This window comes from Hemitrygon akajei, chromosome 12 (assembly GCF_048418815.1).
Source record: "Hemitrygon akajei chromosome 12, sHemAka1.3, whole genome shotgun sequence".
NCBI lineage: Eukaryota > Metazoa > Chordata > Chondrichthyes > Myliobatiformes > Dasyatidae > Hemitrygon > Hemitrygon akajei.
In genome coordinates this window covers 21,744,389-21,986,732 of record NC_133135.1, presented here as the reverse complement: position 1 = coordinate 21,986,732, position 242,344 = coordinate 21,744,389, and the positions used below count along the sequence as shown (strand labels likewise).

The 242,344-nt window shown below is 43.7% G+C and overlaps 1 protein-coding gene and 1 long non-coding RNA gene across 7 annotated transcripts; one reads left to right on the top strand and one right to left on the bottom strand.

The window, feature by feature from the left end:
• Nucleotides 1-36,351: 36,351 nt before the first annotated feature.
• On the top strand, nucleotides 36,352-237,592 carry bcar3 (BCAR3 adaptor protein, NSP family member). 6 transcript variants are annotated; one of them, XM_073062707.1, is made up of 13 exons: nucleotides 36,352-36,518; nucleotides 127,024-127,138; nucleotides 146,501-146,825; nucleotides 166,506-166,539; nucleotides 214,722-214,850; nucleotides 217,073-217,518; nucleotides 221,261-221,361; nucleotides 223,044-223,738; nucleotides 227,610-227,725; nucleotides 229,829-230,000; nucleotides 230,915-231,026; nucleotides 235,374-235,580; nucleotides 236,836-237,592. In XM_073062707.1, the coding sequence occupies exons 3-13, from the start codon at nucleotides 146,509-146,511 to the stop codon at nucleotides 237,009-237,011; spliced, it is 2,505 nt and encodes an 834-aa protein (XP_072918808.1). In that variant the 5' UTR covers nucleotides 36,352-36,518; nucleotides 127,024-127,138; nucleotides 146,501-146,508; the 3' UTR covers nucleotides 237,012-237,592. The 6 variants fall into 6 exon arrangements, with proteins under 6 accessions (XP_072918808.1, XP_072918805.1, XP_072918810.1 ...); XM_073062704.1 differs by lacking the exon at nucleotides 36,352-36,518 and adding an exon at nucleotides 66,591-66,607; XM_073062705.1 differs by lacking the exons at nucleotides 36,352-36,518; nucleotides 127,024-127,138 and adding an exon at nucleotides 139,805-139,900.
• On the bottom strand, nucleotides 195,256-199,367 carry LOC140736786 (uncharacterized). Its single transcript, XR_012101007.1, has 2 exons — nucleotides 198,773-199,367; nucleotides 195,256-195,738 (listed from the first exon to the last, which is right to left on the bottom strand). It is a non-coding gene; the product is annotated as an uncharacterized lncRNA (long non-coding RNA).
• Nucleotides 237,593-242,344: the final 4,752 nt, after the last annotated feature.

The following is a 242,344-nucleotide window of genomic DNA, read 5'->3' as shown; positions in this document are numbered from 1 at the left end:
CACGGGGCAGATATAAGGAAGGAAAACCTTGCTGTTTCCTTTGCCTTAGGCCACAACAGGGGATAGTAGAAAGGTTGGGATCAGGTCTAACCAGCCTCTATCTGACTTGAACCTGCCACTTCGTGTAGATGGAACAACGTCTCTTGAAAGAATGGGAAGCCTTGACCTCTGGTACTTTATGGCATTTCAATATGAAAGAGCTCGGAATTACTGGATCAGTGCCAAGGATATAAGATATTACGAAGCTTGTGATATTATTCTTTAAAGTTGGTGTCAGTTTTATTGCGACAATTACTCAGCAAGTACATTTATGCTGCTTGTAAATCCTATGTTATCGCTTAGCTCGTTAGTGGGCTGGCTTTTAGTAGCTTATGGCACCCAAGAACTTTACTTAGCAAGATAATAAACTGTTCCATAAAGTAAAGGGTTTACGGGTAACTACAAAGCATACTGAGTTATTGTGTCACTATATTTAGAGGCTTGATCTATATCAGTTATATGGTTGTGATTTTGCGGACTGGACTTTCCTGAGTTCATGGACTAAAAGTTGCTGTGCCTGCTATTTATGCACTGAACACAACGGAAATGGAAGCTGAATGCATTCTCGAAGCAGTACAAGTGCCTCTCAGCACACCCAGGGGAACTGTGCCATGGTTCTAAGTGCACATGCACTCAGTGGCCACTTTATTAGGTACCCCTGCTCATTAATGCAGATATCTGATCAGCCAATCATGCGGCAGCATCTCCATCCATAAAAGCATGCAGACATAGTCAAGAGGTTCACTTGTTGTTCAGACCAAACATCAGAATGGGGAAGAAGTGTGATCTAAGTGGCTTTGACTGTGGGTTGATGGTTGTTGCCAAACAGGGTGGTTTGAGTATCTCAAAACCAAAGGAGTGAAGCCTCACATTCACCATTAAGGACCCCCATTACCCGGACATGCCTTCTTGTCATTGATACCATCAGGGAAGAGGTACAGGAGCCTGAATGAACACACTCAATGTTTTAGGAATAGCTTCTTCCCCTCTGCCCTCAGATTTCCGAATGAACATTGAACCCATGAACACTAATAAACTCTTCTCAGGCTTCCAGCCAGGGGCAAGTATCTATTATAACCGATGTTTCAATGACAAACTCCACCATCTTCATCAGGGATGACGCCTGGGCATGTCTAGTTTGGTGGTATTTATACCCCCATAGTCCGTCCCTCCTGATTGGTTAGTCATCATCCAATCAGGTTTCCACTCTCCAGCCTTGTTTACAATCCAATTCCAGTTCTTACTTAGAGTGAGATCTTCATCTTTGTTAAAATTCTTTTCCTCCAATCTTATTTCAATGGCTTCCTTCACTAGTCATCCAAAAAAGCCATTGGCATGGCACAGTAGTTTTGTGTCATCAAAGTCAATCCTATGGCCATTGCGAACAGTATGTTCTGCTACCACTAATTTCTCCAGGTAACCCAAATGGATACACCTCCTGTGCTCTTTGATGTGGGTTTCCACCATGCATCCCGTCTGGCAATGTACTCTGCTCTGCATTCACAGGGAATCCTGTAAATGCCAGCCGAGCTGAGTCCCAGGTCACTTTTGATGATCACAAGATGTGACTTGAGCTTCCTTACGGTTTGTGGATGGTATTAATCTGGAATTTCTTCAGGATCCTGGTGATCCTTCCAGAAACCATGGGAATATAGGGAAGACAGGTGGTAGTAATGGGTTCCTCCTCATTATTAGGTTTCCTGGTTTTCCTGTCAGCCCTTTTAAGGGCCCAGTTGATTTCATTCACCTTGTAGCCATTCTGTAGGAATGTCATGCATAATTGTCTTATTTCCTCGGGGAAACTCTCTGGATCTGAAATGGACAGACTATGGGGGTATAGATAGCACCGGCCTGGCCATGTCCAGGCATCATCCTTGATGAGGACAGCAGAGTACGTCATCGAAATGTTGGTCATACTTGATACCCGTACCCGGCTGGAAACCCAAGAAGAGTTTACTTGTCATATACGCCAGGAAAGCACTAGATCCTTTTTCACTACTTCACTACTTTTTTTGCACAACTCTTGTTTAATTTAACTATTTTATATATATACTTACTGTAATTCACAGTTTTTATTCTTACATATTGCAAAGTACTGCTGCCACATAACAACAAATGAACAAATTTCATGACGTATGCTGGTGATATTAAACCTGATTCTGATTCAGAAACTCCTGGGATTTTCACACACAACAGTCTCTAGAGTTCACAGAGAATGGTGCGAGAAACAAAACCCATCCAGTGAGCGGGAGTTCCGTGGGTGAAAACGCCTTGCTAATGGGAGGTCAGAGGAGAATGGCCAGACCAATTCAAGCTGATGGAACTCAACTCAAGTAACCAGGTGTTACAACAGTGACGTGCAGAAGAGCATCTGTTCTGCTCCTCGAGGTTACTGCTGTCTGCTCTATGGCCTGCAATGAATCGCTCCTGGACCGGCTGCAGCCATGAACTGGCTTTGTGGCTGTGGACTCACTTCCATGAACTCTAATCCTAAGTGTTATTTGTTTACTTTCTATTGTTTGCACAATTGGTCCTTCTTTTTCACACATTAGGTGTTTCATGGTCTTTTTTTAACGGATTGTTTCTTTGTTTTGTGGCTTCCTGAAAGAAGACAAATCTCAAAGTTGTATAAATGTATACATTGATAATAAATGCACTCTGAACTTTGAACCTTGAACTGGATAGGCTACAGCAACGGAAGACCACAAACTCGGTGGCCATTTTACTAGGTACAGGAGGTACCTAATAAAGTGACTACTAGGTGCATCTCTGCTACAAACAGGAGGCACCGACTGAATCCAATGCATCGCTTTGAGCAGGAGCACTGGTAGTACTGATGCTTTAAGAGTTTCTGGCACAATAGGGAGATGGAACTCCGAATGCACCAGGTCTCCAGCAAATTCTGAAATACTGCATGCAACATAGCTGGAGGCTTGGGACAGTGATGCGTACTTGCCTAACACCATGCACGCCACGTGCCCGGGGAAATCATTCCCCAACGTTGCTGCCAGATTCCTGACTGAAAGAGAATCAGGTTCATTATCACTGACTGACGTATGCCGTGAAAGTTTGCACAGGTGTTGATGACTGAAAGTGCAAAATGCTGTAAATGTCCAAAAACAGCACAAAAATGCTGGAAAAGTTCAGCAGTTAGGAAGCAGCTGTGGGGAGATAAGCAAAGTTAATGTCTTGGCTCAATGACCCTTCAACTTGGTCGGGATACTTGGTAGCGTGAGGGAGCAGAGGGATCTGGGGGTACACGTCCACAGATCCCTGAAAGTTGTCTCGCAGGTAGATAGGGTATTAAGAAAGCTTATGGGGTGTTAGCTTTCATAAGTCGAGGGACAGAGTTTAAGGGATGCGATGTAATGATGCAGCTCTATAAAACTCTAGTTTGGCCACACTTGGAGTACTCTGTCCAGTTCTGGTTGCCTCAGTATAGGAAGGATGTGGAAGCATTGGAAAGGGTACGGAGGAGATTTATCAGGATGCTGCCTGGTTTAGAGAGTATGGATTATGATCAGAGATTAAGGGAGCTAGGGCTTTACTCTTTGGAGAGAAGGAGGATGAGAGGAGACATGATAGAGGTGTACAAGATATTAAGAGGAATAGACAGAGTGGACAGCCAGCGCCTCTTCCCCAGGGCACCACTGCTCAGTACAAGAGGACATGGCTTTAAGGTAAGGGGAGGGAAGTTCAAGGGGGATATTAGAGGAAGGTTTTTCACTCAGAGAGTGGTTGGTGCTTGGAATGCACTGCCTGAGTCAGTGGTGGAGGCAGATACACTAGTGAAGTTTAAGAAACTACTAGACAGGTATATGGAGGAACTTAAGGTGGGGGGTTATATGGGAGGCAGGGTTTGAGGGTCGGCACAACATTGTGGGCCAAAGGGCCTATAATGTGCTGTACTATTCTATGTTCTATGTTCTAACAGAACATTTCACATCTCTAGGTCCATGTGTTTTGAAGTGGCAAATGATTTTCTAGGTAGAGTCCATTCCAGCTTATATTGCAAATAATTCCTTTAAAAAAATATATGCTTGGTAAAATTTAGTGCATTTATTTATTGTTATTCACTATATCAGTGGATTCACGTACAGTATTTACATGAGGTCAATATTGCATCAAGTGTTCTTTCCTGAACATTTACAAGTGTGAGAGATTATAAAATAGACTCTGGCCCCTCAGCATCCCTGACCTGTTTTTAATAAAGTTTCAATGACATGGAAACAGGCCCAGTTTGCCCACGGCAGCCAAGATGCTGACGTGAGCTAGTCCTGTGTTTGTCCTATGTCCCTCCAAACATTACTATCTGTCTGCATGATTTTGTAAAGTTGGAATTGGTTCTGCCTCTACCACTTCCCCTGGCAATTCCTCCTAGGTATCCACTACCCCTTCTGTGGAAAATCTTTCCCGAAACCCCCGGGTCTTTAAATCTTTCTCCTCTCAACTTAAATCTAGCTACTGTATCAGTGTTTTAAAATCCCTTACCCGGGGAAAATGACTGTGAGCCGTCACCTTATCAATGGCCTTCATGATTCTATAAATCTTTATAAGGCCATCCCTCAGCCTCCTTCAATGCAAGACTAATAGACTCAGCAAACCCAGGCTCTTGAGAGCACACGACCGTGAGACACAGGAACAGAGTTAGGCCATTCATGTGTCCTTTATCTAAGGAAGGATATGCTGGCATTGGAGATGGTCCAGAGGAGGTCCACGAGAATTATCCCAGAATGAAAGGGTTAATGTATGAGTAGCATTTGATGGCTCTGGGACTGTGCACGCTGGGGTTTAGAAGAATTCATAGGTAGGGACTGGAGAGGCTGTGAGTTTTTCCTTGGAGTGTAGGAGGCTGAGGGGTGACCTTACAGAGGTATATAAAATCATGAGGACAATAGATGAGGCACGGTCACAGACCTTTTCCTCGACTGGGGAATCTAAATCCAAAGGATATAGATCTAGTGTGAAAGGAATTGGATTTGTAAAAGGTTTATTATTGTCACGTGTACTGAGGTACAATGATAGAGCTGCTGGTAAGGTGGCAGTGTGCACGGACGAAGGAGGAGGAGCTGGACTTGGTGCAGACTGTGTTCCTGCCTGCTACGGAAAGGCATCGAAGGCATTGGAACTGGGGTGCAAAGGTGGCGTGCAGTGTAACAGCGGGTGATTATCTTGGATTTTTCTCTTGCAAGTGGCAGGAACAATTACAACATTTAAAAGACTCTTAGACAGGTACATGGATAGAAATTGTTTAGAGGCATATGGGCCAATCACAGATAAATGGGACCAGCTTGGGGTGGCATGTTAGTCAGCATGGGCCTGTCTCTGTGCTACATAACTCTGACTGGAGGAGACGTCTGAGTCACCCTGTCCATCTACACTGAGAGTACCTCAGTGAGTATGCTTGATGACATTTAATAGAAGCCAGCTGATTGAAAGTACCTTCTAATCATACACCTGCACAGATTGCTCCAACTTCAACAGCAGTAACATATGGTGATCCAGTGGGCTGCATTTGCTGATTGATGAAAAGCTCTACTGTGCTTTCAGCTGATCTCACAGAGTTACTAATATATAACAGATTGTCAGGTCGTTGCAACTTGTGGCGCTGCATTTGAACCTCAAGCGACAAATGAACCAAAATTCCCTTCTCCCGTCCAGCTCGTTCCTCTGGTAAACACAGGAGATTCTGCAGATGCTGGAAATCCAGAGTAACACACACAAGATGCTGGTGGGACTCAGCAGGTCGGACGCTATCTATGGAGAGGAACAAATAGTCGACGTTTCAGGCCGAGACCCTTCATATAGACTCGTGAAGTCCTGGTAGTCTAGGTAGTCATGGAGTCCAGAAGGAGGTGAAATCCTGATGAAGGGTCTCGCCCCAAAGCATTGACTCTTTATTCCCCTCCATAGATACTGTCCGACTTGCTGAATTCCTCCAGCATTCTACGTGTGTCATTCCTCTGGTATGTGCTTCATACTGGAATGTATAATCATTTGGGTTGGGGAGCTGGAGGAGGAAGCTGCTTTTAATTTTCCAGATTCTCTCCATCACCTCTCTGATGCTGATTCCCGGAGCTCCTTTGAACTCGAAGCAGGTGATGAGCACGGGGTGATAAGGAGATTGTAGTATAAGGCATTTAATTTAATTCTGGGCAGGGATCCTCTCCCCCGCCACCTGGCAGGTACAAACCTGGACACATTCCACCGAGAGACCCGTGGGCTAAACCAGGAAAAGCTGCTTTAGCACTGTCAGGTGTTCTTCCAGTGCCGTGCGGAGGCTGAGCTATTGCTCAACACATCCTCACCTCAGAGTGAACATCATTTAAACCGTCCACGCAGACAGGGCAGTGGAGGCGACTTCTGGCACACTGACATTCATTAGTCTGGGTACTGAGTACAGAACTTGGGATGCTAGGTTGCATTTGTACAAGACCCACATGAGCCACATCTACTCTGAGATACAGCATGGTAACAAGCCCTTCTGGCCCATCAAGACCATGCTATCCCATTACACCTATTAGCCCATACGTCCTTGGAATGTGGGCGGAAACTGGGGCAACCGGAGGAAACTCACGCAGTTACGGGGAGAACGTATTGACTCCTTACAGACAGCGGCAGAACTGAACCCGGGTCGCCAGCGTTTTATAGTGTTACGCTGACCTCTATGTTACCATGACGTTTGAAGCTGTTTGTTTAGTTATGTTCACCCTGCTATAGGAAAGATACCATTATGCTGGAAAGAATGCAGGAATCATTTCCATAGATGTTAGATTAGATTAATCACATGTACATTGCAACAATAAGGTCAAGACTCCATCTTAATGTACAAGGGAACTGTTTGGTAATCCTTTAACAGCAGGTCAGAAGCTATCCCTGAACCCAGTGGTATGTGCATTGAGGTTTTTGTATCTGCTGCCTGATGGAAAGAGGGAGAAGAAAGGATGTCCAGGGTGGGTGGGGTCTTTGATTATTCTGGCTGCTTTATTGAGGCAGTAGAAAGTGTAGATCTGTCATTAAAGATCCCCACCATCCGGACCTTCACACAGCCACAATCAGTCAGAAGGTAGAGATGCCAGAAGCCCAACAGCACCAGGTTCAAGAACAGCTTCTTCTCTTCAACCATTCGGTTCTTGAGCCAATAGACGTAACTCTAATCACTAATTCAGTACAGCAGCTCTATGACCACGTTAACCGGTTTCAAAGTTCAAAGTAAATGCTATTATCAAAGTTCATATATGGACCGTATGCAACACTGAGATTCATTTTCTTGTGAGCATGCCCAATAAATCTATAATAGAATCAATGACAGACCACCCAACCAGGGCATTCAACCAGCGATCAGAGGACAACGAACCGCACAAGTACAGAAAGAGAACATTGCACTGCAATGCGCTTTGTTTTCTTTTTGTTCTGGTTGTATTTGTTTGTTTATCAACATGGCGAGGAGTAGGCCCTTCCAGTCCTTTGTGTCACACCACCTGGCAACCCCCGATAAACCTGGTTAAACCTAACCTAATCAGGGGACAATTTACAATGACCAATTAACCTACCTGGTTCATCTTTAGACTGTGGGACGAGAGAACACACAGAGAAAACCCACGCCTTCCGCAGGGAGGATGTCCAAAATCCTTACAGAGCTCGGCAGAATTGAACTCCAAACTCCAGCGCCCTAAGCCGTAATAGCGTTGCACTAACCACTACGCCACCGTCCGGATAAATTTAGTATAATTCTTGTTTCATTAATGGTGTCTTGTGAGCATTGTGTTCCTGATGCACCGTGCCAGCCATGCTGCTGTGGTAAGCTTCCCATTGCACCTGTGTACACACGACAATAAACTCGACTTCGGCCTTGGCATTTGCAGAGTAAACTTTATCCACCTATTGCCTCAGTCCCTAGAGCCCTGCCTCTAGTTTTTATGATAGATTTTCCCAGGTGTGTACTGGGCAGTGCAGAGAAATTCCTCTGGAAAATCATGTGGCAGCAACAATAACTCATCCTGCATCTTTCTGAAGCAGTACATGTGCCACTTGGGTCTTATCTTCCACTGCTCTTGTCTGGGAGGCACCAGTACCCAATCTCTCCCATCTCCTCAACTCACAAGATTACCCAGTGCCTCCTTTCGTCTGTGTCAGACTTTCACCTGATTATCAACACGTGAGGCTCCAGCAGTGCTGCTTTGTAATGCAAGTTGTTAGTGATTAATGGCAACTGGTAGACTGTGTAAACGAGACAAAGAGATCAGCTTTATTTGTCACTTGTACATCGGAACATACAGTAACATGCATCGATTTTGCATCAGATCAAATCAGCAAGGATTATGCTGGGCAGCCTGAAGTGCTCCACGCTTCCTGCACCAGCGTAGCTTGCCCACAACTCACTAAACCTAGCCAGTATGTCTTTGGACTGTGGGAGGAAACCAGAGCACCCAGAGGAAACCCAGGCGGTCTCAGGGAGATGGTACAAACTCCCTACAGTCAGCAGCAGGAATCGAACCCTCATCTTACAGGTGGCACCCTGCAGCGATGCGCTAACTAGCACACCACCCCAATCCAATGCATAGGAAATATACCACTTACCCACACAGCACCACCTCAGGTTGTGGGTCACCTGACTAGGGAACCCTTGTGATTCACTCAATCCAAGGTGCTGTAGTCAAATGAAATAAGCCAGAGTGTTGTGAGAAGGACTTCGGTAGAGATGATATTCAGCTATTGAGCTGCATTCCCTTTTCAAGGACACTGTGTATTTCTTCAAGCCTGTTTATCATTCTGAGCATGCTCCGTGTCTCAGTGACAGTGAACAAAACAGCTATTGGTTACGTTGGGCTTAGCTGTACAGATTATCGTTGATATGAGGGTAAATACCCACAGTTCACACTGGTGATGAGGGTGAAGGAACTGGAAAGGCAATAGTTTTGTGAGTGTAAGTGCCACCAAAATGAACTCTGCGTGTGGAATTTTGACCCAATATGTTTGATTTTTACTAGCTGTTCATGTATCTAAAAGTACAATTTGTCACATCTGCCTATACGTCGAAACACACAGTGAAGTGTGTCATTGGTGTCAAGTCAGCGAGGATAGTGCCGGTGGCAGCCACATAGCATACCCCAACCCATGCGTCTTTGGAATGTGGGCAGAAACCAGAGCGCCCGGAGGAAGCCCACAGAGTCACAGGGAGAATGTACAAACTCCTTACAGACAGCGGTGAGAATCAAACCCCTGTTGCTGGCGCTCTGAAGCGACTCGGCAAACCGCTATGCGATTGTACCTGAGTCAGCCAGCCATTGTTAAGGGGACAATAAGTCTGCACACCCAATCGAGTTAAACCAAATATGTGCAAGCATAAATATGCAGTAAAGCTCGGGATACTCAGTGAGTGACCTGATCTTAATGGAGAGCATTCTGACAGGCTGCATCACTGTCTGGTATGGGGGTTGGGGGACTACTGCACAGGACCAAAAGAAGCTGCAGAGGATCGTAAATCTAGTCGGCTCCATCTTGGGTACTAGCCTACAAAGTACCCAGGACATCTTCAGGGAGCGGTGTCTCAGAAAGGCAGCGTCCATTATTAAGGACCTCCAGCACCCAGGGCATGCCCTTTTCTCACTGTTACCATCAGGTAGGAGATACAGAAGCCTGAAGACACACACTCAGTGATTCAGGAACAGCTTCCTCCCCTCTGCCATCCGATTCCTAAATGAACATTGAAACCATGAACACTACCTCACTTTTTTAATATATATTATTTCTGGTTTTTTTGCAAGATTTTCAAACTATTCAGTATGTATACTGAAATTGATTTACTTATTTATTTAAAACTTTTTTTCTTCTATATTGTGAATTGCATTGAAGTGCTGCTGCTAAGTTGACACATGCCAGTGATAATAATTATGATTGTGAAAAGCCTTTCGCTGCATCTTGGTAGATGTGACAACAATAAACCAGTTCCTGTGATCACATCCTGAGAGCTGCCATGCCCAATCATTTCCATCACTTGACCTGCATTCTCCTCAGTCCCTGATCCTGATCCTCCAGGAGAAGGGTCTTTCAATGTTGAGGGGGCAATGGCCATATTTGGCATTGCAGCCAACAAAGAAATCAATCACTCTTGCTACTCTTTGGTGCTACAAGGAAATTATGAAACAGGATCACTTAACAAATAATAATTAGACAGGAGCAAAATCCCCGCTCGCTGCATATCTCTATCTGCAGCAGGATATGAGAGAATTGCGTTGTGGTAGAAAGGAAAAGAAGCAGTTATTAATACCTCACACAGCTGAGATAACCTGCCTCAAAAGGGGAATGACAGCCGAAAACACAACTCACAGCATGCAGAACAAAACAGTTTAATGGAAAGGATACCAAAATGCTCATGCTTTTTAAATTATTGTAAATATTATCCCTTTCAGAGCATAGAGCAGTTGATATAGAGAGAGCACATGGTTAAAAATAGAGTACTACAGAACGGAAACAGGCTCTTCATCCCAGCTCAGCCATGCCAATCAACATGCCCATCTGAGCTGATGCTACTTGCCTGAACTCGGCCTACATCTGATAATCCAAGGTCGAAGCCTGAAGGTCGGTCGGAAGCAGGCAGTGAAAGCCCATCATTTACACAAGAGATTCTGCAGATGCTGGAAATCCTGAGCAACATACACAAAATGCCAGAGGACCAGCAGGTCCAGTAGCATCCATGGAGAGGAGTATACAGTCGACGCTTTGGGCCGAGACTCTTCATTAGGAAGTCAAAGCCCAATGGCTGAAGCCTGGAAACCGGAGGCCCGGTGGCCTGTCCCGTAATCTGTGGGTGGGCGGGAGGGAGGGACAAAAGGGGTTTGTTTTGCCGTCGTTCTGATGCTCGTTGTGCTCTGTGTTGGTCTGCTGGGCATCATGGGCAATCTACGTTGGTGCCTGTAATGTGTGGCGACACGTGGGCTGCCCCCCAGCTCATCCTTGGGTACGTTGGTGGAAAACATAAACAACACATTTCACTGTATGGGCAAGTAAATCTAAATCTGAGACTGAATATCCCTCCGAACCTTTCCTATCCAGGAAACCTTTAAATGCACATCGCACCACTTCCACTGGCAGCTCGTTCTGGTGAAGAAATTACTCCTCAGGTCCTGTGTAAATCTTTCCCCCTTCCCCTCTCACCTCAAACCTATGCCTTCCAGTCTTTGATTCCCTTTTTCTGGGAAAAAGACCTTGTGCATTCACCCTATGATTTTATACACCTCTACAAGATCACCCCTCAGTTTCCTCTGCCTCAATGAACACAACGTTCATGGACTCAGAACCTTGGACTGTATCTTTTTTGTTCTTTAATGATATCGTATATGTACTTTCTGTCTGAGATGTGCTGTATGTGCTTTGTGCTGTTTGTGACTGTTGGTACTGTGTTTTGCACCTTGGCCCCGGAGTAACGCTGTTTCATTTGGATGTGTTCATGGATATTTATGTATGGTTGAATGACATTAAACTTGAACCTGAACTTGAATGAAGTCCCATATCCCCGGCTTCATCCTGTCACTCAGGCCCTTGAGTCCTGGCAACATTCTCAGAAATCTTCTTGCACTCCTTCCATCTTAACGATGGTAGCAGGGTAACCAATAGAATCAGAGGAGAAAGTAACTACCAAAAGGAACAGTTAACTCAAAACCATCAGTGGGGCAGTGCGCTAATGTTGTGTTAGTGCAACATTATTACCGCATCAGCGACTTGGGTTCAATTCCCGCCGCTGTCTGAAGGGAATTTCTCCCTACTCCCTGTGACCGCATGGGTTTCCTCCGAGTGCCCCTGTTTCCTCCCACGTTCCAAAGGTGTATGGGTTAATTGGTCACAAGGGTGGAATTGGGCTGTGTGGACTCGTTGGCCGGAAGGGCCTGTTACTGTGCTGTATCTCTAAATAAAACAAACACTGTCAGTATCAATGAAAAATGCAAAACTCAAGGCAATATTATTATTGGTATGCCTTTTACCCTTACAAAGGGGGGAGTGGGTGATGTCTGCTAAGGGGAACCAGTTCAGTTCATGTGCAAAGTCCAATTGTTCCACAAAAAATTATCATTCCACAAACCTGGTACATTGGAACTCATCAAAGTATATCGTTATGAAGCTATTGCAAAAATCACCAGTAATTCTGATGATCCTGACTGTTGTGTATTTAATATTTTGGTAATATTTGAGTAATCTTGTATATATATTGGTTGATTAAGCATCCTTATTCATTTAAATAATTTATTAAGGGTTATATGTGAACAGCATACAGTATATCATCGCACTCCCATGTGATATGTGTGCGCCTTGCTTAAAGTGAAGAATAAACTAAGACTCAGATCTCTCGGCTCTCTTGGTTTAATGTTCTGCAGTTACAGAGTATAACACTGACCACATTCTTATTACTCGCCACATTTGTCAAAGCCCTGAGTCACAGACAGAAGGAAACGTTTGCAGCTTGCAAATCAATGTGCACTTGTGTTACAGGAGCACCTGCCAAGCTGGTGAATGAACAAGTGTTCAGCAATCCTCACCGTCAGCGAGAAGCGTAGACAGAGCGCGTGGAGGGGTGGCTGAGTGCTGTGATGCGCTGAGCTGTGTCTCCAGTTCCTCGCAGTCTTGGGCCGAGCAGCTGCCACACCGGTTCATGATGCGAAAAGTTTAAAAGGGACCCGAGGTGAAACGTTTTCACATGGAAGGGTGCCAAGGTAACGTAGCAGTTAGTCTACAGCGCCAGTGATTGGTTTCCATTCCACTGCTGACCGTAAGGAGTTTGCTTGCCCTCCCTATGACCACGTGGGATTCCTCAGGGTTCCTCCCTCATCCCGAAGACATACAGGTAAAAACAATACCAAAATGCAATATAACGTGTAACAGCTGCAGAGAACATGTGGTGCAGGTAAATACTAAGGTGCAAGATCATAATGAGGTGGGACCCCCCCCCCCCCCGCCCCACCACCGCCCAGTCCACGCTCGCTTCTCACTGCTGAGATCAGGAAGAAGGTACGGGAGCCTCAGGACTCTCACCACCAGGTTCAGGAACAGTGATTACCCGCCAACTATCAGGCTGCTGAACCAGAGGAGATAACTTCACTCCATGTCATTTGCCCCACCACTGAAATATTCTCACAACCTATGGCCTCACTTTCAAGGCCTCTTCAACATTTATTGCTTATTTGCTCACGACTATTATTTCTTTTTTCTTTTGTCTTTTGCAGATTGGTTGTTCATCCACTCTGTTGGTGCTGCCTTTCATGGTGGTTCTTGGATTTACCGAGCATGCCAGCAAGAAAACTAATCTCAGGGTAATAAATGGTGACATATAGGCATCCGTTAATCTTGTGAGACCATGGATTTGCACCTTGGAAGGTTTCCAGGGCGCAGGCCTGGGCAGGGTTGTATGGGAGACCGGCAGTTGCCCAAGCTGCAGGCCTTCCCCTCTCCACGCCATCAATGTTGTCCAAGGGAAGGGCACTAGGACCCATACAGCTTGGCACCGGTGTCGTCACAGAGCAATGTGTTGTTAAGTGCCTTGCTCAAGGACACAAACACGCTGCCTCAGCTGAGGCTCGAACCAGTGACACTAGGCCACGTGCCAACACAGGTGACATATATGTACATTGATAATAAATTTACTATGAATTTTGAACTTTGGGTGGTTGAGTCAATCTTAATGTACTGGGGAACCATTCAATAGTGTTTCTGTTCTACATCATGGTGTTGGCCCATTTCTCTCTGAACTGTGTTGTTATACTATTTATATGTATTGTATTTGTATGCATGAGTGTATTATGTTATGCATTTATATTTACTGTGTTTTTATTATTGTGGGTTTTTCTGTGCTGCATCAGATCCGGAGTAACAATTATTTCGTTCACCTTCACAGTTGTATACTGGAAATGACTCTAAACCACCTTGAGGATTGAATAGTGAGGTAGTGGTTAGGGTTGTTCAGGCTGGTTCAAGGACTGAATGGTTGAAAGGAAGCAGCTGTTCTTGAACCTCATGCTGTGGAACTTTAGGCACCTGCTATCCAATGGTAGCTGTGAGAAGATGGCATGGTCCAGATGGTGGGGATCTTCAATAATAGATATTCCCTTCTTAAGACAATGCTTCATATAGGTACCGCTGATGGTGAAGAGTAATGTGCCAGTGATGTATAGGACTGAGTCCACTCCCTCTACAGTTTCTTACAATCCTGTGCATTCAAGCTGCCTTACTGCCGTGTAGAGAAGGAAACAGATTTAACATTTTCAGACGATGATCACTCATCTGCTGATCAGCAGGATGAGTTCCATGCAGGCAGGAGGCACAAGGGCTGGTGACCCCCTAGTACGCGAGTCATCAGGACCAGAGTTTGAGGTCTGGAATTCAGGGTCCCATCACTGGCACATCTGGCTGTCAATATCAAAGATCAAAGCCCAAAGGCCGATCAGAAGTCCAGAAGTCAAGGCCTGATGGAGAGGCCCTGGGTCTGTGAGTGTGAGTACCTGGGGAAGTTGGATACCCCATGTCTGTGAGTCCACAAGACCAATTGAGGCTGGTGGCCCAGAGGTGGTCTGTCCTGGGGTTGACGCCTGCCTGGGTGTGGGTGAATGGGACAGAGAAAAGGGGCTTATTTTGCTGTTATTGTTTTGCGGGCTGCCCCAAGCATATCCTTAGCTTATGGTGGTTGTTAATGCAAATGACACATTTTACTGATTAATAAATTTGGGTGGCAGAGTAGAGCAACATCTTTACCAAAGGAGGTGTAAGGCACTCCTTCCCTCTGCTAGTCTGCAGGTTGCTCTTGGGCAAGGTGTAGCATCTCCTTAGCCACCTGGTCAGGGTCAAGTGAAGCCATGGGAGCAGGTGGTGAATAGTTGTACAAACAGTTGGTGCATGTCACAAGTCCTGGTTAGGCAACCACTGATGCTAGGCAGACAGTCTCTGAAGAGTATTGATAATGGCTGGGGTTACCCGTCCTGTAAAGAAACTGCCCAGAAGAAGGCAATGGCAAACCACTTCTGTAGAAAAATTTGCTAAAACATTCATGGTCATACAACACAGCACATAATGATGATGCTGCTGATGATGTTGTTGATGATGATGCTGATGATGATGATGATGATGCTGATGATAATTAAATGAACCTGAATCCATATCTGAAGCTCACCTGCTGAGTACCTCTAGCATTTTCTGTTTTTATATTAGAATTGTTGAAGCCGATGTCGAATCCACACACATGTTGTCATTCTCACGTTACTCATTCTTGTCCACACTTGTCATTTCATTGCCAAACAGCATAGAATCATAGAGCACTGCAGCACAGAAACCAGCCCTTCAGCCCATCTAGTCGATGCCTAGTCTCAATAATTCACACCTGGCCATAGCCCTCCATACACCTTCCGTCCACGTGCATGACCAAATGGCTCTTTACACCACAGCCTTCTTTGTTCCTCAGACCTGGACCATCCAGGCTTGCTACATGTTTCGTCTTTCTCTGCCTCTGACCTTACTTATTACCTTTCATGGACTCTAGCTGATTTTCTTGCTCATGATAGCTGCTAATTGGTGGAGTTTGTGTCCAAGCTGCATTCACACATCGTGGGGTAGCTCTTGACTCTGTGTGATAATGTATAACAGGTGATAACCATTTCTGTCCCTTGAAAGCAAGAATGTAAACCTGGCTGCCACATACAGTATGACACTGCACAGTCTGAATCCAACTCAGGGATTTCCTGATCTCAACAGGGACCAGTGAAAAAGAAAACTGTAAGGAAGTGTCCTCGTGCTGTGGACATTGTAAGCTTCAGGCTTTCTCAAAGGCTTTGAAAACTGCAGTAAATGTTGAATCCACCAGCAATGTCTCCTGCCCATGAGAGAGTGAATGTACACTAAGCTATTTTCATCATAGGGCTTGTTTTGGTCAAATTCCAGAATTCTGTTATCTTAACACTGCTTCCTGGAACATACTCCAGCATTCCCAGCATCAGAGTTAGGTGCCCAGGGTAAACATCACAACCAGAATCAAGTTTAATATCATTGACATATATTGTGAAATGTGTTGTTTTGTGCAGTACATCAAAAAAATTGAATTACTATAAGAAATATATATTTAAAAATTAAATTAGTGCAAAAATAAGGCCAAAGCATAGTGAGATAGTGCTCATGGGCGGGTTCATTGTCCATTCAGAAATCTGATGGTGGAGGGGAAAGAAGTTATTCCTGAAACATTGAGTGTGTGTCTTCAGGCCCCTGTGCCCCATCTCTGGTGGTAGCAATGAGGAAGAGGGCATGCCCTGGGTGATGGTGATCCTTAATGATGGATGCCACCTTTTAGAGGCATCACCTTTTAAAAATGTCCTCATTGCTGAGGAGGCTAGTGCCCATGATGGAGCTGGATGAGCTTACTGATGCTTTTTCCTTTCCTGTGCAGATGGTGATGTAACCTGTTAGAGTGCACTCATGTGTAGAAATCTGCTAGAGTCTTTGGTGACATAAAACATCTCCTCAAACTCCTAATGAAATATAGTGTGAGTCAGTGGAAGTTCTCCCTGAAGAGAGGGGGTTATACCGGGAGACCACAAGCCATCACCTAGAATGGCTCACCATTAAGCCTTTCTATATTTTCAAACCCTTATACTGTCTTACCCCTCTCTTCCTCCCTCACATCTCCCTGCAACCACAATCCACCCCATCATCCCGTGGCTTAAGCTCTCCAAATACCTCCAATACCTCCCCTGTAACCAACCCTGAAATCTCCTGGTGTGAATGGTTCAACAATTCACCAAATAAACTTCCTTCACTGTTCACTGCACTTTGGACATACACTGTCTGATCCATCTACACCGAGCAGATTCTCTGCTTGAAAGCAGTAATGTGAAATAGGTGCCAGCGTGTGAGGTTACAACTGCAAGAATTTAGAGTATGGGTAGTTGCAGAGTTTATAGACGGGTTAAATTGCTTGTAGGAATCCCGTACTAGGGCTTATGTCAGAATCTTGGGAGCCTGTCAGGAAGTTGCCCAAGTTCTGATGAATAAACTCTTCTTGAGCTTCCAGCTGTGTATGGGTATCAATTATAACCGACGTTTCAATGACAAACTCTGATATCTTCTTCAGGGATGTACCCGGCTGGAAGACCGAGAAGAGTTTATTCATCATATACGCTGAGGAAACCTAGATCCTTTCTGCCTAAGTTCTGTCAGTGCTGGTGACGAGTCACAAATCCAAACCTAAGCGAATGCTTAGGACAGGATTAAGTGTCCACGTACAGAGAGATTTATTGTTAGCTGCTGTTATTTTTGCTCATTTATTATTCTTATCAGGAAGCTGAACAAAATGAGAGCCAAACAAAATGGCTGAGCAAACCATAAACACAGGAGATTCTGCAGATGCTGGAAATCCAGAGTAAAACACATAAAATGCTGGAGCAACTCAGCAGGTCAGGCAGCATCTATGGAGAGGAATAAACAGTTGACATTTTGGTCCAAGACACTTCTTCAAGACTGAAAAGAGGAGGAGAAGAAGAGGTCAGAGTAAGCTCTGGAGTTTTACTGGGTTGAATAAAACCCAGAGCTAAGATCTAATAAGTCTAATTCTCTACCGTTTTATAGATGAATCGTAATCACTGTGTGTTTTACTATGGTGGGGCCCTCAACTGTCTCGACTGTTATTCTTTAGTGCCGGGTATAGATTTACTGTCTCTCAAATCTGATATTGGCATGGAAGGAGGCCATTTGCCCCATCAAGACAATGCTTGACACCTAATAATCCGTTCAGAGTAATCCCCATTCCCTGATTTGTTTCCCTGTGGCTTGCTCTCTCTCACATATCCATCAACTCCCAGTTCTCCTGCACCCACCTACACCAGCTAACCCAACACAAGGGCATCTTTGTGATGTGAGAGCAAACCAGAGTACTTGGAGGACACCCGCCCAGTCCCAGGGAGAACCTGTGAGTAGCAGAACCACAGAACCCAGGATCAGGATGGAATGCAGTTCTCAGGAGCATGGAGGCAGTAGGACTGACAACAGCACAATGGTTTTGCCTTGCCTTGTACTAAATACATAGCTGCATATGTTTTCTGCCCTGTAATTCTAGTAAAATGATCAAATTTGTGTTAAGTATAATCTGAAGAACATGTCAGATCTCAAACCTTGGCTCTCTGGCCAATGATACCCCGGAAAACACAATCTTTCTCACACTTGGTTAGCCAGTAGGTCTGGATATCAGGCTCTAGCAATCCCCGGACACAGAGGTCAGGTGAGCAGGCGCTGAGGACGAGGACAATGGCCTGGGGGCTCCGAGGATGAGGGCTGAATCCTGATGGGGGGATTGGAGGCTGGGAAGAGCTTTGTCTCGCTGTTGCTGTGTCGGTCTTGTGTCTGAATTGGCTGTGTGTGGTCCTGCTGAACATTGGTAGCAAACTAGGTTGGCACTGGAAGCATGGTGACTGCCCCAACACACTCCCAGACTGTCAGTTGTTAATACAAACGACGCATTTCACTGCCTGTTTTGATGTACATGCAACAAATCAATCTGAATCTAATCTAAGATGGCACCTATAACTCCCTGCTTCGTCTAATCTGAACTTGAATTGAATTCACTTTATTTCTTACATCCTTCACATTCATGAGGAGTAAAAATCTTTGTTACATCTGTCTAAATGTGCAATGTGCAATGTGCAATCTTAGTAATTTATAATAAATAGTATGTACAACAGGACAGTCAATATAACATAGAAATACAAATTTATCAGTATGAATTAATCAGTCTGATGTCCTCGTGGAAGAAGCTGTCCCGGAGCCTGTTGGTCCTGGCTTTTATGCTGCGGTACCATTTCCCTGATGGTAGCAACTGGTACAGTTGGTGGTTGGGATGACTCGGGACCCCAATGATCCTTCAGGCCTTTTTTACACACCTGTCTTTGTAGATGTCCTGAATCATGGGAAGTTCACAACTACAGATGCACTGGGCTGTCCGCACCACTCTCTGCAGTGTCCTGCGATTGAGGGAAGTACAGTTCCCATACCAGGCAGTGATGCAGTCAGTCAGGATGCTCTCAATTATGCCCCTCTAGAAAGTTCTTAGGATTTGGGGGCCCATACCAAACTTCTTCAACCGTCTGAGGTGAAAGAGGTGCTGCTGTGCTTTTTTCACCATACAGCCGGTACGTACAGACCGCGTGAGATCCTCGGTGATGTGTATGCCAAGGATCTTAAAGCTGTTCACCCTCTCAACCCCAGATCCATTGACGTCAATAGGGGTGAGACTGTCTCCATTCCTCCTGTAGTCCTCAACCAGCTCCTTTGTTTTTGCAACGTTGAGGGAGAGGTTGTTTTCTTGACACCAGTGTGTCAGGATGATTACCTTTTCTCTGTAGGCTGGCTCGTTATTGTTTGAGATCAGGCCAATCAATGTAGTACCATCAGCAAATTTAATTAACAGATTGGAGTCATGGGTATACAGAGTAAAGGAGGGGTCTTAGTACACAGCCCTGAGGGGCACCTGTGTTGTGGGTCAGAGGGGCAGAGGTGAGGGAGCCCACTCTTACCACCTGCCGGTGATCTGACAGGAAGTCCAGGATCCAACTACACAAGTTGTTTCACAGTTACACTGTTTCAATACAGTGGCATTTAACTCCCTTCTTTTCATTCTTGTCTTGTCGAGACTTGACCAGGAGCACAGTGGTGTTTACGCTGCCTGCTTACCCTCACGCTTGTCTGGGGGTGTCCTTGTCTAAGCTGCTGCAAGAGCACGGTGACTTGTTGCAAGCTGCTCCCTGCAGATCCTTGCGTTACTTCTACCATCATCGTTCTACTCCTTGAATCTAAATTTTCTGTCTCTAAATGTTCTTTTAAGTCTTCTTACAGGTCTGGTGATCTTCCATCCTCCAGGAACTGCATATTTTTAAAGGACCTCTTGTATGATAAGATAGACTCTTGACCTCACAATCTACCTCAATATGATCTTGCACTTTATTATTGACCCACATTGCACTCTTTTGGTACCTTTTAACTTTACTCCGCATTGTTATTGCTTTACTTTTCTCTGCTTCAATGCACTGTGCAATGACTTGTCTGCATGAACAGTATGCAAGACAAGCTTTTCATGGTATCTCAGTAAGGTGACAACTGTAAACCAAATCCAGTACCAGTGGTTGTAGAGTAAATTCCCAGGCTAGCGGTAGCCATGAATGACCCAGTCTGAAAGCCGCAGAGAATGTTGGCCGTTGGGTCACGTCTAGCCCCGTGGAAACCCTATCACTGGGCTTACCGAAACTGGGAAAGGTCCTGTAGAAAGACCAGGCTGATTAACACCTTCATCCATTAACCTGCTTGGCCAACCCCTGCCACCATTACTTTAGCACTTCCTGTTAGAGTCACCTTATGTACATAGCATCACTTTATAAACTGTACTTACAATCAGTCTATGTGTATAAGTTAATCTTGTGTGTTTATATTTATTTTGTTCTTTATGTTTACTGTGTTTTGTTTCTGTTGTATCAGATCTGGAGTAACAATCATTTCATTCTCCTTTACACTCATGCAATGACAAGCGAAAATTAAAATCTTGAATCTTGAATCCTGGAGGCGAAGACACCGAGCTCTGGGACAGGGCGTGCCGGGCAGTAGGACCCAGGGCTGGAGTTGGAACTCAGAGGCCAGCAGGGGAAGGGGGTAGGAGTCATGATGATATTACACAGAAGTTCCACTCACCAAAACGTTTTTTTTTAAATGACAAAGAATTAAAATGTTTATTTAGCAACCTGCCCAGTAAATAAACTCCACCTAAACCACTGTAATAATATGTCTGGAATTATCACAGGACCCTGTGGATAAACAGGATAGGATCAGCAGATCAGTTTGGACAGCAGGGTTCCAGGTAGCTGTGTGCAGGATGCAGAATACAGAAATGGCACGGAGTGTAATGTTATTGGCAAAGCTCTTTGGAAGGCTTTCTGTCACTGTACATAAAGAATTGACTGAGGACTTCAGGAAGGGGAAGTCGAAGGAACACACGCCAGTCCTCATTGATGCATCAAAGGTGGGATGTTTCGAGTTCCTGGGTGTCAACATGTCAGAAGATCTATCCTGGGCCCAACATATTGATGCAGTTACAAGGAAGGCACACAGTGGCTGTAATTCATTAAGAGTTAGGGGAGATTTGGTATGTCACCAGAGATATCAGCGAATTTTGACATATATAGTGTGGAGAGTGTTCTAACTGGTTGCATCACTATTTGGGATGGAGGGACCTCTGCACAGGATCAGAAGAAGCTGCAGAGGGTTGTAAACTGAGCCAGCTCCATCATGGGCACCAGCCTCCATAGCACTGAGGGCATCTTCAAGAGGCAATGCCTCACAAAGGCATCATCCATCATTGAGGACCCCCATCACCCAGAACTGCCCTCTTCTCATTGCTACCATCAGGAAGGAGTTACAGGAGCCTGAAGGCATTTTAGGGATAACGCCTTCCCCTTTCACTATCAGATTTCTGAATGGTCCATAAAATTAATTACAAGTTAGAAACAAATAACGTAAAAGAATCAGCATCACCAGCATATGTTGTAAAATTTGTTAACTTAGCGGCAGAAGGACCATGCAATACATGATAAGTACAGAAAAAAAACTGAATTACAGTAAGTATATATGTATATTAAATAGTTAAATTAAAATAAGTAGTGCAAAAACAGAATTAATTTTAAAAAGTAGTAGTGAGGTAGGCAAGGTAGTGTTCATAAGTTCAATGTCCGTTTAGAAATCAGATGGCAGAGGGGAAGAAGCTGTTCCTGAATCACAGAGTGTGAGCTTTCAGGCTCCTGTACCTCCTTCCCGATGCTAACAATGAAAAGAGGGCATTCCTGGGTGGTGGGGGTCCTTAATGATGGATGCCAACATTCTGAGGCATCGCTCCTTGAAGACTGAGTTTTCAAAGTTCAAAGTACATTATCGAAGTGCGTATACTGTACACAACCTTGAGATTTGTCTTCTTGCAGGGAGCCACAAAACAAAGAAACAAAATAGAATCCATTAAAACAAAACACACAACAAAGACTGTCAAATACCCAATGTGTGATAACAAAACTGCTTATGGAAACAGCAATGAAGAATCCTTCTACATCTGAGTGGCTTGGGACAGAGATGGAGGACCTTCGTTGCTGCCCTAAAGACCAGCAGGCGCAACGGGCAGTAAAAAGAGAATGCAGATAGGGTCTCAGTGTAGCATCTCATCTGACTCAATAACACTTTGCAGAGACAGCCTGGATTATGTGTTGAAGCCTCATACGTGGGACCTAAACCACAATCTGCCCCTAAGGCAAGGTTTTGACCTAAAAGTGACACCCAAGCACACTCATTGTACAAACAAAACGTAAACATGCATGAAAATAGAGCAGAGTACTCCAAACACACCGTACATTGTTCAGACAGAGATTTGTGCCATTCTTTGGAACTTCATGTAACTTCAAGTCCAAACATCACTGCAGCCACTGTTCCTGGCAAACATTAAGCGAATATCTCATGTAAGAGATCTCATTGGTAAGAAAGGATTGGATAAACTGGATCCACAAATCCTTCCTAACACTCTCAGAATTTAAACCTGAGACTCATATTTACAAGAAATAATATTTTCTCTCATCTCAAGACAGCCTAAAGCCCTGTACAGGCAATAAACTGCTTATGAAGTGTATTCACAGTTATAATTTTACTCTAAGAAGCAACCAATTTGGACGGAGCACATAGTTATGTTTATTGAAAGACAAATAACTACACAGACACTCTACTCTACTCAAGTAAGAGGGAGAGAACTGTGGCAAAAATATCCAGCAAGCCAGGTGCACCTTTGGGAAGAGAAACGTTTTGGTGAAGGCTCTCCAACCGGAAGTGTTTATTCTGTGTCTTTTCCCACGGAGGCGGGCTGACCAGCTGAGTATATGTAGCACTCTCTGTTTTTGTTTTAGATTTCCAACAGCTGTTGTTTTTTTTATCTTTTGGCATGGAGGGATCCTTTATGCTCAGCTAACAGAGCCAGATAGACAACACTTCTGAAAGCGCGATGCTGAAGTATGAGCACAGATTATCGCTGGGAAGGGGCTGGGAAACGCACAACCGCTTGGCTCAGGGGAAAGAGTGCGACACTGAGCCAAGGCTGACACTTCCATTGCAAACCTCTTCCCCCACAGATGCTGCTTAACCCACTGAATTTCTTCAGCAGCAGCTCCTTCTAGCTTTTGATTTATGTTCTAGTAGCCCACAACAACCTTATGGGACATTGGATCACACTAGGAGGGCATCATAAGCAAGTGGAGGGACTTAGCAAAAGGGGAAATATTGAGCGAGAAGTCTGAATTGAATCATTCCACAACTGGAGGCCATGCCTTTAGCTGGCAAACCCTAAGCTTTGCAACTCCTTCCACAAGTCCCTCTGCCTCTCCAACACTTTTCGTTCACTAAAACCCAACTTTTAAAGAACAGAGGTGAAGAGGGTAAGTAGCTTTAAATTCCTTGATGTTAACATATCAGAGGATCTGTCTGGGACCAGCACACAAGTGTCATCACAAAGAAGGCATGGCAGTGCCTCTACTTTCTTAGAAGTTTGTGTCGATTCCACATGTCACCAAAAGTGTTGACACACTTGTATAGATGCACAATGGAGAGTGTAACCGTGGAATTGAATCAGGTTTATTATCACTACCTTATGTTGTGAAGTTATAATAAGAATTATGAAAATATATATATACACATATATAAGTCAAATTAAGTAAGCAGTGCAAAAAAGAGAACAGAAATAGTGAGGTAGTGTTCATGGATTCATTGTCTATTCAGTAATCCAATGGTGGAGGGGAAGAAACTGCCCTGAAAGTGTTGAGCATTGGTCTTCTGATTCCTGTACCTCCTCTCTGAAAGTAGCAATGAGAAGAGGGCATGTCCTGGGTACTGGGGGTCCTTAATGAGGCATCACCCATTGCAGATATTCTCAGTGGTGGGGAAGCTAGTGCCCATGATGGAGCTGTTTGACTGTGCAATCCTCTGCTGCTTTTTCTGATCCTGTGCAGTGGCCCCTCTATACCAGGCAGTGATGCAACCAGTTAGAATGCTCTCCGCAAGGCATCTATGAAATTTACGAGTGTCTTTCTTTCTTTCTTTCTTTATTTATCTGCTTGTTCGTTTGTTTCTTTCTTTATTTATTTAGAGATTCCGTATAGAACAGACTCTTCAAACCCAACAAGCTGCACTGTCCAGCAACCCACCTATTTAACATTGGCCTAATCACAGGACAATTTACAATGGCCAGTTAACTCACTAACCACTACATCTTTGGACAGTGGGAGGAAACAGAAGAAAATCCTCACTGTCATGTAGGGACGTACCAAATCTCCTCGAACTCCTAAACAGAATATAGCGACTGGCGTGCTCTCTTCATAATTACATCAGTCTGTTGGGACCTGTAATATACGGAGAGTATCCTAACTGGTTGCATCGTGGCCTGGTATGGAAACACCGATGCCCAGGAATGGAAAAGGCTACAAAAATGTTGGACACAGCCCAGCCTATCACAGGCAAAGCCCTCCCCACCATGAATACCTTTACACGGAGCACTGCCACAAGAAAGCAGCATCCAATATCAAAGACCCCCACCACTAGGCCATGCCCTCTTCTCGGTACTACCATCAGGCAGGAGGTACAAAAGCCTTAATCCCACACCACCAGATTCTAGAAGTTATTACCCTACCATCTGGCTCTGAACCAGCGTGAATTACTTCAATTACCACTATGAACTGATTCTATTACCACTTTCAAGGGCTTTTTACAATCATGTTCTCACTAGTATTTCTTTTATTTGCATAGTTTTCTATTCCACATTAGTTGTTTGTCAGTCTTTGTAGATGTATAACTTCTTGTACATTCTATTGTATTTCTTTATTTTTCCTGTAAATACCAACAAGAAAATCAATTTCAAGATAGTATATGGTAACTAGGGGATCCTCTATACTAGATTGGGTGTTATGCAATGAATCGGAGGTGATTAGGGAGCTTAAGGTAAAAGAACCCTTAGGAAACAGTGACCACAATATGATTGAGTTCAACTTGAAATTTGATAAAGAGAAAGTAAAGTCTGATGTAGCAGTATTTCAGTGGAGTAAAGGAAATTGTAGTGATATGAGAGAAGTTTGCCAAAGTAAATTGGAAGGAGATGCTGGCAGAGATAACAGCAGAGCAGCAGTGGTGTGAGTTTCTAGGAAAAATTAGGAAGGTGCAGGATAGATGTGTTCCAAAAACAAAGAAATACTCAAATGGCAAAATAGAACAACAGTGGCTGACAAGGGAAATCAAAGCTAGTGTAAAAGCAAAAGAGAGGGCACAAACAAAGCAAAACTTAGTGGGAAGACAGAGGATTGGGAGGCTTTTAAAACCCTACAGAGTGCCACTAAAAGAATCATTAGGAGAGGAAAGGTGAAATATGAAAGCAAGCCTGCAAACAATATGAAAGTGGATAGTAAAAGACTTTTCAAGTATGTAAAAAATAGAAGAGAGATGAGAGTAGATATAGGACCACTAAAAAATTGAAGACGGAGAAATAATAACAGGGGCCAAGGAGATGGCAGATGAACTAAATGAGTATTTTGCATGTAAGACTCTGTAAGACACTAGCAGTGTGACATATGTTGAAGGAAGTGAGGGAAGAGAAGTGAGTGCAGTTACTATTGCAAGGGAGAAGGTGCTCAAAAAGCTGAAAGACCCCAGTACGTAAGTCACCTGGACCAGATGAACTGCACCCAAGATTCACAACAATGATTCTGGGAATGGAAGTGTTATCATACAAAGAATGTTTGATGACTCTGGGTCTGTACTTACTGGAGTTTAGAAGGTGGGGGGGGGGGGGGGTATCTCATTGAAACAGTTTGAATGTTTAAAGACCTAGACAGGGTAGATGTGGAAAGGGTGCTTCCTATGGTAGGGAATTCTAGGACAAGAGGGCACAGCCTCAGGACAGAGGGGTGTCCATTTAAAATAGAGATGCGTAGAAATTTCTTTAGCCAAGGGGTGGGGTGAATTTGTGGAATGTGTAGCCACATGCAGCTGTGGAGGCCAGTTGTTGGGTGTATTTAAAGCAGAGATTGATCGGTTCTTGATTGGACACTGCATCAAAAGTTACAGGGAGAAGGCTGGGGAGTGAGGCTGAGGAGGGGGAATACAGATTAGCCATGACAAATGGTCTAATTCTGCTCCTATGTCTTATGGTCTTACATAAACATACTTTGATAATAAATTTACTTTGAACTTTGAACTTTTTGGCCAGGCCACTTGTACCAGTTATCTCCAAATATACGCATGGATAATCATTAGAGAAATTTGGATGAGGCGGAAGGATTGGGGTTGGAGCAAAGGACTGAGCCTGCAGTTGGGGGTTTTCTCTCAGACAGAAGGGGGTAGAGATGGCAGGAAGTGATAGAGAAGGTAGAAGTAGCAAACGGCAGGTACTATTAGGTGATATGACTTGTATGGAGGAAGGTGAAGGACAGGTTTATAGGAAATGGAAAAATAAGCGGCTGATTGAGGATTGAAGTAGCTGACCACCAGGTTGTGAAGGCAGTAGACAGGATTTAAATAAAAGAAGGAAGGAAGAGTTTAAGGTTTTGTTGAATATTGAATTTGGATCTGTTTCTAATATCAATCCAATTAAACTAAGGATTTGAAAAAAAAAACATTAGGAGATACTGTGGGCACAAAACATTTAAGAGATGGAGCACTCTCAGTATTTTGTAACAATAGTAAGCAATGTGAGATAGCTTTGGGATTAAAAGCTGTGGGAGGAAGGAAAGTAACACCAAGGAATTATGTTGAATAATAGTGGCTTTGTGGAGTAACCTCTGGAGTGCCTCTAGATGCATCCATGGACCAAGTTAAAAATAATTTGGTCAGGAGAAAGTTTGTGGACGCTACATGTGTAAAATGGTTTTGTGGTGGAGTTGGAATAGATAACTTATCGATGTTGATTAAACCTGATGGAAAAAGTTGCCAGACAGAGTTAATTGTGGTTACATGAGTTATAATTGGTTCACATCAATGTGCCACCTCCTCTGAGTTGTTTGGTTATGTGATTGCTGTGTGTAAGGGTAGATGTGATGGAGAAGATGATTATAGCAATTGTGGAGGTGTTAGGTGGAAATGGACATATCCTATACAGAGGCTCTGCAGAAAGTACAGAAGACAGTATCAATGGGACCTATTAATATGGAAAATAAATATAATTTAAAGACAGTGTGTAAAGTGCATTAATTATTTAACAAATGATTCCCCGATTGTTGATAAGTTTGTTACTTTCATGGCAGATGTGGTAAATCATACAGCACAAACTAAAAGTAGGACAGAAACAATTAAAATTATATTAAAAGCTGCAGAAAAATAGCCAGAGATAAAAGACTTAACTCTGGAAGTTATTAATGATGCCTTACAAGGAGGAGTGAGTAATGTTCAGTCTTCAAGAGAGGGTTGTTAATGGTTTTTCTAATCATACATTGGAGTAGTAGAAGCCTGTTAGCTGATAGTCAGGTGTTTAAGGAATTTATTGAAGATTTACCAAAAAAAAGATGTTATATCTGTAGAGGAAACCTGGTTGAAATCTTGTTCAAGTTTAAGGTACAACATTATAATGATACAAGATGCAGTTGGAAAATGGGTGATGAAGAAGTAGTGGCAACCTTTGTCAAAAATGATGATGTAGTACGTAGAGTTTTGGAGATTGATATTGTTTATGAATTAATGTGGTTGAAATTTAGGGGAAATTAGTAAAAGTACAGATAATAATTTTTTATAACCCATGTGAAAGGTTAACACTGGATATATTGGAAAGTGTGGGTAGAAATGGGAAAAATAAGGTATATTCTGTAGGGATTTTAATGCTCATAATACTATAAGACCATAAAACATAGGAGCAGTATTAGGCCATTTGGCCCATCGAATCTGCACCATTTCACAATGGCTGATCCAATTTTGCACTCAGCCCCAATGTCCTACCTTCTCCTCATATCCCTTCATGCCCTGACCAAACAAGAATCTATCAATCTCTGCCATAAAAGTACATAAAGACTTGGCTTCCCCAGCTGCCTGTGACAATGAACTCCCTGGCTAAAGAATTCTTCCTTATCTTCATTCTAAAAGGATACCCCTCTATTCTGAGGCTGTGTCCTCTGGTCTTAGCCTTCCCCACCATAGGAAACATCCTCTACCCATTCATTCTACCACTTCTTCTGTCTCTCTCCCTTCTTAAAGAATGGAGTGACATTTGCAATTTTCCAGTCTTCCAGAACCATTCCAGAATTTAGTGATTCTTAAAAGATTATTACTAATGCCTCCACAATCTCTTCAGCCATCTCTTTCAGAACCCTGGTGTGTACACCATCTGGTCCAGGTGACTTACCTACCTTCAGACCTTTTGTTTCCTAAGAAACTTCTCCCTAGTAATGGTAACTTTACACACTTCTTGACCCCTGACACCTGGAACTTCCACAGTGAATACTGATACAAAATACTTATTCAATTCATCCACTGTTTCATTGTCCCTTGTGACTAGCTCTTCAGAATAGTTTTCCAGCAATCTGATATCCATTCTAGCCTCTCTTTTACACTGAAAAAAACTTCTTGGTATCCTCTTTAATATTACTGGCTAGCTTACTTAAGTATTCCATCTTTACCTTCTTAGTGACTTTTTAGTTGCCTTCTGTTGGTTTTGTAAAGTTTCCCAAGAGTCTAACTCCTCACTAATTTTTGCTCTGTTATATGCTCTCCCTTTGGCTTTTATGTTGGGCTTGACTTCTCTTGAAGGAGTGGAATAAAGCTTTAAGGAAAGTTTCATACACATAAAAGTTATGAAGCTATAGTTAGAAAAGTAGTGAGAAGGGCAAAGAAAATGTATTGGAGAATGTGGTGTAATACACTGGCAAAGAGATCCAGACGGGTGGGGGAGAATTTGAGGTATGAAGCAGGAAATGGTTGGGGGGGGGATAGAAAACTTGATGCATTACTGGATTTGTATGGTGTGGAGAAGGTTGCAGTTTCTGACTCTGAAATAGTAGAACTTTGGCAAGCAACCTTCAGATTGCCGAGAAAAAAAAATGTTTTAGTTCCTGCCTGGATGTCAAACTTACATTGTCTGAACTTAAAAGGGCTGGTCAGACATCACCTGGGAAAGATGATATTTGTTATAACATGTTTACATGGTTATCAGATTCAAAACTTATGTTAGTTTTGAAATTCTTTAATGCAATATCAGTTGAAGGGCTACCTCCTGCTTCCTGAAAATTACGGGTTGTTATCCCTATATTGAAAACTGGTGAGGATCAAACAGATCTTTCCAGTTCGAGACCTATTTCATTAACTTCACATGCAAGTACCATAATGCCACAAATGGTTATAGCAAGGGTTTCTTATTTTGCAGAAGTAGTGGAAAATTAGTTGTATACTAATCTGGATTTCATAAAGCAGGAATGACCATGTACTCGGTGTTAAGTTTGAAATTGGGTGAGTGTGTAGTCCACTCCTTTTTAATATTTTGACTAATGAAATTTCCTTAAATGTTTGCTCAGACATTTCCAAATTGTATATGTTGGTGATGGTCCAGTGTGGAAGAGAGGCAGGAATATAAATTATATAGTTAGGAAAATGCAGGCAGCTATTAATGAAGTAGAGGCATGGGGTTGTCAGTGTAGATTTAAATTTTCTGTTGCAAAGAAACATAGAAAACCTACAGACCCTTCAGCCCACAATGCTGTGCCGAACATGTACTTACTAGAGATTACCTAGGGTTACCCATAGCCCTCTATCTTTCTAAGCTCCACGTACCTATCCAGGAGTCTCTTAAAAAACCCTATCATATTCGCTTCCACCACCGTTGCCGGCAGTCCATTCCATGCACTCACCACTCTTTGCATAAAAAACTTACCCCTGACATCTCCTTTGTATCTACTTCCAAGCACCTTAAAACTGTGCCCTCTTGTGTTAGTCATTTCATCCCTGGGAAAAAGCCTCTGACTACCCACATGATCAATGCCTCTCATCATCTTTTGATGAGATGAATTCAGGCAACACCCTTGTAAATCTCCTCTGCACCTTTTCTATAGTTTCCACATCCTTCCCGTAGTGAGGCGAACAGAACTGAGCACAGTACTCCAAGTGGGGTCTGACCAGGGTCCTATATAGCTGTATAGTTATAGGACCCTGCTCAGACCCCACTTCCAGGACAAATCCTCTGATATCTCAATGCCAAGGCATTTAAAGCTACTAACCCGCTTCACTTAGTATCCCTGGATGAAGACTGACTTCTCCCTTCAGTAGTCAATAATCAGCTCTTTGGTTTTGTTGATGTTGAGTGCGGTTGTTCGAAGAAACATAGAAACATAGACTCAAGTTATTTGTTTTTCTTTATATCCATAGATTTTCTCAAGTTACAGTAAACTTCTTAAACAATCACTGGTTAAAGTTTCTCAACTTGTGGATGGACATAAGGCTAACATGGATGGTGCGTGTGAATAAAATTCTAGAGGTGCAAAAAAAAAGCCCTTAATGTGCTCAGGTGCTATGTTGGGTGTGATTGGGGAGCGGGTAGGAGATCACTTAAACAAATGTATATTGCTTTAATCAGATCTTACTTTGATTATGGGTGTGTTGCTTATGGGTCAGCCTCACCAGTGGTCTTAAAGCCCCAAGATAAAGTTCAAGCATTGAGATTATGTTGTGGTGCTATTAAGTCATCCCCAATTTCAGCATTAATCGTAAAAATGGGTGAAATACCATTACATCTATGCAGGTTATAGTTAGCAATAGTTTATTGTGTTAATGTAAGAGGACATAAATTTGGTCATCCAATATTGACCATAAGAGTGTTCAGAGCACTGTATTCGTAAAGTCTTCAGTTTTGCTTGAGTGGGAAATAACTGGGAACAAAATCTTGGGTTGCTTAACGTGGATTATGGTCTCAGTGCACACCTTTCTCTCACTCCTCCATGGTTTTTCCCTTTGCCTGTGGTTGATTTGGGCATTCAGGAGAAGATCAATGAGGAGTGATTGTTTATCAGTGGCACAGGAAGTTCAGCCAATATATGCAAGGCAGATATTATGGATTCTTACACATCTACACAGATGGTTCAAGAGATCCAGTGACAGGTTGTTCAGGTGTTTCTCTTTATATTCCAAAGTTTCAGGTGACTATGAAGAAAAGACTATCAGACAAAGTATCAGTATTGACTTCTGAAATGGTTGCTATCATTTTAGCCTTTCTTTTCTTTCTTTTCAAATCTTTTTTATTGATTTTAAGAACATAACATAAGTAAAATATAAGTACAAAAAAAACATTTGAGAGTACACAATAGATTCATTAATAATCAATTATATATTATCAATGTAAAAAGTCTCCCAAACTTATAATATTAATACGAAGGATTTAAGACGAAAAGCACAAAAAAAACCCCAAAAAGAAGAAGAAAAAAAAACAATATATAAAAAAAAAACTAACATGGGCAATTGTATAATGTTAAGTACATACAGTAGTGCCAATGACTCCGAACCTCCATTTATATAATTCAGGATAGTAGCAATAAGGTTCAGGATCAGACCATTTTACTCGCATGAAAATGTTGAATAAATGGTCTCCAAGTTTCCTCAAATTTAACTGAGGAGTTAAAGACCACACTTCTAATTTTTTCTAAACTCAAACAGGAAATGGTTTGAGAGAGCCACTGAAATACAGTTGGAGGATTAATTTCTTTCCAGTTCAATAAAATAGATCTTCTAGCCAATAGTGTAACAAATGCAATCATTCGCTGAGAAGAAGCAGATAAACACATATTATCTATCATAGGTAGACCAAAAATTGCAGTAAAAGGATGTGGTTGAAGATTAATATTTAAAACTCTTGAAATGATATTAAAAATATCCTTCCAATAGCTTTGTAAACAAGGACAAGACCAAAACATATGAGTCAATGTAGCAATATCAGAATGACATCTATCACAGGTTGGATTAACATAAGAATAAAATCGAGCAAGTTTATTTTTAGACATATGGGCTCTGTGTACAACCTTGAATTGTATTAGAGCATGTTTAGCACAAATAGAGGATGAATTTACCAATAATAAAATTTTTTCCCATTGCTCAGTAGATATAGGGCAATGCAATTCTTCCTGCCATTCCTTCTTAATTTTTTCTGATATATCCGGCTGTATCTTCATAATCATATTGTAAATGATAGCTACTAGACCCTTTTGATAAGGATTAAGAGTTAGAATTCTCTCTGTAATGTCCAATGGACATTCTTTCGAAAAAGACTTTAATTCATTATATAGAAAGTTTCTAATTTGTAAGTATCTAAAAAAATGGGTTTTAGATAAATTGTATTTGTTAGATAACTGTTCAAAGGACATAATGTTATCATCCAAATACAGGTCACGAAAACATTTTATACCTTTTATTTTCCATAGGAAAAAAGCCTGATCTATAGATGATGGCCGAAAGAAGTAATTAGATATTATAGGACTTGACAGTATAAACTTATTCAAGCCAAAAGATTTACGAAATTGAAACCAGATTCGTAATGTATACTTAACTATGGGATTAGTTATCTGTTTATTAATTTTGAGTAACGAAAAAGGAAGTGAAGATCCTAAGATTGAGATCAATGAGAAATCTTGCACAGATTTACATTCCAAATTTACCCATTGTGGGCCAGCTACTGTAGTCAATCATTTTAGCCTTGGAATAGGTTGAAGAAGTACACCGTGATTATGTACTTATGTGCTCTGATTTGTTTTCAGTTTTGACATCTATTGAAACAAGTATTTCAAATGTTAGGCTAGACATTCTCCTTGAGGTTGGACAATATCCATTGAGGCTACAGGGTCTAGGCTGATGTATGAATATCATATGGGTTCCATCCAATGTTGGGGTTCGATGAAATCAGGCAACAGACATTCTTGCCAAGCAATCACTTAAAATTAAGGATATAAATGTAGTGGCATCTTTGCATAAGGGAAAGATGAAAGCCATAATTAAAAAGTCTATTCAATCACTGTGGCAAAAAAGTTGGGACAGGGAAAACAAAGGATGGCATTTATGTAAAATTCAGAGGATGGTGGAACTCAACTGGGAGATGGGTATAACAGGAGGGAAGAAGCTATGCTTACTCGTTTACGTATTGGACCTACTAGGTTGAATAATTCCTTGTTCAGAAATAATATGCATGGTATGGGCATTTGTAGGAAGTGAATTTGTCAAGAAAGGGGGCAGCATATAGTATTTGAACGCAGTTCCTCTGAGCTGTAAAAGAAAGATCAGATTGCTAAATTGAAAGCTTTGGGACAGACACAATTTAGCATGGAAAGTTTGTTGGGATATCACTGCCATCGTAATGTATATAATGTGTATTTGACTATCTGAAAAGCATTAGACTTCTTGATATTATTTGAGCTTTATTTTGAGGGGAGGATTTAGTGGGTATACATCCTGTCTCTATGCTCCACACTCCAATTCAGTAGGTGGTGGGAATGCACCTTATGTTGGTCTGCCAGCTGCCATTAAACTTCACAAGAAAAAGAAGAAGGGTTTTGGGTAGATGCATGGATGGGAGGGGTATGAAGCGCTATGGTCTGCGTGCAGGTTGATGGGACCAGGGAGATTAAAAGTTTGTGCTGTAATATTCTATGACTATAACTACGGCTCTAGAGCAGCAGTTCCCATCCTGGGGTCCATGGACCCCTTGGTTAATGGTAGGGGTCCATGGCATAAAAAATGTTGGGAACCCCTGCTCTAGAGTGTACAGGAGAGAAAGGAGCCCTCTGTGCTAAGTCATTGTGTGAATATTGACCTTTAGTGAACATTGGGAATCAAAACTTGAGGATAAGGCAGGATTAATGCCAACAGCCAAGACCGGGCTGGCTCTGTGTGGCCTACTCCCACTCCATTTACACAACTGCCAGGCCGGGGTCTGCAGCCCTGTGGGTCAATCATCTACAAGCATTGTTCCAGGTATGTTCCAGGTGTAATAGTGGTTCCTGCCTGCACCACACTTTCTCCATCCACTTGATGCCTTTTTTTTAAGAGAAGGGTATACTGGTTTCTTCTCAAGGTATGACCTGAATGTCAATCAGCACATTTGTCAAAGTTAGATAGATAGATAGATAGATACTTTATTCATCCCCATGGGGAAATTCAACATTTTTTCCAATGTCCCATACACTTATTGTAGCAAAACTAATTACATACAATACTTAACTCAGTAAAAATATGATATGCATCTAAAATCACCCTCTCAAAAAGCATTAATAATAGCTTTTAAAAAGTTCTTAAGTAGTTTACTTAAATACATTGAGTCCTAACCCCGGCACTTTAACATATCTTACTCCTGGCGGTTGAATTGTAAAGCTGAATGGCATTGGGGAGTATTGATCTCTCCATCCTGTCTGAGGAGCATTGCATCGATAGCAACCTGTCGCTGAAACTGCTTCTCTGTCTCTGGATGGTGCTATGTAGAGGATGTTCAGGGTTTTCCATAATTGACCGTAGCCTACTCAGCGCCCTTCGCTCTGCTACCGATGTTATACTCTCCAGTACTTTGCCCACGACAGAGCCCGCCTTCCTTACCAGCTTATTAAGACGTGAGGCGTCCCTCTTCTTAATGCTGCCTCCCCAACACGCCACCACAAAGAAGAGGGCGCTCTCCACAACTGACTTATAGAACATCTTCAGCATCTCACTACAAACATTGAATGACGCCAACCTTCTAAGGAAGTACAGTCGACTCTGTGCCTTCCTGCACAAGGCATCTGTGTTGGCAGTCCAGTCTAGCTTCTCGTCTAACTGTATTCAACGTTCAGAATAATATTTGTTACCATATACTACCTGGAGATTCATTTTCTTGCAGGCATTTAAAGAAATACAATAGGATTTACTAGACTATACATAATAAAAGGTTGACAAATAACCATGTGCAGTGGAGGACAAATTGTACAAACAAAAATATATTCAGAACATGAGTTGTAAAGAGCCTTGAAAGTGAGTGTGTAGGTTGCAGAATCATTTCAGAGTTGTGGCGAGTTGCTGGTTCAGGAGCCTGATGGCTGAAGGGCTGTAACTGTTACTGAACCTAGTGGTGTGGGACCTAAAGCTGCTGTACCTCCTGCCCGGTACCGGGTAGTCATGAGAAGAGAACATGACTTGGATGTTGGATGGTGTTTTCTTGCAGCAACGTTCCACACAGATGTGCTCAGTGGAGGGGAGAGCTTTGCCTGTGATGGACTGGGCTACATCCATCGCTTTTTGTAGGCTTTTGTGTTCATCGGCATTGGCGTTTCCATACCAGGCCTTGATGCAACCAATCAGGATAATTTCCTCTGTGCATCTATTGAAGTCTGTCAAAGTTTTAGATGACATGCACAAACTTCTAAGAAAGTGGAGGCACTTCTTTGTGATGGCCTTTACATGCTGGCTCCAGGTCTCAATGCCTCAATGCCAAGGGATTTAAAGCTACTAACCCTCTCCACTTCCTATCCCAGAAAGAAGACCTGACTTCTCCTTTCAGTAATCAATGATCAGTTCTATGGTTTTGCTGTTGTTGAGAGAGGGTGTTGAAAAATAGATTTTCGATCTCCCTCCTATAGCCAATTCACCACTACCTTTGACTGTCAGAACGTCGGCCATGCCCATCCTGCCCCCACCTTCCCGCACACCACCGCTCTCCTCCAATCCTACCAATGAATTCAGAGTCACTTTCCCCTGTCATAGGCCTCTGCACCGGCAACCAGCCGACCTATCTTGGCAGTTCCTAACGTTGTTCATTCCCATTAAATCGCCCCTCAAACCGCTGATTAATCCTGAATAGCCCTCAGGGGTTGGCATGCGTGGTTGCGGGAGCTGCATTAATCCTCAATCCCTCAAATGGGATTAAAGAGTGGACGCTGTCAGGACGTTTTACGAGGTTAGGGCGTCATGCAAGTACAAGTTGTTGTTGACGGACACTTTTTTTTTAAGGAGCGTTCTGGATCTGGCGGGGTGCGCGGCCCCGGGTAGTCGCGCAGCTTCCATTTAAATTGCTGACTGCAGCAGTCATCGCGGCTACGTGATAATTCTGCCCCCTCGTCAGAATGAAAGGAATGTGAAGTGCCGTGGAACAATTTACTCAATTCCAGTGAAAGTTATTACTGGAGGTTTCTGATAGAGGGGAAAAAAACTGCCCGAGTTAGTGGGATGATTGCAGTAACCAGCTGCTGACAGGATGTAGCAGTGAGTGGTAATTAGGCGGATCCTAGGTGTGACCGCGGGCGGCGGGGGATGTGCACAGCTTCGCAGTCCGTGTGTCACTCCGTAACGCGAGGCCGCATCCTGTCAACCCTGGACCGGCCGCTGCCGATTACCGGGGAGAGGTGAACCACTGCTCGCTGAGATCCGGGAAAGTTTACCGCGGGTATCTCCTGAACGGCCCCTTGCGCGCAGGTGTCCTTATTGAGGTAAGGTTCGGCGTTCTTGCTCCAGCGGAATGTGGGAAACCCTTCGCCGAATTTGAACTGAATAATAAATTGGACATTAATAGGCTGGGTTAGCTTGGTGAGCTCCCTGCGTAGCGGGGAGCATTGGAGCTTTGCCCTGGGGAATCTGGCTTCCAGGTATTGATGAGACTCAGATATCTTCCCTGGTTAACAACCCAGGGTCCTGTGTCACATACCCCGATATAGAACAGTGCCGGCCGTTCGGCCCACCATGTTGTACCGCTCTAGATAAACCAACTAACCTTCCCCTCCTACACGGCCCGTAACCCTTCATTTACTCTCACACACAGTCTCTTAAATTGACCCATTATTTCTGCCTCTGGCAGTGCATTCCAACCACCCGCCGCTCTCTGAACCTACTGCTGTCATCTCCCCAAAACTTTCGCCCATTCGTCGGAATCCGATGTCCTCTGGTGTTGGCCATTGCTGCCCCCGGAAAGGCGCTGGACTGTCCACTCCATGCCTCTCATTATCTTAAACACCCCGTCAAGTCGCCTCGCATCCTCGGTCGCTCCTAGGAGAGAAGCTGAAACTCGCTCAACCTTTCAAAGGTATGTTCCCAAGTCTACGCGCTCTCCTGACTAGGAGCTACCGTGACGGTTAGCTGAGGAAGGTGGACCCCTGTTCAAAGTAACTTTACTATCAAAGTACATGTATGTCACCCTGTGACTCTTCTCTTGCGGGCATTCGCAATTAATACGAAACAACACGATCAATGAAGAACTACACACAAAGACAAACGACCAATGTGCAAAGTACAATCAAATAAAAACAAAATAATAATTAAAAAGTAATAAGTAATATTGAGAACATGAGCTGTAGACTCCTTGAAAGCAAGTCCATAGGTTGCAGAATCAGTTAGGACATTAGAGTTGGGGTGAGTGACGTTACCCACTTTGGTTCGGGAACCTGGTGGTTGAAGGGTAATAACTGTTCCTGAATCTGGTGGTGTGGGACCTAAGGCTCCTGAACCTCATTCCTGATGGCAGCAGCTCAAAGAGAGCATGGCCCGGATGGTAGCGGTCCTTGCTGGTGGATGCTGCTTTCCTGTTAAAGCCCGTACAGGCTCTGTAAAGCCTTCTCCAGCATTTGAGAACCTAACGTTTGGGGCGTTGGCAAATGTATGAGAGTGAAGCAATGAGAGAAATTTCATATTAAGTGGATCCTCTCGCATCTTTGAAGCTTCCCAAAGTACTCTGTAGACAGTAAACTTCCCAATGTAGTCAGAGTTATGGGGCTGAAATACACAGCAAGATCCCACAAAGCAATTCGTCACAAGGCAGTATATGGTGACATATATACTGTACTTTGATAAATTGACTTTGATGTAATGATATAAACTAATGGTTGTGCATGCTGGAATCAGGAGCATCCTGAACCAGAACGTCTCCTTTCCATATCCTCCCATAGACGCTCGCTGACCCTCTGAGTTCCTCCAGCATCTTTATTTAGTAAACTAATGGCTGGTCTGTTGGACTGCCGGTTCAGTGATGGTTTGCCAGGGACTCGTGTTTTTCTTTGAAAAGGAGGGTGGGATTTTTTTTTTTTTTTGAGCTGCTACACAGGACCTGGGGTTAATGGTTGGTCTGATGGGTGGCTGTTCTGGCAATGTGGCATCTCCAGGGCTGTTTAGCCGTGCCCAGAGACCATGGCAGCACGTTGGCAGTAGTACATTGCGTGAAACACTAGAGGACAGCTGGCACTGTTCGGTACCTGAAAATGGATAGAAAAGTGGGCCAACCACACTTGGACTTCAGTGGAAAGTATAATCAGCTGTGTTTATAAAACTGGTTTCTGTTGGCTGCAACCTAATGATGGAAGTGAATGTAACCATACAAACGTCAATGTCAAATCAAAGTAAAACTTATTATCAAAGTACATATACTACCTTGAGATTCATTTTCTTGCATTTACAGGAAAATAAAGAAATGGTATAGAATTTATGAAAAACTGTATATAGAAAAGACTCACAAACAACTGATGTGGAAACGAAGACAAACTGTGCAAATAAAAACAAATAATAATTGTTGTAGAGTCCTTGAAAGTGAGTCCATAGGTTGTGGAATCATTTCAGTATTGGGGTGAGTGAAGTTATCCACGCCGGTTCAGGAGCCTGATGGTTGTAGGGTAATACTGGAACCCGGTGGTGTGGGACTTGAGACTCCTGTACTTCTGCCCGATGGCAGCAGCAAAAAGAGAACGTGGCCTGGATGGTGGGGGTCCTTGATGATGGACCATATAAATGTGCTCAATTGTAGGGAGGGCTTTCCCTGTGATGGACTGGCCTGTATCCACCACTTTCTGTAGACCTCTCCAGACCAGGCTGTGATGGAACATGGTAAGGTATGAAGTGGTCAAGAATCGCAATCAGGTTTATTATCAGTGATAAATGCCATAAAGTTTGTTGTTTTGTGGTAGCAGTATTGTGCAAGAAAAAAATTCTCTAAGTTACAATAATAAATAAATTGTGCAAAATATAAATAGCAAAGAAATAGTAATCATAGACCATTTGGACATCTAATGGCAGAGGGGAAGGAGATGTTTAAAAACATTGAGTTTGGGTCTTTGGACTCGTGTACTTCCTTCCTGATGGTAGTTATTGAGAAGAGAGCATGTCTCTGATGATGAGCATCTTTAATGATAGATGCCACTTTCTTCAGGCACGGCCTCTTTACAAGACTGTTAAAGACTAGACAAAGTAACCTCCAATCTTTTTCCAAAGCCACCATACAGATAACTGTGATTTCAAAATTAAAATGGGAATTGATATTATACCACATTTGTGGAATGTAAAAATAATTCTGTGAATGCATTAAAAGACAGGAAACAACTCCTTTGTGTTCTGACTTTCTGATAAGGCCGTGAGTATTTAACTTCTGATAAAGGGTTTTGTTCTGTGTCTCCCTCACATACAGGATATATCATCACTGGAAATACAAACCATCCACTGTGCCTTGTGATGGAATGTAATTCTTAAAGCTGTGAGCATACACTAAGTAGCTACTCTATTAGGAACACCTGTACACCTGCTCGTTAATGCAAATATTTAATCAGCCGATCATGTGGCAGCAACTCACTGCCTAAAAGCAAGCAGACGTGGTCAAGAGGTTTGGTTGTTGTTCTAGATGGAACATCAGAATGACGGAAGGAATGTGATCTAAGCAACTTTGACCATGGAATGATTGTTGGTGCCAGATGGGGTGGTTTGAGTATCACAGAAACTGCTGATCTCCTGGGATTTTCACCCACAGGTTTCTAGAACTTAAAGAGAATGGTGTGAAAAAACAAAACAAAATCCAGTGAGAGGGAGTTCTGAATGCCTTGTTACTGAGAGAGGTCAGAGGGGAATGGCCAGGCTGGTTCAAGATGGCAGGAAGGCGACAGTGACTCAGATTACCATGCTTAACCACAGTGGGGTGAAGATGAGCTCCTCTGAACACACATGTTGAGGTGGATGGGCTACAGAAGCAGCAGAACATGAACGTACACTCAGTGGCCACTTTATTAGGAACAGGAGGTACCTACTAAAGTGGTACTGAGTGTAGGTACAGAATGGAGAGGAATAGGCAGACGGAAGATGGTGCACTTGGCTTAAGATGCCGTTGATTCTGGATATTCACTTCCTTGAGGTCTCACCTCTCTGAGCTAACCCTTAATAGGAACCTTTAGAACACAAAAGAACTCAGTTCCCTTTGAACAACCGTTTTAGTATTTGTACTCCTGTTCCCAGCAGAACCATAACTTTTTTTTCTCCCTTTTAACCATCAATCTAAATTATTCTCAAGTTAATGCTGAAATATTTTTCACCACCAATCCATCTATCTAAAGAGAGCTCACAGACCTAGGATTTCAGCACCAAGACCACAGCTGGGCTTAGTTATGATTCTGGTCTCAAATCTAATCTAAAACAGAGTTAAGATTAAAATGATTACTTGCACACCTATTTAGACCTTTCTGTTAACTGATGAGAATTAGAGCCTTTCCCACTCAGAAAGCATAGACTGTGCCAAAGGCAGTGAACATGATATGAAATTAGCTGTGTTTGGTAAATGAAGACTTCTCTAATTTGTCGCAGGATGTAAGGGGACATCAAATACCTTTCTTAATTCAAGGCATCGGTCGTGGTTCAGTTAATAGAGCTATCACCTCTATTGTCAATACACACCCCACTGTAAAGAGTCAAGTATTTAATTCATGCTGGTACTTCATAGTGTAATCAGGGTCAGTTTTATTCAATGTATACATTTACGTGTATTCAGAGATTGCTGTGGTGTGCAGTCGCTACGTGCAAAAAAAATTACAACATTCAACAATTATACAGAATAAAGAATTATTTAATAAATAAAGTTAGAAAATCAGATATGAACATGGAGAGAATGTTTCCTATAGTGTGGGAGTCTAGGACCAGAGAGCACATCCTCAGAATACAAGGATATCCCTTTGGAACTGAAATGAGGAGGAACTTCTTTAACTAGAGGGTCATGAATCTGTAGAATTCATTGCCACAAACAGCTGTGGAGGCCGAGTTATTTGGTATATTTAAAGTGGAGGTTGCTAGGTTCTTGAGTAGTAAAGACGACAAAGGTTATGGGGAGAAGGCAAGAGAATGAGGTTGAGAAGGATAATAAGTCAGCCATAATGGAATGGTAGAGTAGACCCAATGGGCCGAATGGCCTTGTTCTGCTCCTATGTCTTATAATCTAAAATGTGCATAAATACCAGCATGTATTTACAATGTAAATATCATTATATAAAATGGTTTAATGTGTTTACAGTGCAGTGGCTGAGGTAATAGAGGAGGTGGGGGGCTAACCAGTTTGATTAATCAGACTAACTGCCTGAGGGAAGGAAATTACTGCTGAAGAAGCTGTTTTTCAGTTGAAACATTAGAAGATAGTGCCATTTGTGCTCTCTCGGGTGGGTATCAAGGAGCCCTTGTTTGCTTTCAAAGGCAGGAGAGTTATCCACTGTATCCTAGCAAAGGGTATCCACGCTCCATCTCCCGAGAGCAGGGGGTTCCCAACCTTTCTTGTACAACGGACCTCTACCATTAACCGAGGAGTCTGTAGACCCCAGGTTAGGAACTCCTGCCCTATAGTCTGCAAAAGCTCGCCTTGAAAGTTGGCTGCTGCGTTTCCTATTTTACAACAGGTATATTACAATTGCACTTTGAAAACTACTTTAATGGTGCCCTGCTGAGCAATGCTTGACTGATGTACAGTGGGGATTACCTGTGTAAAGCTGCACTCTTGAGTAATAAGGGACACTTTCTTTATTGGGAATTTAAACTGCATTAGGACTTTCTGGCAAAAAGAGAGAGGCTGGGCAAGTACAGGCTCTCTCTTGCTTAATCACTGTAGGAAGTTCTTTACTGGATTAGTGGGGAATATTTGCTGCCAGTCTTTGGCCTGGAGGAGCATTATATCTAAGCCCAGGGATTGGAGTGTTTCCATGCTGAGCCATCAGAGGGGTGACTGCCATTTTTCAGCTCTGTCTGTACAATAGTTCACACACATTCACATCCACGACCCTAGGATCATGCAAGTACTACAATATGCGATTAAACAATGTCATTCTCGGAACTCCCTCTGCTTCTGCTCAGGGTCACAGATGGGTCAGCTCTTAGGCTGGGATCCAGTTGGAGAGCGCAGTGATAGTTGCTTTGTCGTTGATGTTGCATTGCAGTCAAAGTACAAGAAAATGGAACTGCTAGAAATCAAAAACAAAACAAAAATGCTGGAAATGCTCAGCGGATCAGGTTTCATCTGTGAGAAGAGGAACAGTCTATGTTTTGGATTGGAGACCCTTTGTTAGACTGAAATGGAGACTGAAAAAGCTTGCAAGGGTGGGGGGAGAATGCCACGGGGTAAAACTGGGGCGACCATGGGGATAAACTGTCAAAAAGCTAATCTGGTCTCAGTTGCCATCGGGAAGGAGGGTACAGGAGCCTTGGGTGCCACACCACCAGGTTCAGGAACGGTTATTACCCCTCAGGCTCCTGAGCCAGCCCGGATAACTTCACTCGCCCCAACATTGAACTGATTACAGTTCATGTTCGTAATATAATTTATTACTTATTTATTATTATTTTGTTCATTTTATATTTGCGCAACTTCTTGTCTTCTGTACATCGTTTGTCCATCTTTGTGTTTAGTTTTTCATTGATTCTATTGCATTTCATTGTACTTACTGTGAATGCCTGCACAAAAATGAATCTCAGGATGGTATATGGTGACATTCTGTATTTGTACTTTCATAATCAATTTACTTTGAGCTTTAAGTAAACAGAAGCATTAAAGAGAGTGAGAACATTGATAAAAGGAAATATGGGAATTGTGAAATGCAGAGGAGAAGGGCAATTCCAGTAAATCATCCACCCCCCAGAGAGAAATATAACAAGCTGAGCTAGTATTAATATTGGATGACTGATACTGATTGAAAACTCAAGTTAACTGAAGTAGTAGAATTCAGTAGAGAGTCCAGAAGCTGGCAATGTGCCCAGAAAGAAGATGGGGTGCTCTTCCTGATTCTTGTCTCACCGTAACAGTACAGAGTGGGGTGAACAATTAAAATGGAAGGCAAATGGAAGTTCAGGGTCACCCCTCTACACTGGACCGTAGGTCTTCCCGAATACGAGCACCCATTACGTTTCACTAGTTCAGCATTAGGTCAGAGTCATTCCCTTTGTGAATCCCTGGTCCTCTCTCTTTCCCACCAACCGCCACCCTTGTGGAACTTTCTCATTCAAACGTAGGCAATGCAACAGCACCCTTTCAGCTCAAAATCAGGTTTATTATCACGGAGAGATGTTGTGAAATTTGTTGTTTTGTGGCAGTAGTATAGTGCAAGCCATGAAGAAATTACTATGTTACAATCAATCAATAAATAGTGTTAATGAAGAAAAGCAAGGCATTGGCTTCATGGACTATTCAGACATCTGATGGCAGAGGGGAAGAGGCTAATCCAAAAATGTTGAATGTGCGCTCCGGTACCTCCTCCCTGATGGTTTTAACTAGAAGAGGGCATGTCCAGGATGGTAAGGGTCCTTAATAATGGATGGTGCCTCTCTGAAGCACCACCTACTGAGGATGTCCTCGATGGTGGGGGAGGTTGGGCTCATGATGTTGCTGGCTGAGCTCACAATCCTCTGCAGCCTCTTTCGATCCTGTGCGTTGGTGCCAAACGGTGATGCAAAGCGAATGCGCCCCGCAGGGTATCTGTCGAAATCTGCTAGACTCGGAGGTAGCATGTCAGATCTCCTCAAGCTCCCTTTCCACCATCCAGGGACACAACATGGCCTTGCCATGTGTGGCACTTCCAGTCTCATGTGCTGCATGCGATGTTCACTGTGTGGCCTCCTCTGCACTGGAAAAGCCAAGCGCATTGGGTGAGCGTTTAGAGGAACGTTAGTTTCTAGTTCGGCGGTTAGTCTGAGATTCCACTATAATTCTCCTTCCCACTCAGTCCAATGTTATGGGGAGGTTCAGTCCAAGCTTGAGGAACATAAATCAAAGTACAGGAGTCGAGAGGTTATATTGGCGTTGTAGAAGACGTTGGTGAGGACTGTTCTGGTTGCCTACCTGCAGAAAAGATATCAAAAGCCCGAAGAAATGCAGAGAAAGTTTACAAGGATGTTGCTGGGACTTGACCTGAATTATAGAAAAATACTGAATAGGACTGTATTCTGTGGCATGCAGGAGAATGTGGGGAGATTGTTTAGAGGTACACAAAATTACACAAGGTAGAGGCAGGGTAAATATAGGGGGGGGGTCTAGAGCTGGAGGTCATTGGTTTAGGGTGAAAGGTGAAATGTTCAAGGAGAATCTGAGGGCAAACCACTCGGAGGATGGCGAGAGTGGAAATTTGGATAGGTATATGGATGAGAGGGGTTGACAGGGATACAGGTAGATGGATTAGGTCAGCATGGGCTGAATGGCCTGTTTCTGTGCTGTAGGACTCTATGACAGCATTTCGTTTTCATTCTGGACACAATATTAAACTCTACAACTTCAGGTAACTTGGTTTCTCAGTCTGTAATAGTCACCCAACTTTGATATGAGTTCAGCTTGTTTTTCTTTCCTCTCCGGGAGTGGAGGCTCGGCACGTCCACATACTCTGCATTTTGCAATTCTCACCTTCTTCTATCACCCACCAGCCTCTCCATCTTAACTCATCGCCCACCTAATTCCATTGGCCAATCATCCCACCACCTCACTCCATTCCATCTATCAACTACCAGCACCATATCATTCCTCTTTTCACCTCTTTATACCTGATCTCATCCTTCCTCTTCATCTTTATACACTGTTTCATCCCTCCAGTTCATCTCTTTCTACCCCGTCTCGTCCCTCTCCTTCATCTCTTTCTACCCTGTCTCGTCCCTCTCCTTCATCTCTTTCTACCCTGTCTCGTCCCTCTCCTTCATCTCTTTCTACCCTGTCCTGTCCCTCACCTTCATCTCTTTCTACCTTGTCTCGTCCCTCTCCTTCACCTCTTTCTACCCTGTCTCGTCCCTCTCCTTCACCTCTTTCTACCCTGTCTCGTCCCTCACCTTCATCTCTTTCTACCCTGTCTCGTCCCTCTCCTTCATCTCTTTCTATCCTGTCTGGTCCCTCTCCTTCATCTCTTTCTACCCTGTCTCGTCCCTCTCCTTCACCTCTTTCTACCCTGTCTCGTCCCTCTCCTTCACCTCTTTCTACCCTGTCTCGTCCCTCTCCTTCACCTCTTTCTACCCTGTCTCGTCCCTCTCCTTCACCTCTTTCTACCCTGTCTCGTCCCTCTCCTTCATCTCTTTCTACCCTGTCTCGTCCCTCTCCTTCATCTCTTCCTACCCTGTCTCGTCCCTCTCCTTCATCTCTTCCTACCCTGTCTCGTCCCTCTCCTTCATCTCTTTCTACCCTGTCTCGACCCTCTCCTTCATCTCTTTCTACTCCGTCCTGTCCCTCCCCTTTGCAGGTTTGTACACGACCGCTGAGTTCTTCCAGTGGTTTGCATATTGCTCCAGGTTCAATCCTCACAAGACTCGCCTTGTGTCTCACTCTCTAGCTTCTCCCATTCTCTCATTCACCAGATAATTGTGTTTACAATTCATCCCTGGTGTCACCCTGTCAGAACCATTCCCCCTCTGTGCAATTTAACAAGCTCCTTTTGCCTCCTTCCCAGTTCTGACAGAGGGTCTCCAATCAGAAATGTTGACTCTGCCTCTCTTCAACAGATGTACCCATATTCTTGCTGGGTTTATCCAGCTTTCTTGTTTTGTTTTGGATGACCTAGTGAGGGGGTAGAAATCACTCCATCAGCCAGGGAGAGAGCGAGCCCAATGAGCCTGCTCCGTTAATAGAGAATGGCTGGGCTCTGATCCCCCGACCTGCCTTTTCCCCAGAACACTTCATTCCCTTCCTAAGCAAAAAAATCTGTCTAACAGTTCTTGTATAGATGTAATGAGTTAGCCTCCATGTCCCTGGGCAGAGAATTCCACAGTTTCACTACCCTCTGGGAAAAGCGGTTTCTCCTCATCTTCATCTCCTTTATCTGTTCCCCCCCCTCTGCCGAGAATCCTGAGTCCTCTAGTTCTAGTCTCACTTACTGTCCCCCACTTCTGCAGGCAGCATCTTCCACTCTCTCGCCACCGTCTGAGTGAAGTTCCCCTTGGATTCTCCTTAAATATTTCACCTTTCAGCCTAAACCGATGACCTCTAGTTCCAGTCTCTCCCAATTTGAACTGATAAACCCTGCACACATTTACCCTACCCATACCCTGTGTACCTCTGTGAGATCTCCCCTTATTCCCCTGCACACCAGAGAATAGAATCCTATTCAATCTTTTCCTATAAATCAGGTCAAGTCCCAGCAACTTCCTTGTATAATTTTTTTCTGCACTCCTTCAAGCTTTTGATATCGTTTCTGTAAGTAGGCAACCAGAACAGCACACAGTACTCCGTCCTGTCCGGTCTCCAACTGTTCCCACGTGTTGAGGTCGATGCTTGTCAGCTTTGTGTTGTGCTTGCAGACATCCCTGTAGCGGAGGCGTGGTCTTCCTCATGGGCGGTAACCCTCTCTCAGCTCGTCATGCAGCATGTCCTTGGGAATACGTCCCTGGTCCATCCATTTGACACAGCCCAACCGTCTGAGGTGACTGTGGCTGAGTAACGCGTGGACGCTGGAGACGTCAGCTTGCTGCTGGATCTCGGTGTTGGTGATTCTTTCCTGCCATGAGATGTGCGAGATGCACCTGAGGCAGTGTAGGTGGAATGAGATTGGCCCCTTCTCTTGGCTGATGTATGGCGTCCAGGCCTCACTGGTGTAGAGGAGAGTGCTGAGCACACAAACCTGGTACACACGCAGCTCGGTCTTTGTCAGTTGTCTGTTGTTCCACACTCTCCTGTTCAGTCTGGCCATCTCAGCTGCAGCTTGGGCAATCCTGCCGTTTGCCACTGCTTCGAGAGACAGGGAGCTAGTGAAGGTCGACCCAAGGTAGGTGAAGGAGTTGACTACGTCAAGAGAGTAGCCAGGAAGGGTGATGTTTTTTGGGGGAGGTTCTGCACCCTGGGCCATAACGTTTGTCTTCAGACTGATGGTTAGCCCAAACTCCTTGCAGGCGTGGGCGAAGCAGTTGATGAGTTGTTGGAGTCAGCCTTTGGTGCGTGACGTGAATGCAACAGCATCTCACGGATGAGGGCTGTCCTGACCTTGGTCTTGTAGCACATGCAAGCGATGCTGAACAGCTTGCCATCAATTCTTGTGCGAAGGGAGATGCCTTCAGTGCAGTCTGCGAGAGCCTAGTGAAGGAGCACGGAGAAGAAGATTCCAGAGAGGGTCGGAGTCGGGGCGTAACCTTGTTTCACCCCCCCCGCTGCTCACTGGCAAGGCGTCAGAAGTTGCTTCACTGAAGCAGACAGTGCTGTGCATGTCCTTGTGGAAGGATATATGATGCTCGCAGACTTGGGGGTCAGTTTGAAGAGTCCACTCCTGCTGATGAGGTCGAGCACCTTGGTCAAATCAATGAAGACTGTCCACAGTGGCTTCTGTTGTAGAGTTCTTTGCCGTAGGAAGTTAGAGGGTAGTTCACCACCACTCTGGGATATTTATAAATGGGCAGTGAATTCCAAAATAATTAGATAAATTTGAACTGAAACACTGGTTGCCGATGCCTCCCTGGGGATAAAATCCAACACCCTTATTGACTCATGGGAATCCATGCTCTGATCTGTGAGATTCATTACCACAGGCAGATGTGGAGGCCAAGCCATTGAGTGTACTTAAAGCAGAGGTTGACAGGTTCTTGATTAGTAAGTGCATCAAAGGTTATGGGGAGGAGGCAGAATGGAGTTGAAAGGGATAATAACTCAGCTGTGATGGAATGGTGGAGCAGACTCAATGGATTGAATGGCCTAATTCTGCTCCTGTCTCTTGTGGTCTTATGGCTACTCAAAGCAGAATGGTGCTGAGAACTTTTAAATCCATATGCGTGGTGCTCACAGAAGCCCGGCGTAAACAGTGCAAGGTCAGAATCAGAATCAAGTGTATTATCACCGAGGTGGGTCATGAAAATTGTTGTTTTGTGGCAGCAAGTACAGTGCAATATTAAAATTGTAAATGACATGTATATATCTGCACTATCTCAGTATATATAAATAATATAAATGTTAATTAAATAATATGAATAAAATAAGTCATGCAAAAATCGTGAGATGGACCATTCAGAAACCTAATGGCAGAGGGAACGAGGCAGTTCCTAAAATATTGAGTGTGTGTCTTCAGGCTACTGTACCTCCTTCCTGATGGTAGCAATGAGAAGAGGGCATGTCTTGGGTGGTATTAGTCCTTAATGATGGATGCTGCCTTTCTGAGGCATCACCTTTTGAGGATGTCCTGGGTGGTGGAGAGACTTCTGCTGAGGGTGGAGCTGGCTTCAACCTTTGGCAGCTTCTGCTGATCCTGTGCAGATCTCCATACCAGACAGTGAAGCATCTGCTTAATGATACATCTGTAGAAATGATAAACAAAGCTATCAACCTGCCTGTCCATCAGCCACCGCCTGCCTCGTGTGCTGAGCTCTGTGGTGATTGACTTATTCTTGTCACCGAGGTACGGTAGAAAAACTTTTTTTTTGCATGCCATTCATACAGAACATTTCTTCACACCTGTACGTCGAGGTATTATAGGGAAAAGTGTAGAGTCTACGGAGGGGAGGCTGGTTTTGTGATGAGCTGGGCTTTGTCCACAACACTGCGGTTTCTTGTGGTCATGGGCAGAGGAGTTGCCGTAGCAATCTGTGGTGCATCTGGACAGGATGGTTTCTATGGTGCTTGAATAATAACTGGCTTGCACGTTGGTCTCCTCACTCAGATTCAGATTAGAGCACAATGCAATTCCTTTTCTAGTGTGAACCTCGCCGTAAACATGGAGATAATAGAGTGTAGAACATGATATTACGTCGACCTTTTAACCTATTCCAAGATCAATCCAATGCTGTCCTCCTGCACGGCCCTCCGTTTTTCTTTCATTCATATACCAATCTGAGTCTCTTAAATATACCTCGTGTATCACCAGCACCCATGGCAGCTCTTTCCACGCACCCACCACTGTTCAAAGAAAGCCTGGCTCTGACATCCACCCTATACTTCCCTCCAGTGCCCTATAAACCCTCTTGTATTAGCAATTTCCACCCTGGGAAGAAGGTGCTGGCTGTCCAGTCGATCTATGTCTCTTATCATCTTAAATACAATACAGCAAGTTCGAGAGCAAGGGGATACTGCAACAAACAATGGGATGGTGAATGGTCACTTCTGAAGCTGCAAAACTAAAGTGGCGGCAAGTTACCTTTGATCTTGATCGAGGGGGTCAAGGGGTACAGGAAAGTGTCAATGTAAAGGAAAAACTACCAAGCGTTTGTCATACCGTCACTACTCACACAAGGTGGAAAAAAATGACATGTATTAATCAATGGGTCTTGTGTCTGAATTTTCAAAACTCCCTTTGTCTGTTAGAAGTTCATTGCCTTTCCTTTTGGATGTTGGTCAGAAACTAAACTGACCCCAGGGCAGCAATCCCTTTTGTGAGCTCCGGCTGGTATAGAAAGAGGAGTGTCTGTGTGTCCCATACCCTTCCCTATTAGTTGGCCAGCAGGGGCTTCAGTACCTAACGTGCCTGGGTCCCTTTAATTTAACAAGGGAGCTAATCCTTGCCTAACATCTTGCGTGCTGCCCCTCAGTCTGACCCACTGTGCAAATCTAAGTAGGTAGAGGAATCAGGGTCGGGGGGAGGGTTTACTCCAAACCCAATTCTCAGAAAATAGTTTGCAGCAACGTTATCGGTCCAGTGTAATGCAAATGTATAGAATTTGGAAAGTCTTGCCATATTGGAAATGAGTTCATTGTTAAACCATATTGGGAGACTGACGCTCATAATAGCCAATCAGCAGCTACATCAGTGCATTGTGAAGCACAGGAGGGAACTTCTTTACAAATGCTAAAAGCTTTTGATGATGGTTTCCTTGCATTCTGTAGAGCTGGCAGAGTAAACTGAAGGCTGTTTAATTTCTCTGATTATCCCTAATATTCGTAGGCAACTACAGGTGTTGTCCTTGATGGAGAGACAAGACTTGGAAATGCAATATGCTAAAAAGATGATCAACATTGTACTTCCTTTTCTGTTGATGCCCTGTAACCCAGCATTGTTACGTAGGGGCTGGACGGTGGTAGATTGTAATGATGCTATGTCAAGTATCTGGTGACCCACGCAAAATGCTGGAGGAATTCAGCAGGCTAGGGAGTATCTGTAGAGAGGAATAAAAGTTTTATTTCGGGCCGAGGCTTTTCATCAGGACTCGTTTAGTCCTGATGAAGGGTCTCGATCCGAAACATCGACTGAAAATGGAAAATTCCACAAAAAGTAGTGCAAAGAGCCCGGTCCTTCACAGGTAAATCCCTCCCCACCATTGAGCACATCTACACGGAGCATTGTCGCAAGAAAACAGCATCCATCACTAGGGGCCCCGAACATCCAGACCATGCTCTCTTCTTACTGCCATCAGGAAGAAGGTACAGGAGCCTCAGGTCCCACACCATCAGGTTCGGAAACAGTTATTACTTCTCAACAATCAAGTTCTTGAATCAGAGGGCATAACTTCACTTAACTTCACCTGCTCCATCACTGAACTGTTCTTTCAACCTACGGACTCACTTTCAAGAACTCTTCATCTCATATTTATTGCTTATTTATTGTTATTATTATTTCTTTTTGCATTTGCACAGTGATTATCTGTTCTGTGGTCTTCATCAATTATATTAATGATATTGAGCATGCCTGCAAGGAAGTGAATCTCAGGAATATATATGGCGACATTTATAAATTTATTCGATAATAAATTTACTTTGAGCTTTGCTGAGTTCCTCCAGCATTTTTTGTGTGTTGTTCTGGATTTCCAGCATCTACAGGATTTCTTGTGTTTTAAAATATCTAATGCGATTACTTTTTCTGAATTTGTCTTCTTGGGAGGTGGGATTTCTCTGCTGAAGAAAATAATGTGTCTTTGCGGTTAGGTTGATGGGAGGGGGGTGGAGTTGCCGAGGAGTGATGGTGACGTGAGAGCAGTTACCTCAGCAACCAATTCCATGATGAAGCATAGATTCAGGGTAGAGAAAGCCATTGGAGTCAGCTGAGCCTGACAATTGTGTTCTGAGATGAATTGTTCCATGAACGTTCCTGAACATAGAACAGCACAGTACAAGGCCTTCAGCTCACAATGTTGTGCCAACTTTTTAAGCTGCTCCAAGATCAACCTAACCCTTCACTCCCAAAGAGGCCTTCATTCTTCGTTCAGCCTTAAATAAAGATGTTGTGAAACAACCAATTCAAACTGGACTTGAGAGGTCAAATGCTCTGTTGACAAAATTGTGGAGAGGCAATAGGTGAACCCGGTCATGCAGTTGAATAAGTGGCATTTTCCTACCTGGAGTGAACAGGAAGAGTTATTTTCACATACATGTCACCTTTCCATGACTTTGTCTAAAAATGTATTGTGTCAAAAGCCTGCTTAATGTTCACTGTCAAGGCTTATGGTTGATAAAGAGTAAAACAGAGCCATTTGAAGTACATTTATTATTGAAGTGTGCATACATTATACAACCTTGAGATTTATCTCCTTACAGGCAGCCACAAAACAAGAAATGCAAAAGAACCATTTTTTTAAAAAAAACATCGAACTGCCAATGTGCATAGAATGAAAAACAAATCTAACAAGAGAAGTAATAACAAGGGAAGGATTCACCACTTTTCTGAAAGGATGTGGGGTGTTTGGAGAAGATGCCAAAGAGATTCATCAGGACCCTTCTGGATTAGAGAGTATTAGCTACAAGGTGGGCATGCGGATTGTTTTCTTTGGAGCATCAGAGGCCAAGGGAAGTCTTGATGGAGGTTTATAAAATTAGGAGAGGCATAGATAGGGTAGGTAGTTGGTCTTTTCACCAGTGAAGGAATGTCTAGTACAAGATGATGTGGCTTTAATGTGAGAGAGGTGGAAGTTTAAAAGAGATGTGCATTGTAAGTTGTGCTTACACAGTGTTAGATGGTTGTGTCAGGGGTAGTGATGGAAATAGGCACAATAGTGGTGTTTTATGGGCACCTGAATGTGGAGGGATACGGATCCTGTCCTGTGCAGGGAGATGGGTTTAGTTTAATTTGGTATCACAAAAGACACAGATAACATGGGCCAAAGGGTATTTCCTGTGCTGTACTATTTGATTTCTCAAGATCTAGGCTGTTACTGGTGCTGTATAATTTAATGCAGGAGATCAGGCCTTTATTTCTTTCCCGTTCATCTTCTGGTGAGAGATGATATAGGAATGGACCACGGCCATACCATCAGAAGGTGTCAATTGAGTGTCCAGAAAACCTGGAGGAACAAGAATATTGTTGGAAAAGTGAACTGTGACCCACTAGATATAGGAGCAGAATTAGGCCTTTTGGCCCATCGAGTCTGCTCTGCTGCAGCAGTTATGGAGTACCAGGCGATGTCCGTCGGGACTCTTGTTCAAGACCTAGTCCGAGACATAGAAGATTCTAGAATGAAGATTAAATAAGATCTTAGAGAGGAAGATTAGTTTTATTTTTCACATGTATGTCGAAACAATTAGTGAAATTCACCGTTTGTGTCAAATCAAATCAGCACGGATTGTGTTGGACTGCCCACGAGTGTCACCATGCTTCTGGCACTAACATAGCCCTCCCGCAACTCACTAACCCCATCTGTACGTCTTTGGAATGTGGGGGGAGTCAGAGGAAAGTCACGGGGAGAACAGTCTGTGGAAGCTAAGGCAGAGATTGACAGATTCTCGATTGGGCAGGGCATGAAGGGATACAGTGGGAAGGCAGGAGACTGGGGCTGAGAGGCAAAATGGATCAGCCATGATGAAATGGCAGAACAGACTCGATGGGCCAAATGGCCTGATCCTGCTCATGTATCTGATAGTCTTATGGTCTTACAGGCAGGAATTGAATCCCAGTCGGGAATTGCTGGTGCTGTGGAGTGATTCTATAACCACTAAGTAAATGTCAGGTCAAACAAAGTTTAAATGATGACAATGCCCGCGATCGGATGTACTGCACATTTTCAAAAGAATGAGGTTTGGACCTAACGCTGAGTACTGGTTGTTAGTCATTCCATGTGTTTGTAATACATTTCAGTGATATTTGACTCATTTAAATGCAAAATTCCTGAACTCCCAGGTGTGAAAACTGATAATGATACTTTGAGAATAACTGACACTTGCAGAACAATGTACGTTTTGTTCGGTGTCATCTGACTGTAAAACCCACCAAAGGTATAATGACAAACGGATTTTGATGGGCTGCCGATAAGTGGAAACTTGCGGTGGCAGTTGACTGCTCAAGACTCACTCACACTCGCAGTGAAAGAAAAGGCTTAAACACCCGTACTTTGTACAACAGGTAGGGATATCCATGGTGTAATGTGTTTCCCTGAAGATGCTGCGATGCACACTGATCTAGCAGGACCTTAGAAGGTTGACTCAGGCCACTACAGTAAAATCAGAATTTAATCAGCTGCCGTGGAGGCACGAGAGACTGGGAATGCTCAGATTTGGAGCAACAAACATCCTACGGGGGAACTCAGTGAGTTGAACTAAATCTGGTGCAGGGTTTCAACCCAAAATGTCAAATGTTTCTTTTCCCTTCCGCAAACGTTCAGTTCAGAGTTCAAAGACCATTTATTATCGAAGTTATAAAACCTTGAGATTTGTCTCCCAATAGGCAGCCACGAAACAAAGTGCCCAAAGTAACCTATATATAAAAAAAGACCGTCGAGCGCCAATGTGCAGAGAATTTTAAAAAATCCATGCCCATAAAAAAGACCGTTGAACACCCAGTGTGCAGAGAAAACAAACACATCGTGCAAACAATAACAGCAAGCAAGCAAATGGCATTCTGAAGTGATTTTGGTGAGTCTGAAAGTCAAGGCCCAATGGACAAAGGCTCTAGTTTGGCATGTCCAGAGGCCCAATGTCTATGGATCCGGGCCAGGGACTAGAGGTTGGAATCCTGTAGGCAGCCTGACCTAGGGTTTGCGTGTTGTGTGTGTGTGTGTCTGTGTAAGGGGACTTGTTGGTCTTGCTTCTGCTGTATATTGTCAGCCTGCTACGATACCAGAATGAGTGCCAACGCTTGTGGACCAAACCCAGTACATGCTCAGATTGTGTTGGTTGTTAACACAAATGACAGGTTTAACTTTGTATTTCAATTTACACCAGATGAAGAAATGAATCTGTAGTACAGCTGGGTGTGGGGAATGTCAGACGGCCTGCAGTCAAACACTGCCAATTCTCACGCACTGTCCCGTGCACAAAGGCGATGCCCTGAGTTCCGCCTATTCGATGGCCTGGTGTGACTATCGCGTCATTTCTCAGGGGTTCCCACTTCCGTTGATTGTTGGGAATTGCCCTTCTGGAGCTCGCCAACATGGGACACATCCAGCTCTTGCTTCAATGTCGTTTCTGGAGCAGAACTAAAATTCCACCTGATGTCCAGCTCACTGCTAAAGGTCGCAAAGCGAAGGCCACTCTCCTTGCAAGATGAAGGAGAAATGATACCAAAGCTGCTGATATATCCAATGACAGGGGCAGTGTGTTGTTAGTGTATTCTTCAGAGCGCCTTTGTGTTCCCCACTTCACCCTTTTCCTCATGGTTGTGAGTCGTGGGCCTAGGGTGCCAATTGTGATTAAATATTGTTTGTTCACCAAGCATGTGAACCTATCACAAGAGGCTGGATAAACTTGGGTTGTTTTCACAGGTGTTGCGGAGGCTGAGGGGGGATCTGATAGAGGTTTACAAGATGATGAGAGGCATAGATAGAGTGGACAGAGAGTATCTGTTCCTCAGGGTTGAAATCTCCAATACCAGAGGGCATGTTTTGAAGATGAGAGGGGGTAGGTTCTGAGATTTTTACTCAGCGAGTGGTGGATGCCTGGAATGCACTGCCTAGTGTGGTGGTAGAGGCAAATACATTAGAGGCTTTTAAGAGACATTTAGATAGGCACATGGATGTAAGGAAGATGGAGGGATATGGACATGATGTAGGTATGAGGGATTAGTGTTTTGGTGTTTTTAATTTTTTTTAGCCGGTTCGGCGTAATATTGTGATCTGAACCTGCAAGGTTTCTGGTATAAATGGTGCTACCAAAGGCATGCAGCAGTTTACTGGTAGTTCGAAAGCAAAGAAATTCGATTTAAAAACATTACTGATAACAATTTTTTTAAAAAAGTAAATTATGGTAAGCTATCACTGCAAGCTATGACGAAGGAAGGCAAAGCGACCTTGAGAGATTTGCCCTGCTGGTGTGCTGAACAATTAACGCACTTGGAGATGGAGCCGTGCTGATTGGAATGGACGATTTGGAGAGGAGAAGTTCCAATGCCCTTCCAACGAACCCAAGTGCAAGGGTGGATCGCTGTTAGTGCCAAGCCGATTTGGAGAGCTTGAGAATGGCCTCTTAGGCTTCTAGGCCCAAAGCGAATCGCTGGATGGTGTGTTCTAGGCCCGGAGTGATTCACCACAGCAGAACCCGGGTCCTAATACAAGGTTGTATAACTTATGCATTCTTTGATGGTAAAAGTACTTAGAATCATTGAATCTATGAATTGAATGGCCTGTTCCTGTGCTGTATTGTTCTATGTAAAAGTAATCTGCCAATTTTTAGAGGGGAAAACAAGTTCATGTAATCTGCAGGTGATTAGTCACTTGGTTCCATTCTGTCTAAGCCTGTTGTGGTGATTTAGTCTGAAACTTGGTGGCAATGAAGTGCACACCTCAGCAACCCAGCCTAACGTGCAGATAATAAGCACATTTAAATTGTTTACTCCATGGGATTTCTTCCCCTGCATCCTTGTGTGTTTTGATTTGGAATATAGTTTTTGTTGTCCTTGAGTGTTTCTGTGAAATGCATGAAATGCCACTTTGTGCACAGCAAGAAGACTGTGTTAATATGCTCTTGATATTTTTTCTCCACTTCACCGTTCCCCCCACCCCCACCCCAGAGCTTTAGATGCTGCTTCATAATTCTCATGGTTGGCACAGTTGCTGTGGGCTGGCGGGCCTGTTCCTGTGCTGTACTGTCTGACGCCAGTTCTTGGTATCTTGGCATAAGAGCCAAAGACCCCAAGGTATACTACTAGGCAAGTCTCGAGTTCAGGGTCCCGGCATTGGCAAGTGGGGAGTTCAAGGCCTGGAGTTCAAAGTCCTGTCATCATCTGATCCTGGGCTCCATACTGAAGGTCAGTTGGAAGTCTGTAAGTTGAAGCCGTAGATCTACGAGTCTGAAGCCCACAAGGGAAGGCTGTGGGTTTTCTGCGGCCTGGAGATCTGTCCTGGGGTTGGAGGTCTCTCTGTGTGGGTGGCTGGAAGGGCTTGTTTTGTTTTTGTTGTTCTGTGGCTTGTTGCGTTCTTTGTTGCTGGTATGTGGGGAAGCTCGTGAGCAGCTCCCAGCACATCCTCTGGTTCAGAATCAGTCCAACTATCACCGGCATCTGTCGTGAAATCTGTCGTTCTGTGGCAGCAGTACAATAAAATACATGATAATTTTTTAAAAGTATAGATTACTATAAAAATATATAAAAAGAGAGAGCCAAAAAATAGGTAGTGTATGTGGTTTCATTGTCCACTCAGAAATCTGATGGCGGAAGGGAATGAGCTGTTCCTGAAACTCTGGGAGCAACACACACACAATGCTGGAAGGACTCAGCAGGCCAGGCAGCAACCATGGAAATGAAAAAACAGCCGACATTTTGAACTGAGACCCTTCATCGGGATTGGAAAGCAAAGGGAAATAAGTCAGACTAAGGTGGGGGGAGAGGAGGAAGAAGTACAAGGTGGTAGGTGATAGGTGAAACCGGGAGGGGGAAGGGTGAAGTAAAGAGCTGGGAAGTTAATTGGTGCTTGGTCAGTTGATACAGGGCTGGAGAAGGGGGGAATTTGATAGAAGAGGACAGAAGGCCATGGAAGAAAGAAAAGGGGGAGGAGCAGCAGAGGGAGGTGATGGGGAAGCAATGGGATAAAGGTGAGAGAGAGAAACGGGAATGGGAAATTGTGAAGGAGATGGAGGGGGACAGTTACCAGAAGCTCGAGAAATCGATGCTCATGTCATCAGGTTGGAGGCTACCCAGACATTATTCTGTATAAGTTGTTGACCCTACAGCCTGAGTGTGGCCTCTTCCTGGCTGTAGAAGAGGCTATGGACTGACATGTTGGAATGAGAAAGGAAGTAGAATTGAAATGGGTAGCCACCGGGAAATCCCACTTCTTCGTGGGGGACAGAACGAAAGTGCTCAACGAACTTACGTCGGGTCACACTGATATACAGGAGGCCACACCGGGAGCACCGGACACAGTAGGTGACCCCAACAGACTCACAAGTAAGGTGTCGCCTCACCTGGAAGGACTGTTAGGGGCCCTGAATCAAAATGTACATCACAAATTCCAATAGTAGCAGAATCATACTTGAAAGAAGTAGTAGTAAAAGAATTAGTTTTGTGAACTGTCTGCAGGACATCATCTTGGACACAATACTCAACTGGAGTCTAACCAGAGTTTTATAGAGCTGCAACCATTGTAGTTACCCTGACACCCTTCACCTCCTCTGAACTGCACTGTCAACAATTTAAACCACACTTTATAATGCTGTTTATATTGTAAGTACATGCTGGTGTTTATGTATTTATACTCATTTTGTTCCATATCTGTACTTTAACCTCTATTTTTATATAATTCTTTATAATTGCTGAATTTTTTTTTTGTTGCATCTCACGTCCCGACTAACACACCGCAGCAACTTCCTATTACACGTAATTGTAAATGGCAATTGAGATTTTCCCTTGATGACCTCACAGCTCTTGAACTCCAATCCCCTGGCAAATGAGGGCTGGGGATAAGTGAAGACCTTCACTGTTGGGATTTCCTTCTGTGATGTTCAGGTTCAGAGCTCATGGACGACACAGGAATTGAACATCCATTGTGGTTAGTGACTGGCTCCATTTTAGTGAGGACAGAAAGCAAGATGGCGTTGGCGATCATCAGCGACATTCTGTTGGCTGCAGAACTGCCCTCTGGCTGAACACCGTAGTTGGGTGGCCCTTCATTGATTCTGTTATGGTTACTATTTTATAGATTTGTTGAGTATGCCCGCAAGAAAACGAATCTTCACAGTTATATATAGTGACTTGTATGTACTTTGATTTTAAAATTTCACTTTGAACTTTGAAAGAATCAGACCCCATTTGTGACGCCTGCAGTTAAACAGTTACGTGATGTAAGTAAGTCACTTATTTAAATAACAAGCCCTATGGCGAGGTAATTCAGAATTAAGCTCCTGTAAGAGGCAACTCCTTTCTGATTTTTTTTCCGCTGGTTACCTGTGGTTTGTAATTTACAGTGGTGAGTTAATCTACCCAACACGTCAGTGAGATGTGGGAGGAAGCTGGAATGTCAGGTAGACACTGTGATGACATGGAGTCGGGGACGTGCAAGTCCCATAGGGACAGCACCAGCGTACAGGGTCAAGCCTGACCTGGAGTTGTGAAGCAATGGCGCCCATTGCTGTGTTCAGCACAACAGATTGTTGTCCCTTTCACTTTCTGTGGTGAACTACATATACCTGTCGGGACTGCTCCTGTGGCTCCTCCCACAGACCCCTGTATAAAGGCAATTGAGGCCTGAGCCTGGCCTCATTCTCCAGGATGTAGCGTTGTTCATTCTTCCAGTCAATAAAAGCCGATATCTCGCTTCTTACATCTCAGAGAGAGTTATTGATGGTGCATCAATTTTATTGACTGGAAGTTAAAACATGGAAACCGTTTTACATCCGGAAAAATTGGATTTGGACCCCCAAGACCCTGAAGCAGCTCTTGCCTTTGAACTCTGGCTTGCATGCTTCCAATCATACTTGGAGGAGGTTTGTGCAACTGACCCCGCTGTTAGGCACAGAATTCTCCTCTCGAGAGTCGCCCCAAAAGTTTATTCATTCATCAGGGACCTCTCGACCTACGAAGGGGCGCTTGACGCCCTCAAAAGACAGTACCTGCGGCCGGTAAACGCCGTCTACGCCAGACATCACTTGGCCACCTGCAGACAGCGCCCTGCGGAGTCGTCCGCCGAATTTCTCCGAGCTCTACAGGCACTCGTGCGGACTTGTGACTGCAAAACGCTCACGGCGGAACAGCATGCGGAACTCTTGGTACGAGACACCTTTGTGACCAGAATTAGGTCAGTGTATGTGCGCCAGCGGCTGCTGGAAAATGCTGATCTTACCTTACGCTTGGCGATCGAGACGGCCAACACGCTGGAGGTTGCTCTGCACAACGCTGACACTGTCCAGCAGCGCGATTCCCCGCCAGTTCCGTGGACACCTCCGACTCCGCCGCCATCGGTTCCTGCGAGCGAATTCGCCAATGCCGCTGCCAGTCGCGGTTCCACGCACTCCACTCTATCCGCTCCCTGTTATGTACGTCCACCAATGCCACCCCTCACGAACGCCTATTCTCTTTTCCCAGGAAGTCTGTCACTGGGACCACCCTACCAGTTTGGCTGATGTCCCCGGGGCCAGTGCTGCTACGAAAACATGTGAGGAGTAATAAATACTCCCCGCTGGTCGAGAGGGTTCACCTTTTGCGTGCTAACCCCCAGTATGCCTACGTGGTCTTGCCTGATGGGCGGGAGGACACGGTCTCTGTCCGTGACCTGGCGCCCGCAGGAGCAGCAGACCACTACCCCGTACACTCCACGATAACTATGAACCCTGTACCCAAGGTGACACCGCGCACACCGTGCCCCACACAGACTCCTCACGACGCTCATGTACCAGGCATCTCGTACACGTATATTCCGGGCGCCTCGCACACACGTGAGGGATCCCTGGCACCTCCAGTTAGGCCAGAACCAGCACAACCTCCGTCTCCTGTGCAATCACCACCTCCGGCACCTGTGCAATCGCAGCCGGAGCTACGTAGATCGCAGCGACAGATTCGACCACCTGATAGACTTAACCTGTAAATATACTTGTAAGAAACTTCGCCACCTGAGGACTCTTTTTAAAACAAAGGGGGGGTGAATGTGTTGAACTACATATACCTGTCTGGACTGCTCCTGTGGCTCCTCCCACAGACCCCTGCTGACTGCTCCTGCGGCTCCTCCCACAGACCCATGTATAAAGGCGATTGAGGCCTGAGCCCGGCGTCATTCTCCAGGATGTAGTGTTGTTCATTCTTCCAGTCAATAAAAGCCAATATCTCGCTTCTTACGTCTCAGAGTGAGTTATTGATGGTGCATCACTTTCCATATCAAATATAAATGTTCTTATTCCCTCAGTCTCTGGGACACCTTCAGCTGTAAGGTTGCTTGCTTCTACATTGGTGAGACCTGTCATAAGTTGGGGGACCCCTTTGTGGAGCATCTCGGCTCCATCCACCAAAAGCGGAACTTCCTGATGGCCAAACATTTTAATTCCCATTCCAATGTGTCAGTTCCTGGCCCCTCCCTCATCCTCTATTCCCACTCTGGCCTTTTACCTCTTCTCACCTGCCTATCACCTCCTCCTCTTTCTCCTGTCATCCATTCTCCTCTCCTTTCAGATTCCTTCTTCACCAGCCCTTTAACTTTCCCACCTGCCTGGCTTCACCTCTCACCTTTCCCTCCAGTGCCCCCAACTTTTTATTTTGGCACATTCCCCTTTCCTTTAAAATCCTGAAGAAAGGTTTGGCGTGACATGTCAACGGTTTATTTCTTTCCATAGATCATGCCTGACCTGCTGAGTTCCTCCAGCATTTTGTATGCATTGCTTTTGATTTCCAACATCTGCAGAATTTCTCGTGACTATGAACTGGTGCCCAAGCCAAAACTCAAAATGAATCTGTGATTAGGGGAATGGAAAATAACTGGGATAAAGCTGCGTCATGTTGCTGTACGAGTACTGTTCCTCTCTAAGGTGCGCAGCCGCACGGTTACTGAAATGCTCCCACACACACAGCTTTTGGTGATCTGCAGCTGGAATTTTCTTTTGTGTAAAGTGCTGCACCAGGTAAAGCTTACCTGCTCAGAGTCTTAGTCCATGCAGCTGTTTTTTAATTTAAAAAAAAATTAGAGGGAACGTTATACAAGATGCAACACTAAACGTACTCGTGACAAACTAGGCACAATCCCACCTAATGCCTCCAAAAATATTCAACTTCCTTATAGTGAGAGAATGCTGCTCAAAGTACAGTAATTGCAAATACAAGGGATTGATGGGACCATGTTAATGAAGCTAGTTATCTGTGGAAGGTTAACATTAAATAGTGAATCCCACCTCATTTCCAGGCTCCTGTAGAACTAAACCCAAAACATAGAACAGTACTGCACAGTACAGACCCTTCAGCCCATAGGGTCATACTGACCTTTTATCCTACACCTCGATCAGTATATCCCTTCCCTCCTACACAGCCCAAAACCCCCAAATTTTCTTTCATCCACGTGGCTATATAAGAGCCTCTTAAACGTCCCTAATGCATCTGCCTCCATGGCTGGCCTCACGCTCCATGTACCTACCAGTCTCCGTATAAGGGCGCCACAGGGTGATGTGATTACAGCTTGGGGTGGCGGAGTTCAGAGTTCAATTCTGACACCTGCTGTAAGGACGCTATACCTCCTCCCTGTGTGATGCACCATCAATAACTCACGCCGAGACTTAGGAAGTGAGATATCGGCTTTTATTGACTGAAGAACAACACTACATCCTGGGGAAAATGAGGGAGAGCAGCAGGCCACAGTCGCCTTTATACAGGGGTCTGTGGGAGGAGCCACAGGGGTAGTCAGCAGGGTCTTGGGAGGAGCCACAGGAGCAGTCAGACAGGTATATCTAGTTCACCACACTGTGGAAAGCGTAGCTTTGCTCCGAGTATTCTGGTTTCCTTCCACAGTCCAAAGAAAAGGAGGATGTACCAGATAGCAGGTTGATTGGTCATTGTAAATTGTCCCTTGATTAGGCTGGGGGTGGTTACTAGATGGCATGGCTCAAAAGAGCCAGAAAGGCCTATTCCGTGAGGTAATAGATAAATAAATATCCTCTGACATACTCCCTAAAGCTTCCTCCAATCATCTTAAAATGATCCTCTCTGGTATTGCCCATTACTGCCTGGGAAAAAGTCACTGGCTGTCCACTGTATCTGTCTCTTATTTCACACGCCTCAATCAAATCACCTCCAATCCTGCTTCGTTCCAGAGAAAAGCTCTATCTCTCTACCTTTCTCAAGGTGCTGTTTGCTTTAAGGTGTAGTTGCTGTAATTGAAAATCCGTTGGGAGCCGGCACCAACAAGCAGACATAGCAATCTGTCAACATTATAGTGTGTGGGTAGCAGAGAGGGAGACTGGCCAAGGCACCTGCTCTCTTAGTTACTGCCATAGTACACAAACAACATTACGCGTGTTGGTGTGCTTGCATCTCAGGAATGGGGTGAAGCCCAGGTCTACTTGATTCTGAGCTGAGAGACTTCCCCGTTAAAGCAGGTCTGATGCAGGTGGTTGTCCAGGCAGACCCCAGAGTCACGATAGGACTCCGCTCCTGAACAGCTTGCGATGGGAAATGAACTGTGCTGAGAGCACGAAGGGCGTCGCTGACTCCGTGCGTGTGCCTGCTGAGTGTTCCCAAGCCCGGAATGTTGTGGCCCGGAGGGGTGGGGGGTGAGAAGACAGGCGTAAGAGGCTCTTTCCCACCCAGCTGGAAAACGCGTGCAGCAGCCTACAAATGTAGCCCCGTCCATCTTGCCAGGTCTTGATGTATGGGTTTTCCGTACGGCAGACATTCTGTTATTGTTTTGCCTTGTGCTACCTCTGTACACTGTGTCATGAATGGATCTGTCTGAACGGTATGCAAGACAAGTGACAATAATAAACTACCTGAGAGCGATCGGTATTGTGAGATCGAGTGTAAAGTTACTTTAATGTGCAATCTACCTGATTATTATTTCATCATCTAAAGAGAAATTACCTGGAACCCCAGGAAGCTGTCAACCTCCTCCACCCTGCTCCCATGGCTGTGCTTCCTGTGGCCTGGTGTTGTTGCTGCCCGGTCTTCACCAGTGGGCCTGGTGCTACTGCTACGTGGGGCTACTGAAAAGGGATCGGCAAACAATCAACACACGATGCTGGAGGGACTCAGCAGGCCAGGCAGCATCTATGGAAAAGAGTCAACAGCCGACGTTTCAGGCCAAGATCCTTCATCTCTTGTCCTCAACGTCAGGAACCTTGCACTAAATGTCGGTAAGACGTAAGAGCTGATTGTGGACTTCGAGAAGGGTAAGACGAAGGACACAGACCAATCCTCATTGAGGGATCAGAAGTGGAGAGACTGAGCAGTTTCAAGTTCCTGGGTGACAAGACTTCTGAGGATCTAACCTGGTCCCAACATATCGATGTAGTCATAAAGAAGGCAAGACAGTGGCTATACTTCATTAGGAGTTTGAAGAGATTTGGCATGTCAACAAATACACTCAAAAACTTCTATAGATATACTGTGGAGAGCATTCTGACAGGCTGCATCACTGTCTGGTATGGAGGGGCTACTGCACAGAACCGAAAGAAGCTGTAAATTTAGTCGGCTCCATCTGGGGTACTAACCTACAAAGATAGATAGATAGATAGATACTTTATTCATCCCCATGGGGAAATTCAACTTTTTTCCAATGTCCCATACACTTGTTGTAGCAAAACTAATTACATACAATACTTAACTCAGTAAAAAAAAAATATGATATGCATCTAAATCAATATCTCAAAAAGCATTAATAATAGCTTTAAAAAGTTCTTAAGTCCTGGCGGTAGAATTGTAAAGCCTAATGGCATTGGGGAGTATTGACCTCTTCATCCTGTCTGAGGAGCATTGCATCGATAGTAACCTGTCGCTGAAACTGCTTCTCTGTCTCTGGATGGTGCTATGTAGAGGATGTTCAGAGTTATCCATAATTGACCGTAGCCTACTCAGCGCCCTTCGCTCAGCTACCGATGTTAAACTCTCCAGTACTTTGCCCACGACAGAGCCCGCCTTCCTTACCAGCTTATTAAGATGTGAGGCGTCCCTCTTCTTAATGCTTCCTCCCCAACACGCCACCACAAAGAAGAGGGCGCTCTCCACAACTGACCTATAGAACATCTTCAGCATCTCACTACAGACATTGAATGACATTGAAAGTACCCAGGACATCTTCAGTGAGCGGTGTCTCAGAAGGGAAGCATCCATTATTAAGGACCCCCAGCACCCAGGGCATGCCCTTTTCTCAGTGTTACCATCAGGTAGGAGATACAGAAGCCTGAAGGCACACTCTCTGCGATTCAGTAACAGCTTCTTCCCCTCTGCCATCCGATTCCTAAATCGAAAACAAGAGAAAGTCTAAATTCCTAAATGGACATTGATCCCGTGAACACTACCTCACTTTTTAAATATATGTTATTTCTGTTTTTGCATGATTTTAATCTATTCATTATATGTATACTGTAATTGATTTTTTTTTCTATATTATGTATTGCATTGAACTGCTGCTGGTAAGTTAACAAATTTCATGACACATGCTGGTGATAATAAATCTGCTTCTGAGAGGTCTCAGCCCGAAACGTCGACTGTTAACTCTTTTCCATAGATGCTGCCTGGCCTACTGAGTCCCTGCAACATTTTGTGTGAGTTGCTCAGATTTCCAGCATCTGCAGATGTCCTTGTTGACTTCAGCAGACAATTAAGTTTATTTTTCCTCAGTCGATGTTGTTATTAATGGTAACACAGAAAAACGTGGTTTGTTCTTCTTTTGGAGTCTCAGAGATTGTGAGGATGCCACAGAAACAGCTGGGAGTATCTGAGTGAGGGTATCAATAAAGATTTGGAGCAATTGTTCGCGAAGCGCATTAATACCAAACTTTGGTTCAGTGGTGCCTGAAGTAAACTTTGATATCTGTTCTGGCTGCAGGTTCTTGATCTCAAAGCTGAGAGCTTTTCTAGTTACAAATATTGCTTGGAGAGCATCTGAAAAGTTGATCATCACTTGTTCGAGCTTCAGTATGTGCTCTGTCCGAAAAGCTTTTCTGCAGTTTGTGCTAATGGAAGATAGTGGTGGTGGCATTGAATGACTTCATCTTCTGAGCTACCACTCTCCCCTCACCATCACCTTCACATCTATAGATGTGTTGTGGGGAGCGTATTGACCAGCTGCATCACAGCCTGGTACGGGAACACCAGTGCCTTTGAATGGAAAATCCATTAAAAAAGTAGCGGATTCGCTCCAGTACGTCACGGGTAAAGCACTCCCAACCACTGATCACATCTACATGAAGCGCTGCTGTAGGAAAGCAGCATCCAAGATCAGAGATCCCCACCACCCAGGCCATGCTCTCTTCACACTGCTGTCATCAGGTAGAAGGTACAGGTGCCTCAGGACTCACTCCACCAGGTTCAAGAACAGTTACTGTGCCTCAGCCACCAGGCTCTTGAACAAAAGGGGATAACCATACTCATCTAACAACACACACAAAATGCCGGTGGAACGCAGCAGGCCAGGCAGCATCTATAGGAAGAAGTACAGTTGATGTTTCGGGCCGAGACCCTTCGTCAGGACTAACGGAAAGAAGAGATAATAAGAGGGGGGAAAGTGGGAGGAGGAGGGGAAGATCCGAAATGATAGGAGAAGACAGGAGGGGACGGGATGAAGCTAATAGCTGGAAAGTTGATTAGCAAGAGGGATACTGTGGTGAACTAGATATACCTGTCTGACTGCTCCTGTGGCTCCTCCCACAGACCCTGCTGACTGCTCCTGTGGCTCCTCCCACAGACCCCTGTATAAAGGCGACTGTGGTCGGCTGCTCTCCCTCATTTTCCCAGGATGTAGTGTTGTTTGTTCTTCCAGTCAATAAAAGCCGATATCTCACTTCCTAAGTCTCAGCGTGAGTTATTGATGGTGCATCAGATACACAGCTGGAGAAAGGAAAGGAGCATGGGGCGGGAGGCCTCATATACTATTGAGATGTTCCCACAACCAATGATCTCACTTTAAAGACTCTTTATCTTGTTATTTATTGCTATTTATTTATATTTACATTTGCATAGTTTGTTGTCTTCTATGCTCTACTTGATCTTTCATTGATCCTGTTATAGTTATTATTCTATATATTTGCTGAGTATGTGCACAGGATAAAGAACCTCAGGATTATATGTGGAGATGTATATGTGCACTGGAAATAAAACTTCCTTTGAACTTTGAATGTCCCTGGCTTAGCTGCAAGGCTCCTAGACCCTTTCTACACTTCAGTATCATCGCTCTCTCTTCTCGCCTCTCAGCTAGTCAAACAGGATAAATCATCTGAGGGGGGACAGGTAATTAATTCAAATGGTAACTGTTCAGATAGCTGATGTAATGGGTTCAGCTGATGTAATGATGCAAGGCTCTGCAGTGGCAGTTGTGCTTATGGAGTTGTGACCAACACACATCCTTGGGAGAGAGAGCAGGAGGTATTCAGGAGTGAAGAGCTGAGGTATGTTATAACTTGCAGCTTGTCCTGATATGAAATACAAGACATGTATTTGGTCAAAAAAGCTGAGGTTGTCGTTGAAGGAGGTTAAGAAAATGCAATGTTTACCTTGAATTATAAACTTAAATGGCAAAAATATGTGAAGCTCTTTGGTGCAGATTTAACCCTTTGCTGGTGAAGGCTGTCCTATGGGTTACTGTCTATAATTATGTAATTTATGCAGATTAAGCAAATACAGTGGATTGTGGTTAATTGACCATCGATTAATCGGGGCAGCCACTTATTTGGGACAACTCTTAAAGAACTTAAAACAAATTGAGACAATAGCCGGGATGGATTCTCATCGTTTCTTTGGAACACTGTCACTTAATTGGGGCAGGAGACTGTTACCAAACATTTTCTAGCTAGCGTCAGTCGAGTGGGTGTTAGACACTACACCATGCTGAAAGGGAACAGTTTTTAAACAGCGTCCTTTGCATGTTTGTGCAGTGATTTTTGTCACTGTTGTTTGGTGAGTAATAAACAGTCAGACAAATTGGAATCAGTTTTGCTCACTGCAGTTTCAAGCATTCAGGCTTGGAGATGCCAATATATAAATTGATTTTACTAATTCAACAAGCTAGGAACTACAAAGAATTTGAAAGTATCGACAATCACCTTGAATGTTACAATGGAAATAAATATTTAGAGGATGCAATCGTGGAAAGCACTTTTTCAAGGCAGTCCATTATCTGCACTAGGTGTCTGCACTGATTTTGTTAATTTACAGGCAGTCATGTCAACACGTCAGCATACACTGAATTCCTCCATCGATTACCATTAGGAGCCAATACACAGTTTTATAGTACTGTAGTGGTGTTGGTAGTACAGTCGGCCCTCCTTATCCACGGGGGATTGGTTCCGAGACCCCCCACGGATACCAAAAAATGCAGATGCTCAAGTCCCTTATTTAACCTGTCTCAGTGCAGTGGTCTTTAAGACCCAGCGGAACCCTGGACTTTATTTAACATGTCTCACTGTGGTGGACATTAAGACCCAGCGGCGCAGCTCTGAATCTGCAGTGTTTCTGTTCACGAAAGTGATCACGATTGAAAATAAGGTGGAAGTAATAAAGCGATCGGAAAGAGGTGAATCATTGGAAAAGCGTTAGGCTACAGTCGGTCAACGATCGGAACAATTTTAATGGAGCATGTGAAAGGCCCTGCCCCGATGAAAGCTACAATTATTACTAAGCAACGCAGTGGTTTAATTATTGAAATACGGATGTTTCTTAAGTGTTTTATATGCAAAGAAAGGTAAAATATATACTACATACTAAGAAAAACGTTTGACTAACTGACGCTAAGTAATACTGGATGTACCTGTCCCAACTTCAAATCCGACTTAAAGACGGACTCAGGAATGGAACCCATTCATAACCCGGAGACTGCCTGTACTTTTAAGTCATTTCTAGATTACTTATAACACCTAATACAATGTAAATGCTATGTAAATAGTTGTTATACTGTATTGTTTATGGAATAATGACAAGAAAAAAATTAGTCTGTACATGCTCAAACAACAAGTACTAGAGAGAGAACTTCTGGGTTTTCCCGGGATTCGCGGTTGGTTGAATCCGCGCATGTGGAATCCGCAGATAAGGAGGGCCGACTGTATTCTCATTTATTCTGTGTTTTATTTAAATACTGAACATTGTACCTTTCTTTTAACTATTTCCATGAAACTTTGGCTGACTGGGGCAGCCGATGTGTCCCAATTAACTGAAATCCACTATTATTAATAATAGAATTTACTGTTTTGCAGGTAGTTTTGTTTGAATCCATAGGATTTCACAGCACTTCAAAAGCCTGACCACCCTCCTGTAATTCTGATCCCCAGCTGCCTCGCTTCCTCTGATGTCCATGTCCCTGGGTATTGCCTCGATTTCTATTGTAACAAGATGAGCATGGGATCACGAGAAGTTGCTATCTTAATTTGCTTCAGACGCTCGCAAGGAGTGGGGGTGGAGGAGTTGGGGGCCAAAGGTCACCATGTCCCTGATCTTACTTGTACTGTTACTGTTTGACAATGAAATATCTTGTTCTTGTAGTAACATAGCAATAGAGAGGTTCCACCCATCCAGGAGTGGTGGATCTGTTGTAATTTCACTCAGAAATATTAACTTCCTACTTACATTAACCCTATTGAGTAGAGTTTAAGCCCATCAGTACACAGGAAAACATTGGAAACTGTCTAATTTAGAGCAGACTGCTTTACAACAAGCAGTCAGCTTGAGTTTACATTTATTTGAGCTTTTTTACATCATCATAAAGAGCTTTACAGCCAGTGGGGGGGGGGCGTGGGGGATCTTTTGGAGTGTATTGTGCTGCAATGCAGGAAACTTGGCAAAAAAAGGAAATCCCCCACAAGTGGAAACTGACTTTGTCCAGATAATGTTTTTACTTACCGAGGGGTTAATTCGGTGGTAACGTGGTGAAGATATAGAGGACAGTTCTCCCACTATTTTCTCAGAATGGGATCTTTTTTGTATCCAGTTTAAGGCCTCCTTCAAAAAACAACACCTTCTCTGGCAAAAGATGATTAGTAACCCTTCACCTTTCAAAAGCAAGGCTCTCTTCTCCGTGCACTCATGACTATATGGCTAGGGAGAGCTCAAACAACACCTAAGGATTCACCATTGCCATCACTGGCTGAGGTGTGTGATGGTGAGGTAGATCAGTTGGTGGTTGTGTATTTCAACAACAATTTTGTACTCGGTGTCAGCAAGACTAAGGAATTGATCACAAACGAGAGAAAATCTGCAGATGTTGGAAATGAAAACAATACACGCAAAATGCTGGAGGAACTCAGCGGGCCAGACAGCATCTATGGAAAAGAGTAAACAATCAACGTTTCAGGCCGAGATGCTGTATGGCCCGCTGAGTTCCTCCGGGGGGGGGGGGGGGGGGGGGGGGGGGGGGGGGGGGGAGGGTGTGTGTGTGTGTGTGTGTGTGTGTGTGTGTGTGTGTGTGTGTGTGTGTGTGTGTGTGTGTGTGTGGTGGGACTAAGGAATTGATTGTGGACCAGGAAGGGGAAGTCGGTCCTCACTGAAGGATTAGCAGTGGGGGGAAAAAGGTGAGCAGTTTCAAGTTCCTGGGCATCAACATCGCAAGCGATTTATCCTGGTCCCAACATATTGATGCACGAAGAAGGCATGCCAGTGGCTTTATTTCATTAGGAGTTTGAGGAGATTTGCTGTGTCACCAAAGACTCTAGCAAGTTTCTGCTGATGTAAGGTGGAGAGCATTCTAACTAGTTGCATCATCTCCTGATAAGGAAGCTCTAATGTGCAGAACAGCCCTCCCCACCATTAAGGACGTCTTCCAAAGGCACCATCCGCCACAAAGACCCTCACTATAACCATATGAGACATGCCCACTCTCGTTACTACCAGCAGGGAGGAGGCACAGGAGCTTAAAGACTCACTCCTAACATTTTAGGAAGAGCTCCTTTCTCACCAGCCTCAGATTTCTGAACAGTCCATAAAAATCACTATACTGTTAGAAAAAGTAAATACATTCTGCAAAAGAGGAATAATGAGTGTTGGTGGGTTCATTGACCAGTAGCACACTTTAGGGCAGGTGCAGAGGAGATTCACCAAGATGAGTTTTGTGGAGTCAGAGAGCAGTCCAGCACAAACGCAGGTCCTTCGGCCCAGTGAGTCTGCGCTGACCACAGTTCCCACTCAGCTAATTCCTGCATTCGGGCCATATCCCCCCCCCCCCCATGTACCTGTCCATTTGCACCTACCTGCAGAGACTGGAAAGTCACCTTTGGAGAAAGGATGGTTGAGGAATAATTTAGTAGAAATGTTTGTTACAATCAGCCTTGATTAAGTAAATAAAATTACTAACCAGGGGACATCAGTTTAGGATATCCGGCAAAACGAACAGGGAAATGAGAGGAATTTCCTTTCTAATGTTACAATAGGTTATGGAAGGCAGAGATGGTGCACATTTATGAGAATTTGAGATTTTCAAATTACTCATATCTATGGGAGAGTGAGTTAAGTTGGAGATTGTCTGCCTACACATGAAACTTAAAGAAGACTACAGAAATTCCATCAGATTGGAAATGTTCTTGATGAAATTCTTTTGAAAAGCCTTGATGGTCAATATGGAAGTTTATACATTTCTGCATGAGCCTTAAATAATCCCTATATACAGCGCCAAACCTGTCCATTACTCACTCCATTACTAGGAACACAGGAAGCATCCTTGTTTAGTTTTTGATAAATTTGTAGCGTTAGCTTGTTTGTTTCAAGGTCATAATATGGCAACAGTTTATCAGCCCGTCCAGTCCTCAACAATAATATTGTCTAATGTGTAATTTTGGTACTGATAAATAGTGTACAGTATTTGCTGCCAGGGTCACATTTATTGTTCATCTCTGCTTATGTGGGATAAAAGGAAGGCCTGGTTTAAAGCCAACTGAACTGGTGCCTGAATCAAGAGAAAATCTGCAGATGCTGGAAATCCAAAGCAATGCGACACACAGAGACACACACACAGGAACTCAGCAGGCCAGGCAGCATCTGTGGAAAAGAGTAAACCGTTGATGTTTCAGGCCAAGACCTTTGCAGGACTGGGAAAAAAGATCCTTCCTCCCACCTCATCTTTTTTCTCCAGTCCTGATGAAGGGTCCTAGAGTCCCTCTGTCTCTCTCTTTAGCATGGAACAGGCCCAATGAGCCAAGCTGCCCAGCAACCCACCTAGCCTAATCACAGAATAATTTGCAATGACCAATGAACCTACTCACTGCTACATCTTTGGACTGTGGGTGGAAATCGGACCATCTGAAGAAGCCCACAAGGTCACAGAGAGACCACCACCTATCTCACTATCTCACCACCACCTCCATCAAGTGACTAGTCAGGAATTGAGTGAGTTTCCCATATTCCCACCAGATGAGGAACAAGTCTGGAATAAAGAGGTCATGATTACCGAGAAATTATTGATGGTCATTAATGAAGCAGATAGATCTTCTTCAGAGAGGACCTATTTTCTTTCCTGTTAGCCTGAATATGTGATGCAAGTCCCACAGATGTGCCTGATTCAATTGCCCTCTTGGATGGTCAGACAAAGCACTTAGCTCAAAGGGCAGGTATGAATGGATTTAAAATGTTGGCTTGCTATTAATAAGGTTTAATTGAAGTGATTCAAACTCGCTGGGACACATTGAACTTGCCTGAAAAGGGGTTGCTAAAGTGGCACTCGTATCGCTCAACTCACACCTTTGGTAGTGAAATCCTGCTGCATGCAAACTCCAGGGCCTTGTGTGTAACAAAACTGACCAAGGCTACCTTTCTAAAGTTCTGCCAATTCATAACTCAGAGTAGCTGTGGGAGGGACAAGGTTACAAAGACTGGTGGACTAGAGGGCCGACTGGTGTGATGACAACAGAAGGAGGTTACTTGAAGACGATTAAGGGTCAGGGCTGCTGGGGCAAAGGATAATTTTGGTTTACTTCCCTTCATAGTCTGAAGCATTGAGTATAAAAGTTGGGGTGTTGTGTTGAACCTGTACAATCCAGTGGGTGGATTATTCTGTACAGTTCTGGTCGCCACTCAACAGGAGGGATGTGGCAGCAACATAGCGAGTGCGGAAGTGATTCACCAGGATGTTGCCTGGGATGGGGATTGTACATGTAAGAGGAGATTGGATAGGATAGGCTTATCAGCATATGGGCTTCCATCTACCAAAATTAAAAGACCTGTTCAAGGCTAGAGCGAAGAAAAGAGCTGAAAAAATTACTGCTGACTCCAACCCCCCTCAGCAATTACCTATTCACCAAATTGCCATCAGGGAGATGCTACAAGTCCATCACCACCAGGACAACATGTTATCTCCAAAACTTCTTTCCTGCAGCTATCCAGCTTCTCAACAAACCTCACTCATGTAATATCCTGACAGTCCCTGCACAACATCAGTTAAATGGTCTTTCCTGCTGTCCTGTTGATAATTATTGAATTTGTTTTTTATGTTCACCTTTGCACATGTGACTGTTCTGCTAATTGTTATTTTTTTAACTGGGAGAAAATTCAGGAATCTGAGATGCAGAGGGACTTGGGAGTCCTTGTACAGAACACCCTGAAGGTTAACTTGCAGGTTGAGTCAGTGGTGAGGAAGGCAAATGCCATGCGAGCATTCATTGCAAGAGGTCTAGAATACAAGAGCAAGGATGAAAGGCTTTATAAGGCACTAGTGAGGCCTCACCTTGAGTATTATGAACAGTTTTGTGCCCCTCATCTTAGAAAAGATGTGCTAGCATTGGAGAGGATCCAGAGAAGGTTCACAAGGATGATTCCAGAAATGAAAGGGTTATCATACGAAGAATGTTTGATGGCTTGGGTCTGTACTCGCTGGAATTCAGAAGGATGAGGAGGGATCTCATTGAAACCTTTCAAATGTTGAAAGGCCTAGACAGAGTAGATGTAGAAAAGATGTTGGGAGAGTCTAGGACAAGAGGACACAGCCTCAAGACAGAGGGGCGCCCTTTCAAAACAGATGCGGAGAAATTTCTTTAGCCAAAGGGTGGTGAATTTGTGGAATTTGTTGCCACATGCAGCTGTGGAGGCCAGGTCATTAGATGTATTTAAGGCAGAGATTGAAAGGTTCTTGATTGGACATGACATCAAAGGTTACAAGGAGAAGGCCGGGAACTGGGGTTGAGGAGGAGAGAAAAAAAGTATCAGCCAGAATTGAATGGCAGAGCAGATTCGATGGGCCAGATGGCCTAATTCTGCTCCTATGTTTTATGGTCTTTTGTTGATTACTCGTGGCTGTTTACCCTATCGTCTTGTAAATTGTTTGTTGCTGTTGTATTGTCTGTTGTGGCGTCCTGTGTTTTATGGTTGGCACCGAACCACAACCAATTCTGGTGTGTTCCACGCACTGGCAATGAAGTGATTCAGATTTGGATAGTCTGATTTGGGGGAGTCAGAATGGCTTTGTGCACGAGAAGTCGCGTTTGAATATTTCAGTTTTTTGTTTGAAGAGGTAACCAAAAATGTAGATATGGGTAGGGTAGTTGATGTTGTCTATTTGGATTTGAGCAAGGCCTTCAACTAGGTTCCGCATGGTAGGCTACTGTAGAAGGTTAGGTCCTATTGAATCCAGGAAGTGCTGGCTCAGAGGTGGGCTGCAGAGGGTGATTGGTCAAGGCTGTTTATTGGAATGGAGGTTGGTGACTCATGGTGTGCCCCAGGGATCAATGTTGGGTCTTTTGTTATTTATATAAATGATTTGGATGCAAGTAAACAATGCTAATCAGTAAATTAGTGTCGGATCTGGACCTGGGAGGTGTTGTTGATGGTGGAAAAGGTTATCAAAGATTATAGGAGGATTTTGATCAGTTTGGGAAGTGGGTTGAGGAGTGGCAAATGGATTTCAATTCAGGTACATTGAAGTGATAAATTCTGGAAAGTCAAACTTGCAGAGGACATGTATGATGCATGGGAGGGCAGTAGAGAGTGTAATGTGACAGAGGGACCTAACAGTACATGTGCATAGTTCATTGATTGGAAGTGGTAGTTGGGAAGAGGAAAAGATTGGAAACAGTAGTTGGGAAAGTGGAAATAGAGATAGTGGGTGGGATAGAATGGGTGATTTGAGGGGCAGGTGTCATTCAGCAGGCAGTTAGTTGGATGAGGGCTCTTGGTAGGTAAATTAACCTCATCGGGTGTGATTTGAATTGAATTGGCTTTACTTCTTACATCCTTCATATACATGGAGTAAAAATTTTTATGTAACTTCTCCTTCTAAATGTGCAATGTGTAATTTATAGTACTTTATAATAAATAGTATGTACAACAGGACAGTCATTATAACATAGAAATACAATTGTATCAGCATGAATTAATCATTCTGATGGCCTGGTGGAAGAAGCTGTCGCGGAGCCTGTTGGTCCTGGCTTTTATTCTGTGGTACCGCTTCCCGGATGGTAACAGCTGGAACAGTTTGTGGTTGGGGTGACTTGGGCCCTCCAATGATCCTTTGGGCTCTTTTTACACACCTGCCTTTGTAAATGTCCTGAATAGTAGGAAGTTCACATCTACTGATGCGCTGGGCTGCCCGCACCACTCTCTGCAGAGTCCTGTGATTGAGGGAAGTATAGTGATGCAGCCAGTCAGGATGCTCTCAATCGTGCCCCTGTAGAAAGCTCATAGGATTTGGGGACCCATACTAACCTTTTGAGGTGAGAGAGGCGCTGTTGTGCCTTTTTCACCACACAGCTGGTATGTACAGACCACGTGAGATCCTCAGTGATGTGTATGCTGAGGAATTCAAAGCTGTTCACCCTCTCAACCCCAGATCCATTGATGTCAATAGGGGTTAGCCTGTCTCCATTCCTCCTGTAGTCCACAACCAACTCCTTTGTTTTAGTGACATTGAGGGAAAGGTTGTTTTCTTGACACCACTGTATCAGGGTGATGACTTCTCTGTAGGCTACCTCATTATTATTTGAGATTAGGCCAATCAATGTAGTGTCATCAGCAAATTTAATTAGCAGATTGGAGCTGTGGGTGGTGACATAGTCATGGGTATACTGAGAATAAAAGAGGGGGCACCTGTGTTGAGGGTCAGACAGGCAGAGGTGAGGGAGCCCACTCTTGCCACCTGCCAGTGATCTGACTGGAAGTCCAGGATTCAGCTACACAAGTCAGAGTGAAGAACAAAGTCTTTGAGCTTCCTGACAGCCTGCAAGAATTATGGTGTTGAATGCTGAACTGTAGTCCAAGAACAGCATCCCTTTCTCCAGATGTGTAAGGTCTGTGTGTAGAGCTGTGGCTATTGCATCATCTGACAATCGGTTGAGTTGGTAGGTGAGGGTCCAATGTGGGTGGTAGCAAGCTGCAGATGTCGTCCTTGACCAGCTTCTCAAAGCATTTGCTTATTATTGAGGTGAGTGTGACAGGACGCCAGTCGTTCAGACATGTTACCTTGGTCTTTTTGGGTATAGGGATGTTTTGGTGGATGTTTTGAAGGAGGAGGGCACTCTACACTGGGAGAGGGAGAGATTAAAAATGTCTGTAAATACACCTGCCAGTTGTGCCTCGCACACTCTGAGTACCGGTCCTGGGACGCCGTCCGGTCCCACAGCTTTGTGACTGTCCACTCGTTGGAAACACCTGTGTATTTCAGCCTCAGCGAGGACCAAGCTGCCAGTCGCTTCAGTGCCTCTCTTCAGGGGCTCGTTACTGGCGACATCAGATCGAGCGTAAAAAAAGATTTAGCTCATCTGGGAGAGAGGCAGCGATGTTGGAAACTCCACTGCGTTTAGCTTTGAAGACTGTGCAGACCTTTGATTGAGCAGCTGATGAGCTGTTGAGTCAGAAGCCAGTGGAGCCACGGTTGGAGAGCTGTCAGTCTTCTCTTTTCCACATACCACTAGGCTCAAGGACAGCCTTAACCCCATTGTTGTAAGACAATTGAATGGTTTCCTAGTAAGATGGACTCTTGACCTCCCAATCTACATCTTTATGACCTTGTTAATTGTTTCCTGGCTCAGCATTTTCTCTACAGCTGTTATACTTTATTCTGCATTGTTATTGTTTTACCGTGTTCTACCTCAATGTACTTTGCAATAATTTGATCTGTAAGATAAGATTTTCATTGTACCTCGGTAAATGTGACAATAATATACCAATGTCAAGGCAGCAGGAAATGCACTTGGAAGACTTGCCAAGGAAAGTCAGAAAGCCTCCACCCTCTGTGTGTTGTGTGTAGTAAGATTGGGTTCCTACTGACAACCCCTGGCAGTGGGCAAGGGAAGATTGAGTCCCTGTTAACAGCAAAGCAGTCTCATCTAGGAGATTGCTTGGAGTTTTGATGTTTTGGTGTGTAGACTCCATATACAGGTGTCCCCCTCTTTACAAATGTTTGCTTTACACCACTTCGCTTTTACAAGAGACCTACATTAGCCACCCATTTTCGTATTACAAAGAGGATTTTTGCTTTTACGGAAGTATTTCCCATATAAATTAATGGTTCTTCGCTTTACGCCATTTCAGCTTAAGAAAGCTTTCATAGGAACTCTCTGCCTTTGTAAGGGTGGGGGGAACACCTGTATGAGAATTATGTGATGCAAAGCACACAGTGTATCCTGTTTCTCAACACGTCTCGGGCCTGGTGGCCTCCAATTTCACACACAATGTACCCAATAGGGCATTTCATAACATTGAAATGAGGCCCTGAGAAACATCATGCTCCAGGCCATTAGGTTTTTACAAGAAATTTAGTTGCCAGGTTGGGATTAGCACTTGCCTCATCTGTGGGTGGGACATTATTAAGGAGGGACAACCAACCCGTAAGGCGAGGGAGGACCCACGCTGTTCGAGTCCACATCTTTATTAATTTATTTAGTGACATTACTGGACAATAGGATGGACACAGAAAGAGTAAGTACCAATGCTTTTCTGCAAAAGCATTGATTCATAGTGACAAGTGACTTTGATTGTTACTGATTCACCAGAGGGCTTCTGGAGAATGCAGTTGGCATTATTTAAAATATAATACCGCAAATATTGAATATTTTCACAGCATGAGTCATTAATTTTATTTCTGTTTCTCTGAAATGCAAGTGTTTGCTGGTATTATCTCTAAAACCCATAATCTGCATCTGGTCCCTCTCTGCCTAATAATGCCAGCAATGGAGTCTAGTGGTGGTTATGGGATGAGGAATTTACTGCCTCCCTGGTGAGATGTAAAACAGAATTTGTTCAAACACTCAGTAAAGGCCAGGCATCATCTGTAGAATGCGAAACAGAGTTAAAATTTTGAGGCTGGTGATGACTCTGACTCTATCCAACAGCTGCAGTTTTTGTTTCAGATTTTCAGCATCTGCAGTATATTAGATATTCAATCTATAGTAGTGAGGTATAGAAGGAGTGAAAGCACATAGTCTTTTTCCCATGGAGAACATGTTAAAAATAAGGCATATTATTTATTTATTTGTTTGTTTATTTGTCTGTCAGGCTCTTTATTTATTTCTTACATTCAAGGAATGTACAAGTAATGAGGAAGGGAAATGTGGGAGGATATTGCCCAGACACTAAGATTGTATACATTATTGTTTTGTATACTTCTATATACAGTTAGATACAATGTACAGTCAGATATGCAATCGGATTGATGTGTATTGATCAATCTGATGGCCTGGTGATAGAAACTGTCCCCTGCCTGTTGGTCCTGGCCTTAATGCTGCAGCACCGTTTGCCAGATGGTAGCAGCTGAAACAGTTTGTGGTTGGTTTGGCTGGAGTCCCTGATGATCCTCTGGGCCCTTTTTACGCACCAGCTGCTGTAAATGTCCTGAATAGAGGAAAGTTCACATCCACGGATGTGCTGGGCTGTTGGCACCACTCTCTGTATTGAGGGTAGTACAGTTCCCCTGCCAGGCGATGGCACAGCCAGTTAGGATGCTCTCAATGGTGCCCCTGTAGAAAGTCCTGAGGATTTGAGTCACATGTCGAACTCCTTCAGCTGTCTGAGCTGTTAGAGGCACTGCTGTGCTTTTCAATCACCACATAGCTGGAGACAGGTGAGAGGTTTTACCACAGAGATTGTTTCATCTGGTTGCATCACCAGCTGGTATGGAGGTGCCAATACACAGAACCAGAAAAAGCTGCAAAGGATTGTAAACTTGGCCAGCTCCATCATGGGCACCAGTCTCCCCACTATCGACAACATCTTGAAAAAGGTGATGCTTCAGAAAGGTGGCATCCATCTTTAAGGACCCAGGACAAAGATATCAGAGGCAGCAGCTTCACCTAAAGGTGGTGATGCGCATTTGAAATGCGCTGCCAAAAATAATGGGTGAGGCAGGCACATTAGCAGCGCGTTTAAAAAAAAGCTGTCTAAACAGGCGCATGAATATGAGTGATTTATAGAGCTATTAGGACAAGCTCAACGGACATCACTATCAGCATGGCTCTGTTTCCATGTCTCTCCCTCTGCCTTGGTTAAATAGCTTTGAGACTGTACTTAATGCTTGTACATTACCAAGAGTAAGATAACCTTTACAACCCAGTGGGAAATGATGAATATACTCTGATTCAACAGCAGTCTGTTGAAGGAACTCGGTGGGTTGATTGGTGTCTGTGGGAGGAAGTGTTGTACCCGTCCCTGTTCTTCCGCCAGTCCCTACTCTAACTTTCTCCTCTATCATCTGACAAGTGTATGAGCAGACAGCCATGCTGCCACAGTCTGTTTGTGGCTCCCTCATAGTTGTAAGTAAATTTATTATTAGAGTACGTACATATATTTCACCATATCCTGAGATTCATTTTCTTGCGGGCATTCACTATAGGTGCAATAAAGCACAACGGAATCAATGAAAAGTTGCACAAAAACAAAGACGGACAAACAACCAATGTGCAAAAGAAGACAAACTGTGCAAATCCAAAGAGTAAATAAGAGATAATACCGAAAACAAGAGTTGTGGAGTCCTTGAAACTTGAGTTGATAGGTTGTGGTATCAGTTCAGTGCTGAGGGGAGTGAAGTTACCCACACTGGTCAGAAGCCCGATGGTATGGGACTGAAGGCTCCTGTGCCACCTCCCCGATGGCAGCAACAAGAAGAGAGCGTGGCCAGCATGGTGGGGGTCCTTGATGATGGATGCTGGTTTCTATGGCAGCACTGCTTGTAGATGCAGAATAAGCTGCCTTTCTTCTCTGCACATTGCTGTTTCGTGCTGTGGGAATGGAGATTGGATCAGACCTTTCAGTGAATGAAGTAAGTGTTCCAAATGACTGAGTATTTACAGCCCAGATAAGAGAGAAGAGCCCTCCTTCCTTTCACTTTCATATCGCAGAATGTGGTTTTAGTTTCTTCACCTCGCTCGTACTGTAAGTATCCACTTCCCTTCCCTGGTAACAGAGCCTGGAGCTGGTTTGGGGAGGGCTGGACGCACCTTTGATGAAGCATTTCCCCATTTCCAAGTGGCTGGCCCAGCTGGGGCTCCCCGAGTACCTGAAGCTCTTTGATGAAGAGTATGACGGAGTGGAGGTGAGTGAGAGACTTGGCTGAAAATTAAAATCAATCTCCAAGTAGGACAGTAAGTCTTAATAAGCTGGTAAGGAAGGCGGGCTCTGTCGTGGGCAAAGTACTGGAGAGTTTAACATCGGTAGCTGAGCGAAGGGCGCTGAGTAGGCTACGGTCAATTATGGAAAACTCTGAACATCCTCTACATAGCACCATCCAGAGACAGAGAAGCAGTTTCAGCGACAGGTTACTATCGATGCAATGCTCCTCAGACAGGATGAAGAGGTCAATACTCCCCAATGCCATTAGGCTTTACAATTCTACCGCCAGGACTTAAGAACTTTTTAAAAGCTATTATTAATGCTTTTTGAGATAGTGATTTAGATGCATATCATATTTTCTTACTGAGTTAAGTATTGTATGTAATTAGTTTTGCTACAACAAGTGTATGGGACATTGGAAAAAAGTTGAATTTCCCCATGGGGATGAATAAAGTATCTATCTATCTATCTATCTATCTAATGAGCTGCAAATAAAACCTATTTTTGCTAATGTTAAGTGGTCTGAGAGGTCCATCAGAGTTTGGTCTCCACCTGAATCCAGGACTGTTGGAGGCTGAAGAATATAGACTGTCTTGGGGTTAGAGACCTAGACAGTACTATGGCTGTGTGGGAGGGGTGGGAGGGAGGAATAGGGCTTGTTTTGTTGCTTATTGTGTTCTGTGTTATTCTGCTGAGCGTGCTGGGTGTGCAGTGTTGGCGCCAGAATGTGTAGTGACATTTGTGTGTTACCCCTAGCGTACCTCCCGGTGTGTTGGTTGGAGTCATAGAAAAGTACACCACAGAAACAGGCCTATGCCATAAACCCTCTATGATCTAAGTAGCTGGTTAGAAATGAGGAATGGGTTCAAGATCTGCTGGGTTTTGGGCTCTCTTTCAAGGACTCTTCAACTCATGTTTTTGATATGTGTTGCTTACTTATTCTTATTTCTGTATTTGCACATTGGATGTGTGTCCCATTTTTGTGTGCAGTTTCTCATTAATTCTGTTGTGTTTCTTTATATTTACTGTGAATGCCCACAAGAAAATGAATCTCAGGATAGTATACGGTGACATATGTACTTTGACAATAAATTTACGTTAACCTCTTTGCACGTTGAGCTGTCAATCCAGGGACAGAGACGATAGGATGAGGAAAGAGTTATTGAGTCCCTGGTGCAGAAAGTTCACTGTTCTCCTTGTAATGCTGCTAGGAGTATCTTGCACTGTGCAACTGCCTGGCATTCTGTGACTGGATTCCCTAATGCTGGACACTTCTTCTCAATAGCATGTTTAAAAATCATCTTGATTCTGAGAAAAATTCGGTCCCATTTAAAGAGAAATGACATCCAGTGGGAGAGTGAAGTATACAGGTTGAAACTTGGAGCATTTTGCTTTGAGATTGTACAAAGTGAAAATTGTTTTATAAAACTTTTAGTGGTTCCATGTTTAAATCCTCAGATGCATTAATGTCCTGGAGTTTGTGTATCAACTTTAGGAGATTTGCAACTATGTTCAGATTTATTAACACTCAGTATCTAAGGTCATCTTCTTGGCCTTTCAGTTACTCATCCAAATACAGTTAATTAGGCCTGAAGTTAACCCAGGGCAGCTTCTTATTTGGGACAACTCTTAAAGAACAAAAACTACTCAAGAAAATTGCTGGGATTCTCTTCATTTATTTGGGATACCTTGCCACTTTATTGGGGCAGGAGACTGTTGCCAAACAGGTTCTAAATAGTCTCAGTCACGCAGGCTTGTGTGGCCATTTTGACTTCACACCACACTTAGAGCGAACGGTTTTTAAATAGAGTCAATTGTGTGTGTGTACGTGTTTTAAAAAGTGGTGATTTTTGCCACTGATAGTTGGTGAGCAATAAACAGTAAGACGATTCAGAACTGTTTTGCTCACTGCAGTTCCAATCATTTGGTGAGCCAAAGGGCCTGTATTGTGCTGTAGGTTTTTCATTCAGGCTTGGAGATACCAGAAATGGCCAGGAGTGAAAATGAAATGATTTCACTACTCCCAACAAGTTAGGAACTACGAAAAATTTGAAGGTATCGACAATCATCTTGAATAATACAATGAAAATGAAGATTTGGAGGATGCAGTTGTTGAGAGTATTGTATGAAGGCAGTCCGTTATCTGCACTAGGTGTCTGTGTTGATTCTGTTCATTGCGTACACTGGATGAATTTCTCTGTCGATAACTGTTAGGAATTAATATACTGCGTTATAGTACTGTAGTACTATTGGTAGTGTTCTAGTTTGTTCTGAATTTCTTTTAAATACATAATTTGTTACTCCATTAAAAATATATAAAAAAGACAAACTATTTCCATGAAACTTGCCAATTAGAGCATCTGCTTAATTGGGCCACAATGTACTGGTCCCAGTGCATCCCAATGAACAGGAATCCACTGTACATTTCAAATGTGATGAGGTCCTTGCGCAGGATTAGAAAGGGAGAGATAGAAGTTGACCTATGAGGGACTGACACAATTTCACTATTCTCACAATAATACTTAAGGGTTATATACTGGTAATACCTACCAGTTTGAAAGAAAAGATTATTGCTGAACTTCATACTGAGGATGCAGGAATAGTCTAAGAGTTGCAAGAAATGTTTGCCTACTGGCACGAAGTTTCATCAATGATGCTGAATAATTGGTAAGTAATACAGTATTTGTTAAAATTGTAGTTGCAAGCAACTCAAAAGCTTATCTGTAGTCATGGCCCCTTCAATGCTTTCAGAGTCCATATAACTTTTTGTGATTGCTGGAAATGCTGATTGATACTAATCAATAGTCATGTAGATTATATTTGCTGTTCTATTCAGCCAGCACAGTAGTGTAATGGTTAGCGTAATGATATTAAAGTTCCAGCAATCTGGTTCAATATTGCTGCTGTCTGTAAGAAGTTTGTACTTTCTTCCCGTGACCGCATGGGTTTCCTCCCACATTCTAAAACTACAGGTCAGTAGGTCAATTGGTCACGTAGGTGTAATCGGGTGGCACGTGCTCATAAGCTGGAAGGGCTGTTTCCAGGTTGTATCTATAAATAAGCTTTAAAAGAAGACGGATTGTAATGCTTGGATTCACGTCCCATGACTGAATGTACAGTAGGTGGCTTGTGATCTGTTTATATGTCACAGCTTGGAATTAATAGATCATGGCTCTCAGATCTGGCTGATTGTTCGAAGTGCATATACTATCAAAGTATGCATACATTATACAACCTTGAGGTTTGACACCTGACAGGCAGCCACAAAACGAAAAAATCCTAAAGAACCCATATTTTAAAAAAACTGTCAAACATCCAAATGTGCAGAGAGAAAAATAACATCATGCCCATTTAAAAAAAAGCCATTAAAAAAGACCATCAAACACCCAATGTGTAGAGAAAAAGTTCTTGCAAACTTTATGAAATGGAATGGCATCAAATATGACCTTGCCTCTCCATGACATCAAATGGCATGGATGATGGATCTTTCAGAGTAACTTAAGCTCACAAAGTTGCGGAGTTATCTGAAACTCGACTTGAACCATCCTCTCACTAATCACCTGGTGAAATAGAGTACAGTTTCTGTCCAGCTGCTGAGCTCCTGATGAAGAGACGACTGATGATGCACTTCAATTCTGATCAACCAAATCTGCTTTCTGTAATTGAAGCTGTTGAATGAAAAATACCTGTAACATAACGAGGTGGAATGCAAGTTCGAGCAAAACAAATGTAAACATTCTTGGCCCAACTAGCAATTTGAGCTCTCGCAAGTAGGGGGTTGGAGGGATGTAGGAAGCGAGATAAAGTTTGCAGAACCAACAGATTGAATGGAAACTGGTGATGAAATTTGAAACTGTTCAGGTAAATCAATTGATCTCTTGCTAGAGATGAATCAAGTTAGCATGGGCAACTCTCCATCGCGACGTTGTGTGTGGGTTGAATCCACAGCAGGTTTCAACTCATGAAGAACTAAACCCCAAGTTCAAGTCCAGGGAATTATTTTTAAAAACCTGTAAGTAGTTGCTCGCAACAATTTGTAGACTTTCGTTGAATGTGAATGTTGATAAATGTTGCCTTTTTAAAAAAAAAATAGCAGAGTATAGTGGATGAAGATGCTTAATGTAACTTTGAGTAAATAGAATTCTTTCTATATCTGTGCAATGTTCCTACATGGAAACAATGTAATGTTGTCAAAGACAGACTGGAACATTCAGTTTGCACCATTAGGTTTGAGACTCAACATTGGAGCAGCTTGTACAGTCCTGTGAACCTCCTACAGGAAAAATCCGATAACCCACTATTCGGTAATTGCGCTCTCTTGAAACTTGCCAGTTTTGCTGAAACTTGATTGTCCTGCTGTGTAATATTTCTGAAGTGAATTAAGTGTGAAATATTAATTAGAATCACATTCATTAACCTGAAAAAAACCTGTTAGTGCGACACCCCCAAGGTTCAAAGTAAATTTATTATCAAAGTACATATGTGTCACCACATAAGGCTTTAGATTCATTTCCAGTAGAACAAAGAAGTGCAATAGAATTGATGAGAACTACACACAAAGACCAAGTGTAAAGAAAAACAAACTGTGCAAGTTTAAAATATATAAATAAGTAAGTAAACAATATTGAGAACATGAGTTCCATAAACTGAGTCCATAGGTCACGGAATCCATTCAGATTTGAGGTGAAGTTATTCAAGTTGGTTCACGAATCTGCTGGTTGTAGGGTAATACTGTAACTGTTCCTGAACCTGGTGGTGTGTGACCTGAGGCTCCATTACCTGCGTCCTGATGGCAGCAGCGAGAAGAGAGCAGGTCCTGGGTGACGGGGTACTTGATGAATGTTGCTCTCTTGTGGCAGCATTCCTCATAGATGTGCTCAGTGGTGGGGAGGGATTCTCCTGTGAAGGACTGGGCTGTATCCAGCACTTTTTGTAGGCTTTTCCATTCCTGGCCACTGCTGTTTCATACCAGGCCATGATGCAACCAATTAGTATGATCTCCACTGTGCATCTTTGGAAGTTTGTCAAAGTTTTAGATGATGTACGGAATCTGTGCAAACTTCTGAGACAGTGGAGCTGTTACTGTCATTCTTTGTGATGGCACTATCATACTGGTCCGAGGATAGATGTTCTGATAGATAACACCCAGGAATTTAAAGTTACCTACCCTCCCCACTTCCGATCTTCTAAAGAGGACTGGCTCATGGACCTCCGGGTTCTTCCTCCTGCAGTCGACGATCAGCTCTTTATTTTAGCTGATGCTGAGGGAGAGGTTGTTGGGGCACCATTCAACCAGGGTTTTCAATCTCCCTCCTTCATGCCAGATTAACAGAAACACAGGATGCAGGAAATTTTGAGCAGCATACACAAATGCTAGAGGAACTGAGCAGGTCAAGCAGCACCTATGGAGTGGAATAAACAGTCAATGTTCCAGAAGAAGGGTTCAAAATGTCGGCTGATTATTCCCCTCCATAGATGCTCTTGAGTTCCTCCATCATTTAGTGTGTGATGCCAGATTAACAGTTCTAGCGAGTACAATATAACCCCTCAGAAAGATTCTGTTGTACCTTCACGATGCTCATGAGAACACTGAGGTGGGTGTGAGGAGAAGAAAGCCATTGTCTCAGCAATCAGAATCGGTGTGAGTCTGGGGTCAGATAGGATGCTTTGATTGTAAAGAGTCTGGTTCAGTCTGCGAGGATGGTCAGGAGAGGGATGGCATTGATGTCTAGAGAATGGGCTTAGACAGAGGAAGAAACTGACGCTTTTGATCTGGACTATGTTTAGCTGGGGGAAATTTGAGGCCTAGTCAAGACCGGATGCTAGAAAAACAATATGACAGGATAGAGGCTGTGGAAGGATTAAGGAAGACAGTGACAAGGTCATCAGAGCTCAAGTATCGAGTAACCTGTGTCTGAAGGTGTTGTGGCCAGGAGGCAGAAGCCAGCCAGAATATAGGGATAAGTTACTGCATTGGTCAATGCCTAAAGTACTTGCTGGCACCTGTGCTGAGTTTCTAAGTGCATTACTGTTAAATGGTGAGGTGTTGTGAAGATCTGTCTCTTCATTTTACGGTGATTTGAGTGTGGGGTGAGGAAAAAATGTAACCACTTTTTCCCTTTGCCCTGGAGGGATCGCTGCGCAGCAGATTTGTTGTTGAACTTGCGCATAACCTTCTTTCATCCCTCAACTCTGTAGTCAGTGATCACTACCAGCATTTTGAGATGCTGAAGGTACAAGAAAGTAGTTTGAGAAATATTGATATACGGATGGATGTTCTTATAGACCATTCACTGAAAGGAAACCTACAGCGTAGAAGGTATGTATAGTGCATCATAAAGTCTGAATGGTACAGCAGCGAATGAGGCCATTCAGCCCACTGGGCCTGTGCTGACCACTATGCCTATCTATGCTCATCCCATTTGTCTGTAATAATTTGTCTGTCATAATTCCATACCTCTTAGTCAAACTGCCTTTTAAATGTTGTTCTTGCCTCATCACTTCACCTGGTAGCACATTCCAGACACCAACTACTCTTTTTGTAAAAAAGTTACCCCTTAGATCCTCTTTAAAATGTCCTCCCTCTCACCTTAAGCTAGTTTCAGACATTCTCTAAAATGCTTGAGTTTTAGATGCCCCTACCATGGGAAACCAACACAGGCTTGGAGAGAATGGATAGCCTGTGTATGTTTTCTATGGTGATATGATAGGAGATATTGTATGTGCCTCCTATGATCAGAATCAGAACCAGGTTTATTATCACTGGCATGTGCCTTCTGGCCTCTTTTACTCCTGAAAAACCACCCCAGCTTGTTCAATCTCTCCCAATAACTCAAGCCCTCCTATTCAGGTAACATCATTATGATATTTTATGAACTATCTTAATTTAATTACTTCCTTCACATAGTGTGCAAACACGAGGAAATCTGCAGATGCTGGAAATTCAAACAACACAAACAAAATGCTGGTGGAACACAGCAGGCCAGGCAGCATCTATAAGGAGAAGCACTGTCGACGTTTCGGGCTGAGACTCTTCGTCCTGACGAAGGGTCTCCGCCCGAAACATCGACAGTGTTTCTCCTTATAGATGTTGCTAATGTATTGTGCATAGTTTTGTTCTAGTTGCCTAAAAAAATATATACTTGCCATTAGAGGGGGTGTGTAAAGGTCTGGCTAGCTAGGTGGGACAATGGTATGCATGAATAGCAGGAAATTGGCTTGACTGGCTGATTTCACTTGTCAAACTCATAGAGTATGCAGGGTATCATACAGGCTGAGGTGCCACATCTAAGCTAGTCCCAATCGCCAGCACTTGGCTCGTAACCATCTAAAATCTGTGTACCTCTCCAATTGTCTTTTAAATGTTGTCATTGTACCATTAGTGATATAAAACCAAAAATTAATTGATTTTAAACTACTTCCACCAATGTTCAAATAGATGTTTCTGAAATTCTGAAATATATTTTTCCTCCCATGTGATTTTCTGACAATACAAGAAAATTGGTCAGATTCTCTATCCCAAATGTCTTTCACCTTATTCTGATGCTGTGACTCCTCATTACAACATCCCCATGGCCTCTGCCCCTTTTTCTACTGAATTAGAAATATCATACCCCTGCCTATTAACTGCACTAGAAATACTAACACTTAAAAAAAAATTCTGCTCAGCACAAAAGAAAAATATCATGCATACCACCCACACTTGGAACAAATTCTGGAATTATTAAGCGCGCACGTGCGCGTGCACACACACACACACACACACACACACACACACACACACACACACACACACACACACACACACACACACACACACACACACACACACACACACACACACACACACACACACACACACACACACACACACACAAAAACACACACACACACACACACACACACGAATTGACAGAGGGAAAAATCGGTTATGATATTAAATAGGTGAACTGGCTTGATGGGCTGAATGGCCTCTTCCTGCTCCTGTTTGGAATCAGCAGATTGCTCAAGTGTTGATTGGGACAATCCAGCCCTGTCTGGCCCCTGATTCATCTTTACGTGTTCAGTGTTCAGTTGCCAGGAAGTACCCTGGAGCTGATGAGCTGTGTGTCTAGTTCGGCACTAATTTGCTGCAAGTGAAATGAAGGATTAAGAAAGTTAATAGAGCATAACACTACATACATTCTTCTATTCTGGTTCACCGTTCCACATTCCCTGGTGGGCTCCCATGGTGCAGTGACAACCCAATCTTAAAACGAAACAGCTCATTTAGAGTGGTTTAAAATATGTGAGTAACAAAGTTATCAGTGCACCCTCTACTAACAAACTGTATGAGAAATATCATTTCCTTAATTATTCATTCTTTTGGGAATATTCTACTCTTAATTAGTTCCTGTTCAAGAAATGCTATGCCCTACCCATTATAGACACTACAAAAGTCATATTCCAATGCATCAAGAATACTACTTAAATAGTAATTATGTTTTAGATTCATCCTTTGCTACTTCCCACAGTGGAAATTTAATACCCTAATTACTAATGCTCATGGGACTTCATTCCATCTATTAGGAATATTGCTTTCTAATTACTCACCCCACAGGAATATGATACCTAATTACTAAGTGCCCCTTGAATTTAATGACATGATTAGTTACTGAACTAGAAACATCATACCCCTGCCTATTAACTGCACTGGAAATACTAACACTTTTTAAACTTTCTGCTCATCTCAAAAGAAATATCATGGATACCACCCACACTTGGAACAAATTCTGGAATCATTAAGTACTGTACAGATGCATACACACGCACACTCACACACACACAATAAAATCACAGCTAATCAGTGACTGCACTCACAAATTCACCCTTGGAATTAATGGAACTGAGCATTTCCTCTGAAATTGCAAAGTTCGTGGAATTGATTTAGTACGTACGTGGTTATTGCGCAGCTCAGATCGACAACGCTATCTAATCGGAGTTCATTGATTAAAAGCAACGGCTGTGCAAGCAGCCTGAGAAATGTCAAACTCCCTCTGTTAAATCCTTTTATTTCCAACTATTCAGATAAGTATATCTTAATTTGAAGATGTAATCTAAATTGCATTGTGCATAGTTCAATATGATTCATTGTCACTGAATTTATGTACAGTTAATTACTTGTACCTTTGAAAGGACCTTCGTAACCTGTACAAGAAAGTACAGTTGGCCCTCCGCATGCGCGAATTCAACCAACCGCGGATCGCGAAAACCCGAAGTGCTCTTCCAGCGCTTGTTGTTCGAGCATGTACAGTCATTTTTTTCTTGTCATTATTCCCTAAACAATGCAGTATAACAACCATTTTACATAGCATTTACATTGTATTAGGTATTATAAGTAATCTAGAGATGATTTAAAGTATACGGGAGGATGTGTGTGGGTTATCGTGCATCGGGATCGAAAAAATCGGAAGTTCTCTTACTAAGTAAGTCGGAACAGGTACATCGGTATTATTTAGCGTCAGTTAGTCAAACGTTTGTCTTAGTATATGGTTTACCTTTTTATGCATATGAAACACTTAAGAACGTATGTTTCAGCGCCGGGCTCGGGAACGGAAGTTCTTGGGACTCGGGACAGATCGCTCCCGAGTGCGCTTTCCACCGTGCCGGGTTGACATGAAGGATCAAAAACTCAAAACCCAATAATTAAACCACTGCGTTACTTGGTAATAACTGTAGCTTTCATCAGGGCAGAGCCTTTCTCACTTTATCCTTTAAAATTGTTCCAATCATTGACCAACTGTAGCCTAACGCTTTTCCAATGACCGATGGCTTTTCACCTCTTTCCGATCGCTTTATTATTTCCACTTTATTTTCAATCGTGATCGTGATTATTTTCGTGAACAGAAACACTGCGCATTCAGAGCTCTGGCGCTGGGTCCTAATGTCCACCGCATCGAGCCAGGTCAAATAAGGTCTGGAGTTCTGCTGGGTCCTAAGGTCCACCGCATCGAGCCAGGTCAAATAAGGTCTGGAGTTCTGCTGGGTCCTAAGGTCCACCGCACCGAGCCAGGTCAAATAAGGTCTGGAGTTCTGCTGGGTCCTAAGGTCCACCGCACCGAGCCAGGTCAAATAAGGTCTGGAGTTCTGCTGGGTCCTAAGGTCCACCGCACCGAGCCAGGTCAAATAAGGTCTGGAGTTCTGCTGGGTCCTAAGGTCCACCGCATTGAGACAGGTTGAATAAGGGACTTAAGCATCCGTGAATTTTGGTATCCACGAGCGGTCCTGGAACCAATCCCCTGCGGATAAGAAGGGCCAACTGTACAGGAGCCTTGGGTCCCACACCACCAGGTTCAGGAACAGTTATTACCCTTCAATCATCAGGGTCCTGACCAGGGTGGATAACTTCCCTCACCCTGAGGGAATAGGGTGATTGCACAACCTATGGACTTACTTTCAAGGACTCGACAATAAATGTTCTCAATATTACATTACTATTAGTGTTTTTTCATGTATTTGTGGTTTGTCTTTTGCAGATTGGTTGTTTGTTAGTCTTTGTGTGTAGTTTTTCATCAATTCTGTTGTTCTACTGTGAATGTTTGTAAGAAAATGAACGTTGGTGTTGTATACAGTGACATATATGTACTTTGATAATAAATTTACTTTGAACTTTGAATAATTTTAATTCTTCAAACACCAACCCCTGTCTGCATCCTCTATCCCAACATTTATTCCCATGGGCTGTTGGTTGGTGGTCAATTCCAGTGGCACTGACTCAGAATCATAATCAGGTTTAATATCAGTGGCATATATCATGGCATGTGTTGTTTTACGGAGGCAGTGCGTTTATTTATTTGTTTATTTTGTGATACAGCGTGAGGAGGCCCTTCTAGTCCTTTGAGCCACACTTCCCCAACAACCCCACAACCCCAATCAGCATTAATATATTTAGTGCAAAAAGAGAGAGAGAAAGAACTGCGGTAGAATTCATGGGTTCAATGCCCATTCAGAAATTTAGTGGCAGATGGGAAGAAACTGTCCCTGCATCATTGAGTGCCTTCAGGTCCCTGTACCTCCTTCCAGATGTTAGTAATGTCATAGGTGATGGGAATCCTTGATGATGGATGCCACCTTTTTGAGGCTCTGCTCCTTGAAGATGCCCTGGATACTACGGAGCCTTGTGCCCATGATGGAGCTGACTGAGTTTACAACCTTCTGCAGCTTTTTCTGATCCTGTGAGTGGCCCCTCCATACCAGACTGTGATGCCACCAGTTAGAATGCTCACCATGGTACATCTGTAGAAAGTTGTGAATGTTATAGATGACATACCAAGTCTTATCAAATTCCTAATGAAATATAGCCACTGTTGTGCTTTTGTAATTGCATCAATACGTTGGGCCCAGGATAGATCCTCAGAGACATTGATACCCAGGAACTTGATACTGCTCACCCTTTCCGCTGTTGATCCCTCGATGAGCACTGCTGTGTGTTCCCCTTCCTGAAGTCTACAGTCTTATTGACATTGAGTGCTAGGTTGTTATTGCAGCACAACTTAACCAGCTGATCTACTCACTCCTGTCGTCACCTCGTCACCATCTGAAGTTCTGCCAACAACAGCTGTGTCGTCAGCAAATTTATAGATGGTGTTTGAGCTGTGCCTAGCCACACAGTCGTGGGTGTAGAGCCATTAGAGCAGTGGATTAAGCATGCACCCTTGGTGCACCAGTGTTGATTGCCAGCGAGGAGGAGCTGTTACAGTACAGACTGGTCTCCCGGCGAGGAAGTCGAGAATCCGGTTGCAGAGGGAGGTATAGAGAGCCAGGTTTTAGAGCTTGTTGATGGTGTTGAACACCGAGCTGTAGTCAATAAACAGCAGCCTGACATAGTATTGTCCGGGTGATCCAAGGCCAAGTGGAGAGCCAGTGAGATTGCATGCACAATAGACCTATTGTAGTAATAGACAAATCGCAGTGGGTCCAAGTCCCTGCTTATGCATGGGTTAGTTCTAGCTGTGACCAAAACACTTCTTCACAGTAGATGTGAGTGCCACTGGGTGATAGTCATTGAGGCAGCTCTCCCTGCTCTTCTTGAACACTGGTATGACTGTTGCCCTTCTGAAGTGGGGGGAAACCTTGGACTGCAGCCGTGAGATATTGAAGACGTCCTTGAGCACTCCCACAGATTATTTGGAAACCTACCGGGCACACCAAAAAGTGCTTGATGCCTTTTGAGGGTTCACCCTCTTGAAAGATGTTCTGACAGAGATCACAGGGTCACCAGGCTTCACACAGGTGTAGTATTACTTTCCCATTCAAAGCATGCATTAAATACACTGAGCTCATCTGGGAGTGAAGCATCACAGCCATTCATGATGTTAGGTTTCGTTTTGTAGGAAGTGACGTTCTGCAAGTTCTGCCAGAGCTGAAATGTGTCAATCAGAATTGCTTTTTTCGCTCTTAGAGTAGCTATTCGTAGGTTGTACCTGGCCGACTTGTACAGTTCTGGATCACCAGTCTTGATTCATAGCAAAAGGATTTGAGTACAGGAGCAGGGAGGTTCTACTGCAGTTGTACAAGGCCTTGGTGAGACCGCACCTAGAGTATTGCGTGTAGTTTTGGTCCCCTAATCTGAGGAAAGACATTCTTGCCATAGAGGGAGTACAAAGAAGGTTCACCAGATTGATTTCTGGGATGGCAGGACTTTCATATGAAGAAAGACTCCACTTGTGCTAGCAGTGTGATGTTCCAGAGCAAGTGGGCGCAGAGAGCTAGTATGGCCTTCCATGACCCAAAAGCCCAGGTGCCAACTGTTGCTGTGCTAACAGTCAGTTAATTTAGACTTGGGCCCATGTACATCTTGCTCCATAGTACCCAACAAACTTGCTAAACCTAACAAGTTAGAACTTTATTCCCTGAAGCATAAGAGAATGAGGGGAGATTTGATAGAGGTATGCAAACATGGGTAACGGGGTAGAGATACATCTCTACTAAAGGAGGTGTAGGGCACTCCTTCCGTCCACTAGCCTGCAGGTCACCCATGGGCAAGGTGTAGCACCTGCTTAGCCACTCGTTCAGGGTCATGTGAAGCCATGGTGGTGGATGGTCATATGAGCAGCTGGTGCAGATCACAAGTCCTGGTTATGTGACCACAGATGCCAGACAGACGATCTCTGAAGAGTATTGATTATGGCTCCGGTCGCCTGTCTTGTAAAGACACTGCCCTGAAGAAAACAGTGGCCAACCACTTCTGTAGAAAAATTTGCCAAGAACAATCATAGTTAAAGGCCGTAATCACCCATGTCATAGGATGTGGCACATGAAGATGGTACAGAACTATGAGTACGAAAGACAGGCTGAATACAAGCAGGCTTTTTTCACCCAACTGAGGTTGGGTGAAACTAAAACTAGAGGTCATGGTTTAAAGGTGAAAGGTGAAATGTTCAAGGGGAACATTAGAGGGAACTTCACACAGGGGCTGGTGAGTGTGTGGAACAAACTGCCAGCGGAAGTCGTAGATACAGTTTTAATTTCAACATTTAATAGAAGTTTCCAATACTACATGGATGGGAGGTGTTTGGAGGGATGTGGTGCAGATGCAGGTTGACGGGTCTCAGTGGAATAATAGATGGGCTGAAGGCCTGTATCAGTACTGTTGTGTTCTATGACTCTAAACACTTGGTGAGGGCTTCAGAATCCTTGGGAAGATTTCAAATGTAACGTAAACAGAAAATAAATTAGACATCAAATAGTGCCAGCAGTTTACTTTCTAATCTCTTTACTTCTGATGGCTTGCCGGGAACACTGTTGATGAGGTTATCTGTTATATTTAATTGCTGTCAGAATTTCACCTGATTGATTCCAAAGCATTTATAAATCCACGGCCTGGCTTTGAAATTAAGTTGTAGAGGTCAAACTGCAATTTATCCGAACAGTAAACAGCAAGACGTAACTGCTTGTGGTAATTTTGAAGAGAGCTATAAATGTCGTTTGATAGGGTTTGGACTGGAGCTGATGTGTGAGGTGGAAATGGTGACTCGTGCTGGGGTGGTGGAGGGGGCTGATGCCTCTGTATTTAAACCGTACTGATAGAAGCTGCCCTCTACTTCCTGCTGAGGTTTACCAGGAAGCTGTCTGGATTAGAGAGCATGTCTTATGAGGACAGGTTGAGCAAGCTCAGGCTTTTCTGGAGTGAAGGACGATGATGGGTGAGTTGATAGAGGTGTACAAGATGATAAGGGCATAGATTGAGTAGACAGCCAGAGAGAGACTTCTTCCCAGGGCAGAAATGGCTGATACCGGGAGCAGAATATTAATGTTATCGGGGGGGGGGGGGGAGTATAAGGGGTGATGGCAGAGGTAAGTTCTTTATACAGAGAGTGGTGAGTGCTGTTGTGTACTTAATACTTCTGTAATATTTGAGTAATCTTGTGTATATGGTTGGTTAAGCATTCTTGTTTGTTCAGGCAATTCATTACAGATTATATGTATAAATACATGCGTACGTCACGATGCTAACACATAATACCCACAACTCACTTAAAGTTAAGACACTAAGTTAGACTCACATTTCAGACTCCTGTGTCTTCCTTTGAATTAAATTAATGTTTTTTTGTTACAAAACATAACAGTGCACGGGACGCCCTGGCAGTGGGGCTGATAGGGGCAGATATATTAGGGGTACTAAAGAAACGCTTACATAGACACATGGATGATAGAGAAATGGAGGTCTGTATGGGAGGTAAGGGTTAGATAAAGGTCGGCACAACTTTTTATTTGTCACATATGCATTGAAACATACATTGAAATGTGTCTTTTGCATCAGCGACCAACACAGTCTAACAATGTGCTCAGAAGAAACCCATGCAGTTACAGGGAAAACATACAAACCCCTTATGGGCAGAGGTGGGAATTGAACCCTGATCGGTGATCGCTGGCTCAGACTGCTACACTCCCATGCTGACCATCGCTTACTGTGTGAATGGAGGTTCATTGACTTGTAGCGTACTATTTCAACAAAGGATTGAGTATATTCACACAACATCATTACCAGGTCTTAGGCTGTTCAATGGGATTGAGCATGCCTTGCTTCCAGTTGTGCTTTCTGAAGTGATTGAGGAAACCGGTAATCTCCTCCATAGATGGATGGATAGTCTGTGAGGTGGCGAGCTTCCTCCTGCCATTGATTACAGAGTTTCTTAATGCTCCTGACACCTGGACTTGAGGATCTCAGTACTAACTCCAGTACTCTTTCTCCATGTCAATCAGTCATGAATTCGGGAGGCAGTGGAGGTGTTTGTTACATTTTATTTCCAAGGAAGCTCTTAACCTCGTTCTTGAATCTTTTGTCCTCTCCAACTGATAATCTCTTCTCAAAGCAAAACTCAGCACAATGTGTCTGTTTCAGGGGTCACTGGTGGAAAATATCTCTCAATGATCAAACCCTCATACCTCAATCTGCAGAAACATTTGATCCAATTTTTTTTTGCAATAATTAATGATGGCAAACTAATTACTCCTTGAATTTGACACCAACTTCAGGATTTTCTCACGTATATAGATTTTAATGCTAAATTCCCAAAATTGCTATCCACCCAAGTTGGTGAAATTACTTGAACCAAGATAAAATTGCTATTAATAAACAAGTTGTATTGTAAAATATCCTTAACATGCTTTGCAATTTTAATGGTGTCTGGACACAGTCCAGCTCTATGGCGGAGCATTGTAATTCACTCAAATATTTTACAATAGAAGGGATTTTTAAATGTTACATGTTTTAATTTGACATTTTGACTTTCACTTAATTAAATGTGTGATAAAGTGAGATGGTTCACCTGATATGGGACCATTAAGATCAGAGTACAGCTGAGGGAGCGTGTATGAAGTGCATCAGTCCTTTGGCGAGACTACCAGTGGAGTGCTTCAGGTCCGAGCTGTTCTGTGATCCTGTGATGGAAAGGTCAGGCTCAAGCACTTTGGGAAAAAGCTGACTTCCCAACACTCTCTGTACTGATTCTCTGTAGACTGTCCAGTCAACTTCGAGCTTGTTGGCATTCAACCGTATGCATGCATACCACCAAACTAAACAACATTCCTCCAGTCCTGCTTAAGGGTCTCAGCCTGAAACATCGACTGTACTCTTTTCCATAGATGCTGCCTGGCTTGCTGAGTTCCTCCAGCATTTTATGTGTGGTGCTAACATTGCTCCAGACAAGGTGCACAACACAGTATATATAACTCACACACAACACACAAAGTAATAATACCACAAATAAATTAACAAATAATAAAGTATATTACAGAATATTGACATTTAAATAAGAACAGTGAGTCATCACAAGTGTTCACACACCAGTTTTTATTAACATAGTCACAGGTCTTAGCAAAGGTCGCGGAAATGCTACCAGCCCAAAAAGGGATCAAAGCGTCTAGCTGAATGGCCACTTCAGGGTTGTATCCTGGAGCCACGTTTCTGTCAGGGTGAGCGCACAGCAGCCCTCCTTCTCAGACTCTGTTGTAGGCACATGTAATCCAGTTTATTTTCTAGTGGTTGAACAATTGAAAGCACAATAGACAGGAGAGCCAACCTGCAGGGTTTCAGCTTTACAAACAAGAAAAGCTGAAGATGCTGGAAATCCAAAGCAACACACACAAAATGCTGGAGGAACTCAGCAGGCCAGGCAGTATCTACGGAAAAGAGTAAACAGTCGATGCTTCAGGCTGAAACGCTTCATCAGGACTGGAGAAAAAGGATGAATGAGATGTCAGAGTAAGAAGGTGGGGGGAGGGGAGGAAGGTGGTAGGTGACGGGTGAAACCGGGAGGGGGAGGGGTGAAGCTAGGATGTCAATTGTTGAAAGAGATACAGGGCTGGAGAAGGGGGAATCTGATGGGAGAGGACAGAAGGCCATAGAAGGAGGGAAGGGGGAGGAGCGCCAGAGGGAGATGATGGGCATGTAAGGAGATTAAGTGAAAGAGGGAAATGGGAATGGGGAATAGTGAAGGAGAGGTGGGGGCGAGAACCATCACCGGAAGATCGAGAAAAAGATGTTCATGCTGTCAGGTTGGAGGCTACCCAGAAGGGTGTTGCTCCTCCAACCGGAGTTTGGCCTCATCACTGCAGTCAAGGAGGCCATGGACTGACATGTGGGTTGGGAATGGGAAGTTGAGTTAAAATGGGTGGCCACTGGGAGATCCCACTTTTTCTAGCAGATAGAGCACAGGTGCTCAGCGAAGCAGTCTCCCAATCTACATCCGGTCTCACCATACAGGAGGCCACACCGGGAGCACTGGACACAGTATATGCCCCCAACAGACTTACAGGTGAAGTGTCACCTCACCTGGAAGGACTGTTTGGGGCCCTGGATGGTAGTGAGGGAGGAGGTGTACGGGCAGGTGTAGAACTTGGTCCACTTACAAGGACAAGTGCCAGGAGGGAGATCAGTGGGAAGGGACGAATGGACAAAGGAGTCATGTAGGGAGCGATCCCTGTGGAAAGCAGAAAGTAGGGGTGAGGGAAAGATGTGGGATCCCGCTGGAGAGGCAGGAGTTAGGGAGAATTATGTGTTGAACGTGGACATGGTAGGTGAGGACAAAAGGGACCCTATCCCTGGTGGGGTGGCAGGAGGGTGGGGTAAGGGCAGACGTGCACAAAATGGAAAAGATGCGGGGGATGGCAGCGGAGGAAGAGAAGCCCCCTTCTTTCAAGAAGGAGGACATCTCCTTCATTTTGGAATGAAAAGCCTCATTCTGAGAGCGGATGCGGTGGAGATGGAGGAATTGAGAGAAGGAGATGAAGCTTTAGTCTCGCACAAATACCAACTTGTTTACCACACTTCTTTTCACTTGTGCTCCACCTCCAACAGCTTCTTCCCAGGGTGGCTGAAGCAGGCAATGACACGGTTCACAATAAGCCCAAGCTGTGCAGCTCCTCTGCTATCTAGCAGCCCACCAGTGAGGTAGACGCACAGTACTTGGTGTTCTTAACGTCCAGCATATCTTGTGATCATAAGTAAGATATAAAGGATGAACAATTTCACCATTAGTTGGAGCCAGATTGGCTGCTGCGACTGGACGTGCCACTATCTTAAGATGCTACCTGTCTATACATACATATACTTTACAGTGAAGCAAGTATGATTTATTTTATTTTTATTTTTATTTTTATTTTTCACTTGCTCTCTTTCCCTCTGTTCGTTGGCAGCCGTATAACCCATTCCCCTGCACTCGAAACACACGCTTGTTGCTGGAATCCATACTATTGTGTAAATTGCACATTTGTTGGTGCCTGAGCTGGAGTCGGTGATTGTGAACTTGAACAAAGGTGTGCTACCTTATTCACGGTCCTCCTGCCTGGCCAGGTAACAGCTGTAGTGCACCTAAAGTGAAGAAGTTTTAAAGTCAAATTTATCTGCACAGGGACTTTCATTGTCTCGTGCAGATACAGGGCGTATTTTCTCCTTTCCACTGGCGCAGTGACCACAACATTGCCGCCTGTTCTGCAACCCTTCGCTCTATCCTGCCTCGACCGTGGCTGGAGCAGGGTCTAATAATGCACCCACTCCCCTGTGACTGATGCAAACTAACTTTATCCGAGCCCACTTACAGCACTGAATCCCTGATCAAGTGTCTGCTCAAAGAATGTGATCAGTGCAGGCTGAAAGCCAAATTCACTGATTGGCAGCACAACATTAACAAAATTGCCGGCAGGGCTGAAGCAATCGTCCATCACAATCTTCAACCTGTTTTCAAAAAGTATCCAACTTGTTTCCCCATGTTATGCCAGAGTTAAATTTCAAATGATACGTGGTTTGATGAGTAACTTGACTAGTCATTGAAGGATTATTCAAGGAATAATCATTGTGGACACTACTCACCCTGCAAACTGCCTTTTCCGAGAGCTCCCTTCACACTATCGTAAAAGTTTCTTCCCCCAGACAGTTAATCTGATCAACGATTCTAGTTACCCCCCCACCCCCTCTATCTATTACCTCAGTCACGACAGAGCACTGTAAACACTTCAAACCACTTACAGTGCTGTTTACATTGTTAGTGCATCCTAGTATTTATGAACATTCCATATCTGTACTTTAACCTATTTTTACATTTTTTTTCATTCTTTATAAATGTTGAATGTTGTTGTCCTTTGTTGGATATCACTCCAAAACACCAGAATGAATTCCTAAAACATGTAAATGTATATGCCGAGTAAAGTTGATTCTTGTTGACTCTCTAGTCCGAATCTATTCTAGTACATGCCAGTGTTAATGAGCAATGAAAATAATGAGCAGCCGGCAAAATATATCGTCCCTAGGGCAGCGTGCCTTTCACACTGCATGTGTATGTGGGTGTGTGAAATTGCTTTGCTGTTTATAACAAGCTCATTCTGTTGACATATTGTATTTCTGTAATTACCATTTCTTCTGGAAACTGGCTGGGACTTCTCAGACTAAGTCTGGGCTTCACCCAGAAAAGCCCTAAATGACTAGAGGTTGAAATGTAACAAGTACTGCAACTGCCTTGTACAACATGATCCTCCTACCTGAATTCATTGATACTGTTGGTTTTTAATTGAACCATCTATTCCTCATAAAGTTTTTGAATCATAGATTCATGTGTCTCTGCCATACACCACTGGCGTTTAGGGTAGCAAAGAAGGGCCTCAATCTCTGTCAGTGTTTGGGGCTTCCTTCATTGTGTCAGTAGCTTCCTCTTGGTTTACACAACTGTCAGTCATGCAGGTCTTGGGCAGAGACTCAGGAATACTGTCACACTCAGAAGCAGAAGGATTCTTTATTGCTGTTTCAGTAGCAGTTTTGTTAGACCAGTCAGGGTTGTTTGCCCTGAGCCTGGAGGACAGGTGGACTACCCTTAGTCTGTTCTCTACCCTTTGACCTGTTTGGCATGGGTGACCTTACCAAGAGCCAAAGCACAAGGCCCTGTCTCCAGCCCTCATAGTTCTCCAGATCACTGAGGCACGCAAGTCTCCAAAACCCGACAAGGTTGTGACCCTCATAGAGGATAGATTCATTAACGCACAGGAACAAACCATCTTCCCGTTGAGCTTGCACTGCCCACCAAGCACTCCTTTACACTAATCCTACACCAACTCCATTTTATTCTTCCCTCATTAGTCTCGGGGACAGCCAGAGACTTTTTCCCCAGGGCAGAAATTGCTAATCCGAGGGGGCAAAATTTTAAGGTGATTGGAGGAAAGTAGGAAGGGGATGTCAGAGGTAAGGTTTTTTTTTTACACAAAGCAGTGGGTGCATCAAACCTGCTGCCTGGGGTGGTGGGAGAAGCAGATATTTTTATTTATTTGTTATTTGAGACTGCGTGGAACAGGCCCTTCTGGCCCAATGAGCTGCATTGATCAGCAACCCACCTATTTAACCCTAGTCTAATCACAGGACCATTTACATTAACCAATTAGCCTACTAGCCAGTACATCTTTGGACTGTGGGAGAAAACTGGAGCACTGGGAGTAAACTCACATGGTCATGGGGAGAACGTACAAACTCCTTAGAGATGGCACCAGAATTGAGCTCTGAACACTAATGCTCCAAGGCCCCCTACTCTCGTTGCTACAAAGATAAAGATTAGATCAGCTTCATTTACCACATGTACATCTGAATAGTGAAAGTGAAATGTGTCAAATCAAATCAATCAGAATTCTGCTGGGTGCTGCCACACTTCTGGTGCCAACACAGCATGCCCACAACTCGCAAAACCTAACTGTACACCTTTGAAATGTGGGAGGAAGCCGGAGCACCCGGAGGAAACCCACACAATCATGGGAAGAGCATGCAAACTCCTTACAGACGGGCTGGAATCGAACCCTGATCTCACAGTTGATGCTATAAAGTGATTGAGCTAATTGCTACGTTACCGTGCTGTACAACCTTTTCATTCGAGATTCTGTCATAAGTGAAAGCACCTCAACATTTACCCTCCAAAGAGTTTACTTCTCCAGTAATATCATTCCTCGTTTTTCCAGTACATTATACTCGCGTTGTTGAATGTGCAATGTAAATATTTTTATATGCTGCTGTGAAATGCACGCCCTGCTTTATCTCAACCATTTTCTGCTGTTGCTAAACCCAGCTCCAAAGTCCAAATGAAGACAATACTGGGTCACTAGATTACTTCCAGGACAAACTCCATTGGATTATTTTTAAAGATCTTTGAAATGAAATGTTAACTCTCTCTCTCCGTCCAGATGCTGCATGTCTTGTGTATTTCTGGCATTTTGGTTTGAATTTAAATTGCCAGACTCAGTAGTTGTGGCATGTTGAACGGAATGAGTTATACTACAAATGAGATCTTGCAAAGTGTCCTTTATCTGCAACATCTGCAGCTTGCTACCACCCACACTGGACCCCCTATAATTCACCTACTGACATAACCAGTCGACAAATGACACAATAGCCACAGCTCTACATACTGTCCTTACACATCTGGAGAAGGATGCCTATGTGAGAATGCTGTTCTTGAACTACAGTTCAGCATTCAACACCATAATTCCCTCCAGGCTTGACAAGAAGCTCAGAGACCTCAGCCTTTACCCTACCTTGTGTAGCTGGACCCTCAACTTCCCGTCAGATCACCTGTAGGTGGTAAGAGTGGGCTCCCTCACCTCTGCCCCTCTAACCCTCAACACAAGTGCCCCTCAGGGCTGTGTCCTAAGTCCCCTCTTTTACTCTCTGTATACCCATGACGGTGTTGCCACCCAGAGCTCCAATCTGCTAATTAAATTTACTGACGACACTACATTGATCGGTCTAATCTCAAATGAGGCAGCCTACAGAGATGAAATCATCACCCTGACACAGTGCTGTCAAGAAAACAACCTCTTCCTCAATGTTGCAAAAACAAAGGAGCTGGTTGTGGACTACAGGAGGAATGAAGACAGGCTAGCCCCTATTGACATCAAGGGATCTGGGGCTGAGCAGGTGAACAGCTTCAAGTTCCTTGGTATACACACCTGTATGTACCGGCAGTGTGGTGAAAAAAGCACAACAGCACCTCTTTCACCTCAGATGGTTGAAGAAGTTCACATGTCCCCAAATCCTAAGGACTTTCTACAGGGGCAAAAATGAGAGCATCCTGACTACCTGAAATCATTGCCTGATTGTCCACACAAAATGGACGATCTTGAAATTCAGCTACAGATTGTATGACATTGTGGCCATCTCTGAAACTTGGCTAAACGATGGCTGCCATTGGGAGTTGAATGTCCAAGGATATGCGGTCTATCGGAAAGATCGGTTATTAGGCACAGGGGGTGGTGTGGCCGTGTGTATGTGAAATAATATTAAATCATTAGAAAGGAATGACATAGAATCAGAAGGTGTAGAGTCTCTGGATTGAGTTAAGAAATGGCAACGGTAAAAGGACCCTAATGGCAGTTGTGTACAGGCCTCCAAACAGCAGCCAGGATGTGGATTACAAATTACAGCAGGAGATAGAAAAGGCGTGTCAGAAGGGCAATGGCATGATAATCATTGGGGATTTTAACATGAAAGTGGATTGGGAAAACCAGGCCAGTACTGGACCTCATGAGAGAGAATTTGTAGAAAGTCTAAGGAATGGCTTTTTAGAACAGCTTGTTGTTGAGCCCACTGGGGGATCAGCTGTGTTGGATTGGGTGTTGTGCAATGATCCGGAGGTCAGAAGAGAGCTTAAGGTTAAGGAACCCTTAGGGAACAGTGATCTCAATATGATCTGAGTTTACTTTGAAATTTGAGAAGGAGAAACTAAATTCCAGTGTGTTGATATTTCAGTGGAATAAAGGAAATTATGAGAGGGGAACTGGCCAACGTTGACTGGAAAGACATGCTAGCAGGAAGGACAGCAGAGCAGCAATGGCTGGAGTTTCTACAAAAAGTGAGGGAAGTCCAAGACAGGAATATTCCAAATGATAAGAAATTTTTGAATGGAAGAAGGACACTACGTGGCTGATAAGTGAAGTCAGAGCCGAAGTAAAAGCAAAGGAGAGGGCATACAAGGAAGCCAAAGCTAGTGGGAAGATAGAGGGTTGGGAAGCTTTTAAAAACTTGCAGAAGGAAACTAAGAAGGTCATTAGGTAAGAAAAGATGTATTATGAAAGGAAGCTGGTGACTAATATCAAAGAAGAAACTAAAATCTTTTTTAAGTATATAAAAGGTAAAAGAGAGTTGAGGGTAAATATAGGACCAATAGAAAATGATACAAAAGGAGATATTGTAAAGAGAGGTACAGAGATGGCAGAGGAACTGAATGTGTATTTTGCTTCAGACTTCACAGTGGAAGATATCTGCTGTATACTGGACATTCAAGAGTGTCAGGGAAGTGAAAATTATGACTGAGACGGTGCTCAGGAAGCTTAATGGTCCGAGGGTGGATAAATCTCCTGGACCTGATGGAATGCACCCTCGGGTTCTGAAGGAAGCAGCTGGAGAGATTGTGGAGGCATTAACAATGATCTTTCAAGAATTGACAGGTTCTGGCATTGTAATCAGATGATTGGAAAATTGTAAATGTTATTCCACTATTTAAGAAGGGTGGGAGGCAGCAGAAAGGAAATTATAGACCTGTTAGTTTGACATCGGTGGTTGGGAAGTTGTTGGAATCAATTGTTCGTGATGAGATTACAGAGTGCCTGAAGATCACATGACAAGATAGGCTAAACCAGCATGGTTTCCTGAAAGGAAAATCCCACATGACTAACTTACTGCAATTTTTTGAGGAAATTACAAGCAGGGAACACAAAGAAGATGCAGTAGATGTGGTGTACTTGGATTTTCAGAATACTTTTGACAAAGTGCCACACATGAGGCTGCTTAGCAAGATCAGAGTCCATGGAATTACAGGGAAGTTACTAGCATGGGTGGAGCATTGGCTGATTGGCAGAAAACAGAGAGTGGGAATAAAGGGATCCTATTCTGGCTGGCTGCTGGTTACCAGTGGAGTTCCACAGGGATTGGTGTTGGGACCACTGCTTTTTACGATGTATGTCAATGATTTGGACTATAGGATTAATGGATTTATGGCTAAATCTGCCGTGATACAAAGATAGGTGGAGAAGCAGGTAGTGTTGAGGAAACACAGAGCCTGCAGATAGACTTCGATAGTTTAGGGGAATGGGCAAAGAAGTGGCAAATGAAATACAATGTTGGAAAGTGTATGGTCGTGCACTTTGCTAGAAGAAATAAACGGGCCAATTATTATTTAGATAGGGAGAGAACTCAAAATGCAGAGATGCAAAGGGACTTGGGAGTCCTTGTGCAGGATACCCTAAAAGTTAACCTCCAGGTTGAGTCAGTGGTGAAGAAGGTGAATGCAATGTTAGTATTAATTTCTAGAGGTATAGAATATAAGAGCAGGGATGTGATGTTAAGGCTCTGTAAGGCACTCGTGAGACCACACTTGGAGTATTGTGTGCAGTTTTGGGCTCCGTAGTTTAGAAAGGATACACTGACATTGGAGAGGGCTCAGAGAAGATTCATGAGAATGATTCCAGGAATGAAAGGGTTACCATATGAGGAACATCTGGCAGCTCTTGGGCTGTATTCCCTGGAGTTCAGGAGAATGAGGAAGGGTCTCATAGAACATTCCAAATATTAAAAGGCCTGAACAGATTAGATATGGCAAAGTTATTTCCTTGGTAGGGGAGTCCCGGACAAGAGGGCACAACTTCAGGATTGAAGGACGTCCGTTTAGAACAGAGATGCGGAGAAATTAATTTAGTCAGAGGGTGTTAAGTCTGTGGAATTTGTTGCCACAAGTGGCTGTGGAAGCCAGGTCATTGGGTGCATTTAAAGCAGAGATACATTCTTGATTAGCCAGGGCATCAAAGGGAATGGGGAGAAGGCAGGAGAGTAGGGATGACTGGAAGAATTAGATCAGCCTATGATTGAATGGTGGAGCAGCCTCGATGGGCTGAATGGCCTACTTCTGCTCCTATATCATTTGATCTTATAGTCTTATGGCATGGGAATTGTACTTCCTTGAATCTCAGGACTCTGCAGAGAGTGGTACAGATAGCCCAGCGCATCTGTGGATGTGAATTTCCCACTATTCAGGACATTTACAGTGACAGGTGCATAAAAAGGGCTCCAAAAATCATTGGGGACCCGAGTCACCCCAACCACAAACTGCTCCAGTTGCTACCATCCGGGAAATGGTACCACAGTGTAAAAGGACAGCTTCTTCCATCAGACTGATTAATTCACGCTGACACAATTGTATTTCTAAGCTATATTGATTGTTCTGTTGTATATCTTGTGTGTGTGCATGCCCTCAACTCCTGGAGGAGTCGTCGGGGCACCTTTTGGTGATTGCTCATCGTATCCATCTCCAGGGTTTTTTTTACATGGTCGAACTGCTAGCTCAACACTCAACCCAGGCGCAGATGGAGAGCATGCAAGGGAGCCGGCTGGATTCGAACTCGGGACCTCTCGCCCCGAAGTCCTGCGCTGATGCCACTATGCCACCAGTATCTTACTGTACATACTATTTATTACAACCTACTATGATTTGCACATTCAGAGATGTAACATAAAGACTTTTACTCCTCATGTAAGAAATGAAGTCAATTTAATTCAAGCAACACACACAAAATGCCAGGCAATCCAGGCAAACTGCTTTGTAAATGTGTGAGATTTATTGGTGCCCAAGAAATTCCTTTTCCCGTGACTTGCTAATGTTTTTACCAAGAATAGATTTCCATTGATATATTCATTGTACTAAATGCTCTTATAAATCATAGTTTTCACTATAATATATTCAGTCAGTAAATTTTGATGACTGACCTTCAAGTGCCAGCAAAGGGACTTCAGTACCAAGACACAGCACTGCAGATGAGGGAATCATAAATGTAATTGCTAAAAATTCCCAGCAGGTCAGGCAGCATCTATGGAGAGAGAAACAAGCTGATGACTGTACATCAGATGGATTTGGAGATGAAAGAAGTAAGGGGAGGAGCAAAGAGCAGAAGACAATGCCTGTGGCAGGATGGAAGAGCAGAGGGGTTAAATGAAGAAGAAAATGGGGCAATACAGTCCTAACCTGTAATCTGAACACAAGAAATTCTGCAGATACTGGAAGTTCAAAGCAATACACACACAAAATAATGGAGCAGGACAGACAACATCTATGGAAATGAATTAAACAGTTGGTGTTTCAGGTTGAGGCACCTCTTCAGGACTGAAAAGGAAAGAGGATAGCTAGAAGATGATAGGTGAAGCCATGTGGGTGGGAAAGGTAAAGGGCTGGAGAAGAAAGAATCTGATAGGAGAGGACAGTGTACCATAGGAGAAAGGGAAGGGGAGGGGATCCAGGGGGAGGTGATAAGACAGGTGAGAAGAGGTGAGAGGCCAGAGTGGAGAATAGAAGAAGGGAGGGGGAGAGAAACATTTTTTACTAGAAGGAAAAATTGATGTTCAGGCCATCAGGTTGGAGGCGACCCAGACAATATAAGGTGTAGCTCCTCCACCTTGTGGGTGGTCTCACCTTGGCACAAGAGGCCACCCTCAGGGCAGAGAAGCAACACCTTATATTCCATCTGGGTAGCCACCAACCTGATGGCATGAATCTGTTATCTAAACTGCTATAACCAGAGGGAACATCAGGAAGATCAAACCCCATCCTGCTCCCAGATGACATTTATGCATGTGTATTCATGTATTTTTTATGCATAAAATTAAGTATTTTGGAATGGGGAAAATATTTTTGCATTACAGTATCCCCATTGCAAAATATGAACACTCTGGGCTATCAATGTTCAGCCATCTGATAGGCTACTTGGTTTAGCTGGCACTTTGATAATGCGACTCAGAAAGGTAAGAATCGTTTTGTGAGTTGGGATGAGTTGCTGATGGGATGATTTTAATTAATCTGTCCTGGTCCTCATTGAGTATCCGTCTGCTTAGGTTGGTATTAACCTGTGGTGTGGAAGAACGCAGTGACTGAACAGGGCTTGTGGCATTTTCCTGCTTGCTTGGCAATGAAATAACCTGGTGGGCAGCTAGTACAGCTGCTGCCTCTCAGCCCCAGTGGTCCCGGTTCAATCCTGTTCTCCTGATTTCCCTGCAGTAGAGCTCCTTCCCCTCAGCTCCAGAGGCCCGAGTTCAGTCCCGCCCTCCTGTGTGGGGCTCAACACGATTTTGCTGAAGGAGTGCCTCTGTCTCTCAGCCCCAGTGGTGCAGGTTCAATCCTGTCCTTTGTGGGGTTTTACAAGTTCTCCCTGTGACTGTGTGAGGTTTCCCTGGACACTCTAGTTTCCTGCCATGTCCCAAAGGCGTGTGAATGAGTGGTTTAACACTCTGTTAGTTTGTTGGAGGGTGGTAGGATTGATGGGGGGGGGGGAGGAGAATGGGTTGCAGGAAAACTCGGTGGGGGATAGGAACACTGAAGTTGGCATAAACCTGAGAGGCTGAGTGATCTCCTTGTAAGGGGATTTCCAGGAGAAATTACTAGGGGATGGAAATTCTCAGAGTTGATATAAGAAAGGGTTGAGAGCTTCAAGCCCCCAGGAGTGACCTGTCCTGATCCAACTATGTAGGTGGCATGTCCAAGAGAGCTCACCAAGCCTCTATTTCCTCCATCGATAAAAGAAATTTGGTATGTCCCCTTTGACCATCGCTAGTTGTTATTGATGCATCGTAGAGAGCCTTCTACCTCAATGCATCAGAACTTGATACAGCGGTTACTCTGCTCGAGACTGCAAGAAACTGCAGGGAGCTGAGGACGCAGCACAGCACATCGTGGAAACCAGCCTCTCCTCAGTGGACTCTGTCTATACATCTCAACGCCACAGTAAGGAACATAATCAAAGACCCCATGCATCATAGATATGATGTCTTCTATCTCTTCCCACCAGGCAGAAGATACAAGCGCCTGCAATCATGTATCACCAGGCTCAAGGACAGCTTCAACCCTGCTGTTGTTAGACTATTGAATGGTTCCCTAGTATGATAAGATGGATTTTTGACTTCGCAATCTACCTTGTTATGTCTGTTTGCTCTGTAAATGTAACATTTTATTCTGCATTCTGTTTTTGTTTTCCCTTGTACTACCTCAATACACTGATGTGATGAAATGATCGGTATGGTTGGCATGCAAAATAAAATTTTCCACTGTACCTCAGTACGCATGACAATAAACCAATTTTACCAATGTTTACCAATTCAAATTTGAGATAATCTTGTGATAGATCAGCTATTTGAGGAGATGTTGCAATCTCCTCAATACCAAATAAAAGAAATTTGGTATGTCCCCTTTGACCATCGCTAGTTGTTATTGATGCATCGTAGAGAGCCTTCTACCTCAATGCATCAGAACTTGATACAGCGGTTACTCTGCTCGAGACTGCAAGAAACTGCAGGGAGCTGAGGACGCAGCACAGCACATCGTGGAAACCAGCCTCTCCTCAGTGGACTCTGTCTATACATCTCAACCTCACAATATAATAATAACCTCACACTCAGCAACAGCAAGAGCAAGGAATTGATCGTAGCATTCAAAAAGAGAAAGTCAGGTGAACACACATCAATTTCGTACGTGGAAAGGGTGAGCAGTTTTAAGTTCCTGAGTGTCAGCATCTCAGAGGATCTATCCTGCGTCCAACATGCAATCAAGAAGGTGGCTCTGCTTTGTTACACGTTGGAGAAATTATGTCATCAAAGACTCTTGCAAATTTCTATAGATGTACAACAGAGAGCATTCTGACAAGTTGCATTTCAGCCTGGTATAGAGCCTCCAATGTACAGGATCGCAACAGGCTTCAGGGATTTGTGGATTCATCCAGCTCCATTACAGGCATAACTCCCTTCACCATCAAGGACGTCTTAAAGAGGCAACATCTAACATTATGGACCCTCACCGGCTGACACATGCCTTCTTCACATTTCTACCATCGGAGAGGAGGTACAGGACCTACATTCAACTTGAGAACAGCTCCTTGTCCTCCACCACCAGATTTCTAAACAATCCATGATCCCATAAACACTACCTTGTTAGTTACTTTATTTTGCACTGTTTAGTTTTGAACTCAAGACAGCATCCATCATTAAGGTCCCTCAGCACTATGGATGTGTCTCTGCTCATTACTGTACTACCAACAGGAAACCTAAAGATCCACACTCAAAATTTTAGGACAGATTCCTCCCCCCCCCCCACCACCTTCAGATTTCTGACTAGTCCACGAGCCCTACTGTGCCTTACTATTTTGTTTTCTTAATGCACTATTTATTTTTTTATATATTTCTTATTGTAACATAGGAATTTTTAATATATTTCACTCTACTGCTGCCTCAAAACTATGAATTATATGATGTGTCATTGATAATAAATTTGATTTTGATTCAATGGGCTGAGTGATCTTTTTGCACTTGGCAAGGAGATACAGAAAATACAGACATTAATATGTCTTTGCCTAACTGATTGTGATCGATGTGAGTTATTGTGTTCTTTTCTCTGGAACAAGATTAGGCCATTCATTCCTTCCAGCCTATTGTACCACACTGTTATGTCATGACTGATCCACTAAGCTGCTATAGGGACATGTCCCCTAAAACCTTTACCTGACAGCCTTAATGTACCAGTGGATAAATCTGCGTCAAATGTGTCTCCCGGTGTGAATGTCATAGAGACATTGGCATTTGGTATTTATCTAGTGAAATGGACGAAAGTGCCCTTGAGCACGTAACTACATCAACCTGTTGGAGCAGGCTTGGGTTAAGAGAGGCATGCGGAGACTGCAGTAACCCTCTCTAGCAATCTTCGATGAATTGTACGCATCAGTAGCAATGTTATTGATGGCTTTCTAGTTAGCCCGAGGGAGGAAGTGGGGAACTTACAGCTGGAACATCTCAGTGAGTGTTACCCTGATCTACAGGTCTTTGGTTCCAGTTGTTGCTTTTCTTTTAAACAACTTTTGAGGTGTGTTTGCATTAATTTCAAGAGTGCAGCTCTGCTTTGTGTCGCCAGCAAACAAGATGTAAATATGCGAAAATTCTAAAGCAAATCTTTTGCTTAATATGCTGTCGGTTTGAATCACTGCCCTTTAAATTCCTTAATTTAACCCATTATTTACTAAATTCCTGCTTTGGTTTTCCATTTCTAGCATTCCCATGCCCTTCTCCCCATCTCCAACATCCAACACCCTGGGAGTGTTCTCTCCTGCGATTCTGGTCTCTTATCTAAAAGGGAAAAGAAACATGGATATGAAAGGTTTAGAGCAAGGGTTCCCAACCTTTTTTATGCCATTGACCAATACCATTAAGCAAGGGGTCCGTGGACCCCAGGTTGGAAATCCTTGGTTTAGAGAGGTGTTGTACTAGCTTAGATAGAGCCAAGATGTGTTAGGCCGGAAGACCCGTTTCCATGGTGCTATATACTGGAAGTGGAAGTGCAGTCAGGTGATCAAGCTTGCCAAAGAGAAGACTTGGGCTGGCATGGTAAGCATTCTTGACGGTGGTGTAACAGTGATCAAGTGTGTAGACGCTGGTTCTGCAGGTGACATGTTGGTCAGGGACTTATTCAAACTAGCCTGGTTGATGACCGGGAAGGCATCAGGGTGCACTGTGTCATGGCTGTAGATCACGGTGCTCCATTCCTTCGGTGTCAGCTTGACATTTGCCAAGGGTACCGTGACAACTTGACAGACTGATATTTTGGCCCAATTACAAGAAGGTCCATTAGCTAGAAGACAGCTATTGCATGAGGACTTAATGCACGTGTGCACAGGTTTGCATGCACTCTCACTCACACTTGCATGTTGATTTGTATACAAACTCTTGCCCACGCCTTCCTCTTCCTCTGCTCCTCTCCTGACGAGGAATACAAGTAATTCATTCCTGACTTTGTTTGGGCCATATTTCTGTCACTGAATCCAGCTCGCAATCTAGATAGCTTACTAACTTTGTTGGTGATATCAATACAGATATACACAGAGGTGATGTAAAGGGCATAGACAGGATTCAGAGCTGGGCTGAGGAATAGCAGATGGCATTCAGTCAGAAAAATGTGAAGTGATTCATTTTGGAGGGTCAACCCTAAAGGCAGAGAATTGTTAGCCGTGTGGAGAATGAATCATTGGAATTTTGAGCCCCGAGTCCATAGATCCCTTAACGTTGCCATTCGAGTTGATAGAGTAATTTGTATGCTGTGTTAGTCAGAGAATTGAGTTCAAGAACCACAAGGTAATGTTGCTTCTCGATAAAACCCTGGTTAGACCACACTTGGTGTATTGTGTTCCGTTCTGGTCACCATATTATAGGAAGGATGTGGAAACTTTAGAGAGATTTGCCAGGATGTTGCCTGGATTAGAGAATATGTATTATGAGGATAGGCTGCGAAAGCCAGAGCTTTTCATCTTGGAGCAAAGGAAGATGAGAGGCAACTTGATAGAGGTGTACAAGATTATAAGAGGCGTAGATAGTGGATGGTCAATGTCTTTTCTCCAGGGCGGCAATGGCTATACACCTGCTTAGGATGAGTGGAGAGAAGTTCAGGGGACATATCAGAGAATGGTTAAGTGCCTGAAATGCAGTGCTGGGGGTGGTGGTGAGACATTTAAGAGATTCATAGACACATGGATGAAGTAAAAATGGAAGGCAATGGGCTATGTAAGAGGGAGGGGTTCGATTTTTGTTGGGAGTAGTTTTATACACAGTGGGCCAGCACAACATTGTGGGCCGAAGGGCCTGTGTTGTGCTGTGCTGTTCTATTCTGTGTAATGCTACCTTTTCTATTTTCTTCAGTAATGTAGTCCTTGGATTTCTTAGGACAGTTCTAACTTTGCTGCTGTCCTTTGACTTTTGCTGGTTCATCTTTCCAGCTGGAAAGAGCAGCAGTTTGGGAACACTGGATGGTGGCAGCCTTATCATGAAGGTGATGGACACATCGCACGCAGCAGAGACCAAAGCATGCACTTGTGCAATGAATGTTGTGGGGAGATTGTGTACTTTAAGTGAGATCGCCATTGTTATGAAGTACAGTAACGTAGAGGGTGGTGCGGTAAAGTAGCAGTTTATAGAATTGTGTTCAATTCCCACCGGTGTCTGTAAAGCGATTGCACATTCTCCCTAAGACCAGGTGCTTCAGTTTCCTCCCATATTCCATAGGCTTGGGTTAGGTTCAGTAAGCTAAGTTGGTGCCAGAAGCTTGGTGACACTGGTAGGTTGCTCCCAGCATATCCTCGGACTATGTTGCTCGATGACGCAAGTGACACATTTCACTGTGTGTTTCGATATATTGATATGCAAGCTAATTTTCAATAAGGTTAAACTAGTTGGCTGGATTAGGGAGGTTCATGAACAAGGTGTAGTCAGTCCATCATTACTGCTGAACTGTGGTGTCACTACAAGCTTGCACAGTGCAGGTCTTGCTTTTGGGTTTATCGTGATATAGCGGTAATCCTGCACACAACACAGGTTATTGTATTCACAGGAAGGATGCCACCCCTTGCATATAAAGTTACTCCTTTAAATGCATTCGTGCTGTTTTCTGATTGTCTTTCTCTGTCTAGTCATAAAAACACTGAATGGTCGACTGATTTCCTTTACTGATGGGAACTTGCCTTCTCCGTTCTGTCTGACCTCCACCTCGTTCCAATTCTTTTCTCTGTTTGACCTTTATTTTGTGTCCTGAAGTGGTCTGGCAGGCCACTTAGTTGTTAAAAAAAACTAATCACCCCTCAAAGCTCAGTACCACCAGGGTGGCTAAAGATAAATTAAGATGAGCAATAAATGTGTCAGAATTGACCCTTCAGACACCAGAGGCACAGGATGGTGGGTCCTCACATTCTTTACATGCTCTCAAATGATAGGCTTGTAGTTGATTTCCTTCAGCCAGGGAACAGATTAATTGACATGCGACTTTTGAAACATTATGACAGGGAAACATGAGGGGGAACTACTGCACTCAGAGGCTGGTATGAGTGCAGAACGAGCTGCCAGTAGAAGTAGTGCATATTGGTTCGATTTCAATATTTACAGTGCCTATAAGAAGTAGTCACCCCCCCCCCAGAAGTTTTCATGTTTTTATTGTTTTACAAAATTGAATCACAGTAGATTTAATTTGGCTTTTTTTGACACTGATCAACAGAAAATCTCTTCCATGTCAAAGTGTAAACAAATCTCTACAAAGTGATCTAAATTAATGACAAACATAAAACCCAAAATAATTGATTGCATAAGTATTCACCCCCTTTAATATGACACACCAAATCATCACTGATGCAGACAATTGGTTTTAGAAGTCACATAATTAGTTAAATGGAGCTCACCTGTGTGCAGTCAAGGTGTTTCAATGGATTGTAAAAATCCACCAGTAGCTGGGAGGTATAACAGTATCCTGGCAAAAACCATTAAGACAAAAGAGCACTCCAAGCATCTCTGCGAAAAGGTTATGGAAAAGCACAAGTCAGGAGATGGATACAAGAAAATTTCCAAGTCACTGAATATCCCTTGGAGTGCAGTTAAGTCAATCGTCAAGAAATGGAAAGAATATGGCACAGCTGTAAATCTGCCTCGAGCAGGCTGTCCTCAAAAACTGAGTAACTGTGCAAGAAGGGGACTAGTGAGGGAGGCCACCAAGAGACCTATGACAACTCTGGAGGAGTTACAAGCTTCAGTGGCTGAGAGGGGAGAGACTGCGTATACAACACCTGTTGCCTGGGTGTTTCACCTGTCACAGCTCTATTGGAGAGTGGCAAAGGGAAAGCCACTGTTGAAAAAAAACTCACATGAAATCTCAGCTAGAGTTTGCCAGAAGGCATATGGGAAACTGTGAAGTCAGCTGGAAGAAGTTTCTATGGTCTGGTGAAACCAAAATTTTGCTTTTTGGCCATCAGACTAAACGTATGTTTGGTGTAAGCCAAATACTGCTCATCATCAAAAATAAACCATCCCTGCCATGAAGCATCATGCTTTGGGAATGCTTCAGTGCAGCAGGCTCTGGTAGACTTGAGGAGGTAGAGGGTAAAATGAATGCAGCAAAGTACAGGGAAATCCTGGAGGAAAACCGGATGCAGTCTGCAAGAGAACTGCGGCTTGGGAGAAGACTTGTTTTCCAGCAGGACAATAACCTCAAGCATAAAGCCAAAGTTACATAGGAATGGCTTATAAACAACAAAGTTAATGTCCTGGAGAGGCCAAGTCAGAGCTCAGACCTCAATCCAATTGAGAATTTGTGACTGGTCTTGAAAAGGGCTGTTCACTCATGATCCCCATGCCATCTGACAGAGCTTAAACAGTTTTGTAAACAGAATGGGGAAAAATTGCAGTGTCCAGATGTACAATGCTGATAGAGACCTATCCACACAGACTCAAGGCTGTAATTGCTGCCAAAGGTGCATCTACTAAATACTGACATGAATGGTTGAATACTTATGCAATCAATTATTTTATGTTTATATTTGCAACATGAAAGAGTCTTGTTCTGTTGATCAATGTCAAAAAAGCCAAATTAAATCCATTGTGATTCAATTTTGTAAAACAATAAAACATGAAAACTCCCGAGGGCGGTGAATACTTTTTATAGGCACTGTAAGAGAAGTTTGTATAAGTACATGGATGGAAGGGGCACAGAGGACTATGATCCAGGTGCAGGTCAATAGGATTAGGCAGAATAATAGTCTGGCATGGATGAGATGGGCTGAAGGGCCTGTTTTTGTGCTGTGGTATGAATGAACTAACGGCAGGGGACTGGTAGTCCAAGAACAAGAGGACATGGATTCACTGCAGTTGGCATAAGAAACCGGGGTTTTAGAGGAACACCCTTTTCCACCGTGAGTTTATGAGGTCCACAGTTCACTTCCTGAGGGGTGTGGAAGCAGGTTCAATTGCAAAGTTAATTAGAGAGTTGTATAAATTCTCAAATGGGAAGTGATTTGCAGAGCCACTGCGAATGATCGGCAGAGTGGGAAATGGGACTGGCTGGACCACTTTCCTAATCAGTCAGCTGAGGTGGAGTGAGTGGTCTGAACAGTTGCCTTCTCTACACTGTTCTATGGTAAGTGACCTCAGGTTCCCTGCCTTGGCAGTCTTTAATGTGATACCCTCCCTTGCTTTCCCTGCTGCAGAGGTGAGCTTGGTTGATGTCGTAGAGTCTGAGGGTTGAAGCTATGATCTCTCCAGCCACTTCACCCAAATTATACTTCTCAGCATTGTCTACCCTCTAATTGTTCTTTCTTCCCAGACTTTATGTGCATCCGATATAATACTGTGAAAGCATGGTTACCACATGGAGTGGGTTTTGTGCATTTTCTGACTTTGTGGACAAAACTGACGTATGGATATCTGAAAACAGACCTGTTTGTTACCTGTGGAGTGACCCAGACAGCTTTCAACATTCTGGCAATGCTGATTCGTGACTCCCTTCAAAAATCTCCATATTCCTCCACCTTGCTATTTCCCTCCCTGGTTTTAAACGTCACATAACATCCCTTCTTTCAAGCTTGTTTTCCCCAAGCAAGCCTTCACCTGATCCCCATTTTTGTCCTCCGTACCAATATGGTGGACTACTTTTTGCTGTCATGCACCCCTAAGATTCTCACAGATTGGGAAGAGAAGTACTTTAGGTGATGAGCAGATATCAGGCTCTCTGTTGGTCAGAGTGGACCATAGCTATTGATTCTAGCTGTCTACGATGTGTGCACAAGCCAGAGCAGTACAATATGGAGCAAGATGTTGCCCATGGAGCAGGCATCCCCTCTCCACACGGCTAATAAACCCAAAGGAACAGCAGAGACTGATACAGTTCGGTACCAGCGACGTTGCAGGAGTCACCAGTCAGCCTTGAACTCAATAAGGGGTTGCCTTAGGGGCTCCAGTTCTGAATTTTTCTTGGGTTTTACTGCCAAAGCCTTCCCCATGAATGGGTAAAGCCAAAGGCAGTGGAGATTTGAGATCAGAGTTTTCCCTCTCGGACGAGTTACCAACCACATGAGCTCCATCTGCCTGATAACCTTTCGACATTTACCCGTTGAATATTGAAAGACCCAGATGGAGTGGATATTTCAAATAGTGGGAGAGTCAATGATTAGAGGGCAGGGCCTCTGAATACACAGGTGTCCCTTTAAAACAGAGATGAGGAGGAATTTCTTTAGCCGGAGGTTGGTGAATCTGAGGAATTCATTTTCAACTGTGGAAATCTGGGAAGAAGGCAGGAGAATGGGGTTGAGAGGGATAATAAATCGGCACTCTAGCAATGGGTAACTAGTGCTTTATGATTTTATACCATAACATCCCTACTCTTCTATTCTGTGCAATGTTGTGATTATGCCTTTCACCTTCAGGGATGCTTGAATTTGTACACCTCTTGTTCCTGAATTCTTCCTATAGCTCTACTATTCATTGTCTACAACCTCCCAAGGTTACACCACCATAAAACGTAGGAGCAGAATTAGGCCATTCAGCCCATTGAGTCTGCTCTGCTATTCCATCATGGCTAATTTATTATACTTCTCAACCCTGTTCTCCTGCCTTCTCCCCGTAACATTTGACACCCTATCCACCTCTGCTTTAAATATACCCAGTGACTTGGCCTCCACAGTCATCTGGTGGCAATGAATTCCACAGTTTCACACCCATCTGGGTAAAAAGCAGTTCCTCCTCAGCTCTGTTATAAATGGATGTCCCTCTAGTCTGGGGCTGTGCCCTCTGGTCATAGACCAGACCAGATTTCAAAGACATTCCCCCTCATTCTTCTAAACTTTAGTGAGTACAGACCCAGAGCCATCAAATGATCCTCAAACGTTAACCATGTAATTCCCAGAATCACTTTTGCACTTATCAGGATTAAATTCTATCTGCCATTGCTCTGCCCATTTTACCAAGTAGTGAATAATGTTGTGTAGACTACGACTATCCTCCTCCCTGTCATCAACAGTATTGATTTTAAGTCACTTGCAAAATTACTAATCATCCCTCCACACCCCCCTACAGTTTTATACCCAAACCATTAATATATGTCATTGACAGTAGGGGTCCCAGCATTGTGCACTAATATATTATTGGTCATGGGCTTTCAATCACACAAGCATCATTACCCACTCTTTCTGAATACCACAACAATTTTGGGTCCAATTTGCCCAGGATTCTGTCAGCAGGTCAGGCAGCACCCATAAAGGGATGTGTGCTGGTCCAGAGGAATGGTCTCGACCGGAAATGTTGACTGTCCATATTCCCTTCCTTGGTGCTGCCAGGCCCGTGAACTCCCCCCAGTGTTTGAAAATTGCTCCAGATTCCAGCATCTGCAGTGTACTCTGTCCCCTTCAATAGACAGTTGGTGCAGGAGTAGGCCATTCGGCCCTTCTAGCCAGCACCGCCATTCACTGTGATCATGGCTGATCATACACAATCAGTACCCCGTTCCTGCCCTCTCCCCATATCCCTTGACCCCGTTATCTATAAGAGCTCTATCTAACTCTCTCTTGAATGCATCCAGAGACTTGGCCTCCACTGCCTTCTGGGACAGAGCATTCCACATATCCACCACTCTCTGGGTGAAAAAGTTTTTCCGCATCTCAGTTCTAAATGGCCTACCCCTTATTCTTAAACTGTGGCCTCTAGTTCTGGTCTCACCCATCAGCGGGAATATGCTTCCTGCCTCCAGTGTGTCCAATCCCTTAATAATCTTATATGTTTCAATCAGATCCCCTCTTATCCTTCTAAATTCCAGTGTATACAAGCCCAGTCGCTCCAATCTTTCAACATATGACAGTCCCGCCATTCCGGGAATTAACCTTGTGAACCTACGCTGCACTCCCTCAATAGCAAGAATGTCCTTCCTCAAATTTGGAGACCAAAACTGTACACAATACTCCAGGTGTGGTCTCACCAGGGCCCTGTACAGCTGCAGAAGGACCTCCTTACTCCTATACTCAATTCCTCTTGTTATAAAAGCCAGCATGCCATTAGCTTTCTTCACTGCCTGCTGTACTTGCATGCTTGCTTTCATTGACTGATGTACAAGAACACCTAGATCTCGTTGTACTTCCCCTTTTCCTAACTTGACTCCATTTAGATAGTAATCTGCCTTCCTGTTCTTGCCACCAAAGTGGATAACCTCACATTTATTCACATTAAACTGCATCTGCCTTAAGGGATGAGCCCAGACGGCCATCTGGTTGGGCATGTTAGGATTGAGCCAAGAGTCTATTTCCATGCTAATTACTGTACGACTCTCTAGAGGGGTGTGTTAAACAATCGTGCATTTCAGGAACCCGACAGCGGGCCCTCTGCTCTGCCGCAGTGCTCGGTGATTCTAATAGAGCCGAATAGTTCTCTGACAAATCCCAGAACGACGCTTCGGGAAGCGACAACGGGGTGGGGTGGGGTGGGATTGGGGAGGAAATCCCGGCCGCTGGTTATCTTGTCTGACCACAGGCGCTATCCCTGAAACGTGTCGGTGGTCGCCATGCGTGCACCCCGCCGCCGCTGAGAAATGTCTGGGTGGGAAATTGATGAGTCTGCGAGTTGGTGGGATCTGAATGAGGCTGTTTACACCTAACCTCATTACTTGTCTTGTTGGAATCGGGAGCGGAGCGCGGCCGGGTCAGCTGCCTGCGGAAGGGACTACAGGTGCGCAAACACAAAGGCTCGGAGCAAAAGAAACTTTATTCCCCCGCCGCCGAATCGCATACACGATGGCCGCTTGAATAGTCATAACATTTACAGTGAGATAAGGAATACAAAGGACTACCAGGATAGTTCCACGGCTCTGATCTTGAAACAATCTGCTACGGTGTCAGAAGGTAACAATGCTTAAAAGGATTCAGCTGCTGTTGTTCACTGGCTATTTGCCACTGATGCAAAGGTAAATAAAGTGAGCGAAGTCCCGGAGATAAAACGCGGCAAACTGCCCGTCCAGGTGTGAAACGAAAACGGCCCCGGACTCGGATACCACCGCACCTCACGCTGCGCTGCCTCTGACTTTAAACTTGCTGTGTTTAGCAGGAATGATGCAGCAAAACCGCTAATGAGCCTGAGAACTTCGTCCCGCAATCGTCCGCTGGCGTCAGGAAATCTCGAGTGTGGGTGCGTGGCTCACGCAGTCAGGAGCATTTCAGTTTCGAAAAATTAAGTTTAGAAAACGCTGCTTTATTGGGCAAAAGTACACTTGAAGGGAAGTAAACTAGTAACTGAGTGTGGCTTTTGGTTTGATCAAAATTTTCTGTTCAAAAAGGACACCCACGCCGAATCAACGGTGGTGACGAATCAGCACACAGGAGGGAGATTGAAAATCTGGCTGAGTGATGCCATAACAACACAATCTCTCTCAATGTCAGCAACACTAAGGGGCTGATTATCGACTTCAGGAAGAGGAAACCAGTCCTCATGGGGAGATTAGAGGTGGAGAGGGTCAGCAAGTTTAAATCCCTTTGTGTTATTATTTAAGATGTCCTGGGCCCAGTACTTAAGAAGAAAGATGGCAGCACCTCTAATTCCTTAGGAGTTTGTGAAGATTTGGCAAGACATCGAAAACTTTGACAAACTTGTGTAGATATGTGGTGGAGAGTATATTGACTGATTGCATCACAGCCTGGTATGGAAACAGCAATGCCCTTGAACAGAAAAGTAGTAGTATTGGCTGGTAAAGCCATAGTAGGTAAAGCCCTACCCACCATTAAGCACAACTACACAGTATGGTTGCAGGAAAGCAGCATCCATCATCAGGGACCCCCACCACTCCCTTCTTGCTGCCGCCATCAGGAAGAAGGATTAGGAGCCTCAGGACTCACACCACCAGGTTCGGGAATAGTTGTTACCCCTCAACCATCAGACTCTTCAGCCAAAGGTGATAATTTCACTCGCCCCATCACCAAAATGTTTATGGACTCACTTTCAAGGACACTTCATCTCATGTCTCGATATTTATTGCTCATTTATTTATTATTTGGCCGGCTGGTGGCGTAGAGGCATCAGTGCCGGACTTCGAAGCAAAGGCTCCCAAGTTCGAATCCGGCCGGCTCCCTTGCACGCTTTCCATCCGTGCTGGGTTGAACGTCGAGCTGGCAACTCAGCCTCGTAAAAATAAGAAAGCCTGCTTAAAAAGCACCATCACGACGGTGTCCCGATGACTCCAGTCGGAGTTAAGGGCTTTCTTCTTCATTTATTTATTATTTCTCTTTCTGTATTTGCAATATGTTTATTTTTGCACAGTGGTTGTACTCCTAGATGGTGCAGTCTTTCATTGATTCTATTTGGGTATTATTCTATAGACCTGTTGAGTATGTCCGCATGAAAATGAATCTCAGGGTTGTATATAGTGACATATACGTACTTTGATACTGAATTTACTTTGAACTTTCTGTAAATGGAATTATGATTTAGTTCGAATTATGAACTATGAACTCCTTCCACATGGCTGATGCTGTGGGAAGATGTGCTGTCGATTTTATGCTACAAATTAGGACTAGGTTAAACTTGCTCGTTATTCAGTAAGATTATGGCTGAACTGATTACGAGTCTAACACAACATTCCTGTACCCCCCCCCCCCCCCCACGGCGACCTTTCAATGCCTTGTTTATCGGGAAACTGTCTGCACTTCCTGAGAACAGAGTTGAGAAGGAAAGTGGTGATTGTGTGTAATTCATTGCCTCAGGTGGCTGTGGAGGCCATGTCTTGGGTAGACACTGGAATGGGCCCAGAGGAGGTTCAAGACAATAATTCTGGGAATGAAAGGATTAAAGTGTGAGGAGGTTTTGATGGCTCGGTGCCTGTACTTGCTGGAGTTTGAACAATGAGGGATGAGCTCATTGAAACTTACCAGATATTGAAAGGTCTAAATAAAATAGGTGTGGAGAGGACGTTCCCTATGATGGGGTGGTCTAGGACAAGAGGGCAAAGTCTCAGAACAAATTGGGATAGCCATTTAGAACAGAGATGAGATGAGGAAGAATTTCTTTATCCAGAGAGTGGTGAATCTGTGGAATTCATTGCCACAGGTTGCTGTGGAGGCCAAATCATTGGATATATTTAAAGCAGAGGTTGATAGATTTTTGATTAGTCAGGGCATCAAAGGTTACAGGGAGAAGGAGGGTTGAGGGGGGAATAAATCAGCCATGATAGAATGGCGATGTAGATTCGATGGGCCAAATGGTCAAATTCTGCCTTTATGTCTTATGGTCTGCCTTAAAAACACTGAGAGTCTTATCTTCGCCACCCTCTGAGGAAGGGAATTCCAGACTTTTGAGAGAAGTAAAATCATCTAATTAATACCTCAATTGGGCAACACTTCTGCATGCACCGGTAGCTCCAGATTCACACAGAGAGGAAACACTCACTCCAGTTCCATTCCTGCAAAGACTCTCAGGAATAGTTTGTTTCAAATACGTCACCTCTCATTCTCCTGTCCCCCAGTGTGTTCAAGCCATCCCCATTCTGGCAGGCCTTCTCTGAATGGGTTCTAATGGAGTTGCATTTTCTCCCCTAAGGAGATAACTAGAATACAGCAGACCTGAAAGGGTCTGAACCAGGCTAGAATGGACAGTGCGTTTATCTCCCAAGTTTTATGTCCTGTGGATTGATGGTGCATGGATGTTGCTGGTCAGAACAAGCAGGAGGAGCCTGCCCCCAATCCTGCATGGACACTGAGCCACACTGCCTCTGCCATCTTCCCTCCTGGGTGGCTGCATTACCAGTGTCCAACAGCATCTTGCAATCACAAAAAAAAATGCCCAAGACAATCACTGGCTGTTAGACTCCAACGCCTTCTTGTACCAGGCAGCGACATGGTCCACAACATGCCCAGCTCCTCCACTAACAAGCAACTTGCTGATGGAATTGACCTGCAGTACCTGAAGTTCTTAATGTCCAGCAGTGTCTTGCAATTGTAAAAAGGACAAAAACACCTACACTGCTGTGCTGCCCCGATTGTTCTTAACATTTATTCTAACTGATATTTGTTAATATAACTGGCAAACGTAAAATAATGTAGCAACTATTTTTGACGTCGTTAGCACAACCCTGTGTTGAATTTGACCCAGAGGTGGTATTGCAGGGGCAGAAATGGAAAGAACTGAAGCTGGACCCTGGGCAAGCAGCAGCTGCCTCTTACATACGTTTGCACATAACATAACTTTCCCCAACACTCCGGCTTAGTGTAGGCTGTCTCAGCAATTATGCCCCCTGGGTTATCATTCTGGATGAATGCTGAGGTTCGACCCGTGGGGGTGCGGGGTGCCAAGAAGGAGGGGCCTCTGGGTTTGAGTCACTTCACTCAGAGCGGCTGCTGGGTTGGAGATGCTTCCCACAGAAAGGCTGCTGAGTTCGAGCACTTGCTCTTCCCGAGGCTCTCGGAGATGTTATTGAAATTCTGAGATTTATGGATTGGACTGTAGTTCATGTTGGCCTCTTTCAGCTCTATGTATTTTTTTTCACATTCTCGTCCTTTCTTGTTGCCAACTGGCAGGCTGGGGGTTTGGAGTTTGATGTTCTTATTGTGTGTGGGCAATCTGTTGGTTTTTGTACATTGAATAGTTACATTATTAATAGTACAAAAACAGAAATAATTTTTTTTTAAGTGAGGGGACATTCATGGGTTCAATGTCCATGTAGAAATCAGATGGCAGAGTGGAAGGTGCTGTTCCTGAATCGCTTGAGTGTGTGCCTTAAGGCTTCTGTACCTCCTTCCTGATGGTAACAATGAGAAGAGGGCATGTCCTGGGTGACAGGAGTCCTAAATAATGGACACGGTCTTTCTGAGACACTTCTCCTTGAAGCTGTCTTGGATACTGCAGAGGCTAGAGATGACTAATTTAACAACTTTCTGTAGTTTCTTTCGATCCTGTGCAGTAGCCCCCACCCCCCCATATCAGACAGTGTTGCAGCCTGTCAGAATGCTTTCCACAGTATGTCTATAGAAATTTTCAAGTGTTTTAGGTGATAAACCAAATCTCCTCAAACTCCTAAATGTAGCTGCTGTCTTGCCTTCTTTATAGCTGCATTGATATGTTGGGACTGGGTTAGATCCTCAGATATCTTGACACCCAGGGGAACTTGAAACTGCTCACTCTCTCCACTTCTGATCCCTGTATGAGGACTGGTTTGTGTTCCTTCATCTTACCCTTCCTGAAGTCCACAATCAACTCTTTGGTCTTACTGACGTTGAGTGCAAGGTTGTTGCTGCCGCACCACTCAACTTGCTGGTATATCTCACTCCTGTACACCCTCTCGTTGCCATCTGAGATTCTATCAACAATGGTTGTGTCATCAGCAAATTTATAGATGGTATTTGAGCTATACCTAGCCACACAGTCATGGGTGTAGAGAGAGTAGAGCAGTGGGCTAAGCACACACCCCTGAGATGTGCCAGTGTTGATCATCAGCGAGGAAGAGAAATTATCCGCAATCCTTATATTGTGGGTAAGATGTCGATGATTCAATTGCAGAGGGAGATACAGAGGCCCAGGTTTTGTAGCTTATCAATCAGGACTGTGAGAATGATGGTGTTAAACGCTGAGATATAGTCAACGAACAGCATCCTGACATAGGTGTGTATTGTCCAGATGATCTAAGGCTGTGTGAAGAGCCATTGAGATTGCATCTGCTGTAGATCTAGGCAAATTGCAAAGGGTCCAGGTTCTTGCTGAGGCAGGAGTTGATTCAGGCCATGACCACCCTGTCAAAGCATTTCATCACTGTAGATGTGAGTGCTACTGGGCAATAATCATTAAGGCAGCTCATACTACTCTTCTTAGGCACTGGTATAATTGTTGCTACTTTGAAGCAAGGGGGAACTTACTACCTTAGCAATCAGAGGTTGAAAATGTCTTGAATACACCCACCAGTTGGTTGGCACAAGCTTTCAGAGCCTTACCAGGTACTCCATTGCAGCCTGCCGTCTTGCGAAGGTTCTTGAAAGACAGCCTGACATCGGCTTCCGAGACAGAGATCACAGAGTCACCAGGTATAGCAGGGATCTTCACAGCTGTAGTTATATTCTCCCTTTCAAAGCAGGCACAAAAGGTGTTGAGCTCATCTGGTGGTGAAGTATGGCTGCCATTCGTGCTAACAGGTTTCACTTTGTGGGAATTAACATTCAAGGTGATTGTCAATACCTTAAATTCTTCGTAGCCCTAACTTTGTTTCATTTGCACTCCTGGCTGTTCCTGGCATCGCCAAGCCTGAATGCTTGAAACTGCAGTGAGCAAAACGGTTCTGAATTGTTTTATTGCTTATTTCTCACCAACTGTCAGTGACAAAAATCACTGCTTTTTGCAAGCAAATGCACGCAACGGACACTATTTAAAAATAGTTCGCTCAAAGCATGAATGTAGTGTCTTAAGGGCTGCACGCCACTGACACTAGTTAGAACCTGTTCAGCAAGTCTCTTGCCCCAAATAAGTGGCATAGGTTCCAAATAAAGGAAGGAAATCCCACCAATTTTCATGATTAGTTTTTGTTCTTTAAGAGTTGTCCCAAATCAGTGGCTGATCAACCGATGGTCCAATTCACTGTATTACTCTGGATGCTCATCGCTCTTCCTGTGAAGAGAAAATTGTAATGTTGGACATTGCCTCACACTGGTACATGGTGCCCTGGTTCCAGTGTCTGATTGGCTGCAGAACTAGAGCTGGGCTCCTTCATTAACTCAAGAGATTCTGCAGATGCTGGAAACCAGAGTAACACACAGAAAATGCTGAAGTACTCTGCTGGCCAGGCTGCATCTATCTCCATTGATGAGCTGTCACTGAAATGGGACTTGGAGGATCGTTGTTGCCTGTAACGTCTGAAAAGAAACAGTATAATGAAAAATTAAAGCAAAGAAAGCCATGTATGTATTTTTGTATGTAGATGATTTTTTATAATGTTACTGAGACTTTGATTTCTCCAACTTCCGATAATTATTCCCCGCTCCCTTCATCTTCCATTTTTTCAGTTACCCACTATGGCCCCCTCTTACCTATTCTCTTATCCTCACCTATCAACTCCCCCTGGTGCTCCTCCTTTCTTCTCTCCCATGGTCCAAACTCCTATCAGATTCTGTCTTTTCTATCTATCATCTCTCAGCTTCTTACTTCATTCTCCCTCCCTCAACCAACTGGCTTCACCAATCACTTTCTAGCTTGTCTTGCTTCACCTCCCCACACCTATTGTGGCTCCTTCCGCTTCTTTCCCAGTTCTAAAGAAGAGCCTCATCCCGAGCTGTTGACTGTTTGTTTCCCACCATAGACGCTGCCTGACCTACTGAGTTCCTCCAGCATTTTGTGTGTGTTCTGGGCTCATTCATTGACTGGTGCAATTTCATCACAGATTCTTCTGACTTGGGCCAGCTTGATTTGGCACCATTGTCCATGTTGGTCAAGTTTGCTAAGACTTGGGTTTACTTTAACTGCTTCCAATGCAGCATGAAAAATCTTTTCCTCCTCCTTTGGGATTAAAAAAGATTAGGTTTTTATTTGTCTCGCATTGAAATATCAAAATATACAGTGAAATGCGGCGTTTGTGTCAAACCAAATCAGCGAGGATTGGGCTGTGCATCCCACAAGCGTTACCAAGCTTCTGGTGCCAACATAGGTTGTCCACAACACACAAACCCTAGCTGTGCATCTTTGGACTGGGGAAGGAAACCAGACTCCCGGAGTAAACCCACGCAGTCACTGGGAGAATGTACAAGCAGCGGCGGGAATTGAACCCCAGTCGATCACCGACGCTGTAAAGAGATGCTCTAACTGCCTCACTTAGCACATTGTATTTGTGTATAACAACAATGAGTTTCACCTCGCATATGACAGTGATAATAAACGTGATTCGAATTCTGATACTGCCCACGCATGAGATGTTTTGTAGCCTCCAGCCATCTCCAAGCCTTGCAGCCAATAAAATACTCTGGAAACATAGTCATTGTCAGAAACTATGCAGCTGGCCTGGACTTAGAGTAACATTTTAATGATACTACTTTTGGGATAAGTATTGACAGGGGCAAGGGAGTCAATATTCTTCCAATAAAGTATCCTGCAAATATTAGTGAAACTGTCTGTCTACACTTTGCCAGGTATGGAACACTGACTAATGCCCCATTCAGTCTACCTCTGCTCCTTTGTGTGTACAGTGTGCTGATCATGTGAGATTTCACTGACTTCACTCTAATATATGCAGATCATCCTGTTTTATTTTGTGTGTGCCATACTCTACCAGAGCCTCGGTGACCACTTATTTTTTCAAGTGGTCATTTTGGAGGACAGATTCTGTGAGTGGTCCCCCCACGTCCTTCTCACAGCACAGTGCTTTTTTTTTTACGAGGCCAAGTTGTGAGCTCGACACTCAACCCGGTATGGATGGAAAGCGTGTCCGGGAGCGGCCCGACTGGACTCGAACCTGGGAACCTTAGCTCTGGAGTCCGGCGCTGATGTCACTGTGCCACCAGCTGAGATCATCCTATACAGTAAATGTTAAAATCACATACTGTATATAGACGATCCCTTATTTATGTGTGGTGGGTGTGGTAATTTGCAATTTCCCATAACACAAGGCTGTGTCATCCCAGCATGTCTTATTTACTTCTTAATATATAAGCCTTGACAACAATCTTGGTTCTGTCTTTTAAGTTTTGGGTAGTGATTTGTGGATTTCTGTAAGGACGAATAGCCATAGCACAGGGGTTGCCTGTCTTTGGAACGGTGGCCATGAAGAATATACTGGTTTACCTGATGTTTACAAGAAACCCTGGTCAGAATCTCATGAGTGTAATTTGTTGATCATGGCCCAGTATATTGATAATTCCAAAAATATACAATACCGTGGTCAAACACTAATACACGTAGTATACAAGTCTTCCCCACATTACAGGAAGATATCTGAAGCCCTAGAGCAGCTGGTCAATCCAATCTGCCCACATCCCAAGCTTGCATTCATTTACAAAACAAGAACAAAGTAAAACTTATTATCAGAGTGCATACGTGTCCCCGCATTGAGATTCTTTTTCTTGCAGGTATACTCAGCAAATTTATAGAGTAACTGTAAACAGGATTGATGCAAGAGCGTAGAAGACAACAAACTGTGCAAATGCAAACATAAATAAGTAACAATAAATAACGAGAGCATGAAATAACAAGGCAGAGTCCTTAAAGTGAGATTATTGGTTGTGGGAACTTCTCAATAGATGAGTGTAGTTATCCTCTTTGGTTCAAGAGCCTGATGGTTGAGGGGTAGTAAGTGTTCTTGAACCAATTCGTAGACTTGGGAGGACCTGTACCAGTCACAATTGATTATATGTGGTGTGATAGACACCATATGCTGACTGCAATATTTTACTCACAGTATTCCAATCACACTTTCAAGAGATGAACACAAACTATATAGCAGTCTGATGCAGAGAATCACCTGTTTTTAATATATAAACCAATTTTCTGCTGTCCTTTAACACAACCCATTCTTTGTTTCCTCACCAGGATTTGCTGCATTTGACGGAGGCTGACCTGAGACAGCTGGGAATTCAGAATCAGACACACAGGATTCATATTGTATCCAATATTTTCCTCCTCCAGGAGAGGGAGAGACAGAAAGGTATTTCATCACAAGATCAAACTCGTCCATTGTTCTGTTATGTGTGTGGGGAAAGAGCTACTGTAGCTGTTCACAAGCTAACCTACAGATTTTAGATCTGTTTAAGACCATAAGACATAGGAGCAGAATTAGGCCATTTAGCCCATTGAGCCTGCTCCGCCATTCATTCATGGCTGATTTATTTTCCCTCTGAACCCCATTCTCCTGCCTTCTCCCCATAACCTTTGACATCCTTTCTAATCAAGAACCTATCAACCTCCACTTTAAATATACCCAATGATTTGGTCTTCTCAGCTGTCTGTTGCAATGAATTCCACAGATTTGCTATCCGTTGGCTAAAGAAGTTCCTACTTGCCTCTGTTCTAAAAGAGCATTCTTCCATTCTAAGTCAGTGCCCTCTGGTTTTATAGATTATCTTTGGAGATAGGACAATATTAAGTTATGTTGGGCACTCATCTTATTAATGTTAACCTCCTTCATCATAATACCTGGGCAAAAAAATACATACTAATTGGTCAGTTAGTGCGTAACAACCTTATGCCTGAGTCAGATAATTGTGATTCAAGTCCCACTCCTAAAAGTTAAATGCAATGGTAATCTGACACTGAGCGAGAGGTTCTATGGCCCTTTACCTCCTCAGATCCCATAGACGAATCTGTCAAAGAGCACAGGGATTTTCCCCGGTGTCCCATTTAATACTTCTGAACTAACAAGTATTCAGTGTATTCTGCTTCCGGAGGGAGTGACAGAAATGAATTCCTTCACAAGATAATACAAAAGTAGAATCAGAATCAGGTTTAATATCACCAGCATCCATCATGAAATTTGTTATCTTTATGGCAGCAGTACAATGAAATACATGATAAATAAATATGGAGCAAAAAATGCATTACAGTAAGTATATATGTCTATTAAATAGTCAAAATAAGTAGTGCAAAAAAGAACAGAAAGAAAAGTAGTGAGGTAGTGTTCATGGGTTCATTGTCCATTTAAAAATCGAATGGCAGAGGGGAAGAAGCTGTTCCTGAATCACTGAATGTGTGCCTTCAGGCTTCTGTACCTCCTTCCCGACGGTAACAGTGTGAAGAGAGCATGCCCTGGGTGCTGGAGGTATGGATGTCCTTAATGATAGACTCCACCTTCTGAAGGTCCTACTTGAGGATGTCTTAGATATTATGGAGGGTAGTACCCATGAAGGAGCTGACTAGTTTTACAATTCCTGCAACTTGCTTCGATCCTGTGGAGTAGGTCCACCCCTCCCCCTCCCATACCAGGAGGTAATGCAGCCAGTCAGAATGATCTTCAGTGCACGTGTAGAGATATTAGAGTTGACAAACCAAATCTCTTCAAACTCCGAATGAAGTATAGCCACAGTCTTGCCTTCTGTATAGCTGCATTAATATTTTGTGTACAGGTTAGGACATGGTCCAAATGATCCATGGTCCAAATTTCAGAGAACAACAGCAAATGGTGAACACATAAGATACTGGAGGAGCTCAGCAAGTCAGCAGCATCTATGGTGGTGTTCCTTATTAATGCTATGCACAAAGCATTAGCATTTCTTCACACCTGTAGGGTAACCCTCCCATAATGAAGGCCATCATAATATTTGCCCTTGTAATTTGGTTGCAAATCGTTGGGACATCAACAGTTTATTTCTCTCCATGGATGCTGCCTGACCTGCTGAGTTCCTCCAGCATTTTGTGTGTGCGTGTTCCTCCGGATTTCCAGCATCTGCAGACTCTGTCATGTTCAGTAAGTGCTGAAATCTGAAGATGAGGCAAAGAGAGTAAAATGTAATACAAATTAAAGTTTCAGGTCAAAAACTTTTCATTGGGTCCAAATTAAGCACAAATAAAGGTCTTTGCTTTCAATCTTCATTGATATTGTTAAGACCAATTACTAGGATGCCATTCCAACTTCGAGTGCTCCTGTGTGGAGTTTACACATTCTCTCTGTGACAATGTGTATTTCTCTGGGTGTTCCAGTTTCCACTCAGATCTCAAAGATGCACCAGTTGGTGGGTAAATTGTCTGTGATCAAGTGACTCTAGTGAGTAGATGAGTGTTAAAATCTTGGAGTGTTGATGAAAATAAGCCAAGAGATTACTGCAGGATCACAGTAATGAGTGATTGAAGATCATAATCATCATCATCATCACTGTGTGTCATGTCATATGATACGGGTGGAAGATTATGGTCTATGACCATGATTTTTCTTGGCAAATCTTTCTACACAAGTGGTTTGCCATTGCCTTCTTCTAGGCAGTGTCTTTACAAGACGGGTGAACCCAGCTATTATCAACACTCTTCAAAGATTGTCTGCCCAGCGTCTCTGGTCACGTAACCAGGGCTTGAGACATGCATCAGCTGCTCATACGACCACCCACCACCTGCTCCCATGGCTTCACGTGACCCTGATCGGTGGGGTGGGGTGGGGGGGGGGGGGAAGCTAAGCAGGTATTACTCCATGCCCAGGGGTGACATGCAGACTAGTAGAGGGAAGGAGTTCCTTGTTCCTCCTTTGGTAGAGATGTATCTCTACCCCACCACCCTGTGCAGACTAATTGGGCTACAGGGTCTGAATCTGCACTACATAGCTGTGTGATGTTTGGACTGTGATCAAGGGCATGACTTGATTGGGTCGTGCAGGAAGGCACTCTCACAGTATTTAAAGGATGTTTAGACAAGCACTTTAATCACCCAGGCATAGAAGGCTATGTATGGATCAGATGCTAGTATATATGGAATTGGTATAGATAGATACCTTTTGGTCAGCACAGGCATGATATGTCAAAGGGTCTCCTGTGTTCTGACTGTGATCGCACAGCAGCGAATAGCTTGGAGATGAATCATATTTTGTACAGCGATCCAAGTTACTTGGAATTGGTTTATTATTATCACATGTACAGTGAAAAGCTTGTCTTGCATATCGTTCTTACAGATCAAATCATTACGCAGTGCATCAAGGTAGAAGATAAAGAGATTAAAGATTAGCTTTATTTGTCATTTGTACATCAAAATGTATAGTGAAAGGTATTAGTGTCAACGAGTCCAAGGGGTGTGTATTACAAGGACTTTGTCCTGGGGGCTGCCTACAAGCCTCTAGCGCTAACACGGCATGCCCACACAGCTCATTAACCCTCCCACATAAGTCTTTGGAATGTGGAAGGAAATCAGAGAACCTGCAGGAAACCTAAGTCGTCACAGGGAGAACGTACAAACTCCTTACAGACAGTGGCAGGAATTGAACTCCTGTTGGTGATCACTGGTGCTGTAAAGTATTGTGCTAACCACTGCACTACCGTGTTACCTGGTATAAGGTAAAATAATAATGGAATGTAGAATGCAGTGTAACAGCTACAGAGAGTTCAGTGCAGATAAACAATAAGATAATAGCGAGGTAAATTGTGAGGTCAAGAGTCCATTTGAACACACAAGGGAGTGGCATGATGGCATATCAGTTAGCGAATCACTTTACAGCGCCATCAATCGCCGATTGGGGTTGAATTTCCCCCCACTGTCTGTAAGGAGTTTGTACGTTCTCCTCGTTTCCAGGAGCAGAGGGAGGAGTGAGGGGTCAGGTTAAGGTTTAGGGACAGGGATGTGGGGGAGTTAGAGGTCAAGCCAGAGCCTAGACTTCTACTCCACTCTTTGCGTCCGAAGGCCAACGACATGGATGTGTGTTGAAGGACCTCTGTGGTCAGTTGTTGAAGAGGAGGGGGGGATCAGACCAGTGAGGACAAGGACTGGTCGACCCCCCCCCCCCCCCCAGATCAGCAAGAAGTTGGCAATTTCCAGGATCAGTGTTCCATCCAGGTAGGAGGCCTGTGACCCCAAAGTTGGCAAGCTGGCGAGACCCGAGTTTGAGTCCTAACATTCAGGATCCTGTCATTGGTGAGTATGGAGTTCGAGGCCTGGTGTTCCGTGTCCTCATTCATTGTTACCAGCGGGTCCTGGGGTCGATTCTGAAGATATCAGAAGTCAGTCATATGCAGGTCTGGAGGTGGAGTTCCAATGGCCAAAGCCCTAGGTCTGTAAGTCCACCATTAAAGTCAAAAGTCCATTTTGGTAGCAGTATCCATTCCACCACAGGCCACTATCAGTCAGGCGTTAGATGATCTGAGCAATGGGATCAACGTGCACGAAACAGCGCACCGTAACGCCTTCACCATTGTTTTGGGAGATTTTAACCAGGCCAGTTTGAAAAAATCACTAAGCAAATGCAATCAACAGATCAAAAGATCACTTGCAATACCAGAGGAAACAACACACTTGACCATTGCGCCATCAAGAATGCCTACTGTGCTATTCCACACCCTCACTTCGGGAAGTCTGATCACCTGGCTGTACTTCTACTCCCTGAGTATAGGCAGAGATTGAGGACTTCAGCATCAGTAGTGAGGACCAAGAAGGTATGGACAAGGGAAGCACAGGAGCATCTACAGGACTGCTTTGAATCGGTGGACTGGACTGTATTCAGGGATTCATCTTCGAACCTGGATGAATATGCTGCAGTTGTTACCGACTTTATTAAAACCTGTGTGGATGAGTGGGTGCCCACAAAGACTTACTGTACATTCCCAAACCAAAAGCCATGGATGAACCAGGAGGTACATCGTCTGCTGAAGGCTAGATCTGTGGCATTCAAGTCTGGCAATCCAGGTCTGCATTAGAAAACCAAGTATGATTTGCAGAGGGCTATTTCAAGGGTGAAATTATTGAACGACATTGGAGGCGACATTGGATGCACGGCAACTCTGGCAGGGGTTGCAAGACATTACTTCCGATAAAACGAAACCCAATAGCATGAATGGCAGTAATGCTTCACTACCAGATGAACTCAACGCCTTCTATGCCTGCTTTGAAAGGGAGAATGTAACTACAGCTGGGAAGATCCCTGCTGCACCTGATGATCCTGTGATCTCTGTCTCAGAGGCCAATGTTAGGCTGTCTTTAAAGAGAGTGAATGCGAGGCAGAAGGTCCGGATGGAGTACCTGGTAAGGCTCTAAAAACCTGTGCCAACCAACTAGCAGGAGTATTCAAAGACATTTTCAACCTCTCACTGCTATGGGCAGAAGTTCCCACTTGCTTCAAAAAGGCAACAATTATATCAGTGCCTAAAAAGAATAATGTGAGTTGCTTTAATGACTATCGCCCGGTAGCACTCACATCTACAGTGATGAAATGCTTTGAGAGGTTGGTTATGACTAGACTGAGCTCCTGTCTCAGCAAGGACCTGGACCCATTCCAATTTGCCTCTCGCCACAATAGGTCAACGGCAGACACAATCTCAATGGCTCTCCACATGGCTTTAGACCACCTGGACAACACAAGCACCTATGTCAGGATGCTGTCCATCGATTACAGCTCAGCATTTAACACCATCATTCCCACAATCCTGATTGAGAAGTTGCAGAACCTGGGTCTCTGTACCTCCCTCTGCAAATGGATCCTCAACTTCCTAACCAGAAGACCACAATTGGTGCGGATTGGTGATAACATCTCCTCCTCGCTGACGATCAAGACTGGTGCACCTCAGGGGTGTGTGCTTAGCCCACTGCTCTACTCTCTATATACACATGACTGTGTGGCTAGGCATAGCTCAAATACCATCTATAAATCTGCTGACGATACAACCATTGTTGGTAGAATCTCAGGTGGCGACAAGAGGCCATACAGGAGTGAGATATGCCAACTACTGGAGTGGTGCCGCAGCAACAAACTGGCACTCAACATCAGTAAGATGAAAGAGCAGATTGTGGACTTCAGGAAGGGTAAGATGAAGGAACACATACCAATCCTCATAGAGGGATCAGAAGTGGAAAGAGTGAGCAGCTTCAAGTTCCTGGATCTAACCTGGTTGATGCAGTTATAAAGAAGGCAAGACAACAGCAATACTTCATTAGGAGTTTGAAGAGATTTGGTATGTCAACAAATACACTCGAAAACTTCTATAGATATACCGTGGAGAGCATTCTGACAGGCTGCATCACTGTCTGGTATGGGGGTGGGGGGCTACTGCACAGGACCAAAAGAAGCTGCAGGAGGTTGTAAATTTAGTCGGCTCCATCTTGGCTACTAGCCTACAAAGTACCCAGGACATCTTCAGGGAGCGATGTCTCAGAAAGGCAGCGTCCATTATCAAGGATGTCCAGCACCCAGGGCATGCCCTTTTCTCACTGTTGGCATCAGGTAGGAGGTACAGAAGCCTGAAGGCACACACTCAGTGATTCAGGAACAGCTTCCTCCCCTCTGCCATCCGATTCCTCAGTGGACATTGAACCCTTGGACACTACCTCACTTTTTAAAAAATATATAGTATTTCTGTATTTTATATGATTTTTAATCAATTCAATATATTTATACTGTATAAAGTATACAGAATAAGATTTATTTATTTATTAACATCATTATTATTATTTTACTTCTATTTTAAGTATTGCATTGAACTGCTGCTAGGTTAACAAATTTCACGTCACATGCCGGTGATAATAAACCTGATTCTGATTCTGATTCTGAAAGTCTGTGAATTTACTGGAGACTGGAGCTGGCCTGTCCTGGAGTTGGTGAACTGTCTGGGTATGTGTGTGGGAGGGTAGGAGGGAGGAATGGAACTGTTTTGTTGTTGTTTTGGTTTGTTGCTGTTGTTGTGTTGAACATTCAGGACATATTATGTTGGCGGTGGAATGTTTGGCAACACTTGTAGGCTGTTCCCAGAGCACCCCTAGGTTGTGTTGGTTGTTAACGCAAAAGATAGATTTCACTGTATGTTTTGCTGTACATGTGATCAATAAATGGATCGAAATTGGAATCAAAGATTGATTGTCAAGTGCCTCCCCAATGCTTACAGCTTCAACACATTCTTGTTCTTCCAAACTCTGCATCAGTTTCCTTTCAGGGTGTGAATTAAAAATCCTGGCAAAAATCCTAGGTGTGACCTGGGGTTCACGAGGGAGTGTCTGATAGACTGATAATTGCAGTCTTCCAAGGTTGGGAAATATAAATGACTGATGATAATAACAATACCTATTACAACATAGCAGGTTCACTGTAATTTTTTAGAGCACGTAAACACTGTGGTCTTAATTAGATTAATTAGTCACATGTACACTGAAACATACAGCGAAATGCATGGTTTGTATTAACAACCAGCACAATCTGAGGATGTGCTTGGGGCAGCCCGCAAATGTTGCAACGCTTCTGGCACCAAAGTAACATGCACCACGATGTTCAGCAGAACAACATGTAGCAAGACAGGTGCAACAACAGCAAAACAAACTCCTTCCTAACCCCACCCCACACACACACCCCATCGAGGATCACCGATCCTTATCTTCATCCTTGTGCGTTTGCCTGTATCACAACCCTACACATCTGGTGGTGGGTCTTCTTGACCTTGTTATTGTTGTGTATAAGAATCTCTTCTCACTGCTGTCATCAGGAAGATGATACAGGAGCCTCACAATTCACACCAGCAGGTTCAGGAACGGTTACTACCCCTCAACCGTCAGGATCTTGCACTAAATGTGATAGCTTCACTCGCCCCATCATTGAAAAGTATATGGACTCACTTTCAAGGACTCCTCATCTCGTGTCTTGATATTTATTGCTTATTTATTTATCATTTCTTTCTTTTTGTATTTGCAATTGGTTTTGTTTTGCACACTGGTTGAACACCCAGTTGATGCAGTTTTTTATTGATTCTGTTAAGGTTATTATTCTATAGACTTGTTGAGTATGCCAGAAGAAACTGAATCTCAGAGTTGTGCATAGTGGCACTTTCAGGGATTCTTCATCTCATGTTCTTGATACTTATTTTTTTAAATTATTATTTCTTGTGTATTTGCCCAGTTTGATGTCTTCTGCACTCTGGTTGAGCATCCAAGTTGGCCCATCATTTGTTGATTCTTATGATTATTATTCTGTAGGTTTATTGATTATGCCCACAAGAAAATTAATCTCAGGGCTCTAAATGGTGACATATATGTACTTTGATAATAGATTTACTTTGAACTTTGAGTGCCTTCCTGGACTATTTTGGAGAAGTTTCAGAGTCAATGTTGTCGTAGGCTGTGGTCACATATTAGAGGGATACTGACATAGGTAGTTGCTGGAAAACTCAATGGCTGGTCTGCCTGCAGCTACTTAGTCTTTGAGTGTAAGATGTTCACAGTCAAGTGCTGCCCTTTGGCATGGACCAGAGTGTAGGTGAACGTGCAGAGGGATGCGTTGGAACTTGGTGCAGCCACTGCAGAGTGGGGAAGAGCCGCAAGATTGTGCTGCCACTGGTCAGTGAAATGCACTGGACACAGTGTAACAACCAAACCAGTGCTTCACAGAGGAAGTCTTTCACACTTGGGCTTCCTGAATTAACTACACACTCAAACTCTAATGGTGTGAAGAGCAAAGAAGTGGTTAGAACATAGAACACTACAGCACAGTGCAAGCATATCGGCCGATGACATTGTGCCAATTCTATAACCTACTGTATGACCAGTCTAATCATTCCCTCCTGTTTAATCCTCCTTTTTTCCACCATCCACGTGCCTACTAAAGAGTTTCGTAAATGGCCTGAATGTATTTACCTCTACCACCATCCTGGGCAAGGTGTTCCACGCAAGCACTCACCATTCTTTGTGCAAAAAAACTTAATTCCTCATACTCTCCTTCAATCGCACTACCATTGTGCTCCCTCATATTAGCCACTTCCTCCCTGGGAAAAAGTCTCTGGCCGTCCACTTGATCTGTGCTTCTGATAATTTTGTACACCTCTATCCAGTTGTTCAGACGTCTGAACATCAGAAAGCTAGAAATGCTGGAGATCTGAAATAACGACAGGGAGTGGTGAAAACGTCACAAGAGGAGACTTGTAGAGTCAGTGCCTCCCGGGTTCAATGCTTTGAGTTTGCAGTTTCTCCCAGTTTCCACAAGAGTTCCCTCCGAGTGTTCCCATACCCAAAGATGTCAGCTTGATAGGTTAACCAGCTGCTATAAGTGCCCCTTATGGGTAGGTGAGTGGTAGAATCTGAGGGGAGCTTATTTATTTATTTAGAGCTACAGCACGGAGCTGGTGGGCCCTACCAGCTCACCAGTGTATACAGCTAAAAGAAACAGTATTCCTCTGGGGCCAAGATGCAAAACACAGTACTGTACATAACATCACACACAACACGTATAGTTATGATCCAGAAAAGATGCAGGGAGAATTTTTTTTTAAAAGGATTAATTTAGGAATAGTGTAAATATGACTCCAAGTCAGGCAGTATCTGTGAAAAGAGAAATAGTCAGTCTGTCGGTTTGAAGAAAGTTGATAAAGAAAGATGCTACGGTACAGTTGTGCTCTTAGAGAATGTGAGTAAACAGGCTTTAATTTGAACCAAAAGAGAAGATCGGTAGCTCGGGTTGGCTGCTTGTTTGTAGGGTTGTTCGCTGAGCCTCGCGGTTAGGTCACAAACGTTTTGACACCAATCATGGTGACATCATGAGTGTTGTTTCCACCAAGTGCTCGTGTTTATATTGGTCTGCCTTGTTCTGATTGGTTAGCTGTCGTGCTGGCCATTAGTCTCTGCTGAGTCCCGGCCAACCAAATAGCTGAGTGATCTCCACCGGCCAATATCCCTGCTTATCGGTCATTGTGAGAATTGGTTCCTTGGCCCTGATCCGGCAGATGCATATGTTCATAAATTGCATCCAGTTCAATGTGCTTGTTATTGGAGTTTAATTTGAACCTTTAGCGAACTATTTAAAATTCAGAAGGCAGAATGCATAACAATATGATTGAAGTTATGCTCATGACCCAAATGGACTCAGAAGATTATTTGAGGATGTAAATCTTTGTAAGTCCATCACATGCAAAAGCCCTCCCCACCACTGGAGCATTGCCACAAGAAAGCAGCATCTATTGTCAAGGACTTCATCATCCAGATCATGCTCTCTTCTTGCTACTACCATCGGGCAGGAGGTACAGGAGCCTCAGGTCCCACACCACCAGGTTCAGGAAGAATTATTACCCCTCAGCCATCAGACTTCTGAACCAAAGTGGTAACTTCACTCACCCCATCACTGAACTGATTCCACAACCTACAAACACACTTTCAAGGATTCTACAACTCATGTTGTCAGTATTATTTATTTATTTTTCTATTTATCATTGAAATGATTGTCCTGTTTTGCGCATTGGATGTTTGTCAGTCATTGTGTATAGTTTTTCATGAACTCTCTTTTATTACTTTGTTTTTCTCAAAATGTCTGCAAGAAAATGGATCTCAGACAGTAGATGGTGTCATTAGGTACTTAGATAATAAATTTACGTTGAACTTTGTTAGTAAGAAATTACTGTATTTTGATGTGTGAAGACCATGAGGTTCTAAACATCTCTGGCAATGTGTTGATCAATAAATTTAGCAGAGACCAGGCACTGAACCAGGACTTTCCTGATCTGCCTGACTCAGTATTACACAAGACAGTGCTGTCACCAACTAAGCCTTCAGGGAGCATGAGTTTTGGTTGAAGTCAGACAGACAGACATACTTTATTGATCCCGAGGGAAATCGGGTTTTTTTACAGTCACACCAACCAAAGAATAGTGTAGAAATATAGCAATATAAAACCATAAATAATTAAATAATCAGTAATTTATTCCAAGTGGAAATAAGTCCAGGCCCAGCCTATTGGCTCAGGGTATCTGACACTCCAAGGGAGGAGTTGTAAAGTTTGATGGCCACAGGTAGGAATGACTTCCTATGACGCTCAGTGTTGCATCTCGGTGGAATGAGTCTCTGGCTGAACGTACTCCTGTGCCTAACCAGTACATTATGGAGTAGATGGGAGACATTGTCCAAGATGGCATGCAACTTGGACAGCATCCTCTTTTCAGACACCACCGACAGAGAGTCCAGTTCCACCCCCACAACATCACTGGCCTTACGAATGAGTTTGTTGATTCTGTTGGTGTCTGCTACCCTCAGCCTGCTGCCCCAGCACACAACAGCAAATATGATAGCACTGGCCACCACAGACTTGTCGAACATCCTCAGCATCGTCCGGCAGATGTTAAAGGACCTAGTGTGTGACCTAGACCAGTTGGTGCAATCTAAGTTGGTCAATTACCCTCAAACTGTGCAACTAATGGTTATAGAGGGTACTTTATTGTCACCAAACAATTGATACTAGAGTGTACAATCATCACATCGATATTTGATTCTGCGCTTCGCGCTCCCTGAAGTACAAATCAAAGTAAATATAATAAAAATGTAAATTATAAATCATAATTAGAAAATAGAAAAGGGAAAGTAAGGTAGCGCAAGTCAGGTCCGGATATTTGGAAGGTATGGCCCAGATCCGGGTCAGGATCCGTTCAGCAGTCTTATCACAGTTGGAAAGAAGCTGTTCCCAAATCTGGCCGTACGAATCTTCATGCTCCTGAACCTTCTCCCGGAGGGAAGTGGGACAAAAAGTGTGTTGGCTGGGTGGGTCGAGTCCTTGATTATCCTGGCAGCACTGCTCCGACAGTGTGAAGTGAGTCCAAGGATGGAAGATTGGTTTGGATATAACTCTATTGTCAGCCTAACTCAGCACAATGTTCTGTTTTGATTCAGTGATTTTCTAATTAGTTAAAATCCAGGCGAGGGTCAGAAATGTTAACATTTTGTTAGCTTTCTAAGTGAAAAGTACAAGGAGTAGGGAAGAGTAAAGTCATAACAGAGGTCGCAATAAAACAGCCGATTCTCTAACTTTTCCTAGAAAGGACATTGTCCAAAAATTTCACTCTGTTCCTCTTCGAGCACTACCTCACTATTTGTGATCTTTTTGAACTACTAATTTAATTTATTTATATATATATTTTTAATTGTAATGTATAAAATATTTTATGTATTGAACAGTAATCTTGCAGCAAAACAACAAATTTCATTACAAAATTTGCCAGTGATAGTAAACCTGATTCTGATTCCTTTCATCAAACAACCTGACATGCTGGATACTTGCTTATTAGAACAGTTGATAATGGTTTTGGTGTAGAATTGGATTATTAAGAAAAAGCAACTCATTAGGAATAAAACCTGGACCCCCATTGCCTTGTGCCTGTGGTGTTTTGTTACCCAGCATTTTTACTGCATTGAAGGAAATGTTGAATTTCACTTTGATGCTGGACATTGCAAAGCAAGGAGTCTTTAACACCTGAAGATTTTGTGATTCTGATATATTTCAGTTCAATTAAACTTTATTTCTAAATTCCATTAGATGTGTGGAGCCTTCTATCAGCAGGTGTCACTGGGAAAAGCTTCAATGCTTTATTAGAACAGGCAGGACCACGATTGCTGGTGGACCCGTGCAGTGTTGTCTGAGTAAAGTGAATGACATGCTAATAGCTTTATAGTGATTGTTGGTCAAATGTGCAGCTCTGACTGGATTCCTCAGTGCCCACACCAGGGTGTGGCTAGGACTCTGATTATGTATCAGAACAGTTCTAAACTGGCAGTGACGGCAGGAGCAACAATTTGGGACTGGGTCTGGAGAGAGAGAGAGAGAGAGAGAGAGAGAGAGAGTATCTGAAGGGACCTGAGGGGGTGGGGAGCAGGCTTTTTTTTTAAAAAAAAAGAAAAACTTCATAAATAATTCTTCAGTGCTTTGATGTGTAATCTGGCAAAGAGCTGCAAACAGAGCCTACTATATGCACACAGTCCAGTTGTGTGAAAAACAGTGGCTTCAGTGTGTGGTGTTCCATTTTAGTTTTTTAAAAGGCCTCATCATTTATTGGAGGTAAGTTCAGGCTGTTTCTCAAGTTTTAGCTAACTTGAAAGTTCCTGTTAACTTTGTGTCCTAAGTCCTAAGTACAGTACTTTCATCCATCTGTTTATTCTTAAACCCCCATTGTACAGCAGCTGTGAGACTGAATAATGATTGTTTTTAAAGGTTTCTTCTTTAAAATGCGGAAGATTTTTTGCTTAGAGTGGAATTTTCTTGTTAAGGTATGTGTTTTCCTGCAACTGGTTGTTACTGCTGTTTACTGGTTTATTTGAGAAATTTCAGTGAATGATAAAGACTTGCCCTGGGGGCCACTGCTGCTGACATTCATGTTTGCTGAAAGATAAAAAGTGGCTGTCAGTGACTTTGATGGGAGACGTCCAAGGGTGATAATTGTGAGCTATATCCTTTATTCTGGAGAAGGTCATGGTGCTTCTTAATATCCCATGTCTGAACCCCTGTGAACATTGGCCGGATAAATGGTTGGTCTAAAGTTTAAACAGCATGTATAGTTTCTGTCAGTGCGAAATGCTAATTTTTTTATATATAGCACAAGTAGTATTTATTGCTTCAATGCAACCCGCGTCTAAACTGCAAGGCTGGGAATCTCTCACACACTCAGCTCGGGGGAGTGTTGTACTTAATCATCAGACATCTGAAGTAAAAAAATGTTCTTTGAAAGTTTATATTGCTTTAACTTTACAGTCTATTCTTTCCTATGGTAGCTGAGTTTCATGTTGATCCTTCAAGTTGCTCTTCTTATTATTTAATATTATTGGCTCAAAGAGAAAATCCTTGTAGACCGAGTTGGTTTTAGATTTAAAAACATTTTGGGAAAGCCAGAGGTTGGGAGACATTTTCCTCCTGTTTGGTCTGAAACCTAACAGAAAACATTGTTCGCCCCCGTATTGTTCTGCACAGAATGAATTGCTTTTTTGTAACGGTTCTTTGTGTGGGTTGAAGTGCCCTGGAATCTGTAGTTTATCCTGAGCTCATAAAATGGTGGCAATTTGTCTGGCCGATTCAATGAAGCTTATCTGGGCTTTGCTTTCGGGTTGTTCAGTCCATGGGTTGGAATGTGACAGTAGAAATCTGCTCCAGAAATGGAAACAGCAGCAAAAGGTGACAAACATTGATCCACTCGTACACGTATCTGAGCAAATTAGCTGTAAGTTGGATGTTGGAGGGACAGCTCTTGCCATGAATAATTCTTTTCGACACACTACAGCACAGTTGCACGTGGTTTGATAACATAAATGGAAGGTGTATTCAGTAAATTCTTTTTAAGAACAGCTTTAGTCTGAAATATGGAAGAACCTGTAAAATAATTTTCTTTGGCATTTGATATCCCAGAGGGGCCGAGGAATCATAGAGTCTCAATATTGTGCAGAAACAGGCCCTTTGGTCCACTATGTCAGCTGACCATCAAGTACTCACAAGACCTTAAGATATAGAAACAGAATTAGGCCATTTGGCCCAATGAGTCTGCTCCGCCATTTCATCATGGCTGATCCATTTCTCTCTCAACCCCAGTCTCCTGCCTTTTCCCCATATGCCTTCATACCCTAACTAATTAAGAATCTATCAACCTCTGCCTTAAATACGGTATACACAATGACTTGATCGCCACAGCCACCTGTGGCAACAAATTCCACAGATTCACCATTCTCTGGCTAAAGAAATTCCTCCTCATCCCCATACTAAATGGATGTCCCTCTATTTTGAGGCTATGCCCTCTGGTCCTAGACTCCCTACCATAGGAAACATCCTCTCCACATCCACTCTGTTGAGATCTTTCAACATTAGATAGGTTTCAATGAGAATACCCCCTCATTCTTCTGAATTCCAAGGGGTACAGGCCCAGAGCCATCACATGGTAACCCTTTCACTTCCGGAATCATAAACCTCCCCTGATGCCTCTCCGATGTCAGCACATACTTTCTAAGACAAGGGGCCCAAAACAGCTCACAATATGCCAAGTGAGGCCTTACCAGTGCCTTTTTAAAGCCTCAATATGGCATCCTATATTTTCTATTCTAGTCCTCTCAAAATGAATGCTGATATTGCATTTGCCTTCCTCACCACCAACTCAACCTGCAAGTTAACCTTTAGAGAACCCTGCACATGGACTCCCAAATCCCCTTGCACCTTGGATTATTGGATTTTCTCTCTGTTTAAAAATCATCTCACCTAAACTAAGGACACAAGGGACTGTAGGTGCTGGAATCTGGAGCAATAAACGGTCTGTTGGAAGAATGTCCCAGGTTTGAACAGTATCTGGGGAGGGAAATGGATGGGATGTTTCAGCTTGAAACTCTGCAGCAGAATCCCACAGATGCTTCTCGCTTCACTGAATTCCTTCAGAAGGTAGTTTGATATTCATCTATCTGTACTAATCACATTTACGAGAACCTTGTCTGGTAATGCAGGTGCTTCACACTTCTGAAATATGTGAGAGGACCTTCCTGTGCCTGGTCAGGCAAGTTGTTAGATTCCCAACCTCCTTTTAGCTGACACCTCGTCATTTGGGTTTGGAGGCTTGCGTGCCTCAATGACCCAGAGAGCTATGTTGGCTGTATTCAGAGCCTTGTGCTTTGGCTGTTGGTAGAGTCACCCTTGCCAAACAGGTCAAAGTCTAGAGGCCAGACTAAGAGTGGTCTACTGGTCCTCCCAGTTCAGGGGTTCAGCTTAGGCTTAGCAACTGTGACCGGTCAAAAATATGGTTAAGGAAATAGCAGTGAAGAATCCTTCCATAGCTGTATGCAACAGAGATGGAGGACCTTCATTGCTGCCCTAAACACCAGCAACATAATGGTCAGTAAGTAAGTTATAGCTGAAAACATTCTTCTCAGATTCCTTCTAAACCTTCTTCCTCTTACTCTAAACCTAGCCCCTCTAGTTTCAGATACCCAAACTGTGGGGGACAATCTCTAGCTAACTAACCTAACTGATGCCCCTATTTAACATTATTATCATGTCTTGTGCAGATACAGTGAAAAGCTTGTCTTGCATACTGTTCATACAGGTCAGATCTTTGCACAGTGCATTGAGGTAGAACAAGGTAAAACAACAACATTGCAGAATAAAGTGTAGCAGCTATAGGGAAAGCGCAGTGCAAGTAAGCAATAAGAAACAAGATCATAGATCTGAACGAGATAGACTGTGAAGTTAAGAGTCCAATTTGTCATATTTAATAGTCTTATAACAGCAGAAGCTGTCCTTGAGCTTGGCAGTCTATGCTGTCAGGATTTTGAGTGGAGAAGAGAGGGTTTCAAGGATGGATGAGATCTTTGCTTATGCTCTTTGCTATACTGAGGCAGTGAGAAGTATAGTCAGACTTCAAGGAGGGGAGGATGGTTTCCATGACATGCTGAGCTTCATACTTTGCTATCTGCAGTTTCTTGATGTCATGTGCAGATCAATTGCCGTACCAAGCTGTGATACACCCAAATAGGATGCATTGATCAAAATTATTGAAGACTGACGGGGACTTGCTGAATTTCCTTAGCCTTCTGAGGAAGTAAAGGCATTGGTGAGCTTTCTTGGCTGTGTTCTGTACATGGCTGGACCAGGACAAGCTCATAGGGATGTTTATGAAGAATATTGAAATCTGGGTGACTGGTTCCTCCCTCTGTGTCAAACCATCATCCAACCTGTCCTATCGCTCTGTTTGTGACATGCAGATATGCAAACACACAAATTTTGGCTAATTCCCTCGGTCAGTTAACCTGGGCTCTTGTCTGGAAGTGCTGCACCTGCTAATAATCTCAGCACGGACTGCACACTGACAAAGTACTCTGTGAAGATATACAGATTGTTGGCTGGTGTGGATGATTGGCAGGTGACCAGCTTGTGACAAATGCGAGGGATGGCATACTGCCCTGTTTACTAGGCCGTTGGACCTGCCATTTGGGGGGATTTGGTGCTCACTTCCTTGCACCATCTACTGTGGGCCTTGCTTGGGAGCCACGGGAGGCCCATATTCAGAATAGAAAATAGCTTCCCATCATTGGTAATGTATCATGTCCGTCTTGATTCCCTGCCTGTAGTCTAGACTCGAAGTTCAATATGTTTTCCCACCTCCACACAACCAGTCACTTGGCATGTCCATCATCATCACTCTGCCTCCAGGCAGTTACTGTTGATCATTTGGAATGTCAGTAAATTCTGCTGCCAGAATCTCATTAACATTCACTCAACATCACCCGCTCTTGGTTACCTCTGTTATTTGGAACTCTCTTGGTATAATACTCAGACCAACATAAAAACAAATCAGTCAGCAAAGTTTTCCAAGAACTGTTTTTTGTGTAATGGCTTGGAAACGTATAATATTTAGGGTCCTGATGAAGTGTCTCAGCCTGAGACGTTGATATTTTATTCCCCATATAATAGATGCTGTCTGGCTTGCTGAGTTCCTCCAACAAATCCTACAGATTTCCAGCGTCTGTAGGATCTCTTGAGCTTAATATTTTGGAAACCCAGGTTTTAGTAGTAGTAGGCTTCCGTTAGTCTCAATAGACCATGGATTTGCGCCTTGGAAAGTTTCCAGGGTGCAAGGCTGGGAAAGGTTTTTTTTAATGGAAAATCGGCAGTTGCCCAAGCTGCAAGTCTCCTCTCTCCACGCCACTGATGTTGTCCGAGGGAAGGGCATTAGGACCCATACAGCTTGGTACCGGTGTCATTGCAGAGCAATGTGTGGTTAAGTGCCTTGCTGAAGGACACGCACGCAGCCTCAGCCAAGGCTTGAACGAGCGACCTTCAGATCATTAGACGAATGCCTTAACCACTTGGCCACGCGCCAACACTAATTCCTCTAATTGTATAAGAAAAAACCCAGGTTTTACAAACCTATGGAGATCAACACCACAACAATATTATTTTTTTCTTTGTCTGATTAACAGGGATGGCTTTCTTTTCTGTGGGGAAACCTGGGGCCTAGAAACTAGAATTTTTGGTTGAGTTGATGGTATAAAGAGTGGGCAACAAGGTAATGCATAGCAAAGGTGTTGTTGGTGATAGTTGGGGGCGAGGAAATGCAGGAATCAGGGAGTGATTGTTGTTGATGCAGGTCATTGGTGGTTTACAGAGTTAACTCGTTTGCTTTGACTGGACACAGACATTAGTGTAAAATGCCCTCATCTACTTTTAGTTGGTGGGCCTCAAGAAAATGGAAACCTGGCTGATGGTGATAGAAGCAAAAATGATGTAAAGAAGGTCTTCCATCCATTCCTGTTAAAGCTGGCTTGAGCTTGGATTTGAAATTCTTAACATTTTCACTTACTGTCCATTTTTTTTGAGTGGTCAAAATCCAGTCCAATTGCATAATAGCAATTGCGCAGGCAACACGGCAGTGAGGTGGTTAGCGTAATGCTTTGGTAGTGCCACCATTCGCGACTCAATTCCCAACTCGTTCTGTAAGGAGTCTGTCGGTTTTCCCTGTGACAGGGCTTCCTCCCACTTTCCGAAGACATGGGTTAGTTGGTTACTTAGTCTCATGGGTGTAATTGGACAGTACTGGCTCATTGGACTGGGAGGGCCTGTTACCGTGTTTTATCTCTTAAAATAATGAATCTATGGCACAGGTTTGTCTGAATGCCAAGTGGTTTTTCTCCAGGGGGACTTACAACAGAGAACAGGGGAAATCACCTTTAATTCTTGAAGATCAGGAGAACTACTAGAGTTGTCCTCTCAGTAATATTCCATCCATGATAGATGTTGATATGGGCCAATAGAAGGAGACATCGGAGGCCAAACTAACCCACCCCTCAGTTATCTCAGAAAGGAGGCGTTAGCATTGGAGAGGGTCCAGAAGAGGTTAACAAGAATGATCCCAGGAACAAAAAGGGTTAACTTATGAGGAGCCTTTGATGCCTTAGGACATGTACTCACTGGAATTTAGAATAATTAAGGGGGATATCATTGAAACCTATCAAAAATTGAAAGCCCTAGATAGAGTGGATGTGGAGAGGTTGTTTCCTATAGTCAGGGAGTCTCTAAGACCAGAGGGCACAGCTTCAGAATACAAGGACATTCCTTTAGAACAGAGATGAGGAGGAATTTGTTTAGCCAGAGGGTGATGAATCTGTGGAATTCATTGTCACAGAGGCTCTGGAGGTCAAGTTGTTGGGTATATTTAAAGGGGAGGTTGATAGGTTCCTGATTAGTGAGGGAGTCAAAGGTTATGGGGAGGAAGATAATAAATCAGCCAGTCTCGATGGGCTGAACAGTCTAATTCTGCTCCTATATCTTGTGGTCTTCTGTCTTATGGTAGAGAATGAAGGATTGAAAGGTTAAGGACATTTTTTTCCCTCAGAAGGGTACCTGCATTAGTTGAAGTGCAATCATAACTTTGGTCAAACACTGAAGACTAAAGTTAATAGATGTGATTGCAACAGACTCATTAGATTTATACCTGACTTTCCTAGAGCCTTATTTGACTTTGTGTCAGAGTCTCAGACATCCTTGTACCAGGAATGCAGAACAAACTTGTAGATTATCGCTGTAAGCCATCACTAATAGGTTTGAATTATCATAAAGACTTAAAAGCAGCTTTTGCGCAATGATTAACCAGGTGCCTGAATTGCTCATGGTGTCTGTTTGTCTTTCTAACTGCAGAGCTGAAGATGATGGCAGCAGGGAAGTTCGCGAGTTTACCTCGCAAGACCCATGGCGACCGCAAGTACTCCCTCGCATCCTCCATGGAGGCGCTAAATGTCGAGGGCACCCTCTCCAGCCGGCATTCCAGTTTGTTCCAGAGCGTCTCCATCCATGGTACGCTCCCAAGAAAGAATAGCAGGAAGCTATCTTTTCCAACTTATGGCACAAATGAACCCATGGAAACTCCGCCTGTAAGCTTGCCATCTCGATTGCACAAAGCATCTTGGTTATATGATGTCATTGAAGAGCATCCCTCGCAAGAGGCCAAGGAAGGCCATTCTGGGTAACTAATTTCATTACTATTAAGTCAATGCACTGAGGATGATGGGTAATAGCCCAGTCGGGCTATAATGTCGTCTGTCATGTTTAATTTGTTCAAGTTAGAAGTATTGTACATTATTATGCATTTACCTACTAAATACTGAAAGGTCTGGATGGGTGGGGGTGCACATTGAGGATGTTTTCATTAGCAAGTAAGTCTAAGATCTGTGGGCACAGCCTCAGAATAAATGGATATCTCTTTAGGACTAAGGTGAGGAGAAATTTCTTCAGCTTTCACCCTGAGAGGGTGTTGAATTTGTGGAATTAGTTACCACAGAGCAGTACTTAAGCAGGGATTATAAACACCAGGGATTCTGTGGATGCTAAAAATTTTGAGCAACGCGCAGAAAATTCTGGAGAAGCTCAGCAAGACAGCGATTGATAGGTTCTTGACTGTTAAGGGCTTTGGGGCGAAGGCAGGAAAATGGGATTGAGTGAAAAATATCAGGCATGGTTGATTGCTGGAGTGGACTCGATGGGCCGAGTGGCTTCATCCTGCTACTAATTTATGGTCTGCTCGTTAAACAAGTTAAGTGGCCACCATCCTGGTGCACATGCTGAAGAAATTTTTAGGAAGAGCAGTGGGACACGGAAGGCGATGTCACGCACTAGCATGGTTGTTACCTTCAGGAATAACCAGGCCATCTTATTGGTCAGTTTGAGCCAATGCTCACATTGCATCCAGATTACCTCTTGAACTCCACCTTTTGGAATCGGAATTAAGTGTACTGATATACCAAAAGAAGTTTGTCTTGCATGCTGTTAATACAGATCAATTCATTGCACAGTGCATTGAGGTAGTGCAAACAATAACAGAATGAAGAATGAAGTGTAACAGCCACAGAGACAGTGCAGTGAGGGTACACAATAGGGTGCAAGGTCATAATGAGGTCAAGAGTCAATCTCAACATACTAAGGAGCCATTGAAATACAGGGAGGAGATAGAAGCTGTCCTTGAGCCTGATGGTACACACTTCGGGGCTTTTGTATCTTCAGCCCACTGGAAGTGGAAAGGAGACGTTGCCTGGGGTGAGTGGGGTCTTCGATTATGCAGGCAGTGATAAATACTGTCAGAGTCCATGGCGTGGATGCTGGTTGCCGAGATGTGCTGAAGTAACGAGCAATTGCAATACCAAGCCATGGTCCATCCAGATAGAATGCTTTCCATGGTGCACCAATAATAATTGGTGAGGGTTGATGAGGACATGCCAATTTCTTTAGCCTCCTGAGGAAGTAGAAGCACTAGTGAGCTTTCTTGGCTGTGGCGTCTGTGTGGTTTCCAGTCTGCAATGGAAGAGAAGTGTTTCAAAAGACTCAGGGTGAACAGTATTGGGTCCGGCATTCTAGTGCTTGCTTGAGTAGGTTGCTCTGTACGTTGCACAGTTTGTGTTAGTGCTGGCCTTTAGTGAACACTCACCATGCATCGGCATTAGTCTTGACCTGTGATGTTATTACACTGCATCACCATCCAATGAACTGTGCTTCATGTTAACATCTTCCCTCAGTCTCCCCTGGTGACTCCATAACTCAGCCTTGTTTACCCCCAAGGTGAGTTCAAGAGCCAGAGGGTAATGTTGCAGCTCTATAAAAACCCTGGTTACACCACACTTGGGCTATTGTGTTCAGTTCTGATTGCCTCATTATAGGAAGGACATGGACGCTTTAGGGAAAGTGCAGCTGAGATTTACCAGGATGCAGCCGGGGGTTAGAGAGTATGTCTTGTGAGAACAGGTCGTCAAGCAAGTCAGAGCTTTTCCCGTTGGAGTAAAGGGGGGTGAGAGGCAATTTCATAGAGGTGTATAGGATGTTAAGAGGCATTGATAGAGTGGACAGCCAGCACCTTTTTCCCAGGTCTGAAATGGCTATTACAAGAGAGCATAATTTCAAGGTGATTGGAGAGTGTAAGAGGGGATGTCAGAGGTAGGTTTTTTAACAGAGTGGTGGGTCTTCATCATTTAATTCTGAATGTACAGTAATAGGCAGTTTTATTTGCTTTGTATTTGGAGTATTGTGTACAAGTTCTGGTCACCTCACTACGGAAACGATGTGGTAGCTATACCATGAGTGCAGAAGAGATTCACCTGGAAGTTGCCTGGAATAGAGGGCAGCAGTTATGAAGACGGTTCAGATTGGCTGGGTTTATTCTCACTGGCTGAGGGTGACCAGAGGGTGATTGTGCGGGGCAGAGAAAAGATAGATAATCATTTTGTTTTGCCTCAGGGTAGGAAAGTCTTGAACTAATTAACACAGATTTAGGTGAGATGAGAGAAATTTAAACGGTAAACAGAAGATTCTGCAGATGCTGGAAATCCTGAGCAACACATACAAAATGCTGGAGGAACTCAGCAGTCCAGGCAGCATCTCTGGAGGGGAATAAACAGTCAAGACCCTTTATTAGTCCTGATAAAGGTCTGTTTATTCCTCTTCATAGAGATTCTATGCTGTAATATATCAATGATTAAACCGAGGTTGAGGTGGAAATAAATTTAAAAATAACTGCAAAGACTGGAAGTTTGAATCAAATCTAGAAAATGTTTGGCAGCAAGTGTGGGAAAGAGAGAAGCTTAGTCTCACATTGAGGAAGAGTGCTTGGTGTGGTGGGGTGGGAGGTAGAAAGGAAAACGATAATGTGTCTGATAGGGTAAGGCCAGGGTTGCCATGAGTATAAAATAGTAATCGGTGGGTTAATGACAGCAGTTAGGGATAATCTGGACCAAGTGTTGTGAAATGCAGGGCTGTGGGAGATGTCTGACCATACTAATGAAGGGAGTAAAACAGCCAGTATCACCCAGGGGTGACGTATGCAGTGCAGATGGACAGTTTTAATACGGAGTAAACAGGCCATTGAATCCAGTATTGAACCTGGAAGTCGGCAAAGCGCTGAGATGGAAGATGAGATATTCTTCCTAAAGCTTGTGTTGGGTTGAATTGTAACAGGGCAGGGGAACACAGACAAAGAGATCAGAACAGGAATGGGAAGGGGGAATTAACTAGAGGCTGAGGGTCACTCCTGCAGATCTACAGAGTAATCATCCAACCTGCATGGTAGAGAAGGCCACATCGTGAACACTGACTGGACTGGAAGAATTGCATGCGATGCACGGCTTCACCTGACACATGTTGACATGGAATGGCTTGTTTATGAGTGTTCACACTTATCTTTTCCAGTGGCAGGTTCTTGCAGGTTTGACTGTAAGGCTGAAAACATTTCTTGTGCAGTGATCTACTTGGAAAATTCACTCTCATGGACTTTGCAACTCATGTTCTCGATATTTATTATTTTTCATTTATTATTATTACTTTGTTTTTTTAAATATTTGCACAATTTGTTGTCTTTTGCACATTGGTTGTTTGTCTATACTTGTGTGCAGTTTTTCATTGATTCTATGATGTTTCTATTGCTACTTACTGCGAATGGCTCATAATTTGAATCTCGGTTGTATATGGTAACACAAATGTACTTTAATAATAAATTTACTTTGAACTTTTAAAAAAAGTCAGCAAACTTAAATGTAAGTCTAATTAATTTTATTGGCTGTAGTTGACACAGAACATAATCTTCTGTTGTAACTTTGCATTCTTGCTCTGTCCCTTTTCACCCTGGCCATCCACTCTGCCACTCTTATCTTTCATTTCCCTGCCTGGATCTTCCCGGTTAACTTGCTCAGTTAAAGATAAGGTATCAGCCTTGGCTCAGCACTATCTTGTTCAACTCTGGTTCAGGAGATCTGTTACAACGGCACTTTACCATTCTCTCTGCCAGAAGGTTAATATGGGGAGGGGAAATGAGGAGACGTTGCTCAGATGGGAATACGTCCTAGCGCTGCTGAACTGTTTGCCTAAGAGCACAGGTTACTAGGCAACCTCAAACATGGATGTCCTTGAGCTAGCCAATAGACTGTTAACACAGAACATATGACTTAGCATTTAAAGGCCAAAGTAAATGTAAAATACATTTGCTCCATGTTCATGTGATACACAGCACTAATTTATTTATTTATTGAGATACAGCGAGCCCTGATTTAATCTATCCCTAATCACGAGACAATCCAGAATGATCAACTAACCTACCAACCAGTACATCTTCGGACTCCGGGAGGAAACCGGAGAGCTCGGAGAAAGCCCACAAGGCCATGGGGAGAATGTACAAAGTCCTTTCAGCAATGTATGCTGTGAAAATTAAATTAACCAAATTATACTTAAAAATGAACTCTAAATAGGTGCCACACACACTAAATGCTGGAGGAGCTTTGCAGGTCGGGTTGCATCTGTGGAGAAGAATAAACAGTCAACATTTTGGGCTGAGGCTCTTCATCAGTCTGAATGAAGGGTCTTGTCCTGCAGCATCGACTGTTTATTGCTCTCCATAGATGCTGCCTGACCTGCTAAGTTGCTCCGGCATTTTTGTGTGTATTGTTCATGATTTCCAGCATCTGCAGATTCTCTTGTGTTCTATATAGAGGTGCTATTGCTTTTTCAATGTTTTCAGTAGGTTGTGTGAAACTGTCCTGTTCTGAGGGAGATTTCTTGATGCCAAGATGAAATATTTAGCTTGATGAGCAATTGGTGCAGATGTTATCATGGATGAGGAATGCTATTGTGAGCAGTGGAGTGAATTTTAGTTCCCCAGATAACCCATCACCGTGACAGAGATTAGAGTGCCTGGGGAGGGGGTGGTGAGCAGACATCTCTGCTTTTCAAAGTCTCATTCTCAAGTGCTGCTCTTTGTTTTTTTTTGTTTCATGAACTTGCAGCAAGATCAAGCTGTTACCTGATTAACTGTAAACTTGGCTGCAGTTGAAATGATTGCTGTCTGATCCACGGCCTGCCGGCTGCAATAGTGCTACTGTGGTGAGTGTGATGACTCACGGTGGGTTTGATCCTGCTGCCTCTCTGTGGCTAATTCATTATACTGACCCAGGAGGCAGGAAGCAGAGATCTTCTCCTCAGTGGGAGAGGGGGCAACTTGTGGGGGTGGGGGGGTGGTATTTAATTTGATAGTGAATGGATTCCAAGCTGGCTATACAGTAGCAGGGACTTGTTACTGGTGAACACTGGGGGCAATGTTTCACAATTTATTCATTTAGAGATACAGCACAGTAACGGGCCCTTCTGGCCCAGTGAGCTCGCGGTGCTCAGATACACCCATGTGGCCAATTAACCCAACTGCTACACCTTTGGAATGTGGAAACCGGAGCACCCAGAGGAAACCCACGCGGTCGTGGGGAGAATGTATGAACTCCTTACAGACAGCGGCAGGAATTGAACCAGGGTCACTGCCGCACTAATGGCCTCGATACTTCCACTGCGGATTAAGCTGCTGCTGTTGGTTCTTCCGATGATGGTGGAAATGTTAATGGAAGCCCCCTTTGCACACTGGGAGATGGGGCAGAAATACGGTATCCCTCAGAGTAATTTGTGGACTAACATTCCAACTGCAATAACCAATATATTCAGAATGGATTTAGATTATGAGGCCATAAGGTGCAGGAGCAGAATTAGGCCATTTGGCCCATTGAGTCTGCTGTGCCATTTCATCATGGCTCATCCATTTCCCTCTCAGTCCCAATTTCCTGCCTTCTTCCCGTGTCCCTTTGCACCCAGATGATTCAAGAGTCCAACAACCTCTGCCTTAAGTATACCTAATGACTTGGGCTCCACAGCCGCCTGAAGCAATGAATTCCACAGATTCACTACTCTCTGGCTAAAGAAATTCTTCCTCATCCAGATTTCATTGCTCCTCTAGATTTGCACCTTTCTGGTTACCTGCAGTTTCATGGAGAAAGAGCGATTATCCAGAGGTTGAAAGACGATATTTGGTCAGGAAGAGTGACTTGTCTAATCTTTAAGCTTGTTACTCTTGTATGAGTGTAAACACAATCTCATTCTCGCTTAATCTCATCCTTAACCCACAAACCCACCCACCCACAACAACCCAGACGGGACCTCCTGATTAAGCAGTCTACAAATTGCTTGCTTAGTTCAAAATTGAAATAATTTATTATCAAAGTACATACAGTATATGTCAACCTATACAACCTTGAGGTTCATTTTCTTGCAAGCAATCACAACAAATACAAGAACCACAATAAAATCAATGGATGACCACACCCAACCAGACGGACAACCAATGTCCAAATCACAACAAACTGTGCAAATAACAAATAAATAAATAAAAATTGATAATGTGGGATGAAGAGTCCTTGAAGGTGAGGTCATAGGTTGCAGGAACAGTTCAGTGATGGGGCAAGTGAAGTTATTCCCACTGCTTCCAAGAGCCTGATGGTTTAGGGGCTAATAACTGTTCCTGAACCTGGTGGTATGAGTCCTGAGGATCCTGCACCTTCTTCCTGATGGCAGCAGTGAGAAGACAGCATGGCCAGGTGGTGAGGGTCCTTGATGATGGGCTCTGCTTTCCTGTGACAGTGCTCCATGTAGATGTGCTCGATGGTGGGGAGAGAGGTTTACCTGTGATGGACTGGGCTATATCCACAACTTTTCTGTTCAAAGGCATTGGTATTTCCACAGGATGTTGCAGTTTCCAAAACAGAATTTGATCAGCAACTTTTTAAATTACTGAGACTCCCCCCCCACCCCCCCAACCCCGCTACCTTTCCCTCGGTATCACATTCCATCCAGGGGAATATGCTCTCCAAGCCCTCTAATTCCAATCTTGGAGAAGTGCTTGCACCCTGTCCACCACTCTTGAGTGAGATGTTGTTAATCTGATGAAAGCATCTCAGTCAATGTCAGAAAATGCAAAGAGTTGATCATCGACGAGAGGAGCTAGCAGCCAGATGTCCATGAGCCAATCTGCATTAGGGAAGTGCAGGTGGAGAGCATCGGTAGCTTTAAATTCCTAGGCATTATCATATCAGAATCTGCCCCTGGGACCAGCACTTAAGTGTCATCACAAAGAAAGCACAGCAGCACTTCTGCTTTCTTGGAAATTTGTGCAGATTCATCATGTCATCAAAAACTGCGCAGTGGAGAGTACCCTAACTGGTTGCATCGTGGCTTGGTATGGAAACACCGATGCCCAGGAATGGAAAAGGCTACTGAGAGTGGTGGTTACAGTCCGGCCCATCACAGGCAAAGCCCTCCCCACCACTGAGTATTATACATCCACAAGGAGAGCAGCTGCAGAAAAGCAGCACCCATCAAGGACGCCCCACTATCCAGGTCAAGCTCTCTTTTCGCTGTAGCCATTGTGAAGGAGGTACGGGAGCCTCAGGTCCCACACCACCGGGTTCAGAAATAGTTACTACTCTACAACTATCGGTTTCCTTAACCAGCATGGATGATTTCACTCGCCATGACTCTAAACTGCTTCTATGACCTGCAGACTCACTTTCAAATGCTCCTTACAATTCGTGTTCTCAGTATTGTTTTACTTGCACTGTTTGTCTTCTTTTACACATAGGTGCTTGTCAGTCTTTGTTTATGTATAGTTTTTTTTGTGAAATTCTGTTACATTTTGTCCTGTAAACACCTGCTAGAAAATGAATCTAAATGTATTATATAGTAACAGATATGCACTTTGATAATAAATTTGCTTTGAACTATCAACTTTTTGAAGTTTGGACGTGGCAACAGCCTGGCATCAAACAGGAAGAAAGCTGATTATTGGTCATTTGGTACCGATTTCTCTTTTACATTGTACTGTGGAGACGTGTTGCTGGGTAGTGAGGAATGCTGGAACAGTAAAATTCAGAATGGCATATTGCCATGAAATTTGTTGTTATGCAGCAGCAGCAGTACATTGCAAAACTAATAACAACACTGTGGAGACTGTAAGTTTATATAATTGTTATATTAAGTAGTGCAAAAAAGTAGTGAGGTATAGTGTTCATGGGTTCAATGTCCATTCAGAAATCAGACGACAGAGGGGAAGAAGCTGCTTCTGAATCGTTGAGTGTGTGCCTTCAGGCTCCTGTACCTCCCTCCTGATGGTAGCAATGAGAAGAGGGCATGTCTTGGCTGATGGATGCTGCCTTTTCAACACATCCCTCTTTGAAGATGTCCTGTGTGCTGAGGAGGTAGTGCCCACGATGGAGCTGACTGAGTTCACAACTTTATGTAGCTTATTTTGATTCTGAGCAGTGTCACCCCCTCCCCATACCAGACGGTGATGCAGCTCTCCACACTACATCTGTAGAAGTTTGCGAGTGTCTCTGACCTCAGTCTTCAAATAGTTTTTTTTTCTCTTTCTCAGTTCATTCTCTCTATTTAGAGCTTCTTTTCTATCTATCCAGAAAATGCATTGTATGTTACAAGCAGCTAGGCTCGTGATCAGGGCTGGTCTTTTACCCACTGGCCTAACAAAAAGGGACGCTCCCATGTCTCCATAAGTAGGCCAGCTTGTGGCAGCACATGTATTTGAAGGTGAATAACGCTTTTAATCCGTGGCATTCTGTCCAGGACCGGACAGGTGTTGGCGAAGATGGGTTTCCGTCAGCACCTGTTGTCCCCTGTGTTTTGTGCTTGGTGCTGTGCAGAGGTCATGCTGTCAGTGTGACATTTACCCAAGCTGTATGTCTGTCTGTCTGTCTATGTGAGCATCCTCCGAACGTTAAGTGACTTGCACACTGCAGCTGTTCTCTCTATCTCCATGTCGCTTGGTGAGGTTAGCTGGGAAACAGCTGTGGAGTCAGGCTCCACCTGTAACCTGAGCTCATATATTAGGGACGGCTGTATTGTTAACGGGACCAGCTTTTGAATGAGATGTTGAAACTGAAGTCCAAACAGCCTCCAGAATCTGCAGGCCTTTGTTGTCTCCACATATCACCTCCGCTCTTTTCCACCTTTCCTTCCCCCCACCTGCTCCATCAACCCTTCCTTACCTAGATCAGAATTAGAATCCAGATTATTGTTACTGGCATAAGTCATTCAGTCTGTTGTTTTGTGGCAGCAGTGCAGTGCAAGGCAGAACTAATTGCTGTAAGTCACAATAAAAATACAGTGTAGGAGAGGAATGGTGAGGTAGTGTTCATGAATTCATGGTCTAGAATCAGAATCACTGGCATATGTTGTGAAATCTTTCGTCTTTGCAGCAGCGGTACATTGCAATATATAATAATAGAAAAAAAGCTGTGAATTACAGTATATATATATATATTTAAATTAAATAAGTAGGGCAAAAATAGAAATAAAAAAGTAGTGAGGTAGTATTCATGAGTTCAATGTCCGTTCAGAAATCGGATGGCAGAGGGGAAGAAGCTGTTCCTGAATCGTTGAGTGAGTGCCTTCAGGCTTCTGTACCTCCCTCCTGATGGTAGCAATGAGAAGAGGGCAGGCCTCAGTGGTGGGGTCCTTAATGATGGACGCTGCCTTTTTGAGGCATCACTCCTTGAAGATGTCTTGGATACTACAGACGCTAGTGTCCCTGTTGGAGCTGTTTAAGTTTACAACTCTCTGCAGCTTACTTCAATCCTGTGCTCATGAGTTCAATGTCCGTTCAGAAATCTGATAGCAGAGGAGAGGAAGCTGTTCCTGAATAATTGAGAGTGGGCTTTCTGGCTCTTGTATCTCCTCCGTGAAGGTAGTAATGAAGGGAGGGAATGCCCTGGATGCCACTGCCTTGAGGCACGGGCTCGTGGATGGTGGGGAGGGTTCTGCCTGGCTCTGAAGCTTCTTGCAATCCTCTACGTTGGAGCTTCCGTACCAGGCAGTGATGCGTCCAGTCAGAATGCTTTCCACTGCTTGCTGACCCCTGCCCCTCACGTCTTTATACTGGGTATCTCCCCCCACCCCCCCACGCTCTCACTCCCGATGCAGGGTGTTGAGCCTGAGCTGTCGACCATCCCTCTGCCTCCGCAGAAGCTGCCTGACCCGCTGAGTTCTTCCAGCAGTTCGTGCTTTGCTCCACACACCCTGTTCGGGTGTCGCGTCACCCCGCCTGGATGTGTGCGGCTTCACCTCCAATCAAGAAGCTTGATGCTGTCCAGGAGGAAGCGTGTCACACACCACCCGAAACATCCCCTCTGGCCATCGCAGTGGCTACACTGTCAGCTCTCCGCTAAATGCACCACTGCTACCCACCCAGGCCACTCCAACTGCACCCTCCAAACCACAACATTCAACATCAGTAAGGGTAAGAGTAGTAGGTGCAGTTTTAATGACAAAGGTTAGCTTTATTTGTCGCATATACATCGAAACATACAGTGGGGACGTAGATTGGGAGACCACTTCGCTGAGCACCTATGCTCCGTCTGCCAGAAAAGGTGGGATCTCCCAGTGCAACCCATTTTAATTCCTCTTCCCATTCCCATTCCGATATGTCCATCCAGGGCCTCCCCCACTGTCATGATGAGGCCACACTTAGGTTGGAGGAGGAACACCTTATATTCTATCTACGTAGCCTCCAACCTGATGGCATGAACATCAATTTCTCGAACTTCTGGTAATGCCCCCCCCCCCTCACTGGTTCCCATCCCCTTTTCCCCCTCTCACCTAATCTCCCTGCTCACCCCTCACCTCCCTCTGGTGCTCCCCTTTTCTTTCTTCCATGGCCATTTTCTATCAGACTCCATTTTCTCCAGCCCTGTATCTCTTTCACCAATCAACTTCCCAGCTCTTTATTTCATCCCTCCCCCTCCAGCTCTCACTTGTCACCTTGTGTTTCTCTCTCCCCTTCCCCCCCACCCCCCCATCTTTTAAATCTACTCCTCGGCGTTTTTTCTCCAGTCCTGCTGAAGGGTCTCGGCCTGTGCTTTTCTCCATAGATGCTGCCTGGCCTGCTGAGCATTTTGTGTGTGTTGCTCGGATTTCCAGCGTCTGCAGAGTTTCTTGTGAGTGAAGAGCTCCGTTTGGTTCAATGACAGCACAGTCCAAGGATGTTTTTTTAATTTATTGAGATTCAGCATGGAACTGGCCCTTTGAGCTGTTCTCTAAGCAAGCCCTGATATAACCCTAGCGTAATCAGGGGACAATTTACAATCAACACTACCTCACATTTTTTATATATATGATTTCTGGTTTTGCAGGATGAATCTCAATTTCTGCCACTGTCTGTAAGAATTCTTCCTGAGACTGTGTGGGTTTCCTCCGGGTGCTCCGGTTTCCTCCCACAGTCAAAGATATACCAGCTGGTAGTTTTAATTGGTCATTCTGAAAGACATATTGAGTACTCTAAAGCGTTATGCTAACCACTACCCTACCTTGCCACCCCAAAAATATGGAATGCTTCCAGGACAGCCTGCAAGTGTCTCCACACAAGTATATCCAAAACTTACTAACGTCTTTCAGAATGTGGGAGAAAAGCAGAGCACCCAGAGGAAACACCCGCAGTACCAGCTCCTTACAGACGCAGCAGAATCAGAATCAGGTTTGTTATCACCGGCATGTGACGTGAAATTTGTTAACTTAGCAGCAGCAGTTCAATGCAATACTTAAAATAGAGGAAAAGAAGTAAAAGTAAATAAATCAGTAAATCAGTTACAGTATATGTATATTGAGTAGATTAAACATCGAGCAAAACCAGAAATCATATATATTAAAAACGTGAGGTAGTGTTCATGGTTTCAATGTCCATTTAGGAATCTGATGGCAGAGGAGAGGAAGCTGTTTCTGAATTGCTGACTGTGTGCCTTCAGGCTTCTGTATCTCCTACCTGATGGTAACAGTGAGAAAAGGGCATACCTTTTTGCTGATGTTGAGCAGATATTGAACCCCAATCTCCCAGTCGCCGGTGCTGTAAAGTGTTACGATAACCACTACGCTACTGCGCTTCTCTTTCCTAGTATCTCAGGCCTTTCCTGATAATGGTGAATTCTCAGTTCCAGCTGAATCTACTCTGTAACCATTTATGCATTTTCTATTCCTCCCAAACCCATTCATTCTGGAGATAACATTCGATGTATCATAATTAAATTCCCACATTATTAGCTGGGGAGGACACTGTACTTTGTCGAAGGGACATTCACACTGGGCCAGCTGGCAGGTGTCCAAAGCAGTCCCTGAGAATGGGACTGGGAGGTGTTCGAGGCACTTCTGCATGCCTGGTTCATTATTGGCACTTGCTTAATTAACCTTTGTTTCGGGCTGAATGTGAGTGTGGAAAACTGATCACAGAGCAGTGACCTACCTGCATTGTGGACCTTGATCTAGTCTTGCATTTCTCATATTTCTCACATTTCATTGAAGGCCATTTGACCCAATGAGTCTATGCCAGCTCTCAGAGCAATCACGCCAGCCTGCTTCCCCCAGTCACTTCCCTTATTCACCTGTCCAGTATTTTTTTTTTTTGATTTGTACAAGTTGACCTAATTTGCACATTGGTTTCTCGTCGGTCTTTGTGTGCAGATTTCTATTGGCTCTACAGTATTCCTTCGATCCACGGTTACATTCCATTTGGGCAACACAGTAACGTAGCGATTAACAGACTGCTTTGCGGCACTGGTGACCCAGGTTCGATTCCCTCCACTGCTCTCCTCGTGACCACGTCCACTTTCCTCCCACACTCCAAACACCCGTGGGTTTAGTAAGTTAAGTGGTCACATGGGTGTAAGTGGGCGGAAAGGCCTGGTACCATGCTGGATCTCTAAATAAATAAAATGCTGTGAATGCCAGCAAGAAAATGAATCTCAGTACAGTAATTAGAACACAACATAGAAATCTACAGCACATTGCAGGCCCTTCGGCCCATAATGTTGTGCCGACCGTGTAACCTACTCTAGAAACTGCCTAGGATTACCGTACTGCATCGCCCTCTACTTTGCTAAGCTCCATTTAAGAGTCTCTTAAAGGACTCTTTTGTATCCGCCTCTACCACCTTCTCTGGCAGTGCATTCCACGCACCCACCACTCTGTGTGTGAAAAACTTACCTCTAACATCCCCCTTCTACCTACTTCCAAGCACCTTAAAACTATTCCCTCTTGTGTTTGCCATTTCAGCCCTGGGAAAATGCCTCTGGTTATCCACATGATCGATGCCTACTTCGGGGCGTATACATTCAAAGTTCAAAGGAAATTGTTTATCACCATATATAACCTCGAGGTTTATTTCCTTGCAGGCATGCTGAATAAATCCATAATAGAATATTAACCATAACGGAATCAATGAATGGCCACACCAGCTTGGGCATTCAACCACGAGTGCATATGACAACAAACTTTGCAAATACAAAAAGTAAGAATAAAAATAAATAACTAAGCAATAAGTATCAGAACATATAAGAGCATAAGAACATGAGATGAAGAGTCATTGAAAGTCAGTCCATAGTTTGTGGGAATATTTCAGTGATGGGGCAAGTGAAGTTGAGTTAAGTTATCCCCTTTAGTTCAAGAGCCTGATAGTTGAGGGGTAATAACTATTCAAGTCAAGTCAAGTCACTTTTATTGTCATTTCGACCATAACTGCTGGTACAATGCATAGTAAAAATGAGACAATGTTTTTCAGGACCATGGTGTTACATGACACAGTACAAAAAACTAGACTGAACTACGTAATAAAAAGAAAACACAGAGAAAGCTAAACTAGATTACAGACCTACACTGGACTGCATAAAGTGCACGAAAACAGTGCAGGCATTACAATAAATAATAAACAGGACAGCAGGGCAAGGTGTCAGTCCAGGCTTTGGGTATTGAGGAGTCTGATAGCTTGGGGGAAGAAACTGTTACATAGTCTGGTCGTGAGAGCCCGAATACTTCGGAGCCTTTTCCCAGATGGCAGGAGGAAGAAGAGATTGTATGAGGGGTGCATGGGGTCCTTCATAATGCTGTTTGCTTTGCGGATGCAGCGTGAAGTGTAAATGTCCGTGATGGCAGGAAGAGAGACCCCGATGATCTTCTCAGCTGACCTCACTATCTGCTGCAGGGTCTTGTGATCCGAGATGGTGCAATTTCCGAACCAGACAGTGATGCAGCTGCTCAGGATGCTCTCAATACAACCCCTGTAGAATGTGATGAGGATGGGGGGGTGGGAGATGGACTTTCCTCAGCCTTTGCAAAAAGTAGAGACGCTGCTGGGCTTTCTTTGCTATGGAGCTGGTGTTGATGGACCAGGTGAGATTCTCCGTCAGGTGAACACCAAGAAATTTGGTGCTCTTAACGATCTCTACCGAGGAGCCGTCGATGTTCAGCGGGGAGTGGTCGCTCCGTGCCCTCCTGAAGTCAACAACCATCTCTTTTGTTTTGTTCACATTAAGAGACAGGTTGTTGGCTCTGCACCAGTCTGTTAGCTGCTGCACCTCCTCTCTGTAAGCTGACTCATCGTTCTTGCTGATGAGACCCACCACAGTCGTGTCATCGGTGAACTTGATGATGTGGTTCGAGCTGTGTGTTGCAGCACAGTTGTGGGTCAGCAGAGTGAACAGCAGTGGACTGAGCACACAGCCCTGGGGGGCCCCCGTGCTCAGTGTGATGGTGTTGGAGATGCTGCTCCTGATCCGGACTGACTGAGGTCTCCCAGTCAGGAAGTCTTTCCTGAACTTGGTGTGGGTCTTGAGGCTCCTGTACTTTCTTCCTGATGGCAGCAGTGAGAAGAGAGCAGGTCCTCAGTGGTGGGGGTCCCTGATGATGGATGCTGCTTTTCTGCAACAATATTTTGTGTAGATGTGCTCATTGTTGGGGAGGGCTTTACCTGTAATGGACTGTAGAATTTTCCACTCAAAGGCATTGGCGTTTCCAAACCAGGCTATGATGCAGCCAGTCAATATGCTCTCCGCTACAAGAAGTTCATCAAATTTTTTGATGTCATGCCAAATCTTTGCAAATATCCAAGGAGGCAGAGGCACTGCCATGCTTTCTTCATAATTGCGTTTGTGTGCTGGGGCTAAACCAGGTGTTCTGAAATAATAACACTGAGGAATTTAAAGTTGCTGACCCTCTCCACCTCTGATCCTCTGACGAGGACTGGCTCGTGGACCTCTGGTTTCCTCCTCCTGAAGTCAATAAGCAGCTCCTTAGTCCAGCTGATGTTGTTGTTATGGGACCATTCAGCCAGATTTTTAATCTCCCTCCTCTGTGTTGATTTGCATCACTTTTGATACGGTCCACAACAGTGGTGTCATCAGCAAACCTGAGTATGGCTTTGGAGCTGTGCTTAGCCTCACAGTCATCAGTGTAAAGCAAATGGAGCAGAGGGAGAAGCAAAACACAACAAACTGTGCAAATACAAAAAAAAACAATAATAATAATAAAAATAAATATTGAGAACATAACGTGAAAAGTCAGTGATGGGGCAAGTGAAGTTGAGTGGTTATCCCCACTGACTCAAGAGCCCGGTGGCTGAGGAGATAATAACTGTTCCTGAACCTGGTGGTGTGAGTCCTAAGGCTCCTGTACCACCTTTTTGATGACATCAGCGAAAACAGAGCATAGTCTGGCCGGAGGTGGGGGTTCACTGATGACGGACGCTGCTTTCCTGCGACAACAGTCTGTGTAGATGCGCTCAGGGTGGGAGGGCTTCACCCCTGAAGGACTGGGGTGTATCCACTGCTTTTTGTAGGACTTTTCATTCAAAGGCAATGGTGTTTCCATACCAGGCTGTTTTGCAGCCAGTCACTATATGCTCCACCACACATTATTAAACCACAGCACTGTTTTGCTGCCTTGACTGTTGAGCAAGTAGAGCAGGGATGACCAATCTTTTTTATGCCATGAAGCCTTATCACTAACCGAGGGGTCCATGGATCCCAGGCTGGGAACCCCTGAAGTAGAGAATCCCAATGTTACTCATTGGTAGGAAATTCAAGTGGGGCACAGAATGCAACATTTAGTGAAAAGGTGGTTCTTGGAGGGCTGGAGTCTCTTGTAGGGAAAGGAGATGTGAAAATGTTTAACACGATGAAAAATTTAATATTTTTTCGGTGGAATGGAAGGTCAGTGTTGCTCGGCCAGGGTGGGGATTGGATGCTCAATACCCTGTGTGCATTAGAGATGGGCAGTACAGTTTTTGATTAATGAGTCTTACAGGCTTTAGATGTGTGACTTGTGGAGTATCTCTCACAAGCAAGGTCATTGTTGGGGAGCCAATGAGCACTGAACTGTATCTATCTGTTCCTGGAAGAGTTCACATGAGTACATGTAATGAAGATGAAGCAAAACAAATGCACTTTTTGACAATGAGAAATGGTCTTTTAAAGGCATTTGAACCAGTTCCTTGTTAGGAAAGTTTAGAAAGACATGGCCAAATGCAGGCAACTGGGACTAGCTTTGAAAAGCATCTTTGTTGGCATGGTTGAGATGGGCTGAAGGGCCTCTTTATGAAGGCTACAGATAAAGGGCTAGTAAGCTGGCATAGACACAATGGGCTGAAGGTCCTGTCTCTGTGCTGCATGACTCTAGGACTCGGTGTTGCTGCTTACACTTTTCCCCTGTTTAAACAAATGTGGTCCTTAATGAGTGAAAAGCAAAAAAGCTGCAGGTGATGAAAAACTGGAAGAAACACAGTGAATTCTGTAAAAGGGTCTCAGCCCGAAAAGCCGACTCTTTATCCTTCTCCTTAGAAGCTGCCTGATGTGCTAAGCTCCATCATTTTGTGTTACTCTTAAGTCAGGGGTTCTCAAACATTTGTAATGCCATGGACAAATACCATTAAGCAAAGGGTCCATGAACCCCAGGTTGGGAACTCCTGCTCTGAGTGTTGTAAAGACTCAGTGGTTCCAACCCTCCACGGATATCACAACTTTTATGTATATTTTCGCTCTTAATTTTAAGTTTCAGCCTGTATGCAAGCTCACCCAAATTACTCATCCCTGGTTTCCCAGATCCTGACTCTGATCCTCGGTAGCATAGCAGTTAACGTTGCAGCGATAGGAAGATTGGGGCTCTATTCCTGCCACTGTCTGTGAGGAATTCATATGTTCTCCCCATGACTGTGTGGATTTCCTCCAGGTGCTCCAGTTTTCTGCTACGTTCCAAAGACATGCGGGTAGGATTTGTAAGTTGTGGGCGTGCTATCTTAGCGCCCAAAGCATGGCGACTCTTGTGGGCTACCTTTGATCTGTGGTGGGCGTTGACACAAACGATGCATTTCACTGTATGTTTCAATGTACCTGTGACAAATAAACCTAATCTTTATCTTAAACCTACCGGTGTTTCTGACCCCAGATGTCCCAAAAACCCCAACCCTGATCTTGGGAGTAGGTGTATCTGTGTAAGTCAGCAGATAATGAGGACGTGCTATACTGTTGGCTTCGGTGCTCTGGACCAGGTAGTTTCTTCCTGTACCGTAGCCCCCAGTGATTCTTGGCTCTTTAATAAAGATGTAAAGCAGCACTCCATGCAGAGAAGGGTGCTAATATGGAACTCCCTCTCTCTCTCTCTCTCTCTCTCTCTCCCTCTCCCTCTCCCTCTCCCTCTCCCTCTCCCTCTCCTCATTCAAAACATTGTGGAAGACAGCTTGGTTCAAATTCAGAAATGAAATAAATGAATGTTTCATGAGTGTAGGCAAAGCAAATTGAAGCACAAATTAATGAAGATTTAATTGAAGTGCAACACATCTGCAAGGGACTGAAAAGCTTTGTTCATTTCCTTGTTCCGGAGAAACTGAGCGTTGGATGGAGAGTGGACTTTGCTCCTCACTGACACCTGGTGGTTAATGCTAGAACAGCAACTGCAGAACCCTGCAGTGACCCAGCACAGTTAATGCACCTCTTCATGTGAAAGCCCTTTTTAAGCCAGCGACAAAAGCATTGCGGACAGTGGAGGCAATGTCTGAAGAGTGTGGTGAGGTTGTTTAGACGAGGTTGAAGCGGGGAGTTGGACACCAGCCGCATACTGAGATTAAGGATTAGCTTTATCTGTTACATGAACATTGAAACATACAGGGAAATGCACTGTCAAATCAAGTCAGTGACGATTTGCTGGGCCGCCTGCAATTGTAGCCACGCTTTCAGTGCTAACATAAAGCCATAGATCATAATGTAGGTATAGGAGCAGAATTATGCCATTTAGCCCATCCAGTTTGCTCTACCGTTAAACCATGGCTGATTTATTATCCCTCTCAATCTTATTCTCCTGCCTTCTCCCCATAAACCTTGATGCCCTTACTACTCAAAAACCTATCAGCATCTGCTTTAATTTCCCCAATGATTTGGCCTCCCTCTGTGGCAATGAAATCCACAGATTCACCATCCTCTGGCTAGAGAAATTCCTCTTCATCTCTGTTCTATAGGGACGTCCTTCTATCCTGAGGATGCACCCTCTGGTCCACTCACTAGCCCTAACTGCACATCTTTGAAAAGCAGGAGAAAACTAGAGTGCCCGAAAGAAATATACAGGATCATGGGGAAACCGTACAAACTCTTTCCAGACTGTAGTGGACGGTGATGTTACAACAGTGTTCGGCCAGCCATTATGCTGCTCCATCACTGACACACGGCTCCAGGTTTCAATGGATGTCTCTCCAAAGGAACTTTTAAAACAAGAATAAACCCGTGTGTGAAATCTGCCCAATTCTCTGTGGCCAAACTTAAACTTAATTTCATTCCTGCACCAGATGCATTTTTGGAGAGAAACATTAAACATTTATAATAAACCTCACCCATAAATACGTGTCTTTAACTTTAGACTCTTGTCCATTTATGTACATGTTATACATACATTCCATTGTATATATACATATTTAAGTATACAGTCCTAAATATTCTGAGGCTGTTCTCCATTAACGTATCCAGTCGCTTGTGTTCTGCAAAGCCATTATATATTTAAATTATGAAGTTCTCATCGACGGATTTGAGGAAATACTACTGTAATTTTGTTTAAAGATGTGCCAAGCCAAACTTGACTTTGCAGATGTGTGTGAGGTGAAATCATTCTTCACACTTTAAACAGCTGAATTTTCCTGTATATCATTCCGACAATGAATTACTGCACAAGAACTTAGACAGATTAGGGGAATGGGGAAAGAAATGGCAGGTGGAATACAGTGTCGGGAAGTTTATGGTCAGGAACTTTGGTAGAAGGAATAAAGGCATAGACAATTTTCTAACTGGGGAGAAAATTCAGAAATCAGAGGTGCAAGATTCCCCAAGGGTTAACTTACAGGTTGAGTTGGTGGTAAGAAAAGCAAATGTGATGTTAGCGTTCATTTCAAGAGGATTAACGTATAAAAGGAAGGATGTGATGCTGAGGCTTTATGAGGCATTGGTCAGACTGCACTTGGAGTATTGTGAACAGTTTTGGGCACCTTATCTATGAAAAGATGGGCTGGCCACGGAGACGTTCATGTCAATGATCCCAGGAATGGAAGTGTTAATTAACATGTGAGGATTGTTTGATGGATCTGGGCTGGTACTTGCTGGAGATCAGAAGAATGAAGAATGAATACCAAAAGTCCTAGATAGAGTGGACATGGTTAGGATGCTTCATATAGTGGGGAGGTCTAGGACCAGAGGGCGCAGCCTCGGAATAGAATGAAGTCCTTTTGAAACAGAGATGAGGAGAATTTCTTTAGCCAGAGGGTGGTGAACCTTTGGAATTCATTGGCTGTGGAGGTCAAGTCATCCAGTATAAATAAAGCAGAAGTTGATAAGTTCTCGATTAGTAAAGGTATCTAAGGTTACAGGGAGAAGCAGGAGAATGGTGTTGAAAGGGAATAATAAATCAGCTGTGATTGAGTGGCAGGACATACTCAATGGGCTGAATGACCTAAGGTTCGTGGTATGGTCTAACCAGCTCTTTTTCTCACCCACAGGGACATCTCAGACTTTACCCTAGAATACGTCAAGGTACGTAACCTCTTCCAAAATATCATGTTTGCAATGACCAGATTTACTCGAAGTGTGACTGACTGACTGCTGGGCTTTGAGGATGAAGTAGTTTTCCACCCTCTCAGCCCCCATCACGTGTTTGCTTTCCCCTTTAAAAAGTGCAATGATATTTCAGCTCTTTGGAAGTTAAATACTTTTCAAGTGTCACAATGACAAAGCTGTTCCTGTTAACCTTAGCAACTGTGATAAATAGTCAACAGAGCAGCTTAATGGTCCCAATCAACTCTTGTCCCATGAGTAGATAGAGGGTGATCTACAGCTTCTGCAAGCCAACACACCACAGCAAGTTCCCAAGACATTTAACTGTATATGGTGAATAAAGTTGCTCCTTCATCCTTGTTGGTTTTAGTTATGTTTCCAATAGTAGGAGAGTCTTGGACCTCAGAACAGGAAGATGTCTCTTTAGAACAGAGGTGAGGAGGAATTTCTCTGGCCAGAATGAGATCAATCTATGGAATTCATTGCCACACTCAGCTATGGAGCCATTGTTGGGTATATTTAAAGCAGAGGTTGATAGGTTCTTGATTAGTAAGGGTGTCAAACATTATGGGGAGAAGGCAGGAGAATGGGGTTGAGAGGGAAATTAAATCAGCCATGATAGTGGAGCGGACTTGATGGGGGCCAAATGGCCTAATTCTGCTCCTATGCCCCATGGTCTTGTGCTCTGTGAAGCTGCTGAAAGCTGATCAAATGACATTCCGTCAGTTACTGATCTACCATTCAACCCAGCCTCTGTTAATGCAGGAAACCCAAAGCGCAGAGTGGGAATGAACTGAAACCTGAGATCAGATTCAGATTCATTTGCTTATCACGAGTACATCGAAACATGCAGCGAGATGTGTCATTTGTGTTAACAGCCAACGCACCCAGGGATGCGCTGGGGTCAGACCGCAAGCTGGTGCCAACGTAGCATGCCCACAGAACACGGAACACAACTAAACACAACATACCGAGCAACACACACAAAGTGCTGGAGGAACTCAGCAGGCCAGGCAGCAACCTTGGAAATGAAAAAACTGTCGACGTTTCGGGCCGAGACCCTTCATCAGGACTGGGAAGGAAGGGGGAAGGAGTTACACCAAAATGGGGGGAGGGGAGGAAGAAGTACAAGGTGGTAAGTGATAGGTGAAACCGGGAGCAGTGAAGTAAAGAGCTGGGAAGTCGATTGGTGAAAGAGATATAAAGGGCTGGAGAAGAGGAGAGGGTGGAAGACCTTGGGAGAAAGGGAAGGGGGAGGAGCATCAGAGGGAGGTGAATGGGCAAGTAGGGAGATAAGGTGAGAGAGGGGAATGGGGAATGGTGAAGGATGAGGGGTGTGGAATTACAGGAAGTTCAAGAAATCAATTTCCATGCCATCAGGTTGGAGGCTACACAGATGGAATACAAGGTGGTGTTCCTCCAACCTGAGTGTGGCCTCATCGCGGCAGTAGACTGACGTGTCAGAATGGGAATGGGAAGTAGAATTGAAACATACCAAGCGACAAAGCAACAACAGCAAACCTAGCCCTGTTCCTCCCTCTCACCCACCCACGCACGTACAGTCCCCTAACGCTAGGACAGATCGTCGTTGGCCTCCAGCAGACTCGTGGATTTGCAGACGTTGGGTTCCTTTGACATCCCCAGCTGACTTGCTGAGACTCCGAGGTTCTAGGCAGCATTGGTACTGGGTTATTATTTACAAATGTACTGAAATGCAGGGTAAAGCATTTAATTGCAAGCCTTCCCGACAGATCACTCCACGTGTAGGTACGTTAGGGAGGAAAGAGAGTGCAGAACGTGGTGTTACAGTCACAGAGAGGGCGCACTGCAGGCAGACGACAAGGTGCAAGGTGGACGGGGGGGAAGGAGAGTTCATCCTCATTCTGCAACTCGCTGTCAGTGTTTCTTGTTTACTTATTTATGGTTTTTTTTATATTTGCACAGTTTGTCCTCTGCACATCAGTTGCTTGTCAGACTTTTTAGTTTTTCATTGGTTAAAGTGTATTTCTCTGTTCTACTGTGAATGCCTGCAAGAAAATGGCCCTCGGGGTGGTATTTGGCGGACATCTACTTTGATGTCAACTTTGATGACAAATTTACTTTGAATATTGATCTTTTAGCCTATGATGGGTCGATTCAGGAGCCTGATAACCGTGGGATAGAAACCACACTTGAATTTGGTGGTTCGAACTCCCAGATTTTTCAGAGGAGAGGCGAGAGAAGGAAAGGGTTCTTGATTTCTGTTAGCTGTTTTCCTGGGGCAGCGGTAAGTGTACAGGTTATACTATAAGTACCTTCACTGAGTGTCAAGCACCTGGGTGCTTGATTTTTAAAGGTGGTATATGTGAAATGGCCTCTTTGGGGAAAATGGGTAGATCAGCTGCTCTGGGTAAGATTAAACTATCAACAAGCTGGACAGGATTTCTTACAAACTAGGAGCTGCTTTGTTTTGTCCTGGCTTGTGGGATTTAGAAAACCCTGTAAACTAAATAATTGGTTGCACTAACTTTTCAACATTACTGGTCACACAATCAATTGGAGGTACAGGCTGAGATCTTCTTGCTTGTTGGATATGTGAACTGAAAAGGTGTCAGGGGATGAATGCATAACTGCTGGTTCCCAGCCGGACTACACTGGACCCTTTCTAACAGCAGCACTTTCCAATGCCAGTTCAAACTTTCTCCGGCTCCCCTTTGATGTGAGGGACTTGAGGGAAAGAGCAGCGGGAACTACAAAGTGTTTGTTTATGGTGATTACAGAGTCAAACAACATAAGTGGCTGAGTAATTGTTGCAGATTACTGCACAAACCAGGAAAAAACATCATTAAAGTGATTGCTGAGCAGCTTAATTAAAATAATTCCTTCAATGCTAGTGGCCGCCTGTGCTTTCCTGAGTTGATTCACTCCGCCATCTCATCTCATTATGTGTCTGGCTGGATCCAACCTCTGGAATTTCTTGCCTAAACCGCTCGAACTCACTCTACTTTAAAGTTCAAAGTAAATTTATTATCGAAGTATGTAATTGTCGCCATATACTACCCTGAGATTCATTTTCTTGCAGGCGTTCACAGTAGATACAAAGAGATACAATAGAAATAATGAAAAATTATTCACAAAGACAAGCAACTTTCTTGCTGAAGACACGCCTTAAAACCTACCCTTTGATTGAGTGCCTATCTTATAGATCTATGAGTTTCTCAAATTTCCTAATACCGTAGAGGAAGGCCATTCGTCCCGGCTCTCACAATATTCTCGGCAGTCCCCGCAAGTCAGGTTTAGTGTCACATGTATGAGAACAGTGCGGTTCAGATCCAATGAAAGACAGCAGCCGTGTCACAGGCGCGTTGAACTCAGAACAGAAATTGAACGCAAGTTTTACGAGCAGGTGAAAGGGGACTAGCCAAAAGAAGGGATTATTACAAAGGAAAACACAAGTCCACATTAGTACAATGGCTGGTCTTTAGTGGTCTGTTTGTGAATAGGGGATGTGCGGGTTGCTTCAAGAAGCTGACGGCTGGAAAATTAGCTGTTCCTGAACATAGTGGCATTTACTTCAAGAGGACTAGAATATACAGTAAAAGCAAGAATGTAATGGTGACTTTATAAGACACTGGTGAGGCCTCACTTAGATTATTGTGAGAAGACTTGGGGCCCTTACCTAAGAGAGAGGTTGTGCTTACAATGGAGAGGGTTCAAAGGAGGTTCATGAAAATGGTTCCAGGATTAAGGCTTGATCATATGAGGAACATTTGATGGCTCTGTGCCTGTACTCACTGGAATTCAGAAGGGGGGGGGGGGTCTCATTGAAACCTATTGAATGTTGAAAGGCCTCAATAGAGTGGATGTGGAGAGGATGTTTCCTATGACGGGGGAGTCTATGACCAGAGGACACAGCCTCAGAACAGAGGGACGCCCATTTAGAAAGGAGATGAAGAGGAATTCCCTTAGCCACAGAGTGACGAATCTGTGGAATTCATTGCTGCAGATGGCTGTGGAGGCCAAGTCATTGGGTATACTTAGGGCAGAGGTTAATAGATTCTTGATTAGTTGCAGTATGAAGCGTTACGGGGAAAATGCAGAAGATTGGCGCTGAGGGCGAAGTCGGTCAGCCATGATGAGATCGCAGAGCAGACTTGATGGGCCAAATGGCCTAATTCTGATCCTACATCTTATGGTCTTATCCTTTTAAAGCTAGAAAATCATCTGGCAATGACTATACTTATGAAGGACATTTCTAAACCAAAGTACAAACTGCAAGCATGAGCTGAAGAATTCATAGTGGAAGACCATGCATTGAAATGAAACACTATTCCTATCGTACTGGTATCTAATTTCTTCATTATCATTGCAAATGAGCTTCAACACCCAACTGACTTCCCTCGCAATCTCATTGACTTTATGAAGACCTTAGATAGGGTGTGGTGTGATGGCTTCTGGTGAAGGAGGTTGAGAAGGAAAGTAAATCAGCCATGATGGAGTAGTGGAGCAGACTGAGTTCTTGCTGTTGTTGACAGCCAACACTGACCAGAATGCTCCAGCTCAGGTGTAAGGAAATGGAAAGTTGTGTTATAACGTCCTTGGTCGTGTAGTCGGTGCTTCAGCTGATGAAATGTAAAGGTGTGCCATAACGTCCCCAGTTGTGTATTCAGTGTTCCAGCTAATGAAGACAGGTATTCCAGACATCTCCTTCAACACCTTCTAAACCGATGCTGTCACTTCCTACAGTCCTTGTCTCTGGAGCGGGTCTTCCCCCTCCCTAGCAACCCCTCCTCCCCTTCGTGAACGTGTTTTTGTCCTTCCTGCCCCCAATATCATCCGCAGGTAACTACCTGTACCTCACTGTACCTCTGCTCATGACAATAAGCTCAACCTGACTCACTTAGTGCCTGCACTGTGCCTCTGCTGCCCTCAGAAGGGATGTGAGGGCCTAGTTTGTAAGCAAAGATGTGACCAGCTGAGAAGAGGCATAGGTCAAGTGGATAGCCAGATACTTTTTTCCAGGGCGGAAATGGCTAATACGAGAAAGCATTATTTCAAGGTGACTAGAGTAAAGAAGAGGAATATCAGAGATGGTTTTTTTATACCGAGAGTGGTAAGTACATGAAACATGCTACCGGGGTTGCTAGTGGAGGCAGACACATAAGGGAGATCTAAGAGACTCTTAGATAGGTACATGGATGTATTAAAAATGGAGGGTTATGTGGGAGGGAATGGTTAGATTGATCAGGAGTAGGTTAGAAGGTCAGCACAACACGATGGGCCAAAGGGCCTGTACTGATCTGTGTTCTACATTACCTGCTGCACAGGTCATTCCATTTGGAAAATTAAATGGAAGGAAACATTGCAAACAGTGCACTCTAGTGGGAACAACCAGATACTGCACTCCATGTTGTAAGTTCCTGTTAATTAACTTTGGAATTAAATTGTCATATGTACTGAGGTGTGTGGCACGTGGCCAAGTGGCTAAGGCGTGGGACTAGCGATCTGAAGGTCGTGAGTTTGAGCCACAGCCGAGTCAGCGTGTTGTGTCCTTGAGCGAGGCACTTAACCACACATTGATCCAGTCCACCCAGCTGAAAATGGGCACCAGCAAAACGCTAGGGGTTAACCTCGCGATAGACTGGCATCCTATCCGGGAGGGAGTCTCATACTCTCAGTCACTTCACGCCACGGAAACCGGCATAAGCACGGACTTTAACTTTAACTTATGTTCTGAGGTACCGAGGAAAGCTTGTCTTACATAGTTGATACGGATTAGATCATTATACAGTGCATTAAAGTAGAACGAGGTAAAACTATGACAATGTAGAATAAAATTAACAGCTACAAAGGAAGTACAATGCTGTAAACAATAAGGTGCAAGATCATAACAAGGTAGATTGTGAGGTCGAGTCCAATTTATTGTGCTGGGGAATTATTTAATAGATATATAACAGTGGGATAGAAGTTGTTTTTGAGCCTGCTGGTACTTTCAGGCTTCCATATCTTCTGCCCGATGGAAGAGGGGAGAAGAAAGAATGTCGGGGATGGGTGGGGATTTTTGATTACGATGGCTGCTTTAATGAGACAGCAAGGAGTGTAGACAGAGTCCACAGAGGGGAGGCTGGTTTCCAAGATGGGTCGGTCACGTTTAAACAAAACAGACTTGCAAGAAAAATTGCACACAGCGTCTCCTTGTAAAATGAGCACCATTCGGTCTGGACAGTCCCTGTTTTATCTTAAGAATAACTTTATCACCTCTGGACAGAGGGATACTGCCTATGGTTAAGATTAATCCAGGAATAAGTGTTCTGTACTTTGGTGATGAATGTTAGGTCATGGACTTTGGAGGAATGAATTAAACTTGGTACAGGCACCAGCTCCTTTTACAGCATAAAATTCCTTTGTAATACTCAGGTGAAGGACTATTATCTAAAATCCAAATCCTAGTTACAGTCGAGTCCTGTGTACGTGGATCAAACTGTTGACCCAGGTTGGCACACTGAGCCTGTCAAATTACAAGAATCAGTCTGATTATATGGACAGAACAAAGGTCTCCATCTGAGGCCGGCAAGGGGCCTGACCTATAGGTGAGCAGATCAGAGACCTCTATCAGGTGGGTGCTCTGTAATGTAATGTGCAGTTTGCACCCCAGCACACAAGGGCAACCTTCACAGCCAGGTTGTTCAAACACGCTGCCTCCCACTACCGTTTTCCCACTCTCCGCACCACTCTCTCCCCCTTCTCTGCTCAGCTTACTCACTGAAGCCTTCTCTCCTGCAACTCCCTCTCCTCAGCTGGAACCAATGGCCCCTCCGAACTGCGCTGGTGCGCGGCCGTGCAGTAACTGAAATGCTCCCATACACGTTGCCTTGTTTCTGCACAGCTGCAGCTTATATATAATGTTAATATAATTTTGAAATCTATATTAATATAATTTTAAAATATCCTGTAATTAGGGTTAATGAATAGAATACATAAATTTTCTAAATAATAAATGTACGTACCGCAACCTTTACTTTGAAACATTTTAGAGCTTCAACTTATTTACATTATCGGTGTTTCAAGTTACAACACTGTTACAAATTGTAACAATAAACACAGAATGGAAGTCGGTAGCTCATTGTTAATAAACCACCGACCAGTTGAATACCAATGATAGGTTTAAAAGTTTATGAAACATGAAAGATTTTCTTTGTACTGTATTTCATTCAACTAATGAATAAAATCAAAAGTACAGTATGTGAATTTTCAATTTTCCTTCTGAATATTCATAGTATGCATATTACAAAAATAAACATTTGAAGTCCTGTAAAAAAAAATTCCTGTTCAGAGCAACGGTTGGTCCATGCAGCTGTAAAAACAACTAGAGGAATCATTGGCTGGAACATGTTGCTGTGCCTGTAAATTCATTAATGTGTAGCATTGAAAGCTAATTAGTCATAATTACTGTTTTGCCACTGCAGTTAATGATCTAGCAGTGGGCTGTGTTATTACTGTCAGCTTTGAGAACATATTCCCCAGGAGGGCGCTGTGATTGCTTGTCGAACATGTATTTTCTCTCAGGGAGGAAGATTAGCTGAATTTCTCACATAAGACCATAAGATATAGGAACAGAATTAGGCCTTTTGACCCGTCGAGTTTACTCCGCCATTTCATCATGGCTGATCCCCTTTTCCTCTCAGACCCACTATCCTGCCTTCTCCCTGTATCCCTTCATGCCCTGACCAAACAAGAATTTGTCAACCTCTGCCTTAAAGATACACAAAGACTTGGCCTCCACAGCTGCCCGTGGCAATGAATTCCACCAATTCAACACTCTCTGGCTAAAGAAATTCCTCCTCATCTCTGTTCTAAAAGGACACCCCTCTATTCTGAGGCTTTGCACTCTGGTTTTAGACTCTCTCACCGTAGGAAACATCCTCTCCACATCCACTTTATCAAGGCCTTTCACCATTCGATAGGTTTCAGTGAGGTCACCCTCATTCTTCTGAATTCCAGTGAATACAGGGCCAGAGCCATCAAACGCTCTTCATATGACAAGTGCTTTAAACCTGAGATCATTTTCCTGGACTTCCTTTGAACCGCCTCCAGTTTCGGCACATCCTTTCAAAGATAAGGGGCCCAAAACTACTCACATACTCCAAGTGAGGCCTCACCAGTGCTTTATAAAGTCTTAACATTACATTTAGTCCTCTTGGAATGAATGCTAACATTGCATTTGCCTTCCTCACCACAGACTCAGCCCACAAATTAACCTTTAGGGAATCCTGTACAGGGACTCCCAAATCCCTTTGCGCCTCAGGTTTTTGTAATTTCTCTCCATTTAGACAATAGTCAACCCTTTCATTTCTTCTACCAAAGTGCATGACCGTACACTTCCCGACACTGTTTTCCATCTGCCACTTATTTGCCCATTCTCCTAATCTGTCTGGGTCCTTCTGTAGCCTCTGTACTTCCCCAAAACTACCTGCCCTCCACTTACTCTCATCCCATCCACAAACTTTGGAACAAAGCCATCAATTTCATCATCCAAATCATTGACGTATAATGTAAAAAGAATCGGCCCCAACACAGACCCCTGTGGGACACCACTAGTCACCGGCAGTCAACCAGAAAAGTCTCCCTTTATTCCCACTCTTTGCCTCCTGTCACTGCATTATTCATGCCAGAATCTTCCCTGTAATACCATAGGCTGAGAGCTTGTTAAGCAGCCTTATCTTGTCAAATGCCTTCTGAAAATCCAAGTACACAACATCAACCGATTCTCTTTTGTCTATTGCTTGTTATTTCTTCAAAGATCTCCCACAGATTTGTCAGGTAACATTTTCCCATTGAGGAAACCATGCTGACTATGGCCCATTTTATCGTGTGCTTCCAAGCAGCCCCGAAACCACATCCTTAACAATCGACTCAAACATCTTCCCAACCTCTGAGGTCAGACTAACATGTACGTTGAAACGTACAGTTGTTTGTGTCAATGACCAACACCGTCCAAGGATGTGCCTGTAAAAGCCACCATCCTTCAGGTGCCAACATTGCATGCACACAACTCACCAACTCTAACCCGTAAGTCTTCGGAAGGTGGGAGAAAATGGAAACATCTAGAGGAAACCCAAGCAGTCACGGGGAGAACATACCAACTCCTTAAAGACAGCAGCAGGAATTGAACACCTGCCACTGGCGTTTTAAAGCATTGTGTTGTCTACTATGCCACAGTGTTGCCCATTTCTGTATCTCCAAAGAGCCATTAATGGCCTGGGCATGTTTTAAATCGGGTTACAGCCCATGACAAGAGTTCTGAACTGCAGTAATGAGGTGCCAGTTTACGGCCAATTTATACACAGATGTTTATTGAACACATTCCAAGTTTAAGTCCCTGCTCTGTAAGGTGGTTCCAGGTAATTACTTCCATCCACCCGAGAGAGAGAGAGAGAGAGAGAGAGAGAGAGAATGCCCTTGGCCTGACATCTGGCAGCACAGCCTCACCTCAGGGCTGAGCTCGGACGTCAGCTGGACTCTCAAACTTTTTGTATCTGGTGCGGGCTTAAATTTGCAACTGGACTCGAGAACAAGAGTGCTACTGATTCACAGCTGGCAACACAAAGTAAAGTGATACACCATCCAAAGCCACGTTCCCCCCCAGGCCTCTCCAGCAGCAGGCTGGCAGAAAGCCTCTTAGATCAGGCAGGGTCCCAGGACGTGGTTCACACTCTCGGTCAGGGCAGACATGAGGACAGGGAGCTGGAAAGCTTCCAAATCCCAGTTACTGAGACTTCCACACAACACTGACTAACGAGAAGTAACAGCTTAAAGTTCCTCTCTCCCTCCTCTCCCTCCTCTCACCCCTCCCCTTCCTCCTCTCCTTCCTCTCACGCCCTCTCACCCCTCCCCCTCACCTCTCACCCCTCCTCTCCCTCCTCGCCCCTCTCCCTTCCTCTCCGTCCTCGCCCCTCCCTCCTCACCCCCACTCTCCCTCCTCTCACACCCTCTCACCCCTCCCTCCTCTCACCCCTCCCCCTCTAACCTCTCACCCCTCCTCTGCCCTCTAACCTCTCACCCCTCCCCCCTCTAACCTCTCACCCCTCCCCCCTCTAACCTCTCACCCCCCACTCTCCCCACCCTCCCTCCTCACCCTGGATAAGAAAGTTTGTAGTTTTTCCTGTGTGTGCATGAGTTTCTTCGGGGTGTTCGGGTTTCCTCCCACAGTCCAAAAACGTTGTTGTAAACTGTCCTGCAATTAAGCTGGGGTTAAATGGGTGGGTTACTGGCTGGTGCAGCTGGTTGGGCTGGAAGGGCCTGTTTCGTGCTGTGTCTCTAAATATAAACAAATAAATAAAGAGACAAACAAACTAAGGAATGAGCACCCAGCCCCACAGACCATCCCCAGCACTGAGAAGGATTAAGACCGATGTAACTATAAGTTAATCAGTGTTCCATCCACCTCTGGCTTACCAAAAGTGTCCAAGGATTTTGCGTCCACTATTCTTTGAGAAAGTGAGTTCCAAAGACTTGTGCCTCTCACCCTTGAGCTCCTTCTATACCCCCTCTCCACAAGCTCCCCCTACACTCTCTCTCTGCCCCTCAGTTTCTTGCCTTAATATCAGTTTAATAAGGTGGTGGATTCCATTCTACACAAATAAATGAGTCACTTGAGAGATGTGGGATGTTTGTAACTAGCTGTTGAGATAAATATTCTGTCTGACTCAGTGGATGACATGTCTGAGTCACTTGAGGATTGAAAAGCGTTTGTGACATTGTGTTGGAGTGCTGGGCCGTGCCCCCCCCCCCCCCCCACTTGCTGTATAGTGACAGTTGTACTGTCCCTGTGTTATGGGTCGTGGGCAACAAGGATGTGTGTTACCAAGCGATGAACTACACCCATACACAACTCTGCAAAACATCACTGCTGTTTTATAAGCTGACACTGTTGTCAATGGTGAAATATGTACACTGAGTGGCCACTCTATTAGATACTCCCTCCTGTACCTAATAAAGTGGCCACTGAGTGGATGCTCATGGTCTTCTGCCTCTGTAGCCTACTCACTCCAAAGTTCAACATGCGGTGCGTTCAAAGATGCTCTTCTGCACACCACTGTTGTAACGTGTGGCTATTTGAGTTACTGTCACCTTCCTGTCAGCTTGAACCAGTCTGGCCATTCTCCTCCGACCTCTCTCAATAACAAGGCGTTTTCACCCACAGAACTGCTACTTACTGGATTTTTTTTTGTTTTTCGCACCCATTCTCTGTAATCCCTAGAAACTAGTGTGTGTGAAAATCCCTGGGGATCAGCAGTTTCTGAGATACTCAAACCACCCTGTCTGGCACCACCAATCATTCCACAGTCAAAGTCACTTAGTTCAGATTTCTTCTCCATTCTGATGTTTGGTCTGAACTTCTTGACCGTGTCTGCATGCTTTTATGTATTGAGTTGCATAACCTCAATGATTGGCTGATCAGAGACAAGCAAGTGTACAAGTGCACCTAATAAAGTGGCCACGAATGTAAGCCAGTAGAATATAGAGTGGGACAATATTGCTGCTCAAAATGAAGCCAAGGTGAGCCATGGTCCATTTATGGGATCATAATTTCTAGGAAATCTAGCAACAGATAATGGGAAGTTCTGAATGTTCAGGAGGTTGGAATGTGCAAGTATGGAAGCCTTACTGCACACAAGCCAAGTTCAAGTTTAAAGTTCAAAGAAAATTTATTTTCAATGTACGTCTGTCACCATATACTGCCTTGAGATTCATTTTCCTACAGGCATTTACAGGAAAATAAAGAAATGCAACAGAATCAATGGAAAAACTATACACAAAGGAAAAATGACAAACAACTAATGTGCAAAAGACAAACTGTGCAGAGAATAATAAATACAAATCAATAACTAGACCATACCAAGGGGATTGCTAACAGTTTTGACTCATCATTTTAAAGGAAGACATCACTTCAATGGGGGTGATCAGAAGGTTGACTAGAATTGCATCCTGTTGTAACGGGATTGTTCTGTGGGGAAATTCAGATTGGAGCCTTTGGGGCTTGGAAGAATGAGAGGTAATCTTATTGAAACATACAAAATGCTGGAGGAGCTCTGCAGGTCAGGCACCATCTATGGAGGGGAATAAACAGTCGATATGCTGGGCTGAGATCCTTCCTCAGGACTGGAAAGGATGGGGACAGAAACGGCAATAAGAAGATGGATTGTTAGGGGCTAGACAGAGTAACTGCTGAGAAATTACCTCACTTCTCACGTGAGAGAGTCCTGAACCAGAGGTTGTGGTTTCAGAATAAGGAGCAGCTGCTTTAGACAGCAGGGAGGAAGAACTGTGGGGCCAGGGTGGGAAGAGGGCTAAAAAAAAATCACCAAAAATGGACAATATGCTTCATCTGTGACATAGCGTGAGTCTTTAATTGTGAGCATAACTGAGTGGAGATCAATACACAACTGACTTCCCCCACAACCTCATTGACCTAATGAAGACCTTTGATTGATGGCTTCTGGCTAATTGAGAGAGAAAATAAATCAGTCATGATGAAATGGCAAAGCAATATGATGGGCTGAATGGCCTTATGTCTGATGGTCTTAGTAGGTGTCTGTAATGGATGAAGTGGTTTCAAAAGGTAAGCCCGTTCTCAAGCCAACAGGAGAATTCTGTGTTTCACTGACATTATTTTGAGTCCAGAACCAGAGGCCACAGTTTAAGAATAAGGGGTAGGCCATTTAGAATGGAGCTTAGGAAGAACTTTTTCACCCAGGAGAGTTGTGGATCTATGGAATGCTCTGCCTCGGAAGGCATGGAGGCGAATTCTCTGGATGCTTTCAAGGAAGAGTTAGATAGAGCTCTTAAAGGTAGCGGAGTCAAGGGATATGGGGAGAGGGCAGGAACGGGGTACTGATTGTGGATGATCAGCCATGATCACATTGAATGGCGGTGCTGGCTCGAAGGGCCGTATGGCCTACTCCTGCACCTATTGTCTATTTTTCTCTGTAAGGGGATGTTGTAATGTGAACAAAGTCGTCAGAGAGTCATAACTAGTATATATGAAGTAGTCTTGTATTCGATAAAATGAGACCCCACTCTCTGAAGGCAAAGGCCTGTTTGACCCAATTTTCCATGACATATGCTAAAGATAAAAGGACAATTCTGTACTTACAATGTATCTACAATGCTTCTGTTGAATTGCATCTAAATTTCACACCTCCTTTGCACCCACACTCCGGACATCCAAAATGAATATTAATCCCCGTTGTCTGGTTTTTCAATTAATTGCTGTTCACAGCTCTAGGAACTTATTGTCCAGAGCTGCATTTAAAATTTACTCTACAATCCACATTCAGGTCTAAAAGATTTGTTGCTGAAGTTAATATTTTGCTATATCCCTTAAGTCGAGAATATGCCCTTTCTGGGGAGTGTTCCTTAATTAACCCTTTATCAAACATCTTGGTATTAACCTGCAGGACTGAGTGATAATGATCAATTGCAGATTCAACGTTAAGTTGACTTCATTGAGAGGACCTCAACTGTGACTTGAACTCCTGCCTGCAATTGAAAATTTATTTGAAATTGTCATTTCATCTCATTGCTTGATATGCTGTCCTGTGATTTCATGGTTTGCTCCAACAGAAATTCTCCCATTAAATTGACTCATTTCCCCCAATTTTTTACCAGCCGTTTCACTCTGACTTGAAAGAGGGGAAGAGATACGTTTCTACCTCGTTATGATCGGGCACCTTATTGTCTACCTGCACTGCACTTCCTCGGTATCTGTTACTCCACATTGTTGTTGCCGTTTATTTTATTTAGAGACACAGCACGGTAACAGGCCCACACCACCCGATTACACCCATGTGACCAATTAACCTACTAACCCACTCACCTCCAGACTGTGGGAGGAAAACCACACCGTCACAGGGCGAGCATGCAAAATCCCAAGGACAACGGTGGGATTTGAACCCCGGTCACTGGCACTGTAAAAGCATTATGTTAACCACTACACTACTGTGCCGCCTCGGACTGTTTGACCTTGTTCTACCTCAGTGCACTGTGTTTTAATCCGATCCGTATGAGCAGGGTGTAAGAAAAAAGATTTCACTTTATCAGAATCAGAATTAGGTTTATAATCACTGGAATGTGTCATGAAATTTGTTAACTTAGCAGCAGCAGTTCAATGCAATACATAATATAGCAGAAAAATAACTAAATAAGTAAATCGATTACAGTATACGTATATTGAATAGACTAAAATGGTGCAAAAACAGAAATAATATATATTGAAAAGTATCTCAGTACATGTGACAATTATAAGATATAGGAGGAGAATTTGGCAATTTAGCCCATCGAGTCTGCTCAGCCATCTCATCATGGCTGATCCACTTCCCTCTCAGTCCCAATCTCCTGCCTTCTCCCCCTATTCCTTCATGATCTGACCAATCAAGAATCTATCAACCTCTGCCTTAAATATACCCAAAGCTTGACCTCCACAGCTGCCTGTAGAAACAAATTCCACAGATTCATCACCCTCTGACTGAAGGAATTCCTCCTCATCTCCAATCTAAATGGACATCCCTCTATTCTGAGACTGTGCCCTCTGCTCTTAGACTTTCCTACCACAGACTCATCCATCCTCTCCACATCCACTCTATCAAAGCCTTTCACCATTCGATAGGTTTCAATCAGGTCACCCCTCATTGTTCTGAGTAATAAACCAATTCCAATTCCAATTCCCTGAAGGAAGCTGCTACTAGTAGCAACATAATTTTGGAAGTGTATTATAGTCTGAAGCACAACAATCAATGTGCATACAACATCTTGACAGTACACCGGTTCTGCAGTGGAATACTGCACTTTGAAGGATCTTGGAATTAGCCATGACCTTGTGCTGGAAGGTTTGAACCTTCCCTTCTCTTTATAGATTGTTTTTAGTATTGCAGTGACATGGAAAAGATCTGGCACCTTGCCACTGCCCCGAGCCACAAAGAACATTCCTGAGACATTTCTTAAATCAGAAGTTTTCTTTCAACCAGAACTGTTCTTATTTTCCTCTATTACTGGTGAATTGCTTACTAGCACGTAATTCCTTAAAGTTATTTAACCCCCTTCCCTCGTGGTCAGACAGCTTTGTCTCGTCTGGAGCCATACTGATGCTTGGAACAGATTTTTCCTCAAACTCCCTGAGGTGTGCTGGCAATTTCATTGGACAACAGTGTGGATAACTTCATTCAACTCAACACTGAACTGATTCCACAACCTATGGACTCACTTTCAAGGACTCTACAACTCATGTTCTCAGTATTATTTAGTTATTTATTATTATTATTATTATTGTATTTGCACAGTTTGTCATCTTTTGCACTTTGGTGTTAGTCTTTGTGTGTAGTTTCTCATTGACTCAACATCAAATCAAATCAAGTTTAATTTTCATTCAAGCCATACATAGATACAGTTGAACGAGACAGAGACAGTGTTGTATTTCTCTGTTCTACTGTGAATGCCTACAAGAAAATTAATCTCAGGGGAGTATATGGTGACAAATGTGCACTTAGATAATAAATTTAATTTCAACTTTGAACTTTGAAATTCAGTCAGCCTTCTTTCTGAAATTTGATTGGATCTGAGAAGTGACGCATCAGGAAGAGAGCACTGGCAGGTCAACGTTCATTATCAGTTGCAGATTTTAATATTCCAGCTAGATAAAGTCTTGCTGTTGCCCTGTTGGATTCCTTGAGTTTGAGAAACTGATTTTATGATAAGACACAAGAGTAGCATTAATGGAGTCCATATCCCAGAGGAATTCTCCCTCCATTAGTAGCAGATAGTACTTCTAGTGAAGTAAATTGGGATCTTGTAGTTTCCCCCAATCTCTAATGAGCAGTTTGGATGGATGGACACACCAGTGATACTATTTCACTTAAGCCATCTGCCATTTCACATTTAAATGCAATTTCCCGGCTCATGGTCAAAGGTCACATCTGACGACTTGCTTAATGGTGAAATGCACTTGTACGCAAGCACTCACCAATATCTTCACACATTAAATGTGTGTAATGTGGTGCGTTATTTCCGATAGTCAGCCTCTCTCTATCATGTCCATAAGACCCATGTGACAGGCCATTCAGCCCATCTAGTCTGCTCTGTCATTCCATCATGGCTGATTTATTTTCCCTCTCAATCCCATTCTTCTGCCTTCTCCCCACAACCTTTGACATCCTGACTAATTAAGTTACATTGATATCCAATTATCAACCTGTGGCTATGTGTTATTGAGCGGATCGCTCAGAGATGGACTCAATATATTGACTCATTCATTAGCTCTGCTCCCAATATATTTAAGTAATGATCTGTAGCTATTTTACCAGATACTTTACTCAGGGGGTTATTTTCCTCAATGAGAAAGGAGTTGCCTCTCATCTGAAAGCAATGAGGCAACTGGAAGTGGTGTGTTTCAGCAGAGTAACAGAGTGTCTGGGTGGGACCCATGTAAAACTTGCTGGCACACCTGCCATGCATGGAATCAACTGGTGATCTGGGTGTGTAGCCCTTCCCAATTTAGTTATCACAGTTTATGTTACAGCATCCACTGTAGTGCACTGAATGAGGGATGTAATTAGCCTAAATTCAGACATTTCTGCACTCTGATGTTTGTCTGATTCATGTTTGAAGTTCCCTTTGAAATACTGATAAAGAAAATAATTATAGTTTGTTTAGTAATAGTGACTGGTACGTCTGGTACGCGGAGAAAACAGATTATGTTACCAATATATTAGCTCAAAAAATGTCAACAGCAACAGTAACGTGGACTGGTAAATAGAATTATAGCCAGTGAATTTAAATTCAGGTAGTCAGAATCAGAATCAGGTTTAATGTCACTGGCATATGCCGTGAAACTTGTTAACTTTACTGCAGCAGTACAAAGTAATTAAGTAAATTTGAAATTAAATTTCGACTTGGTAATAGCAGCTGTGAAGCTACCAGATTGTGTGTGTGTGTGTGTGTGTCTCTGTCTCTGTCTCTGTCTCTCTCTCTCTCTCTCTCTCTCTCACTCACTCACTCACTCACACACACACACACACACATACACACACACACACAACGCTGGAGGAACTCAACAGGTCAGGCAGCATCTGTGGAGACAAATAAACTGTCAACATTTTGGGCTGAGACCCTTCATCAGGACTGGAAACAAAAAAAGGGCCGAAGCCAGAATAGAAGGCTGTGCCTTTGATGGGCAATAGATGAGTCCAGCTGAGAGGGGGAAGGTGGGGGTGTGGTGGAAATGGAATCATGTGAGAATCTGGAGGGTGATAGGTGGAAGAGGCAAAGGGCTGCAGAAGAAGGAATCTCATTGGAGAGGACAGTGGAATAAAGTAGGCATGCTCTATTCTGGGCATGCTATGTTGTGAGCTGTCCCCGCACAATCCTCACTGATCTGATGCAAATGATGCATTTCATTGTATGTTTCAATGTACATATGTCAGATACAAATAATCTTTTTTTAATAGAAGGGCGGGAATGGGGGAACCAGAAGGATGAAGGTGTGGGTGATGGGCAGGTCATGGCGGTATAGGATATTATGTTTTGTTACTCCAGATCATAAAACTAATTGGAAGCAAAAACACAGAGCTGGAAATTGTGCCTTAGTTTTATTTTTAGTGAGACACGCATGTATAATGTGGTAGCATGATGACGTATGCCATTCACAAAGCTTTACATATAACCCATAATGAATTACTTAAACAATGCTTAATTAAACAATATATTTACAATATTACTCATATATTACTGAAGTATTAAATACACAACATAGGAGAGGAGAAGGAGGAAGGGAGCCAGAGGGATATGGGAAAGTAAAGACTGAGGGAAGAGATGAAGGGAGTGGTTACAGAAAGCAAGGTTGATGCTGTCAGTTTGGAGACTACCAGGACAGAATATGAGGAGATGCTCCTGCGTCAAAACCTGGCTTCAATGTGGCAGCAAGGAGACCATGGGCAAGCACATCAGTGGGGAAGTAGGAAGTGGAACTGAAAGTATAGCAAAACCCTGCAGATGCTGGATAGCTAAAGTTAAGACAAAAAGTGTTTGAAATACACAACAGGTCAGGATGCATCAGTGGGAGGAGAAACAAGAGTCAGCATTTCAGGCCAAAGGCCCTTTATCAAAACTGGGAAGGAGAGTGGGAGAGGAGGGATATATCAGACAAGGTAAAACTGGGCCGGATATGCGGTTAAGTGTAAACCAAGGTTATCTGGTCAGTGAGTGAAGAGGAATAGTTAGGGAGTGAGTACACCAACAAAGAAAGCAGTTTGTAATACTACTGTGCAATGTGTAAATGTTGCTGGGATATAACATAGGGTTATATATATATATACATATATAACTCCTGCTTATTGGAGTTTTACTCCTTCTTGTCTGCAATGCCCTGGACCTCATAGATAGATAGATAGATAGATACTTTATTCATCCCCATGGGGAAATTCAACTTTTTTTCCAATGTCCCATACACTTGTTGTAGCAAAACTAATTACATACAATACTTAACTCAGTAAAAAATATGATATACATCTAAATCACTATCTCAAAAAGCATTAATAATAGCTTTTAAAAAGTTCTTAAGTCCTGGCGGTTGAATTGTAAAGCCTAATGGCATTGGGGAGTATTGACCTCTTCATCCTGTCTGAGGAGCATTGCATCGATAGTAACCTGTCGCTGAAACTGCTTCTCTGTCTCTGGATGGTGCTATGTAGAGGATGTTCAGAGTTTTCCATAATTGACCGTAGCCTACTCAGCGCCCTTCGCTCAGCTACCGATGTTAAACTCTCCAGTACTTTGCCCACGACAGAGCCCGCCTGCCCTGTTGCCCAGCCATCTTGGAGGAGTATTGTTGTCTACCTTCATACACCTGCGAACTGTCACTTCAGCAGGCCTCCTATGCCTGGAGTTATTCATTCAGTCGGCTCCCTGTCATGCCCTCGAGCCAGGGACAAGACTTGGGAGTTCAGGCCAAGAGCAGCCAAAGGAAGGGGCGGCTCGGTAGCATAGCAGTTAGTGTGACACTATTACAGTGCCAGCTACCCGGGTTCGAGGAATCTGTACACTCTTTCCGTGACTGTATGGGTTTCCTGCCACATTCCAAAGACGTATGGGTTAGTAGGTTAATTGGTCACATGGGTGTAATTGAGCAGCGTGGGATCATTGGGCTGAAGAGGCTATTACTGTGTTGTATCTCTAAACAAATAAGACCAAATAACCATAAAATATAGGAGCAGAATTACGTTACTTGGCCCATCAGTTCAGTTCCGCCATTTCATCATGGCTGATCCATTTTCCCTTTCAGCCCCAAATAATACAAGTTATGGCCTTCAGCAGTTGACATGCCATCTTGCAGAGGCCTCAGATAGTCAACAAAACCAAAGTACGGTGGATTTTGCCAATTGTGTTGCTAAAGATGTTGTATGCACAAGAAGATGAGAGCAGGAGGGGTGATGAGCTCCTCAGGCATGCCCTTCCATTCTCTATGATCTACTCCAGGTCTCAACTTCTTTTCTGTGCCAAATATTTATCACCCTCAGTCCCTCAATATTTAAAAAAATGTATCTATCTCCATAAATACGTTTGAAGAGACAGTGTCCACAATTCTCTGTAGCAGAGAATACTAGTGATTATCTACAATGGTCATTCACTGCAGGCGAACCCCCTCTCTGTAAACCATAATTTATTAGCTTTATTTGTCACATGTACATCAGTGAAGTTCATTGTTTGAGTCAGCACACCAGCACGCTCCGAGAAATGCTGGACGTGCTTCTGGCACTAACATAAGCATGCCCACAACTCACTAACCCTAACTCAAACGTCTTTGAACTGTGGGAGGAAACCTATGTAGCCACATGGAGAAGGTGTAGTCAGTGGCCTGAACCCTGTAGTGGGTGTTAAAGACAGATTGGAGCCACAAAGTGACCAATCAGCAACTCACGGGGTGACAGAAACCAGACCAATGGTCCATCCAGCTGCAGGGTTTCAACCAGATTCTCTTGTCCCGCAGACGCTGCAGTTTTTCCAGCAGATAGCTTGTTGCTCCAGATCCCAGCCCCTGTGTTCACTTATACTTCCAACACCCACGTCCCAGTCCACCCTGGAAACGACAGCCCCATTACTCTCTGTGTCTTCTGCTGAAGTCAGACCAATTCCTGTATGATTCCCATCACGTTACTGTTTACCTCCCTTTGTATTATTGTATTATCACTCTGTTGATGTAGAAATTTGTGCTGTGTGCTCAAAATTGGCTTCTGCATTTTCTGTGTGCCACAATAAGCACACTTAAAAAGAAATTAAGTGGATATTAAACATATTGTGATGTCTGAAGGAGTGTGAAAAACGTACGTCTTCTATTAACGTGGTCCTTCCAGACAATGTATCACATGATTTACAAAAACATTTATTATGCCAGGGATATTAGACTATTATTCATTGAACTGTGCAAGAAACACGCCCAATAAGTCTAAGTCATTTTAATGTCTGGGTTCTGCCCTGTGCCAGATCAACATGTACTTCCCAACTCTGTTTACTTTCCTCTTCAAGGCATCCAAGCAATACTCTATTTAAACAATTCAATTTTTTTCACTGCAGCAGGACTCAAAATGCAGGAGGGGCTCAGGGGGTCTGGCAGCATCTATGGAAGGGAATGGACAGTTGACGTTTCTGGTCGAGACCCCGCATCATTGACTGGAAAGAAAGAGGGTAGACAACCCGTATAAAAAGGTGGGGAAGGGGTGGAGCAAGAGCTGGCAGGTGATATGTGGATCCAGGTGAGAGGGGGATGGTAGGCAGGAGGAAAGTGAGAATGATGGTAGAAGCTAGGAAGTGACAAAGGGCTAGAGAAGATTATTATCACTGACATATCATGAAATTTGCTGTTATGTGGCAGCTGTATAAAAATTACAATAAGTTACAATATTTATTAAATAAATATTGCAAAAGAGGAATAGTGATGTAGTGTTAATGGGTTTATAGTTCATTCAGAAATCTGATGGCAGAGAGCAAGAAGCTATTTCTAAAACGTTGAGTGTGTGTTTTCAGGCTCCTGTACCCACTGCCGATGATAATAATGAGAAATGAGCATGTCCTGGGTGCTGAAGATCCTTAGTAAGGCACCACCTTTTGAAGATGTCCTTGATCTTAGGTGGCTTCAAAGTTCAAAGTAAATTTATTATCAAACTACATATATGTCACCATATACAACCCCGGGATTCATTTTCTTGCAGGCATCCTCAATAAACCCAGTAACCATAATAGAATCGGCAAAAGACCACACCGACATTGTGGACAACCAGTGAGTAAAGGACAACAAACCATGCAAATGCAAAAAGAAAGAAAAATAAATTAATATATAAGCAATAAATATTGCGAATATGAGATGAAAAGTCCTTGAGAGTGAGTCCATAGGTTGTGGGAACAGTTCAGTGATGAGGCAAGTGACATTGAGCGAAGTTACCTCCTGTGTTTCGAGAGCTTGATGTTGAGCAGTAATAACTGTTCCTGCACCTGGTGGTGTGAGTCCTGAGGCTGCTGTACCTTCTTCCTGATGGGAGCAGTAAGATGAGAGCAAGACCTGGGTGGTGGGGTCCCTAATAATTGATGCTGCTTTTCTGCGACAATGCTCCGTGTGGACATGCTCAGTAGTGAGGAGGGCTTTAACTGATGGACTGGGCCATATCCATTACTTTTTCTAGGATTTTCTATTCAAGGGCGTTGGTGTTTCCATGCCAGGCTGTGATGCAGACATTCAGTGGGCTCTCCACCACAAATCTGTAGATGTTTGTCAAAATTTTAGATGTCATGTTGAATCTTCGCAAACTTCTAAGGAAGTAGAGGCGCTACTGTGTTTTTTTTTTGTAATTGCACTTACGTGCTGGGTCCAGGACAGATTCTCTGAAATGATAACACCAAGGAATTTAAAGTTGTTGACCCTCTCCACCTCTGATTCCCCCAATGAGGATTTGCTCAACTACCTCCACTTTCCTGCTATTGAAGTTAATCAGCTCTTTGGTGTTGCTGACATTAAGTAAGAGGTTGTTGTTATGGCATCACTCAGCCAGGTTTTCAATTTCCCTCCTGTGTGCTGATTTGTCACCACCTTTGATTTGGCCAATGACAGTGGTGTCATCAGCAAACTTAAATATGGCGTTGGAGTTGTACTTAGCCACACGATAATAAGTGTAATGTGGGGGCTAAGCACACAGCCTGGTGGTGCACCTGTACTGATGGAGATTGTGGAGGAGAAGTTGTTGCCAATCTGAATTGACTGGGGTCTTATGCCCATGAAGGAGCTGGCTGAGTGTACAATACCCTGCCAACTCTTTTAATATTGTGCACAGACAGTGAGGCAGCCAGTCAAAATGTTCTCCACTGTTCACCTGTAGAAATTTGCTAGGGTCTTTGGTAAAATAACAACTCTCTGTAGCTCCTAATAAAGTATAGCTGTTGGTGTGCCTTCTTCATGATTTCAACATAATTTAGGGCCAAGGAGGGATCCTCTGAGATGTTGAAACCCAGGAACTTGAATCTAATAGGAGAGGACAATGGACCATGGAATAGTGGTCCATTATTTACACTGCTTGTTGTTTATAGGATGGACCAGGTACTGTTACCCTTATTGGCCAACTAGGATTGGTTTCAAGAATGGATTTAAATTGTGCTGTCCTTTTTATATTTGATACTGGCAAAACACAAGCATCCCTCTCGCTAACTGAAGAACGTTGTGAGCTAGTCGCTAATTTGTGTTCTGGATCTCATATGTTACAAGTCATTCATTCTATTCACACTATTCCAGTTAAGTGCCAGTTTGGAATTCAACTGGGACATCTGTTGGCCAGGCTTGGATGTCTTGGCAATTTTTATATACACATGACTTACCAGATAACACAGCTGCCTGTAACAACTGGACAGTTTTGAGTAGTTGCTAGGTGATTTTGGGCATCCCAAATATTTGGGATTCTATTTGTGGAGTTATTCTTCATAAACAAATTATGATAAATGTTGATTAAGTTTTCCTCCATTTTCTTTAATCACATATGTTTTACCTTTTTTGTTATCTTTTTTTCTTTCTGTAACATTTTGTACTAAAATGTTGGAAATGCTTGTCTACACTCCTTTTCATCAATGACTTTGACCTACCTCTCCCTTGATTTCCTGAACTTTGGCACACTCACCAACTTTTTCTTTGGCACTAGCCCTAGTTTATTCAGTCAAGTAGCGATACTGTGTAAAACAGCTCTACTGCTTTCAGCCAAAGAATGGCATGTTAGTCAGCAATTTTATCCTGTACTTCGATGGCCAAGGTTTGTAAATGGTGTTCTATTTGACCATGAACTTGAAAATTCTTGTCCATGGTATGTTAAGGCATTTTTCTTTCACCTCTTGAACATTATTCCATTGTTGTTTGTAGGGATTTTGCTGGAGGCGGATTGACTGCCATTTCAGTATTGATAATTCTCATTTCTCGCACCACTGAAGGAGTAAACACAAGAGATTCTGCAGATGCTGGAAATTCCAGAGGTACACACACACACAATGCTGGAGCAACTTAGCATGTCAGGCAGCATCTGTGAAGATTAATAATCAGATTCTATTTGGCCCATTAAGTCTATGCTAACTCTTCGAGCAATTCCGTTCTCCCACTTACTTTCCCTGTCACCTATAGCATCTCAAATGGACTTAAGTTTCACCTAACATTCCTAACACCTGAGGATAAACAGCCAGTTCAGTGTGGAGGAACAAAGGGATTTTAAGGTCCAAAATTGCAACAAAAGTTGACAGGGCAGTTAAGAAGGTGCATGGTGTGTTGGCATTCATTAATTGGGGGATTGAGTTCAAGAGCCAAGAGGTAATGTTGCAGTTTGTAGTAGAAATAAATGTGTGGACTATTTTCTAAACAGGGAGAAAATACAGGGATCTAAGATGCAGAGGGACTTGGGAGTCCTTGTGCAGAACACCCTGAAGGTTAACTTGCATGTTGAGTCAGTGGTGAGGAAGGCAAATGCCACGTTAGCATTCATTGCAAGAGGTCTAGAATACAAGAGCAAGGATGTGATGCTGAGGCTTTATAAGGCACTAGTGAGGCCTCACCTTGAGTATTATGAAGTTTTGGGCTCCTCATCTTAGAAGAGATGTGCTGGCATTGGAGAGGATCCAGGGGAGGTTCACAAGGATGATTCCAGGAATGAAAGTGTTATCATACGAGGAATGTTTGATGGCTCAGGGTCTGTACTCGCTGGAATTCAGAAGGATGAGGGAGGATCTCATTGAAACCTTTGGAATGTTGAAAGGCCTAGACAGAGTAGATGTGGAAAGGATGTTTCCCATGGTGGGAGCGTCTAGGACAAGAGGGCACAGCCTCAGGATAGAGAGACACCCTTTCAAAACAGAGATGTGGGAAAATTTCTTTAGCCAAAGGGTGGTGTATTTGTGGAATTTGTTGCCACATGCAGCTGAGGAGGCCAGATCGTTGGGTGTACTTAAGGCAGAGATTGATAGGTTCTTGATTATACATGGCATCAAAGGTTACAGGAAGAAGGCCAGGAACTGGGGTTGAGGAGGAGATAGTAAAAAAGGATCAGCCATGATTGAATGGCAGAGCAGACTCAATGGGCCAGATGGCCTAATTCTGCTCCTATATCTTATGGTCTTATAGTTCTATGAAGCTCTGGTTAGACCACACCTGAAGTATTGTATTCGGTTCTGGTTGCCTCATTATAGGAAGAAGGTGGAAGCTTTAGAGAGGGTGCAGAGGAGATCAATTAGGATGCTGCCTGGATTAAAGAACATGTCTTATGATGAAAAGCTGAGCAAGCTAGGGCTTTTATCTTTGACGTGAAGAAGCACGGGAGGTGACTTGATAAGGTAGGAGACATAGATGGAGTGGATGACCAGTACCTTTTTCCCAGGGTGCCAATATGAGGGGTCATACTTCTGAGATAGTTGGATGAAAGTACAGTGAGGATGTTAGAGGGAGATTGTTTTCAGAGAGAGTGGGAAGTATATGGAACACACTGCTGAAGGTGTTAATAGACACAGTTACAATATGAACATTTAAGACTCTCTTAGATAGGAACATGGCTGAAGGAAAAATGGAGGGCTATGTGAGAGGGAAGGGTTAGATTGGTCTTGGATAGGTTAAAGGGTTAGCGTAATATCATACACCAAAGGGCCTGTACTGTGCTCTACTGTTCAATGTTCACCCACCAACCACCAGGATTGAGATGTGGGAGGAGATCTGGAGTATAATGGCAAGGGAAATTTTGTATGGTCACAAGGAGAATATAGAAACTTGGTACAGACAGCACTGGAGGCCAGCGGTGAACCCAGGGCACTGGAACTGTCAGGCAGCAACATTACATGCTGCACCCTAACAACAACGACACATTCACATAGCAGGTTAGAGTTATCAATTCAAATATGAAAAAGATGTGAGTTTGCCTCATCATAAGAATGGAAAGGAAATACAGTGGATTCTGGTTAATTGGGACACATCGGGATCTGTACATTTTGCCTGAATTTAGCAGCTGCCCCAATTAGCTGAAGTTTCATGGAAACATTTCAAAGGTATAAAAAAGACATACTGCCATTTAACTGAGTAACAATTTATGTATTTAAATGAAATATAGAACAAATTAGAAACACTGCCAATGCCTCTACAGGTGCTATAAAACTGTGTATTAGTGTGTATAGAAGAATTCATCTGCTGTGTTCATTTGATTGTAAATGAACAAAATCAGCACAGACACCAGGTGCAGATAATGGACTATCTTCATACAGTGTTTTTGATGACTGCATCCTCCAAATCTTCACTTTCATTGTAACATTTAAGATGATTGTCAACACCTTTGTAATTCCTAACTAAGTGGTGAAATTTTCACTAGTTTCATTTTTGATCCCGGCCATTTCTGGCATTTCCAAGCCTGAATGCTTAAAACCATAGTGAGCAAAACAGATCCGAATTGTTGTACTGCTGATTTTCTACCAACTATCACAAACACATGCATCTGAAGCTATTTAAAAAGTGGTCACTCTAAGCACAGTGTAGTGTCTAACGGCCAAGAAGGTGCACGCAACTGATGCTAGTTAGAAACTGGCAACAGTCTCCTGCTCCAATTAAGTGGCATAGGGTCCCAAATACACAAAGGGAATCCCAGCTATTTTCTTGATTTAATTTTAGCTCTTTAAGAGTCGTCCCAAATAAATGGTTGTCGCAATCAACCAATAGCCTAATTAACCGGAATCCATTGTACAAGAAACGTTGTGAGCTGATGGGGAATTAAGGAGATTGTAGGTGTGAGAAGGCATAATACTGTAGCTTCTGCATTCAGAGACTTCCTGCATTATTGAAGGCTCATTGATTAGCCTTGAACGGCTGTGCAGAGTTGGGTACAGTAACCAAATGTTCACAAGTAAATGCCACTTGAAATTAAAATACAAAGCAAAGTAGCCAGTGTCTGAAATTTCCGTGGTGCTGTAACACTTGCCTTGATGTGGGATTCCCCTGTCTCAGACTCACCTGCATAAGCTGCTGCTGTGCAGAACTTAATGATCTAGAAGAATGAGTCATTGTTTTAATGATTTCCCAGAACACCTGCCCTGAAGCTACCCATTTCTAATGAGGCATTTCCATGGTTAACTGTTACAGAAGTTACACTATGGAAACAGGCCATGAATTTAGAGTATCAGGCAAGCAGACAATTGTAATTACACTGACCATCCCTTTTTCCATTATCCACAAATGTAATCCAGCCTCGAATTTGAAAAGGGTTTCCATTTCAACCACTAAATCTCAAGTGAATTTCACAGCTTCACAATTCCCAGTATGACAACATTTTTCCTGGCCATTTTTTCTCTGGTCCTTATTCTTGACACTTAAAATATCAGAAAGGTTCAGATTTTCCATAATTTAATTAAATTTTAGGTGATTGGAGAAATGTATAGAGGGATGTCGGGCGTAAATTTATTTCACAGGGAGTTGCTAGCACTTTGCCAGGGGTGGTGGTAGAGCCAGATACATTAGGAATACTTAAGAAACTCTTAGATAGGCACATGGATGATGGAAGAAATGGAGGGCTATGTAGGGGGGAAGAGTTAGATTGATCTTAGAAGGCACAATACTGTAACTTCTACACACAGAGTTACTTCAGAGAGTTCCTACAATATTGAAGGCTCATTGATTAGCCTTGCACTGCTGAGCCGAGGATGGACACAGTAATCAAAAATCAATGCTTCACAATTAAATGCCACTTGAAATTAAAATACAAAGCAAAGTAACCAGCATCTGAAAAGGTCAGAACAACATCATGGGCTGAGGGCCAAAATGTACCATTTTCCCTTTATCATATTAACCGTTTTAATACATCGCCAATCAAAACAATAGACAATAGGCGCAGAAGTAGACCATTCGGCCCCTCGAGCCTGCACCGCCATTTTGAGATCATGGCTGATCAACTACTATCAATACCCGGTTCCTGTCTTGTCCCCATATCCCTTGATTCCCCTATCCATAAGATACCTATCTAGCTCCTTCTTGAAAGCATCCAGAGAATTGGCCTCCACTACCTTCCGAGGCAGTGCATTCCAGACCCCCACAACTCTCTGGGAGAAGAAGTTCTTCCTTAACTCTGTCCTAAATGACCTACCCCTTATTCTCAAACCATGCCCTCTGGTACTGGACTCTCCCGGCATCTGGAACATATTTCCTGCCTCTATCTTGTCCAATCCCTTAATAATCTCATATGTTTCAATCAGATCCCCTCTCAATCTCCTTAATTCCAGCGTGTACAAGCCCAGTCTCTCTAACCTCTCTGCATAAGACAGTCCAGACATCCCAGGAATTAACCTCATGAATCTACGCTGCACTTCCTCTACAGCCAGGATGTCCTTCCTTAACCCTGGAGACCAAAACTGTACACAATACTCCAGGTGTGGTCTCACCAGGGCTCTGTACAAATGCAAGAGGATTTCTTTGCTCTTGTACTCAATTCCCTTTGTAATAAAGGCCAACATTCCATTAGCCTTCTTCACTGCCTGCTGCACTTGCTCATTCACCTTCAGTGACTGATGAACAAGGACTCCGAGATCTCTTTGTATTTCTCCCTTATCTAACTCTACACCGTTCAGATAATAATCTGCCTTCCTGTTCTTACTCCCAAAGTGGATAACCTCACACTTATTCACATTAAACGTCATCTGCCAAGTATCTGCCCACTCACCCAGCCTATCCAAGTCACCCTGAATTCTCCTAACATCCTCATCACATGTCACACTGCTACCCAGCTTAGTATCATCAGCAAATTTGCTGATGTTATTTTCAATGCCTTCATCCAAGTCTTTGACATAAATTGTAAACAGCTGTGGTCCCAATACCGAGCTCTGTGGCACCCCACTAGTCACCACCTGCCATTCCGAGAAACACCCATTCACCGCTACCCTTTGCTTTCTATCTGCCAACCAGTTTTCTATCCATGTCAATGTCTTCCCCCTGATGCCCTGAGCTTTGATTTTACCCACCAATCTTCTATGTGGGACCTTATCAAATGCCTTCTGAAAATCGAGGTACACTACATCCACTGGATCTCCCCCATCTAATTTCCTGGTTACATCCTCGAAAAACTCCAACAGATTAGTCAAGCATGATTTACCATATTCTATGAATATACAGTATACCTGAACAATTATCAGTAAAGTCATGCAATTTTATTTTCAAAATTTACAAAATTTTGACACAAATTTACACAAAAAGACACAAATTTACAAAAGGAACATTAAGGATTTCTTAAACACAAGAGATACTGCAAGTGCTGGAAATCTTGAGCAACACATATAAAACGCTGGAGGAACTCAACAAGTCAGGCAGCGATTTGGAGGCCAACGATTCGGGCTGAGACCCTTCATTGTGATTCTTTGTTGTATTTACGAGTGTTGATATTGTTCACAAAACCCATTCACCCCTGAGAATGGTGAACAGCAAGAACGTGATGGATGCCGTTTGACAGAGTGGCACCTCCTCAGCTCTGCACCAGAATATCGTTGGCATTAAGTGCCCGTACAGGATCATTTCACATCCTGCTTAGCTGTGCTCCTGGGATAAGGAGACCAGTGAAAGCTGATAGAGGATAAAAACACAAGAAGTTCTCAGAGTAACACGGGGCTTCCAGTTGTTACCTAGGTAGAGAAAAAAAATCATAAAACCATATAATTATTTGTCCCATTAAGTCTGCTCTGCCATTCCATCATGGCTGACTTATTGTCCCTCTCAACCCCATTCTTCTGCCTTCTCTCCGTAATCTTTGACACCCTGACTAATCAGGAACCTATCACCCTCCACCCTAAATATGTAAAACGACTTGGGCTCCGCAGATCTTTGTGGCAATGAATTCCACAAATTCACCACCCTATAGCGAAATAAATTCCTCCTCATCTCTGTTCTGAAGGAGGGTCCTTGTATTCAGAGACAGTACCCTCTGATCCTAGATTTCCCCCACTATATTAAACATTCTCTCCATGTCCACTCTGTCCAGGCCTTTCAATATTCAATAGGTATCACTGAGATCCTTCCTCATTCTTGTAAACTTCAAGGTGTACAGGCCCAGAGCCATCAAACACTCCTCAAATGTTAACACTTTCATCCCCATGATCATTCTGGCCACCCCCTCCAAATCCAGCACGTTTTTCTTTGATATAACACACAAGTGGTGTGCTGTCGGACCAAATGCCTTATAAAGCCTCAGCTCACTCCGACGACTTTAGTTGAGAATGTGAGATGTCGGTACGTGTTTCAGTGTTGCCTGGACGGATGATGAGTCGTTTCTATCCCGAACAGTGCTCCGGGTCAGTCTGTGGTGAGGGTCTGGGCTTTGGGATGAGGTCACTGGCACCACGATCCATTCCTAATACCGAATGGGCACACGCTGACATTTCCCTGCCTGCGAGTTTGATCTTTCTGAACCCTGCCGTTCTCTGCGAGTGCTGTGTGTTAATGATTAGTTAGAAGGGAAAATTTGAAACATGCAAGGCTGCGGTACACCTCGGTAGTAATTATTTTCTTCAGTTAGAGTAGCTTTTTTTTTGGTAGTTAGTTCCCAGGACCGGGAGTTTGCACTTTCAATATTAAAGGACCTTTCAAATGCGTGCAATTGGCAATTAGCCAGGAGTTGTTTCATTAATGATGGGGAAGGCGTATTCTGTATAATTTGGATGAGTGAATCCAGTAATTAATTTTCAATGTTACAACGGGAGTGTCTGTTACTATAGTGCAGACTTTTTGACGGCAGAGAATAGAAATTCATCGCAATGGTATTCCAGGTAAGGCCGCGACTAACTGGCACGGTGAGTGAGGGGAGAGGATGCCGAGTAACCGTCATTAACAATCTCTCTGCTGAAGTCTGCGCCCAGACGGAGTAGAGTATTTGGTACCGGAATCACATGAGAAGCCCTGCTGTCCATACATGGGCTGCCGAGGGGAGCTGTCAGAAGGAGCCTCACAGTCTTATTCGTCAGAAAGCACTCCAAGCTGACGAGCGGATAAGAAAGACTCCCAGACACATCGAGCTGGGGGTCTCGGTAATGGGCTTCTCGCTAGCTGTCAGATACTGTGTAGAGTTTTAGTCCCGTTTGCCAGCAGTCTTCTCTGCTGCTTAAAAAAAAAGTTAACGGATTGTCAACGTCTTCAAACATGACTGAAAGATGCAGCATTTTAAGAACACTTTCGGCAGCCCTGTGTTGTTTCTACCGAAGCTCCTACATTGGATTCAAGGTACGGACTTGGAATTTCTTAACGGGGAGCGGGACAAGAGAAATTAACGTGGTTTTATTAGTTCTGAGATTGTAGGGTCCCAGACATCAACGGCCGTGAATCTGGAAGAGCGGCGTCTGGTGAATAGGGGCTGTTTATATCAGGCCGTGTTTTAAGGAGGTTTTGACTTCCAGTCAACCTCTGTGTCACCTGCAGCTGGGAGGACCGCGTCTCTGTTTCTAAGCGGCCGCGTGTGATTCTTTGGTCATTCAGTCTGAGCCATTAACTTCTTGTTTCTGCACGCCTGGAGTTTCCTTTATCCGCGCGACATCGGGCAACTTGCGCTGCTAGGTTTGGCATGCAGTGTTAATACTTAAAATAACTCGGAGAGGTTGTCATGGGAACTTTCCACTTAGTTTGGAGCCAGCTCCTCTCTCGAGTGAGCGTTGCGGTATTCTTAGCGTGGGATGGGGTCCGGGTCCAACAAGCACTAGCTGAGGGAATGGTCCAAAATAACCCATCGCACCGCAACTGAACTGTGCGCTTTAAAAATAAAACTCTCTATTTGTTTAAAAATAAAGACTGGACCATTTTAGTCACAAGCTGAAAGGCGTGGGTGTAGGAGTTCCGCGGAAAACAGTGATTCACGGGGAGTGGGATGGGAACGGGACTGGAACTCGAGGTCAGCTTCTTTGAGGGAACAATCAAAAGTTGTTAAGGAGGCCCAACGGCTTTGGGATGCGGTTTTACCCATCATACCGACACAAGCTGCTGGTCATTTGGGCTACTTGTCTGTACCAAACGTTATAAAAAGAAAATTATAAAGCGAGTAACTAATCTCCCCTTGCCTGGGGTAATTACCAACACTTCCAAAGTGCTTTTAGGAATCTGAATACGAATACCACAAAACGGAAAATTTGACCCCCCCCCCAAAAAAAAATTCCGGACAGTCCAGAATTTGGCACTGGCGGAGATGGTAGTTTTGTGCAGGGTTGCCAGCGAGAGATGGGAAACCACTGTCCGCCGCGCCAGACGAAGGTCAGCAGGTCTCGGTGATTACGAGATGGCAGAAGTGACCGGCAGGAAGGAAGAGAGCTGGAGGGGGCTGTGTGTGAATTCAGTGGAGCTCCCGGTCTGTGCGCTGTCCAGAGCCGGAGAAGCACAGGCCAGCCTCGGAACAAAGGCATTTCGAGCCCAGGGTGGGCGGTGGCTGCAGAGAGAGAGAGAGGGGGCGAGGTCCCAGTGTGAAATGATGTGGCCAGTGGTTTCGGGTTACGCAGTGGGAGTCTGAGAACGGAAGCCGGATCCTTTCATCGACCCTGCCATCGCTGGGGAGGGAGACGGGGCAGAGCGCCTTTGTCACCGTTTCCCTGAAGAATTCCCTCACAATGCAAAAGTTAGAGTGGACGTGTCACACAAATGGCGTGGGCTCTACACTGAAGTTGTACATCAGGCCGGCCTTACCTTGTTTCCTAGCCAACCTCTGCACACTGAGCATCACACGCAATGCCGGAGGATCTCAGCAAGTGAGGCAATATCTACAGGGAGGATCAAACAGTTGACGGAGACCCTTCATCGGGACTGGAAAGCAAGTGGGCAGAAGTCAGAAACCTCTGTACTCATCTCTTGTGTCTTCATCCACCTTTCCCTCCCATTCCTATCAACAATTTTATGTGCCAATAAGATCCACATTCTCGCCCTGTTATGAATCTATAAGCTTTCATTCACTACATACACTTCTGAAAAGACGATCTCTCTATTCCATCCCATCAAACCTACTCATAATCTTAAAAACCTTCCTCCCTAGAATATTATTTTATTTATTTAGAGATACAACGATGAACTGACCCTTCCAGCCCACCGAGCTCCCCACCCCACACCACCAATTTAACCCCTAGCTTAATGACCAAATAACCTACTAATCAATACATCTTTGGACTGCGGGAAGAACGTATAAACTTCCTTTCAGAAGGCACCGGAATTAAACTACAAACCCCACCGCCCCGAGCAATGGTATTGTTACACTAACCGCTATGTTACTGTGGCACCCCAAATTACAGCACGGTACAGGCACTTCTGCCTATAATGTTATGCCTCCTCTGAGAATTAATTGCCTCCTGAAGCACGTGGAGATGTTTACAGCGTTCCAGACCAACCCTGACGGGATTGCTTGCCATTGGAGATAAATGAGTAACCTTGATTGGTTGTTCCATTTCCCAGTTTGTGCTATCCAAAACTTCAGTTGGTTTGACAGGTTTCACTCCAATGCTCAGCATTAGTACAGCACCTCAAGTTCAAGTTCAAATTTATTGTCTTCTGACTACACAACCCAACGAAACAATGTGCCCCTGGACCACAGTGCTCCCACAAAACATAAATTTTCAGCAGCGGCAATCAGCGATTTAAAGCGTGAGAAGACGTAGCACACTCATGTTTGATGATTGAGTACATAAGGCAGTTTGGGCGTTTTGAGCAGTGGCCAGTTGTGGATCCGAAGCTTTGAGAAGACATAGTTCACTCAGATTCACCAAATGAGTGTGTAAGGCATTGATTCACAGCAGTTCAGTGTTTTGAGCAGCAGCCAATCAGCGATCTTTGAAATCTGAGAAGGGGAAACTAAATTCCAATGTGTCGGTATTTCAATGGAATAAAGGAAATTACAATGGCATGAGAGGGGAACTGGCCAAAGTTGACTGGAAAGGGACACTAGTAGAACAGCAATGGCTGGAGTTTCTGTGAAAAATGAGGGAAGTGCAAGACAGATATATTCCGAATAAGAAGAAATTTTTGAATGGAAGAAGGACACTACCATGGCTGACAAGTGAAGTCAGAGCCAAAGTAAAAGCAAAAGAGAGGGCATACAAGGAAGCCAAAGCTAGTGGGAAGATAGAGGATTGGGAAGCTTTTAAAAACTTGCAGAAGGAAACTAAGAAGGTCATTAGAAAGGAAAAGATGAATTACGAAAGGAAGCCGGTGACTAATATCAAAGAAGATACTAAAAGCATTTTTAAGTATATAAAGGGTAAAAGAGAGTTGAGGGTAGATATAGGACCAATAGAAAATTACACTGGAGGTATTGTAATGAGAGATGCAGAGATGGCAGAAGAACTGAATACGTATTTTGCATCAGTTTTTACAGTGGAAGACATCTGCAGTATACTGGACATTCAAGAGTGTCAGGGAAGTGAAATTTGTGCAGTGGAAATTATGATGGAGAGGTGCTCAGGAAGCTTAATGGTCTGAAGGTGGATAAATCTCCTGGACCTGATGGAATGCACCCTTGTGTTCTGAAGGAAGTAGCTGGAGAGACTGCGGAGGCATTAACAATGATCTTTTAAGAATCAATGGATTCTGGCATTGTACCGGATGATTGGAAAATTGCAAATGTTATTCCTCTATTTAAGAAGGGTGGGAAGCAGTAGAAAGGAAACAATAGACAAGTTAGCTTGACATCAGTGGTTGGAAAGTTGTTGGAATCGATTGTTAGGGATGAGATTTTGGAATACCTGGAGGCCAAAGCCAGCATGGTTTCCTGAAAGAAAAATCCTGCCTGACTAACCTACTGCAAATTTTTGAGGAAATTACATGCAGGGTAGACAAAGGAGATGCAGTAGATGTGGTGTACTAGGATTTTCAGAAGGCCTTTGACAAGGTGCCACACATGAGGCTGCTTAACAATATGAAAGCCTATGGAATTACAGGGAAGTTACTGGCATGGGTGGAGCATTGGCTGATCGGCAGAAAACAGAGAGTGGGAATAAAGGGATCGTATTCTGGATGGCTGCCAGTTACCAGTGGAGTTCCACAAGGGCCGGTGTTGGGAGTGCTGTTTTTTACAATGTATGTCAATAATTTGAACTATGGGATTAATGGATTTGTGGCTAAATTTTCCAATGTCCAAAGATAGGTGGCGGAGCGGGTAGTGTTGAGGAAATAGAGAGCCTGCAGAGAGACTTAGATAGAGGGGAATGGGCAAAGAAGTGGCAAATGAAATACAATGTTGGAAAGTGTACGGTCATGCACTTTGGCAGAAGAAATAAACGGGCAGACTATTACGTAGATGGGGAGAGAATTCAAAATGCAGAGATGCAAAGGGACTTGGGAGTCCTTGTGCAGGATACCCTAAAGGTTAACCTCCAGGTTGAGTCAGTGGTGAAGAAGGTGAATGCAATGTTAGTATTAATTTCTAGAGGTATAGAATATAAGAGCAAGGATGTGATGTTGAGCCTCCATAAGGGACTCGTGAGACCACAGTTAGAGTATTGTGTGCAGTTTTGGACTCTCCTTATTTTAGAAAGGATATACTGACATTGGAGAAGGTTCAGAGAAGATTCACAAGAATGATTCCAGGAATGAAAGGGTTACCGTATGAAGAACGTCTGGCAAATCTTGGTCTGTATTCCATGGAGTTCAGGAGAACAAAGGGGGATTCATAGAGACATTCTGAATGTTAGAAGGCCTGAACAGGTTAGATATGGTAAAGTTATTTCCCATGGTAGGGGAGTCTGGGTTAAGAAGACATGACTTCAGGATTGAAGGACAGAGATGTGAAGAAATTACTTTAGTCAGAGGGTGGTAAATCTGTGGAATTTGTTACCACGAGTGGCTGTGGAGGCCAAGTCACTGGGTGCATTTAAGGCAGATAGAAAGGTTCTTGATTTGCCAAGGCATCAAAGGGTATGGGGAGAAGGCAGGGGAGTGGAGGTAACTGGAAAAATTGGATCAGCCCATGATTGAATGGCAGAGCAGACTCGATGGGCTGAATGGCCTACTTCTGCTCCTATATCTTATGGTTTTATGATCTGAAGCATGAGAAGGCGTAGCTCACTCATGTTGAGTACATAAGACATCAACACGTGGCAGATTGGTGTTTTGAGCAGCAGCCAATCAGTGGTCATGATTGATCGGCAAGAACAATTTAAAATAAGGAAGAGCGGCCATCGCTGGAGTGGAAATTTTGAGGCTTCGGTTAGAGAGAGTGGAAACTGTAGGTAGATTTTTTCCCTAGTTTTTTATTGTTTTGCTTCTTTATGTTTGCACAGTTGGAACAGCAGGGATGCCAGGCAGGATAGTTGAATGCTCCTCTGCAGGGTACGGGAAGGCAGAGAGACTTTCAATATCCCTGAAGACAACACGTGTAAGCAGTGCTTCCAGCTGCAGCTTCTAACACTCTGCATTAAGGAGTTGGAGCTGGAAGTGGATGAACTCTGAATGATTTGGAAGGTTGAAGGGGTGAGAGATAGGGCATATAGAGAGGTAGTTACACCCAATGTGCAGGACACAGGAAACCTGGTAACAATCAGGAAGGGGAAAGGGGTTAAGGAGCCAGTGCAGAGTATCCCTGTGGCCATCCCTCTCAACGACAGATTACTTTGGATATTGCTGGGGGAGTGACCTAGCAAAGGGAAGTCCCAGCGACTGGATCTCTGGTACTGAGTCTGGCTCTGTGACTAAGAGGGAGGGGGGAAGAAGAGGTGAGCTGTGGTGATGGAGGATTCGTTAATTAGGAGAACGGACAGGAGGTTCTGTAGGTGAGAACGAAATTCCCAGATAGTATGTTTGCCTCCCAGGTGCCAGGGTCTGGGATATCTCGGATTCAAGTCCTCAGCATTCTTAAGTGGGAGGGTGAGCAGCCAGAGGCTGTGGTCCATGTAGGCACCAATGACATGGGTAGGGAGAGTGACGAGGTTCTGCAAAATGAGTTCAGAGAGTTAGATGCTAAGTTAAAGGGCAGGATCTCCAGGGTTGTGATCCCAGGATTGCTACCCATGTCATGTGCTAGAAAGGCCAGGAAAAGGAGGGACGGCGTCAGATTTTTGGATCATTGAGCTGCCTTGATCTGTATAGAAGAAACAGTTAGCACCCTAAACTGGAGAGGGATGGATATCCCAGTGAGAAGGTTTGCTAATGCTGCACGGTGGGGTTTAAATGCCAGAAAGCCAGAACAGTTAGCGGAGAGGTTGTGGAGGCAGATGTGCTTATGGCTTCAGCCAAATTCAAGAATCAAAAGGTTGAGCAGGGTGATTGACAAGTTCATGGCTGAGGTAGAAGGAGATGAGTTATACAGCTCTCGTTAATGCACATGCAGTTGAGTGATTATTTAGAATGTTTGAAGTTAATAACTCATCAGTTAATAATACATCAGGGGTGAAGTTTGTGGCCTAAGGTAGAAGGAGATGAATTATTAACTTCAAACTTTCTGCCTAATCACTCAAAGAGTTGAACTGCACGTGCATGTGACAAGAGCTGTATAACTCATCTCCTTTTACCTTAGGCCACAAACATCAATCGCCCCTGCTGTGGACACTTTCTGGAGGTCCAAGATCTTTATGCTCCACGACCACTGGACTAAGTGTGTAAATGTAGGAGGGGACTATGTTGAAAAATAAATGTGCTAGGTTTTCTAAAATTGACTCCTTCTACCTTGGGCCACAAATTTATCAATCACCGCTCGTTTTTCAATGTAAGAAGTATTGTAGGAAAGGCAGATGAGTTCAGATGGATCAACACATGTAATTATGATATTGTAGCCATTAGTGAGACTTGTTTGCAGGAGGGGCAGGATTGGCGGCTCAATATTCTGGGGTTTTGCTGTTTTAGGCACAACATAGCTGGAGGAATTAAAGGGAGAGGGGTGGCTTAACTAGTCAGGGAAAATGTGACGGTACTCAGTCAGGACAAACTGGAGAACTCGTCTAGTTTATGGATGGAACTGAGAAATAGGAAAGGTATGATCACATTAATGGAGCTATATTACAGACCAGGGTTAGGGTTTGGGTTAGGGTTAGGGTCTGCAGGGTTTAGAGGAACAAACTTGAGAGATCGCAGACTGGTGCAAGAATTATAAGTTTGTTATAGTAGGTGATTTTAATTTTCCACATTTTGACTGGGACTCCCATACAGTAAAAGGGCTGGATGGGATAGAGTTTGTCAAATGTGTTCAGGAAAGTTTCCCAACAAGAGCATGTGCAATACTTGATCCCCTATTAGAGAACGAGACAGGGCAGGTATCAGAAGTTTGTGTAAGGGAACACTTTGTGTCTACTGATCATAATGCCATTCGTTTCAAAGTAAATAAGGAAAAAGACGATTCTGTTCCACAGGTTAAGATTCTAATTTGGGGATCAGAAAGGATCTGGCAAGTGTGAATTTAGACTGGCTGTTTTCTGGCAAAGGTGTACTTGGTAAATGGGAGGCCTTCAAAAATGAAATTTTGTGAGTACAAAGCTTGTATGTGTCTGTCAGAATAAAAGGTAAAGATAACAGTTTTAGGGAACTGTGGCTTTCAAGAGATAAGGTGCATAGCAGGTATAGGCAGGTAGAAACAAATGAGGTGAACATCAGAAATAGGTGCTTGTGGAGTTTAAGAAATGCAAGAGAACACTTAGGTAAGAAATAAGGAGGGCTAATAGAAGGCATGAGGTTGCTTTGGCAGCCAAGGTGAAGGAGAACTATAAGGGATTCTTCAGACATGTTTAGGGCAAAGGATTGCAAGGAACGCAATTGGTCCTCTGAAAGATCAGAGTGGTAATCTATGCATGGAGCCAAAAGAGATGTGGGAGATCTTGAATGGATTTTTTGCATCTGTAGTTACTTGGGAGGCAGACACAGAGTCTATAGAAGCAAGGCAAAGCAGCAGTGAGATCATAGACCCTATTCAAACTGCAGAGGAGATGGTGTTTGCTGTCTTGAGGGAAATTGGGGTGGATAAATCCCCAAGGCTTGACAACGTGTTCCCTCACATCTTATGGAAGGCAAGTGCAGAAATTGCAGGGCCAAAGGGCCTGTTTCTGTGCTGTATTTTTCTAGGACTCTGACACACAGCTCATAAAACTAAATAGTACCTTTCAGTGCAATGAAACCTGTTTCAAGGTTAAACTCCGTTTGACACTGTGCCACACAGGGAGATGTTCAGGTTAGTGATCAGAAACTTGGGCAAAGAGTTCAGATTTTAAGGAAAGTCATGAGCGAGGAAATGGGCATGGAGAAGTAGAGAGAGAGAATGACAGAATCCAGGACGGTTGACGGTCAGCCCACCAGTGTGAAGTAATTAACAGCAGTGTGGTGGTACAGGGGCAATACCGGTGAATTAGTAATGCTAAAGATTGGCCTAGCAATCTGAAGGCACAGGTTCAAATCTCACCACAGCAGCTGGGGAACTTAAAGGAGGCACTACGAACGTTAGCCCAATGCTATTACAGCTTCGGGCATCAGCATTTGGAGTTAAATTCTGGCATCCACTGTGAAAATGTTTGTATGATCTTCCCATGTGTAGATTTCCTTGGGGTGCTCTGGTTTGCTCCCACATTCCAAAAGCGTACCAGTTAGTAGTTAACTTTGTCATTGTAAATTGTCCTGTGATTAGGCTAGGGTTAAGTATAGGTAGGTGCCGGGTGGTGCAACTCATTGTGCCGGAAGTGCCTGTTCTAAGTAAGTACGTTTGACCATGAGATAAACACAAGAGCTTACAATTGAAGAAACAGTAGTTCTCTGAGGGTTGATCACTGGAGGAGATTACAGAGATGGGGACGAGCAAATACACATGGAGGGATTTGAAAACATGGATAATAATTTTAAGATCAAGCCTATGTAGTTCAGTAAGCATAATGCCAGATTAAAGCGTTGAGGCCCAAGAGCAGAAAACAAACTGGTGTTCAGCCCCAGCCAAGATCTCCCACCCGAGCCCATCTCATCTGCCTGCATTTCACCCATCTCCATCTTTTCTCTCTACTACAATCGGGCAGAAGGTGCAAGAGTCTTGGGTCCCACACCATCAGGTTCAGGAATAGCTGTTACCCCACAGTCCACAGCTCCTGGACCAGCGTGGATGACTTCACTCGCTTCAGCTCCAAACTGACTCCTCAGCCCACAGATCCACTCTCGGGGACTCGCTAGCTCGTGCTCGAGAATTACTTGTTTATCTTTTTATTATTTGCACCAGTTGTCCTCTTTTGTTGGATGTTTGTTGGTCTTTGCTGTGTGTGGCTTTCATAGAATCTATTGTACCTCTTTATTTTCCTGTGGGTGCCCGCAGAAAACAGATCTCAAGGTTCTATATGGTATACTCACTTTGATAATAAATGTACTTTTAATTTTGATAATATGAAATGCACTTTATGCTGTAGGCAAAAGGGTGTTGTTAAGTTCTGAATAATCATCTAATTAAACAGATGGCTGGCTTGGATCAGTATGGCTGACTGCTGTTCCTCACAGTCTGTGTTTCTCTTGAACTCTGTGGCTTAAACCTAAGTTATAAATCTTAGACCTAGTAAAATGTTTTGTATTTGATGAAAGCCAGTTACAAAGGTACTCATTTTAAACCGATGGAGGCTTCACCTAGTGTAATGTAGACTCCTTCTGTTATTTCAAAATTATTAATAGCAGCCATGATAAAAATCAATACAGTAGTTCAAATAAAGCGATTTTAGCGAAGTGGCACAGGTGGTGTTGATTTTAAGAACAATTTTAATTCCAAATAAGAAAATAATTCAAATTAACTCCAGATGTGGCATAGAAATTAATTGTAGACAAATTGCTCCAGTTAGAATTTTCTCATGAGGTGGCTGACCTTGGTAAATGTAATTTGTGCCAATCCCACTCTCTTGCCAATTATGATAACAAGCATTATCCTGGTTTCGTGCTCAAAACCACAAGCATCTACTGGTGGACAGAGTGAGACAAGGAGTCAGTTTGAGTTCAAGCTTAATTGTCATTCAACAGTACATGAATACCCATGAATACAGTCAAATGAAACAGAAGTACTCCTGGACCAAGGTATAAAGCACAGTACTAACAGTCACATACTAAAGTACACAGTACTAAAGCTCAGGGGCACATATACCTCATATAATTACAATGGCAGGAAAACGTACAGTCACATAAAAAAGAGACTCTGTATAGCCCAAGCCCATGAGTGTCACGTCCTGTAGATTGGTGGTGCATGGGATGTTGTCGGCAAGAACAAGACCACAGCAGTCCGATCATTACGCACTAGTGCAACTGCAGATGAACACAGTCCTGCTTGATTTTCACCGAGCGAGCACTGGAGGGCAGCACAGACTGGAGGGTCAGCCTCCAACCCGGCATAGACAATCGCCATGCAGCTGTAGTGGGCAACCCTGTGTCACGAGGGGATGGTTCGCACAACATCCTAGGCCATGCAGCCCCCCATCTGATGAACCAATGACCCAGACTTGCAGTACTCGACATTACCAATGTGCAACGGGGTCTTGCGATGAGAAGAAAAATGTTCAAGACAATCATTTGCACCGTTCGTTGGATCGTGCAACTCGTCCAACGCCTTCCTGTGGCAGGTGGCAGCATGGTACGCAGTAGGTCCAGCTCCAAGCTCCACTGCTATCGAGCAACTCGCCAGCGGGTTAGACCTGCAGTACTGATGGTCTTTATATCCCGCAGTGTCCAGCGATCGTAAAAAAGGACGTAAAGGATGAGCAATTACACCTTTGTTTGGACCCAGAGCGGTGTGACCGAGCCCATTGCTATCTTCATCTACCCTGTTCCTGGCCACCAGGAGCACTGAAACTTTGTTTACCAACAGTCGCTCTTTCGTTCTCTCAGAGTGGCTCCTTTCCCTCCTCAGACTACCTCTTTGCCCAACACTTTGGTCATTTTACGCTTGGAAGGGAAGTTTGACAGACATCTAAAGGATTTTTGAGATTCTGAAAGTGTTTGATGAATTAAACAAGGGGAAAATATTTCAAGCAACACGCACAAAATGCTGGTGGAATGCAGCAGGCCAGGCAGCATCTATAGGAAGAAGCACTGTCGACGTTTCAGGCCGAGACCCTCCGTCAGGACTAACTGAAAGAAAAGATAGTAAGAGATTGGAAAGTGAGAGAGGGAGGGGAAGATCCAAAATGATAGGAGAAGACAGGAGGGGGTGGGGTGAAGCTAAGAGCTGGAAAGGTGATTGGCAAAAGGGATACAGAGCTGGAGAAGGGAAAGGATCATGGGACGGGAGGCCTAGGGAGAAAGAAAGGGGGAGGGGAGCATCAGAGAGAGACAGAGACTAGGCAAGGAGTGATTGGGAGAGGGACAGAGAGAGAAAAAGGAGAGAGAAAAGAAAAAAGGGGGGAATAAATAAATAAATAAATAAATAAATAGGGGGCGGGGGGGCATTTACGGAAGTTAGAGAAATCAATGTTCATGCCATCAGGTTGGAGGCTACCCAGATGGAATATAAGGTGTTGTTCCTCCAACCTGAGTGTGGCTTCATCTTGACAGTAGAGGAGGCCATGGATAGACATATCAGAATGGGAATGGGACGTGGAATTAAAATGTGTGGCCACTAGGAGATCCAACTTTGGTTGGAAGAAAAACAGAATAAGTTATAATAAACAAAAGGGGAACTTAGGTGAAATAATGGATCTTGGAACTCTTCTGTTCCAGGGAGTAACTAAAATAGAAAGCACTGATGTATATAGGAGAGGTTAGACAAACACACAGGTTGTAAATGATTGTTGTCACGTGAACAAAGTCAACAGAGAGAAGTACTAGTGGATATGAATCAGTTTCTTTATTTGACAAAATGAGATAGAGCGGGCATCTTGACCCAACACTACACAACATTATATATGCTGAAGCTCAAAGAAAACTCCAGGACAATTCCACATTTACAATGCTTCCTTTGAACTACACACCACCCTCACACCTCCCTCTTTGCAGCCGCAGTACAAACACCTAAATAACAAACTTAAATCAGCATTGTCTGGTCTTCTAATTAACAGTGGTTCATGGGTCTTAGGGACCCATCGTTCAGAACTGCATTTTAATCCACAGTTCATTTTTGAATCTGAAGACCAGTGGCTGAAGTCAGTACGTGCTAATAAACAAAAACACTCTAACAATGATGTGCCAGCATTGTGTACTGTTAATTACTGTATATCCACTTACTGGCCACTTTATTAGGTACAGGAGTGTATATGGAGGAAGTGGTTGAGCCAGATAAAATGGTATCATTTAGGAAGCACTTGGATTGGTACTTGTAGAGAGGGGGCTTAGAGGGATATATGCCAAATGCAGGATATTGGGCAGATGCTGTGGTCAGCAAAGACTGGTTGGGCCAAAGTAAGCTAGTGACACAATCAGACAAATCCCTTCTGCAGTTCTATCAATTCTCTGCATATTCATGTACCTATCTGAGGGCCTCTCAAATGATGCTATGACTAACCTTGTGCTGTGTCGCATACACTTGATTCTAGGCAGCAATATTTTGAGAAGAGCGGAGGCTGTTTACTCTTGAAATATAACTTAATTACATTGGAGAAGGAGGAGAGAGTGAGTCAACAGCTGACATCAACATTCCATTTCTAGTGTCAGTTGCTTAACCGGGAATCGAGGCGAAGCTGTGCCTGTATATTAGTAAACTACTGTATTTTTAAAATACTGGTAATGTCTTCACTTTGATCATAGCTCATAGGAGCAGGATGAGGCCATTCAGTCCATCGCATCTGCTGCATCCTTCCATCATGGCTGATTTATTATCCCCTCAACCCCATTCTCCTGCCTTCTCCCTGTAACCTTTGACACCCTTACTAATCAAGGACCTATCAACTCCGCTTTAAATATACCCAATGACTTGGTCTCCGTAGCAGCCTGTGGAAATGAATTTCACAGATTCATCTCCCTCAGCTGTTCCAAATCCCTGTTCCAAATGAACGATCCTTTGTGGTACTCAAGATGGTGCCAATGTCCCTTGCACTGGTGCAGGGTGTTTGGATGAAGGCACTCTCTCAGCTTTTGTGAGGAAATTTCTGTAGAGTGTAAGGACATCTTCATTAAAATTAGTTTATTACTGTATTGTCACATGTACCAAATACAGTGAAAAAATTGTCTTGCACACTGTTCATACTGATCAGGTCATTACAGATCAAGCTAGAAACAGACACAATAGTCTAGCTTTAGACATGTGAGATTGGAGGGATATGGACCACATACAGGCAGACTGGATTTGTTTAATTTCGCATCATGATAAAAGACCATAAGGCCATAAGACATAGGAGCGGAATTAGGCCATTCCATCATGGTTGATTCCGGATCCCACTCTAACCCACACACCTGCCTTCTCGTCATATCTTTCGATGCCCTGACCGATTAGGAAACAATCAACTTCCACCTTAAATATATGCATGGAAGTGGCCCCCACTGCAGTCTGTGACAGAGCATTCCACAGATTTACTACTCTCTGGCTAAAAAAAATCCCTCCTTATCTCTGTTCTAAAGGGTCGCCCTCAATTTTGAGGCTGTGCCCTCTAGTTCTGGATACCCCCACCATAGGAAACATCCTCCCCACATCCACCCTACCTAGTCCTTTCAAGATTTGGTAGGTTTCAACGAGATCCCCTTGCATTCTCCTAAATTCTGGTAAGTACAGGCCCAAAGCTGCCAAACATTCCTCATATGTTAACCCCTTCATTCCTGGAATCACCCTTGTAAATCTCCTCTGGACTCTCTCCTATGACAGAACATCCTTTCTGAGATATGGGGCCCAAATCTGTTGACAATACTCCAAGTGTGGCTTAACTAGTGTGTTTTAAAGGCTCAGCATTATCTCCTTGCTTTTATATTCTATTCCCCTTGAAATAAATGACAACATTGCGTTTACCCTCTGTACCACAACCTGTGAATTAACCTTCTGGGAGTCCTGCATGGGGACTCCCAAGTCCCTTTGCACCTCTGGTGTTTGAATTTTCTCCCCATTTAGATAATACTCCACACTATTATTCCTTTTACCAAAATGCATTATCATACATTTCCCAACACTGTATTCCATCTGCCACTTTTTTGCTCATTCTTTCAATTTGTCTAAGTCCTATTGCAATCGCATTGCTTCCTCACCACTACCTACCCCTCCACCTATCTTCGTATCATCCACAAGCTTTGCCACAAAGCCATCAATTCCATTATCTAAATCATTGACGAACAATGTGAAAAGTAGGAGTCCCAATACTGGCCCCACTAGTCACTGGCAGCCAACCAGAAAAGGCCGCTTTTATTCCCACTCACTGCCTTCTGCCTGTCAGCCATTCCACTATCCATGCCAGTATCTTTCCTGTAATGCCATAGGATTTTATCTTGTTAAGCAGCTTCTTGTATGGCATCTTATCAAATGCCTTCTGAAAATCCAAGTAAATGACATCCACTGCCTCTTCTTTGTCCACCCTGCTTTTTACTTCCCTGAAAAACTCTTAACAGAATTGTCAGGCGAGATTTCCTTTTACAGAAACCATTATTTTGTCATTGGTCTCCAAGTACCTTGAAACCTCATCCTTAATAATGGACTCCAACAATTTCCCAACCACTGAGGTTAGGCTAACTGGCCTATAATTTCCTTTCTTTTGCCTCCTTTCCTTCCTAAAGAGTGGAGTGACATTTGCAATCCTCCAGTCCTCCGGGACCATGCCAGAATCAAGTAATTCTTGAAAGATCACGACCAATGAATCTGTTATCTCTTCAGCAACCTCTTTCAAGACTCTAGTTTGAAGTCCATCTGGTCCGGGTGACTTATCCACCTCAAGACCTTTGAATTTGCCGAGCACTTTTCCGTTGGTAATCGCAATGGCACAAACATCACGTACATTAGCTTAAAGAGGATACACCTTCCCTGCCTTGTGTAGTTTTCTGGGGTCTGCTTTGTATCTGGGTGTGTGGGAGGATTGGTAGTCTGGGTTAAGTTAACAGGGAATGTGTGGCCTTAGTTAATTTATATATGATATAGTTAAAATTATATAGTGCTACACATTCCCTGTTTATTTAACAGGTGCCAAGTTAGCATAGCAGTTAGCAAGATGGTATTGCAGCTCGGGGCGTTCCGGATTTCAGAGTTCAATTCTGACGTCTCGTGTAAGGAGTCGCTGTACACCCTCCCCGGGGAGTGCAATGGTCATCTCCAGTTTCCTCCCACAGTCCAAAGACATACCAGTAAGTAGGTTAATTGGTCATTGTACATTGTCCTGTGATTAGGCTGGTGTTAAATAGGTGGGCAGTGAGGCTCATTGGGCCGGATCCAATCTCTGTCTCTAAATGTAATTAAATAAAGTAAATAAAATTAAATAAGTAATGCAAAGAAAGAGCAAAAATAGTGAGGTAACGTTCATGGGTCCATTGACCATTCAGAAATCTGATGACAGAGGGGAAGAAGCTGTTCTTGAGCTGTGGAGTGTATCTCTTCAAGGCCCTGTACCACCTCTTTGATAGTAGCAATTACAAGAGGGCATCTCTTGGGTGATGAGGGTCCTCAATGATGGATACTGGCCTTTTGAAGATGTCCTCAAATGGAGTTCAACCCAGATAAGTGTGAAGTGGTTCATTTTGGTAGGTCAAATATGATGGCAGAATATATATTAATGGTAAGACTCTTGGCAGCGTGGAGGATCAAAGGGATCTTGGGGTCCCGAGTCCATAGGACACTCAAAGCAGCTGCGCAGGTTGACTCTGTGGTTAAGAAGGCATACGGTGTATTGGCCTTCATCAATTGTGGAATTGAATTTAGGAGCCGAGAGGTAATTTTGCAGCTATATAGGACCCTGGTCAGACCCCACTTGGAGTACTGTGCTCAGTTCTGGTCGCCTCACTACAGGAAGGATGTGGAAACCATAGAAAGGGTGCAGAGGGATTTACAAGGATGTTGCCTGGATTGGAGCGCATGCCTTATGAGAATAGGTTGAGTGAACTCGGCCTTTTCTTCTTGGAGCGATGGAGGATGAGAGGTGACCTGATAGAGGTGTACAAGATGATGAGAGGCATTAATCGTGTGGATAGTCAGAGACTTTTTCCCAGGGCTGAAATGGCTACCACAAGAGGACACAGGTTTAAGGTGCTGGAGAGTAGGTACAGAGGAGATGTCAGGGGTAAGTTTTTTACTCAGAGTGGTGAGTGCGTGGAATGGGCTGCCGGTAACGGTGGTGGAGGCGGATACGATAGGGTCTTTTAAAAGACTTTTAGATAGGTACATGGAGCTTAGAAAAATAGAGGGCTATAGGTAAGGCTAGTAATTTCTAAGGTAGGGAAATGTTCGGCACAACCTTGTGGGCCGAAGGGCTTGTATTGTGCTGTAGGTTTTCTATGTTTCTATGTAAATGTGGGGAGGCTAGTGCCCGTGGCAGAGCTGGCTGAGTTTACAACCTTTAGCTGCCTTTTCCGAAGCCCTGTTTTCAGTAAATCTAGGTGTCTGACTTTGCTAGTTCAGTAAACTTAACCTCAGAGCCACTGCGCACTGCGGTAAAGTGAGCAAACCTACGGCCATGACAAAGATGTATCGATGCCTTACAGCTGTTGCCATTTTTACAGAAAAGACACTGACAATATTGCAACATTAAATCAGGAAAAAACATTGTCATAATACTGAAAGTCTTACTGCTAAGAAACGTTTATCAGAAGGCACAGATACGATGACACAGGACAATCAATACATTAGAAACATTCTGTTATTGGTAGAAACAGTTAGATGAGAGCGATTTTTAAACCAAACACTGACATTGAGCCAAGCACTAAGATTAGCTGAACTAATAAATAAAAGTAAATGAATTATCAGCTGGTTGTTGGTAATGGAGAGGAAGTTGGATCAGGAATGATAATCGACTCATCAAGCTTGATATTAGACTGGACCACGTGAGCGCAGGCAAGCAGAATTAGAGGCACATACACCAACCTCCACAGAGTCTAATTATAGATAGATTTGTACACACACACACACACATATCTATTTTTTTATATATATAAAATGAATATACACTCACATGTACACATAGATATATTTACAGAACGTAATGAAAATGTGACTTTCCGCTCCCCATTGTCTTGCTCCTGAGTTTAAGTGTGGGCTGAATGAAAACTACTGCAGTCAATCATCCTGCGAGGTAAAATGATGAGGTTAAATATAATTATCTATTTTGTTAAATCTCCAAGCAACTAACTCCTGGGCAAATACACTGCCTGCAGCCCCAAAGAGGTGTGAACAGATCTCATATTAGCATCCAAAGTATACAGCGAAGGAAATTAATTTTTTGTTTGGAGTCTATTATAATTGAGTCATCGGTGGGCAAATAAAAGCACCGGCAACAGGGCAGGAACAGATGCCATCTTGTAAGAGAACAGGGAAGCGAGATGGTTAGTTACTGCTCAGTAGTATTGGCTCATTTAAAATCGGAGGACTTTCAACTGCTAAACGTTAACAGAACGACCCAGTGCAGTCTCCTGCAGCTACGATTAGAGATGGGAAAAGATGGGTATAGGGTTAGCTGGAACAGTGGGTTCATAAGTTTTGTTTTCATAAGCCATCCTGACTAGACGAGGAAGCTGATTGACGTGTGGGACTGCTCGCAGCCGGTAGTGGATCGAGAAACAATCAGACGGGTCCTAACCAACTCGTTCATGTTCTGTCTTTCTTTTCTAGTTCTCAAAAGAGAGGTACATAATGGATTCAACGCCCGAGAAGCTGCGGAAAGAGCTGGAGGAGGAGCTGAAGTTGAACAGTGAAGACCTACGAAGTCACGCCTGGTACCATGGTCGCATTCCCAGGAAGGTGGGTCTCCTTTTCAGCTGCAGTGAGATGTGACTCTTTTCATTTTAGTGCTTTGGAATTGGTTTATTACTGCTGGGAAGTCTACGGTCATGCACTTTGGTAGAAAGAGACTATTTTCAAAACAGGGAGCAAATAGAGGTGCAAAGGGACCTGCGAGTCCTTGTGCAAGGTTCCCTGAAGGTTCACCTGCAGGTTGAGTCGGTAGTAAAAGAGGCAAATGCAGTGTTAGTGTTTACCGTGGAATTCTTTGCTACGGATGGCTGTGGAGGACAAGGCTTTGGGTATATTTCAACCACACGGTTACACTAGACCTTCCGGTAAGCAGCAAGGTAGAGTCGTGACTAGTGCAACGCAGCAGCACCAGCTGTAAGACTGGGGTTCGATTCCTGCATGGGGCTTGATCACACAGGTTTCCCCTTCATCTTCCAGTTTCCTCCCACTTTCCAAAGACACATAGTTAGTGTTGTGGGCATGCTATGTCGGCGCCCGATGCGTGGTGTCACTGACTGGCTGCTCAGCACAATCCTCACTGATTTGGTTTGGTGCAAAACGACAAATTCATCTTATGTTTTATGATGTATACGCTTGATAAATAAAACTACTCGTTATCTTACCATTAATCTTGTCTTTCAACCTTACCACAATCTCAACGAGTCCCCCCAGGTTGTACCACAAGCCTACACACTCAGGGCAATATATAGCTGCCAACTAACCCTTGGGGATGTGGAGGAAGCCAGCGCACCTAAAGGAAACTTGGAGAGTTACAGAGAGACGGTGCAGACTCCACACTGAAAGCTGGCCTCAAGGTCGGGACTGAGCCCAGGTCTGGCACTGCCTCTGACTGTATGACATCAGAGCAGCTCTCGAGATTGACCCCACACCACGTTTGACCCAGGGCCTCTCACCCGTCAACTCAGTCTTCACTCAGGATAGTACATCTCTGGCACTCCCACAGTAGCCTCTGCTGGGTTAACTAGAGGTTTCAGAATGGATAAGTATTTATTCAGTAAGTTTATCAAAGAACAACAAGCATGGAGCCAAGGTGCATAAATAGATCTGTGAACCACAATGTGGAGTATATTTGGGACTAAATTGCTTCCCCTGTGCCCAATGGTCCATTTGACTTTGTTTCCTGCTGTAGATGGAAACACAAGATTAGTAACCAGACTCTTGAGGACCTGGACCAAAAACTGTGGGAGGAACTCAGTGGGTTGAGCTGCATCTGTAGGGAAGAAGGAACAGTCGATGTTTTGGATCAGACCCTGCCCTGGGGCTTGGCTCCGCCATCTGAGATCCCCCTGCATATTGTTTGCTGCTCCGGATTCCAGTTGTACTCCTGTAAACCTGGATACGCTGGGAGCAGCTCTGATGAGAGAGGATGTGACTTTGAGCAGTGATACCATGAACAGATAAGTGACTGTCCTGAACCAGGCTCAGAAACAGTTGTTACCCTTCAACTATCAGGCTCCTGAACCAACATGGTAACTTCACTCACTACAACTCTGAACTGACTCCACAACCTGGGGACTCACTTTCAAGTCTGTACAACTCATGTTCTCAGTGTTATTTGCTTACTGTTATTTTTATTGTATTTGCACAGTTTGTCTTATTTTGCACGTTGGTTGTTTATCAGCCTCTGTACGTAGGTTTACAGTTCTGTGCAAAAGTCTTAGGCACGTGTATATATAGCTAGGTTGCCTAAGGCTTTTGCACAGAACTAGATTTATCACCATAGAGCAGAGATGTTGGGAATGGAGAGGGTGGAGCACTGTGGGAGGGGTGTGGGACAAGTGGCAGAGAAGGACTAACGGGCGGGGGATGGAGTGGGTGCAGACACACCCAGCCCTGAGACAACTGGCAAGGTCAATTGATTCCAAACAATTGGCTTATTGATCATTACAGAATGTTTCTCTGGTGTTTTCCCTTTTCCCAACCATGATTCCCCTCTCCCTGCCTCCTTCCCACTCTCAGTCCACAACAGAGACCCATATCAGAATCAGGTTTATCATCACTCACGTGTGCCATGAAATTGTAATGTTTTTTGTGGCAACAGTACAGTGCAATAATAAAATTACTACAGTACTGTGTAGCAGTCTTAGGCACCTTAGCTCTATATATGTGCGTAAGACTTCGCTCAGTACTGTACACATACTTTGATAATAAATTTACTTTGAACTTTCAACTTGAACTTCTTAAGTAATGTTTAGTATTTGTGTTTTCAGGTGGCAGAGACTCTGATTCAGAGAGATGGAGACTTCCTCATCCGTGACTGCCTTTCTAACCCCGGAAACCATGTCTTGACCTGCCAGTGGAAGAACGTCCCTCATCATTTCATGATCAACAGGGTGCTCGTCCGTCTGAATGAAGGCTACTCCCGCTTGCAGTACCAGCTTGAGCGAGAGAGCTTTGACAGCATCCCCGCCTTGGTCAGGTGCTACGTGGGGAACCGCAAGCCGATCTTCGAGCAGGTGGGGGCCATCATTTTCCAGCCGGTAAATCGGACGCTCCCACTGAGGTGTGTAGAGGAAAAATACAGCATGGCTCCTGTGGTCAAGGAACAGTTCACCCAAATGCCGAGTGGGAAGTCGGACGCGGCGAAGAGGCTGAGCCTGAACATGTCGAATGGCTCCGGTCAGGACCACAGTTTGTCACCAGGAAATCTTCTGAGGTGGGTAACCTGAAAGAAACTAACCCTTTCTCTGTTCATGATGAAGTCTCTACTTAAGAAGGTATTCTAGTTAACATTATCAATTTTAAAATCAGGCTGTATTTAATCAAGATATTTGACTGTGGTTGATGTGGGATTGGTTTATTAGTTAGCACATGTATCGAGATATAGTGGAAAAAAACAACCATACAGAGCATTTCGAAAGCATAAATATTTTGAGGTAGTACAAGGGAAGTGCAGGAACAGCGTATAGTGTCACAGTTACAGAAAAAATGCAGTGCAGACAGACAAATGGGGTACAAAGTCCGTGCCTGGTAAATTGTGAAGACAAGTGTATGTTGAAACAGAGAAAAAGAAATATAATCTAAGGTAGTGTTAAGGTTTGTTAGGTTGTTTCGAGAACCTGTTAGCAGAGGGGAAGAAGCTGTTATGGAACCTTGAGGTGTGGCTGTTGAGGCTCCTATGGTCACTCCCTGGAGGAGAGGCCCTGGCCCAGCTGTGAGAGGGCTTTGTCCCTCATGATGGATGCTGTCTCCCTGAGACCTCTCCAATTGCAGGATAGAGGGGCGCATTTCAAAACAGAGATGCGGAGAAATTTCTTTAGCCAAAGGTGAGTGAATTGGTGGAATTTGTTGCCACATGCAGCTGTGGAGGCCAGGTCGTTGGGTGTATTTAAGGCAGAGATTGATAGGCTCTTGATTGGACATGGCATCAAGGAAGAAGGCCGGGAACTGGGGTTGAGGAGGAGATAGAAAAAAGGATTAGCCATGATTGAATGGTGGAGCCAACTCGATGGATCAGATGGCCTAATTCTGCTCCTATGTCTTATGGTCTTATGGAGTCAAAGGTCTGCTCAACAGTGTTAAAACAGTGGGATTGAAGCTGTCCCCGAGCCTGGTGATGTGTGCTTTTGTATCGTCTGCCCAGTAGAAGGAGGAAGAAGAGCAAGTGTCTGGGGTAGATGCCGTCTTTGATTGCATTGGCTGCTTTGGTTCTTCAAAGTGCAAGCTGTAACCTTCAGCATCTGCATTGCAGGGTTTTGAACAAGGTGGCAATGTATGGATACACTGATTTTCATCGTCATAGATTGCAGCATGGTTCCCATTGGTTAGAACAAAACATACTTACCCCCACTATTTAGGAAAGGAGGGAGAGAGAAAACAGGGAACTGTGGTCAGGCTAATACAATTAGAAGGGGTAATGCTGACATCTGTTATTAAAGTGGCATGGTAGCATAGTGGTTAGCGTTAAGCTTTACAGCCTAGGTGACCCAGGTTCAATTCCCACTGCTGTCGGTAAGGAGTCAGTATGTTCTCCCCGTGGTTGTGTGTGTTTATTCTGGGTGCTCTGGTTTCCTCCTACATTCCAAAGACATACAACGGGTTTGAAGATTAATTGGCTATATGAGTATAACTGGGCAGTTGCAAGCTCATTGAACTGAAAGGCCCTGATACTGTGCTGTTTCTCTAAATTAAAAAAAAATAATATTGGGGATTGTACAGGCAACATGAAAGAGATTTTTTTTGTGATTGTATGAAGCAAATTGGACAATGTCAAATGTCGGACTTTCAGACAGTTTTCTGTAGGGTATAACATAAGATTCATAAATAAAATTAAAACATGGGAAATTAGGAGTAATATACTGACTGTTTTGTAAATTGGTTAATGGACAGGCTAGGATGAAATGAGTCACTTTCTGCTTGGAGGTATAACTGCTGGGCTGCTGCAGGGATAGTTCCTGCGGCTGGGGTGCTCACGATCCATATCAAAGGTTTGTAAGCAATGTAACACACTAGAGTTTGTTGATGATACAGAACTCAGTGGCAGTGCGCACAGCGATGGCAGGGAGGGAGAAGGGGGGATATAGATAGGTTAAGTGAATGGACAAGGATGTGGTAGAAGGAATATAATGTGAAGAAACTTGAGGTCGGAGTACAGAAGTGAAAATGCAGAGTATTCCTTCAAAGTGTTTGCAGAAGGAAAGGTTTTCTGTTTAAAATGATCCTCTTGGAGAAGAATTTGAGTACAAATTTAAAGAGGACATGCTGAAACAACTAGAGTCCTGGAGAGATTGTACATAGAAGTTTGAGAGTAGACTTTGTTTCCCTTCTTAAGATAGGGTATAACTGCAATAGATTTTTCAACAAAGATTCCTCGGACTGACTGCTGGGGTGGTAGATTTGTTGTATGAAGAGAAATTTTGCAGACTGGTCCTATTGATATGTCATTTAGCTGTGGTGAGGGGGTCGCAGTCTCAACATGAGAAGTTTCTTCATCCAAAAGATGGTGAACCTTCAGAATTCTCTACGCAGGAGGTGCTGTCTCTGAGTATATGCAAGAGAGAGATTGATAGGTTTTAGATATTAAGGTCATGGGTTCATGCAGGAACAATGGTGAGGTAAAAGATCAAAGACAAAGTTGAGTTTATCCTCATATGCACAATGATCTCATTGAATGGTGAAGGACACTTAGGGATGAAAATCCTATTCTTGCTTCAGTTTCTAATGCAAATCAGATGAATTTATGTTTATGTGGCATTGGAGAGGTAGCTTGTCTTTTAGTTATCTCCCTGAATTATTTACCTTGACCCATTAAATAGAAACAGATCAGGTTTATTATCACTGACATATGTTGTGAAATTTGTTGTTCTGCAGCAGCAGCACAGTGCAATACATAAAATATACTACAGATATACCATAGTAGGGTCTTTTAAGATCTTTTAGATAGGTACATGGAGCTTAGTAAAATAGAGGGCTATAGGTAAGCCTAGTAATTTCTAAGATAGGGACATGTTCGGCACAACTTTGTGGGCTGAAGGGCCTGTATTGTATTTCGGGACGAAGGGTCTCGGCCTGAAACGTCGACAGCGCTTCTCCCTATAGATGCTGCCTGACCTGCTGTGTTCCACCAGCATTTTGTGTGCGTTGTTTGAATTTCCAGCATCTGCAGATTTCCTCGTGTTGGCCTGTATTGTGCTGTAGGTTTTCTATGTTTCTATTGCAATAAGAAATATATATTAAAAATTTAAATACGTAGTGCAAAAAAATAGTGGAGTTCATTGACCATTCAGAAATCTGATGATGGAGGGGAAGAAACTGTTCCGAAAACATTGAAAAGGAAAACGTGGAAAAGGAGCGTTAGGCTGGACTCATGCCACATTCTCCTTTATCCCATGTAACTAGTTCTTTGTAAAACGAATCTCTTACATAACTGGCTGGCGTAAGTCTCTGTACATCCGGTTAAATGAAACATTTAATTACTGATTCACAGTTTTTCTACTTTCTGACATAATCTACATGTCCTTTGTCCTTGGAGAGGTTTGTTTTCCTGTAGCAGTTTAAAGGAGTGTCACGTTCCCATCTTTGACCTTGGACACTCAAAAGACTTTGTAGCCATTTCAGGCCAGTGTGCACAATAGGTTGTTGATGTTTCTTCCATACACAGATTTGTTTGCAATCCTTGAGCTCAGTTCCTTCGGCCACATCATGGAGATTCAGTACATTTATGTTTTCATAGGCAGTCTGACAGCTCCTTTTATCTTCAGCTGTCTGTATTCAATGTTGTACCACTGCCTGAGATGTGAGCAAGAGAAAGGTTTTGATGAAAGGTACTTGCATTTCAATATGTTCGAAAATGTTTCAATAGTTGAATGAGTTTCAGTACTTCAAATCTGGAGTTTAGAAGTAGCACCAGGCAGCAGAGTTACTGGTTTAAAAAAAACTTTTTTCCACTGTCACCACAGGAATAAAGACAAGAGTGGGAGCCAGCCTGCATGCCTTGACTACGTGCAAGATAGACGACAGCCCTTGAAGTCTCATCAGTCCGAGAGTTACCTCCCTTTGGGTGAGTTTTGAGTCAGTCATGGGGTTGCATAGCAGCAATGTTAGGGAATGTGTGTAATGCTTTAGCAAAACATACAAAACACTGGAGGGACTCAGCAAGTCAGGCAGCATCTATGGAGGGGATGTTTCAGCCCAGCATCTTATGCAGCATTTAAGAGAGATAAATTTATGTTTATGTGGCATTGGAAAGATACCTTGTTGTCTTGTTGGTTCCTCCATGAATTGGTTACCTTGACCCATTGGATGGAATCAGATCAGGTTTATTATTACTGACATGTGTCGTGAAACTTATTGTTCTACAGCTGCAATACATGACATTTACTATAAATTACAATTAGAAATATAAATTCTTATTAGAATAAATTAGAATAAAATATATAGCATCTTGTGTGTGTGTTGCTAAAGATTTCCAGCATCTGCAACGTCTCTGGTGTGTAATGGTTTAGTTTTCTGCAGTAGGTAGATCAAGGGAGTGGATTTTACTATCAACACCAGCAATAATGTCTTCTTTATTTGATCAACATGACTATAATGCTTACTAATCTCTTACTGTGGTCATAACTTGTGAGACTTGCTGTTGGTTTTTGGAGGCTGTGTCAAATATAAAGTACAAGGCATTGATACTATGCTAGCTTTCCCCTTTGTGTCTGTGTAGAGCCAACCAGTCCCATAGTGGCTCAACTCAGATCGTAGTTGGGCTTTGTCCATTAATATCACAAATCGACTAGGCTGCCCAGTCACTTGGATGTAATTTTCAAATCTGCCCAAAGAGCCAAGGGTATTAGTGTGGCAGCATCCATAAAGCTGGGTTTCACTGTAGGCCAACTAAGTTCAATTCTTTTTTAATGAAGTACTCTGTAAGTTCCTACAGATGCAATAATAACCAGATAACCCAAATTATTTCAGTAAACAATCATGTTTAAGGGTTAAATTATTTACTTTATTTAGAGATACAGCATGGTAACAGGCCTTCCAAGCCACCAACCCCATGTGGCCCAGTTCCACCCAATTGACCAATTAACCTTCTCACCTCTGCATCTTTGAACTGTGGAGGAAACCCACACAGTCACAGGGAGAATATACAATCTCTTTTCTGACAGCTGTGAAATTGAATCTGGGTTGCTGGTGCTCTCATAGTGTTACGCTGTCTGCTGTACAACCATGCCGTCCCTTACTGACCAGGGCACTGGCAGAAATCTTGCTTTTGATTGCCTTAGTAGTCCCTCAGTTTCATATCCCAAAAATAACACCCCTGACATCTGCCCACTAACTTACTGGACGTCAACCCAGTAACAAACTACAGGGTCAGTGTAAAGATTAAACTTAAAAGTTTAGCTTCATTTGTTACATGTGAAACTTTGAAACATACAGCGAAATGCATTGTTTGCATCAAATCAAATCAGTGAGGGTTGAGCTGGGCAGCCTGCAAGGGTCGTCACACTTCCAGTACTAACATAGCATGCCCACAACTCACTAATCCTAATGTGGGAGGATGTACCAACTCCTTACAGACAGCGGCTGGAATTGAACCCCAATGTTACAGCGGGAGAGATAAAGCGTTACATTAACTGTTATGTTACGGTGCCTCCCTATGAGTGGAATTTGAACCCACCTGGATGAGATCTCCTTGAGCTACAGGCCACGGTGATTTCTGACCTGAGGCTGTCTTGATTTTACTCGCAGGAACGAGGTCACCTGCACCACAACCCCATGCTTCGCAGCAACAGCAACCCAGTGGGTCAGACGGAACGGCTCGGGACAGGTCGCCTGTGTTTCGAACCGGCAGTGAGCCCGCTCTCAGTCCCACGTGCTTCCGACTGCCCATACTGGAAATCCAAGCCGGGGAAGCACTGAGGGGCTCCGACAGTCAGTTGTGTCCCAAGCCGCCACCAAAACCCAGCAAGGTGCCGTCCCTGAAGGTGGCCAACAGTCCTTTGTTAATGAGTAATGCCAGGAAGGACAAGGGTGACGATGTGAATGCTGGCACTCTGGATACGGGGCATAGTTACCGGCAGCAGGAGTCCCCACCAGACAGGCCACATTTTCCACAGCCTGACGGTTTTGTAGAGAGACTTAAAACCGAGGAAGCATCGAGGACCGTGTTTCCCAGTTCCATGTCCGCCTGCAGCACACCGGGTGGCAGCTTGATCCTGTTCACATCCGCTCCTGTCGAGGGCGAGGAGGAGGTGAAGGCCCCAGCCCTTCTCAGACCCGTCATTGAAAATGTCTCCTGCTTCAGGCCCAATGACTTCAAATCGAAGCTGCTTCCCCCAGACAACAGGCCTCTGGACTCCTCCGTCATCAGGCATGTTAAGGAGCTGTTTACCAAAGCTGATTCAACAACAATTGCCAAATACATCCTAAAAGTGGACAGCCAGGTAAGAAATGGTGTTAACCTCAGAAACTGTAGGCTGAACTGCTGTTTGGCTCCACTCTGCTTTGTTTTAAAAGTGATAAATGCTGGGAATCTGGAGAGCTAAGTAATGATTCACCTGGATTGTAACTTGGTATTGGTTTATCATTGGCACATGTACCAGGATACAGTGAACAAGTTTGTCTTGCGTACTGTTCATACAGATCAACTCATTACACAGGGCATTGAGCTAGAATAAGGTAAAACGATAACAATGTAGAATAAAGGGTAAAAACTACTGAAAGAGTGCAGTGCAGGAAAATGATAAAGTGCAAGGTAAATTGTGAGGTAATGAGGTAAATTGTGAAGTGAGATTTATATTTTTTAGCGGTTAGTTCAGGGGACTTGCAATGTGAATAATTATTGTCCACGGTGGTGAATATTGGTAGTTCGGGTTGAGGTGTTTGATGTTGCCGTGTTCACTGAGCTTGGCAATTAGCTTGCAGACTTTCCAGCACCAGCCGAGGTGACATCCTCAGTGTGCAGTTGTCGGTGTTTCTCTCCGGTCCCCTGTTCACTTGCCTCGATCCCGATTGGGGACCCCTCCAATTGATTTTTGTGTTCTATTGGTTTGCGTTTCGTTGGCTCTTAGGGGTTCATAGAGGGCGTCTATTTTGGTACGTTTGTTGACGGGGTTATCAGAAGAGAACTAGGCTTCTAAAAATTCTCGTGCCTGAAGTGTGGCCCTCTTCTGATAACTCTGTAAACAAACATGTTGAAATAGACACCATCAATGAACCCCTAAGAACCAACGAAACACGAGCCAATAGAACTCGAAGGTCAGCTTGAAGGGGTAGCCGATCAGGACTGAGGCAGGCGAACTAGAGCCTACATAAACAGTTGCTGGTGTTTCCCAGAGAGAAACGCCAACAACTGCACACCAAGGATGTTAGCTCGACTGGTGATGCAACGTATGCAAGCTGATTGCCCATGGGAAGCTCAGGGAGTACCACTACATCAAATTATTGTCCATTGCTAATTGCTGAGCATTGAAAAGGTAGTTTAGATTTAACCAGGCAAGGATAACATTTCCTTTGCTGTAGGAATAAATAAAACTGACAGGGCTGGCAATTTAATGGTTCATTCCACCATGCTACTAGGACCAGCTTTCCATTCCAGATTATTTTTAAAAAATCCCTAGCTGCTATAAGTTTTAAACTCCTGTCTAGAAAAGTAAGAAGGACAATTAGCAGAATTCAATTTCTTTGGACAGCTTGAGCCATCTGGGGCTCTCTGTACAAGCAAACAATGCGATGAGCTGACAGGGTCTTTTAAGACTGTGGAAGGCTTTGATGGAGATATCATAGAGAGATGTTTCCACTTGCATCAAGTCCAGGTATGATAGTCACCACAGAGCTAGGGTTGAAATGAAGCAACTTTAAAGGAGAAACATACAAAGGGGTTTCTCAAACTTCCGGTAATTGCCTCCTATTACTTGTTTATTTATTATTATTATTTTCTCTCTGCTAGATTATGTTTTGCATTGAACTGCTGCTGCTAAGTTAACAAATTTCACATCACATTCCGGTGGTAATAAGCCTGATTCTGATTCCCTCTGTCACTTTATCTCCCTACTTGCCCATCACCTCCCTCTGGTGCTCCTCCCCCTTCCCTTTCTTCCATGCTCTTCTACCCTCTCCTATCAGATCCCCCCTTCTCCAGCTCATATTCTCTTTCACCAGTCAACCAGCTCTTTACTTCACCCCTCCCTCCCTCCAGGTTTCACCTATCTCCTTGTCCTTCTTCCTCTAACTTCTCATCTTCTTTTCCAGTCCTGACGAAGGGTCTCAGCCCAAAACCTCAACTGTTTACTCTCTTCCATAGATGCCAAGTTGCTCCAGCATCTTGTGTGTGTAACATACAAAGGGGGAAGGAATGTGATTTGGGTTAAATAGTGAATGATTTCACCTGGAGGATGAACATTGAGTGAAATGGCCTGTTTTTGGGGTATTATTAATGTGGAGATGGCCCCTGCATAATTGCTTCCCATCCCTTCCCACTAGCCAAACAGCAGCACACATCATTACTGAGATAAGATGATGAGAGACATTGATCATGTGGATAGTCAGCGGCTTTTCCCAGGGCTGAAATGGCTAGCACGAGAGGGCACAGTTTTAAGGTGCTTGGAAATAGGTACAGAGGAGATGTCAGGGGTAAGTTTTTTTTAACACAGAGAGCGGTGAGTGTATGGAATGGGCTGCCGGTGGTGGTAGTGGAAGCGGATACAATAGGGTCTTTTAAGAGACCCTTGGATAGGTACATGGAGCTTAGAAAACTAGAGGACTATGGGTAATTTCTAAAGTAAGGACATGTTGGGCACAGCATTGTGGGCCAAAGGGCCCGTACTGTGCTGTAGGTTTTCTGTGTTTCTAAGAAAGTGATGACGACACTTCTGGTGAGGCCAACGTCTGAAGCTGACCAATGAAGAGTAACTGACTGCATGCAGTGAATACAAATGATGAAGAGTAGCTGAACACTTGCCATTGCTCATGAAGAGTGACTGTATTTTGAGTTGTGTATGAACTCAAGTTTGAAACAGTGATATCTATAGTCATGTTTAGGTTAATATCTCTACAGATGATTTCCTAAGAACTTTTTAGAAAAAATTAGCAAAATCATAAGATATAGCAGCAAAATTGGACCAATTGGCCCATCAAGTTTGCTCTGCCATTTCATCATGGTTGATCCAATTTTTCTCTCCACCTCAGTTTCATGCCTTCTCCCCGTATCTCTTCATGCCCTGACCAGTCAAGAATCTGTCAACCTCTGCCTTAAATATACATAAAGACTGGGCCTCCACAGCTGCTTTTGACAAAGAATTTCACAGATTCACCACTCTCTGGCTAAAGAAATTCTTCCTCATCTCTGTTCTAAAAGGATGCCCCTCTATTCTGAGACTGTATCCTCTGGTCTTAGACTCTCCCACCATAGGAAACATCCTCTCCCCATCCACACTCTATCAAGGCTCAATAGACTTCAATGAGGTGACCCCTCATTCTTCTGAATTCTAGTGAATACAGGCCCAGAGTCATCAGACACTGTTAATAAGACAAGTCATTCAATCCAAGTGTTTAATGCACGCTGCTCTGAAGATGCTTTAATTCATAAAAGTTTCGGCATCCTTGGGATGGATGAAGCTGCAGCAACATAACTATCAAAGAACCTTGAGCCTTTTGTGCTAAAGTTTAGGAGCTCAATGTCAAAGTTGTAAGAGTCGATATCTCGGGCCGAGCCCCTTCGTCAGGACTGGAAAGCAAAGGGGAAGATGCCAGAATAAGGAGCTGGCAGGAGAGGAAGGAGTACGAGCTAGAAGGTAAAGCCAGGTGGCTGGGGAGAGGCGATGAAGTAAGAAGCTGGGAAATGATAGGTGGAAAAGGAAAAGGCCTAGAGAAGGAATCTGATAGGAGAGGAGGGCGGGTCATGGGAGAAAGGGAAGGAGGAGGGGCACCAGGGTGAGGTGATAGGCAGGTGAGGAAAAGATGTAACAAATCTGTTTTGAATATTTGGATTTATGTTGTTCCTTAGTGACTGATCATCCAGGGACAGCAGGACAGAAATTCCAGTTGGGACACTTAGTCCATTGTGGTATTTTTTTTTGTATGTAAAATTCTTGTCCCCTGCCTGCTTGAGGTGAAGCCGTTGTGGAATATTGTTTACTTTAAAAACTTCCACATAGCTTTATAATTCTATGCAAAAGTGGTGAAATTAGAAGCAAGGCTATTAAATGTTGACTGTAGTTCATTGCTGCAGTAATTAGCTAACCCCTGTGTACGTAAAATGACCTATTTAGAGGAGCAATTTCTTGCCTACACATAATAAACCTCTGGTCTCCCCAGGTTGCTAGGATACTAAATGTCTCTGAAGAAATGAGGCAGCAAATGCAAGTGAACTCGGGCCTGGAACTTATTACTCTGCCTCACGGGCACCAACTGCGTTTGGATTTAATTGAAAGGTAAACAGTACAAGTCCGCTGTTTGTGTAATAAATTGCAACAGCATTGTCTCCCCTGTAGAAGAAAGGAGGATTAACCCTGTGACAGCTAATTAAAATGTGCTCCTTTCTGACACCACTTGTACTACTTGCATTGTTTTTCTGGGGTAAATCTTCAATCAATACTGTGACCAGTTATCTATCTCATTCAAACTGATAAGCCAACTCACTGGGTATATTTAAAGTTAATAGGTTCTTGATTAGTAAGTCAAGGTTGACTTCTCTAACTTCCATTAATGCCCCTCCTCCCCTTCTTACCCCATCCCTGACATATTTAGTTGTTCGTTTTTTTCTCTCTCTGCCCATCAGTCTGTTTTCCATCTCCCTCTGGTGCTCCCCCCTCCCCCTTTCTTTCACCCTAGGCCTCCCGTCCCATGATCCTTTCCCTTCTCCAGCTCTGTATCACTTCTGCCAATCACCTTTCCAGCTCTTGGTTTCATCCCACCCCCTCTGGTCTTCTCCTATTATTTGGCATTTCCCCCTCCCCCTCCTACTTTCAAATTTCTTACTATCTTTCCTTTTAGTTAGTCCTGACGAAGGGCCTCGGCCCGAAATGTCAACAGTGCTTCTCCCTATAGATGCTGCCTGGCCTGCTGTGTTCCACCAGCATTTTGTGTGTGTTGTACAGGTTTAAGGTGCTTGGGAGTAGGTACAGAGGAGATGTCTGGGGTAAGTTCTTTTACGCAGAGAGTAGTGAGTGTATGGAATGGGCTGCTGGCAACAGTGGTGGAGGTGGATATGATAGGGTCTTTTAAGAGACTTTTGGATAGGTCCATGGAGCTTAGTAAAATAGAGGGTTATGGGTAAGTCTAGTAATTTCTAAGGTAGGTACATGTTCGGTACAACTTTGTGGGTCGAAGGGCCTGTATTGTGCTGTAGGTTTTCCACGTTTCTATAATGTGTTGGATGTGGAGGCTCATCGGGAGGTAAGTAATAGAAGTCTATAAAATTACAAGAAGCCAATATATTTTCCCAGTGTCAAAATGTCTAATACTTGAGGGTGTTGTCATGGCATTTAGAAGAATTTAATTGCAATGTTCAATGTTTTGAATGGGATTAGCTCACTTGATGCAGAGATGTGATTTTATTTTTGCTGAGGCTGAGGAACTTGAACAAGGTGAACCATCTTAGGCAAGGGTGAGATGAGAATTTCCACTACTCAGAAACTGTAGGTCTGTGAGATTTTCTACTCTGCTGTGGTCAATATGTGTTTGAATACTAAGGGAATCAGTCAATAAAGATCATGAGAGAAATATACCTAGGGTAAAGGGCCTAATATAACTGAAAAGCAGTTTAGGCTTGAGGTAGCCACCTGCTGTTCCAATTGTTTGTATACATAACTATAAAGCCCTCGAGTCCCATACTACCAAGTCCAGAAACCCTTCAAGCATCAGGCTCCCAAACCAGCACTTATTTCAGTGCTGAACTGATTCCAAAACCTATGGACTCACTTTCAAGCACTCTACAATTATGTTTTCAGTATTATTAATTAATCAATTATTCTTTCTTGTATTTGCACAATTTGTCTTTTGTACATTGGTTGTTCGTCTGCCTTTGCGTGTAAGTTTTTCATTGAATCCATTGTATTTCTTTATATCTAGACAAGATATAGGAATAGAATTAGGCCACTTGGCCCATCGAGTCTGCTCTGCCATTTAATCATGGCTGGTCCATTTTCCTCTCAGCCCCTTCTCCTAGTCTCCCTTCATGCTCTGACTATTCAGGAACCGATCAACCTCTACCTTAAATATACCCAGTGACTTGACCTCCACAGCTGCCCGTGGCAACAAATTCCATAAGTTCACCACTCTCTGGCTCAAGAAATTCCTCATTAGCTCAGTTCTAAATGGGCGTCCCTCTATTTTGAGGCTGTCCCCTGTGGTCTTAGACTCCCTCATCATAGGAGATATCTTCTACACATCTACTGTGAATGCCCACAAGAAAATTAGTCTCAGGCTAGTATATAGTGACATATACCCACTTAGATAATGAAATTACTTTGAATTTTAAAACAGTAGACCCAGCTGAAGACTAGACAATGAAGTAAACCTCTTTCTTTTCCCAGGTACAATACTTTGTCTATTGGGATTGCTGTGGATATCCTGGGTTGCACAGGAAGCGTTGAAGAGAGAGCCGCAGTGTTGGCCAAGATTATCCAATTGGCAATGGAGCTGAAATACTCCATGGGGGATCTGTATGCCTTTTCTGCTGTAATGAAAACCTTAGACATGCCACAGGTATTTTCTTCCCTCATTGCTCTGGCAATCAAAATGTCTAGTTGTAATTGGCTATATTTAGCATTTTGTAAATTAAATCAGTTAATATATCAAAATAATTTTGTTTTTAACATTATCTGCATGGGGAGGTTAATTAAGTCAGAATCAGAATGAAGTTTTCCATCAGCAAACACAAAGCCTGACATTAAAGGTTTGGACCTACAGTATTCTCTTGGAGCGAAGGTAATAGCTGTGATGAATGAAAAATGGGGGCATCAGCTAGTGGAAATCAGGGGAATAGGAACAAAAGGCTTTATAAGGCAATGGTCAGACCACATTTGGAGTATTGTGAACAGTTTTGGACCCCATATCTAAGAATGGATGTACTGGTATGAGAATAATCCCAAGAACAAAAGGGTTAATGTACGAGGAGCATTTGATAGCTCTGGGTCTGTACTCACTGGAGTTTAGAAGAATCAAAGGGGATCTCATTGAAACCTGCTGAATATTGAAAGGCTGAGACAGAGTGGAAATGTAGTGTATGTTTTCAATAGTGGGCGAGTCTCAGAATAGAAGGATGTCCTTTTAGAACAGAGATGATGAGGATTTTTTTTTTATAGCCAGAGGGTGTTGAATATGTGGAATTCAGTGTCACAGATGGCTATTGAGGCCAAGTCATTGAATATATTTGAAGCAGAGATTAATAGGTACTTAATTGGTAAAGGTGGCAAAGGTTATGGGGAGAAGGCAGGAGAATGGGATTGAGTGGGAAGATACAACCATGATGAAATGGTGGAGCAGACTTGATGGGGCAAATGGCCTAATTCAGCTCCTATGGCTTAATATTTTTTGTTGTCAAATTAGTGTTGCTCTCAGTATGAGAGGGCATGTGCAGTGGAAACTCTGTTCTAACATTACGACTTGTGTCTGCACAGATTACCCGATTAGAACAAACCTGGACTACACTGCGACGCAAGCACACACAGAGTGCCATTGTCTACGAGAAAACTCTTAAACCATGTATCAAAGCTTTAAATGAGGGAAAAGGTAAGATTTCCTGTAACGTCTCATTCATTTTGTGCACCTGAGCAGCACTGCTCAACTTCGATGGAAACGGGGTGCAGGGCTTGTAATTTTAGAACATAGAACATAGAATAGTACAGCACATTACAGGCCCTTTGGCCCACAAGGTTGTGCTGACCCTCAAACCCTGCCTCCCATATAACCCCCCACCTTAAATTCCTCCATATACTTGTCTAGTAGTCTCTTAAACTACACTAGTGTGTCTGCCTCCACCACTGACTCAGGCAGTGCATTCCATGCACCAACCACTCTCTGAGTGAAAAACCTTCCTCTAATATCCCCCTTGAACTTCTCTCCCCTTAACTTAAAGCCATGTCCTCTTGTACTGAGCAGTGGTGCCCTGGGGAAGAGGCGCGGGCTGTCCACTCTGTCTATTCCTCTTAATATCTTGTACACCTCTATCATGTCTCCTCTCATCCTCGTTCTCTCCAAAGAGTAAAGCCCTAGCTCCCTTTATCTCTGATCATAATCCATACTCTCTAAACCAGGCAGCATCCTGGTAAATCTCCTCTGTACCCTTTCCAATGCTTCCACATCCTTCCTATAGTGAGGCGACCAGAACTGGACACAGTACTCCAAGTGTGGCCTAACTAGAGTTTTATAGAGCTGCATCATTACATCGCGTCTCTTAAACGCTATCCCTCAACTTATGAAAGCTAACACCCCATAAGCTTTCTTAACTACCCTATCTACCTGTGAGGCAACTTTCAGGGATCCGTGGATCCCTCTGCTCCTCCACACTACCAAGTATCCTGCCATTTACTTTGTACTCTGCCTTGGAGTTTGTCCTTCCAAAGTGTACCACCTCACACTTCTCCGGGTTGAACTCCATCTGCCACTGCTCAGCCCACTTCTGCATCCTATCAATGTCTCTCTGCAATCTTTGACAATCCTCTACACTATCTACAACACCGCCAATCTTTGTGTCGTCTGCAAACTTGCCAACCCACCCTTCTACCCCAACATCCAGGTTGTTAATAAAAATCACAAAAAGTAGAGGTCCCAAAACAGATCCTTGTGAGACACCACTAGTCACAACCCTCCAATCTGAATGTACGCCCTCCACCACAACCCTCTGCCTTCTGCAGGCAAGCCAATTCTGAATCCACCAGGCCAAAATTCCCTGGATCCCATGCCTTCTGACTTTCTGAATAAGCCTACCATGTAGAACCTTGTCAAATGCCTTACTAAAATCCATGTAGATCACATCCACTGCACTACCCTCATCTATATGCCTGGTCACCTCCTCAAAGAACTCTATCAGGCTTGTTAGGCATGATCTGCCCTTCACAAAGCCATGCTGACTGTCCCTGATCAGACATGATTCTCTAAATGCCCATAGATCCTACCTCTAAGAATCTTTTCCAACAGCTTTCCCACCACAGACGTAAGGCTCACTGGTCTATAATTACCCGGACTGTCCCTACTACATTTTTTGAACAAGGGGACAACATTTGCCTCCCTCCAATCCTCCGGTACCATTCCTGTGGACAACGAGGACATAAAGATCCTAGCCAGAGGCTCAGCAATCTCTTCCCTCGCCTCATGGAGCAGCCTGGGGAATATTCCGTCAGGCCCCGGGGACTTATCCGTCCTAATGTATTTTAACAACTCCCAACACCTCCTATCCCTTAATATCAACATGCTCCAGAACATCAACCTCACTCATATTGTCCTCACCATCATCAAGTTCCCTCTCATTGGTGAGTACTGAAGAGAAGTATTCATTGTGGACCTCACTCACTTCCACAGCCTCCAGGCACATCATCCCACTTTTATCTCTAATCGGTCCTACCTTTACTCCTGTCATCCTTTTGTTATTCACATAATTGAAGAATGCCTTGGGGTTTTCCTTTACCATACTCGCTAAGGCCTTCTCATGACCCCTTCTTGCTCTTCTCAGCCCCTTCTTAAGCTCCTTTCTTGCTACCCTATATTCCTCAATAGACCCATCTGATCCTTGCTTCCTAAACCTCATGTATGCTGCCTTCTTCCACCTGACTAGATTTTCCACTTCACTTGTCACCCATGGTTCCTTCACCCTACCATTCTTTATCTTCCTCATCGGGACAAATTTATCCCTAACATCCTGCAAGATATCCCTAAACATCGACCACATGTCCATAGTACATTTCCCTGTAAAAACATCATCCCAATTCACACCCGCAAGTTCTAGCCTTATAGCCTCATAATTTGCCCTTCCCCAATTAAAAATTTTCCTGTCCTCTCTGATTCAATCCTTTTCCATGATAATGCTAAAGGTCAGGGAGCAGTGATCACTATCCCCCAGATGCTCACCCACTGACAGATCTGTGACCTGACCCAGTTCATTACCTAATACTAGATCTAGTATGACATTCCCCCTAGTCGGCCTGTCAACATACTGTGACAGGAATCCGTCCTGGACACACTTAACAAACTCTACCTCCCAATCTGCTCCTCGGTATCTCTGCTGTTACCAGGGGGTCTATAGAATACCCCCAGTAGAGTAACTGCTCCCTTCCTGTTCCTGACTTCCACCCATACTGACTCAAAAGAGGATCCTGCTACATTACCCACTCTTTCTGCAGCTGTAATAGTATCCCTGACCAGTAATGCCACACCTCCTCCCCTTTCCCCCCCCTCTATCCCTTTTAAAGCACTGAAATCCAGGAATAATGAGAATCCATTCCTGCCCTGGTGCCAGCCAAGTCTCCGTAATGGCCACTACATCATAATTCCATGTATGTATCCAAGCTGTCAGTTCATCACCTTTGTTCCTGATGCTTCTTGCATTGAAGTACACACACGTTAGCCCTTCTACCTTACTACCTTTACACCCTTTATTCTGCTGCTCTTTCCTCAAAGCCTCTTTATATGTTAGATCTGGCTTTACTCCATGCACTTCTTTCACTGCTCTATCACTCCGGGTTCCATCCCCCTTGCAAATTAGTTTAAACCCTCCTGAACCATGCTAGCAAACCTACCAGCAAGGATATTGCTTCCCCTCGAGTTCAGGTGCAACCCATCCAATCTGTACAGGTCCCACCTTCCCCAAAAGAGATCCCAATGGTCCAAAAATCTAAAACCCTGCCCCCTGCACCAACTCCTCAGCCATGCATTCAACTGCCATTTCCTCCAATTCTTACCATCACTATCACATAGTACTGGCAGCAATCCTGAGAACACCACCCTTGAGGTCCTGTTCTTCAGCCTTCTGCCTAGTTCCCGAAACTCACACTTCAGGACCTCATCCTTCTTCCTGCCCATGTCGTTGGTCCCAACATGTATCATGACTTCTGGTTGCTTTCCCTCTCATAGCAGGATGTCATGTCATGTCATGCAGAGGCATCCGGGATCCTGGCACCCGGGAGGCAACAAACTCATACGGGTTTCCTTCTCACGTCTACAAAATCTTCTGTCTGCTCCCGTGACTATAGAGTCTCCAGTGACGACAGCTCTCCTCTTCTCCGTCCCATCCTTCTGCACCACAGGATCAGACTCAGTGCCAGAGGCCCTGCCACCGTGGTTCACACCTGGTCAGTCGTCCTTGCCAACAGCATCCAGGGCGGTAAACTTATTATTCAGGGGAATGGCTACAGGGGTGCTCTGCACTACCTGTCTACTCACCTTTGCTTTCCCTCCTTGGACTGTCACCCAATGACCTGCTTCCTGCAGCCTAGGTGTGACTACTTCCCTGTAGCTCTCATCGATGACTGCCTTATTCTCCCTTATGAGTCAAAGGTCATCCAGCTGCTGCTCCAGATTCCTCACACGGTCTTCCAGATCGCCCAGCCACAAGCACTTCTGGCAGATGTGACTCTGCAGGAGAGGGGAGTTCCCCCAAGACTGCCACATCTCACAGGGGAGGCACATCACCATCTCAGGAGGCATTGTAAAGCCTAACTGGGAACAAGCTTGTCCTCCACCTCTTCCCGTCGAAGCCTCTCGAGTCAAAGCCTCAAATCTCCACTCCTTCACTGGCCCACTCACTCACTGGCCTCTTTTATTTTGTATTTCAGTTTAATTCTTAGTTTAATTAAGTAACAGCTAGGTGGAGTGTTGATTAGACAAATGCTGGCTCTTTGATGAGCAATGCTCGTTCCCTGTTCAGTCACAAAACTCTGGTTTGGACCAATGTAGATGATCGCACAATCATTACAGTAGATGAAGGGAATTTTAAAATCTTTGATCTTGCAGTAGAATATTCTATATCATCACAAAAGAGAGCCAGATACCCAAAATATCACTGTGAAAGAAATGGGTTTAAAAACATCGTTTAATCTATAACAAGTCATATTAATGTTATTTTGCTCCTATGACATCTCACAGATGAAGTTGCACTCAGTAAGATGACAATTCCACACCTCATGCCTCTCATTATTCTCATGGAACGGCAGTTTGTCACCTTTGAAAGCATGGAGTTGTGGGAAACCATCGATCAGGGCTGTGAAATCATGCTCAAGCACCTGGAAGACGCACGATCCATTGCACATAATGCTGACGTGTACAAAATGAACACGCAACGGATTCTTGAAGGTGAGGATGGTGCACAACTCAGAAATGATCTTAAGCTCTGTTCAGGAACACACAAGTACAGTAAACTGGTTTATTATTGTCAGATGTACTGAGATATAGTGAAGAACGTTTTATTTTGCATGCCATCCATACTGTACCATCCTCGCTGAGGTATTGTGACACCAACTAGACCGTCAGCCAAACACCATTTCAAAAGGGTATGAGAGTCAGGGTATCGCCTCCTGGTTCTTTGGTTATATTGCAGACTAAATGACATGACATGGTGAACAAGGAGTGAAAGTGAGAAACAACAAAATACAGTGCAATCACCATGGTGTTCCATTCACACAGATGAAAAAGAACTTAGTTAAGTTTCCTGCAGGTAAATACTATGTGTGAACCATTAGTTTCTACATTAGTGTCTAATAAACTCAAAAATAACATCTATTTTAGCAAAATCTTATTGATGTCGTTCTATAACTTCTAAATACAGGTGTCCCCTGCTTTACGAATGTTCACTTTATGCCACTTCACTTTTACAAAAGATCTACATTAGTAACCTGTTTTCGCATTACAAAGAGAATTTTCGCTTTTATGAAAATTTTTCCCATATAATTTAATGGTTCTGCACTTTACACCATTTCAGCTTAAGGAAGTTTTCATAGGAACACTCTACCTTTGTAAAGGGAGGGACACCTGTAACATAACATCAACTTGCAAACAATGCTTCTGCTGGGGAAATAGCAGGATGGCTTTAGATAGAAACTTCCTTTGCTCCTAACATAAACCTCTGGTCTGCTGCCAGCCTACGTGCTTTTATACTTTCTCCTTCCTGGTGTCACAGGAAGTGACTTAATGCAAGTCTGAAACTGCACATTAAAGTAAAAGCTGAATGTGCTTAACATAAATCAATGGCCTGAAAGGCAGAACACATACAGATCTTTCCATTACATCAGAGCATTGAGGTAGCACAATGGAAAGCAATAACAGAGTGTAGAATAAAGTGTTACAGTTACAGAGAAATGCCATGCAGGTAGACAATAAATGCAAGGCCATAACAAGTTAGATAATGAGGTCAGGAAGGAGGGAGGCCTTGATATCTAGAGGGAGAGTAAAATATTTTCAAGTTTATAATGACGGGAAGGTGGAAAACAGTTTAATTGAGAAACTTTATGGTTGTTCTATCTCATGACCTATCCTAGTACCTCACACATTGCAATTGTTTCTTTTCCTACAATAATTTGTGCTTTTATTAACTCTGGTTTCTTTCTCTTAGATTTTGAGCCGGATGAAGAAATGCTTGAGACATTTCAGACCGAGTTTGCAATGAGGCTGTTGTGGGGAAGCAAAGGAGCACAAGTTAACCAGACAGAACGATATGAGAAGTTCATGATGATTTTGACTGCTTTATCACGTAAACTTGAACCACCGTCTTGGCACCTGGAGCACTAGCTGATTCTGGAAATACAACAGCAAAGACAGCCTGTTGTTAAAATACACTTTGTACAGTATTCAACAATAACCCAGAAAGGATCCTTAGTTCTATATATCAGTGTTTTAGCCACTTGCTGTCTTGTACTGCATCTCAGCAGCTTGCACGCCTTTAACATTCCATGCAAAATTTTGTTGCATCTACAGAAACACCCTTGAGTTAAAACTCCAGTATACAGAAACGCTCATGTGTTGTTTCTTAGAAATAGAGTTTTACTAGTTCACCTTTGTATCAACGTGCCATGTCACCATGGTATTGAAGATAGTTTTGGGTTGCTGTAGAGCAGCCTTTGGCACTATGTGTGGGTGAAGACTCAGGCCTCAGAGAAAGCCAGTGACTTTCAACTGTATTGTTCAATGTTGGTCATTGTAAATATTTAATATGAAAAGTGATCTTTGTCTGAATGCTTTAGCCATTTAATATATTGTAAAATTAATTGTAAATAGAATTCTGTAAAAATTAGTGGTATTTTATGCAGTACTGTAAATTACTGTGCAGAACGTGTATCTGTGTGACCCAATAAAATTGCACCATTTCTTTACGAGGTGGAAATGTTCAGACATGAGATCCCACACAAGCATTGTCAACCAAGCAAATCAGCATTAGTGGGAGCTATTTTAACCTAGCAATTTTAATTTCCATTTTAAGTATTCTGATTTTCTATTAAAGTGCTAAAGATGCAGTCTGGAAATTTGCAACCACTTTCCCTTCTGAAGTGAAGGAACTTGGATGACATTACATGATTACTGTTAATAGCAGGGGGACAGTTTCAAGACTGTGATTTAAAATATTCAATTGATCCTTGCTGTCCAGTTAAATCCTTTGCCATCTACAAGTCTGTTGAAACTACACATAAAAACTTACACCTAAACATTCCATTTGAATCTCAGACAGGCAGGTCTCTTATGGTACATACAGTACTCAGATTTGACAGAGAGATACTAGTGAATGAAATGGACACAACTGTACAGATGGTGTGGAAAAAAGTGTTACATGTCTGTACACTACAGCAATTCTCAACGTCCAGTATCTCTAGTAGTTGAGTTAAGGTGAACATTTACAAATAATGAACTCATGCAAAACATGTAGCAATTCATCCCCTGACCAGATTTTTCTTGCTCCTCCTCCCTTAAATACGATGAAACCAAATCAGACCTATCTTCATTCTAAATTCGTTACTACAGAAATATTTTAACTACTGTACTGTAAGGCAAAATTCAATAACTATTCAATAAAGGCAACACCACCAGATTCAGGGACAACTATCAGGCTGCTGAAGTCACCTCAACTCTGAACTGATTCCACAACTCACTTTCTAGGACTCTACAACTCCTGTTCTCAGTATTTTTTTTATTTGCACAATTTAGCTTCTTTTGCACACTGGTTGTTTGTCAATCTTTGTTTATGTATAGTTTTTAAAAAATAAAATCTGTTTTATTTATTTTCCTGTAAATGCCTGCAAGTAAATGAATCTCAGGGTAGTATATGGTGACATATAAATACCTTGGTAATAATTTTACTTTGACTTTGACGACTTAAATAGAGGAGAGTGCAATTTATACTAATATGAGGAAAGGTTATGCCAACATCGATAAGTATGTGGAGAGGTCTGAGGGTTAGATGGACCAAAGGGCCTGTTTCTGAGCTGTAGTGTCCTATGACCGTGTCTCAGAGATGAAAGACTCAATTCCTCAACTGCACATCCTCTATTGACAGCTTTGCCTTCAGCCATCTCAGCCCTACCGCACTTTAAGAACTTTCTTGGAAACTTCTCTAGCTTTTTGATCATTTGCCATTCTTCTGTGGGTCTTTGTCAGTTGTGTTTAGTTATGCAGAGAATTTGGATACGGCCAGGCTTATTTTCCTTGGAATGGGGGAGGTGGAGGAATGGTGTGATAGAAGTATTTAACATTAATTATATAATTAGGGTAGATGGTCATAATCATTTTACTATGGTAGGTGTATTAAAAACAAGGGCATATGTTTAAGTGGGAGGGAGGAGTTTTAAATGAGATCTGAGGGGCAAGTATTTTTTTTAAAACAGAATGGTTGAGATTTGGAACACTGCCAGTGAAGGTGAAATCAGAAATGATTATAATTGTTAAGAAGCATATAAACAGACACAAACTGGAAAAAAGGGGTATGGTCCCAATACAGGTAAAAAAGAGATTACAGTATTATGGACACATGGGACAAAGAGCCTGTTTCTACGCTGTAATAACTCTGACTCTCTAGCACCACCAACAGGCAGATTGCTGTTACTGCTAATCCCAGGTTGCCACACCTCAGTCATGAACCACCAAAGTATAAACTGAAAATCCTCAAGACCTTCCCAGATTGCTCACTTTGACTTACACAGAATAACTCTTTTAAACCCAAAGAAGCCAACCTTTGATAATGCATATATTTTTCAGTTTATTAAACCACTGCAATAATCACTTACAAAGCAGATGAAAGAAGTACCAAGGGACATAAAAAAACTCACCTTCACCTTCTTTCATATGCAGTTTTCCAGAGGAGAAACAGTTCAGTCAAAAACTAATAGAAATATTTTCATAGAGTAACACATACAAAATGCTGGAGGAACTGCTGTTGGACAATTATGATGGTATCTCCTCTAAACTCTGCAAAAATGGTTTCTTTAAATTTTGGCAGACTATTATACATTAAGCTCCAATAATGAAGTCCAAGTTCACCAAAATTTAGATTTAGTTAATTAAAAGGACTTGGGACATGCTGGTAATGGTCATTTTAGACAAATATAAAACATGACTTTCTTGCTGTTACTTCAGTTAGGTTTTTTTGTGCAGCCCTATCTTTGCACGTACCATTTCCAATATTTTTGCCTTTCACAGATTTTTGGCATACAAAGTTATTGTGTTCCATTGGTACTTAGGACATTATTCATAGAACAGTACAGAATAGGACTCTTGGCTCAAAATGATAAGCTGAGCTTTTAGCCTCTAAGATAATCTAACCCTTCCATTTTCTTTTATCTATATGCCTAACTAAGTGTCTCTTAAATGTCCCTAATATACCAGATCTTAATAATCTATTCAGATGCTGGCATTTTTTGGTATTCTATTCTCACATTTTCTCTCACCCGCCTGTTCCCTCCTTAGGCAGTCTCTGGATTTCCACTCCAGATTCTCCAGGTTCTTAACTGGCTGTGTTCTGTGCAGAACCCACAGAATTCCTACAGGTGGGGCATTTGGGGTTCAGATTGTTTCAGGAGTACCCACCTGGCTCCTCTTGCCTGTTCTGCTACTCTAAGAATGTATCATTCAAAGGGGAATGGGGAATGGGGTGGGGGTGGGGGCTAAGTGATTACTTATTGCATGCAGGTGTCAATTGCATGAGATTTGCTTAAAAAAATCATATTTCACACTCTTGTATTCTATGTATAAACCTTTAAATAAATCGGCTAACTTGGTCAATTACCTTTTTAAATAACAATGTTTTAAGCTACAATTCTATATTTTAATGCTAAACAGTACTAAAATACAGTAAAAATTCAAATGAATCACTGTACTTACTATTACATAAAGTGCTGAAACTTCAGAATTTGTTGCTGTTAGCCTCTGACTGGTGGATTGGTAAATCTATCATACTATAATTCTAATTCATCTCTAAACTCCTAAACAGGAGTCCCTAAGGCAGTCTGACGTTGCCTTCAACCTCACTCTGGCAACTCCTACGACGTCACTGCTACCAAGCTGCATCAGCCCTTGCCTTTCCCTTGGACAACATTGGTGGTGTCGAGAGGGGAGACTTGCTGTTTGGGCGACTGCCAGTCTTCCATACAACCTTGCCCAGACCTGCACCCTGGAGAGGACACTTGCAAGACTTTCCAGGTGCAGATCCATGGTCTCGTGAGACTAACGGATGCCATCCAATCCTAAACAGGGAACTAATATTCTCCTCTTCCAACCGGATCCTTGATTTTCTAACCAACAGACCACAATCATAGTTCAAAGGTTAGGCAACAAGACCCCCACCACAATTATCGACAACAGTGGCACTTCACAAGGCTGCGTACTCAGTTTCCTACACTACTCCATTGTGGCCAGATTCTGCTTTGTGACTACTAACTTTCAGATGATACCACCATTGTTGGCCAGATCTCAAATAATGCTGAGTCAGAATACAGGAAGGAGATACAGAGCTTAGTAGCATGACAACAACCTTTCCCTCAATGTCAGCAAACCAAAAGAGCTGGTTACTGACTTCAGGAAGGGACGCCGTGAACATGTAAACATCCTGTTTACATCAAAGGTGCTGAGTCAGGAGGCCTCAGAGTTTCAAGGTCCTAGAAGTGAACATCGCAGTAACATGTTCCAATCCAAACACATTGATGCCATGGTCACAAAAGGCCGCCAGTTCCTCTACTTCCTCAGGAGGTTAAGAAAATTTGGTACGGTCCTGTTGACCCTCACTAATTTTTATTGATGCACCAAAGACAGCATTCTATCCAGATACATCATGGTTTGGTACAGCAAATGCTCTGCATGCTTGCAGGAAAACTGCAGAAAGTCGTGGACACAGGTCAGTCCATCATAGAAACCAGTCTTCCCTCCATGAACTTGCACGCATACTTTGTGCAGCCAGCATAATCAAAGATCCTACCCACTCCAGACATTCACTCTCCTCTTCCATCAGGCAGAAGATAGAAAATAGTGTAAGCACATACCACCAGGCTCAAACACAGCTTCTATTCTCCTGTTGTAAGACTACGTTAATACAGTGAGATGGACTCTGGACCTCGCAATCTACCACATTGTGATCTGGCACCCACCTACCTGCACTGCATTTGCTCTGTACTGTAACACTTTATTATTGTTTTACCTTGTACTATCTAGATGCACCATTGCAATGGATTATTCTGTAGGGATGGTGTGCAAGACAAGTTTTGCACTGTACCTTGGTATTCAGGACAGTAATAGACCAATTTAATTACTTTTCATTATAGCTGGACTAGTTTTGACAAATACTGGATAGGCAGATTATCTGAAATGCTTTATTTTAATTTCACACTATGCTGGCTGCAATATGCCTGTTTCGAAAAGATGTGGAAATTGTGGGCTACTCGACCTCTGCTCATTCCCCCGTCCCCATCCCATTTTGGCTGTTTCAGATGTTAGGCTGCCTTCAGAGATCTGCGTTGATCTTAGCTCCAAGTTAGTTTGTCATAGGAGACAAAAGGATCATGATAAAGGGGTGTTTTTTTTTCTTGAATGGAAATCAAAAAAAAAATTGCTGGGACCTCTGTTACATGCTGAGCAGTTTTCAGATG

Excerpts from the sequence above, each read along its gene's own strand:
- bcar3 (XM_073062707.1), top strand. The coding sequence starts at position 146,509 with ATGATGGCAGCAGGGAAGTTCGCGAGTTTACCTCGCAAGACCCATGGC. Across the intron at positions 166,540-214,721 it reads TTACCCTAGAATACGTCAAG|TTCTCAAAAGAGAGGTACAT; the intron begins GTACGTAACCTC and ends TTTCTTTTCTAG. Across the intron at positions 214,851-217,072 it reads ATGGTCGCATTCCCAGGAAG|GTGGCAGAGACTCTGATTCA; the intron begins GTGGGTCTCCTT and ends TTGTGTTTTCAG.